Source organism: Zootoca vivipara, chromosome 8, assembly GCF_963506605.1.
Source record: "Zootoca vivipara chromosome 8, rZooViv1.1, whole genome shotgun sequence".
Taxonomy (NCBI): Eukaryota; Metazoa; Chordata; class Lepidosauria; order Squamata; family Lacertidae; genus Zootoca; species Zootoca vivipara.
The window spans coordinates 19,156,156-19,444,513 of NC_083283.1; the positions used below are offsets into that span (position 1 = coordinate 19,156,156).

General features: G+C 44.1%; 3 protein-coding genes across 3 annotated transcripts in view; 2 read left to right on the top strand and 1 right to left on the bottom strand.

Moving 5' to 3' along the window:
* Positions 1-5,655, bottom strand: part of EMC2 (ER membrane protein complex subunit 2) — a 41,330-nt gene extending 35,675 nt beyond the window's left edge. The window contains exon 1 of the mRNA XM_035125121.2: positions 5,571-5,655. Coding sequence (XP_034981012.1) covers positions 5,571-5,610 — 40 coding nt within the window. The 5' untranslated portion in view covers positions 5,611-5,655. The remainder of the gene's footprint in view (positions 1-5,570) is intronic.
* A 59,898-nt stretch (positions 5,656-65,553) lies between these two features.
* Positions 65,554-97,470, top strand: EIF3E (eukaryotic translation initiation factor 3 subunit E). Its single transcript, XM_035125417.2, has 13 exons — positions 65,554-65,694; positions 71,103-71,217; positions 72,539-72,656; positions 76,798-76,840; positions 77,819-77,923; positions 81,501-81,626; positions 83,075-83,199; positions 85,197-85,323; positions 85,847-85,948; positions 86,479-86,588; positions 94,613-94,715; positions 96,153-96,287; positions 97,310-97,470. Exons 1-13 carry the CDS (start codon positions 65,605-65,607, stop codon positions 97,346-97,348), a joined length of 1,338 nt encoding a protein of 445 aa, XP_034981308.1. The 5' UTR covers positions 65,554-65,604; the 3' UTR covers positions 97,349-97,470.
* A 25,347-nt stretch (positions 97,471-122,817) lies between these two features.
* Positions 122,818-228,448, top strand: RSPO2 (R-spondin 2). The gene is made up of 5 exons (XM_035125310.2): positions 122,818-123,040; positions 180,851-181,039; positions 193,133-193,276; positions 196,052-196,240; positions 227,463-228,448. The coding sequence occupies exons 1-5, from the start codon at positions 122,947-122,949 to the stop codon at positions 227,570-227,572; spliced, it is 726 nt and encodes a 241-aa protein (XP_034981201.2). The 5' UTR covers positions 122,818-122,946; the 3' UTR covers positions 227,573-228,448.
* Positions 228,449-288,358: the final 59,910 nt, after the last annotated feature.

The following is a 288,358-nucleotide window of genomic DNA, read 5'->3' on the forward strand; positions in this document are numbered from 1 at the left end:
GTCCAAACATACACAAAATAATGGAAGTTTCCTCCATGAATTTACTCAGCCACTATTAAAGCCTCCATGCCATTATATCTCTCAAATGTAATAATGACTGAATATTAAAGTATAGGGTATCTAGTGATGGAAAAATTTGAGACAGGCCATGTTTTGTCATTTGATCACTTAATATAAGAAACAAACACATTAAATGTCTGACAGTGTTAGCCTTGTACATGTTTATTTAGAAGGAAGGGTCCCTCCCAAGTGATCATGCAGAAATTGCAGCCTAGTACAGCCTGGTGATTTCTGTAAGGAAACAATATCAACTTTCAGCTTGTCACAATGGTGGTACTGGCCCAGATCTGATGATGTCAGCCAAATTTAATCATGAAAACAAGTTGTGGAATTAAGTTTCAAAGCTACTGCCCTGGTTTGCAAGTAATGGCTTGCTAGTGCTCTACGGTAGTTTATTTCCTCACAGTGTGGCAAACGGAGGAGGGGACGGGTGCAATGTTAGCAGTGTGCACCAGGATGCTTCCTGACTTCTGGTAAATTCTTGGCAGTAACTCCTGGAAGGGCCTGGGAGGACGGGACCCTGACTGACTCCAGCTATAAAAGTTGTGGATGCTGAAGAGACGAGGGAACATCTTGGCTGTCTCTTAGGGCAGACCCAGGTCACTCAGCCTGTGCTTCCACAGCCAAGGCCCGCTATGAACTACCATTGGCAGGACTGGTAGCAACAGCAGCAGTTCTATGCTTATGATAATACTTTATTCTTAGTTATGATATTTAACATTTGCATTTTACATCTGACTTCCTTTGTTCCTTAGTTTCCAGCTCATTATGTTGCTTTGAAGGTACTATACTTTATATTTGACTTTCTTCGGTAATGTTTTATTCTGGACTGTTTTATTTGATGTTCTAATATGTTGTAAACAACTTTTTTCTCTTAAAAATATAAAGCAGGAGAGAAATGAAATGAATACTAATAATTCTGGCTTGTTATTACATGCCTATCAGGCCACTGAATGACTCAAGAAATCCTCACAAATAATTTTTGTACACTGTGTTAAATTCTGTACTTCTTTTCCTATACTGTACTTTCATAGGCTACAATCTGAATATTGTTTCCAACTCTCTAGGCAACCTTGGCTCGCCAGATGTTTTGGAACTACAACTCCCATGATTCCTAGCTAACAGGGCCAGTGGTCAGGGATCATGGGAGTTGTAGTTCCAAAACATCTGGAGAACCAAGGTTGCCTATGCCTGCTCTAAAAGAAAGAAAAAACATTACACATATTTCATCCAGGTTGCTCTATCTGGTCCTCCTCAGGACTTGGCACATGCCACATCCTTCTCCCTTTTAATTAAGATGAAGAATAAAAGTAGAGACATGCAGAGGAGGAAGCACTGTACTAATGACTTCGATTAGACTTGCATAGACTGCGCCCTAAAAAAGTTGATCATGGAATCAACTGGAGAGGCAAGAAAGCTTCCTTCAGAAAGTGGAAGACTTGCTCAAATAAGGAGAACAAAAAGGAACACAAACTTAGGCAAAATAAATACAAGCAGACAATAAGGGATGAAAAACAAATGAGTGCACTGCTAAAAACCATCAAAATAAAATCTTTAAGTATAGTACATTAGAAGCAGGAAGCCGGATAAGGAAATGGTTGAACCTCTAGACAACAAGGGAGTCAAAGGTGTGCTAGAAGAAAGGGATACTGCAGAGAAATTGAATGAATTATTTGCATCCATCTTCACAGTGAAAGATGTAAAGTAGATCTCTGTGCCTAAACAAACCTTTTCAGGAAGGGAGTCTGAGGAACGAAGGCAAATAGTGGTGAGAGAGTTTTAGGCCTTAATGACATGTTAAAAATGGACAATTCACTGGGTCCAGACAGCAACCACTCAAGAGTTCTTAAAGAACTCACATGTGAAATATTTAATGACTGGAAAGCAATGAACAGAGGCTTTGATTAACAATGACTATATAAGCAGGCCTGGTATTATCTCGAGCATGCCCAGATGGCAATTCTGGATAACTGACAGAGCATCAACTGCATGCATTTCTGAGTGTCAACATTGTATTTGAAACTATTACAAAATCTCCATTCACAGTTTATTTTAAGAACAATACAAACTAGTTTTATGAAAGTGATTGTTCCCTGAACTACAGAAAACCTGCAACTTACGTGGGGGTTACTTTCCAGGGATCACACCTTAAACCCAGAATCACGTACAATCAAAACCCAACGGGTTCAATGGCAGGTGAGATTGCCAAAACCATTTCCCCCAGAACCCCGCCCACTTTCTGCCCCTTTTTATTAATGTTGTTTTTTGCCATGTGTGTAAAGCTGAATGTGCACAAGTTAAATGTGTATAAATTGTGGGACAACTATACACTGGTTAATTAAACTATTGATGGCATTTTAAACTGGGGGGGGGTATTGTTTTTGTTTGTTATTGTTATTGTTATGCATTTTTGTGTTTTTAGATTGTAAATTGCCCTGTGATCATCAAATGAATGGTGGTTTAGAAATTTAATAAATAATTACAACATCAATATTGCCACATTTTAGGGACCTGGAAAAACCAATGCAGCAGGAATTACCTCTGCCCAACACACACAACTGCTTCCTACAGAGGTTACCAACATGGGACACAAGCATATGGAAATATTACCCCCATTGCTCAAGTATCTTCTTAACAATACTGTAGATGCTGTTTGCATATAGGGAGCTGGCAGTTGGGTGATCTGCCTCTAGGGATTAACCTGTTTAGTCTTTTGATCCTCCATGGAATTACAATAACAAGTAATGCTAGTAATACATGACAGTACAGTGGTACCTCGGAAGTTGAACAGATTCCGTTCCGTAAGTCCGTTTCACTTCTAAAACGTTCGGAAACCAAGGTGCGGCTTCCGAGTGGCTGTGGGAAGCTCTTGCAGGCAATTGGAAGCCATTGTTGGACATTCGGGTTCCAAAAAACGTTTGCAAACCAAAAAATGTTTGCAAACATGGCGTTCGGGATCCAAGGTACGACTGTACTGTGATACTGGACAGGTTATAAAATATGTTTTAAAAATTAAATCCCATTTAAATACTGCCACTCTGAGGGAAATGGATGGCAATAATCTTCTGCATTTTATTTCTACTGCTTTGAAAGCAGATACAATTAGGTTTCCATTATGAAGTAGATAAGTATGCATATTAATAAAGAAATCTAGTTAAATCTTGTTGAACTACTTAATGATTTTTCTGCCTGTAGTAGCAACTGTAAAGCATTCTATTAGATCAGGCATCCCCAAACTTTGGCCCTCCAGATGTTTTGGACTACAATTCCCATCTTCCCCGACCACTGGTCCTGTTAGCTAGGGATCATGGGAGTTGTAGGCCAAAACATCTGGAGGGCCGCAGTTTGGGGATGCCTGTATTAGATGCTGTATAGTTTTTAATTGCATTTTTATCTAAGGAATTTAAATTGTAATACAATAAAACACAATACAAGAAATAAAAGGCAATAAAAACACAATTAAAATCATTATAAATATTTGATGCGGACATGCCACTGACAATCTGAATGAAGCTTGTGGACTACTACTGGTGGTCCACAGGCCACACTTTGGAAAACCCTGCTCTAGTTTGAATTCTTATTTAACACTCAAGTAAGAACTATATACAAGCATAAGAAATAATTCAGAAACAACAAAGAAAGCAACAGATTAGGACTGCAATCCCGCATGCCCTTAATTGGAACTCAGTGGATCTTTCTTCCAAGTAAATATGCACAAAATGAATCTGCAAGAATCTTAAGACTGACCACAGCCTCGTTGCTCTACCATAGATGTATATGCTTACAATGTAGCAGCTAAAAGTACAAGCTGAAAAACAGGAAAACCCAGGTTTTGGTTGGCCTTGGCAATCTACTTTTGTCCAAGCCTCAAGCCCTCAACTGCAATATGGAAGCAAATATATTGGACATGAAGCATTGTAAAGCTCTTCAAACATGCAGTACTGTAATGAACTCCTCTATTGCATTATTTTACTATGATTATTTGATTTGGTTTTGATTTTATTTCCTGCATTTCTATGCCACTTTCCATCCAAATGAATCCCAAAGTGGCTTACAAGAAACGAATAACAATAACAGAACAGAGTATCACAAGTCCTGTGTTAAGTCATATTATACGATTATCAAATCAAAAAGGCATTTATAATCTATAAAACAATATTAACAAAATAGCAACAAAAAGTAAGCTAAACACTATTAAGTTTATAAGCCCTACCCCCGTGACTCATAATCTTTCACTCTATTCAGTTCATTAAATTACATATACACATCCATCATAGGCAGGACCTTGATCTAAAAGAAATACTGTACCTACAACAGAGCTATACTTTAACTTATTAGTTATTAAGTTAAACCTGCGACCCATCAAGTGATGTTCAAGGCAGTCGCCAACAACTGCATGATTATAACAAAATACAACCATGTCCTTGGGTTTATTCAGCTGCTGCTCACAGGGCCTTGCTCATACATTACGTACTTATAAAGCCCCATCACTGCACCTGACATTTTACAAAGTTTCATTATCTTCTCTCTGACCCCCACTGCCAAAGTTCCCTGCCCCAAAGGGCATACAATCCCAAATTTTAACAGTAGGGGGGAGGCCGACAGCCAATGAAGTAGTGACAGTAAATGTGTAGATTTATCAATTTTTAGTTAGGAAGAAGGATGAAAGGAAATGAAGGCAGATGGGGCAAGAGTCTTCACCTTCACCTCCAAGCTCTGCATCCTCAATCTCCAATGTGGGTTTAAAGAAAAAGAAAAACCTCAATTCACTGAAAACAGGACTAGGGGTATAGCCAGGGGGGCAGCTGCCTCCCGAATCAAGTAAATAATAAAAACAAACTTAACTAAAAGTATAAATTGTGGAAAGATTTTGACAGATATTTTTGAGCACTTGGGGTCAAAAGAATGTTAATTTAAAACAACTTTTGTCCAGACATTTCATTCCGAATCTGCTAGGCAGAGCCAGGCAAAGGATGGTGACAGGGGAGTATCCTGTCCGCCTAACATACCGGTAAATCCTGGCTACGTACGCTCATGCTAGGGGGAAAGGTTAAGTTGGTCCTTGTCTCGTTGCGTTTTTGTACCTCCCTAACTGTGACTACGACAGGACAGGAGAAAAAGGAAGGCTGTAAACTCCTTGAGATCGCCATTCCGTACGTTCCTACTCGGACGTAAATCCCACCAGGTAAGCAGCCCTGCAAGGCCCACGGGGTCGAGGCCATTATGGGGTTAATTCTGTGCGTAGATCAGCTTCGAGAATGCCACCTAAAGGACTCCCAGCCCAACTACGCGGGGCGGGGAGGGGGGAGAGAGAGAGACGGTGAAGTTGCTGGGGCTTTTTCGCCTGGCGAGGGGAGGCGCTAGCAAGGCCTCGGCTATCCATCTGAAGCGGCGGCCGACTCCCCCCCCCCAAGCTGCTGTCGCTGCGCCCACACCTCACCCCGGTCCTCCCCTTCTCGCTCCCGCTAAACCAACACACACACACCACGACCAGGCGGCCGGCAAGTTACCTTCCCAAGTGACATCGTACATGTCCGAGACCTTCGCCATCTTGCCGGGTTCCCCTCCCGCCTCGCCTGCGCCACGTGACCACCCGGAGCTCCGCCCACAGAGTTTCTTGGCCTCCGCCCCGTGCTCAACCGCTAACAGATCCGAGTCTGATTGGTTGGGGGAGCTGGGGGCGGGGCTCGCGCGCGGAGGGCGGGGAAAGCGAGCGACCCTCTTCGCCTCAGGTTGGCCTTAAAAGCGCCTTTCGCTCTCGGTCACCAGTTCGCTGAGGCGGACGACCTGGGTGAAGGGTGTCGTTCATACGCGGCTTTCAATCCCAGGATTTAGAAATCGTTTTATTTAGCTGCTTGCTTCCTTAGAGGATATGTTTATTAGAAAGGGGGCGGGGGAATTCCCACAGCCACTTACGTACAGATAGTTTAAAAGGTGGGAAATATATATTCTCTGCCCTCAGGTGTAAAAGGTGGGAAATATATATTCTCTGCCCTCAGGTGTAAAAGGCAAGACACGCCACATTACCTCATAAAGGAAAAGCACATTCACAAGAGACCGCCCAGTGAATTAGATGTTACAACATGAAGTAATGGCTGTTCCCCCTTTTATTTCATATTTCATATTATTTTATTCCATAAGTTCTGAGGTGGGAAAAAGAAAAGACATGCAAGGGAAAGGGAGAGAATAGGGAGAGGGGATTCTTAATTTAATTTGCTTTGTGAAGTTATTAATTTAATTTACTATGTGAAAAATATTTTTCCCCTTCCCCCCCCCCCGAAAAAAAGCAGCACAGGCCTTTTTTCTTTTAACCTTTGGGGCTTTTTGCCTCTTTGGTGCTCACTCTTAACTGTGTTTTCTTTTGTACACCTGTGTGTATTATTTAACTCCCATCTTTCTTCACCCAAAGATGGACACTGAAGGGCTCACAAGAATCATGGAAACAGCAAACTGCAGTAGTAAGCCCATTAATGAAATACAAGCCGCACCCAGAGTCATGTAATATAGAAGTGGTGGGAAATGGCATGCAGGAGAGGAACATCAAGGTTGTTCGGAAGACACGTGACTACTGTATCCTCAAAAGTGCTGTGCAAACATGTTGCAGTGGACCCTCAAGGCTTTCCTGGTGTGCACAGAAAACTATCACCAGATCTCCCTGGAGAGCAGTGGTCCCCCTGCACAGGGCACCAAGCCAAGGGGGTGCAAAGCTATGACTTGAGAGCATGCGTAGAACAGAAGGAGAGAGGGAAGAAGACGACAAATTTTGTCCTTGCCCAGGGCAATATTATCAAAGTTTGCCTCTGCTGGAGAGTTCCTCTGGATGGCTACTCAAGGATGCAACAGAGGCACCAAAGTATGCCTATTTTGCTGCCCTCATTGCCACATGGTAGTCCTGATGATGGACTGGTGGTAAAGGACCTACATAACTAATTATGGCAGAGCACAGTTGTCTTATCATGCTGCTCGGACATCAAAACCTACTGTATAGATGTTCATACTGGTACTTTTTGACACATACATATGTACCCCTGCTGTGATTCTTATCCTTCCGCATTCTTTGATCCTGGTTGGCAAGTAAAACCTGTGCCACAAAAGTACAGGATTTCCAGCATTTTAACTGATTCCATAGGAAGTTGTGTGAAAAAGCAGTGATTTCATACTTGGAACAAACTCGCACATGTGTCTCGCATAGGCATTAAGTCCCATTGTAAAATCTCAGGCTCAACCTAACTTTTTGCTGTCTTTCACACATGCAATGTGCACATGATTCCTCCCAAACTTTTTTTAATGGTGCAGTAATTCCCACTGCATAATCTCATGCACATATATTTCAGTCTTCCTCACATAATACATAAAAAAATAGGACACATGATTGGGAACATTTTTATTAAAACTTCCACACCCCATTCCAAAACTCACCAAACCTCCATAGTCATCCACATATACTGGCTAGTAACTGCTGTGGTAAATTGTTCAAAATTAGAAGTGTCTTTCATTGTCCTTATACTTTCTGGAATCCTTCGCAGTGTTTCACACACATACTCGTATAGAAATCCATGGTAACTGCAAGAAGCAAGAAGGCTGATTCACACAAGCATGTTTCAAGCTTTTCCTATTTATTTTTCACTCCAGTGTAATAATGAGGTGGTGAAGCCTTCACCTGGGCACCCACTTTTGCAGTGCCCAACTAAATAGGGAATGGAGCCTGTGGTTACGGCAACATGCACCTCACCTGGAGGAACACACCAAGCCATTATCACAGTTTAAGAAAGGATTCCCACCACCACCATAGAATCACGCCTCAGGTAAGATGTGAACTGTCAATCAGGTAACCAGATTCAGTGGATCACATTGCTATTAGGTTTTAGGGCTGTTCCACACTTTAGGCATAATTGCTGCAGATGCATCAGTGGTGTTTTCTGTAGTATTCATGCAGGAGGTTTGACGTTTCCATCACACAATTTCATCTTCTAGGTTTTAAATGTGAGGTGGGGAACCTGTGCTTAGGAGTAAGTAGCTATGGGGTTTTAAAAAACAAAACTTTGGCATGGTATGTGAGCTTAAACGTGCAGGGCAGTCTCGAGCAGGTCGGGCGCCCTGGCGCTGAGGGGCAGAGATCGCTCCGGCGCCCCCGCCCTCGCAGGGCGCAGCATGGCTTCCGCGCGACTTCACCGCGCAGCATCCCGCCTACCAGCCCAGCGCCCTGGCGCCCCGCACCACCAGGACTCTACCTAGAGCCGGCCCTGTAAACGTGTCAACTCAGAACTAAGCCCAATGAGTTCAGTTAAACTTACTCTCAAATAGGTATGCATAGGATTGCATCCTTAATGATTTATCCACAGATCTTACACCATTTGTCTATGATCGGTAGGGTTTACGACACCGCCACAAAATGTCACAATATGGACTTTGTTTTATTGAGCCTTGGTTGTACACACCAGTTTGAAAGTTTGAGAGAGACTGTATTTGGCATGGACAATATAGCACTGGCACAGGTTTCTTCCTCAATGGAAAAAGGAACCAGATTGTGACTTCATTAATTAACCACTTCCATATGAAGGCTCTTTTCCCAGAGAACCAGATGGAGTCCATGCAATTCACGGCTCTCAAAAGTTGTAGTCATCTTGCAGTTGATGCTGCCAAGACTGAGTAGAGAAAATGGGGGTGGGAGAGTACTGGTATTATTTCTGAACTTTCCATCTTTCCCAGTGAACCTTATTTAAAATATAAGGAGGGAAGAAAGGGAAAGGTGTGTGAGCAACCTGTGAGTTTATTCACACAATGCTGTATTTTTATTTTAAAAATGTGATTTACACAGTGGCTAATGAAATCAGTACAGTGATCTTTTCAGGAGATTTAAGAGCAGTTAACTGTTCTGGAGAGCGCCTGAATACATGCTGAGATCACAAATGACCACATCCTGGCACCACAGCGACTTTTCAGAGACATTCTAATTTGTGCTGTTCATGCGTTTAAAGTTATTGGGAGCTTCTGCACTCTACATTAGACCTGAAATTTGCACACATTTGCTCAACAGAGAAACACAACTACTGCAAACTCCACTGTGATTAAGGGTCATCCTAGTTACACACGGGTTTTGAGAGACAGAGTCTTATTTTTAGCAGGGTCAAAAAGAGGGAGTGAACTCATAGTCCCATCACACTCAATGGACCTTGTGAGTAAGACAGCACTGTAAATCACACACCAGGCAGTTATAATGGTCAGGGATAACCACAAAAGACAAGGAGGCATTTTATCTTCAAACCATTTGAACTGGCTTTTTGATTGGAAGTTGCTTTTCTAGGGTTCCAGAAAATTCCTTCCAAATGGGGCATTGCTAGGGACATGAGACACAAAAGATCTAGAGCAGGCATCCCCAAACTGCGGCCCTCCAGATGTTTTGGCCTACAACTCCCAGGATCCCTAGCTAACAGGACCAGTGGTTGGGGAAGATGGTAATTGAAGTCTAAAACATCTGGAGGGGCGAAGTTTGGGGATGCCTGATCTAGAGCTCAGTCCCTCCCTCCCTCCCCCCCTCTCTCTCTCTCACACACACGCACGCACGTAACCTACTTCCCATCCTTTGTACTGGAAATCCTTTAACTAGAGAGGCCAGAGGTTGAGTCTGAGACATCATGAATACAACCCATGCATTCTACGGTACCACTGAATTCTGGCCATATGGTTAAGGACCAGCTTCACTGGAAAGATTAAAAAGAAAAAACACAGCTCTATTCAAGATCAAATTGGATTCTAGGCCCTGGCCAGTGACCACTTAACCTAGGCAGCTTTGCAAGAGAAAATGAATTCCATCTTCAGAGGGGGGGGGGCAACAATTTTCAGCCAGGAGATGATTTTGTTAGAGCACATACCTGAAACAGACTTGCAAGCAAGCTTGATTCTATTTAAAAAGTTGGCAACAAACCCTTGTAAAATTCAAGGCCATGCATTCCAAACATATACTAAGGAACACCTGTGAGCTCTGCTTTGGGACAAGGAGGTTAATGTGTTAGTGTAAGTCGATTTGTGGCCAAAAACTTAAAATCCGTTACTTGTGCAAAACATTCTGTCAAACTGAAGGACATGAGCAAGGAAGGCAGCAATGTTTTAGGGAATGTTGTCACAGACTGGAAAGTCATTTAACCAAAATTCAGTTAGCTTTCCTTTTATTTCATCCACCATTCCCACAGGCCTGAAGAGTCCTGCAGAAGATGGCTTGGAGCATAAATGACGTCGTGTGACTCCCTGCCCACATTCTCTACCCCAGCACAAGGAGAACTATGACGTATGAGATTTCAAAACAGACTGACACGAGAGGCCAAAGAACAGATGGAAGCCTTAGGTTTTCAGGGTTGGCCCAAGAAATTTTGTTGCCTGAGGCAAAGGACAAGATGACTGCCACCCCTTCAAAGCACAGAAACTGCCTGGGTGGGCAGCTGAATATTAGAAGACTTAGGGCAGGCAGTGTGACACACATAACTCTGAACTTCAGTACCTTGCCACCACTCCCTGCCTGCTCCACAGTGCCTATGGGCAGGGCTGGCCCTGTAAGTTCTGCACCAGTAGCACTCTAGTTCTCCAGCAGCACCAGAACAGACTCAGCTCCATAGGCCCAGCCTGACTAGTGTCAAGTGACTCCGCAGGGCAATCCAGACCCTAGAAAGTCCCAACAAATGGAAAGGAAAAAACAGCAGAGTCTTGCGGCAGACTAGATTTATTGTGGCATAATGTTTCATGGATTAAGTCAGCTGCAGCACATGAAGGGGTGATATGATAGCCATGTTCAAATATATGAAAGGATGTCATATGGAGGAGGGAGAAAGATTGTTTTCTGCTGCTCCAGAGAAGCGGACACGGAGCAATGGATTCAAACTTCAAGAAAGAAGATTCCACCTAAACGTTAGGAAGAACTTCCTGACAGTAAGAGCTGTTCGGCAGTGGAATTTGCTACCAAGGAGTGTGGTGGAGTCTCCTTCTTTGGAGGTCTTTAAGCAGAGGCTTGACAGGCATATGTCAAGAATGCTTTGATGGTGTTTCCTGCTTGGCAGGGGGTTGGACTGGATGGCCCGTGTGGTCTCTTCCAACTCTATGATTCTATGATTCTAAGGGGTGGCAGAACTGTAGCTACAGGTAAGCTAGCCCCTGGTGAAGCCTCCACAGGGGCACCATTGAGGCTGTATGCAAATGTGTGAGGGTGTGTGGCAATGTGAGTCTTTGACCCGGGTGAAATAAAGCCTCATACGGTGTATTATGTGATGTGTTGTTGTACATCAGGTGTTGTATTTACCTAATTTTAAAACCTGCTGAGGAACAGTTGCTGGAGGAGACTCTTGAGAGTTCCATGGACTGCAAGAAGATCAAACCTATCCATTCTGAAGGCTATCAGCCCGGAGTGCTCACTGGAAGGACAGATCCTGAAGCTGTGGCTCGAATACTTTGGCCACCTCATGAGAAGAGAAGACTCCCTGGAAAAGACCCTGATGTTGGGAAAGATTGAAGGCACTAGGAGAAGAGGGCGACAGAGGACAAGATGGTTGGACAGTGTTCTCGAACCTACCAACATGAATCTGACCGAATTGCAGGAGGCAGTGGAAGACAGGAGTGCCTGGCATGCTCTGGTCAATGGGGTCACGAAGAGTTGGACACGACTAAATGACTAATCAACAACAAGGAACAGATGATTGTTATATGTATGTAAAACAACACAACTCAAAAGAGGGTGTTTTCTTTTCCCCATGACTGTGTGTGTTTTGAGGTGGAATTCCAAGGTAACTCTAGACAGGGAAGAGGATGGGGACAAAACTAGAATAAGTTGGCTTTGCCTGTCACTGGCTGTCAGGGACCGTGCTGAGGAGGGCTGCACTGAGGAGGAATGGTGGGAGCCTCCCACTGCCCCTGAGTCTTCCCAGGAGCAGGAGGACAAGTATAGATTTGGTTTGCAGAAGGGCATAGTTCAGAAGGCAGAAGCTGGGAAATACTGGATGGGGAACAGCTAGGAGAAGAAGCACTGGGGGAGAGAGAGTTAACAGATTCACTGTCTCTGGAAAGCATTCCTCCGCCCAGCCCAAGGACAAGAAGAGCTGATAAGAAGGCAAAACAGAAAGCACAGAGATTACGAGCTCAGGTTATAAGATGCAGTAGTGACCTGGGTGAATAGGGAGGAAGTGGGCGGAACTCTTAATTTGGAGCACTGCCATTCCTAGGAAATAGATTCTCTCTCTGTGATCATTAAAGTTTTTAACTGGTAAGAAGACTCCTTTTCCTTTGTTCTGCTTATCTACTGCCCCCCCCGGGGGGGGGAGCCGATTCCCTGAAGCCTGACACTGGTTATACCTTCTATTGGTCTCCCTGCCTCCCTACCAGTCCCAATGGCCGTCAGTCACCATTGGAAGCAGACTCCAACTGCTGTGCTTGTTTTCAAGCTTGGCCGAGGCCTAACATCAACACATGGCCAGTTTTCTATTTCTACTCTGCCGAATCTCTGAAATCTGTAGCTGCTTGTTGATGATGGATTGACTACATAAACCCAAACTCTTCTCAAACTCCATAAAATAACCAAACTTGAAGGTGTTTTAGCTAAAACTTCTCCACAGTCTGGGAGGACTGTTTGCCAGTCTTGGCTCAAGCAAGCTCTTTAACTCAGAAGCCTTCGCTTTGCAGTTTGACTGTTCATCTCCTGGCTTCTAAAACCGAAGCCACAGATGGAAATTTTAACTAGGGAGAAGCAAGGTTTTTGTGCAAAAAAAGAAAACACAGAAAACCCTTAAGAAAAACAGGATTTGGCTGGTGAATATCATGCAGTATTAGTTTTACAGCTAAAAGGACAATACAATAGACAGATCTAGCATATATATATGTATATGTATATATGTATATATTCCAATATATATATATTGGATTTGACATAGAGTCTTAATTAAATATTAAATATATTTAATTAAACACTATCTTATTATTATTATTTAATTAAACACCATATTGATATATGGGCGGAGTAGGGAAGAGAATCTCTATTGTGGTAACATATGGGATAGACCCAAGAGAGACCTATGGAGTCATACAACCATATAGCTTTAAGAGAGTTCTGCAGTCATAGAGGTCAAGCTGCCTTTTGCCATATATTCCTGAAGGTTTCTATTAATGAATTAGCTCTTTGGATTGAAGCATGGGGCCTGCCCATAAACACGGCACATTTCCAAGAGTAAATGCACTTTTGTGCAGAACCTCTGTGCTGTATGATATAACTTCCACTCCTTGGTAGTGTGATTTTCCAAATGTGTCTTGCATTTGATAACCTGATATCACTGGTGCAAGAAGAATAGTTGACCTAGAGCAGATGTCCATAAATGTTAAGCACACTTGAAGCAAATCAAATGGACCACACCACACCTTTTGCTCATGATCAAATAACGCCATTAACCTGTGGTTTTGAGGGATGTTGTTTAACAACAGTGTCGTTGCTTGGCAAACTTGAATGTTTTGTGACTTTTCATTTGTAGCATATTACTTTTGTGTCCCGCCTCCAGTAAGCTCAGTGCAGCTTACATGGAAATTTTGTACTTAAAACAACCCTGCGAGGGGATCAGGCTGAGTCAAAGTGTCTGACCCCAAGTTCCATTCAAGTGTCCCTTTAGAAACCTGGCCATCTGCCAATCATGAGCCTCTTCCTATTGAGTGCTATGACTTGTTATGATCTGGCAAACAATCACTTGGAGAAGGTCCAGGACTGTATTCTCACTTAGTTCGCCTTAGGAAGAAATGTGTTCGATGTGCTGTTTGGACCTGAAATGATTCAGAAGTGAAAGCATCTCTGGATGAAGAAGACATACTCCCTCATTATGACTCTTTTCAGATGGTTCAACTCATGAAGCTCTGTCTCACCCCTTATATAGCCAGCCAATTGCTGCGCTCTGGAAGAGAAGACCACCTGCAGATCCCATCCCATCAGGATGTCAGTTCCATACAATGTAGGAAATGAGCCCTTAGGCAAAAGACAAGATGGTGTCCTCACCCAAGGCACCTACGGAAGACAGTTGGACTAGAAGTTGCATCTTACTCCAATGGTGGTGGAAGGCCATACCTGCCAAGTTGCTGTCCGAGAAATAAGGGACCGGGCCGGAAGTAGCAGACTGGAAGTAGCGTTGCCGCCATTTTGGAACTGGGTGGAGCATGCTCAGAAGTGACTTTTGATGCTGCTTTGCCCAGTTCCAAAATGGCTGCCGCGCCAGAAGTCACACTGCAGCCATTTTGGAACTGGGCAGAGCAGCATCAAAAGTCGCTTCTGAGCATGCTCCGCCCAGTTCCAAAATGGCCGCCGCGCCAGAATAAACCGGGGGGAAACAAAAAAATCCATTTTTCAGCTAAGAACAGCTGGAAAAACGGGGATTTCCCGGAGAATACGGGAGACTTGGCAGCTATGGTGGAAGGCTAGTATCTTCCACCGCACTGGAGGGCAGCAGGCTAGTGTAGGGGGTACCAAGTGGGCCTCTATCCCTTCCCTGCCCCTCAACCTCATACTGCCTCGTTCATCTTCTGCTTTGTAGAACAATGGTTCATCTTCTGCTGTGCAGAACAATAAAAAAGACATGCCACACAATTGGTTGTGTCTTGTGTGACTCAGTTCTCAGTTACAGGGCATCTTCCTAGTGATTATCTGGCAATTCCCACAACCCAAATTGCATGGATTTCTACTGTTTAGTAGTGTTAACGGAAAATCTGAGGGCTCCCTTGGACAAAACAAGACTCCAGCCAAGAATATTAGAGCAAAACAGCAGCCAGTAGGCTTGGTCTTTATTAAAGAGAAATACTGTTGCGACAGGGCCCCACCTGCAACAAGGTGAAGCAATATGGAGACCCCGAACAAAGGGGGTCTTCTCTTTTTATTAGCATCCCACCACCAAGGTACACCCCTAAAGATACATCACTAATATGTCACTAATATGTCATTGATACATCAAAAAAGGAGGGGTCCAGAGGTAGAAATTTGAGTACCTGGCCAGCTGCTCCTGGCCTCTTCTCACCCCCTCCCTGTTACATTCCACAGGACAAAGAGAAGTTTCACAGTCATTATTAAGGAGATAGCTGTTCTTTGATCAGGGGTCAACAAACTTTTTCAGCAGGGGGCCAGTCCACTGTCCCTCAGACCTTGTGAGGGGCCAGACTATATTTTGAAAAAATATATAAACGAATTCCTATGCCCCACAAATAACCCAGAGATGCATTTTAAATAAAAGGACACATTCTACTCAGGTAAAAACATGCTGATTCCCGGACCGTCCGCGGGCCAGATTGAGAAGGCAAATGGGCCGCATCTGGGCCCCGGGCCTTAGTTTGGGGACCCCTGGATTAGATCCTGAGTCAATCCAGTTTGGGAGGAAAATCCATTGTGTAGAAGATAGTCGGCTGTCTGCCACAGTTGGAGGTGTAAATTCCCTTGCCAGAGGAGGCTGTATACCTGTTGTCTTGCTTGCCGGATTATGGCCATTGGGTGAATCCTCCAAGATCCCCCCTTTGATAGTGAACCTATGTATTATAAGAAGAATGAAAGGGGGGGGGGGTATTTTCCTGCAACGGTAGTCAAACAATACATGCATACACTAGACTTACATGGAAACTATTTTTTTGTTTCTGTATATGCTGGAAGCCGCTCAGAGTAGCTGTGGCAACCGAGTCAGATGGGTGGGGTACAAATAATAAAATTATTATTATTATTATTATTATTATTATTATTATTATTATTATTTCTAGCATAATTTTTGAGAGAGGGGGTCAGGGAATGCTCAAAAAGTGACCATTCTCAGAATTTTTGGGGGGGAGAAAACCAATGAGAGTTAAAAGTGGTATAGAACTGATGGAAGATAGGCAGCTAACTCAAAAAAGACCCGTATATTTGTAATATAAATTCATGGGGGGCCCATAGCTCAGTGGTAGAACACATGGTTTGTATACAAGTTCACACCCTCCAGTTTAAACGATCAGATCACACCTGATAGAGAAGACCCTTGTTTTTAAGGTCAAATCCACAACATACATTTAAAGCACCTGGCTTTCCTGAAAGAATCCTGAGAATTGTATTTTTTAAGGGTGTTGGGGATGTAAATTACAGTTTTGAGGATTCCATGGGGGAAACAATGTGCTTTAAATATATGGTGTGAATGTGATAATAGATTTTGGAAAGCAGCTCCCTATGGCCCAAATATACCCAAAGAGGAGAAAAGCAGGAATGTATTGAGATTGCAAATTTTATTCAACCCTAAAGCATAGCTGTAATGTATTGTGAAAAACTACAAAATAAAGGCCTTTTTTCCATTTATATGCCACAAAACCATATATACCACAAAATAATACAAAAGACACACAAACACACAGTTTTTAGATTCAAAATCTTCCAAGTTGTCAAAAACTGAGCTACCCCATGCAGCAAGAATCTCTCCTCTCCCCTTGTCTTCAGTATTTACCATTTCAAACTTCTGTGTGCAAAGTAATGGAGTGATCTCTGGAAATGTAAGTGGAGGAATTATTTTGAAACCAGTCAAAGGAACTTCTTAACTGGAATGTGATCTCTTACTCCCTTTCTTTGAAGAGTCATGGACAGCTGGAGTTAAGTTAGCAGTCTTCTGACAAACTGTATGAGAACAAGTTCATGGTATAGCTCACATTCACTGGGGTATTGAAGAGCTCAACAGATAAAGACTTGTGTGGTTTGGTTCAAGCTGTGGTTACTGGACTGGATCCCGGTGTGAATAAAGATCAGGTTCGGATTTATGTTGGCATGCTGAATTGCAAGCAGAATACAATTTTATTTTGGCTTCAAACGAGAATCTTATTCAGGCGTAGTTGTGCAGCATTTTCATTCCATCTCATGGAATATCTCTCTTATGTGGGAGGGGTGACTAATACCCCAGAGGACAGGATCACACTTCAAAATGACCTTAACAGATTAGACAACTGGGCCAAAGCAAACAAGATGGATTTTTACAGGGAGAAATGTAAAGTACTACACTTGGGCAAAAAAATGAAAGGCACAAATATAGGATGGGTGACACCTGGCTTGAGAGCAGTACATGTGAAAAGGATCTAGGAGTCTTGGTAGACCACAAACTTGACATGAGTCAACAGTGTGATGCAGCAGCTAAAAAAGCCAATGCAATTCTGGGCTGCATCAATAGGAGTATAGCATCTAGATCAAGGGAAGTAATAGTACCACTGTATTCTGCTCTGGTCAGACCTCACCTGGAGTACTGTGTCCAGTTCTGGGCACCACAGTTCAAGAAGGATACTGACAAGCTGGAACGTGTCCAGAAGAGGGCAAGTAGCCTTTTTAATAACTGGGATTTGCAGGGATGTTCCCCCAGTTCTACGAAAACTGGAAAACTTCTTAGTAGTTTGTTTTCTGTTATACTACTAGCTCCTGTGTTTTCAAGTGTTGGTGACAATCTACCGTAATCAATTTGTCCAAATGGAGGAAAGAGCTGGGAGGGCCTGCTTGCAACACATTAACACACCACGCACATCAATGCACCTGAGAAACTTCTTTGTAACATTTCAAGTTCCTTTATACTTAGCAGCTCCTGATTATACCTATACAATGTAACATAGTATTAAGTTAAATAAACAAGAGGCATTGGTCATTAAAATGAGGGGGTACTTTTAAAAATGTCAGCACAAGTTCAATTTCCTTTACCCTCCCCATAGCCTGACTAAACTACTGCCAGAATCTTCTGTTGTGGCTTACCTCCCACTGAAGAGCCCTCCCAGGTAGATCTGAAAGAAAGAAAGAAAGAAAGAAAGAAAGAAAGAAAGAAAGAAAGAAAGAAAGAAAGAAAGAAAGAAAGAAAGACTTGCTGGTCTCCTAACAAGATTTGGTTACTCACTCTAAGAAAGTGCCATCCACCTTCTGTCTTCTTAAGTGTTCCAGTGTTGAGAGATCCACTGCTCGGGGTTCACTGGCAGTTTCTCGATCTAATGCTCCCAAGTGGATTTCATCAAGATCAAGTAAGGTGTTGCATGGCACTATCAACATGTGGGCATCCCTTCACATACTTTTGCTCTGCTCCAAGAAGAGCACAAGCCAATGGAACATGATTCATCCTGCATTGGGCTTGTGGTGATGCAGAGGCAAGCTTTTTCACAAATGGCAGTGCCATTATGAGATGCATTCCTTACTGAAATAAAAAAGGGGGGGCACATCTGTATTGGCATCCCACCGGCTTTTGAAGATGTATCCGTCCACACAGGCATTCCCTTGATTTCTGAGCCCGAGTCCTCTGTTTTAATTTGCTGCATTGTTTTAATGGGAATGCTTATGGCATGTGAGTGTTTTAACGTTCTAATGGGATTGTTTTGTGTTGCATTTAAATTGTAGATGTTTTTATTTCATAGAATCATAGAATCATAGAGTTGGAAGAGACCACAAGGGCCATTAGCATGTCCCTTGAGAGGTCATTCAGACATCCTTTGCCCAGCTAGTGCCTTGATTGCTAGGGAAATGTATTTCCCCAGCACCAGTCAGAGCCGTGCAAGGGATGAATGGTTTTGCTTCATTAAGGAAGGACAGGTGAATCTGCTGCAAGGAGCCATTATCAGCAAGTGACAGAAGAAGAAGAATTTCAAAAATGAACTGGCTTAGGAGCAACTGGGGAGAACTATAGTGAAGCCTACCAAAAGTTCTCCTTTCCCATTCATATAGTGAATGAAGTGTTAGGTCATGAGGTGTACATGTAAGGAACAATCCCATGCTTCCTTGAGATCACTTGCAGCAAAAATTCGTTCTGAATACTGGATAGATGCTATAGGACTTGAACCCTGATAGATCCTTCCTTCATGCAACACTGAATTCCCAGAGAACAGATAAAGTTGCTGCCTCTCCCTGATCCCTGTGCTGGCTATACTTTTAAGGGTGACTCTAGTCTACGCAGTATCTCAGCAAAGGCATGGTCCCAAACCCATGTCCGACAGATCTTAAGCTGATGTCAGCGCTGAAAAGCGGGCAGAATAGAGCCGGGACCAGAGATGGAGTTTGGGGGGGGGATCGGCTGGATCCTAAGCCCATTTAGATCCATCACATGGCCTGGCAACCCCAGCGTGAGTTAAGCTGACAAAAAGAGTGGTATAACTCAAACACCATTTTAATAGCTTGTTTAGGCCAGGCTTAGGCCAGCTCAACCAGAAGTAACCCAACTAGGGTGATGACTTTTTTACAACCTCATTTCCCTGTATCATAATTTGATAAGCTTTCATTAAAGATTAGATAAAATCTTACTTTCAAAGAGATTTGATTTTTAAAAAAAACCTCACGCACAAAATGATTTTAAAAAATTTATTTATCAGTTTTTTGACCATTTTTGAAGTCACTGTAAGCAGATATAAAATTGAACCCAAGCTTTAGAGTCACATATATACCCTGTTTCTCATATTTTAAGACACACCCATAAAATAAGCCATAGCAGGATTTTAAGCATTCAATGAATATAAGCCATACCCCGAAAATAAGACATAGTGATAGGCGCAGCAGCCATGCCGGCCGCAGCAGGAGGAGGAGGAGGAAAAAAATAAGGCACCCCCTGAAAATAAGCCATAGTGTGTTTTTTTGAGGAAAAATAAATATAAGACGGTGTCTTATTTTTGGAGAAACACGGCACAACATTATATAGGGTCATCAAACACACAAGGAAGCTTTTTTTAGCTACAGTAACAGTATATACGCCACTAGAGGACGATGTTTTGCTACCTCTCCTGTAGGTTCTTTTCCCAGCATGCCCAGCAGGGTCTGCTGGCTGAGTTTTGAGGTCCCAAAAAGGGGCTTTTACCTTGCGCAGGTGTGACATTTGTATACCCTATGTTGCTAAGAACACTCCCCATTGTGGAATGTGGTGTTGTGTCCAAATTTGATACGAAATATGTATAGAATTGTTAATACAATATTATGAAATGGTAAAACGGCATACAAAAAAAAATTAAAACCGGTTTGAGGTATATTTCAATGGAATATACCTCATTTTAGTCATTAATAGGCAAAAGTTCATCCATTTGTGCTACAGGAAATAATTTTAGAGGGGGGGGGGAATGAAAAAGTCATCACCCTAATCCCCACTCCTGAATGCAGTTTGAATCTGATGTACTTTATGGCAACTTAACTTCTACTGGGTTTGCTTTATGCCAGCTTCTTGCATAGAGAACTGCAGCCTTACCTGGGAGCAAGCCCCATGGTGCTCAGTGGGGTTTATTTCTCAATAAACAAGGTTAACATTGCATTGAAAAAATGTGTGAGGCAGAATGACTGACAACATGGACTCCTTGCTAACCTCCGATAGGTGTGCATGTACGACAATACCATCTCCTTGTTAATCTCAATTAAGGGTGGGTGGTTGATGTATAATTCATAGAGGTGCAAAGTATACATAGCTGCAGATGTGTGCAGGATAATTGCAAATGCCAGAATCTTTTAATTATATCATGTCGAGGCCAGTGGAGTTGCAATTACCTCTCCCGTAAAATATGTATGTATAATAATGGTTCAGTGTTCGGAATCAAAATGAAATGGCCACAATTAAACCACAGTCTTTCTGGAAACCATATAATATCTGGGTGTCCAATAAGCTCCAGACCACCCAACCTTCCATTGACTGTGGCTTCTCCAAGTTAAACCCCACCAGTTTCCAATAGTATTGAGCACTGGTTATTTTAAGGCTCTTGTGAACAGGGCATAGCATAATATATTTTACATTAAAAGTAAAATATTACTTTAAGCTTGAAAATAAAATAAAAAAATTAAATCCTGATTTTGCCCATGTGTGCAGCAGATGAATTAAGAGTTTTGTAATAACAATTATTTGGTTAAAAAGTAGTCATTTATCTTCTATTTCACTTCTAACTTACAAGACCCAGTATGTAAACAAAAGGGAGCTGGCTAAGCAAATCCAAATTTTCTTAGATTACTTTTTTCCCCTAAGACACAGCTTTTCCTCAGCTCAAAATAATCTCACACAAGGTATCCAGCTTGGTTGAAATATATAAATATCCTTTCATTTCTTGCTTCTGTAGAGTAACTATTGCAAGCCTATTAGATAACAAGAGATACCCAACCAAAGTGAGTATGCTAGCAGCAATGCAACTCTCTCACATTGGAAAAATCTGATTACTGTAGCGTGCTTTGTGTGGGGCTGTCCTCATATCTGGTCCAGAAGATGCAGCTAGTTCAGAATGCAGCTGAGAAAGCTGAAATTGTTTTCTACCAGACCAGGTTCAAGGTTCTTGCATTAATTCACAAAGCCCTAAATGGCTTAGGCCCAGTGTACATAAAGGACCATTTGATGCCTTATGCCAGGGGTCAGCAAACTTTTTCAGCAGGGGGCCAGTCTACTGTCCCTCAGACCTTGTGTGGGGCCGGGCTGTATTTTGGAGGGGGGGAAATGAACAAATTCCTATGCCCCACAAATAACCCAGAGATGCATTTTAAATAAAAGCACACATTCTACATATGTAAAAACACCAGGCAGGCCCCACAAATAACGCAGAGATGCATTTTAAAGAAAAGGACACATTCTACTCATGTAAAAACATGCTGATTCCTGGACCGTTCGTGGGCCAGTTTGAGAAGGTGACTGGGCCGCATCCGGCCCCCAGGCCTTAGTTTGGGGACCCCTGCCTTACGCTCTGTCTCAATCACTGAGCACTGTGTTTGTGGTTCCCAATGTCCCTGAGCTTCTGTTGGACTGATGGTTTAGTGTGCCAGGCCCTCCCTTGTGGAACTCCATGCTGGTAGAGGTTCAGCAGGGATCACATCCCTGCCTTCTTTTAGACATCTCCTAAAAACTGTGCTATTGAGACAGGCCTTTCTGAAAACACATAGAGTAGTATTCAACTAACCTGTCCCGTCGGCTCAAAAGTTTCCACTTGCACAATGGGACCTCTTCCACCATCCTCCCAACATCTGCTTTGGAGGTTTTGGGGCACATTTAGGAGGGGCAGGTGGAAACATTCTGTAGCGCAAGCAGAAATGCTTGCGCCGATGGAATGCTCACTGAGCGCTAGGCTGGATTCCACACATAAAAAGCACTCAAGCGAGCAAATTCCCCTCAAATAGCCCTGAAATTTGGGAAATCTCCCCGGTGACCTTGTTTGCCAGTCCTGCTCGTGGATCTCTGCAAGATGTCTGCAAATGTTCTGCATTCCCCCCATGTACAGTATTCCTCCGTGGGACTCCTTCCAGAATACACGCACAGAGGGAAACCATTATTCTGGAACCAGCCCTGAATACGTTTCTGTTGCTTTCCAGCTGCCATTAATGGAGGAGAAAGAACAGGACAATCTGTACAAAAATATTAAGGTTGGTTATATAGATATATTTTCCCCCAGCCTTAGAAATATTTCAAATATTGAATTGGCAGGCGTTATGTGTGAATAGAAGACTAATGGGATTGTAATGTTATAGATACCAAGTAAGTGAAATCTGATCAGCTGTGATATGTATCACCATATATATCTCTCAAGACCTACTTTGGTCCTCATCATTGAAAAGCTGGAGTTGTGACCTTTTCCTGTTGCTTTCCATTGTTTTCTCCTTCGGCAGGTCAGCTCTGAGCAACCGAGCTATCCCCATAAAGCAGCCTTCATCAAAGTGGTGCCCTATGTATGTTTTGGACTGCCATGCTGGCTGGGGCTGGTGGGAGTTATCATCCAACAAACAAAGGAGGGGCACCAGGTTGCTGAAGGCGGCCTTATCTTCAGCTATGCCTCCCTAATGCACACTGCCATTGGCAACACATGCCTGTGACCTTGATAAAAGAGCTGTCGAGGCAGACCCTTAGGCCCTGGTGAACTCCTCTTGCAGGATCAGGCCTTAATTACTGCAAATCCCTTCCAGCAGTCCCCAAAGATAAACTGGATTTTCCCACTGCCAATGTCAGCCGTGCCAGATGTCGCCTATACTGTGCCTTCCTAGCTCTAAAACAGCTGTCAGATGTGTGTGCCAAGCTCCTAGCCACTATAGGATTTAGAAAGTAACACTCAAGATACCTATCTATTCTTACTTTGTCAACAGGTCTGCCAGCATTGGCCCAATCAATTTTGCTGCCTGGGCTAAAAGTCAAGAGATCACGCCCTTGTTTCATGTACTGGACCGGGAATAGATCATTATTTTAACATTGGTGGCAGGGCAGTGCCCTCTGCTGCAGTGCTCATCAACCTTGGGTCCCCAGACATTGTTGGACTACAATGCCCGTCATCACGTGCCAGTTTAGCCAGCAGTCAGGGATGATAGGCGTTGCAGTCCAACAACGCCTGGGGAGCCAAGATTGAAGAACATTGCTCTACTGCACCTGAGAGTAGGAGACTATCTTAGGGGGCACAGCCCAGGCTCCGGCAGCAACCACTTTGTTGCATTCCCTAACATCTCCCACCTGATGCACCTGCCTCACTCGGTTATATAACAGTGGCAGGGTCTAAGAAGAGGCAAACATTGTTTCATTATCTTTTCACTGTAAAAGGTAAAAGTAAAGGACCCCTGGACGGTTAGGTCCAGACTATGGGGTTGCAGCGCTCATCTCGCTTTCAGGCCGAGGTAGTCAGCGTTTGTCCACAGACAGCTTTCTGGGTCATGTGGCCAGCATGACTAAACTGCTTCTAGTGCAACGGAACACCATGACGTAAGCCAGGGTGCATGGAAATGCCATTTACCTTCCCACCACAGCAGTACCTATTTATCTACTTGCACTGGCTTCTTTTCGAACTGCTAGGTTGGCAGGAGCTGGGACAGAGCAATGGGAGCTCACCTCGTTGTGGGGATTCAAACCGCCGACCTTCCGATCGGCAAGCCCAAGAGGCTCAGTGGTTTAGACTGCAGAGACACCTGCATCCCCGCCTTTCACTTTACCTTGACATTTTCACTGTAACCGTTGCTTCTGTATGATTTTGGACAGTCGTAGCCATTGATAAAGGGGGTGGAGATGGGAATAAAACCAACTGCCAGTGGCTCCAGGGTAGCCACATCACAAAAAAGAGGGCAAAATGAATCGTAGATTTGCATGTGCTAATTTATATGAATAGGTGCAATTTTGAAATGATTATTATAATTTAAACAGCATGGAATTTCTCTGTAGCATGTGTCAAGCATGACTGTGGCTTCACTCATTGGCTAAATGCACAGAAAATTGTAGGAGGCTATGTGGAGGCGAGGGCTATCAATGGCTACTTGCCATAAGGGCTATTCTCTGCTTCCACTGTCAGAGGCAGTAATGCTTCTGAATACCATTTGCTGGAGGCCCAGGGCAGTCTCGAGCAGGTCGCGCGCCCTGGCGCTGAGGGGCGGAGATCGCTCCGGCGCCCCCGCCCTCGCAGGGCGCAGCATGGCTTCCGCGTGGCTTTGCCGCCCAGCGTCCTGCCTACCGGCCCAGCGCCCTGGCGCCCCGCACCACCGGGACTCTACCTAGAGCCGGCCCTGTGGAGTGTCGTTGTGTTTGGGTCCTGCTTGTGGGTTTCCTATAGGCATCTGGTTGGCCACAGTGAGAACAGGATGCTGGACTAGGTGGAGTCACTCCATCTCCTGGGTCCAGCTCCGAGGGCCTTCTGGCGGTTCCCTCACTGCGAGAAGTGAGGTTACAGGGAAACAGGCAGAGGGCCTTCTCAGCAGTGCCACCCACCCTGTAGAATGCCCTCCCATCAGATGTCAAGGAAATAAACAACTATCTGACTTTTAGAAGACATCTGAAGGCAGCCCTGTTTAGGGAAGTTTTAAATGTTTGATGTTTTATCATGTTATAAATTCTGGGAGCCAACCAGAGTGGCTAGGGAAACCCAGCCAGATGGGCAGAGTAATAACTATTGTTGTTGTTGTTGTTGCCTCTGCTTTTTATACATTTATATAAAATACGAAAATTTAAACAAAACAAAGAAATAACCTAAAATTTGTTTTAGGTTTTGCCTGAAGCCCCCATTTTTGCAAAGCAATTTCCTCTGCAAAGAATCCATCTTTGCATGTTATTTTCACTACGTATTCATACAGAAGCGTTAGTTACCCTGTTAGGTGCCTTTTTGTAAACACCACTTGGCCGGAGAGCTGCACTGCAAAATTCGGATAAATGCAAATTTCGAGGGGTGTTGTTGTTGTTTTGCTTCTCATAAAGTGTGGAATAGGTAGCTTTGCCTTTAAATGTGAACTGAATAAAAAATTCCACCTCCATCAGTGGTTATAATAGCTCTTCCCTTTTTGTCATCAGTTCAACTCTGGTACCAGGAATGAGCCAAAATGGTCACCAACAATAGATCGCCAGGGGAAAGGGAGGAAGAGTTCAGCCCAGATCACCCTCATTTCCTGCCCCTTTATAAATCTGAGAGGTCTTTGCTACACAGATCCAATCACACACAGATGGCCAATGTAAAACTTTCCAGCCTAAAAATGTCTCTTCTTAAGGAACAAGGCCACGATACCCATCTTGGCACACTCAAAGCTGCTTTTGAGCTTTGCACAAGAGCACATCTATGCCACTGCAAATGACTCACATAGAAACATATTGTACTATGTCCTCCTAATGCTGGCAAGGACCCACCAAGGAGCGGTGGGGTGGGGGTGGGGGGGCAACCCAGGCCTGACTGTTCCAAGCAAGTGGTTTTCTTGCAAATATTTGTCTGTCTACCAGCTGCCATGATAGCATGGGCAAACGGTTTGAAATAAAAGCTCTGGTAAATGGTGGGATTTAAGGTCTTCGTCACCCTGAAAACTGCTAGCTCAGTAAACACAAGCCAGCGAGTTTGTGCAGAGATTGTCAGGTGTGACGCTGCAGAAATTCCGGTTTGCTAACACAACATTTTTATTTCTAAAAGATACAACTTATAAATCATCCTGCCCATGTGATTTTGTAAGAATGACATTGATCAAAATATTTCGTGATTACAACAAGTGACTAGTAAGAGAACCCGTACAAGTAACACTGACACAAAACCCCACACATACACTAAGTAGAAGAATAGAAGCATAACCACCCCCACCCCACCCCCGCTCCCTCTCTTCTCCCCTTCCGAATTGTTTGAACCAATTCATGAACCAAGAACTTGTACATTGACCACTAATAATGAAACATATGTTGTAGATATTTTCCACATTTATTATGCTACTACAGTATTGTACTACAGATGAGATGGGGGGGGGAATGTGATTAGGGACGGAATTTTATGAAAATCCTGATGTTGAGCTTGTCCACATAGGTCTCTCCCCCCATTTCCTTCTTGCTCCTTAATCTCAATGGGAAGAGCATTCCTCCTCAGTCCCACTAAAAATGTACATAATTCCGAACTATTATATCCATTTCTCTCGGTATATACCAGATGCTAGGTAAAGGTAAAGGGACCCCTGACCATTAGGCCCAGTTGTGACCGACTCTGGGGTTGCGCGCTCATCTCGCATTATTGGCCGAGGGAGCCGGCGTATAGCTTCCAGGTCATGTGGCCAGCATGACAAAGCCACTTCTAGTGTTATTCAGTGCAGCTGGATGTTGGCAGATTCAGGGCAGGCAATTTATTATTATTATTATTATTATTATTATTATTATTATTATTATTATTATTACCCCGGCCAGATGGGTTTCCCCCACCACTCTGGGTGGCTTCCAACAAAGATTAAAATACATTAAAATATCACAGATTAAGAACTTCCCTAAACAGGGCTGCCTTTAGGTGTTTTCTAAATGTCTGGTAGTTGTTTATCTCCTTAACCTCCGATGGGAGGGCGTTCCACAGGGCAGGCGCCACTACCGAAAAGGCCCTCTGCCTGGTTCCCTGTAGCTTTGCTTCTCGCAGTGAGGGAACCGCCAGAAGGCCCTCGGTGCTGGATCTCAGTGTCCGGGCTAAACGATGGGGGTGGAGACGCTCCTTCAGGTATACAGGATTGAGGCCATTCAGGGCTTTAAAGGTCAGCACCAACACTTTGAATTGTGCTCGGAAATGTACTGGGAGCTAATGTAGATCTCTTAGGACCGGTGTTATGTGGTCTCGGCGGCCACTCCCAGTCACCAGTCTAGCTGCCGCATTCTGGATTAATTGCAGTTTCCGGGTCACCTTCAAAGGTAGCCCCACGTAGAGCACATTGCAGTAGTCCAAGCGGGAAATAACTAGAGCATGCACCACTCTGGTGAGACAGTCTGCAGGCAGGTAGGGTCTCAGCCTGCGTACCAGATGGAGCTGATAGACAGCCGCCCTGGACACAGAATTAACCTGTGCCTCCATGGACAGCTGTGAGTCCAAAATGACTCCCAGGCTGAGCACCTGGTCCTTCAGGGGCACAGTGACCCCATTCAGGACCAGGGAGTCCCCCACACCGGCCCGCCCCCTGTCCCACAAAAACAGTACTTCTGTCTTGTCAGGATTCACCCTCAATCTGTTAGCCGCCATCCATCCTCCAACCGCCTCCAGGCACTCACACAGGACCTTCACTGGTTCTGATTTAAAAGAGAGATAGAGTTGGGTGTCACCCCTATACTTGTTCACATGGCATGTAAGGAACATGCGCCTACAAGATGCTCACCTGCATTTTTTGCCTGACCCATATTTTGATCCTGTTGTGTACTGATTAACTCCTCCAAGTCTGCAAGCCTTTCTCCTTGTTCTGTGGCTATGCCTTGGGAAAATCCAATCTAACCCATTGAATTGGATCATAATCAGATATGTGGAACATCCAAAGAGAGATTTTGCTTAACAAAGTTTTAATTTGTCAGGTAAGAAAAGATACCCAGCCAGATGGGCGGGGTAATAATAATAATAATAATAATATTGTAAGGCAAAGCCGCAGAACAATGAAGAAAAACTCTTGGACCCAGTGAAATTAACTGGTACTCAAAATAATAAATATGTGGGTCAAGCAAAAGTGACCATCATCATCATCATCATTATTATCCTAATATTTTTAAAGCCGTCTTCAGCCCCACCCATAATAATAATAATAATAATAATAATAACCCCCACCCAATAAGCCCCCCTCCCCAACACATTTTTAAAGAGCATTGGATGTCAATCAGCCAAAGGCCTGGTCAAAGAGGAACGCTTTTGCCTGACACCTAAAGGTGTATAATGAAGGCACCAGGTGAACCTCCCTGGGAAGAGCATTCCAAAAATGGAAAGCCATTGCAGAACAGGCCTGTTCTCACATTACCACCCTCTGGACCTCTCATGGAAGAAGCACACGGAGAAGGGCCTCAAAATATGATCTCAGGGTCCCGATAGGTCCATATGCAAAGAGGCGGTCCTTGAAAATCCGTGGAAGGTCTCGCTATCAGCAACTACTAGCCACAATAGCCGTTTTCTTCCTCTACTCTCAGAGGCCTTTGGCCTGATCCAGCAGAGCTCTTTATGTTCTTATTGTGCTCTGGATCTGATTTAGAGGTAAAGGAAGTCGAGATTGTTAAAGATGCCCCCTTGCCATATGATGTGGTAGCTTGCGGTGTGCTGTTATATAAGCATGATTTGAGACAGATGGGTGTTTTCTTTTATTATTATTATTATCATTTAAAGAAGACATACTGAATTTTCCATTTCGCCACAGCCTCCTTCCCTGCTAGAAATCAACTGCTGAATCTTGTCAAACGTTGCCATTTAGTACATGAGTCACTTTGAGAGCTCTATTTGTTGCTGTGGAATGCCTCTCAACTTCTAAAGAAGCAGATGTTTCAAGTTAGCGGCAAGAGAGCTAAACAAGTGCATGCAAAGGCACAGCACAAATAACGTGTTTCATTACAGTTATTTATAGCTGTCCGCAACTATCATGGTTTTTTCGCCGAAAATTATTAAAAGCAATTACAATTACTTGAGTATACAGCTAAGGATGATTCATGCGGCGTAGCGTAAGCCATGTAACAAGTAGCAGCTTCCACATCCTCCTTTTTCAGAGGCTTTTTGGATTAATCTGGTGTTCTTTTCTCAATGGCTGTGGAAGTGATTTGACAAGACATGCTGCTTTGCAAGGCTCTGACCATTTTGAACAGGACTTTGGTATCCCGTTTGGCAACTGCCAGCCATCTTCAGTGGGACTTTGGCAGGCAACAGGCCACCTCGGTGTCAGGGCCGGATTTAGGTTTGATGAGGCCCTCGGCTACTGAAGGTAATGAGGCCCTTTATATGTCCAGCTGTCCTTTGTCAACAACAAATTGTCACTGTTTTTTTTGTGTGTGTTGAATATATGCTCTATGGTCATTTATGGACCTAATGGTATCTAAAGCCATTTGCATATGTTGCCATGCAACCAGTCCATGCAGAATGTAGGCACCCTATATACAGAAATGAGCAAACCAGTGAAATTTTAGGGAGCAGGCTAGCAGGCGGGGCCCATGACTTACATCATATGTTGGAGCCTACACAACACAAAACACTATTGCTCTTTGTAGGTTTTATTTTATTTGTTTTTTATCTTATATTTTGGAAATGTACATCCAGGGTTTTTTTCCTTTAAATTATTTTGGGGCCCCCAAGAGAGTGGGGCCCTAAGCTATAGCTTGTTTAGCTTATACGTAAATCTGGCACTGCTCGGTGTAGATGTTGTAAATGAAGTCTCCCGACAGCAAATCTATTAAAATAAAAATAACAACAATAATAATTTATTTATATTCTTCTTTGGCAATCACTCATAGCCGAGTAAGATTGACTTTCATGAACACAGTTTTAACAGTGAGACCATAAGTGACTGTGAAGGCCAATTCTGGATCCACACGTCCTTCCACAGTGGGGACATAGGTTTTCTGGCAGGAGTTGATCACGGTGAGGGTTTGTCAAACGTGCCTTCCTCTTAGCACATTTCTCCCTTTCATCCTGAGTTCAAGTGTCTTCACAGCCCATGACACCTTTGGTAAAGGCTGTTCTCCAACTGGAGCACTCGCAGGCCAGAGTTTCCCAGTTGTTGGTGTTTATACTACATTTTTTTAGATTTGCCTTGAGAGAGCCTTTAAACCTTTTTTGTTGACCACCAGCGTTACGCTTTTCATTTTTAAGTTTGGAATAGAGCAGTTGCTTTGGAAGACGATCATCAGGCATCCACACAACATGACCAGCCCAATGAAGTTGATGTTGTAGGATCATTGCTTCAACACTGGTGATCTTTGCTTCTTCCAGTACACTGGAATTAGTTCACCTGTCTTCCCAGTGATGTGTAAAATTTTTCGGAGAAAACATTTATATGCTGCCCATCTGACCGGGTTATCCCAGCCACTCTGGGCAGCTTCCAACAATTTATAACACAGTAAAACATCAAACATGGAAAGCTTCCCTATACAGGGATGTCTTCTAAAACATAGTTGTTTATCTCCTTGACATCTGATGGGAGGGTGTTCCGCAAGATGGGCACAACTACCAAGAAGGTAGTTGCCTGGTTGTGGGAAGTGCCAGAAGGCCCTCAGAGCTGGACTTCAGTGTCTGAGCTGAACGATGGGGTTGGAGACGCTACTTCAGTTATACATGGCCGGAGCCATTTAGGGATTCAAAGGTTAGCATCAACACTTTGAATTGTTGAATTCCCACTTTGAATTCCTAGTAGTGATGTGTGGAAGTGAGAGCTGGACCATGAATAAGGCTGATCGCCAAAGAATTGATGCTTTTGAATTATGGTGCTGGAGGAGACTCTTGAGAGTCCCTTGGACTGCAAGAAAATCAAACCTATCCATTCTGAAGGAAATCAGCCCTGAGTGCTCACTGGAAGGACAGATCGTGAAGCTGAGGCTCCAATACTTTGGCCACCTCATGAGAAGAGAAGACTCCCTGGAAAAGACCCTGATGTTGGGAAAGATGGAGGGCACTAGGAGAAGGGGACGACAGAGGATGAGATGGTTGGACAGTGTTCTCGAAGCTACGAACATGAGTTTGACCAAACTGCGGAAGGCAGTGGAAGACAGGAGTGCCTGGCGTGCTATGGTCCTTGGGGTCACGAAGAGTCGGACATGACAAAACGACTAAACAACAAACAACAACAACAACAACAACAACAACAACAACAACAACAACAACAACAACAGGTAGCTGTGTTGGTCTGACATAGTCGAAACAAAATAAAAAAATTCCTTCCAGCAGCACCTTAGAGACCAACTAAGTTTGTCATTGGTATGAGCTTTCGTGTGCATGCACACTTTATTTTGTTTCGACTTTAAATTGTGTTCATAAATGTGCTGATGCTAGTTATCCAAGTTCCAATGGGAGCCACTGCGGGTGATGGAAACTCTGGATTGAACGCCAAAGAATCAGAAATATCATCTGAAATACCATCTGAATCTGGATGTCATTTCTCTGGGTATTGGATCTCTAGCAGAAATCTTCAGAGGGTGGGAAATATTTGCTTATTTCCCTACCATATAGAAGACTCATCTTGAGAAAGTGGGCTCATTCCAGGGTCTTTTATATCTCTCCAGATATTTTCCCTGCACTAGAAAGGGTGGATAGACCTGGAATATTATAGCTAAAAATTTATGACCTGTTCCAAAACTTAATACTGCTTGGGTTCACGTTTATAACTGAAATAAGTCTTCCACTTACATTGTGGCCCTTTCTTTCTTTCTTTCTTTCTTTCTTTCTTTCTTTCTTTCTTTCTTTCTTTCTTTCTTTCTTTCTTTTAAAAAAAGAACTAATAAATGCGTAAGTGTTCTGATTTAATAATAAAAAAAAATCCCTGGGGTTGCACTTCTAGGTTCTTAAGTGTTTTATAATTAGGAATCTTTACTAATTTTTCCAATGCTGGAGATATGATCTGGAAGAAATATCTATTTTGACATTTCAGTGTTATATGGGAAACACCCATTCACTTCTATGGGCTTTGGCTCAAATTCTAGTTATTTCCTGAGGTCGTGCTACTCTTTCCAGTTACTCTGGTTATGCGGCTAATTCTCACTTCTATTTATTCTGGGAGATTCCTTTTTTCCGGTTTGGACTAGAGCGAATAACCCTAAATTCCACTGTGGGTGCCAAACACTGTTTTCCATTACTGGAAAAATAAAGGTCTGGCTTTTATTTGGGACTTGATAGGTCTCTCAGTTTCCACTCCTCCTTGAAGGACTGAGCACAGCCTTAGCTGCATAACTTGCTTCTTCTTCTTCTTCTTCTTCTTCTTCTTCTTCTTCTTCTTCTTCTTCTTCTTCTTCTTCTTCTTCTTCATGAATGAAGGGGCTGGTGGAAGCTTTCTGCTCTCACAGGTGGGATCTCGGACTGATTCCTACTTTATGTAACAAACATGTTTGCCTTGTATCCATTTGTCATTTGTCTCATGACCTAAAGTTGCTCTTGAACAGCCCCAGGACTGGCACCACCATCCTGCTCTGTTCAGTGAAGTGACCTGCAGCAGCCCCTCCAAGCATCCCTATTTTCCAGGAACAGCTCCGGATTTACAGCAGCCATCCTGGTTTCTGATTTGATCCTGGAATGTCCCACTTTTTCTTAGGCCATCCCTATTTCCATCAGAGAAATGTTGGAGGGTACAGAGTTATGTGACTCTCGAGCCAAGGAGATAAGTAACTAGACAATTTTTAGAAGACATCTGCAGGCAGCCATGAATAGGGAAGTTTTAAAATGTTTTATGTTTTATTATATTTTTATATATTTTGGAAGCCACCCAGAGTGGTTGGGGCAACCCAGTCAGATGGGTGGGGTATAAATAATAACCTTTGTATTATTATGGAATAGGATGTCCCTATTTTCATCAAAGAAATGTTGGAGGGTATGCTGTAGGCCAAGGAAGCTTCATATACAGTGGAACCTCGGTTTATGAACACCTCGGTTTATGAATTTTCGGTTTATGAACGCCGCGGACCCATCTGGAACGGATTAATTCACTTTCCATTACTTTTAATGGGAAAGTTCGCTTCAGTTTATGAACGCTTCAGTTTATGAACAGACTTCCGGAACCAATTACACCCATGTTTCAGTTTATGAACGCTTCAGTTTAAGTACTCCGCGGACCCGTCTGGAACGGATTAATCCACTTTCCATTACTTTCAATGGGAAAGTTCGCTTCAGTTTATGAACGGTTACTCCGCGGACCGTCTGGAACGGATTAATCCACTTTTCATTACTTTCAATGGGAAAGTTCGCTTCAGTTTATGAACGCTTCAGTTTATGAACGCTTCAGTTTATGAACAGACGTCCGGAACCAATTGTGTTCATAAACCGAGGTACCACTGTATATATATATAGTTTTGACCAAATCAATGTCAATTAATATAACCAGTTTACATGTTGGGAAAGATTGAGGGCACTAGGAGAAGGGGGCGACAGCGGACGAGATGGTTGGACAGTGTTCTCTCTCTCTCTCTTTTAAAAGAAGCTTTATTTATTTTTTCTTTCAAAATACATAAAAACAAAATCATAACCTACAACATTCAAAATCATTATACACCAATAGCATAAACCCAAACAATGACAAACACAAAATTCCACCATAATTTAAACATAAATATAATACTAACGCTTTCTCCTCCCCCCTCCACCACTTGTGACTTCCAGCCTTTCCTATAAACTGATTTTACTTCCTTTATTTTTGTGCACACTTTATTCTATCTTTTTCTTTTCTTTATTTTTACACCCTTCATGATTTTGCTACAAGATTCGCTTTTTCAACCTGCTTCCTTAAATATTGGTTAAATGGTTCCAACTCTTTTTCTATCCTTTCTTTATCTAGACTTTTTGAAACCCCTTCTTTTGTTGCCAAATTTTTATATATAATTAATTTTGATAGCCAATCTTCTTTACTTGGAATTTTATTACTTTTCCAATTTTTAGCAATTAAAATTCTGGCAGCTGTAGCTGCATAAATTACCACGCATCTATCTTTTATTTTGATTTCTTCACCTACCATTCCCAAAAGAAATATTTCTGGTTCCTGGTTGGACAGTGTTCTCGAAGCTACCGTGTTTCTCATATTATAAGTCATGTCTTATATTCATTTTTACTCAAGAAAATAAGCCTGTGGTTATTTTCGGGGGTGTCTTATTTTTTTAAAAAAATTACGGTACCTCCTCTTCCTGCTGTGGCTCGGCGCCCGGAACTGGCTGCTGTGCACTTTGTTGGCGCTTCAGCAGGGCACGCTGCTGGGTCCTGCCGGGTTGGGGCTCCAAGCTGTGCCCGCTGCAGCTCTTGCTGCACTTTGCGGGAACCAGCAAAGGCAGCAGCCCGCCGCCGGCTTGGACCTCAAGCCGGCAAAGGGTGGGCTCCCCGCCGTGTAGTGCTGCTCCCATCCGGAGGAGGCTGCCATGGGTGCCGAGGCCCCGCCTTCTCTTCCTCCTCCTTCCCCGTGTCCTTGTCTCGGCTCTGGCTGAGCCGGAAGAGACGGCGGGAGAGCAGCACAGCGCGAGCACAGCGCACGCCAGGGAAGGAGGAGCCAGGCCGGGCGGAGCTGCCGCGCTGCAGTACACGAGGAGCCGGAACACGCATCACTTCCTCCTCCTTCCCAGCTCCCACCGGCGGATCCTCTGCCCCGCCACAGCCGCCCGGCCTGCCTGCCTGCCCGCCCTCCGGCTTCCCCACGCCAGAGGCTCCTCCTCGCCCTCCAGCTGCGCTCCCTCTCGCGCTCCCGGCTGCCTCCTTGTCTGGGTCCCTGCTTGCAGCTGCTGCCGCCGCTGCCCTCTTCCTCCTCCTGTCTCTCGCCTGGGCATGTCGTCCCGTTTTCCCTCGCGGAAGGTTCTTGCTGTCGGCCGCTGCCTGCTCCTTCCTCGCTTCCCGGAGCCGCCCTCTCAGACCTTTGCTGGGTCCCGCTGGGTTGGGACTTGGCATGGCATGCCCTGCCATACCAGCATGTCTTATTTTCGGGGTACGCCTTATATTTCGTTAGGTCTTGAAAATCCTGCCATGCCTTATTTTGTAGGGATGCCTTAAAATATGAGAAACACGGTACGAACATGAGTTTGACCAAACTGCGGGAGGCAGTGGAAGACAGGAGTGCCTGGCGTGCTTTGGTCCATGGGGTCATGAAGAGTCGGACATGACTAAATTACTAAACAACAACAACAAAAATCATTATTAGAATGGGAAAGCTTCCTTTTTGCTATGAAGATCTCAAGGTGCAATAAATCAATATGGAGAATCGGCTTTCTGCATTTCTCTAGCCATTACATTCTGTACCTATTTGGAATTTATCTTATGGGTCAAGCTTTGCTTTTTGCATACCTGCTGATGAATCTTCAGGTGTTCAGTTTCCATTTGTTAGCAAAAGGAAATTCTGAGCTGTTATGAATCCAGAGATCCATTTCAAAGCATGTGGATACTAGGACCTGCAAGTGGATCTGAGTTCCAATGCTCATAGAGTAGTGCTCGTGTGATCTAACCATAGACATAATTCTCTCAAGTATGACTGTTTTCAAAGGACTAAAGATGCTTGCAACTGGGGGGAAACCCTGCATCTGCATCATTTAGCCTTAAAGAGCACTCATAAAGGTAAAGGTAAAGGGACCCCTGACCATTAGGTCCAGTTGTGACCGACTCTGGGGTTGCGGCGCTCATCACGCGTTATTGGCCGAGGGAGCCGGCATACAGCTTCCAGGTCATGTGGCCAGCATGACAAAGCCGCTTCTGGCAAACCAGAGCAGCACACGGAAACGCCATTTACCTTCCCACTGTAGCGGTACCTATTTATCTACTTGCACTTTGACGTGCTTTCGAACTGCTACGGTAGGTTGGCAGGAGCTGGGACTGAGCAATGGGAGCTCACCCTGTCGCGGGGATTCGAACCGCCAACCTTCTGATCGGCAAGCCCTAGGCTCAGTGGTTTAACACACAGTGCCACCCGCGTCCTTAAAGAGCACTCATACAATTGCTAAATTGCTAAATCATTACATCTTGCTTCTTTTGTACATTTGAATGTGTTTCAGCTTTCTTTTTATAACAGAAAGCTAAGTTGGTACTTATCTCTTCCTCTGGAGTCCTTCTTTTAAAAAGTCTAGACATTTGTCAGTATTTCCATGAAGGAAAGACACTATCATCCCTTTTACCCCAATGAATTCTGGGCAGGGCCCTTGCTGTGAAATACTCATTTTATTAGTTGGCTTTCATTATTTAAAAAACAACTTTTTTTCATGGGGATTGTACAGAATGCCATGGAGATTTTTCTCCTACAGTACTTGGAAATTGGATCATTTGGTTATGTAGAGCTCAGCTGTGAGTCTAGTTTTGAGGGAAAAAACCACCACCCTTATTTTTGTCAAGTTTGTAAGCATTTAACCAGCACTTCCACCTCCTCTTGTGCTGCATATTATGGAGCAGGAGTCACCAACATGGTGCCCATGGGTCTATGCCCATGCACCTGCAGAAGCCTTCCCTGGTGCCCACAGGGTCCTCTCTCCTCCCTCTGCAAGTTAGACTCAAAAGAAGCATTCTATGGTAGCTAATAGAATTGGTTGCAGGGTCTCTGTGTGTGGTGTGCAATTCAGTCCTGGTGTTGCATATGTGCATATGGGTTCCCAGATGTTGGCAATTCCTGTTATGAAGGCAGGCTGGCATATGGCAGTGACTCAGTGGGGACTGCTTTAGGAGAGTATGAGGCTCTTCCTGACAACCGCAAGCTGACCAAATTGCCTCTGCATTGCAGTTCGTAGAATCATAGAACTGTAGACTTATGAGAGACCCCCAAGGATCATCTAGTCCAAACCTCTCCAATGCAGGAATCTCAGCTAGGTCATACATGGCAGGTTGCCATCCAACTTCTGCTTAAAAACCTCCAAGCAAGGAGAGTCTGCCACTATCCAAGGGAGTCCATTCCATTGTCAGACAGCTCTTAGTGTCAGAAAATTCTTTGTAATGCTTTGTCGGAATCTCCTTTCTTATAACTCAAATCCATTGGTTCAAGTCCTATCCTCTGTAGATGCAGAAAACAAGCTCACACCATCTTCCATGTGACAGTCCTTCAGATATTTAAAAATGATTATCATAAGACCTCTTTGTCTTGTCTTCTCCAAGACCCATACCCAAGACATACCCAACACCCATCAACCATTATTGTTATATAGTTATTTGTATTCATTTACGGCATTTCTGCTGCTTATTCATTAGCATCTTTTCTGTGTCATGTACTTAGCACCCAAAGGTTCATTTACACAAGATTTATCCGAAGGCTGAAATCAACTTGTGAAAACAGGGGATTTCAACATGTTTCATCCAAAGCTCCTTGCTGTGTGATTCTCATGTCACTGTGTTCCTTAATAAGACCACATGGTATAACCACCAGAGATTATGCAAAACCACTACTGGAGCCTTACTCATTCTGAATGTTTGGAAACACACAGCGCCCATCAACCCTAGCCAGATTGACTCTTGACAAGGGATCATGAGTCCCCAAAACTCAGAGGGCACAAGGTTGGTGAAGGGTGTTATTGTCCCTACATTCAACTATCGCAGTTAGAAAGAGATTTGGACCAACAACAACTGACCCTCAAAGGAGCTAGTGTCTCTCTGTGTCCTCTGATCCACCCCTTCATTGTTCAAATAAGTGAGGTGTTATAAGAAGTTCACAGGTTATTATCCCCGGTTCTGTAAATGGAGTAGACAAGCCATAATCTGTAGCATCTGCTGGAAGAAAGAAACCAACATTCCACAGCACACTAAATAAGTCTGCTTTTGAAGGATGGGTGTCTGAGCCAATTCTATTCGCTTCAAAACTATTTCAAAAATGAAGCATAAGCTCACATTAAAGTATTTGCATTATAAGTTGCTGTCTACAGGTAAGATTCAATCTCCACCGTCCTGGTCAGAGCTGAAGGCAGCCAGTTCCTGGGAATCAGAAGGAGGAAGAGCGTTCTTGCACTCAAGTTCTGCTGGCCACTGTGAGAACAGGAGGCGGGTCTAGCTGAGCCTTTGGCCTGATCCAACAGAGCTCTGCTTAAGTTCATATAGCTGTGGGCAAAGGGCAAATATTGACTAAGCAGGTTCAAATGATGTAAAGGACTGGACTTTAAAATTTTATTTTAAACTTAACAACTGTGTTTCCAACTGTTAGGGATTCATCCCATTTGTTGGTGGGATCCATGCCTTTGTTATTATTGCTTGTTTTGACATATTAATTGTACACAGAACTTCACAAAGTTCCTTGGCAAGTTGTTGAGCCTCTTCCATTAGCTCAGCCCTGAAAGCATTATTTGCCCGTTACTGTCTCTAACACATTGTACTTTGAATGATTGGGGAAACAGGAACACAAATATTCTGCACATTACCTGCATTCACAACATATAAATAAGGTGAGGCGCATTTCTGACCTAAAAGAAACCTGCAGGAAATCTAGGCTCTGCAGTGGACTTTTTGCAAGTGGTAGTTATGCGTGAAATCTACACATCTGCTGACAAATCCTGAGAAAGTTAACCTTTGCAAATAGAGTGGATTGGTTTTCCCATCTCACTGTGTGCCATTTTGAATCCAGATTTTCTTCCAGGTCAACTGAACCTGGGGCCACACTGGGCTATTTTTTTTTTTTTAATAGGCAGGTTATCAAATCCGTGGCAATAACATGTTCATTGGGGCCCAGCTCTGTAGAGTCAAATGGAGGGTTGTGTTGGCCCAAGACATTTTGGTGCCTCTCATTCCACATACCGAAGCCAGCTGGATGGACAGGTGAATCTTACTTCAACACTGGCAATGGGGCAGCATCTTCCACTATACCTGAGGACAGCGGGTTAGTTTAAGGGGCACAAACAACATTGTCTGCTCTCCACCCTGCAGAATCTGTTGTCTCAGGTGGCTGCTTCAGTATGCCAGATGGCGGGGTTGGACCTGTACACTCCAGAAATTGGCTTCTTGTGTATCTAAGGGCTTAGCCAGCTCATGCTATTTTTCTGCCCTAATTTTGTTTTCCCATCCCAACATTGAAGCGCACACATCCGATGACCCATCTTGTCAATTATCTACAGCTGAAGGGAGAAGGACTTGTGTTTTCTCCTTGAAAGCCAGAACCAATGGCAGGCAGAACCAGCTAATGCTGGTTTTGTCCCATCCTCCTGCTGAATTCTACAAGGGCAAAACTGAGGGGATTCAGCCTAGGGGACTAGCCTCCACTCATGTACAGAAGGGTCTCTCGGATTATTATTCCGGTGAATAGGTGAGCTCATGTGGAGACTGGCAAGCTTTTAGCCATGTGAGACAACAGGACCCAGAGTAAAGGAAGATGCTTTCCCCCAGTGCAACTCTATACCCTTGCTCCATACAAGTGAATGGACACTCTTTGCTCTATTCTCTAGAGTGAAATAAAAGATTGAGCAGGGCTTGGCCAGGGCTAGCTGACTCCCAGGGGCTTGGATTTGAAAAGAAGGGAACTGTGTTCTCCTACAGGTAGCGCTGTGGGTTAAACCACAGAACCTAGGGCTTGCCGATCAGAAGGTCGGTGGTTCGAATCCCTGCGACGGGGTGAGCTCCCACTGCTCAGTCCCAGCTCCTACCAACCTAGCAGTTCGAAAGCACATCAAAGTGCAAGTAGATAAATAGGTGTCGCTATAGCGGGAAGGTAAATGGCGTTTCCGTGCGCTGCTCTGGTTTGCCAGAAGCAGCTTTGTCATGCTGGCCACATGACCTGGAAGCTGTACGCAGGGCCGTCTCAAGCCGGTCAGGCACCCTGGCGCCCTGGCACAGAGATCGCTCCAGCGCCCCCACCCTGGTGGGCAGGCGCAGCACGAAGCACGGCTTCCATGCGGCTTTGCCTCACAGCGCCCTCCTGCCGGCCTGGCGCCCTGGTGCCCCGCGGCACCGAGACTACCCCTAGAGCCGGGCCTGGCTGTACGCTGGCTCCCTTGGCCAATAATGTGAGATGAGCGCCGCAACCCCAGAGTCGGTCACGACTGGACCTAATGGTCAGGGGTTCCTTTACCTTTACCTTTACAGGATTTCCCCTGTTATCCTAGATCTAAGGCAAGCTACCTTTACTACCTATTTGACTGGGTTGTCCAATCAACTGAGCATGAGAACTTGCTCCAAAGGCTGATCCCTCCTTAAATGTAAAGTACTCTGGATGTGATTATTGGTAACTGCTAACAGCAGAGAACTATTTGATTTGGCCTCCTTGTTTATTCATTTGACCATGTTTCTTGACCAGGAGCTGTATTACCTTGTTTATTTTGCGTCCTCTTAAGATTCAGAGTTTTTCATCTGCTTCACTCCCAGACTTTATGTGATGAAATAAGAGTGATGCTTCGTGAGGGCCTCACAAGTCCCAAGTTCACAGTCGGCTTGCAATGGTTCTCCTCTAGACTTGATCAAATGTCACTTTAAAGTTAGAAAAATAATAATGTTTTTAGTACAACTATTAACTATAAAAGCTGAGTTACATGTAGGTGAAGGAAGAATTGTTTAGAATCCCACTGTGATTTATGTACATGTGGCACACAGATGTTACATAACACACTCTCTCTTTTTCTCTCTCCATCACTTTTATATATTCAGATTTTATATCTCTCTCCTTCACTTTTATATATTTGGACCACATCTTCTCTCCCTTTAGCCCCTTCCTGTCCAAAATGCTGTGCTTAATGCTTTATTAAAAGTCTCTGCAGGGTAAAATGGAACATTAATAATTGTTGATGACAGAAATTTGGTTTCTGTAACCCTCAGAGTGAAAGGTAAATATGATGGGAATATTTTAACCTATGTATATTCTACATCAGACAGGAAAGCTCCTATAAGACAGTCTGTGTTAAGGTTACAAGTGATTTATGGAGATGTCATACCTGACCCCAGTTCTGGAAAGCCTCTTACAATTCCTCTTATTGTAATCATCACTTCAGCTTCATATATGCCTGGAGGAACTTTGCTACCAAAAGTATCGAAGAGACAGTGAAAAATATTTCAAGGGTGGCTAGTGGCTGGGATGCACATATAAGGCTAAGGCTGGTTTGCCAGCCACAGATTCTCCAGGATAGAGGCTGGACAACAGCCATGCTGACTGGGACTGATGGGAGCTGTGGTTCAAAACATCTCGAGGGCACCAGCTTGGAGAATGGCTTGAGACCTGGTTACCTTAAGGGTGAAACAACCATGTGCTAATTGTAGCAAGAACATCCATGATACAACAACTGATCAACAAGAAAGGAAGGAAGAAATTTGATATAATTTATTGGAATCAAAACACACCAGCTGAATTGGTGATTTTGGATTTTGGTTCAGATGCAAATATCCACCTTAAACGATCCAGCATTAAGTCATGCTCAAAGTGGATGCAATGAATCAATAGACACAAATAAAGTCCATTTATTTCAACAGATCTACTCTGAATATGACTCCCACTGGTTATCACGGAATAGTAATAGTTATAATAGTATTTTTTAATTCAATATAAGTCAACTTTCCATGGGTCAAACTTTGGTACCAACGTCCAGATTTGATGAGATTCTGGACTATTTGCCTAGACACTATTGTGACAATTTGGAACGGGAGAAAATGATCAGATAAAAATAATCAATTAATTCATGCCTGTTCATTGTATAACTAGAGCACTGCAGCCTTGTGGAGTTGACATGTGGACCATTAACATAAGAAAAATGGAGGGTAAAGTAATTACTCATGAAACTGTTGTAGTTCTATTTAGTAAACCCTACTGAGCTATCGTGGAGGATCATTAAAAAAAGGCCTAAAGCCTCCAAACAGTTAAGAAATGGTTTATGGTTTTCTTAATAATAAATCTTATCAATTTAACAGATAGAAATTATCTAAACACTGGAAAGAACTCTTTTGCAAGGTCTCTCCTCCTCTCTCTTTAAACGATGGCAACGGCCCCCAAATATCTTATGTTCGCATATAAACAATGTCTGAGCTATAGGCTCGTTTTACAATCTTTCGCGTATTTCTGGTACAGTATTTCATTACAAAAATAAACAAATGAGCCCGCGCTCCTTGGAAGATGTCCAATGATCTAAGTCTTGGCGCTGGCAGCTTATATGGTGTTTACTAGTGTCACTTTGTGCTTTTTCTTTACGATTGACTGACTCAGCTTTTCACAGTCATTTTCATTTTCCATACAGTGTTCCCTCAATGAGTTCCATGATTGCATGTAGAGCAGTCCATCACGGGGGTTTCTTGCACTCGTCCAAAAATATGAGTGGAGGCGTCAGGAACTGCTGGCCACTGCCCCTTGTGGTGAACTGAAGTCTTGCAGGGAAGCAGCTTTCAGATCTGACCTGGCTCTACCCACTAAGGCTAGCCAATGGCTCCTCCTGTGCAGTGAGGAATATATAAAAATTGCTTTTGAAGTCAAGCTTGGCATGAACGTCAAGGAATTCCTGAGCTTTAGTATGTCTTGGGCTTCTGGTCTTGCTCTTCAGTGCTATCTGTGCTGCTCTCTGAACCCCATTGCTCTTTGATCCTGATTCCTGTCCGCTCTGCTGGATCAAGCCAAAAGCCCATCAAGTACAGAATCCTGCTCTCACAGTGGCTGGCCAGATCCCATAAGCAGGACCTGACTGCAACAGCCCTCTCCCTACAGCGGCTGCCGAGACCACATAACACAGGTCCTGAAAGACCTACATTGGCTCCCAGTACGTTTCCGAACACAATTCAAAGTGTTAGTGCTGACCTTTAAAGCCCTAAACAGCCTCGGTCCAGTATACCTGAAGGAGCGTCTCCTCCCCCATTGTTCTGCCCGGACACTGAGGTCCTGCGCCGAGGGCCTTCTGGCGGTTCCCTCGCTACGAGAAGCCAAGTTACAGGGAACCAGGCAGAGGGCCTTCTCGGTAGTGGCACCCACCCTGTGGAATGCCCTCCCACCAGAGGTCAAAGACCTTTAGAAGGCATCTCAAGGCAGCCCTGTTTAGGGAAGTTTTTAATGTTTGATGGACTTTTGTATTTTAATATTTTGTTGGAAGCCGCCCAGAGTGGCTGGGGGAACCGGGCCAGATGGGCGGGGTATAAATAATAAATTATTATTATTATTATTATATTATTATTATACCTGCGATTCTTAGCAACTAGTATTCAGAGTCATAAGGACTTGGACAGTGGAGGTAGAACATCCCCACCAAAAGAACCAGCCTCGTTCACACTGGGGTACTCACACAGACAATGCCCCTGGCTTTGTAGACAATGCCCCTGGAGGGTTGCTCCTTTAAGTTCCAGAGTCCAGGAGAGGTGGGGTCCTAGTCCTGGGAGCATCTAAGCCTTCTGCTCACTCTGCTGCTGTATCCAATGCTGCAGTTCTGCTAGTACGGAAGACTTCAATGCACCCAAGAAAACATTCTCTTCTTCTCCTGTTCCCTTCAGCCTCCCATGCACCCTCAAAAGGGTTAGAGGACCCTCATGAGCAGGCTCTGGGGTGAGAACAGGAAACAGAAGTCCAGTTGGGTGGGTGGCATTATGCTCATGCAGCACTGGAGACATCTCAAAGGCTTTGTTGGAGCAAGGTACACACTTGGAACTCCTGTTGTGGAGCCCAGAAGGACAACGCACAGCTTTCCTTCCTCACATGATCTTTCTTGAGCACCGGGAGGAGCCGCCATCACACACACCTCCTGGTTTCTATTCTGTGCTACCAGAGCATTCAGGTCTGCTTTTGCCCCCCCCCCCCCCCGTAGAAGATAGAGGAAAGTGGGAGGCCTCACCTGCTACTCCATCCCAAAGGACTGTCCAACAAAAACAAACTGTGAACCACCACCTTAATATACAACACATGTGCTATATGGTTGAGCTACAGGCCCTGTGGGAGTCATAATTTTTAAATATTCTGGCTTTTTGTGTATTTTAAAATCTCTCCTACAGCATTACAATAACATTAGGCAGTGGAGAAGGGGGGGCATTTTAATTTCTCTCTCTCTCCCTCTCTCTCGTCTCTTGCAGAGAAAAAGCAAGTGTGTTGGAGCAACATGTTCAAAGCGGGACACAGGAGGGGCGGTCAAATAAACACAGGCGCCTAATTTGTTTAAATGATTGCACCATCACACACTCAAATAAATGAGGTGAGTGTATTTATTTGAATGTTCTCACAGGTATTTGGGATCACAAACCATGAGGGCCCCAGCCTCCCTCCTCACTTACAGCATCCCACATCAGCTCTGAATCCATCAGTGAAGGGGAAGGTGCAGCCACACAAGAAAATCTCCAGCCCATTCCATACCCTCCAAGTGTCCCCATTTTCCAGAGACAGTCCCAGAATTACAAAAGGTTCCTTTTATCACATGTGGTGGACGTGCCCACTAGTAAGTGACTTCTGGGAAAAGATTTATAATGAAATGAAGAAGGTGTTGAAAAACACATTTGTTAAAAAACCAGAAGCATTTCTAGTGGGCATAGCAGGCAAAGAGATTGCAAAGAGAAATGTTAATTTTTTCATGTATGCCACAGCAGCGGCAAGAATTTTACTAGCAAAGAACTGGAAATCACATGCAATACCAACAATTGATGACTGGCAGATGAAGATGATGGAGTTTATGGAACTGGCTAAGATGACCGGAAGAGTCCGCAACCGGGGGGAAGAAGCGACAGAAGAAGAATGGAAAGATTTTAAGTTGTATTTTAAAAAATATGCAAAGGTTATATATTAAGATTAGAAGTAGGTTGAAATTAAACTGTGGAGATGATGAGCATGTTATGGGTAAGATGTAAAATAAGATTAAATGAGGAGATTAAACTGATATAGAAATTGCTAATATGATAACTAATGAACCACAGTGGATGGGAGCCCGAGGGGGTCCTTTTGTAAAATGTGAGAGGAATTTAGAAATAAGCAATTTTTGTTAAGTTTTTATTTTTTATTAGTGTCTTTATTGTAATGTTTTTCTTTATTGTTTTGTCTTTCTTTGTAAAATATAATAAAATATATTATAAAAAAAAGGAATTACAAAAGCCATCCTGGTTTCTGATTTGATCCCGGAATGTCCCTATTTTCCCCTCCCAGTGCCACTGCCACCGAGCTCAGGAGGAGGATGAGTAGGCACCATAGCTGCCAAGTATTCCCTTTTCTCGTGAGGAAGCCTATTCAGCATAAGGGAAAATCCCTTTAAAAAAGGGATAACTTGGCAGCTATGGTAGGCACTTGTCCTGAGTGGCAGTGGAAGCTGTGAGGTAGCACCCTGCTGGCCTCCTCCCTTGGGCAGCTTGTAGCAGTTGCTAGAGAGCTACAGCTCTTAACCAATCAGCAAGCAAGCAGTCATTCTTCTCTCTGCTCACCACCAGTGTTGCCTGTGTTGTGTTCCTGGAGTCCATCAGTGGCTAGGGCACTGCCTGAGGGTATAGAACTACCAGTGAAGGACCAGATTCTTGGCTGTGATCTTGATGCCACAGATCAAGGGATTACTGAATCTGAAATGGCAGGCAGTAGCCCACTGAACCAGATGTGCATAGGACCCTCGTGTTTGCCTGTCAGGAACTGGCAGTCTGACTCAGGAAGGGCGCTGGAGTCTAACCCAGGAGAGGGGACCTGTGATTTGTGGAGACCTGTACCAGCCAGGAGGCAAGAGCCAGAGGCAGAGGAAACTTCAAAACTGGAGGGTGGAGCACAAGAGGAAGAGAAGGAAGAGGCAGGTAAGACAAGTGAAGGGCCGGGTGCTTTCCCATCCTCTCTGCATCACTGTCTTCTAGAACCAGAAGAGAATTGAAGTGGGAAGAGCAGAGGCAGCAGTTAACTATCTGCTGTGTGCATTCCTTCACAGTGGGTCTGAGGACCGAATGTCTCCCACACCACAACTTTGATCCACTGTTGCATGGAGCACACCCCAGGTGCATGCTGTGGACCCCAGGAGAAGTGCTCCTCCTCAAGCCAGAAGGTCGGTCCTTTGTGAGAATCTAATTCTTAACAAAGGGGGCAGAGTGTCGGAATCGGGGGACGAAAAGCCAGCTGGCTCATTCCCAGCTGGAGCGTCTCCCTCTCAGCCTTGCCGCTGCAGAGATCCATTGACCTCTGCTCCTCCTGACGTGCCTCTGTGACTCAAGCTGAGCAGGCTTGAGCACACATTACTCAGCAGTGTAAACTGCACAACAGATGAGGCTCGAGGTGTGGACACAATACTAAACTATGCATTTATTATAGACAAATCAGGACAAAGAAAAACATGGCTTCTCTCCTTGTCGTCTTCTTGGAGACTAAAAACAAAAGCAATACAGAGCGGAAGTTCCGCTCACCGACTCCAGCAATATGTGCTGGAATGTAAACAGACATGTGACATGCAACAATCCACATATCTGCAACTCGGGAGGAGTGTAATCCCAACACAGAGGGCACCCAGGAGATGTGTATTAGAGAAAGAAGCTCAATTGGGCTCTGTTTGCTTCCAATGCTTATTGGATCAAGTGGCTCACTAGGAGCTCTCCATGGTGCTAGGATGCCAACAGACAGTCTGGGCCAGGGTGAGAGGTGGGAGAGTGAGCAGGTTGCAATGGGGAAGAGGAGGAGAGCCAGGGAGCTCTTGCCAGTGGATCCCCTGCTGGGGTGTGGGCTCTTGAGAGATGTCCAACCATGCTGACCCTTGACACCAGCCCAGAGCCCAGCATTGTGTTTCTAACAGAGGCCAACCATGATCACCTCTGGAAGCTGAAAAGAAATCCATGAATGTGTTTGTGTTTCCCACTTATTTGACCCAATTATTTGTCATCAGCATCAGGTATTCAGAAGCGTTCTGCCTCTGTATTTTGGATGCTGGTGGTTCATAGCTACCATAATATGCAGCCATTTGTAGACCTGACATCCACGGATTACTGGTTTCATTATTATTTTTAGATTTGCTTGTTAGCATGATAAACGGGGACTCTACCATGGTTTTGGTAAGAAAGCACAGGAACTGAAACAAAGCTGGTGAGTAGATACTTTGGCACTGTGGGCAAAAGGTTTGTTCGTTTGCTTGTTTCTATAACATATCATGAAATATCAAACTGGTTTACAAAGTGAAAACATGAAACCACGTTTGAAATAACTATAAAAATATGGATGCCGAGGGCACTTCCCAGCCAAACGAATGCACAAGGCAGAGGGTTGACTCTTTATTGTCAAAGATACACAGTCACTTCTACAGCTCTGGATACCTGTGCCTGCCAATCTGGTGTCTAGGCAGCCATTCCCAGGTCCGCACTCTATGGAGAAGTTGCAGCAACTATAAACCACACCCCCTCCACCAGTTTATGTGCTGCATGCACGTAGCCAGAGACTACACCCATGTAGAAGCTGCATCTGCTCTTCGCACTTCAATTCTCTCCTGATTCTGGGAGATAGTGGTGCAGGAGAGGGTGGGGAAGCATCCAGCCCTTCACTTGCCTGGCCTGCCTCTTCGTCCTCCTCTTCTTCCAGCTCTGAAGCTTTCCCTGCCTCTGATTCTCCCCTCCTGGTTGGTACAGGTCCCCACAGACCACTGCCACTCTCTTTCCCCATTCCTGCTCCCCCCCCCCCCCCCGGTTTACACTCATCAAAGTCCTGTCAGTCCCTAACAATGGATCACCGCAGCACCTCCAGATCTGGATGAAATTTTACAGGATTAGGCAAATGTGCAGCATAGGAGCCTACTGGTGGGCATTAGCCATAGTGACCAAATGGCGTTGTGATATATTTCTCTCCAAAAGCACCTGGCTTGCTACTGTTGGCAGAAGAATGCTGGACTGAATAGGTCCTTGATCTGATAACTGCTAGGTGGCTTGTTTGTTTTTTTCTTGTAAACTCAAATCCTGGTGTACTTTCCTTGTCCGTTTCTTGAACCACAATGGGCTTGCTGGACCACTATGGTCCTGCCAGCTCTTACATCTGCTTCTCTCTCCTCTCCAACTTTCACTGAGCCCCAGTTTCCAGCACCTTAATGGCTGTTCCCGTTCACAAACAGCTCAACTGGATTGCTTGCCTGCCCCATCCTACTATCGCCAGGATCTTTCAAGGCTGCTCCTTGAACAGCTCACTTATTTGCCAACAGCACTGTTTAGGAAATCTCAGCGAGAGTGAAAGTAACCAGAATGAAGTCTGGAGACCAGATTTCAAAGTGGGTGGCAGGCAGATCAGTCGGACACTTGGCAGGTCTGACCTGCTTACACTTGATCATGCCGGACTGGCCAAGGATAAACGAACCCTTAATTAGACACCATATTTATTTAAATGTTGGGCCCTCAGCTGCTTTATGCACAACGGGACATATTTCTAACATTGAAACAAAGGTTGCGTCTCTGCACCTCCTACTGCTACCTGTTGGGCACAGCAGGCCGTGGAAGAAATGGGCTGCAAAGCTGAAGAAGCTGGAATAGCCGAGGAAGAGCCTGGAATCAAACCTAGTGAGTAAGTCAAAGCTATATATGCTCAGAAAGTGTAGCAAGGGACAGGGATTCCCAATATCAGTACCCACAACAGGTTAGCATTTAGAGCAGGCATAGAGAGCATGTCCCTCTCGATATGTTGTTGACCTCCAATTTCCATCAACCTTGATCATTGGCCACGCTGGCTGGGTCTGGTGCAGAGTTGCTCAATGGCATCCAGGGGCCCATCCCTGAATTAGACCCTCCTGACTAAGACTGGGAAGTATATCGATATATCATCCAAAACTGGTTTGAAGTCCATATTGTGATATTGGTTTCATAGTTTTTGATCTGGCAACATATCACGAATCTAGATGTGTGTTAGGGCTGGGTGATATATCGTCCCAAACCGGTTTCAAGTACATATCATGATACTGGTTTCATAATTTTTGACCTGGCAATGTCAGAAATTGAGTGCTCGGGTGCTATGCTAAAATCACAATGTGGGAAAAACCGTGAAGCCTTATTTTAGACATCGTCATATGTTGAGATGTTTAGATAGTGGCATATTACAATGTTGAAAACCAGATACCGCCCAGCCCTACTTCTGATTGGCCGGCCATCCCAGGAGCTTGGCCTCTTGTCCTTGCCATATCAGCATAGCAGGAACTCCCATCTGGTATCCTCTAGGCACCTAGCTTAGAGTCTCCCTGCACAGATGTCCAAGCAAGCATTCTTTAAGTTGCCTTCCTTCAATATCCCTGCTGCTTCCTGCATTCTTCCCAGATCCTGGATTGTCCTCTTAGCTGCAACCTGCATCTTGGTCTCTGCCTGCTTGCACTTTTCACCTAGTCAGCACTGCGTTCTTGGACTACTTTCCTCCACTCAGCATTTCCCCTCAGGTTATCTGCAGTGGCCCTGAACTGATCCCCAGATTTGGCCGCAGGTACAAGATCTGGCTGCAGCAAAAACCTGGCCTCAAGACAAAGCACACCGTATCTCCAAAGACAGATACAATGGGGGTGTGTAGGAGGACCACACACTAACATTTCTGGGCTTCATGCAGATACCGATGCGTCTGCGCTGATCTGTGATCTGGATCCCACAGCTCAGTTGCACATTGGCTGCCCTTGTGAAAAAGAAATATAGTCTTTGGCAAGGAATAAAATCAAACTGTGCTGAAAACATTTCAGGCAAGAGAAATAACCATACTGAATGTCTAGAAATAATTGTTGCTTCACTCTACTGAGAGGACATTGGTTTGCTTTGTCAAGAGCAAAACATTACACACACCTCATTAAAGCTCGCATGCGTGTGCGCACTCGCGCACACACACATTTAGAATGTAAATGGCCTGAAGCATACGATTCTCAGAAATGCTGACCGTCTTGTACCCAGTATGTTTCTGAGCACAATTCAAAGTGTTGGTGCTGACCTTTAAAGCCCTAAACGGCCTCGATCCAGTATACCTGAAGGAGCGTCTCAACCTCCATCGCTCTGCCCGGACACTGAGGTCCAGTGCCGAGGGCCTTCTGGCGGTTCCCTCGTTGCGAGGAGCCAAGTTACAGGGAACCAGGCAGAGGGCCTTCTCAGTAGTGGCACCTGCCCTGTAGAACGCCCTCCCACCAGATGTCAAAGAGAAAAACAACTACCAGACTTTTAGAGGACATCTGAAGGCAGCCCTGTTTAGGGAAGCTTTTAATGTTTAATAACTTATTGTATTTTAATACTTCTGTTGGAAGCCACCCAGAGTGGCTGGGGAAACCCAGCCAGACGAGCGGGGTATAAATAAAAAAATATTATTATTATTATTATTATTATTATTATTATTATTATTATTATTATTATACCTAATTAAGTGTGATATAGGTGTGATGGTTCTCAAACAACTCAGAACTAGTTGGCGGGTCAGTTATATTTGTCTAAAGCAGGGGTGCGGAATTGGTGGCCTTCCAGATGTGCTTGGACTCCAGCTCCCATCATCCCTGACAGTTGGCCATATTGCCTGAGGCTGATGGGAGTTGGAGTCCACAGGTTCCCCGCCCCTGCTTTAAAGGGAGAGGCAGTATCTCAGCCATTGAGAGCAGCATGCAGAAGACCCCGGGTTCAATCCCCAGCATCTCCAGATAACTAGGATCAAGGCAGGGAATGAGGAAAGATGTCCCATTGCTTAAGCCCCTGCCAGTCATGACAGCTAATGCAGGGTTCGATCAATGCCCTGACTCAGGATGTTAACTGCAGAATAGCCACTATCATTGTCAGCTTATGAAGAAAGACCCCCTTCTGGGATTGTTTGTCCATCTTTGGTCCCCACCCTGCCCTGTGGCTCTTAAAAGCTGTCAGCATGCGACAGCGGCCACACCCCAGGAAACGGTTTTGATGGGCTGGCTAAACCAGGTGAGGTGTAGCTGATGGGTCTCAAACCCTCAAAGAGTTAGGGACTTCCAGTGGCATAGGAAGGGGGTGCGGGGGTGCGGGCCGCCTCGTGTGACATCAATGAGGGGGGTGACAAAATGGCCCAACAGCTGGGAGGCAGGCACGCCGCTTCCCCGGTGCCGCCGCTCGGCTCCGAGCACGCTGGGCGCCCACCTCCCGGCACTACCACCCTGAACTGGTGGTGGCTGGCACCGGCTTGGGGAGCCGTGGGGAGGGGGGAGGCAAAGCCTGACTCCATCCCACTGGAGATGTGGGGCGGGGGCAAACTTGGAAGCAGAACCTTCTGCAGGAAAACACAACATGCAGAAACAGGCGCCCTGCAGCAGCGAGTGTCTTTCAAAACACAAGCAAAGCAACCGAGCAAGGTGACTTTCGTTGATGCTGCTTCCCCACACTGAGCAGCCTTGCAAGGCTCGGATCTAGGGAGGGGGCGCCAGAAGAGCACAACACCCTCCGCTCAGGGCTGGGGTCGCTCTAGCGGTGGTGGGGGTTGGCTGCGCGATGCCTTTGTTCTCTGCTGCTTGCCACGCCCCCTTGCATGGGCAGGTGCCCACCCCCGCCCGCCCCGGGCGTGTTGGAGTCACGCTCCGCCATTAGGGACTTCCCCTGCATACCAAGAGAGGCTCCAACAGATTGAGGAGATGAGGCTAATAATGGATCTAACAGTCAAGGCGGCGGTTTCTGCACATGCTGCAGGCAGAAGTGAGAGGTATATGGGGCCTGTTAATCTGGGAAGGTAGCTCTGATCCTGAACTCCTGCATGAGAAAGACTTCAGGAGTAAACCCCCAGGAAGAAAAGCTGTACACGCTAACTTGAGGGACAGCTTCAGGAGAAGAAAAGGCTAAGGAGTGTTGTTGTTGTTGTTGTTTAGTCGTTTAGTCGTGTCCGACTCTTCGTGACCCCATGGACCAGAGCACGCCAGGCACTCCTGTCTTGCACTGCCTCCTGCAGTTTGGTCAAACTCATGTTGGTAGCTTCGAGAACACTGTGCAACCATCTCGCCCTCTGTCGTCCCCTTCTCCTAGTGCCCTCCATCTTTCCCAACATCAGGGTCTTTTCCAAGGATTCTTCTCTTCTCATGAGGTGGCCAAAGTATTGGAGCCTCAGCTTCAGGATCTGTCCTTCCAGTGAGCACTCAGGGCTGATGTCTCTGCTTTTTAAGATGCTGTCTGGCTAAGGAGTAAACCCTACACAACTTGGAAGTGGAGTCCCTAAGATAGTTGGGTTTCATCTTGTACTCCTTCTTCTGGAAACTCCTGCAGCCAAGGTGGTGCCAGATGCATTGCTCTGCTTTCCTTTAGACCACATCAGTGAGGCTGAGAGGGGGGCATTGTCATCTGGGCAGCCCACAACCTCCATACACACTGCTTAGGCTTGAGCTCTGGAGAGGTCACTTGGGTGCCACTAATGCAGCAAAAAAAAAAAAAAAACAATGCAGGAGGAAGCAGTTATGAGTTACTGGTCTCTGCAGCCACAGCAGGCGCTGTGATTCTCCAGCTGTTTGATTGCACCCCAGGAGGGGCGCCCCATCGTCTCTTGAGACAGACAGATGCCAACAACAAAAAAACTCCCAGGTAAGTGGATAAATTGTTGGATTAAACAAGCATGTATCTTCTGACTCTGTCTTTAAAGCATCTGCCTTCCATAATCTTCCATAACATCTTCCTCCTAGGAGATGTCATAAGTCATATAGAAGGGGGGGGCAATGGAAAAAGTTGCAATACTTTTTCGTGCACAGAATGGCATCCCATCCCCTGAAAGAGCTCAAACTTAAAAACATTCATTTGAAAGCAATTCCCACAGGTTTGAATGGAAGAGCTGTCTGGCGCTCAAGCCCACAGTTCACGGGACATAAACTGGAAACACAAAAATAAAATAACAGCGGCTGGGATGTTTAAGGCTTTCCAATGTCTACCACGCTGGGAACACAAATGAAACTAAGATACAAAATTAAAACAGCTGCTGTTGATTAACACTTCCATTGATGTTTAAAAATGAGGCTTCCTAAAATGCATTCAATTTGATTTTTATATGGCTTTTGTTATTAATAATTCTGTAGAAAAACAATCTATGCTTCCTATGTTTGCTGAGCCCATTCAATAGTCTGACCCAACAGGATGTGCCAGTTTGCTATTCCATTAGCAAAAATATTATTACTGGGAGAACTCCTACTCATCGCCAGAAGAACACCTACAGTGAAGGCTTGAAAAAAGATTCCCTTCTTTGTTCCCATTCCCTTTCTGCCATTTCTTCTGTACAAATTAAGGAAATGTGTATTGTTCACTGAGCAATAGACACAGGTTATTGGGCCTCTTATGAGTTTGTGAGGGCCAGACATCCCTAAAGTCTTAGTTTTAGTAAATGTTAGAAATAAGGCAATGAGGCGAGCTGCCAGTGTCAAAAAGATAAGCCAAACCAGTTTTCCATGCTCAGGAACTAGCCTGGGAGAAAATGAACCATTAGCAAGAAACAAAGAGAGCAAAGTACTGGTCTCTTAAGAATGATTGGCAACGCAAATACTGCTGGCCAGAAGAGGGCTGGAGCCCCGCTGCCCTGCCCCGCTCTGAGTGAGAAGCAGAGGCAATGGCCAATGGTAGCAGACAAAGGACAGGTTAAGGGGTTCAACGACTCTGAGACAGAAGAAGGACAAAGCTGATAATGGAAGAAGACGAGGGGGAGTAGCAGAGCCAGAACAGCTGGCTGACACATTATCATTAGAAAGCATTCTAGACCCCTCTTCTCCTAGGACCAGAAGGGTAGTGAAAGTGGGAGAGCAGAAAGTGAATAGACAAAGGGCCTTATGCAGCCACCGTATAAGGGGTGGAGCTGCTGACCACTGAGAGTAGAAGGGAGGAGGAGATTACTCAGAGCAACGCCATTATCCTAGAAACATTTCTCTCTGTGAATATGGAATAAAATACCTTGGTAAGAGCTTCTTGTATTTCCATTACTGGACGCCTGCTATGAGGGAGGGGGATCGGATCCTCTGAAGCCTGACACATGGTCAATTTGGAGCATCTCTAGGTAACCAAATGATCCAGTAGCACAGGCATGTCAAACATGCGACCCTCCAGATGTTTTGGACTACAATTCCCATCTTCCCCAACCACTGGTCCTGCTAGCTAGGGATCATGGGAGTTGTAGGCCAAAACATCTGGAGGGCCGCATGTTTGACATGCCTGCAGTAGCATATGATGGGAAAGAGCCACCATCCGTCAGAGTTGACTGGGAGCAGCCAAACTGGTGCCCTCCAGGCATCGTTGGATTCTCATCATCTTTGACTCTTGGCCATTGGACACCACATAGGCTGCCCTAGTAGATTACATCTTTCTTTCAAGCTCATTTGATTAGGCCCAGGACGCCCATCATTCCTAGTCAGCATAACCAATGGACAGGAATGGTGGGAGTTGGAATCCAACAACATCTGAAAGGCCACAGATTCTCCGTCCCTGGATTCAGCCTCAAGTTTCAGTCCCAAAGACCAATGTAAACATGCATAGAGGAGAGATGAAACTTTTCTTGTCTCTGGAACATGTGACAAGAACTAACAGCCAATCTTTAGTGGACAGACAGCATAGTAAGGGCTACTTAGACCTCTAAACCCAATGCAAAGAAGAAAAATGGATAGTCAAATACACACACACACACACACACACACACACACACACACACACACACACACAATGTATCTGCACAATACTACTATAATTTCCATTGTACCAGTAGCCCTATTAAATTCAGCCTTAGGACCTCTCAGAGCAGCTTGTGAAATTTTGCTTCGATTTTCAGGATTACTACATAGAGGCACATTTATTTGGCAAAGCTTTCGCCGCTTTTGGCCCCAGATTCCAGGAAATTGCTTGGTGATGCCAAACCTTTCGCCTAATAATACTATTATATGGTCCCACCTAGATTACAATTATACATGACAGTTAATGGAAAAAACTTTGAAACTATATGAATTAGCAGCCAAAAGCATCAATGCGGATAGCGATAAAACTGGCAAAAGCATTAATAGCACGGCCCGAGAAGCGGGACAGAGCATGCAGCTGACAGAATAGATTCTGTCCATTTCAAATTCCTATACAGTGTTCAACTTAAGGTCCTAAATCATTGCTTATTGCCATTGTGCCTTGTTAAAAAAAGTTGTTGTATGTTTCACACGAGCTGTAAACTGCATAGCAATCAGAATGAAATGTCCATCCACAAACCTCTGATACCTGGGGCATTTTTTCCTCTGGATTTTGATTATTGGAGCATTTATTACCCCCTGGCTTTAATATCTGGGGGGAGGGTTTTTGTTTTGTTTTTTTGTTTTAAAAACTGGTATCTTGAAAATACCAATGAACCACCATTTGCCGAAGGAGTCAGGGCTGTGAAAAGTGTGAATAAAGAATAAAACATAAGGAAATGCGAAGTAAAACAACCAAACCGAAACTAGAGCAGACAAATAATCCAAATTGCTAAAGTGCCTGAGGGCAAGGAGATAATTAAAATTTCTGGGCTGTGGCACTAAAAGGCTTGTAGTGTAAGTGCCAGGTTTACTTCTTTGAAGAAAGAATTGTAACACGGAGGCACCGCAATAGAAAAGGCCCTGTCCCTTGTAGAAACATCACGAACCTCCTCACATGCAGATCAAATGAGTCATGCAGCAACACTGGATCTGGGATCCTGAATGATGGGACATTCTTGCATAATGTAGACAACATAGTTGTGGGACTACAGTTCTCATCAGCCTCAGCCAGCATGGCCAATGGTCTGGGATTATGGGAATTGTAGTTCAGCACCGTGTTGGCCACCCATGGCCTAACAGGGTGATTGCATCATCTGGGACAGCCCCTGAACTCCTTGGGGAAAGGGTGGGGTACAACTGTGGTAAAGAATAATGTCAATATACTTGAATATGGCAGCAACTTAAGGTGTGCCCTTTGTTGTATGTATTATTGCTATTCATTCCAAGTGCTTTACAAGCACAAAACCCATACATAATGAGAACGCACTAGACAATTCCATCAAAACATTAAAAAAACCCAGCCATATTTAAAAAATGCACTAAATAAAACAAGCCCAATTTAAAAAGCATAACAAAATGGAGCAATTGAAACAGTGCATCAAGCGCTTCAAATTCAGGGGGACACTAGTTTTAAAGAGCCGGCGGGATGCCAATACAGATAAGGTCTCTTGTATTTCAGTAGGGAGGGTATTTCACAATGCTGTTTCCACCACTGAAAAAGCCTGCTTATGCGTTGACCAATAACCAGAAGTAAAACCAGCCCGATTCCGTCTGCTGATCTTAATGCACTTACAGGTCAGTGAGTAGTGGTTGTGGGGACACCTTGCTAAGTAATGTGGTCCAGCCATGTTCAGGGCTATAAAACTGGCTCAGTGACTAACAGGCAGCCTCTGTACCTTGGAAGTCAAACAGAATCCATTTCAAAAGTCTGTTCGACTTCCAAAACGTTCGGAAACCAAAGCGCAGCTTCCGATTGGCTGCAGGAAGCTCCGGCAGCCAATCGGAAGCTGTGGAAGCCCCGTCGGATGTTCAGGTTCCAAAGAACGTTCACAAACCGGAACACTCACTTCCGGGTTTGCAGCCAAAACGTCTGAGAACCAAGGCGTTCGGGATCCAAGGTATGACTGTATATATCAAAAAGAGCAGGCAACCCATTCTGGACTGAAGTTTTCCAAAGGTCTCTCAATCTGAAAGTAAAATTTGTTTTCCAAAACTCAGTCCAGCAGAATTAGAACAAATAGTGAAACAATTTCAGGCAGATTAGGGCCTTTCCTTCCATCTGTTCCATGAAAAAAGCCAGTTTTCCTGAAAGAAAGAAAGAAAGAAAGAAAGAAAGAAAGAAAGAAAGAAAGAAAGAAAGAAAGAAAGAAAGAAAGAAAGAAAATTCCTAATATGGTATGATGACTCGCATCTTGGAAGCAGAACATGAAACAGCTGATGTATTTCACTTTGACAAATAGTCTGTGCTGACCTTTTACAAATTTGCCAGTAGGGTTAGACTGACAAATTACTTTCACAATGGGACTTATTAGACTCCCAGAATAATATTATAGCATCACTTTCAGGAAACTGGAGTTCAGACCGTGTCAGCGCTTCCATTTTTCAGAGAGGTTTATAACTCAGATGCATAAAAGAAAGAAAGAAAAGAAAATCACTGTGGGCAGCAACTCGACACGCGACATCTCGGAGTGAAAGTTGCCTTAATGGCTTTTGCAAAATAGAACCATGCTAGCTTGTGACAGTTCTGTGCCTGTTTGCAATCTCAAAACCAAGCTTTTATTTCATAGAGTGACTGGCTTTAGGCAGCAGGTCTTCCATGGGAAAACCCTTAATCAAGACTTCACCTCTATGTACACTTACATCGCAACACATCCCATTAATTTCAGGGGACCTTACTTACGGATTAACATGCAAAGTGTCCGGCTGAGCGTTTAACTTTTAAAAGATTTGCAATTTATCATTCTCAGACAGCATTGCTTTCTGTTGGGGAGCTATTTAGCCCTCAGGTTCCCAGTCTGGCTCTGGTCCAAGGTAATAGGAGTATTTTAAACTGACTTCCAACTGGCTTTACAAGATGTAGACTTTTAGTGCTATCAACATATTCCTGGCGCTGCAGCCTTTGGGGGGCTTGATAATATTGAATTCTTGCCTAAGGGATGAATGCAAAAATATATTCTTCCTGTTTGCTGGGGTCCATCTAGCTTTGCCTATTATTTATGGGGATGTAAATGAAAAATGGAGTTTTATTTTAGTTTTATGATGAGCTATTGCATGGTTGTGACAGCACACACACAGGAACATGCACCAGCGCTGCTACGGGGCCATTTTTCCGAGAGGAAAAGACAGCAGAACTGTTAAGAACAAAAGAAGAACCTACTGGATCAGGCCAATGGCTCATCGGACTTCTGGAATGGATTAAGTTCGAGAACTAAGATACCACTGTACTGTCTCCAGTGGTGGAGGCAGAGTATAGCCATCATGGATAGCACCCATCAATAGCCCTCTCCTCCATGAATTTGTGTAATCCCCTTTTAAAATAATCCAGGTTGCTGACCACCACTGCCTCCTGTGGGAGTGAGTTCCATAGTTTAACTAAGTGCTGTGCGAAGTACGGTACTCCAGCCACTTTTGATTGATGGAATCTGTGTGGAGAGGGTAGCAACGTTCAGATTCCTGGGCACTGAGTTACAGGAGGATCTGTCCTGGTGTGTTACTACAAGGGGGCTTGTGAAGGAGGCACAGCAGAGACTGTACTTCTTGAGAATTCTAAGGAAAAACCATCTTCCGCAAAAGCTGCTGCTTGCCTTCTATCACTGCAATGCAATTCTGGGCTGCATCAATAGGAGTATAGCATCTAGATCAAGGGAAGTAATAGTACCACTGTATTCTGCTCTGGTCAGACCTCACCTAGAGTACTGGGCACCGCAGTTCAAGAAGGATACTGACAAGCTGGAACGTGTCCAGAAGAGGGAAACCAAAATTGTCAAAGGCCTGGAAACGATGCCTTATGAGGAATAATAATAATAATAATAATAATAATAATAATAATAATAATAATATATTATTATTCATACCCCGCCCATCTGGCCGGGTTCCCCCAGCCACTCTGGGCGGCTTCCAACAAAACATTAAAATACAGAAATCCATCAAACATTAAAAGCTTCCCTAAACAGGGCTGCCTTAAGATGCCTTCTAAAGGTCTGGTAATTGTTGTTCTCTTTGACCTCTGGTGGGAGGGCATTCCACAGGGTGGGTGCCACTACCGAGAAGGCCCCCTGCCTGGTTCCCTGTAACTTAGCTTAGGAATGGCTTAGGGAGCTGGGTATGTTTAGCCTGGAGAAGAGAAGGTTAAGGGGTGATATGATAGCCATGTTCAAATATATAAAAGGATGTCATATAGAGGAGGGAGGGAGGTTGTTTTCTGCTGCTCCAGAGAAGCAGACACAGAGCAATGGATTCAAACTACAAGAAAGAAGATTCCACCTAAACATTAGGAAGAACTTCCTGACAGTAAGAGCTGTTCGACGGTGGAATTTGCTACCAAGGAGTGTGGTGGAGTCTCCTTCTTTAGAGGTCTTTAAGCAGAGGCTTGACAGCCATGTGTTAAGAATGCTTTCATGGTGTTTCCTGCTTGGCAGGGGGTTGGACTGGATGGCCCTTGTGGTCTCTTCCAACTCTATGATTCTATGACTGTGCCATTGAGAGCGTGCTCACTTATGGGTTATGTGTGTGGTACGGAAGCTGTACTTCCCAGAATAGGATAGGGTTGTGCAAAATTATTAAAACAACGGAGAGCATTATTGGCTGCTCACTCTCCACCTTAGAACAAATCAATATCACCAGGTGTCACAGGAAAGCACTGGACATATCAAGAGATCCATTGCATCCTGGTCACTGTTTCTTCGAGCTCCTGCCATCGGGACGGAGATACAGAACAATGAAGGCAAGAACGAGCCGTCTCAAGAACAGTTTCTTCTCTAGAGAAATTTCGGCCTTAAATGGAAAGTCTGGACTTTGAAGTCATCTTATTTTTACTTGCCATTTCGTATTGTATTGTTTAATTAATGTTTTTGTAGTTATTTTAAATTTATGTGGAGCGCCTTATCTGGGTGGATGGAGCAACCGAGTAATTTCGTTGTTCCTGTAGGGGGGCAACGACAATAAAGATTATCTTATCTTATCTATCTTACTTTCCTTTATCTCATAAAACAGAAACATAGAATTGGAAGGTATCCTCAAGGGTCACCCAGTCCAATCCCCTGCAATGCAGGAATCTTTTGCCCAAGGTAGGGCTTGAACTCGTGACCCTCAGATTAAAAGCCTCGTGCTCTACCAACTGAGGCATCCCTTTGGTTTTCTCTGTCCACTTTCTCCATGCCACGTATAATTTTATAAATTTCAGTGAAGGGGGAGGCAAAACAAGGCTTATAGGGCGTGTGGCTGGGGAGTAGATGTGACCTTAGGAGATTCCCAAGAGCCGGATACAGAGACCTGGAGAGCCTGAGCTTTCCCCTACCACAGTAATTAAAGTACTAGATCCCGAGATCTCTCTCCTGATCAGTTACCAGACCCCAAACGAATAGAAGTTAGGGTTTTGTTTGCGTTTCTGTGGTTCCGGTGGATGTACACGCATTAAAGAATGCTTTCTTTGGTCTCAGTGCGGCCTTTTCTGGAACAATCCTGTCAATGGCGATGCAGTAGGAGTCAAGTATTCATCAATTCTCCACGGAAAATGAACAGAGATGGCAGGTTTCCAATGCAATATTTCTTGAACACCATGGGAATCTTCAGGGCCGACCCTACGGCAAGGCTGGGTGGCGCAGGGCACCAGGGCGCCGGGGGGGGCGCTGTGCTGCTGAGCCTGTGGCAGCTGTGATGCACCCACCAGGCAGCCGTGCTGGGAAACGGGGCAGAGGGAGCGCCGGAGGGATCTTCACACCATGGCGCCAGGGCGCCAGATATGCTTAAGACGACCCTGGGAATCTTTGCAAATGCCCTCCTGTTGAGGTGAACACTATGTGGGGACTGTCCCCCAAGTATACTGACTTCTCTTTTATCTGGTGAAAAGCTGCACGCCTCCCACAGCTTTTGCACTAAAGCTATTTCAGGTTCGCTCACCTTTTTTGAATCACTCAGCAGCTATTCTCCAAGGGTACTGTACCATTTTCGGGTAGAGAGGCTCTCAGAAATAAAAGTTCGTCTTCACCCCTGACATAAAATACAAATGTTCGGCAAGGTACAAAATCCGATTACCCACCCGTATCCTTTCCCTTTCGTGAAGTGCACGTAAAACTAAAAAGCCGCACATTTAATGGCTTAGTTAATTGCCTTCCTTTCAAACCATTTTATATATTCCCCAAAGAGAGACCCAGGGATCTTTGTCTTGTGGAAATTAAAGTCTACTTTAGTGGCAGTCGATGTAATGAAAACATTCTGTAATAATAAACACCTAGGGTCCTTTTCAGACGTCTATGGCATAGAAGCCAACAGAGGTCACTCACAGGTTTAAGCTTTTCTATACCTCCAGTCCCATTCAGAAAGGAAACTTGCTGAGTCCAAGAAAAGTTTTAAGGAGATCCATCTCCCAGGGAGAGCTCCTCCAACCCACAGAGACTTTAATTATTCCCTCTCTCATTGGGAATGCTAATCCTGAGATGCCAAAGGCTAATGTTATGGTGAAGCTTGGCTGAATAAAGGTGTATGGCTCTTCCCACACAAAGGAAAGATTAGTGGCTGCCTGACACTGCGAACTGATACACTTACCTGGGTGTAAGCCCCAATGAACTCAGTAGAGCTTATTTCTGAGTAGACCTGGCTAGAACTGCACATGGCTAGAATGGCAAAAATCAGCCATCAGTTGCAATTGGCTTGGTAGAGAGTTTAGCAGACGACAAAAGCTCTGAGCATAAGAGGGTGGTTCAAGACTAAGAAATGATAGTCAGAGGGGTAGCTGCAATCCTAACCCCAATCACCTGAGAGAAAGTCCCATTGGAGTTAATAGGACTTCCGAATAGACATAAGATAGGAATGCAATGTTCATCAGCTGTAGCAAACAAAGCAGAATCCAGTAATATGTTAAAAGGATTAGCATCTGATACACCCTGGTCTATAAACTTGCTAGCCTTGAAGGTGCTACCCGAAAGCCCACTTTTCTCGTTGTGTCGCTCCCTTTACGCTAGGGCTGGGTAACTTGTGAGCTCTGACTTGTTGGGCTGCAGCCAAGAAGACAGAAGTATACTGCCACAGTTTGCCAAGCTCTATATCAGGAGTTGGAAACCTGTGATCAGTACAGTCTGTCCCCACTGGGACAGGAGACAAAGGGGGAAAGAGGGAGGGAGGAAAGCCAAGACCACACCCACACTAGACATTTAAAGCACTGTGATACAACTTAAACAGTCCAGACTTCTCCAAAGGAATACTGGGAACTGTAGTTTGTTTACGGGTGCTGAGAGTTGCTAGGAGGCCTTGATTCCCCCCACAGAGCTACAATTCTCAGAGTTTCATAGGAAAAGAGTGATTGTTAAACCATAAATGGGCCAGATCCATCACTGACCCAGAGCATAAGAAAGTCACTCTGGCCCTTGGGACTCTCCCCAGGTTGGACCCCTTGCTAGCCCTGCTTCACAACCTCCTTGGTTTTGCCTGGATGTGTCCTTGAACCCTGAATGAAGAACAGAGGTGTATGCATAGAACCTAGCCTGGTGTAGAATCGCAAAATTTGCATTCATTGCTCCACCCACTTTTGCCCTCTGGCTGAGCCCAACACTGGCCTGTGGCCCCCAGAAGCAGTGACGTCTTTACCTGGGGGGGGGAAGGGTTGCGGGGCACCCAGACACTGAATTGGGGGGGGGCGCCCGGTGCCCGCAGCTGAAGACGCCCAAGCTCTACCTGTTATGAAATAATAAATAATTTTGATCAAGCTAGAAAAACAAAATACATATATACCTAGGTATTACCAAAATGTATACCTACTGTTTTACTAAAGGACTTTCGACTTTGTGCACTCATTTACCAAAGAGCACCAGTGGCATTGCTCTGTGCTTTTCCACTCAGGTTCATGGGATCGAAAGAAAAATAATCCGGCTAACTATTTCCAACTCGCTAAGAAAAGAAATCTGGGACCAAGGGAGGGCCAACCTGCACCTGTTTTGTTTGGAGTTTTTTTTGGGGGGGGAGCCTCGCCACTGTTCCACACCTCCTCTCTTAAGTGCGCTTTAATTGCTGCAAATTAATTATAACCTTGGAAGCTTCCCACAGCAAGTGGCTCTGGAGGTGGGTCGGCTCAGCGAAGGAGCCTCCAGCCAGAGGCTGTAACTGTAGAAGGAGCATGAGAGAGAAATAACTGGTGGTCATAGTCACTGGCAGAGCGTGGGCTTGTTCCGTCTCTGGATGGGGGGGGGGGGAGAGCTGGGCGGATCCTTGCACGCCGGCAGTGCATATGCTAAAGACCGCTCTGCCCAGAAGGGAGTGCAGACCTTGGGTGAAAAAGTCTTGCTACTTCTGCTCTGCAGCTCTTAGCATCCCATCATAAATCTTTCCAGAAGTCAAGAGTTTCTGTTGCACACACTGAATTTCACCTTCAGAGGTCCTGTGGCCCACATGAGCACCACAAGAGTTGATCAGTGTCACATACTTTAAAGAACCCTTCTGCCACTTCCTCTCTGTCAGCCTACCTACACCAATCCCACAAGTAAAACACTCTCTGCCACAGCCTTATTCCCTTCCCTACATCTGAATCTCTTCTGATGACACAGACGTTAGTGAGGTGAATTTTCTGAATCATGATACTGTACTCTGTTTTTTAAAATTGGTGTGAAGTGGCAGCAGGGGAGGAGATCTCATCCTTCTTACTTCAGTGTAGGGGGGGGGGAGCGCATGCAACCGTTTATCCTGTCTATCTTTTGCACTGACTCACGACAGCTGCAGAATTTAACCAAAGGTGACGTAGATATTTTACATGGCACTCATCTCATTCCTGAACTCCCGCCCATAAAGTTGATGTTGAAGTAATTTATCATGGGTGAGGGAACTGAGGTAAACAGCTACTCCTCCAAGACATCATAACAGTAATTGAATTTCCTGTCATTGTTACAACTCTGTTGGGCTAATCACACATAAATTATTTTTATTAGCATTCATGTCAGTTTCTAACAAATTATGGCTACCGGGAAGAATAGACAAATGCAAGGAGGACAGGTCTATTAGCCATAATAGCTTTGTGGAACCTGCAAGTACGGAAGACACAAGGGGAAGGTACCAGATACTAGGGGAAGGTTGCAACCTTCATGTGAGAGTGCCTAGAGCAGTAGGGGGGAGCCTCTGACCTGCACGCCTAATAATTCCCCCAGCTGCACCTACCTGCCCAGCACCTGATGCCATATGTGACATCAGGTGTGGAGCAGGTAAATTTCTGACTGGACTGGTTGCATTGCAAAATTTGTCATGGGGAACTCCCTAGGGTAGTCAGTGGGGTTGCTCTCAGTGCTGGTTAGCTGACTGGTGCTGAGAACACACCTTCAAAGGAACTCCTCTCGGCACTGATCAGCTGACAGGTATGGAGAAGGATCCCCTTAGATGTCCCTTTGCACCTGCAACTGGTGCTGAGAGCACAGAGCATCTATCAGCACTAATCAACTGATGACACCAGGCCTTAAAGGGAGTTCTCTCCCAGCCGATGGGCACTGGCAGAAGCTCTTGCGAAGTCATCATCTAATGTAATAATGACCTCAGGTTGGGCCACTTGGCATGGTTTGTTTGGGTTTGCTGGGGGACATAAAGATCCAGGCCTCCAGACAGATCCAGTTCTTTTACTCCTGACCTAGAGGCAGGAAACGTGGGATGAGGTAGACCAGGGGTAGGCTGTTAGAATATTGGGGTGTAAATCACCAATATTCTTACTATTGCCACTGGCTTCGGTAAAGAAGACAGCAAACAATCGTAGGTGCTAATCTACGTTTATTCAGAGAGTGTGGTTTAAGTGTGTTCGCCATCACTCTCCGTTCAGAAGAAAGTGAAAGTAGAAACAGAACAAAGAACATCACATGACAGGAGATCAGGTTACAGCTTGAGCTCCTGTGTGGGAAAGTTACAGCAATCATATAAAGTAAACATTCAGCCACATGCAGCATCTGTGCCATGCAGAGGATTTATGCTAACATAGGCAACCTTGTTTTTAAGGTTTTCTTGGTGTTTTATATCATTTTTGTAAACCACTTAGAGCAGGGGTAGGCAACCTAAGGCCTGTGGGCCTTCTCAATCCGGCCCGCGGACAGTCCAGGAATCAGCGTGTTTTTACATGAGTAGAATGTGTCCTTTTATTTAAAATGCATCTCTGGGTTATTTGTGGGGCCTGCCTGGAGTTTTTACATGAGTAGAACATGTGTTTTTATTTAAAAATGCATCTCTGGGTCATTTGTGGGGCATAGGAATTTGTTCATTCCCCCCCCCCTCTTCAAAATGTAGTGTTCTTCTTCTTCTTCGGCGATCACTTGTAACCGAGGAAGATTGCCTTCCATAAACACGGTTTTAACAATGAGTCCGTAAGTGACTGTGGAGGACAAGTGACTGTGGAGGACGTCCTTCCCACATGGTCTGAGGGATGGTGGACCAGCTCACGGCTGAAAAAGGTTGCTGACCCCTGAGGTAGACCTTGGGTATGAAAAAACTAACCTAGAAAATAAGTTTCCTATCAAGTCAGTAGACACAAAAGAATAAAGTCAAGGTACTAAATAAACGAGCACCGTGTGCTGCTGTAAAGTGGAATTGAGATACAAAGACAACCACCTCTTTGCATTTCATTGCTTGTGGTGCAGTTAGCAACCAGTAAGCACAGCTGGATATATCACAACACATGCATGCATATTTTTTCGACTCGCTGTTCATGGATCAACAAAAGAGGTTCTGTAGCACCCTAAGAGGCAGGGACATATATTATGGCCTAAGACTGAAAGCTTCTCCTGCCATTATAAAGTTATGGGTTTAAGATGCCTGCTGCTTCTGCTGCAACAGACTTTGAGGATTCTCTTTCCCTCTGGAAATTGTCAGTGGGTGAGATGGGACTGGTCACTCGGACAACTCAGAAGCTTGAGCATCAACAGTCCCCGGCTCCCAACAGAACTCATTTGCGCATGCGCATAAATGAGGCGACCGTCTGGGTCCATGTGTTCGGCGGCGCGCATGCGCAGGCTCCGCTCATCGCCGATGCCCTTCTTAGAGGCAGCCGAGGGAGGAGGCGGAGCCAGGTCTGGAAGGGGAGGAGGAAAAATATGACGTACGTTGGAAAACGGGGGTGGGGGGAACAGGAATTCATCTTGCGCGTGCGCAAAAGGAGTTGCCCTGCGGCACGATGCTCATATACCCCTGACTCAGCCAGGGAGCGGCCGGTACGGAAGGGCGGGCTCGAGTTGGGCCGCGCGTGCGCACTTAATTCGCGGCGTGCCTGACGCCGCGCGCCTAAGCCCCGCCTTTCCCTCGCGGCCTGGCTCCCAAGATGGCGGAGTACGACTTGACGACGCGCATCGCGCACTTCTTGGACCGGCACTTGGTGTTCCCGCTTCTCGAGTTCCTCTCCGTCAAAGAGGTGAGCTTCCCTCGAGTCGCGGGGATACTGGGGCCCGTGGCGGGGTAAGGGGGTGAGCCGGGCAGCGTCTCCGGGAGCCTCCTTCGGTTCCCTTTCCCCGCCTCAGGCCAGGCCGAGGCCCAGGAGGCCTCTTCGTGCTGGTCGGTTTTCCGCGCCTCGCCCGGTCAGAACAGCTTCTTCGGTGGAAGGGCGCAGAGCAAGGGAGGGCAGGGTTAAAACAAAACAAAATAAAAGCCATTTGGCTGAGGGAAGGGAAGGACTCGCAGGCTTGGCTATAGAACAAGAAGGGTTCTCTGTACATGTGCTGAGTACACGGCCCTTCTCTATCATTCTAACCCAAACCCAACCGCGCTTCCGTTTTGGCATCGAAGCCTTTTTTGCTTCACGTGCCCCTTGAATACATGCGACTTCTGTGGAAGCGCGCCTATGAAGGCCAAGCCAAATGTGCTTGAAAATTTGGGAGCATCCATCGTGCGTACTTTCGAAGAGAGATTGAATGCTGGGGTGAAGCTCCTAAGCAAGGGCATGCGCACCCCATAGATGCCCCCCCGTGTACGACAAGACAGACAGACAGGCAGGTGCGTGCGCACAGACATATATATGTCTTTTAAGTAGATTCCCATTTTACTTAAATTAAGCACCTGATTAAGCATAAGTACCTGATGCCTTAAAGATGAACGCATTTATTAATGTGGATGAGAGTCCAGTCACAATTATCCCCTTTCTGGGGGCAGTGAGTTGAGAAGGTCATGGCATTTTTGGATGACGGATCATCTAGCCACATTGCAGTCTTGGTTCAGATCAGAGTGTGGGACCATGTTTGCCTTGGTTGTCCTTAATGGATTAATTTTAACTAAATTGGGCAAGGGAAGTGCTTCTGCCTTTTTGATTTCCCTGTAGTTTTTGGTACCATCAATCCTCTTGGACTGTGGTATTGGGAACAAGGGGTTCTGCTTTGCAGTGGTTCTGCCCCCAAAGTATTGTTGGGAGTGTGATTTTTGGTTCCCTGGTAGCTATACACTGTATTCTCAGTAATACCAATCAAGATGCCATCAATATGCTGATAGTACACAACTCTGTTTCTTCATAACATCTGCATCAGGAAAGGGTGTGCGGGCCCTGGAAAGGTGATGGGAAGAGAGAAAAATATATGGAGCTTGAATCGCTGTGAGTGAGCGGTTCCTGTGTCAAGAGGAATTGGTCAATTGCATGCCCTGTTGCTTTCCCCCTGAAAGGAGCAGGTGTACAGTGTGGGGGTGCTTCTACCGGTAGTTCCAGTCAGTGGAAGCCCAGATAGCTTGGGTAGCTAGGAGTGCCTTTTATCAGCTTTGTCTAGCACAACAGATGTAGTGATTTGGACTGGGATAGTCCTGAGTACAGTAGGCCAGGCATTGGGTCAAGATGACTGCAAAACATTTACATGGGGCTTCCCTTGTGCTTGATCTAAAAACTGCAGTTAGTACTGAAGGCTGGCGCTGCATGATTGTTGACAGGAGTGATTGTCTTTCAGCATATTACGCTCCTTTCTGAGTTATCAGAGAAAATTCAAAGTGTTCATACATAAAGTCCTTCACAGCTTGGAGTCAATTGGCTTGAAAGATCACATTATCCAACTGCTTTGATCTGACACTTTTATAAGTGCCCCATAACATTCATTCTATCTTTGCATGGAATCAATCCTGTAATGTGGCGCCATCTTCTTTCTGGTTCTTCTTTTCTGTTAATATTAGGCAGATGGCTTTGTGGTATTGTTTTCAAAAACTTGGCTAAAGACTTATTTGTTTAGTTGAGGCTAATTATATTTTTATAAAAAGTCTGTGTTTACTTGTTTTTAAGGTTTTATTGGTGTTTTATATCATTTTTGTAAACCACTTAGAGCAGGGGTAGGCAATCTAAGGCCTGTGGGCCGGATGCGGCCCAATCGCCTTCTCAATCTGGCCTGCAGACGGACCGGGAATCAGCGTGTTTTTACATGAGTAAAATGTGTCCTTTTATTTAAAATGCATCTCTGGGTTATTTATGGGGCCTGCCTGGTGTTTTTACATGAGTAGAATGTGTGCTTTTATTTAAAATGCATCTCTGGGTCATTTGTGGGGCATCCCCCCCAAAAAAATATATAGTCCGGCCCACCACATGGTCTGAGGGATGGTGGACCAGCCCACGGCTGAAAAAGCTTGCTGACCCCTGACTTAGAGGTTTGTTGATGAGGTAGTATATACATTTTGTTAAATAAAATAAATAAGAGGCTGGGGCTACAAATCAAACTCATTGGTGCAAATCTCCTCTGTCATGAACTCATCTTAGGGATGTCACATTAAACCATAGTTAAAAATAAACTATGGTTTAACCTGAGAACAACATGCTTGGAAGTCCCAAATCCTGACGTTGCTATGCCAGGAAGAAGACAAACCAAAGTCTGACTTCCTGTTGCATGTGAACCAGTATTCATAGTTTTTTCCTCTCAGGAAACTAGTCTCAGGTTTGTTTTGTCCCTGGCTCAGCAGTAGCAGAAGGGTGGGAGGAGTGTGGTGTGCACTTTCTAGCAGGGTGCAGCAGCATGCCACTCCTTGCTAAACCATAGTTTATTTTTAACTGTCCGAACCATGCCACTCTCTCTCAAACCCCCATCTGGAATATGGGGGAATAATAAAATGAGGACCTGGACCCTGATGGTTTAGATCAGTGTTTCCCAACCTTGTGCCTCCAGATGTTTTGGGACTACAACTCCCATCATCCCTAGCTAGCAAAGACCAGTGGTCAGGAATGATGGGAATTGTAGTCCGAAAACAGCTGGAGGCACAAGGTTGGGAAACACTGGTTTAGATAACTGCTGTCTAGTTGCAGATGTTTTTTGGGCAGGGTGATTGAGAAGTGTGATTACTGTGGTGGCTAGTAGATGTGTCTGGAGGAAGCAGGTTATCTAGACTCACTTCATTTGGGCTTCAAGCCTGGTAGAACATTGAAAAAGCCTGGTTCATTTCCCTTCTTGGGAGAGAGACGGGAGTGTTTTCCTGTTGATTCTGCCCAACCTCTCAGCAGTGTTTGATACCATTGACCATAGTATTTTCTTGGAGAGACACTGTGTTGCAGTGGTTCCATTTATCCCTTAGGACTGCTTCTTGACCCCATGGCATTTATATGGGTTCCTGTAGGGATTCATCTTGTCTCACATGTTGTTTAAACAGCTGGGAGGAGTCATCCAGAGATTTGGAGTGCAGTACCCTCAATATGCAGATGGCACCAGAAACTTCTCTTCATTTTATCTGAATGAGAAGAGATTGCACATGTGCTGGACCAATATCTGGAGGCAGTGATGGGCTGGATGAAAGCCAGTAAACAAACAATCCTAATAGGATCGGGGTACTGCAGTTCAGTGATTCCCTGGTCCAGAAATTAGGGAGATGATCTGTTCTGGATGGAGTAGCACTCATTGTGAAAGGAGTAAGTGTATAACTTGAGAGTACCCCTTGATTTGAAGGTATTTTTTGGAGGCCAAGGTGGCCTCAGTGTCAAGGAATGTTTAAGCCCATATTTGGTTGGTTTGTCAGCTATGACCATTCCTGAACTAAAATAGCCTGGATTTTTGCAGCACCCTCCACAGGAGGCTGCCCTTGAAGAAAGTGTGGATTCTGCATGCAAGTGCAGAATGCTGTCACTAGTTTGCTGTCTTGGACAGTGGGGGGGAAACATATCACTCCTATTCTGAGAACTTTGTACAGGCTATATGTTAGGCACCAAGCCCAATTCAAAGTATTTGTACTGATGTGTAAAACCAAATATAACCTAGAATCCAAATAGTTGAAGAGGTGCCTCCCCGAATATGGCCGCCCGACCTGTTTGTTAAGTTCTGCAGAGTTGATGTTGCTGCTGATGAGTGAGAATTCTGTGGTGGTGGCACAAGCCAGGGCCTTCTCTGTGACAGCTCCTTGTTTATGGAACTTTCTTCTGATGGATATAATATTGTCCCTTGAATAAATGGCATTTAGGTGCCACCTTAAAACCTTATTTTGCCTGGCATTTGTTAGTTAATTGCACACTGTTGCTGAGAGAGTACATTGTTTGCTGCTGCTGTTTTTTTTAAAAAAATTGTATGTATTAGTTGTAATTTCATTTTAGGCTTCTGTATATACATATATTCTGTATATGTATCTTTTTATGAACTGTTAGCCACCTGTGAGTAGGAGGAATGGTGGTGTGTACGAAGTATAAATAATTTGTCGTACTTGGTTATTGCAAGGATTACAGCCAGTTAGTATACATGAAGTGCTTTTGAATGCTTGAAAGTGCTATATATATGTAAAGTGCTAGCCTTTGCTCTAAACTCATTTGGAGACCTTCCAGGGTGGACTTGATTTAAATCACTAGATTTAAATCATTTTTTTACAGAAAGACTCATTCTTGCTGGTATAATCTTAGTATTTACAACCAGATGAAGTTTCATTTTTGGAATAATAAATTTTCAGAGTAGTTTTTACAGTTATATCAAAAATTACTGATTTGGTTATACTATTAGAAATACAATAGTACTTATATTTAGTTTAGCTTGAATACCTGCAAGTTATTTGTCGAATACAAGTTGTTCCAGTAAAATATAACTCTGTTGATGTATTTTGTGCCTGCCTTGTATTGAATAAACTGACTCCTGTTATTATTAGAATCAATACATTCTAAAAGTATTTAGTTGGCATTTCAAGAATGTCTGTTGAGTGGAAAAATAGTAGAAATCATTCTTGAAAAACTATTGAGTTTTTGATAAAACCTTTCTTGGGGTACTTGAAGCAAATCATTTATTCATTATATTAATATATCTTCTTTCTGCCAAGGCACCCAAGGCAGTTTAGAATTTTAAATGATACAAATGATTAACATGTAAAATTGGCCAGGTGAGGAGGGCACATTCTGGCTGGATAAAGGTCTAATGTTGTCTTCACCTCCCTCCTTCAGTCTCTGCTTCCTCCCCACAGGGCAGATGGTGTCTGCTGGACCTCAAATACCCTTGTTCAGTCACAGTTTTATTGTTCTGTGTAGGATTGGAAATATATACCATATAATCTATAAGCCAATAACATTGACACATGATCTCATTTCTCTTAAATTCCCCTTGTGCCATCAATAATATACTTCTAAAAGTCTGTATGAATTCATTCACCTTGTTATCTTGAACGGTTATAAGTAAGTTTCAAGTAACAGCAGGGTAAGGTCTGAACTAAATATTTTTACTATTGGCAGGATCTAATTATAGAGCTCTGTTTGTTCTTCTGACTTCATTGTACTCAGTACTTTGATTGTGAGCTACCTTGGTAATTGTGCAAACCAAAGGGTGACATCTAAATGTTTAAACACAAACTTTAAATTAAATAGAAAGTAATAGGTAATATTTAAAACCATTACTATTTTATTTCTTTCAGATATACAATGAAAAGGAACTACTTCAAGGAAAACTGGATCTCCTTAGTGACACCAATATGGTGGACTTCGCTATGGATGTCTACAAAAACCTTTATTCTGATGATATTCCTCATGGTAAGCTGTCTACTTATAAATAAAACTGTGACAGGATCTACAGTCAGCCCTTGTGCCTTAATAATAAAGCCCACGACTTGAAGTTACTATCGTATACTGATCTTTAATGTTGACTAAATCCCAATTGTTTGTTTAAAAAATAATGTCATTTTGTTCTGCCAAAATTCTTTTTCAGTTCTATTCATATATTTTAATGTTTTGGCTTCTGAGTCCCACTGCATGCCTCCTCCCACCCAAACACAGATTCTAAGACAAAAGATGAAGGGAGATGCATTTGTCTATCCTCAAGGCCTAGAGTCTCTGTCTGCATTGGGGGCGTGGGGAAGGGCCACATTGAAAAAACAGTTCTGGCCTATCTCTTGCTGTGGTAGAGGCCGTGACCTCAGTGATGATGGAAGGGTAGAGAGAATAAGAAGAGTAGAGCATGAGAAAGGACTAGAACATTGTCCCACTCCTTTCCCCACTTGTCAAAGTTGACATGCCTTAGAATTATGTAAATTAGAATTATGTAAATATTACAAAGAATCGGTGTTAACCAGATGGCTGTCTCTACTTCCATATTTCTTTGAATGACAAGATTTCCCTAAAACAGGGCATAGCTCATCTATATTGGAGCCCTCTTTATCAGGCAAGTCATGCTTCTTTATGCATTGGGATAGGAGGTGAGACTTTATGCACATTGGTGGAATATTGGGGCTCCCTGGAAAATGTCTCTTTTGTTTGCCTGGATCTATCTGTCACTGAGGAATTTTATCACACTTTCTGGTCTAAAATGTTCCCACTTAAATCTGTTCACATTCATTTTCTCAATGCACAGATTGAGTTTATATCCACACTATTCAATGAAATGTTTATGGCCTAAAATATGTAGTAGTATTGTGGAGCTTGAGTCAAGTGTTCAAACATCTAAACTGCTATATTCAAGATTTTTTTTTCCTTCAAAAAAACGGACACCATAAATATTCTAAAAGTTTGGTAAGCAAGTAGTACTTCTGATTTATTCAGGTTCTTGCTTGTTTTGTCTGAGCCCATTTGAAAACTTCACTTGTCAAATACTCTTTTCCCCATTGCATTCAGAATAGGTGTTTAGATCTCTTTCTTGAAGCTTGTGGATTACTCTGCTGAGATACAATCAGTAGTAGCAAGACATATTTAAACAAGTTATTTTATTGAGCTAATAATCAATTCTGTATAACTGATTAGGACCTAGGTGAATAAAATTTGAGAATTCTTGGGTACACAGTATTATCTTGCTTGGTTGACTATTGCTGATAGAACTTTTTGTATAGATGACTTCTATCCCCCCCCTTTTTCTCACCAGCTTTGCGTGAAAAGAGAACTACAGTTGTTGCACAGCTAAAACAGCTTCAGGCAGAAACTGAACCTATTGTCAAAATGTTTGAAGACCCAGAAACTACCCGGCAAATGCAGTCCACTAGGTAATGCTTTTGGATGTTGCCTTCCTGCAAAGGTTTGCAGAATTTGCTACTTGAGTGTAATTGGATAATTTTTCAAGTTTTATCTTCTAATTGCATGAGCCTCAGTGCAATCCTGTGCATGCCTACTCAGAAGTAAGTCTCCCAGTTGTAAATCCCATGTAAGTGTACGTAGGTTTGTAGCCTATGTAGTCACTAGGATGGTTTATCATCTAAATTAGAAATGGAAATAGTTCTGCCTATGTGCAGCTGATGTTCTGTGGATTTTAATTTGTGAAACCTACCGTAATTCAAACATGCTTGAAATTATTAACTTGGAAGTTCTTTCAGATGAGAGAGATTGACATGTATCCCACATGGGAAATTGAGTCTTTAAACTTCCATTTAGCTAATCGTGTCTCATCCTCTAGACTAGAGCAATCTGGTGCTCTCCACATTTTGGACTCTAGTTCTCATCAGGCCCACCACAGCTATGTTAGCTGGGGCTCTTCAGAGTTGCAGCCTGAAACATTTGGGAAAGGTTGCACAGGGTAACTCAGATATTTCGACAATCATACCCCATTGCCTTAGGATCCAAGATGTACCTTTACTTACTTTTTAAAAAAATATTACTTTATTAATTTTCCAAAAACAACAAAAAATGAAAGCAACAATACATATTCAAACATAAAAAAAGTAGTTGACTTCCCCCATTTCCTTCCCTGGTTCCATTGTTTATCATCATACCGCATGTCCATTTTAAATGATAAAATCATTACTTATTGTCCAGTCATAAAGTCTTTACAAGTCTTTTTAAAATCCTGCTAACGTATTAACCTGTGTACATTGCTTCTGTATATATGCAATAAAGTCCTTCCAATCTTCTTTAAATTCATTGTCATCTCTTCCTCTTAATTTCAAAGTCAATTTTGCCATTTCAGCATATTCCATTAACTTCACTTGCCAATCTTCTTTAGCTGGGACACCTAATTCTTACCAATTTTGTGCTAATAATATTCATGCAGCAGTCGTCGCATACTTAAACTTTTTGCAGTCTTGGCATATCCACTCCTGTAATACCTAGTAGGAAAGCTTCTGGTTTTTCAACAAACGTTATTTTAAACATCATCATTAATTCATTATAAATCATTTCCCAGTACTTCTTAACAATTTTGCAATCCCACTGCATATGAAAAAAAGTCCCTTCTGTTGATTTACATTTCCAACACTTACTTTCTTTATTTTTATACAATTTTGCTAATTTTACTGGAGTTAGCTACCATCTGTACATCATTTTCATATAATTTTCTTGAATTGCCATACATGCAGTAAATTATATATTTCAGTCTTCCATAATTTTTCCCAATCTTCCATTGATGTACCGTATAAGATGACTTTCTAACCCATGAAAATCGTCTCAAAAGTTGGGGGGCCATCTTATACACCGGGTACTAGAATCTGGGAGTCCCTGAAGAAGTGCACGCTCGGGAGAGGGCTTCGCGACCTGGATTAGCCCGACAAACAAAAGGGAAGGCTTTCTTGCACTGTCGGCTCCTGTTTTAGAGAGGGAGAGGGGGCTGAGCTGTGTGTGCTCAGCTTGCTAGGGGTTAAAAGGAACTGAGCAGGAGTCCTAGAGAGGATAGCCCGCTCAGCCCAGCTGCCCGAAGCTGCACAAAAGGGAAGGCATTCCTGCAAGGAGAAGGCTGTTGTCTCTCTCCTCTGCAAGTGCTGCCTTCTGGGTGGGCGGACGGTGCTCTTGCTTTAAAGAGGGAGAGGGGCTGAGCTGGGTGCGCTCGGCTTGCCCAGCCACCCGGGAAGGCTTTCCTGCAAGGAGAAGGCTGTTGTCTCTCTGCTCTGCAAGTGCTGCCTTCTGGGTGGGTGGAAGGAGCCCCAAAACAAGAAAATGCCATCGAGTTTCAATGAAACCCAGGAGCATAGGAAGTTGCCTTATAGACCACTATAAATCATTGATATACTTATGACATCAGATGATGAACAGGAGAATTTTGAAGGCTTTTATCTTGAAATTTTGTTAAATACCATAAGGAAGGAGGACAAAGTGAAAGGAATTGTGATTGGTAACAAAAGGTTCAAAGTAAAGGCCTTTGCTGACGATATCATCATTACAACAGAAGACCCAAAATCAAGTATACCTAGCGCTATAAACAAAATAGAAGAGTATGGAGAGCTGGCAGGCTTAAAAATAAATTATAATAAAACAAACATTTTAGTAAAGAATTTGGAAGATAATGAAGAAAAACAATTACAGGATATCACAAAGTTGAAAATTAGCAAAAATATTTAGGAGTACAGATGTCAATCAAAGGAATAGATTTGATTCAAGATAATTATATTGAAACTTGGAAGCAAATAAGGAAAAAATTTGAAGTATGGAAGAAATTAAAACTATCGTTCCTGGGCAAGATATCAGCGATTAAAATGTGTGTTGTCCCAAAGATGAATTATCTCTTTCAAAATTTACCATTGTTGGGGAAAGGAGAAGCATTTTAAAGACTGGAAGAAAGATATTGCCAACTTTATATGGAATCTCAAACTTATACCAGACGTTAGAATGGGAAACTGAAGAGGAGCTAACGAAAAATTCTATGATTAAATGGAGCCAGGATTTAGGGAAAACAATCAATCTACAAAAATGGGAACAATTATGGAAAAGAGATTCGAAATTCACTCCAAATTATGATTTGATAGAAAATTTATTAAAAATGCAAAACCAATGGCATCTGACGCCGGCCAAACTCGCTAAAATGTATCCGGGGGCTAGTAACAAATGTTGGAATTTTTAAATAAAGAATTTTTAAAAATCCTGAAGTACTCTTTAAAAAAGCAACCAGAAATTTTCTTACTAGGAATGCTAGAGGATGATATAAAACCCAAGGACAGATGCATAGTAAGTTATGCGACAGCTTCAGCAAGGCTTTCAATAGCAAAAGCATGGAAATCGCAAGAGGTCCCAAGTAAGGAATATTGGCTACAAAAATTAATATTATAATTTGGAAAAAAACATGAGATAATAGAAGAAACGAGACCGGAAGAAATTGAAAATAAATGGAAATTGCTTATGGACTATATAAATACATTTGTGGAAAGGCCGACTCTTCTCTTAGATGTATAAGGGTTCTAGAATTTAGTTAAATTAGTTCATTGAAATAATTACCTAAAGTATCTTGTTGTAAGTTATATGTATTTATTAGATCAAATCATATAAAAATTAAATAATTATCGAAGAAGTATAGTGTGTGATTTACAATAGGCTCGGTGTGGATAAGTCCAACCCAGGCTGAGAAGTAACAAGGGTAGGGGCAGGGGTGGGAAAAAGGGAGGAGGGGGCGGGGAATATGTATATTACAATATGTTAAATTGCATTGGAGATGTAATCTTTTTGTATATGTTTCTTTTTTGTATGATTGAAATATTTAATAATTTTTTTAAAAAAAATTAAAAGAGAAACTGTCAAGTGCCACTGCTGCATCTGCCACTGTTTCCATACCCTTTTTTTAACCATCTGGTTTGGGGATTGCAGAGCTAGGTACTATCCCCTAAAGGGCTGTATTTGGTTAAGAGGTGACAGGTGCTGATTTCTACCGCAGAGGAAAAAGGATTACAGGTGACGGGACATAATAGGATGCTGTCTAAGGCAGAGAGATACTGCTCTTACACTCTCCAGAAAACAAGAGGAGGGCTATTGCACCCTGTGCCCATATTACAGTGGTACCTCTACTTACGAATATAATGCGTTCCGAACGCACATTCGTAAGTTGAAAAAGTTTGTAACTCCAATCCCATAGGAATGCATTGGGAGAAAAAAAATGCAAGTCGAAGCAACCCTATCTAAAAATCCGTAAGTAGAAAAAATCCTATCTAAACCGCATCCAAGATGGCGGACGGAGCTCCGTTCGTAAGTAGAAACATTCATAAGTAGAGTTAATCGTAAGTAGAGGTACCACTGTATTGAAAGTTAAATAATACCCAGCCGGCGGCATGCAAAAATGCATGCTGCAGCAGTGTGAGAGTTGGCCTTGAGTGAAAATGAATTTACTTGTTCATATATGAAATGTAGAAAAATGAATTTGCTTTCGGTGAACAGAAATGTTTCTCTAATGTTTCTGTGTGATTTATAACTACAATGAATTCTTCTTTATTACAGGGATGGTCGGATGCTATTTGACTACTTAGCTGACAAACATGGTGTAGGTATCAATTATTAAATCTGTAAAATTATGTATGCATGATGCAAAATAAATGGGCTTCAGATTTGAGAACTGGTCATGTGATTGATTGTGTCCTTCTGTTATGTATGTATTTGTAGCCTGCCTTGTATACTGAGTGGTCCCAGGGCAGGTTATAAAAGCACAGTTAAATATTAAAATCACATACCTCTTTTATGCAATGATTCTAAACTTATGGTGAGCAGCTATTTTAATGTTTAGTCTCACAATGTGAGCTGTGAGGTGGAGAGAGATGTCTGTTAGTGGGAGCAGAGTCATTCCATTGGCCATAAGTTAACCATTCTATTTGGGTATTGAAATCAAAGTTCCTCTGAGTATGACTTAGTTAGATACAACCCTGTGTATTGATTGGTTCAAAAGGGATGCAAGCTGGAAGGCCCTCTGGCAAAAGGCTTTGACATCTACTGGCTAGATAAGTGATGAGAATTCAGTCAGTACTGAACTGGGCATGTCACGTGAATTTTTAAAAGGGGAAATTCAGGCCTCTGAGTCACAATCTAGTCACTTGGAAACAGTTTCTGGTTGTCAGTGCTGGTTGACATTACTAATGACAAGTCTGATTAAATCTCATTCTACCTTTTCACAAAGACAAGTTTTAGTTAGATTATGTCCATTTCAGCATTGTCTAAGCATGCACAGAATGAGGACTTCATTGTTGTGGGTGAAGTATAACTTTTTTGAATATTTTTGCAATGTAACAGACTTCTGCAAGTTAAACAAAAACAAACCTAGTATATTTGAGAAATAGGTTCTATTGCACCATGCTCCCTGCTATGGTAGCTTTGCACTTGGGAAGAATTCATGAGCCCCCACCATCAATAATTTTGTGCCCTCAGGACTTTGCCTCTACATTATTCTGCTGAATATTTAGACAAGACTGAACTACCTCCAAAGCAATTTCTTGAAACATTTTTGATATTTGTTCTGTTTGTCTTGCAGTTTAGGCAAGAGTATCTAGATACACTCTACAGGTATGCAAAATTCCAGTATGAATGTGGCAACTATTCAGGAGCAGCAGAATACCTGTACTTCTTTAGAGTATTGGTAAGTTTTTTGTATATATAAATAATTTAAGATTATACTTTTAAAAAGTTTGTGGGCCCTAAATTGGACATCCATATGAGTTTGCTTTTAATTTTGAGTGCTAATATGAATATAAATTCCTCCTTTCAGGGTAGACACTTTCTAGTAAAACCTCTAAATTATTGGCAAAATCAATGTGTTCCGCGTGTGTGTGTGTGATTTTTGAGAGCAAGCTGGAAATCTTATTCTTTCACCTCAGCTGTAGTCAAACAGTGTACCTGCCTAAAGAGAAACAAAACTGTTTCTTAGAATGGCACTGCTGCAATTAACTTAGTCTTTACCTCACTTGTTGTTTAGTTGTGTCCTTCATGACCCCATGGACCATAGCACGCCAGGCACTCACTTGAGTCCTGTCTTTGTAACTGCAACATGAAAAGTTAGATGCGGACTTGGCTTTCAAGTACCACACCAGTCCAGCCAGTGAGATCTAGCCACAAAGCTGTTGCAGATTCTCATTTTACCTATTGTACTTAATGAAATATATGCAGATGGGGATGATTTATTTTTTAAGACTGTAGCTTACTGCTTCACTGTTTTAATACTTTTTTATTTCATTGTAATTTTATTGCTGTATGTATTGTATAAGCTGCTTTGAGATGCCATTTGGGCTGGCAACAGGGTTTAAATGTAGGAAAATAAATAAAAACATAAAATACATAGCAGAACATTTAATTTCTAAATTAATTACAGAAACAGAAAAGTGCTGAGGCACAACTAAAGTGAAGGAATTAGATGGTAATGCTGAATTTAGTGGTTCCTTTTGAGAATTTTGTCAGTGTTTGTCAGTCTTTCCTTTTAATATCATGAAAGACTTTGAGTAGTACAGTGGTGCCTCACTAGACGAATTTAATTCATTCCACAGGTCTTTTCTTATAACAAAAAATTCGTCTAGCGAATCCCATAGGAATGCATTGAATTTTTTTTTGAATTTTTTTTTGTCCATAGGAACGCATTAATTGAATTTCAATGCATTCCTATGGGAAACCGCGATTCGCTAGACGAATTTTTCGTAAAACGAATTTGTCTAGCGAGGCAACCTCCGCTAGAAAAAACCTTTCGTTAAGCGGAAATTTCGTTAAGCAGGGCATTCGTTAAGCGAGGCATCACTGTAGTCTTGTACTTTGGAAATGGCTTATACCAATAGTTCAGAAATGTGGCAACTTAGAACAACATGAAGAGTTGATTATTCATGTCACTTTGTGTGGTGATAAGAGCAGATCTAGGGCAGTGAACTTTTTGTGGCTGGTTGAATGAACGTTTTATTCTGTTTAGAAATGGAAATTAATGGTTGGATAAACTGACATTTTGAAGCTAGTCTACTCTAATATAGCCTTACCTGAAGTTGTGGAGAGCTGAGTAAAAAATGGCATGTATGACGTTGTGCCCTGAACTTGAGCAAAGTAATGTCATAGTCTTTTCCCCACCCTCAGCTAGGGGGGGTGGGGGGGATGAAAATATGTATGGTTCTAATATCATTTGAGGGTTCTGGAGTGTGTATGTATGACATTATTTGATATCCTCAACAAATTTAGTCTCTCTGATCTTTCTGAGCACAACTTTCAGTTAAATGACAAAGCTTGTTACTGGGATGGAAGTATAATGATAATGAGGTAGCATTCAAGGCACAGCGACAACTAGCTGATGAGGCAGTAGTTGATGCTCAAATTTCAGAAACTTCAAGGGCAGAGGAAATCCAGTTTAGGTGGATAGATCTTTCTGGAGACATGGCAATGTACAGTGCTTGATCCAACTTTTCTTTCTTTTTTAAAAAATTATTTATTAGGCATTTTCTCTTCAGTCTTTCAGAATTTCAGTTATATTCTGTAGATTTTAAAATAATGGTTAAATACGGTATGCAACTGTTAATGTTTTGAGAGAAGCTAGTTTACTTGTCTCTGAGAAGAAATTTTTGTTTAAGTGAGATTTTTGAGAAACGCAGGCTATGAAAGTACCGTATTTTTCGCTCCATAAGACACACCCAACCAAAAGACGCACCTAATTTTTAGAGGAGGAAAGGGGAAAACCCTTTTTTTGGGGGGGGGGATCAGCTCAAAGTTGTGCAGTTTCTTGCAGCTTTTTTTGCAAATGGAAAAAGGCCCGTTTGGGGGGATCAGCACACAGTTGTGCAGCTTTTTTGCAAAGGGGAAAAGCTCCATTTTTTTGAGCATCAGCTCAAAGTTGTTCAGCTTCTTTTGCAAATGGGGAAAGCCCCGTTTTGTGGGGGATTAGCTCACAGTTCTGCAGCTTTTTTGCAAAGGGAGAAAGCTCCATTTTTGAGGACCATCTTAGTTGCTGGGCTTACCTTGGAAAGGGAAAATAATCCTGTTTTTATGGGGTTCAACTCACAGTTCTGCATTTTCTTTAGGAAAGGAAAGGGAGCCATTTCTACAGTTTCCAGACAGATAATCTAATCAGCCAGTCACATGTCGCTGGGGAAACATACAGCCTCCCTCTGCAGAACATTGCAACAATGGAGGCTTGGGCAAGGGGGCGGGGCCTGGAAGGGAGCTAGCTTCCCTTATCTCCCTTCCAGATCTCTTGCAATCAGCTGCTGAGCAGGTTCCTTTCAACTCCCTCTTTCCGTCTTGTTAGCCTTTAGCTCTTCCTAAAAATAAAAAAAACCACAAACAAACCACGATCTGCTTTTTGCCCTTGGGCAATCCGGCTCCCGGGACCATGCATTTGCTTCATAAGATGCACAGACATTTCCTCTTACTTTTTAGGAGGAAAAAAGTGTGTCTTATGGAGCGAAAAATATGGTACCATTGTAATGGATTTGAGGCTATAGTGTTGTTCTCTGAATGACTTGCAGTTTGGTCTTGTGTCAGCTAAAGCTGATTGACCCTAACTTGAAATTCAGTACAGTAATTTTTTCTTTTGGCACATATGTGGATTTGTGTTACAAGGTGCCTTATAAATAGTAAGAAAGAATAAATGTGTTGAAACAACCCATGCTGAGCTGTAAGGGTGCATATTGTAATTCTACAAGTTCTCTATTATATAATGATATCTTAAGCTGAAATTACAGAAAGGGTCATGCCATCCCCATAGCCATCCCTGTTAAGCAGTCCGTACAAGCCATTACTCTAGACTATAGTAGTCTGCTATAGATTTTCCTCATTCTGATTAGCAGAGGTTTTCTGTAGAGCTGGTGGTTTTATTAGTTAAGCTTTAAACCCTTTTAAATTAGTGCGTGAAACCCCAAACTACACTGAAGTATTGTTGACAAAGGAATTCTTATTGCTTGCATTGAAAGTTCTGTGCAGAAGCTGTGGCTGCCAATTCTCCAGGCTTTCCTGGTTTTTAAAATCTCCAGCTGAATCTCCTTGGAAATGCCTAGTGCCGCTGATTGTTTCCTAGAAAATCAAAACTGATTTACTAAATGAAACACAGCTCATTCTCCCAAAATTGTGGAACAAGCATGTCAGTGGCATATTCTCTCTCTACTGGTGCCAGCAAGTCTCTAATCAAAATGTTTGACCTAGAGAAGTATTAAATTATTGTGGTTATTGTAATTGGATTCACTTATTTAAAACAGGTTCCATCAACAGATAGAAATGCTTTGAGTTCACTCTGGGGAAAGCTGGCATCTGAAATTCTGATGCAGAACTGGGATGCTGCCATGGAGGACCTTACAAGATTGAAAGAGACAATTGACAATAATGTGAGTTTATTTTTATTTACATATTGACAGATAGCTGGTGTGGGAAGAGGAATTGCAGCTGGTGGATGTTGGCAAATATTTAATATCACTTCACATTTTGCTCAAAATAGTTATGGTTAGCAGTGCTCTTGGAGTCTTTCTTTTTAGGCAACTTTTGCCTGAGAAGTCAACTAAATCAACTGATTTGTTGATGATTCCCCATTGCTTAAAAGAAATGGGAATGTGGCTTTCAGAAGGGGAGTAGCAAGTGGCTAGATACAATAAAAGTTTAAAATCTGTGTAGAAAGAGTGTTTTTAAGGACATATTTCTGTTCTCATATTACCATATGATAGTAGAACTAAGGCAGGGGTCCCCAAACCACGGCCCCCGGGCCGGATGCGGCCCAATTGGCCTCCCAATCCGGCCCGCGACGACCCCCGCCGCCTGCTGCCGCCGCCCGCTCTTACGGCACGCGGCGCGGCGGCGATCTTCAAAATCGGCAAAAAATCGCCGAAAATCCTTTGTGTGCATGCGTATGGGCCTCTCCCGACCCAGAAGAGGTCATTTCCGATGCACTTCCGGGTCGGGGGAGGCCCATACGCATGCGCACAAGCGATTTCCGGCGATTTTTTTCCGACTGTGTGCGCACGGGCGCGCACTCCCCCGCCCTCCGGCCTGCTGCGCGCGCACTCCCCTGCCCTCCGGCCCGGTAAGTCTGGGGACCCCTGAACTAAGTGTTGCCTACTTGTGAGTGATTGAGACTCTGAAGGGTTTCAGACAGGCGCCTTTACCAGCCTGACCTGAAGACGTTAAGGATTGAATCTGGGATCTTTTGTATGCAAAACATGTTGCTCAACTATACCATACCACTATAGCATTTCAGAACTCATGCTGCCTCTGACGTCAGGAAGCTGTTGATGGTAGAGACAGTGGGTCCCACCTCTCCTGGGTGGCATCATGAGCTGTGCCTCTGCAGTTTTGCAGCAGCTCCTTGCTATTACTTGCAGGCAGAGGAGGCAGTAGTATGCAGAGGTATGGTATTGGCTGGGCACTATGTTGAATGATTTTTCCTAGTTGGTATGGTGGCTCAAGGATAGTCATGCAGGACCTGTACAAGTTGAAACTCTGTTGTAGCCTACTAACAATTGGAGTCCAGAATACATAGAATTGGCTTTCTGCGTTTCCAAAGCCAGGAAATTGTGCTCAGTGCTGTGGCAGTGGGGAAATCCAGCCAGATGCACGGCGTATAAATAAATAAGTTACACGAGAGTTTTCTGTCCCTTCCACCCCCTGTAGCCACTGCTACCTCTGAATTCGCAGGGGTGGAGACTATCCTGGGAAATGTGGGCATTTTGCTTGGGGGGGGGGGGAGGAATGTCCCTCCTGTAAACTTAACTTTACTTAGGATCCAAGAACTAAAGTACTGTAAATGTAAACTGTTCAGTAAAATACCTTTCTATTTTTTCAGTCCGTCAGCTCTCCTCTCCAGTCTCTTCAGCAGAGAACATGGCTCATTCACTGGTCTCTCTTCGTTTTCTTCAACCATCCTAAAGGCAGAGATAACATAATTGATCTTTTTCTCTATCAGCCCCAGTGAGTTGATATATACCTACAAAAAAGGGGGGATGTGTAAGAATGTAGTAATCCAGTTTTCTGCCCTGATGATGTTAAACATTTCTACATTCTTTAGAAGGTTGTTCTATGCCTTTGAAGTAAATGTACTGTTGTATCCTTTCCACGGTTTTGAGGGTACAATATAGCTCCATATTCTCTTACACTTTTTAAAACTGGTATGTCTGCATAAACATGCATAGAATCCGGCTAGATGCATGTGAAGCCCAGACATTTAGGAAACAGAAGTAAACTCTTAATCTAAGGAGTTGAATAGAAATTTGATTACATTTATAATCAAACTCTTATAACTCTTGGCAAAAATGAAAGGTACTAAGTGCTTCATGTTACATTACCGTAGAAACTTAGCTATGTGATTAGCAATTTGATACTTGATGTGCCAAGTTTAAAGGTTTCTGCAGTACTATGATGCATCAAATACTGAAGGGCTGAATATTAAAGGTACAATCCTTTTAGTGGCAACTACCATAAACTTGGAAGAGGCATTATTTCATAGGTAACTTCATCTTGGCATGCTGTCTCTGATATTATATTACGGTACATTTAAAGTTGCCACAAAGAATTTTAAGAGTACAGTCTATTTTAGGGTAGGTGGGTGGTGATGTCAGTGTTGCATGAGGTAATGCACTGATTCATTGCCATCTTCTAGTGTTTTTCAAGGACGTATGATTCATCTGTTGTAGCCCTTATATGCATTATAGACAAACAGTATGTGTGAATTAATCTCAAGACTGATCTGTCTCGGACAACCTCTACTCCAAATAATTTTATTGCACTCTTATTATGATGGCAACTGTTTCCACTTAAGTTTGCACCCATTTTCCATCTGCAGTCAATCCTGATTTGTTTCGGAATACTGTTTTTGCCTAGTGCCTTTCAATTCTTATTTCATGCAACGCCATATTACAATTTAGGAGGTTAAATTTGTGTGGAATTTAGTGTATATTTTGTCTATCATTTACCATCTCACAATTTGGTTTTAGATGATGATTTTGATTTGCATTCTGCCCTTTCTTACAGTGCAGCCTAGGGTGTAGGAATGGCAACAGAAACAAAACATGAAAAAACAACAAGTAAAAGTAGCTAAAAACATTCCTAAAGCATTTAGCATACAGTACAATCTCTTTGAAATTGATAACATTTTGTGAGAGTAACCAATTTTAAGTAACATAATAACATAATATTCCCGTTAAGGAAATGTCCTGAATGCAACAAACTGAAAAGCAGCCAAATATTACCACCAACTCTGCTGTCTAGCTTAAACTTAAAATATTTATGATATGTGCTTGAAATTGTATATTCCTGCTCAATAGTCTTATTTGTTGGTAGAGAGTTCAAAGACATTATTTTCTGATGGTTAGATTGGTAAACTTGCCTCAGGGTTCAAATGTTACAATGATTTGGTCTGTGATCAGTTGATTCCAACTGATGGGAGACAATATTGAACTTAGTTTTACTCAGGGCAGGACATTGAAATTAATGAACATTACTAAGTTGGTCCATTAATTTGGCTGGGTCTACTGGGAGTAATTGAATGCCACCCCTTAATGTAAAAATGGGCCTTTCTCGGTGAGGATAAAAATATAAACAAAAGGATCACATTTATGGGCAAATGCCAGAGCACAGGAGCTTGTAAGAGACACTGGCAACTTCCTACTTATTTTTCCTCTTTTTTTTGTGGGATGAAGAAAACAAAAGCTGTTTGGGGAAGTTTTAATGTTTGATGTTTTATTGTGTTTTTAATATTCTGTTGGCTCAGAGTTGACCCATAAGCTGCCCAGGGTGGCTGGGGAGACCCGGTCAGGTGGGCGGGGTATAAGTAGTAAATTACTACTACTACAAAAGTTGCTGGAGCTCCAGTAGGCAAGGCTTTTTCCTCTTCTGACTTGAGTTTTCTTATATTCTCGTTTCCTTCAAAAAAATTCCTTCTCACTCTACAAAACATTCTGCTTGTGCAGGTATCTTAATGCAATTCAGACGATGTGCCCACATATTCTTCGATATCTGACTACAGCAGTAATAACAAACAAAGATGTTCGGAAACGTAGGCAAGTGTTGAAAGACTTAGTCAAGGTTATTCAGCAGGTAAGGCATACTTTGTTCATACTGCTAATTATAAAAAGCCTACTTTCTAAGTATGACTGTATTTGAACAGAGGCTGTGGGCCCTACCCGACTGTTGCTATTATGGGATGGGATCAGTCACATGCCAACAAATTCATGTTGTGCAATTATCACTGATTAGGAGGTCTGGCACAACAAAACTGCTTCCTTAAAAGATCTGACTTTTTATGATACAAGAAGTAATGGGAAAATCCACTGGAAAGTATGGGATAGCACTTGATTTGACGCAATAGGATCTAATCTCTGCAAACAAATCAGGATGAATGCTCAATAAACAAGCCACCTGGAAGTATCTGATACCAAGTTGAAACTTTGTTTTTAGTAGCAACATCAAAAGCTTGTAAAGAGCTTATTATTATAATTTGGGATGTGTTCTGTGGTGCCCATTGGTGCCAAGTTGGGGACTCCAGCAATGAGGGATTTTTGATACAAATGTTTGGGAGTAGAATTTGGAGTTAATCACACAACTATTCTTCACTATGCAGGAATCCTATACCTATAAGGACCCAATAACAGAGTTTGTAGAGTGCTTGTATGTGAACTTCGACTTTGATGGAGCTCAGAAAAAGCTGAGAGAATGTGAATCGGTAAGGGTTTTGTTAAAGATTACTCTTGTTAACAACAAAGAGCCTGTATGTTGGCCACAGATTCATTATATTGCCCCAAAACAAAAACCTCCATGTATTCACAATCTCTTGTTTAAAGTATCAATTAATGTTTGAGAGATCTGGGAATATTGGGGAAATGTGCCCCTACCAGTAACACAGTAGTTTAAGATTGCTCAGATCTGGGGCTACATGATTAGCATCCTGCTCATCTAATCTTCAACCACAGCATCCCAACACTAGATTGTCTGGGGCTAGGTGAGCTGAAAACTTCCTCAGTCTCATCAGTACAATGTTTTGAAGGGTATTTTTACTTCTTTCTCCCAGTGGTCTGTGCAAGAATTCAAGGGGTTAATTGAGGTAAGGGTATGTATGTTTCATACTGTGAATCCCCAGTCCTAATTTTACCTTTCCTTTCAGGATATTTTTAAGGGCTTGGTGTTTGTAACTGAGGGATTGTCAGAGCTTTGCGATTTTTCTCACCCTTGTAATTCCTGTATGGCTTCTTGCAGGTTCTTGTGAATGATTTCTTCTTGGTGGCATGTCTGGAAGACTTCATTGAGAATGCTCGTCTCTTTATATTTGAGACTTTCTGCCGCATCCACCAGTGCATCAGCATAAAGTAAGAAAACTAGAAGCTCAGTAGGAAAACTCTTAGTTTGGTAACAAGTTGTACTTAAAGGATAATGTTGTGGAGTTGCTTCAATAGTGGTTGAATTATAAGCTAAAAAGAACTAACATTATGGCGACATTCGGCCATCGTACTAAACCAGGGGTGATGGTACCCTGCAACTAGCTTTCATCCAGGGGTCTGGGTTCTTCCCTCTAGCCCATAGGGAGCAGCTGAAGGGGTAAAGGGCCTTGAAGTTGTGCAGTTGCAGGTCCTTGATTTATTTGAATAATTTGTATACTAATTCATATTTCAAAGAAATCTCAGCGGTTTGTATCCTAGAAATGCCACTAAGATACAACAATAACATTTTAGATAAGAAGAGTTACATAACACCTTAAACATTGATGTAATCTAAAGCAACATATGGGGACCATAAGAACTACTGTCAGGTCCAAAATTCAGCAAAGAAACCATCAAATCTACAAGCATGCATTTATAGGTAGCAACAGGAGTAGTACTCTCACTTCTGCTGCTGTTCTCCGCTCAAGGTGAGCAAAATTACACACTCACCACTGCAAAAGATTATTGCTTTCACCAGGGAGCACCTGCAATCATTCTTCCTTATCAACAAAGGGAGAAGCTGGTGTCCTCTTTCTCTGTGTACCCCAAAAGAGTGATCTGCAGCAGCACAGGTTGTTGTTGTTAATACCCTGCCCATCTGGCTGGGTTTCCTCAGCCACTCTGGGCGGTTTCCAACAAAGATTAAAAATACATTAAAACACCAGTCATTAAAAACTTCCCTAAACAGGGCTGCCTTCAGATGTCTTCTATTTATTTGAGAATCTACATATATATCCCAAGGCAATCTGGAGACAAGATCTACAGACTGCTAAAATAATTGTAAAAATAGTTCAGAAACAACTGATTATACCTTTAAAAATAACACAGAAAGTTTGACATCACCATGGGCTACCTACAGGAGCAGTGAGCTAAAATTATTTTAGATGTTTTGAGTCTGAAAAATTAATGGAAAGAAAATCTTGTTCCGTGCCGTTATGATCCCAAAGGGGGTATCATTCTGACAAAACTTTTGAAAGTACTATCTGCTCATCTTAACTTGCTTGTGTGTGCTTGTTTATGTCAATAGGCACATATAAGTGATCCTGACCAGGAAGGGAAAGGAAAGATTCCCATGTCTCGTTAAGTGTGGTGCCTTCTAAATATTTCAGACCTTTATTGCAGATGTCATAAACCACACATCCTGAAAGTTTTCTCTTTCATCTTCACCCTTATAGTCAGCCAGTGTGTGAGAGGCTGAGCATGTGAATTTCAGATCTTCTCTCAAGATTGCCACATCATGCTGACCTGTTAGGATCAAACTTAAAAGTGCAGTTCCTCTGCACTAAGTCCCTGGCTTCAGACAAGAGCAGTGATTGAAGCTATTAAGTGTATATAGTCATGACTGTTAGGGGAAGAAATATGAATGAATCAATGCAGTTCAGGGAGGAAGTGCCTTTGACTGAGTCTTCTTGCTTGATTAGTCATTGTAACCCAGGGGTCCCCAAACTTTTTCAGCCGGGGGCCGGTCCACCGCCCTCAGACCCTTCGCTGGGCCGGACTATATTTTTTGGGGGTGGGGGGGAGCCGAAATCCTATGCACATTGAACATATTGCATTTGGTGCACAAAAAACAGGAAAACAATACAATATTTAAATTTAAAATAATGATTTTAATCAACACAAAATAATATTTTAAATAAAACAACACCATACAATATTTAAATTAAAGAATGATTGTAATCAACAAAAACTTCAATGGGAAGAATGGGAAGAATGGGCCTGCTTTTGGCTGATGAGATGGTCTATATCTGGTTCCATATTGGTCACTGCTAGTCTTAGCAAGTGATGTAAGTGTTCATCTGTCAGTCTTGATCTCGTGGGAGATTTCAGATGTTTCATCCTAGAGAAAGTTTGCTCGCAGACATATGTGCTGCCAAAGACCGTTGCAAATCTGAGTGCATGGTTTCTGATGTTTGGATATGTCTCTGAGGGGAGAGATGCGTAGAAATCTGCAAGGCTGCTTGTCTTGAATGCGTCTTTCAAAGCATCACAAGTTTGCAGTTCAATCAATTCCATTTGGTGAATGGGATCTGCAGTGTCAATGTCCACACAAAAAGGGTTTCGGAAAAGATGTATGTCCTTTTCATGGATGTGAAGCTCCTTAAATCTTGTTTGGAACTCCTTTTGCAGACTCTCCACTAAATCCACACATGCTTCTTTTGGGAATGGAACTGTTGGATTTCCCAATGACCGGTTTTGAGTTGTGGGGAGATGAAAAAAGTTTTTCTCCTTCACATGTCTAACAATTAAGTCTAATTTCCCTTGGAACGCTTTCACATGTGCAAACATTTCACCAATGAGCTTCCCCTTTCCTTGCAATTGAATATTGAAACTGTTCAGTAGCTCGGTTATGTCAGTCAGAAAGGCAAGCAGCCATTTCCATTCGTCATCTTGGAGCTCTGGCACTTCTCTGTCTTTCATCAGCATAAAATCATAAACTTGAGGAAGTAATTCGTAGAAACGTTTTAAAACTCTTCCTCGACTCAGCCAACGGACCTCTGTGTGGTATGGTAGATCTTCATGCTCAACATTTAACTCTGACAGAAATTCTTGAAACTGCCTGTGGTTAAGTGCATGAGCTCTAATGAAGTTCACACAGGACACCACAGTTTTCATGACTGCGTCCAACTTCAGCGATCTTTTGCAACACAGCACTTGTTGGTGGATAAGGCAGTGTATTGCTATTGGATGTGGCTGATTGTGTCTGTCCATCTCTTGGTTGATGTGTGCAACCACTCCTCTTGTACGCCCCACCATGCTAGGAGCACCATCTGTTGTGATACTGGCAAGTTTAGCCCAGTCCAACTTCAAATCATGGATAGTTTGCTGAACTTTTGCAAAGATATCCTCTCCAGTCGTTGTTCCCTTGATGCTTTGCAGTGCAGCAAGCTCTTCTGTGAATTCAAACTTTTCATTTGTTCCACGGATGAAAATTAGGAGTTGCGCAGAATCACGGATATCTGTGCTTTCGTCCAGTGCCAGCGAGAAGTAACGAAGCTTTTCTGAGGAATTTTGCAAAAGTTCATGCAAATTTCCCCCCATTTCTTCAATCCTACGAGTCACTGTGCTTCCAGAAAGACTCAATGTGGAAAACAATTCAGTCTTCTCCGGACACATCTCTTTGGAGGCTGTAAGAATACATTCTTTAACAAATTCTCCCTCTACAAAGGGTTTTCCATTGCGGGCTATAAGCCTGGAAATCTGAAAACTTGCTCGCAAAGACGAAATGTTCTCCTGCTTCCGCTTCACAAACACATTTTGTTGAGCTGTCAAGGCAGTTTTCAGTCTCGCTATTTCATCTTTTCTTAATTGTCCTGTCAAAGAAGAATATCTATCCTTGTGGTGAGTATTGTAGTGTCGTTGGATATTGAATTGCTTGAAGACAGACACTGTGTCGTGGCAAATAAGACAAACGCCTCTTTCTTTGTATTGGGTGAAAAAGTAGTCGTATGTCCACTGTTCGTTGAAAACTCTGCACTCGGAGTCCACTTTTCTTTTACGTGACATGATTTCCTATGGATGGAAAATTGGTGTCAGTAAAATACCAATAAACTTAGAAGAGCAAGAAAAATGATAATGGCAACAACTGATTATTTGCCATCGCCCTAACTATTTTATAACCATTCAGGGCTGTCTTAAGAGAAAGCAAAGCAGCGAATAAAATAAAATATATGTGTATTCTAGGCCCGTCTCTGAAAACTAACTATGCATTGCTAAACTAACACATTATTTCCACTCTGTACTGAGTTAATCCCTGTGCATGAAAATGTGCATAAAAATGTGCACTGGATATGGCCAAGGGCCATTCCACTGTGCTTGCTTACCTGGTGCCTTGGCGTTTCTCTCTGGGTGGGCAGCAGAGAGAGAGAGAGTCTCCTCTTTTTAAAAGGTGGAAGGACTGATGGGACGAAGAAGCTGGGGGTGAGGCCTGTGGGAAAGAGAGAAAACAGCTAAGCAGGAAAGAAAGGGGAACATTAGTCAATTCTGAAGATCTCAGATTTCAAGGCTGCAACTTTAAGTTCATTTCTCAATAAGAAATTTCTTCTCAATTCAGGGGGACATACTTATGAAAAAATATACATTTGGCAAAGCAGAAAGTGGTTTGTACAAGAGAGAACAGCTCTACAGGGCTTGGCCCTTCTAGAACCAAACAAGTGACTTTTAACATGAAGAAAGCGAGAAAATACACAAAGCATCTTTTGGCAGATGCGCCTACCCGTACCCAAAAGCTTCGCACTGCCGGAATCTCAGAAGAAGGAACTCCTGTTCCAAACCTGGGCTGGAACTCCCAAAGGAAGCCTGGAAACAAGCAATGGGAGAAAACTGGTTAGAGATGAGGTGGCATGGGGTAATTAATAACAGTTGTCTGCTGTGTCTGTGCTTGATGGGTGTTAACAATGCTAAGGCTTGCTTCATGCATGTATCCATTCATGTTGGTGCTGGCCACAACTCAGGCATGTGGAGGAGCTCCCCACGGAAAAACCACAGATGTGGCTTGAGTATATGTAAGCCAAGTCTAATGCAACACCCTCCCCCTGCCACACTTGAAAGGAAAGGGAAATGGTGTGCTCAAAGAGGGCTGGTGAGGAGGACATCAGGGGAAGGGTCGTGGGTCGGTGGTGGTTAGAGAACATACATTGCATTTCCATGCAGAACTGGGAGAGGCCTCCCCCTGAAACCCTGAAGAGCTGGGCTGACAAAACTGGGCTAGATAAATAGTCTGATTCAGCATAAAGAAGCTTCTGTGCAACTTGCAGGAAATTGAGAACCTTGTTCATAAAGTGGCAAGTCAAGAGTTGCAAAGAAGCATCTTTTCACTAACTCCCTTTGAGGGTATATATGTGGCAAAGCAACAAAGCTCTAACAAACTTAAGTAACGTGGTACCGGCTCTGAGCGAGGCATGTGCAAAGTGCCTTTTCCTCGCCAATGAGATGAACCCTCGAAAAGATCACTCGCCCCTCTGGTTCGGTTTGGCTCTGGAGAGCTTGCGCTCAGTTTGGGACAGCCAGGTGGGCAAGCCAGCGAGGCTTTGCTTGCCGGCGAGCTTGAGACTCACCCAGCGCCTTTAATTGTAGAATTTGGCCAGGTGGCGACGGAGGGGGCCATTAAGGGGACCGCGGCAATGGCGGCGGAGGAGGGAGCCACCAGGGCGGCTGCGGAGGGGGCCATTAAGGTGGCCGCGGCAATGGCGGCGGCGGAGGGGGCCACCAGGGCGGCGGCGGCAATGGCGACGGCGGCCAGGCGGCGGAGGGGGCCATTAAGGGAGCCGCGGCAATGGCGGCGGAGGAGGGAGCCACCAGGGCGGCTGCGGAGGGGGCCATTAAGGTGGCCGCGGCAATGGCGGCGGCGGAGGGGGCCACCAGGGCGGCGGCGGCAATGGCGACGGCGGCCAGGCGGCGGAGGGGGCCATTAAGGGAGCCACGGCAATGGCGGCGGAGGAGGGAGCCACCAGGGCGGCTGCGGAGGGGGCCATTAAGGTGGCCGCGGCAATGGCGGCGGCGGAGGGGGCCACCAGGGCGGCGGCGGCAATGGCGACGGCGGCCAGGCGGCGGAGGGGGCCATTAAGGGAGCCGCGGCAATGGCGGCGGAGGAGGGAGCCACCAGGGCGGCTGCGGAGGGGGCCATTAAGGTGGCCGCGGCAATGGCGGCGGAGGAGGGAGCCACCAGGGCGGCTGCGGAGGGGGCCATTAGGGCGGTGGCCAGGCGGCCCAGGCCAACTCCTCTTCAAGCGGCAGGTCGGGCCAGCCCAGCTCCGGCGGCGGGAGCGGCAGCGCGGCTAAGCAGAAACACAGAAACATACACACACACACACACACACACACACAAACCACGTACCTTTCAGCAGGGGCTGCTTGCGGCGGAGGGTGGAACGGCAGCAAAGAAAGGGGTTTCTCCGGCTGGCTCTGCTCTGGCAAGAAGCGGCTGCTGAAAATGGCGATCGGCCAGCTTTGCACAGCCCCTTTCCTCCTGTGCACGTGCAGCTGCTGCCCACCCATTGGCTGAAGCACTCCGACTTTTTGATTGGCTGCTGCTGGCCAACCACGATGAAGGAGAGGGGGGAAATGGCGACGAAGGAGGAAAATTGCTCTCGGCTTGGCTCTCGGCTTGAAAAAAAATTTTTTAAGTGCGGGATGGCCATGCTGATCCCCAGACCTTTCGCGGGCCGGATTGGAAGGCCAATTGGGCCGCATCCGGCCCGCGGGCCGTAGTCTGGGGACCCCTGTTGTAACCCAATGGATGGCACAATTTGTTTTCAACAACAGCACAGCACCTCAAACCAAAGGGACACAGATCAAACCCTTTCATGCAACCCCACACCTAAAAATAGTTTATTCAATATTTTAAAACTTTTCTGAATAACTATTGAGGGAGTGTGAGATACTTTTCTAAAATGAGATAAAATAATTAGACCTGATTAGCAGCTCAGTTTGGAACCTCAATATTAGAGACCAGGATAAAATTTCGCAAATAAATATGCCTAATCTGGTTTCAGAGTTACTGTTTCCATATGGTCTTTCATATTATTCTTCAGACAACAAATTTGAACACCTGAAGGGTCAAGTAGAAAGATGTGAGGGCAGCCCTGCCCTTTGAGGGATGCTGTGTGAGCTCACTGGCCAATACACAACCACCATTAGTTTGAAGCAAGATGTCTCGTGTCGGATTTTAACACTTTAAACAAATTACTGGGTAGTTGAAGCTCCACAGCTGAGAGAATAATCCTGCAAATTTAATAACTTAAAAGTATGTTGTCTTAACACAGGCAGCCAGAAGGCAAAGTAACTAAACTTCAGTAGAATGTAGACAGAGATTGCATTAGGGAATGATTAAAACAGAGGTTCCAGTGTAGCATGTTGGCCAGGTTTCAGGTTAAAAACAGTGAGCATTTCTGAAGTCCAGCAGCTGGGGGAATTTTCAAGTTTATAATTCTCAAGGAAATGAAGCACCAAAAAGGAGAGAGCCCAAAACTTACTAGAAAGCCACAGGAAATGCCATCTGCAGAGTGTCTGTTGACAAAGCGGCAGATCTGGGCTGGCTCTTGTAAAGAATAAGAAACTGAGAAAACATTGGACATAAAGTGACCTCCTTGATAGAGCGTTCATATTGTTACAAACCTATGTCTGATTCTCAGATATTGGGAACAAGTGTTCTCATGCGGCACATAGAAATGCCATCTGCCCAGTGCTTTATTACTAATTGAATAAAAATAAAACCCATCCCTGCAACGGTTTATTTTGTCAAAAAGCAGGCAGACATTTAGCAAATGAAAAGTAGTGTAGAGTCCTTTTATAGTGTGTGTTGCTGTCCTAATGATTAGCTACTTACCTAACCAAATCTAATTCATTCTAATTTCTGGCCCATTATAATTGGCCTTCTCCTTCATAAATTTAAACTATTGTGACTAGTGTAACGTTGGTTTTTAAATAGTATACATGAAATGATCTATGAATCTCACTCATTTCTAAAGGGTTGTGTTATTAGCTGCTCTCAACATGAATCAGATGGACAGTGAAGTGTTTCACACAATAACATCAGCTTATTTCTATGAATACCTCTCTGTTGTTTTGTTTTTCTTTTGTAGTGTAAATGGGCAGATGAGTCCACAGTGGATCAAACTTTATGAATTGTAAACAGTCGGCCAGTTCTCTCCCTGATGCTAAATTTAAAGGGTCTTTATATGTGTTAAAATGAATTATAACCAAGAATATTCTGTCGTGCAAAAAGGTGTTTTTGCTCTTCTATTTATCCCTCTCTTGTTGCTGTTAGCTGTTAGAATACCAGTGTTTAAAACAGTCTAAAAACACTGCAAAATTTCAAAGATGCTGGAATCATCAGGCATATTGTTTACAGTTATTTAACATGTTCTCTAATATTTCAAACTTTATTAAGTGTGTTTTTTCTTCTTCTTCAGTATGTTGGCAGATAAGTTAAATATGACCCCTGAAGAAGCTGAGCGATGGATTGTGAATTTAATTCGGAATGCAAGGCTTGATGCCAAGATAGATTCAAAATTGGTAGGTTTCCCATTGCATTGCACGGCATAATCTGATTTATTAAGGGGAACTCTTAAAACTCATTACTAGCTGCAAGATCTCATGGCTTCAATATCCTGCCTAATTCTGTATTTTTGTTGGCTTTCCCCTCCTCTGCTGCTGCTGCTGCATTGAGTAACATTTAGCCCAGGGATGGGGAACCTGTTGCAACTCCCTTCAGTACTTGCCAGCATGGCAAATGGTCAAGGTTGATGACAGTGGTAGTCCCATTATTTGGAAAGCCATGGGTTTCATATTTTTGAAAATTTGGTCACTAATTTGTGACATTTTGGTTGGTCCTAATGCAGTTGTTGCCCAACTGGATTTTACTGAAGGGCTTCTTGCCGACTCCTGCTTTCTTCTCCCCTCCCCCATGGCCCTGCGGCCCATACAAAAATGGCCTTTAGCACTTTTTAAATGAGGAACAAGAGTACACCACTCCAAGATGCATTGAGTGGATGGCTTTAGATGAATATTTTAGATGTATACCTGGGGCATGCAACAAAATGCTGCTCAGGGTGCCAGACTCTGCATTTCATGAACTCTGACCATGCTCAGTTCTTAATGGGCTGCTTTGTGTTCTCTCCCGCCCTGCCCCACCACCTTTGCAGGGCTTTTCCTGAGTTTTTTGGACTTCTGCCAAACTATAAGTTCACCCAAGCCTGCTGCTACTTCTGCCTTATGCATGGATGTTGCCATTTTAGATACAATCTCAGATTGATGGATTTGATTATTTTGGCCATATTTGATTTGCCTCTATTATTATTTTGTTTTGTGTAGATGCATTATGTTCCAGCTTATTAACCTGCTCTGAATTTGCTTATAATGTAGTGGGGCAAGGTTTTGAAGCTGGGGGAGGGCATAGAAGATCAAGGATATGATAAGTACTTTATAATGACTTTCAGCATGTTCCTAGTCTGTCTCCTCCCCCCCCCAACCCCCCCCCCAAACTCTCATATATTAGTACTCCCTGCATGTAAGCAGAGATTTGGTGCTAGACCTCTCTCCAGGAGAAAGTTCTGGTATTAGTGTGTCCCCCCCCCCCCCCCGTGTTCACCAGTTTTCAGCTCTTGTCCCAAATTAATTGGTACGTTTAGGGATGGGTTGAGATGCAGATCAGAAATTTGTTGAAGGATAAATACAGTACTAGAAAACTTACATATGCCCTGCGCACACTTACCAAGTATAGAATGGGGTCAGATGGATTTTGTAACATTCGTTAAATATCAGAGTATTAGAAAGTTAACGGCAACCCTGTTCATCAATGACGTAAATATGAAGGGAATAAAATCTCCATCAATGTGTATGCCCATAAGTTTCCTTCCATAAGGAAGACAAATAATATCCTGTAAATTTTGTATCCCGTACAAAACCTGTTTTCAGTATTTGAGGCAATATTTGTATATATATTTTTTGTAGGGTCATGTTGTTATGGGGAACAATGCAGTATCACCCTATCAGCAAGTGATTGAAAAGACCAAAAGCTTGTCTTTCCGGAGTCAGATGTTAGCTATGAACATTGAGAAAAAGCTGAACATAGGCGGTAGGGCTGAGGTAAGTCCATGTTGTCCTGCCAGTATATTATTAATTTAAGTAGAAATCTACAAAATGGAAATTCATAAAGGATTACAGTGAGATTGTCAGGGGGACTCTCTACAGGGAGCCTCCCTCCATCATCCTGACCAGCACTTCCCCTAGCGACAGCGATAGCAGTGGGTCAAGGGGGAGTGGAATGGAGGAGAGAAGGCTCAGCGAGGCTTCAGAGCCCTGGCAACGCTCTGGGGAAACAGACGGTGGAGGAAGGGCTCAGCGAGGCATCGGAGCCCAGGCACTGCCCCAGCCAGCAAGGGGAAGAAGGGGCACCATTCCTTCTGGCGCCTGAATTGAGGCGCGCGCCCAAACGCAGGGCTAGGGGGCGGCGTTTCGGGGTGCCCAGGTTATTATGCTGGCCCCAAAGCAGACGGGCGCCATTGCCGGGTTCTGAGAGTGACTAGGAGGTCATGTTTTCTGCTATCTGCACTGTAAATAGTATGCACAATAAAACCTTTAAAGACACAACGGACTGTAGCGTCTTTACTTGGGAGTAGCTGCAACAACTCCCTGACAGAGATGGTTAAGTATAACTTTACAGCCTTGCTTGTCTCTAGGGTTGGAATATGAAATAGGTTTATTTTATTTATTTATTAAAAGATTACCACTTTTCATTTATGGAAAGAAATACCCAAAATGATTCAGAGTAAAAAAAATAAAAATGTAACAAATATAGTAGAAGCAATAATCAGTACAAATCACAGAAAGCAGCATTAATAATATTAAGGGTCATGGAAAGCCTGCATGAAGAGGGGTGTCTTCAATTGGCAACAATGCAGCCGTTGCTCCCTTGGTCTCTGGGAGAGCATTCCACATGGTGGACACCACAACAAAGGAGAATATACACTGCCAAAGTTATCCACAGCAACGTGTGTTACTCTGACTAAAGCAGATTTAGAAATATTTTCCAAATAATTAGTTTTTATTGGTTTTGAATGCCAAATACTTTGTGTCCTGACTTTCAAATTTGCTTCTTCTTTTTAAAGGCACCTAATTGGGCTACTCAAGAAACTGGCTTCTACTGAAACACTTCTCGGGAAGAAAGACAACTTGATAAGAACTTTAATTATGTACTGTTTTGAAGAGGTGGTAATTATGTGGACTTTGCAGCACACATGTTGATTTGAATAAAATTGGCTAATTTTAATTGACTGGTCGTCTATCTTTATAATTGGATTTGTAAAAGGTTTTTGTTCAAGGCAGCAAAGCTAGCCATTCATGAGAAGCTGTAGAAATCTAATTTAAAGTTTAAAGGAATCGCTTAAACTTCCAAGTACAATTGCTAAAAAAAACACCTACGATCTAAGCTCCCATTCGATATTATTTTAACAATGAATCAAATTTGCTGTGTACAAGCACTAGATTTATATATACTTGATAGTGGGTCTGGGTCTTATTCTTTCCAAGAATAAATAGAAATGGTACCCTTGATTTAAGACATCCCTTCAACAGAGATGTCTGCTGTTCCCTTGTAGCCTGTCTTATAGAAACCAGTGGCCAACATCTAATGTGTTGCAGTTGTCACAAGAGTTTCACAGCAACAAGTAGAAAATGTATTATCATGAAACATTTGTTGCCATTAGAGGTGAATCTACATGTAGATTACTGTGTGGTAAAACATCAAACCTGTGGTTACGTAAAATACACTCAACAAACACACAAGACGTAACCGGCTGTGCTCTTACAGAAATAAAATATATTATTCACTAAAGGTAAAGGTAAAGGGGCCCCTGACCATTAGGTCCAGTCGTGAGCGACTCTGGGGTTGCGCGCTCATCTCGCATTATTGGCCGAGGGAGCCGGCGTATAGCTTCCAGGTCATGTGGCCAGCATGACAAAGCCGCTTCTGGTGAACCAGAGCAGCACATGGAAACGCTGTTTACCTTCCCGCTGTAGCGGTTCCTATTTATCTACTTGCATTTTGAGGTGCTTTCGAACTGCTAGGTTGGCAGGAGCTGGGACCAAGCAACGGGAGTTCACCCCGTCACAGGGATTCGAACCGCCTACCTTCTGATCAGCAAGCCCTAGGCTCAGTGGTTTAACCACAGCGCCACCTGGGTCAATGATATTATTCACTATATCATATCAAATAACTTATAAAGTTAATCTTGCCCTTCAAATTCAGATAGGTAACAGTGTTGGTCTGATGCAGTCGAAATAAAAATAAACAATAAACCGTCTAGTGGCACCTTAGAGACCAACTAAGTTTGTTCTGGGTATAAGCTTTCGTGTGCATGCACACTTCTTCAGATGCACACTTCCTCTTGCCCTTCAAATGAAACTCAACATGCACTGAAAGCACACTGTAGGAACAACGTAGCTGATTTTTAATAATAATAATAATAATAATAATAATAATAATAATAATAATAATAATATCCACTTGGAGTTGAAAGTTCTTTAAAAGGTCAGAGAAAATAAAAGGTGACACACTTATTCATGGTAAGATGGAAGGGTGAGCCATGTTCCAGGTTATACCTTCTAGAGAAGGAAGGTATGCATACCTGAGTGAGAATTCCTTTGTGGATCAGTTACTCTCACTTCTTAAAAAGCAGCTTGTTTCTTTGGGGCTGTGATCTGCTGCCGCTAAACAAGCGCTAGCCATGTCTGTGGCTTCTCTCCGTCCACACAGATGTCCATTCTTTGGATCCAGGCCTATTATATAACTGCCAAATAAGCATTAAAGCAACTTGGATTGCGTAATTTTCACATCACTGCTTGATTGTAGTCAACAAAAGCGCTCTTGTGTAATAATTTAAAGGTTCTTCCCCCCCCCTTTAAAAATGAGATTAAAGTGGAATGCTGTTGTAAACACTGCGAGAAGCTGCCAACATACTTTCCCTATCAAAAAGCGGCTCATTTCTAAAAAATACCACTCTGTAATAATGCTGACCTTTTTTTTATTTAAGGAAACAGGTTTGAGTTATTCCATTTTAATAAAGGATGTAGAACATTTCTAGAAAGACTCCCGTTTGTTTTGATCTTCTATCAGGTGTAAATCAACACTTAACGAGACTCTGAAGCCTGCACCACTTCCTCTAATTTTTAATTGACTCATCTTCATTGGCGAGTGGAGTGCTAGGCTCTGAATGGCTCAGGGCCCTCAGAGGCTTTATTTTGTATGCTGCCTAAGAGAAACTGTCTATGCAAAACCCACCTGTTCATGGGTTATTTACATGAGACGAAATGAATACAACGTATAATGATGAATTTGAATGAGTCTTTAGGTGTTACCCTTGCCTTTATTAAAAGGTGGAATTTATTACTATGCTAACAGCAGAAGAGAGCCACTACCAAAAGCACAAGACAGAAAACCAAAATTGTTAATGTAGAAGTACAGCGTTCTAAACTGAAATGGAATCAAAACATGAATTTTACTATCTAACAAGACCATTGATCCATAAAATAAAAGCAATAAACAATGTACTGCAGCCACACAATCAGTAGCTGAACTGGGTTTCACACAGTCACAAAAAAGCCGCAAAACAAAAACAAAACAAAAAATAGCCAAAACAGACAGACCTTAGCCTAACACTCAAACTGGAAGTGTAGCACTCAAAATTGGAAGCGTAACACTCAAAATGGAGCGTGTTCGGCTGCCAAAAAAAGTTCGCAAACCGGAACACTTCCGGGTTTGCAGTGTTTAGGTTCCAAGGTGTTTGAGTACCAAGGTGTTTGAGAACCAAGTACCGCTGTACTTCGCTATAGAGACTGATATGAGAGAGACGTGTTTTGTTGCAGCTGGGGCAGATGAAGGTGTCTGGTTGTGCTGCTGCAGATGCACCGTGGCCTCTCTGCGCTCCTCCCGGCAGTCAATTCTCTGGTCGCTGCTGTGGATACACGGTCTGTCTGTCTCCAGGCACTGCGGTCGTCTGCAAGGGATTCCCACATGGCAGGGTTGATGTTCCCAACCTCCATGTCACGTTTGCAGACATCTTAGTAACACAGAGTTGGTCTGCCAGTGGAGTAGACCAGTATTCAAATTCTCATTCAGCCATAAAGCTCACTGGGTGACCTTGAGACAGCCACTGACTCTTAGCCTACTTTACAGGGCTGTGTTGAGAGTAGAAATGTGGAATATAAATGCAATAGTGTGGTAATGTGATTGTCTACAAAACTAAGGGTATGGAAGAACTTGCAGGCCCTGATATATTTCTTTTATGTCTAGACTAATAGCCAATCTTTAAAAAATGAGATGGAAGTTTGTGTTTTAGTTAACAGGTGCTTCCAACTCCTTTTGTCTATTTAAGGAAGAAAAGGATACTAATGTCTAAGAAGTGTGCCATTTTCCATGGGGGAGGGAAGTCAAAACAGCTGATGAGGATATCCACAACAATGTCAAAAAAAAGGTCTTCAGAGCAGTGATTAACATCTTAGTCAGTGTTCAGCACAGTAAAATGTCTGGTGCAGAAAAAAGCCTGCTTGTAATCTTTTGTTAGAAATGCATGATCTCACTACGAATAGATTCATGAGTGTGTTGAGAGATGGGTTTTATTACGAGAAAAGATAAGCAAGGAAAACAGATTGTAAAAGTCAGAACTCAAACAAGGGTATGGAATCAGCTTTAAACTTCTGGAGTTTGTCATGCTTTTCAAGAGAGATGCTTGACTGGAGAGGTTTATTAGCTTAGCCTGATGCAGTCTTGTGTGAGATCTACTATCCTACATCACCCCAATAGTTTGCCCCTTTCCCAAGAGGCCAGAAACGGATCTCTTCAGTGGGATAAAAACCAATTGTAATTAATTATACAGAGCTGAACTCAGAACATGTTCTTGAATTCAGAACATGAAGGTCTAGATAGCATTGACGGAATATTCTGACTGATGGCTATTTGGGCCATCCTGCTCTTTCTAGAATCCCATTGAGGGAAGGGTGTTAGGGGTTTGAATAAGTAGTTGGTAGGGAAAGATTATGCTTCCTCTTTGTTCCAACTTGTACTCTGCAGATAGCATCTTTTCAGGAGGTCCTGAAATGCCAGAATCAGGCCTTTAGTGTGGCAGCACTGACCCACTGGAACTCCCTCCTGTTACATACCAGACAGTTGCCTTCTCTCTGGTCATTTGGACGTCTGTTGAAGACAATCCTTTTTCAACAAGCTAAGTGGATGTTTTTATCCCGCTCAGCATCTGTATTGGATTTGAAATTGTTTTTATATCTGCAATTGTGATATAGTGTATTGTGAAATCACTTTGAGATGTTTCATAGGAAGTGATTCGTAAATGAAATCAACAATAGCAACAGCAACATAACCCTTTACTAAGTGTGCATGGGATTGTAGTATTTATGGTTCGACTTCCTACATGCAAGTTCTGCATATAGTAGTGGTCGAGAAATTTTTTGGGCCCAGTTGCTTTCAACAGATATAATCTTGGATGCACTGCTGTCTTGGTTTTTTTAAAATCTAATACACACATTCTTCTACATGTGTCGATTCTGTATAGACAGACGTCTTCCTAATTTCATTAGCAAAGGCTATCTCTTATGCTCCTTGACCCCCACTATTTAACACACCCACACCTTTCAGTACAAACATCAGGTTGTGAATCAATTTGTTGTTGTTGTTTAGTCGTGTCCGACTCTTCGTGACCCCATGGACCAGAGCACGCCAGGCACTCCTGTCTTCCACTGCCTCCCGCAGTTTGGTCAGACTCATGTTGGTAGCTTCGAGAACACTGTCCAACCATCTCATCCTCTGCCGTCCCCTTCTCCTAGTGCCCTCCATCTTTCCCAACATCAGGGTCTTTTCCAAGGATTCTTCTCTTCTCATGAGGTGGCCAAAGTATTGGAGCCTCTGCTTCAGGATCTGTCCTTCCAGTGAGCACTCAGAGCTAATTTGAATCAATACATGAATTCAACTGTGATCATGTTTAATGCATCGAAGTATCAAAAGGTTCTTCTACAGTCCTCCATTCTGCAACAAAAATACATGGAGCTACCCTTAGGTACCAGTTTTACAAATGAAATTAAGGGTATAGTGTCTCAGGACTCATCACAATGTGTTGTTTTCCTTTGATTGAAATGGCTTCAGGTGCTCAAGTCTCATCCAAGAGTGGTTGGAGTTGCACAGCAACCAACTACTAAGTGCCTTAACTAAGAAGGGGATATGTGTGGCCTATTGATTATCGCGATTTGAACTCCAAAACAGCTTCTTCAGCAGCTGTCTCACTATTGCCTATTTTTAGAGGGTTGGGGCTATCCCATCTCACTAGGGTTGCCAGACTCAATAGAGGACAGGACTTCTGTGCCTTTAATTAGCCCTGCTCTCTTTTGAGTCTGGAAACCTTAAAGAGAAACCAGCTGGTTTCTCTTTAAGGTTTCCAGACTCAAAAGAGAGCAGGGCAATTAAAGGCACAGAAGTCCTGTCCTCTATTGAGTCTGGCAACCCTACATCTCACAAAGAGGCATTTATAGCATCCTGAACCCACTTGATCACCTCCCTTCCACTGCAGGTTATAGAAGTCAGGGAAATCAAGTTAGCAGTTGGTGGAGATAGACCATACTCCTCCAAGTGCCTTGTCCATGCCTTCAGATCTCAAGAACAGAAATTCGTTCTACAAAACCAGATATAGCCATTAGAATCACGGAATTGTAGAGTTGGAAAAGGCCCCAGGGGTCATCTAGTCCAAACCCCTGTAATGCAGGAATCTCCATGACAGATGGCCATCCAACCTCTGCTTAAAGGCCTCCAAAGGAAGGAGAGTCCATAACCTCCCAAGGGAGAGAGACTGTCCCACTGTTGAACAGCTCTTACTGTCATAAAGTTTTTCCTGATGTTTAGTTGGAATCTCTGACTAACTAATCTGGAAGCATAATGTCATGTGACCAGGCCCCGAGTGGGGTCCATTTGGGACTCTGGACGAGCACCCTGGCAGCAGCTCTTGGCTCAGTGTTTCACCCTTCGCAAACTGCGAGAGAAAGCTCAATCAAAACAATATCTTGTTATATAGCTTATCTTTCAATTCTATTACCGAAAGAGAGACTTGGACTACTTGGAGCCTGTGTGTGCCAGTTCAGAGCTGAAAAGCAACACCCACTGCCAACAAAATTGTTGCCTTCGGGCTTTATTTATTTATTCATTTATTTAGGCAACTCCTGTGCTCCCCCGGAAAGGTATCTGCAGTGGGTGCGGGAGTATTAAACAAATTGTGAAGTCGGGGAAAAGTCTTGCTGATGTGCTGTTTGAAGCAAAAGCGAAATAGAGAAATAAATACAAGCTTTTAAACAAAGTACTCAATGTAAAACGAGCAGCAGGAAAGCTGTCACCAACACACACTCAACAAGGCATGCGCAATACACAAATGCTGCAAAGGCAGCTGCCCATGCTAAGTGCCATTTCCAACCAAAAGAATATAGGGAGCTGGCCTGTATTGAGCAAAATGTTAGGCCATCTTGCCCAATATCTATACTGACTGGCTAGCAGCTTTCTGGCCAGAAGCACAGGTGGGCAGCCACTCACCTGTCATTCCCTCTTATGGGTGATCTGTTGGGGGCTGCATGCTAATGGCAGTCTGTTGGGCAGAGCCTGAGAAAGGCGTGGTCTGGAATAACTAATCTGAAGAAAAGTTCATCCCACTAGTGATGCAAAAAGGAATCGTTTTTCATTTCACGCTGCGTTTCTTGCCCGCAGCGCTGTTTCTGTTCTGCTGCATTTCTTTTGCCAAAAACAATGCTACTGGTATCTGTCTCACTGTCTGATGAGGCAAAACGATGCAACTCACATAATTTTGTAAGTTACATTGCCATTGTGGCAATCCCATTCCATTCATTTCAGTGCAGAGGAAAAAGCAATACAAACAGGGGAGGGTTATAATCAACTGTGTATCAATGGTGGACTGAAAGCAACAGCTGTGAATACCAATTGTATTAGCAGGATTGATTTGCATTCCATAGATGGGACAAATAAACAAACACCAGCAATTTCCACTCTTGTCTCTGCCTCCAAAAGCCCGACACCTGGCAGGGCCCTACAGAGTGTGTGGCAGAGGCAGGGGACCAGGGGAGTGACCCAAAAGAGGGGACCAGTGATATATGGAGGCTGGCATCGCCTGCAAAGCTGGAGCCAGGAGAGGAGGGAGAGTTAAGGCATAACAGGACGTAAGAAGGTGCACCAGATGCGGTGGAAAGAAGAAGAGGCTGTTGAGCCGACAGATGAGTAGATAAACTCCCTCCCTTCCCCATACCTGCTGTCTCCTAGAACCAGAAGGGGCATGAAAAGAGTAGAGCAGTGATAACTTCGATGCAGGGGAAGTCTCAGGATGCATCCTGTCAGAGCAGGGTACATAAACAGGAAGAGGGGAGGTGCCTCACTGTTGATGCAACTGCTTCATAGGGCCCAGACCTATAGACTACTGCATAGAGGCTAGAAGCGTGTGTATCTGCAACACTGTGGAAGCTGCTGTTAAGTGTTTTTCTTGTCAGTAAAGAGTAAACTATCAGACACATGCCTTCCTGATCTGGGACAGCTATGACAGCACCCTGCTTCAGTTCTCAAGCCTATGCAGGTCTATTCTGAACTAAGTTTATTTCTTTTGTGTTTTTATTACAAGAGACCAATACGGCAACTGCTCTCCGGAAAGCAAGTGAAAGTAATTTGTTTCCTACCTAATTTGTTCTTACGACTGCTGGGAGGAAACATTTGTTTTTCCCAAGCCATACCAATCAGGATTAAGAGAAAAAGGAAAACTTTCCATTTTATATTATCAAATAAAACACCACCCCTTCCGATTGTTCTGAAAGTGGATAGGAAGAAGGGAAAGCAGACTTTTAAAACAAGAAAAATAAAAAAGGAACTGTTCAAGAGGAAGGAACTCTGATGAGATTAAATAACGGGCTATTTCCAAGGGCTTCTGGGTGCTACAGTTTGCCCATCTGTGATTTTAAATATTTTAATGCCAATGGATGGTACTCTCTCCCTACGAAATTTTCCTGCTCATTCAGTGCACCTGGTCATGGAGAAGCCAAGCCAATCCTCTTAAATGTCCACGTGGCAGCCTAGCAAAATTCATTTGGGAAAGCAGATCCTCCAAGACAACAAAAGACCACCTCTCTCTGGCTAGCGGTTCCAAAAAGAGCAAACCAAGAAAGATGCTACAGAACTGAGCAGTGAGGGATGAATTGGAACCAGCCTCGGACTGGGGGAGATGGGTTTGGACCAGCTAGGAATGCAAACAGCCAAGTCACATAGTTAATGAAAGAAAGGGGTACAAAATATCTCATTTAATACTGTAAAAGCCTTGGTAATGGTGTGGTGGGGGGGATGCATGGTCCACTACAGCCAAGACCATATCTATGCTTGAAAATCATGAGTTGCATTTATTATTGTTATCATATCAACCACTGTTTTATCACTCTTGTTGAAGCAATGCTCCCTCTAGATGTCAAAAGAATAGCAGTTATGACTTCAGCATATATTGGTTATTCCCCACTTAGGAATCTGCATGGTAGGCAGAACTTAGATGTGAAATTGCTGATCATCTAATAAAAAAACATGTAACTTGAACCAGGTGGCGCTGTAGGTTAAACCACAGAGCCTAGGGCTTGCTGATCAGAAGGTTGGCGGTTCGAATCCCTGCAACGGGGTGAGCTCCCGTTGCTCGGTCCCAGCTCCTGACCACCTAGCAGTTCAAAAGCACATCAAAGTGCAAGTAGATTGTGTAAAAGTGTCATTATTGTTTCACTGTACCTTTAAGAGTCAGGAAAGATTTAATGACTGGGGCTCTGCAGCTGTGGAGCAGCTCTACAGGTGTTGCTGTGAAGCTGATGATGCAGGGTATATCAGGGGTGTTGTGTGTTGCCTCTGTGCTGGGCGTTTTCCCAGTGTGCTCTTGGTGGGTGGTTTGGTTGTGTGGGTATTTTGTATAAGCCTAATTTAATTTTTTGTAATTTTTCTTTTCTCCATTAAACCAAGCATTTGTTTAAGCCTTGGTCTCTATGTGCAAGTTCCTCAACCAGTTTCTGCTGATTTTGCTTTTAACCCCAACATCTTGGTTATGGGCCCAGTGGTTGAGCGTGGAACTGCACATGTTAGTTTTTGGAGAAAGGTTTAGAAAGGTGTTTTCCTTCTTTTTGCTGCAACGGTTTTGTGGGCTGGTGGTTGAAAAGTTCCAGCATGGCAGACCGTGTTGCTGAGGTTGAGAAGGCTTTGACATTCCCGCAACTAACGGCCGAGAACTATAGCTTATGGTCCTTTCGCATGGAAGCACTTCTGACTTCCCGTGATGTGTGGAAGTACATGACCGAGGACCCTCCTCCTGCTCCTGTGACCGATGCCTGGTCGAAAGGTGATGCTAAAGCAAGGGCATTAATTAACTTGTCTGTTAGTGATCAGCAAGTTGTGTATATAAGAAATAAGAAAACTGCCAAAGAAATGTGGGACAGTCTAGCGGCAGTGCACCTTAGAAAGGAGTCAGCGTCTGCCGTAGCTAGCCAGATATCTGCTGTACCTCCAGCAAAATTAACTGTGGAAGGGGTAACAGCAAGATTGATGGGCGAGCTGGACAGAAGGGAGGCTTGTGGGATGAGCACTCCTATTTCTAAAAATAATGAGGAACGCCGTATGCAAGTCTGTGGTGATTCATCTGCTTTCAAAACTTCCAAGCATTGCTGGTTTTGTAAAAAGCAGGGGCACCTTGCGAGGGACTGCAAATTTAAAAAGCAAAATGCTTCAGAGTCCGTTCCAGTTCGTAAATCACAGACAGCAACCCAGCAGTCGGCAGCACATCGTAAAGATGGACGTGAGCCGCGAGCGTTCCATGCTCGTGAATTAGGTCGTAAAGTAATTAAAGATGACACGTGGAAATCGTTTGTAGTAGATTCCGGGGCGTCGATTCATCTTTGTAACGACCGAAGTCTGTTTATTTCTTTCGAAGAGGAAATTGGCACCATTCATCTGGCCAACTCCGACGTTCTACAGTCGCTTGGCAGAGGTACTGTGAAACTTGACTCCTTAAACATCACAATAGCAAATTGCACTTACTGCCCATCAGTGGACAATTTATTATCAGTAAGTTGCTTTGCACGCCAAGGAGTAACTGTGTGCTTCACAAAATCACTATGTGAGTTCTACAAAGGGGGAAAGCGTGTATTGTATGCCAGAGAGTCTGAAGGTTTATATAGACTATATTTTAAAAAGCATTCACAGCCACCTGTGAACTGTAGAGTAACCCAGCCAAGTCAGGGGCTGAGAAATGTAAAGCCTCACTCCGGATGTATTCATGAGGCGCATAGACTTTTGGGACATTTAAATTTCACAGATGTGATAATGACAGAGAAGATTGTTGATGGACTAAACTTGAAGCCATGTAAATACTATATGCAATGTGTATCTTGTTGTAAGAATAAGATAAAAGTTGCAAGAAAGGGTAAATGCTCAGGCAGGAAAGTAACAGAGCCATTTGAACGTGTGCATTGTGATTTAGTAGGGCCACTCCCTCCTTCTTTAGGAAATTCAAAATATTGGCTTACTCTTATTGATCAGTACAGCAGATATTGTTTTGTTTACACCATTGCTGAAAAGTCACAAGCACTTGAGAAGTACAAGATTTTTTGCAACTGGGTAAAAACCCACTTTAACAAACCTATAAAGCATTTGTTTTTTGACAGGGGGGGAGAGTTTGTTTCTGAGGATTTTTCACATTTCCTGGAAGCGCAGGGGACTGTTCACGAGTTGTCCTGCCCTAGAAGTCCTTGGCAGAATGGGATTGTAGAAGTAGTGCAACGTGATTTGCAGGCAGGTGTTAAAACTTACTTGCATGATGCTAATTTGGGGAAAGAATATTGGGCGGAATCTCTTCATGCCTATCTTTTTGTTAAAAACAGATCCTATCATTCTAGTTTAAATGTTACACCCTATGAAATGTTGTTTAAAAAACGCCCTAATTTAAAATACCTGCGAATTTGGGGTTCAGACGTTATTATTCACTACCCTGCTAGACACAAGTTGGATGAGCGTAGTGTTCAAGGAAAGTTTATGGGCTACCAGCAGGGGGCGTACAGAGTTTATGTACCAGCAACTGGCAAATTTCATATTACCAGAAGCATGATTGAAACTGTAAATTGGAATAGAGTTGCTATTTTTCAAGATAGTGATGGTTTAGATAATGCTGATGAGGAGGAAGTAGAAGTAGAAGAGGGAGAAGCTGGAGCAGTGGATACTAGTGGATCTGAAGATGAAAAGCCTGTTGTGTCTGGTGATTTGTTTGAAAATTTAAAGACACAGACACCTAAAGAAAGGTTAAGTTCTTCTGAGTTTTCTGAAAGTAAGAAAAGCCCACAAGAGTCTCATCAGTCTGATGATAGCAATTTACAGTCTGAAGCTAGAAGTCCAAATAGTTCTACTGATTCTGAAGGGCCTAGCTCTTCTTCAGGACTAAGACGTTCAGACAGAAAGAGACAGGAACCAAGACGGTTTTCAAAAGAGCAGTTATATACTGTGTATGCCAATAAAGCAGTTTTTGAGCCAAAATGCTACAACGATGTTCAAAAATTACCTTTGCATGAAGCTGTAAATTGGTACAAAGCTATGGATGCTGAAATAGCTTCTTTAAAAGAGCATAACACTTGGTCTCTTGTACCACAAACCCCAGACATGAGAGTTATTGATTCAAAATGGGTTTATAAAGTGAAAATGAATGATAAAAACGAAGTTGTAAGGTACAAGGCTAGGTTAGTAGCCAGAGGTTTCCAGCAAATCCCAGGTGAAGACTATGATTTGTGTTATTCACCGAGCGTAAAATATGAATCTGTTAAGCTTTTGTTAAAAGATGCATCCCAGCGTGGACATTCTGTCTATCATGTAGATATAAAAACTGCCTATTTGTTTGCAGATTTAGAAGAACAAATTTTTATGCGTGTTCCTGATGGCGTAATCTCCACAAAAGGAGTAGTGTGCAAACTAAATAAATCTCTTTATGGTTTGCATCAGAGTGGTAAAAACTGGCATCAGACTTTAGTGAAGGAATTGCTTAATTTTGGCTTTACACAAGGCAAGGCAGATAACTGTGTATTTACAAAAGAAAATGGAAATTCTGTGACCAAATTATGTGTGTTTGTAGATGATATATTAATTTCTACAAAAACTAAACATGAATATACACAGATAGTGTCACTGTTACAAGAAAAATTTGATGTGGTAGAATTAGGCAAAGCTAAAAACTATATATCCATGCAAATTGAAGAAGGCAAAAATGGTTCTTATCTGATTCATCAAAATGCAAAAATAGATGATCTTGTTGAAATGTTATGTTTAAAGAATGCAAATGGGAAAGAAACGCCTATGGTATGTGGTTTCACTTTTACAGATGGCAATAACACGTTCTCTGACAAAACTTTGTATCGCTCTGCCATAGGCAAGCTCAATTTTATTCAAAGAGTTTCAAGGCCAGATGTAACTTATGCTTTTCATTTTCTGGCAAAATTTGTAGAAAACCCCACTACCCAATGCTTCAAAGCTCTTAAGAGAGTGGTGATGTACCTCAAACACACAAAACATTATAGGTTGGAATTTACACCATCTATTGACAAAGGTTTTGAAATATATTGTGATGCATCTCATGCTGTAGAGCAAAATAATTACAAAGGTACATCTGGTATGGTTTATTTTTATAATGGGTGTCCTTTTGAATGGAAAGCACAGAATCAAAGGATTAATTGTCTTTCTTCAACTGAAAGTGAGTTATATGCCTGTACTCAGGCCATTCGTGATATAGAGTGGTATTTACAAATATTTGAAGACTTAAAGATGCCAGTATCACTCCCAGTAAAAGTTTATCTCGATTCCCAGAGTGGACTTGCTATCCTGTGCTCAGAAACAAACACACAGCGCACTAGAGTGTTGAGATTACGTTTACAATTTGTAAAGAATTTGATTGCTGACAAAACAATTGTTTTTGAATATGTCCCCGGTGACAGACAAGTTGCAGACATCTTTACTAAAGCACTTCCAAAAGTTGCGCATGAAAGACATGTACAAAGTTTGTCTCTGTTTCACAATAATGAACTGCAGGGGATATGTTGAAAGATTGTGTAAAAGTGTCATTATTGTTTCACTGTACCTTTAAGAGTCAGGAAAGATTTAATGACTGGGGCTCTGCAGCTGTGGAGCAGCTCTACAGGTGTTGCTGTGAAGCTGATGATGCAGGGTATATCAGGGGTGTTGTGTGTTGCCTCTGTGCTGGGCGTTTTCCCAGTGTGCTCTTGGTGGGTGGTTTGGTTGTGCGGGTATTCTGTGTAAGCCTAATTTAATTTTTTGTAATTTTTCTTTTCTCCATTAAACCAAGCATTTGTTTAAGCCTTGGTCTCTATGTGCAAGTTCCTCAACCAGTTTCTGCTGATTTTGCTTTTAACCCCAACAAAATAGGGACCACTCCGGCGGGAAGGTAAACGCCGTTTCCGTGTGCTGCTCTGTCTGCGGACAAACGCCGGCTCCCTCGGCCTATAGAACGAGATGAGCACCGCAACCCCAGAGTCGGACACAACTGAACCTGATGGTCAGGGGCCCCTTTACCTTTAACTTGTTCCTTAGTCCAGTCTCCGCACCAGAAGACTAGGAAGTGGACAAACACCATTTTTAAAAAAGAGAGATGAGGGTTATTAATGTTATTATTAAAATAAAGATGAGTTGGCATAATGTCTGCTCTGGGTAAATTAATGGAAAACATCATAATATATATACAGGATATATATTTAATGCATGTAGAAGAACTAATCTTCTTAAAGAAGAAGAGGTGTGGATTCTGTAAATGAGTCAGCTCTCTAACCTTTTAGATTTGAGAATTATCATGTTAATACAGGTGATCTCCTAGACATTGTATACTTGGACTTTCAAATTACTTTTAATTAAGTTCCTCACCAAATGCTCATGAGCAAACTAGTAGTCTTGGGACAACAGGACGGGACCTCTTATGAACTGTTAACTGGTTAAAGTACAGGAAGCAGAGACAGGTCATTGGTTGCATATAAGAAATGGAGCCCCCAAAGTGCAAGTAGATAAATAGGTACCACTCCGGCAGGAAGGTAAACAGTGTTTCCGTGCGCTGCAGAAGCAGCTTAGTCATGCTGGCCACATGACCCAGAAAAACTAACTGTGGACAAACACCAGCTCCCTCGGCCACTAAAGCGAGATGAGAGCCGCAACCCCAGAGACGTTTGCGACTGAGCTTAACAGTCAGGGGTCCTTTACCTTTAAGTATTAATATTAGAACCAGTATGTTGCTTGTTTTTCTGACCCCCCCCCCCCGCTCACTAGTCCATATTTTTTTGTTGCCATTCTAGTCTTGTTTGACCGCAACTACTGCTTTAAGGCAGAAGAAAAACAACTCTTCCTACTCTACAATTCTGTGTCTGGATCATGCTGAACGTGCGGTGATCGGTCAATTTCTACCTGCTGTAACCTTCACAGATATCCCTTAACTGGCCTTAGAGTTTCAGAACTGTGAGACTTCACTTTGTGCCGCTTGCTTAACTGCTGAATCTGTATAGTTCTGCGGTTTCCAAAAAAATCCATTGGCAAGCCCCACAGGGCCTGTAGCCTCTTTGTCAAAACACTTTGTCAGGAGCTTATCAAACATTGTTAATTGTCCAAGATTCTTTTCAAACTCCCTTTGCTATTATCAGTTGGCAAAAATCTGCATTTCGCTGTCCAGTGAAGCATTACAAGTTCTTTTTTTTTGCAAAACAGGGATGTTGTGGTATAGGCATGTTCAGCATACCACATTGTTGGCCCTTCCTGACCCATAGGCAAATTTGTAATTTTGAGAGAGTGTTGTGGCCATTGTCCCTTCTGGTTGCTTCTCCCCTCCCCACACCGGGCAGAGAAAACACACACACACACACACAGAGAACAAGCGCTTTTCCTGACGAAAAATTCAGATTCAGTAGAACTCTGCCAGTTGCTGTTGTTTTGCTTATAGAGGTAGGTTCTGTAGCTTGTCCAGTTTGTTGTGGTTTTGTTTTTATACATTTAAAATTGGTGCTGACAATATTGGACGTTTTTAACCAGTCTTGTTCTTTAACCAGTCTTGTTCCAAGTCGCCTATGGCAACTAATAAATGGAACTAATAACATACAGGGTTCTTCCATGCATGGAACATATGGATGGCACTGCAAGTTGTGTCACTTTAGGAGGTGAAACTAAATTTTTGCACATTTCTCTAGTGAGGGGGTCTTAAAAATATTATCTTTTGATGTGAGGAATTCAAATCTGCTATTATTTTTGTGACTGGACAGCGTTTAGCTTGTTAAGTCTACATTTGATGAAGAAGCACATAAGCTGCTTTCCAAAAACCAAAGAATTTTAATTTAGGTAATGCTAAATAGTAGCATAGTAGTATAATAGTAGAATTTTAATTTAGGTAATGCTAAATAGTAGCATAGTAGTATAATAGTAGAATTTTAAAATAGTAGAATTTTAATTTAGGTAATGCTAAATAGTAATAATATATAACTGCAAGAACTTGGCAATCACTTTCAATGATTTTTATGCACTTTTAAACACATTTGTAACGAGGCCTTACAAATAGCGGAGGAGAGGAGAGGAGGCAAGCAAAATGCAAGGGAGATAGGGAAAGATACAGGAAACTGAATGCAGATTTCCGAAAAACAGCAAGGAGAGATAAGAGGGTCTTCTTAAATGAGCAATGCAAAGAAATAGAGGAAAACAATAGAATGGGGAAAACCAGAGATCTGTTCAAGAAAATTGGAGATATGAAAGGAACATTTCGTACAAAGATTACCATAATCAAGGACAAAAGTGGTAAGGACCTAACAGAAGCAGAAGACATCAAGAAGAGGTGGCAAGAATACACAGAGGAATTATACCAGAAAGATATGGAGGTCTCGTACACCCCAGGTAGTGTGGTTGCTGACCTTGAGCCAGACATCTTGGAGAGTGAAGTCAAATGGGCCTTAGAAAGCACTGCTAATAACAAGGCCAGTGGAAGTGATGATATTCCAGCTGAACTATTTAAAATTTTAAAAGATGATGCTGTTAAGGTGCTACACCCAATATGCCAGCAAGTTTGGAAAACTCAGCAATGGCCAGAGGATTGGAGAAGATCAGTCTACATCCCAATTCCAAAGAAGGGCAGTGCCAAAGAATGCTCCAACTACCGCACAATTGCGCTCATTTCACACGCTAGCAAGGTTATGCTTAAAATTCTACAAGGCAGGCTTAGGCAGTATGTGGACCGAGAACTCCCAGAAGTGCAAGCTGGATTTCGAAAGGGCAGAGGAACCAGAGACCAAATAGCAAACATGCGCTGGATTATGGAGAAAGCTAGAGAGTTCCAGAAAAACGTCTACTTCTGCTTCATTGACTATGCAAAAGCCTTTGACTGTGTCGACCACAGCAAACTATGGCAAGTTCTTAAAGAAATGGGAGTGCCTGATCACCTCATCTGTCTCCTGAGAAATCTCTATGTGGGACAAGAAGCTACAGTTAGAACTGGATATGGAACAACTAATTGGTTCAAAATTGGGAAAGGAGTACGACAAGGTTGTATATTGTCTCCCTGCTTATTTAACTTATATGCAGAATTCATCATGCGAAAGGCTGGACTAGATGAATCCCAAGCAGGAATTAAGATTGCCGGAAGAAATATCAACAACCTCAGATATGCAGATGACACAACCTTGATGGCAGAAAGTGAGGAGGAATTAAAGAACCTTTTAATGAGGGTGAAAGAGGAGAGCGCAAAATATGGTCTGAAGCTCAACATCAAAAAAACCAAGATCATGGCCACTGGTCCCATCACCTCCTGGCAAATAGAAGGGGAAGAAATGGAGGCAGTGAGAGATTTTACTTTCTTGGGCTCCTTGATCACTGCAGATGGTGACAGCAGTCACGAAATTAAAAGACGCCTGCTTCTTGGGAGAAAAGCAATGACAAACCTAGACAGCATCTTAAAAAGCAGAGACATCACCTTGCCGACAAAGGTCCGTATAGTTAAAGCTATGGTTTTCCCAGTAGTGATGTATGGAAGTGAGAGCTGGACCATAAAGAAGGCTGATCACCGAAGAATTGATGCTTTTGAATTATGGTGCTGGAGGAGACTCTTGAGAGTCCCATGGACTGCTAGAAGATCAAACCTATCAATTCTTAAGGAAATCAGCCCTGAGTGCTCCCTGGAAGGACAGATCGTGAAGCTGAGGCTCCAATACTTTGGCCACCTCATGAGAAGAGAAGAATCCTTGGAAAAGACCCTGATGTTGGGAAAGATTGAGGGCACTAGGAGAAGGGGACGACAGAGGACAAGATGGTTGGACAGTGTTCTCGAAGCTACGAACATGAGTTTGACCAAACTACGGGAGGCAGTGCAAGACAGGAGTGCCTGGCGTGCTATGGTCCATGGGGTCACGAAGAGTCGGACACGACTAAACGACTAAACAACAACAACAACAAACACATTCTACTAACCAAGCAAAACTAAATTATATTAATTTAACCCAAATACCTTTTGAATTCCCAAATCATGTTAAAACTCGGAGACACTCTCACTCACCCAAGTCTACAAGTCAAATGTTTGAGTGAGCGCAGTTTGAATCATGAAATGTTGATGAGGCAGCTGAAAACAAAAAGAAAAAGGTAGAAGAAAAGGGGAAACTGAACTGGCATAGGCCCCTCAGCCTCTCTCAGGCATGGGGAGCCTGTGCCCCCCCCCCAACATTGGCCTCCCAAGTCTTAGCACCCCTAGCCAGCAGAGCCAATGGTCAAGGATGCTGGAAGTTGGAGTCAACAACATCTGAAGGGCCAAAGTCTCTCCATCCTTGGTTTATAGCAAGTCATCTGGAATGGGATGGAGGATTGGGGAATACATTTCTGATCTCCAGAGCTGCCAGTCCGCTTCCATATTGCTTCCATATTGCTATAAAATATCCAGGTTTGGGGCTGCTCTAGCCGAGTGCTCCCATTTTGTTCCACTTTGGAACAAAATGTTGCAATGCACAAAAACCTGAGGGCGTATGCCCCTGGGACGTATTTCTATAAACACTCCCCAATGAAAGCTTTTTTTTTTGGTGGGAACGTGCTCTGAAACCTTGATAATAATATAATATAATAATATAATAATAATAATTTATTATTTATACCCCGCCCATCTGGCCGGGTTCCCCCAGCCACTCTGGGCGGCTTCCAACAAAACAGAAATTCTAAAATACAGAAATCCATCAAACATTAAAAGCTTCCCTAAACTTTGAACATTTGGAACTGTAGGCTCATGATTAACCTAGCCAAACAGACAACACAGATTGATGGAGGGTTTCCGAGTATACTTTCAAATGTTGAAGCTGACCTTTACTTGGCTGTGTTGGCCATTTTCTACGATGACTCCTGCTATTTGGCATTTATTCCATGCCAACAGATTGGCACGACACACAGAACAAAGAAGGGCCACAACCCTTGCTAGATGGAGACGGGGAGGTCACTAATTGACAAGTCAGCAGGGAACGTTTATGAATGGGCATGATCCAGACACAATTCAATGCTTCCGGTGCGGTCGACTTCAAGAGCAACAGCGACAACATCTAAGGAGCAGGGAGAAGACATTTCCTTCAATGGCCCCTTTCAGCTGCTGAATAAGAACAGACAAAGTCGCAGGAGCCCCCTAAACTATGAAAAGAAAATGGAAAACAATTTATAAGTAGCTAAAAGACTGTTTTAGGCGGCAATGCTTCTGAATACTGGCTGCTGGAAACCACAGGAGAAGAGAGGGATCTTGCTGTTGGGTCCTGCTCTGATTTCCCAAAGGCAACTGCTTGGGACATTGTGAGATCAGAATGCTGAATGAGATGGGATATTGGCCTGATCCAACCGGCTCTTCATATGTACAGTCGTAACTTGGTTCTCGAACACCTTGGTACTCCCAAATGCTGAAAACCCAGAAGTAAGTGTTCCGGTTTGCGAATGTTCTTTGTAACCTGAGCATCTGACGCGGCTTCAGATTCAGTGCAGGAAGCTCCTGCAGCCAATCGGAAGCCGCGCCTTGGTTTTCGAAAGTTTTGGGAAATCGAATGGACTTCTGGAATGGATTACGTTCGAGAACCAAGGTACGATTGTACTTATGATTGTGTGTATGAGTGAAAGGCACAGTTGTGTAACAATTATAACAATTTATCTAAACAAATTATTACATTATTATGACAACAATAGCTGCTGGATTCCTGTTTCATTTATCATCGGAACAAAACGGAGAATTTCCCCCAGATGGCAGCTGTAGATCCTACGATACCCTCATTTGACTTTTCAATCCATTGTTAATCTTTTTCTGTTGCATAGTTCTTCCACAAGAGCATAATCGGTGGAGCTATGCTACAAGGGGTTTGTTGCTCCCAAAGACTTCCTAAAGGGAAGGTTTCAAAAAAAAATTAAAAGGGTGACTATGTCACTGCTCAAAAAAATGCAGCTCATTGCCAAGACCAACAACAATGTATTGCATTTTAATTTTCTTGGTATCAGTTGCTTCTGAGGCCAAAAAGAAGCAAATTGTTTTTTTTAAAAAAATGTGCTTATCCCATTCAGTCTGACATGCAGTGCCATTCTAAGCACATATAATTGCTTGGCTGAACTCCATATGATTTACTGCCTAAGTGTGTGTAGGACGGCAGTCTTAAAATATCCAGAGATTGTAGCGGGACTTTAATTTGCTTATTTATTCAAAATCTTTTTACCCATCTCTTCAGCCAAAGAAAGGCTCCCAGCTTCAAGATTCAGTATGACTTTTTAAAAAAAGATATGAAAAATTGTCAACTTGTTGCACAAGAGATATATAAAACTCAAACTTATTCATCGGCATTTTATTAAATAATTCACATATATTGTTATGGACATTAAAATAGTGTAATTATATAACATAAATGCATAATAGGATAAACACCTTAAAACATTATGAAGTCACCCTGGGAATGGGGAAGCAAAGTATTTCTTCTGGAATAATGAATAAATTGGCTTCCATTTCAACATAACCTCATCTTGGTCCCCCAATTTTACAGTCATACCTCAGTTTGAGTATTTTCCGTTTAAGAAGAAGAAGAAGAAGAGTTTGGATTTGATATCCTGCTTTATCACTACCCGAAGGAGTCTCAAAGCGGCTAACAATCTCCTTTCCCCTCCTTCCCCACAACAGACACTCTGTGAGGTAAGTGGGGCTGAGAGATTTCAAAGAAGTGTGACTAGCCCAAGGTCACCCAGCAGCTGCATGTGGAGGAGCGGAGACACGAACCCGGTTCCCCAGATTACGAGTCTACCGCTCTTAACCACTACACCACACTTAAGTACTCTGCAGACCTGTCTGGAACGGATTAATCCACTTTCCATTACTTTCAATGGGAAAGTTCGCTTCAGGTTAAGTACGCTTCAGGTTAAGTACAGACTTCCGGAACCAATTGTGTCTGTAACTTGAGGTACCACTGCAATTGCTATCCCTTTGTGTGACACTGAGGTCCAGCTCCGAGGGCCTTCTGGTGGTTCTCTCACTGTGAGATGTGAGGTGACAGGGAACCAGGCAGAAGGCCTTCTCGGTAGTGGTGCCCACCCTGTGGAACGCCCTCCCACCAGATGTCAAGAAAATAAACAACTATCTGACTTTTAGAAGACATCAAAAGGGAATGCTTTAATGTTTGATGTTTTATTCTGTTTTTAATCTGTTGGGAGCGCCTAGAGTGGCTGGGGAAACCCAGCCAGATGGGCGGGGTATAAATAATAAAACTATTATTATTATTATTATTATTATTATTATTATTATTATTATTATTATTATTATTCACATAATTTATTGGGGGGGGTGGCCCAGTAATTTTTGCCACCTTACACTCTTCATAGAAGTTAATCATTTCCCCCCATCTCCCTCATTCTTTTTGACACTTCCAGCATGTGTTTGGGTAGTTTCCTTCTGAGTTGCATTCACTGCTATTCTTTTTACTGGTATATATATAGAAACAAATGAGATACCAGTACTCACATCTTGAAAAAAGTGTTGTGGGTGCCACCACAAAATAGCTGCCACGGGCAGTAAAGGTGATGATACCCATACCAGTGGTTACCATCATCACTGTAAGTGCCCAGTCAAAATGGACTTCTGCTTCATGCCAAAATGCTTTCAGCCGGCCCTGTCAGGAGGTAGGAATCTACCGCTTGATACCACCAACTTAAGACATTAATCCATCGGCAAGGCTTAAGTAGATGTCTTGACTTGCTGGTTACCAACTGCTATGTGCTATCAGATGTTCAACACTGCAATGTATCACCAGCTAAACATCACACTACAGTGGTACCTTGGTTCTCGAACAGCTTAGTTGTCGAACAAATTGGCTCCCGAATGCTGCAAACCTGGAACTATGTGTTCCAGTTTGTGAAAGTATTTTGGAAGCTGAACGTCTGATGCGACTTCGCTTGAGTGCAGGAAGCTCCCGGGACGGGATGAATGTTTGAGAACCAAGGTACCACTGTATAAAGATACATCACGATGTTGTAACGTGGAGGAAGGAACGAGCTGCATTGGCCCTGCCCCACAAGTAGCCAGGGTGAAACTACCTCAGCGCCCTCGGCGGGAGCAGAGTTACGTCTTTCACCCCAGCGCTTCATGGGTCAGGGCCAATGCAGCGCGTTCCTCCGTGTGTCGACTGTACAGGGGCAGACCCTGGTCTTTCAAATTTCAGCAGCACGCTGTGCAAGGCCGATATTTGTTACCCTGTGTGCCTCTTGCCTTCTGTTCTGCTCATTTCCCTTTGTCATAGTTGTGATGCCTCTGGTGCCTGCCCCCTAGGCCAGTGATGGCGAACCTATGACACGCGTGTCAGACGTGACACACAGAGCCCTCACTGCTGGCACGCGCCCCATCGGCCCATTTGCACTGTTGTTGTTGGCCCCCCCCCCCCATTTGTTCTCCCGCTCCTCCTCACGCTACAGCTTGTCTCCGCTGTTAAAACCCGGGTTCTTTTTTGTTGTTGTTGTTGCTGGTAGCCAGAGATTGGTTTTTAAACCTTTTCTGTGCTGTTTTTCCTGGCGCTTTGGCAGACGATGATTGGGTATAACAGCGTTCGTTTTTTAACCCGTTCTGTGCTAGGTTTTTTTTTTGGTGCTTTGGCAGGCTATGTCGGTGCTGCGTGTTAGTTCCAGCGAAGGTATTATTCGTCATTTATTTCTGTTCTCTTTCCCCCCAAAAAAGCACAGCAGTTTTGGGGCACCCCCCCAAAAAAAACCTCCAAAGGTTAGCAGCTCTCCCCAGAAAGCTCAACAACTCTGAGCACTTTGTGATAAATAAGGGTTTTTTGGTTTTGGTTTGGTTAAATACTTAGTTTTTGGTTTATTAAATACAGTTATATATTACAATTATAAATTTTTGTTATTTAAACTATAAATATCGTTAAATTATGGATTTTTTTCTCGAAGTGACACACCACCCGAGTTATGCTCAGTTTTTTGGCGAATTTTGCCACACCAGGCTCAAAAGGTTGCCCATCACTGCCCTAGGCTAAGGTTACAAAAAAAAAAAATCAATAAAGCCGGGGACACTCCAGAGAAGCGGACACAGAGCAATGGATTCAAACTACAAGAAAGAAGATTCCACCGAAACATTAGGAAGAACTTCCTGACAGTAAGAGCTGGTCGACAGTGGAATTTGCTACCAAGGAGTGTGGTGGAGTCTCCTTCTTTGGAGGTCCTTAAGCAAAGGCTTGACAGCCATCTGTCATGAATGCTTTGATGGTGTTTCCTGCTTGGCAGAGGGTTGGACTGGATGGCCCTTGTGGTCTCTTCCAACTCTATGATTCTAGAATGCACATACACCAATAAATAAATAATAATAATAATAATATTTATACCCCACCCATCTGGTTGGGTTTCCCCAGCCACTCTGGGCGGCTCCCAACAGAATATTAAAAACACAATAAAACATCAAACACTTCCCTAAACAGGGCTGCCTTCAGATGTCTTCTAGAAGTCAGGTAGTTGTTTATTTCCTTGATATCTGATGGGAGTGCGTTCCACAGGGTGGGCACCATAGCTGCCAAGTTCTCCCTTTTTTAAGGGAAATTCCCTTATGCTGAATAGGCTTCCTCGTGAGAAAAGGGAAAATTTGGCAGCTATGGTGGGCACTACCACCTCGGCGCTGGACCTCAGTGTTTGGGCAGAATGATGGGGGTGGAGACGCTCCTTCAGGTATACAATCATACCTCGGTTTAAGTTTGCTTCGGTTTGAGTACTTTCAGTTTAAGTACTCCGCAGACCCGTCTGGAACGGATTAATCCACTTTCCATTACTTTCAATGGGAAAGTTCGCTTCAGGTTAAGTACAGACTTCCGGAACCAATTGTGTCTGTAACTCGAGGAACCAATTGTGTACTTAAACCGAGGTACCACTGTACTGGGCTGAGGCCGTTTAGGGCTTTAAAGGTCAGCACCAACACTTTGAATTGTGCTTGGAAACGTACTGGGAGCCAATGTAGGTCTTTATATGTGTCATTTGGTCTCTACTTCCCTCATGGTTTGGAAAGTAGTGTTCGCAGTAAAGGAGCTACAATCCATAGCTATCGAAATGCTGTGTTTTCATGCCTTTATCCCCAAACCAGCTTCCATTAGAATTGAGAAAAAAGAATGGCCTAGCTGTGTTTTAAGTGGGCAATGTTGAAACCTAGTTCATAATGAATCAGATCACTTAATCCACCAAGCTCATGGGACAATGATATGACCGAGGCATCTTTTTTTCTGATGGGCAGCATTTTCCCCTGGTCTCAGACAGCTCTTCTCGACTGTGGGATTGAAACGGGGATATGCAAAAACACGTGTTTTACCAGTGACCTGCGAGTCACCGGCTCCCACCCTCCTTAACTGGTACGCACACGACAGGCAGCAATGCCACCGGTGAAGCCTGGCCCACCACACTGCCTCTTCCAGCTGCTGCTGGTGGGAAAGAAGTTTCTAAGATGCCTGACCTGGGGCATTGGGAGAAAGGCAGCAGCTCGACCGCAGCAGGAGCAGCAAGGCCTCAGAAGGCGGCGGCCAAGGGAAAATGCTGTGGCGCACAGCGCCATCTGCTTACCGCTGCCTCCGGGCGAGCGCCGGAGGAATCACCCTCAGCAACCGCGGGGCTGGCTTTGCGCACATGATCGCGACGCTCGTATAAGAGAAGTAGCGGGAAAGCAGCTCGCTGAGCCCAGAGGACGGGAACTTCGCTCACCTCTGTGCCGCAGCGGAGCTGGGTAGGACTGGCGCCGGGATCCCTCCGTGGAGAAGGAAGCAGCAGCAGCAGCGCACGAGGGCGAACGCGGCTCTCCAAACGCGCGCCGGGCAGCAGCAACTGCCGAGCGGCTGCAATCCCCAAACTTCGCCAGGCTGCCCACGTGTTTCCAGGTTGTTTAGTGGGCAGCAGAGGCGAGGCGCTCGGCTGACCTATCGCCGGGGGAACGAAGGAGCTGGCCGGCGGCGTGCACAGGGTGGCGCCCGCCGTCGGGGGAGGTAAACTCCGCTTTTGCGCGCGCAACGACGAGGGGTTGCGCCCCGCCAGCCCCTGATTCAAAGCGAGGTTTCTCTTTCGGTCTTCTTCTTTCCCCCCTCCCCTCCTTCTTCCCCCACCCCCTGCGATATTTAAAGCACCTCTGAGCGTCTCCGTCGTTAAGGGGGCGAGCCCGGCTGCCCGGCCGAGTGGAATCAGCGCGTCTCGTGAATTAGGGACAGGGTGTGGCTACGTTTGGGGTTAGCGCGGTTTCGTTCCTGCCGGGGCGCGCTTCCTGCGCACGAAGTTTAAAAGGCCCTAGTTGCGAGCGGCGGGGCTTCTTTCCCAAGCCACGTGCGCGGGATCGGCTGCATCGCGCTCACCTGGAAGGCTAGGGAAACGCCGCGCGAGGTTTGCGCCCGAGAGAACGCGCGTAGAGGATCGGGCTGCGAGGCTCGTCGGAAACTAACAGACCCAACCTGGAGATAACCAGGATCGGACGGCGTCGATCCCACCCTGCTTCCAGGGAACCTTAAAGGTTGATCTACTGGGGGGGGGGAGCCGGAGCAAAGGAAAATCATTCCTTTAAAATATATATATTTATAATATAATATAATATATATATATTTAAAGCCGCTCATGCGGCTCCAGCCCTCGAAATAGGTATGGTTACTAGTGAAGCAGCCCAATGTCTGGTTGGTTACTCTAGAGTAAACCCCGTCGGAGTCAAGGTCGCTTACTCCCAAGAGTGTGCAAAACCCAACGGGCGGTTCTGCACGCGTCTACTCGGAAGTAAGCCCCGTAGAGTTCCGCGGGGCTTACTCCCGGGTAATTGAGTATACAGTACAGGGTTGCTGGCAGCCTTAAAACTATTGATCGCTCCGTATTATGTCTGTGTGTGTATGCGCGCGCGCGTGTTTAACGTTTATTTCCTTCCTCCGTCTTTCAGGTCCGAGGAGATGCTGGAAGTTGCCGGGACTTGGCTGGATGTACTAAGGGGCTCCGGAGGCGTGTGAGCGACTCGGCTGCTGCTGTTGCTGCTGCCGCCGCCGCCGCGGTCCTGCCTTGCGCGCCTCGCTCTGCCTTGTCCCCTCGCCGCTTCCAAGGAGGGCGGTTTCTGGTGACTCCCCGACGCCGCTGCTGGCGACCTGCAGCCCCCGTCCTTTTGCTGCTGCTGCTGCCGCGAGTCCCCGGAGCCGAAGGATGCAGTTCCGTGTCTTCTCTTTTGCCTTGATCATCCTGAACTGTATGGATTACAGTCACTGCCAAGGCGGCCGCTGGAGACGCAGCAGGAGAGGTGAGTAGAGTCTTAGCCAGGCTACTCCGGACCTTCACCTCTCGGCTCTCCATCTTTCCTCAAGCTGGCTGGCTTCCCTTTTCCCCCACTTGGGTTTGCCCGTTTGTGGCCTCCAGTAGCTGACATGGCATCTGAGTCTCTCTCAGCTTTAAAAGGCTGCATAGGGTTACTTCGGTTCATTTGGCCTTCCCTTTCCATGGAGGAAAAAAGTTCCCTTTCTCACAAGCTTCCCCCCTCCCAATAGAGGGATACCCCGTTAAAAGCCCTTGAGCCCTTCCTGTCTGATTCAGACATCCTAATCCTAATTAGGGTCATTCATAAATCGGTCCCAGGCATGTGGGTAACAGGCTGATCCTATATATATATATGCACCTTCACACAGAAGGAAATTGTGCTGCACTCAGTGGATTTTGCAGCCTTGCTGCAGAGCCATAGGTGGGGGTGGGGAGGCTGGCCAGGTCTTTTTTGCCCAGACGAAGCCCCCAGAGGGGTGCCATTGAGACTACCATCCTGTGTGTGTGCATGCAAATGCACAGGGGTTGTGTGTGTGCCAAACTGGGTCTTTGACCCAGGTGAAATAAAGCCTAGTTTTGCCCCTGGCTTGCTGGTGTAGGATTGGGGTGGGAGAAGTGCATTTTTAGCCACTTGAAATTGAGCGGCTTGTTATGCTTTAATGCTTTGTAGTTGCTCTGTTGGAACGGCAGTCAAGGTGGGCTAAAAAGTTGTTCAACAATTCCCTCCCCCCACTCCCATGTACTGGCGATTGTGAATCAGAGCTGGAGGGTGATAATGATTGCAAGTAAGTTTACATGGAGTACCTTTCTATGTAGAGAGCTCATGGGCCAAGCGAAGGAAACTCGAGCTAATTACAGACAATAATTTTGCTCTAGGTGTTCTGAGCTGAACATGCCCACCCTCCCTCTAGGCTGGTCCCTCTGGGAGATTGACAGAGGTTAACTTTTTTTCAATTAGAGTCATTGAATAAGGTCTTTAAAAATAAATAAATGTGCGTGCGCACGTAAGGGATGATGTGTGGCAGTCTAAGTTTACAGCATAAATCCATTCATTGGCAATGGATCTCCTAGACGTAGAGTATGTTGGGCAGTAGGTTGTCTTATAGGAAATAAGAGTCTGATCCTGTACATGCTTAGTCACACAGATTTCAGTGGGACTTTGTTCTCGCTAAGTGTGCAGTGGATTGCAGCATTAGCATCTGATTTCTAGATAGTGATCAAAGAGTGACAGTAAATCCTTTAATGCGGGCAGTACCCTAATAGTGGTTGTCTCCCATACGTGCTCACAACTGAATGCTGCTCACTTTCACGGCTGATCTGTGCTAACTTGTGAGTCCCATGCATTTTTATAAGTGCACCTTGTAACTTTCCTGCTTTAAGGGTTGCGAGGAATTCTCACTCCAACTGAACAGGGGAGAATTCTGCAGCTAGCCAGGCATGGTGGCCCCCGTAAGTCCCTCCATCAGCTGGCATTCATTTCACCTCTTTTTTTAGTTTCTTCCAGTGTGTTGCTCCCCAGTTAGCAGCATAGAATGACACGGCTGTTTTCATGCTGCTGTTTTGAGCTGCTGCTTATAGAGCAACCTCATTTGCTGTGCCTCTCCTGTTTGGGAAATCAATAGAATGTGGGAAATCTATTCTCTCTCGATACTCTTTGCTGCTCCAAGAAGACAGTTGCAGCTCTGTAGTGATTCATCGAGATATACCTAATAACTTGAGGAACTGATTCTCACTTTCTTCAGTGACTGGCAGCCCTATCATTTCCAGAAGACTTATGCCAGCAGATTTAGAAAGTTGCTTTTGGGGGAAATTTGATAGTTTGAGTACAGCAAGTTGCTTTCTTCCAGGTCCGATTACGTAGTTAACCCATTTCCACTGGTTTCCCCCCCTGTCCCCATACCCAGTGTTCTGTGGCTTGACTCACTCGCTTGAGTTTGCTTTATTAAAGCAGCCTTGAAAAGGAGTCTGTAAAAAGGGGGGGGGGAAAGGTACACATGGGCTTAAAACTTTGGCATTTATTATTAATGGCCAAATTAATAAAGTTAATGGCCAAAAAAAGGAGGGAGGGGGATGACAAGAGGCGATTCTCATTCCTGATTTCCTAGAGCTATATCTGAATTTGCTGCGGGCAACTAGACAGGTGACTACTTACTAGATGACTAGTAAGCTGTTCCATGAATATACGTCCGACTTTAAGGGTCTTTTGTGTTCCTTGCTGTTGAGACTTTAAGCTGGAGAGCGGGGCAAGGGAGGGAAGGAAGTCTGAAGTTACTTTTGCTTTCTGTTTTGTGTTTTTTTCCTACCTTTTCACATCATCTTCACAGGGGGGTGCATTAGCTATCCTTGCACAGAGAACATACACATCTCCTCGCAGGATAGATGCACCAGCCCACATGTGGCATGCTGCAAAGAAGTGTGAAACAGGAAATAGAAGTTGGTGGCATTTCCTGTTAACCACACTGCTTGGAATGGGGTGTGTTACTTTGTGGTGTGGCTGATGTGGTATCCTGCTTTGTGGGCCAGGGTATTTGTTTGGATCATCTTGTCTTCAGTCCCTTTCCAGCACTAATGTGATTCCTTCATACACTTTTATCTTGATTGCAGTCCTGTAACATTCGTCGGGGAGAAAATCCTAATGGTGAATTCAGCAAGTTTTGCTTCTGGGTCAATAATCACAGGCTTGCGCCCTTAGTTCTTGCAGTGATTATATTTCTAGGAACAAACACCCGTGTGTTGGGCTGTGTTCACACATCATGGTCAACGGGTGTACAACCTGTGTACAGATTGAGCTGCACATTTATTTGTACGGTTATCCACAGGTTCCACAGGCTGGCTGTCCATGTACACAACAATTGAGCTGTACAAATCAACGAATCTGTTATTTCCCACAAATGCTTGGGTGTTTATAGAGACCTCTTGCATCAGTGTCAAGCCTAAGATGTGAATGAACCAAGCATCTCCTCCAGTTGGTGAGATGGCTTGTTTCTGTCCCAAACAGACCAGTCTTTGCATCTTCAGTCTATCCTTTTTGAGCTCCTGTTTGGTGACAGAGCACTAAGATTCTTTTCTTTCCCTTGGGTGCTTGCTCTCCACCACCCCGATCCTTGGCTTCAGTTGCCACTGCAGTTCGAATTTTGTGGGTATCGCAGTTTGTGTCCCAAGTGAAGTTCTGAAGCACTCAAACCCATTGTCTTGCCTCAAGAAAAGAAAAGAAAAGAAAGACTCCACTTAATTTCTTTCCTGCTGGTTGCCTTGAAGCTGACCAAGCGACTTTAATATCAAACCGTTTTCTTTTAGGCTTTGCCTGAAGGGAAGTGGCAATAGATTTGGATTATATAGATTAAATTGTATCATGGTAACGACTTGAAAGTTGTTCCTTGGAGTGTGGAGCTTGCCTTGATTGCTTTCTAGCCTTATAATGTTTGGGTTTGGTTAGGCCTTTGATTTAATGACAGCTTCTTTGTGTATATAAGTATTTATTGGGTGTCTTTGAGGGATTTTAAAATTGTGCTATTTCTAGATTTATTTATTTTTGTTCACCAAAGTTTACAGAAATCAGCAAAATATACAAAGACAACTCAATCCCTAAAACAAATTCATTATTTTAAATAATAAATAACAAACAGCTTAATATTACCAAAACAGCCTAAAAATGGACCAACATGAAATTAATATAAAAATCATGATAAAACAGCAAAGGGAAGGTAATTTGTGCACTAAAACATATCATTGGAACCGAAAGGAATAATCGTTCCATAGTGGGTCACGGCAGAATTTTTAAAAATGAAATTAATTAGACATATTGAGTTACATCTGTGCTCTGCTAATTGCAGGTGGCTCCTATTGAAATCAAGGGGAGAAGGTTGCAACGATGTGTGTTACGTTGATGTGCTTTAAATGTATATTGTGGGTGTGACCTTTGTTAGATTTGAAGAGGAAGCTATGTAACCCAGTGTCAAGTCTTGGTTGGCATGTTGTTAATCTGACGGCTTTGTCTCAAAATGTATGCATGGGGTACTTTTGCTTTTCTATAAAAGGAAAGGAGAATGGACCAAGGTGCAAGTTTTGCCTGTGGCAAAATAATAATTACAATACACACCCACACCCACACACCCCAATCCTCAATTGTACATTGTTTGTTGAAGTCCGCCATGTAGCGGAAAGAACCTTTTACTGTTAGTGCTCTGTGCATGAGCATAGTGGGTGAAAACAAGCCAGAGTAACTATTTTGACATTATCCCTTCTCGCTGCTTCCTCTGTGTGGATGGTTTTAGAGTATCTGAACAATGCATGCAAATCTTGCCCGGTGAGATGATTGTAGTGTTGTGAATGGGGACGTCCTTTCAGCAAATGGTGTATATTATTGAACCCCCGGATGAGCAGGTATGTGGGCTTAACAAGGATACACAGGGAGGTAACCGAATCTTTAGGCGCAATAAATGTTTTGCTTCATCGTCTCTTTCCATCAGCAAGAAGCCGTAGCTGACAGAACAAGCAAAATGTTGCTATAACAGTACCCATGTGGACAGAAACACACACTGCACCTTTTCACCTGCGTCACTTTGAAAAGGTCTGTAGGGAATGCATAAACTTTCCCCGTTTTTATCTCCGAAAATCCACCTACCATTTAAAAATCAATTTTGTATGTAGTCCTCTCTTCCTCCTCCTATACCAGGTTTTGTCAGGTAACATTAAAACCCGGTTGCTTTTTTTTTTTTTTTTGCTAAAGCTTCGTGAAATACAACTGCAGGTTTTCAGGAGTGCATGAAAACTGCACTGAGGATCGAGTAGTCCTAAGAAATTTGGGATGGCAAAATTGTGCTAAGTAGTCTTTGTAGAAGTGTAGCGTGTAGATTTTTTTCCCCTTGAAGTTCCCCCTCCACTTTCTACCAGGTAGCTTAAACGTTTCTCCCTTTTTTTGGTAGTGAGTGGTTAAAATATCATACTCTTCTTTTGATTAGTGACCAGTTGAATTTCCTTTGTCAACATAAAAGCTGTAGTGTGTGCCTTTAATTAAATGTGGAACTACCTCAGACCCCGGGCTAGACGGTCTTTTGCAAGACGGCTTAAGAACTGCGTAGCAGGAGACCCTAAATCTAACCCGCGTTGTGCGAATTATCCCTCTCTTCTACTCCCCCTCCTGCTAAAAAGAAAAAAGAAAGCCCTATAAGCTGGTTTTAATTGATCCCATGTTCCCGAGTTGATCTTAGACCAGTGGTTGTGTTTATGGGATGACTGGCTTGCCCCAAAGAGATTTGAGTCTAGCTTAGCTTCTTGTTGGATGTTCAGATATTGGCTGCATAAGAATTGGTGTTGACAGCTGACTTATTGAAGTTAGTCTGTGCTGTCCCTCCTGGGCTTTTTATTGTGGTCTATGGAAATGCAAAGTGTTCGGCTCATTTAAAGGAATGTGCACTGGGATGTTAATGGCTAATCTTTGCATATAGCGGAAGGTAAAAAGCGATGCTTGCTGCAGAATGCCGAAACATGGAATTAAGATTCCTGTAACAATTTTCCCCGCACACTCGCCCCCATCTGCAAATAATCAGGCACACGCTGTGGGGTACTGGCATTTAGAACCTTCCTGGCTCTCTCCTGTGTCTCTTATGTGATCTCAGATGCTCCATAATATCCCTTAATGAAATAAAATTCCTGGCGTGGATCAGATCCTCTGTGGAGTCGCATCCAGTCGAGAATGGCAAGCAAATCTATCATTTCTTTTGACTAATGGTATTTAAAATACAGCTTTAAAAAAAAACACACACACACAGGCAGAAAGAAATATATATTCATATGTCTGTATGTACAAGGCAGGATTTTAGCAAATATTCATCTGGGAGGTTATGGTGGCTGTGCTATATAGTGTTTCACAAACCATCCAATTTGTTTGTTTTCCTAGCCATGTACACTAGGGGCTTTCTGGAATTCATAAAATATGCTGGGTCTCTTGAGTTATTTGGGGAGGAAAGAAACACAAGCTTTATTAAGGGGCAAGGTACATGTTACGCATTTATGTATGCAACAGTGTATCGGTGTATTTAAAAAAATAAACCCCAAAGAAAATCAGGTTGGGGATGATGGAATTTGCAACAGAGAAGAATGAAGAGGTGCTTAATTTTCATCCCATCCACGGATTTCTCGCTCTTTGGCCTGTCCCAGTTCCCCCACCAAATGTGTCGGGTTTCAAATGTGTGGAAACATGCATTTAGAATTGTGTGGGGAAGATTGGCTTTGCGTGAAAGGGTTAAACCCCTCTCTGCTCCCAATGGTCTCCTCCCAAAGTAGCTTTGCACTGACAGCAACAGCAACAGCAAAGTGTTGCGACACACTTCCACATGTCGGTTTAAAACATACAGGGGCAGCCCCACGAATGCAATCCAGTGCCCAGTTAAATAAAGTTCATTTATAAACCACTTAAGGATTTTATCTCTGTAATCTGCACAACTCCGTGTGTGTGTGTGATACAGTTCCATGTTTTCTGCCCTTTCAAAATTAGATTTGGACAGGAGAGTGATAGATACCTATTCCTATCAGGAAAAAATGTGTGCAGAGGATTAAGCAGAACAGACACAATTGCATTGTCAGGCAAGTCCAGAGCAAATAATTTCCAGCGTTTTGCTCTATCCTTCCAAACTTGAGAAATAAGCTCGGCTTCCCTGCTCTGTCAAAATTAGTTTTTCTATTAAACAAACACTGCCTGGCAATTAGGCTCTAGGTTGCCCATCCAAATCTTTTCGTGCTGTTTTAATGCATCGGCGCTGGAGCTCTGTGGTGTCAGTGGTTTGGCTTTAAGTGGAAGACCTCCTCAAAGAAAGCCTTTCTAATATTGGATGTGCCCTTTTTTGTGTTGGGGTAGATTTTTTTCACAGATCTGCAGAGATGGGGAAAAAAGGGGGGAGGGGAAACGGATGTGATCCTGTGCACACTCAGCTGTGAGTCAGCCCTGCTGAACGCAGTGGAACTTTATTCCGAAGGAACATTGATACTGCTCTGCTGTAATCCAGAATTTTCACGTTATGGGGCAGTCATGTTATGAATTATTTTGGAGTATTTTGAATTCTGTGAGGCAGGCAGCAATCCCATAACCAATTGCCTGGGAGTAAGCCCCATAGAACTCAAGGAGATTTGCTTCCAAATAGACACAAGTATAGGATTGCAGACTTAAAGTGCTAGCCTTTCTCTGTGGATTTGCTATGATTTCTTCCCTTACAGTGCAAAAGCCCACTAATGCTGTACAACAGTGACCTACCCATTTTTTTGGGGGGGGTGTGTGTGAACCAAAGTTGTTGAGCTTTTTTAGGGGGGGCACAGCAATAACTCCCTCTTCCATCTTTGCATTCGTGCGCAATTGAAGGGGCAGGGCTAGATACTCTTCTTCCACCGTGGAGGAAAATGAGCCTGCAATCGACCACTAGCACAAGGGGATTGACCTGTCAATTGCGGTTGACCCGGTTGGACATCCCTGCTGTACATAGCTGCCAAGTTTTCCCTTTTCTCGCGAGGAAGCCTATTCAGCATAATGGAAAATCCCTTAAAAAAGGAATAACTTGGCAGCTATGCTGCCCAGTTTGCCGTGCCTTAAGTGCATCCTATGTGTGCATGTTTTCTGCCCTGCCCACATGACACCATCCTTATTCAAAGGGCACCCCAGATTTAATGTTGTGATAATTTAACGCATTTAAACAGAGCAATATGAATCCACACTTTTCAGTCTTTTATGGATCCTGTGCCTTTTATTCTAAATTGGCGGGTTTAGCCCAATTGATTGCTTCTTGATGAGCATGGGGATGAGTGATGAGTGAGTATTTTACCCATGGAACGCCCTCTCTTAACTCACTTTCATATCAACTTCTGTTCCTGCAATGAGGATGAATGCATGCCTTTATTCTTAAAAAGAGAGAGGATGGTATAATATTATATTTTGTTATAAAAACGGGAGGATATTGGAGGAATCGGTAATTACCCCCTTCCCTGCCACAGAACATAAACTGACATTGGGGCAATTAAGAGAGGCTGTTCAAGCATTAATTACTCATTCTTTTCCTGCACTCAATAGGAAATGGACTGCACCTATGCAGAAGAATCAGTGGCTTGGTTTGTACACAATGGTAAAATAAACTATGGCTTAGCATGGATGCAAGCCAGAAAATCATGGTTGCTTCATTTTTCCTCCTCCTGTACTGCCAGGAACTAAGCCACGGTTTGGGTTAGCCTTACATCTGAATCCTGGGCTTATAGTTTGTCCTACTCCAGACAAGCCACATTCTGTTACCAAGGGCTATTCTTGTTTTGTTTGGGGGCAGACAAATGAAGAGACTGGGTTTTGGATACACAGTAATGCTAAGCCAAACCATGGCTTAACTTCCAGAAGAGTAGCAGGAGTGGGGGATAACCAAAGTGGCTGTGACTTTCTCACTATGCACCAGCATGCTAAACCATAGTTCAACTTAGCATTGCTTGCAAACAAGGCAGAGCATTGCTGGGAACCTTTGCTGAATGGGGCTTGGACGCCTGAGGCCGCATACACTTTGCATTTCCAGAACACCACTCCAGAAGAATCACGGGAACCTTTGTTTGCTCCTTACAAACCTATGCTTCGCAGCACCCATAAACTACAGTTCTCAGGGTTTTTGGAGGGGCGCTTTTAACGTATGGTATGCATGCGTTCATATGTGTGGCTTTAGGCAACAAGGTAGGAAGATCTTGGCCACAGGGAAAAGCACTGCCAGATCAAATTGTGCTTCTGTGGGAAGCTTTTTCAAAAATTTAGCTTCTGACTAATTCTGGAAGAGCCGTGCTTCAGCTGTGCTTAACAGGCCCTGAGCGCGGCCCCCGCTCTGATGACCTCCATTCGTAGGATAACCAGCCCAACATCTCAAATCATTTTGCTGGCATTGCAGGTAGGTGTCATCGCAGATCTTAGAGAGCCGGGAAAGGAGAGTGCTCCCCTCACAAACCTCTTGCAAATATTTCAAAACGTATGCGGGTTGCAAGCCAGCAGACCAATTATGAGGAGAAGCCCGTCCTGATTTTTCAACTCGTGTTTTGATAGCACTTTCAGGAGCTGGCTTTCCAAGATTGCTAATGCACTGGTGTTGTTTTGATCTCTTAATGCATTCTTGGATGGGGATCACCTGGCTCGTTCTGCAAACCGTGGCAATGCAGTGCACTGCTTGGGGAACTTGTAATGCCCAATCAATGCATTTGACGCCTTCTTCAGCTGCGCACACACCACATTTTATTGTGGGATCAGTGGAGACTTAGTACTTGTTTTTTTCTATGCAGTCCATACTCAATCTAGATCCATTGCATAATTTTTTTTGTTCCTGGAAAGCACGATTTGAGAAACTGGTTTCATCCTGAAAATAAAAGCTTGTTGCAGTTTACCCCACAGTGTACAGATTTGGAAACAGATGTAGGTGGTTCTGGCACTCTGGATGTTTGTGTATCCACATTGCAGGTGGGCATATACCAAGATCACAACTGCCCCTTCCATCTGGCGTGTGTTCAGGGAGGAAAAAGCTATGGATAACCTAATCAAGGTGAGGGTTTTCAAACACGTGTCATGTAAATATACCCCCCCCCAATGTGAATGGCAGGATCTACGATCAGTGCAGATTGAAAGCAGCATTTTGAGGATGAGGGTGAATGATTCTGTATTGAGAAAAGCTACATTTTTTGTGCTAAAGAAGGGTTATGATACACACAGCCCGAGACAGGCGCTTTTGAGAGATTGGACCTCGAGTGAGGATTGCTGTAACTTTTCCAATCAATATTTAAAATAAAATACAATATTTGAAATAAAATTAAAAGAACAGCCAAGAATAAGCGAATCAATAAGATGTGTCGTGTATCAAGGCGGAAAGTAGTGCTTTTAAGTTATGTTAGCTCACTGAACATGAGCAGTTGGCTAGTGATCTCAGATGTTAGGAGCCGAACTTGAGGCTGCAGTAGAGGGCATTGATATCGCATCTTGTTCACATGTAAAGGGTGTCACAATGCAATCCTGTGTGTGCACATTCTCAGAAAAAAAATCCCACTGTTGTCATGGTCTTGTTCCCTGGTAAATCTTTACAGGATTGTGCACTCGCTCTCTCTCTCTCTCTCTCTCTCTCTCTCTCTCTCTCTCTGTATGGCAAAGAAGCAAGGGGGAGGTTTGAATGCAAAGGCATTCCTGCCTGTGGTGTGACTCCATTCATATGTTTTGTAGGTTTCTATGGTCCTTAATACACTTACAAAAACATACTCTCTGCAGCTGCTATTTGCATTTCAAGGGAAGCCTCCACTGGAACCAATGGGAGCTTTCCTTGCAATGCCAACCACACAGGCAATTTTTGTCTGGAGGGCGGAGGATAGAGTGATACTCTACTGCCACATCCCAATCCCTACTGCCTGCAACTGCTCAGATTGCCCCATGGCTGCTATTTGCACAGGATAACAAAAGATGTGCATGTTAATTGAATTCATGCCGTTAATATCACATAGCGTGCAAGTGTACAAGTCAGGATTTTTCTACAGTACAACAAGATGTAGACAGATGTGGTCCTTGGCTTTAATGAACCAACAAAACAAAGGAATGCCTATAAAAAGTGAGATGATTCAGATCCTTTTATGGATGAATGGATACCCATTCATCTGGTTAGCATAGTGGCTAAGAAGCTGAGCTGTGAGTCAAAACTTGCCTCAGCAAGGAGCTCATACGCTGGCTTTCGGAAGGCAACTTTCTGTCTCGGTGCTCCCATCTACAGTATGGGGAGCCATCATATTGACTTAACTCACAGGTTTGTTGGAATGATTACAACTAGATAATGTAGATGGCGTGCTTGCAGGCCCTGTACAAGTGTCAAGTACATAGCTGCCAAGTCTCCCGTTTTCCCCAGGAAACCCCCGTTTTTCCAGCTGTCCCCAGCCGAAAAAACAGATTTTTTTTGTTTCCCCCCGGTTTATTCTGGCGCGGCGGCCATTTTGGAACTGGGTGGAGCATGCTCAGAAGTGACTTTTGATGCTGCTCTGCCCAGTTCCAAAATGTCTGCAGCGCGACTTCTGGTGCGGCAGCCATTTTGGAACTGGGCACAGCAGCATCAAAAGTCACTTCTGAGCATGCTCCGCCCAGTTCCAAAATAGCCGCCACGCTACTTCCAGTATGCTACTTTCAGTCCGGTCCCTTATTTTTCAGAGAGGAACTTGGCAGGTATGGTTAAGTATGTATATTTATTCATTTTATTTGTAAATAATGATCTATTGGTTACATGTTTCCCTGTGAGAGCTATATCATTGTCCAGCCCAGACACTGAGGTCTCGCTATAGGGAAACAGGCAGAGGGCCTTCTCAGTAGTGGCACATGCCCCATGGAATGCCCTCCCATCAGATGTCAAAAAGATAAACAACTATTTGACTTTTAGAAGATATCTGAAGGCAGCCCTGTTCAGGGAAGTTGTTAATGGATGGTGTTTTATTTTTAAAAAATATTTTGTTGGGAGCCAGCCAGTGTGGCTGGGGCAACCTAGTCAGATGGGTGGCATATACATAATAAAATTATTACAGTCGTACCTTGGAAGTCGAACAGAATCTGTTCCGGAAGCCTGTTTGACTTCCAAAGCATGACTTCTGAGCTTCCTGCAGCCAATTGAAAGCCACGGAAGCCCCATCAGACGTTTAGCTTTGAAAAGAATGTTCGAAAACCGGAACAGTCACTTCCGGGTTTTGATCGTTTGGCAGCCAAAACATTCAAGAACGAGGCTGTTTGAAAACCAAGGTACAACTGTATTATTTCATTCTGATCAGATGTAAATATGGTAAAGCGACCCCTGACTGTTAGGTGCTGTCGTGACCGACTCTGGGTTTGCGGCGCTCATCTCGCTTTACTGGCTGAGGGAGCCGGTGTACAGCTTCCAGGTCATGTGGCCAGCATGACTAAGCCGCCTCTGGCGAACCAGAGCAGCACACGGAAACCCCGTTTACCTTCCCACTGGAGCGGTACCTATTTATCGACTTTCACTTTGACATGCTTTCAAACTGCTAGCTTGGCAAGAAGGCTTTTAAGTAACTTAAATCCCATTGTTGTGATATACTGACTGTATATTTCCTACCATGTTCCCATTGTTAGATTTTTTTTGCACATTCTTCCTTCCCTATAAAATGAGTTTATTGATTTTTAATGAAATCGAAACTTAAGAAAACCCTATTTGACAGTGAGACAAAATGAACGAATGTTCACACTATAGGCAGGGATGGCTCAGTTCTGCCCCCTAACAGATTGCTTTAAAACCATGGTCTCTCTCCAGCCAGGGATCTGCTTCCTGGCAATCTGGCATGGATATTTCATTGGCAAATAAAGTGTCTGAAAGTAGTTAAGGGTTTTTCCCCCCCTCTCCCTTTTCTTAATTTAAATCAATGCAATGTTGAGTTCAGCTGGGCACAGAGAACTCGAGGATCCTGAGATGACGGAGGGTTGTGGTTTCTTTGTTGTGGGACTGGAATCCTGCTGAATTAGATGGGGTTGCCGCAACTCCCTCCTACTGTTAGATATAATTGTTGATTTGAGGTTGGTCTCACTTGGGGGCTTAATTTCAGGGGGCGGCTTGTCAACTGTTGAAGGGGAGGGGAAATCGCGGCAGAGGGGTACCTAAAAATGGGGCTGCTGGCTTGGTGGTTCTCTCCATATTCGAAAGGACTCTCCACATCCCAAAGTAACCTGAACACATTCCTTTTTAGTGGAGTTCAGTGCTTAGACATCTGGGCAAGAATTAGAACCATGACTTTCAAGCAGAAGCTGTAGTCCAAGGGTGGTATTCTGCTAACACAAGGGCTTCTGCTTGTTCAGCAGGACTTCCCCTCTCTGCCTGTGTTTAGTTTTCTGGAAGCGGCTTTTACATTGTGTGCAATCTCAAATATAGTGCGATGCAGAAATTAGCAATTGGGGAGACATCGGGGAGATGAAATAAGCTGCCTTGTGAAGGCAGCCCTGCTTTGCATGCAGAGGGCTGCATATCTGGCGCCTATCATCGCCAGGTAAATAGATCAGGTAGGTGATGAGAAAGACCTCTGCCCACCCAACACAGCACTAGGTTAGGTGGATAAATAGCCTCACCTGCTATAAGGCCACTTTCCATAGATGGAGTACTCTCTGTAGAGTTGGGAGGTAAAATGGTAGTTATGGTGCTAAAGGGTTCGGAAGCAGAGAATCTTTGGGATCTGCTTTGCTTGCTTGTTGCATTATAGGCACGATAGCTAGGGATGAGTGAACTTGTCAATTACTATTTCTCTTGCTTTCTGTCTTTTTTGAGCCTTCAGTTCTCCACACTTTCACTTTGTATATATTTTTTAACTCCTCATAAAAATTCATCCATGAATTTCTACTAATATACAGTCGTACCTTGGAAGTCGAACGGAATCCGTTCCGGAAGTCCATTCGATTTCCAAAACCAAACCGCGGCTTCTAATTGGCTGCAGGGAACTCCTGTAGCCAACCAGAAGCCGCGGAAGCCCCGTCGGACATTCGGGTTTCAAAAGAACAATAACCTCCGGGTTTGCGGTGTTTGGGAGCCAAAACGTCCGAGTTCCAGGGTGTTTGGGATCCAAAGTACAACTGTATACAGTGGTGCCTCGCTAGATGAATTTAATTCGTTCCACGGGTCTTTTCTTATAACGAAAAATTTGTCTAGCGAATCCCATAGGAATGCATTCAAATTCAATTAATGTGTTCCTATGGGCAAAAAAAAAAATCAAAAAAAATTCAATGCATTCCTATGGGAATCCGCGATTCGCTAGACAATTTTTTCATAAAACGAATTCGTCTAGCGAGGCAACCTCCGCTCGAAAAATCCTTTCGTTAAGTGGAAATTTCGTTAAGCAGGGCATTCGTTAAGCGAGGCACCACTGTACATGTTTGTATGCAATCTTGCATAATATACACATTTCTTGCAAAGTAGTGATCCCTTATACAATGCATTTCTGTATGTTAGTTTCACTAATATATGCGCTTATATGCACACTCCAGTATATGCAGTATGTTTGTTCACATTACTTGGCTGGAGGACTGCACAGCAAAATTGGGAGGAAACGTGAATTTCTGATGTTAGCTGTTTTTCAGTGCAGATACTGTTTCAGAAAAGAGCAAATGATGTAGGTTTGCATTTAGTCGTGAAATGAATAAAATTTATTCCCCATCCCTTCTACTAGCTGACTTTCCTTGATATATAGCTGTGTTCTCTACATGTAAGTGAGTTGCAGCAAATGGACCAAATTCAGTTATGGCAGGAGCATATTTGATGTCAGAAATGCATCAACCGGAAGAAAATACTCCAGGTCAGCTGCAGACAGTGTTGAAACATACAGCATCATTTACATTTGTTGGGTGTCTGTGTGTTTGAATGCAAAGTGTATTCTGGTTTGCTCATAATTTTCAAAATTGGGCCAGTTTCTCTCTTGGCCATGAGTCTTCTGAAACTGAAGAAATTTCCTTGCTAAGGGCGTTCTGCACCTCTTGCGATGATCATTCTTCAACAGATGCTAGGTTTTGCTTTTCAGTGACCCGAAGGCAGCTCCCGTTGAGCGCACACACTCCACGACACCTAAACAGGTTTTGCAGGCTTTCCTGTCATTTCAAAAACCTGCATTCCCTCTTTTGCCCAGGGACAGTGGTAGCTGTGGGACAAAATACATGTTTCTGTGCACCTAAAGAAGCAATTCCTTTCTTAAGTCACTTTTAGCATTCTTTTTCTTTTCTTTTTTTAAAAAGTCTCCGCTCTCCAGCGGGTTGGAGTTGGAATTCAAGATCTCATTTTCATTCCCTTCCAAATTTCTTTCCATCAAATGTCTTGGAGCGGGTGGGAGGCGGGGGGGGCGGTGAGGTAGCAGCTCTCAACCTTCATTTGACTTACTGAAACATTAGCAGAGGAACGAACACGCAGTTCTCCACTTTGGGGGAAAAGCACCGAAACGCAACCTTTCCCAACCTGAATCTGAGGACGGGCCTGATCTCGTGATGTTTTCTCCTAATAGCTTTTACAAGCAGCCAGTAAGTGAAACTTACGGCATGTACAGCCGGCTGTAATCTGAGGCTCTTTGGGTAAAATAACATTAGTCTGTGCTACTTAAACACACTCTGGAAAGATTAAGGAGGAGAGGAAGGAAAATATTTGAGGAGATCAACTGGATGTGGTCGAATACAAGAAATGTCACCTGACACGGATTAGCGGGTTTTTTTTGCCAAAGATTTACCTGACTGGGAGACCTCCATTTAGAAGTTGTGTTCTTACCAGATCAGCTCCTGGTACTTTTCTCTCTCCCCCACTCCCAAATTTGTAGCTTTTCTAACCAGAATTTGTACAATGAAAGATTTAATTTGCTAGGGTTCAGTGTCTCAGCAGCTGTAAAGTTAAACAACCCTCCTCGCCAGTTTGACATTCCTTTCCCTTATTAGCTGCAGCTGGCTCTTTCTAATTACAAAAGTCTTAACTTCTTTTTCATTTATATTCTGTGGCTTTTATTCCACTTTAGAGCTAAAATATGTGTGCCCTCCCCCGCTGCTCTCTCACTATTGCATGTGTAGCTCAGATGTTTCGCTTCGAGTCGTCTAGGAAATCCTTAGATTGTTGGCACTTCAGTAGCTAACCAAAAACTTACTGTGTATCTTTGCTACAAATGTATATTTGTTTTATGCCAGTTTGAGTTTCATCTCAGTTCCACACCCCACACCCTGCATCCCTGCCAGTCTCCCAGTCCTGGGAATTTTTCATTAAATAAGGATTCTGTGAATTTTCCGTTGCAAGGTATACTTTGTAATGCTTTATTGTAGTTCTAATATTTTGTTGGGAGCCGCCCAGAGTGGCTGGGGAAACCCAGCCAGATGGGCTGGGTAAAAATAAATTATTATTATTATACATAAGTTGCCAGGTATCCCCACCAAACTAAGAGGCTAATGTGGATGTGAAGGCCATTGTGCAAAGGGAATTGGTGAGTCGCAGCCCTGGAACCAGTGTTCAAAATTAGCCAGGCTACTTTCGTCCACTTTCAGGCCCAGGCTCTGCACTTCCTCCACCTCACTGACAGAGGGTAAAATAACAGCCAGGACACAATTGAAATGGGATCGAATCATGCCACAACTTTATTGACTACAGTGCCTGGGCATAGCTATGACTGGATCAGTGCTAGAAACTGAGATATAAAAGCTAGGAGCTAGTTGGCACCTTAAGTCTAGGTTATGGGCGCAACAATGGAAAGTCTGGGCACACTTTTTTAGTAACAAGAATACAAAGCTGAAAATGACAGAACTGCAGCTAAAATATTATGCTCATTTTTCACATGGTCTAGTCTTTCCCCTGCCTACCCCCCTAATATTCTTAAGAGAGTAGCTGGAACAGGGAGGCAGAAAAAGGTCCCCCTTTCCTTCCATTCTGTAGTTTTAATCTGAAATCTTAGGCGCAGTACTACTCCCAGAGCTTGGAAACTGCTTGCGCTAATTAAATTCCCTGTCACAAAATGCGCCTAGAACAATGGGAGTTTCGAACACTGGACTGAACACCTTTGGAAATAAGAACCTCCAGGCAACCGGTTGTTCTGTCATTTGGGTGGATGTCCAAACTATTTTGGAAGAACAGAATTAATCCTCAGCTAGTCTCTGGTGCACACTGCCTGTACTGGACTTAACATCCACTACTGTGAAATGTTACTTTGCATGTTAATACATCCCCCCTTCTTAATCGCTATGTCTGCAATTACATCTGGGACAAATTCCTGGATTGGTTGTATGCTGGTGTTGCCCATGTTATGTTGAGCCGACCACATCAACTGGTCCTTAGAAGTGGGTTGGTTACATATTTTGCCCAACGTACCAGTGTGGGAATGACTCATGGGATTGTAGGAGAGACAAGAAGTGCCACCAGTCCTTTTAGGTCCACATTATATATTAACTAGTTTAGCTTTTAATAATTCTGACCACATTTTCTGTACATGGAGGGGGAAAAAACTCACCGAATTGATCATAGATCTTTGTCAATTTGGTAATGCCTGGGACTTTGACGCAACCTGTCCTCAGCAGCTTTCAGAGGCAAATGGCAGTCAAACACAGTCTTGTTTGAATTTTCCTCTGAGTTGGAAATATACCGTAGAGGGCGATGACCATCTGAACTGTGCCCCTTCCAGCCTCTTGAGCCGATAAGCACTGCTTCGTATTTTATTAGAACAATTTGGCTCCTGATGTGAACTCAAGACTCATTAATCCTATAACGTGGTGGATGGAGTTGGAAAAATACAGGATGCAAATATGTTCTTCATTAGGCACTCTTAATACCAACCAGATATGAAGTGTGCATTCTGTAATATGGTAGTCAGAATGCAGTAGGCAACTAGCAAATTGTTGATAAGGATCATCTGTTGCTCATTTCACTCTGGAGTCTTGAGCAAGAAGTTCTTGAAGTTTGGAGTGCTCGGTGTTGCTTACTGATGCCTATCACAACTTGATGAACAGATATTAAAATGGGTGAAGAGCTTGCTGTCAGCACCAACAAAACTTATTGAAACTTATTTTTGCATGAAGTACATTTTGCATGAAGTAGATCCATTCAGGGCTTGCCGAAATGCCCAAGCGGTTTAAGCAGTCGCTTGGCAGGGGGGTGGGTTTGCTTTACCTTTGAATTTCAAATAAAATAGGAGCAACTAGAGATTCACCCCTTTTTACTGCAGTATTCTGGGGGGGGCATTCCTCACAAAGCAATGACTGGTGGTTTTGTGAAGCAACGTGCTTTGGGGTGTTGGTTGGCTACTGTAAGAACGGGATGTTGGATGAAATGGGTTTTTTGCTTGATCCAGCAGGGAGCTTTATATGTTCTTATGCTTGCAGTATGGAAGGACTCCCTGTGTCACTCATCTCTGTGGGCTGAATGAAATTAGGGCCAGCCCTAATGGACAATGGACAACGTTGGCTTTCATAGCACCAATAATTCTGCTTCCTCTGCACCTACTTTCTGGGTGGCAAGTAGTTGGACTGTGGCTTTGCTTGGCTGCTAGATGTGTCTCCATAAGACCTGCACCAGCAGTTGGTACTTGCAGGAGGCTGGGGAAGAGACTGGCCATCATTGCCTTCCCCAACATTTTCTTTTGCTGCTGCCAACCTCCTCTGGAGTAAGGATATGGGAGCCAGCTGCATGTCATCTAGCCTGGGAAGAGAACACCTCTCAACTCAACTGTACTTGAACCAGGCTCCTTGAAGTGCTGGAAGACCAGTACCAGAACTGTTTTTTGGTATTTGCAATTCTTTTTCATTGATTTTCCAAATTTAAACCCAGTTATACAAATTACACAGAAACTTTATTGTCAGTTAATTCTTGTTTTCTTTTTAGTTACGTACCGTACTTAAACCTAGATTGGGTTGTTTTTCTTTGTGCAATATTGAACTTATTCTGTGTTTGTTTAATAGTTGTTTTTCGTCACTAACAGGCTCTGTGTTTTGTAAATTTGTATTCTGATGTTTTGAATGTTTGTTGTATGGTGCTTTGGGTGCTTTTCATTATGGAAAAATGGCAAATAAGTTGGCAATCACTTGACCAAAGTGTAACTTTGAAGGAGGAGGATGAAGCAAGTGCATGGGTCCTTGGTTGTTCAGTAGAACCTAGGAGCAAAAGTTTTTGTGACATTATAGGAGCGAGTGTAGTTGTCTTGTTTCCAGCGTTATCATATTGTCACATGCCACCCCAATCATCTCTGCCAAACAGTGTCTAAGATTTCAGGGTTTGCTTTTCCTTTTGGAATGAGGCACAGTGGAGACGATGGTGTCTTTATGATATATGGTTTATTTACACATAAATACAACTTGAGTCTACAATGGAGGGGCTTCCAGTGTTCACATCTCAAAGAGGGCCTCGTCTTCCCCATAAGGGCAGCATGGATTCAAGGACAGCCCCAAAGCCATCTCTGTGTCTCCTTGTTACAGCTTGTCCCATGGAACTCACACAGTGATCTGCCCTTCCTTCCTTCCTTCCTTCCTTCCTTCCTTCCTTCCTTCCTTCCTTCCTTCCTTCCTTCCGACTGCTAAACCAGTGAAACGACCCCCCCCCCAGCCTACCTCATCCAGAGTGAAATCCCTAACCCCTTTCTGTCTCTGTCTCTGACACACAGCTGGAGGGCACTGAATTTCCCGATGGCCTCTTTGGTGGCTTTCCTGATGCGTTTGCAACTTCTTCTTCCTTTGTCTTCCTCGTGACCCATCTCGGCTAGCTCTGCCAAGCTGGCCTGGCTCATTGGCATAAGCGACATCCAGGGATTTCCATGCTTGGCACAGTTTAACCAAAGCTTGATTAACCAAAGCTTGTTACTAAATTCAAGAATTATGGGTGCCCTTGCACCCGCAGACTCTGGCATCCAAACACGTAACAATATTTTCTGGTTATATGGAAGCCTCCATCTTCTAGGCTGCAAGCAAGCCAGCAAGCTGACGAGGAGCTCTGGAGGTTATAAGGATAATGTAACCGGTTCAGGCTGTTTTGCACTGAGCCTGAATTCTGAAACAAAGGAAGTTGCCTTATACAGAGTCATACCATTGGTCCGTTTGGTATAGCGCTGCTTTGCCTCTTTTCCCCACCCACATTTCCTTCTGGGCAACCTTCCATGTGCTGCATGCCAGTTGTAGGTCCAGAGGTGAAAGTGGGCAGGGTGATGAATGCAGATCTTAACTTGGTACAGCAGCTACTTTCTCTTGCACTCCCACCCACCCCTCTCTCCTCCATTCAGGCAAACAGGAGGCATTATTCAAGGGAGTGGTGTGGCCTGGGGAGAACTACAAGGAAGGCTGAGGTTTTCCATCCCTGGTCTACAGTGATTGGCTACTCCCCAAGGTTTCAACCTGGGGTCTCTTCCAGCCCTGCCAGGAGATGTTGGGGATTGCATCTGAAATCTCCAGGTAGCTCCATTGGTAGAGCAGGAGACTCTTAATCTCAGGGTCATAGGTTTGAGCCCTGGATTGGGCAAAATGATTCCCATATTACAGAGGTCCCTTGGGGTCCCTTCCAACTCCACAATTCTATGATTCCATACTGAATGCAGAGCAAACGCCCCACCGTTCAGTTATGGTCCTTCCCCACTGTTTCTGTGATGCTCATAACATAGCATGCATTATGGCAGTAGCTAGGGTTGCCAGACTCAATAGAGGACAGGACTTCTGTGCCTTTAATTGGCCTGCTCTCTTTTGAGTCTGGAAACCTTGAAGAGAAACCAGCAGACCCTTTGCTTGGAAATTAAACAAAGGGTCTGCTGGTTTCTCTTTAAGGTTTCCAGACTCAAAAGAGAGCAGGCCAATTAAAGGCACAGAAGTCCTGTCCTCTATGGAGTCTGGCAACCCTAGCAGTAGCTTCCCCCCATTGCTTTCCTCCCAACATCTACTTCAGAAATGCTTTGCCTTTGTACACAGAGGCTGCTTTTCTCTGTTGTGGCTAATAGCTGGTAACAGCCCTATCCTCTTTTAAAGCCACCATCCAAGCTACTAGCCATTACCACATCTTGAGGCAATGCCAAAAAAGTGGTTAGGAAGCTGTCCTATGCCAAACCGGACCTGTGAGTGTCGAGTAGCCTTTTAAAACAATAAATCTCACTGAGCTTCCTATAAACTCAGAAGCAGTCTCTGCAGAGATTCAATAGGACATTCTTGCATTTGAAGTGGTTTAGGGAAATTCATTTGTCCATTATGTTAAGAATGGTTGTTTAGGCTGTGGGACCCATTGGTCCACCCACCCTGCTTGAAACTCCCATGTAAAGTCTCGTAATAGCTTTCAGCTGTGTCTTGTAAAAACAACAACAAAAAAACAACTCCTAAAAATTAGACACTGAACTTCTAATATCAACCAGGACTAAATAATTCCTCAGCGTGTGCTAATGGCGGTGTCTGTTGTGAGTCATGTGATGCCTCTTAAAAATGAAATTATCAGCTTAAAAGGGCTCCTTGCTACTGTTCTGAATCCCTCTTAACGTTTTGGTGGTCTTGGTCTCTCATATTTTATATATACAGTCATACCTAGGTTTAAGTACACTTCGGTCTGAGTACTTTCAGTTTAAGTACTCCGCAGACCCGTCTGGAACGGAGTAATCCACTTTCCATTACTTTCAATGGGAAAGTTCGCTTCAGGTTAAGTACGCTTCAGTATAAGTACTCCGCAGACTGTCTGGAACGGATTAATCCACTTTCCATTACTTTCAGTGGGAAAGTTTGCTTCAGGTTAAGTACGCTTCAGGTTAAGTACAGACTTCCGGAACCAATTGTGTACTTAAACCGAGGTACCACTGTAGTGTGTGTGTGTGTGTGTGTGTGTGTGTGTGTATGTGTGTATCTCTATTGTCCTTGAACAAAAGCCTGTCCTCGGCTGGTTACCTTTGCAGAATGTTGTTTTTGTAGCAACGTGGCTTACTATTGCATACTGGGGCCGTGATGAGTTTAGCAGATAGCTTGCAATTGATTGCAGAAGTTGTGATAAGCTCCGGCAGAAGTTGCTACGCCTTGCGCTCTTGAGTAGAGCCATTTAAAATAAGTGAAGCTGCGCAGCTCTGCTCAGACAATGAAAAAGACCCGGCTCTTGCTATGTCATGTGCTCTGATGTGTCCGTCGGCATGGGCAAAAGCAGTTTCTACATTACCACCCAAAGCCCAGTGGAGTGATGATGTTTAACTGCAATCAATGATCACAGTAAATTTTCTACCTGCCTTGCTAGTTTCTGTAGGATTAAACCTTGATAACGTTGCTGGATTAGTGTTATACTTTAGGAGAACATCTTGTACCACATTTTTCTACCCATCATTTGCTAGCACTGGATGCATCTAAGCTCCACATTTCTTTGTTTTACCAGAGAGAGGACAGGTGTGGGGAAGCTTTGGCCATCAAGGTGTTTGCTGAACTACAGCTCCCTGCAGTCCCTGAAAGCATGGCCACTGGCCAGGGATGATGGGAGTTGTAGTTCAGCAACATCTGGAGGGCCAAAGGTTCTCAGCAGCTGAAGCAGGATATTGGACATGGATATCTGGGTGGTGCTGCCTACGTTTCAGAGCTTCCTGTTTAAGGTGATCTACCTGGAGTAGATGGGACTTTGGTCTGATCCAGCAACACTTCTTTTGGTAATATTATCAGTTCAGAAGCGCACAAAATACAGGATGCAGAAAGCTTTTCTGGAGTAGAACTGAACAACTCTCCCTTTCTCCAATTTCTAAGAGTTTTAGGCTGCAACTCTGAATATACGGTAATTACCTGGGAGTAAGTCAGTGCAGCTTAATTCTGATTAGGCTTTTATAGGGTTGCACTGTTTATTCCTATAGAAGATTGTAACCTATCCAAAACCATGCTAGAACAACAGAAACTCAAAATGTTGCACGTGGAAATTTGAAACTCTTTCCTCCTGTTCTGACGGATGGAATATAGGAAAGATGCAAAACCTTAATTAGCCGGTGTCTTTAAAGTCTGCAGAGTACCAAAAGGCCTCTCAGATTGCTGTGTATCTGGCAATTGTGAAATGGGATAGGCTTTCTTAATAAGCAAGGCTGGAATTTGGGCGATAGTTATTGGATTATATTTTATTTTTTGAAATTTGCCCCCGTTACAATTTGAATCTGAGGGTTGCAACACTAATGAAAAGTTCTCCACGCCCCCCCTCAAATGTTCTTGCAGATGTAACAATTCCAGTGTTCTATACTTAGTCTTGTAATTAGAACGATGATTATGTTCTCGAAGAATCCCACAAATTAAGAACAACAACAGAAAAAGATAGTGACTCATGAGAACATTTGCAGCATGTTAAACGTGTGGTTGTCACTTACGAATTATGTGATTACTGTGTGAAGCATTTATGGATTTATGGTTGCAGAACTGATGTTAAATACCATGTATTGGTACTCAAGAAAAATGCCCTGTTTTGTTCCAAGTGTGCGTTTGGGTCCATTGTTGTCACAGTGATCTTCACGTAATGACGATTGGTCTGGCAGCAGTGCTGGTCTTCAACCAAGCTGCGGGCATCTTTGTTGTGAAATGTAGGAAGTCCTGAGCCAATTGGGGGCAGGAGTTTCCAGACTTGCCCGAGACGCCATCTGAAACAAAGGGTTGTGTTGTTAGGGCAATCCTTGCCCAAGATCCAGCAAGCTGTTCTGTCAATGCTGCGGAATTTGTCCATGGAACAGGAAGGGTGAAATAATACCTTATGGATAAAGGAGAAGAGCCCAATAGAAGCGAGAACTCAGTAAGGCTTCAAAGCTAGAGCATATGCTATATGCACAAAAACCCCGTAAAAAGATTGCAAGGTAGCAAGACTTGGAAAGATCCCCAGTTGAGACCATGGGAGATTGCTGCCAGACAGCAGATAATACTAGACTAGATGGGTCCGTGCTTGATTCAGTCTAAGGCAGCATCATTTGACCTCATAATACAATTTTTTGCTGCTCATAATACTTGGCTTTATTAGCCAGGTGTCCTTACCCTACTTAATCCTGCTGTCAGGGGTTCTCGCGACTACTCTAGAGTAACGACGCTCCTCATGCTTGTCTTTAAACAGTTTTTATTAGTGCAGTCTATTTACAGTGAGACAGGTGTGTAAAAACATGTCTGCTCATTCAGATGCAGAATCCGGCACTGCCCCCCCCCCCACGTGATCTTCTCCAACATAGGAGTCTCGGGACAGTGAATCTCCTCCCTTTCTTTCTCCTGCGTAATTCTGGAACCGGAGGAAAGGGTCTACGCTCCATGCTTTCCTTTTCCCCCTTCTCCCCCTCTCTTGCCTCCCTCCTGTGTAGCCGGGGCTCTCTCATGCTGCTGGAGCCCTGGCCCTCTCTCTCCACTTCCTCACTGGCCTCCTCAGAGCCCTCGCTTCCATCACTGCTTGGGGAGGAGCTACTTCTGATGCAACGGGGAGGTTCTCTGTACTTTCTTCCCCTTACACCTGCATTGTTGTTGTTGTTGTTGTTGTTGTTGTTGTTGTTGTTGTTGTTGTTGTTGTTATTATTGGTCCAGTCCTTAGCATCCTAATTGATGGGAAGGGCTGGTATCTTCCATTCCTGATCTAAGTCCTGCCATGATTCCTGCTTCTACTGGGTACCCACACTGTCACCTACTGCCATCGGGTGCCATTTGGATATGGGAAGGAAAACTGATGGGGAGTGTATGTCAAGCTTGAAAATGATAAGGAGGTTGAAGCAACTTCCTCCTGCAAGGAAAGGTTATGCATTTTGCATTTTTTAGTTCAGAGAAAAAGGCAAGGAAGCTGGGAATGGAGCTTGTTACAAGTTGATAGCGTTTTTCTCCCTCTCATAATATTCCGAATGTTGAACATCCGATGAAGCTGAATTTTGTAGGACTCCAGACAGGCCAAAGTGCATTCCTCAACTATGAGATTCTCTCTTATAAGATGCAATGATGGATACCAACCTGGATGTCTTTAGAAGGTTAGACAAATTCTTGGAAGGAAAGCCAAGAATGGCTTTCTGTCAATAGCCAAGATGGTTGTGTAGTGTCTTTCAATACTGGGGATGGTATCTTTCTGAGCATCAGTTGCTAGGAGGACATCAGTGGGGAGAGTACTGTTGCACTCATATCCTGCTTGTGGGCACAGTGGAATCTGATGAATGACACCACTTACCCCAGAGCTGAATAACCTTTTTTTCAGTCTGAGGGTCACATTTTTTAGATGGGAAAACTACTGAGAGCTGTGTGCCAGAAGTAGGCAGTGGGTGGAACTTTGTACAGTTACTACACTCTAGCCACACAAACACAGGTTTCTAGGCATCTATACCTACACACCTCTCCTTTCATGCAAGCAAGGGGTGTGGTGTCAGGTCAAGAACACATTCTACTGAGGCAAAGATGTCCCAGGATGGCATGGAGCCCTCATGGGAGGCATATGAATAGGGGAGCATCCAGAGGTTCAGAAAGAGAGGCCTGGCTTGCATTTGGGGCCTGAGGCTCCCCACCCCTGACCTATACCTTCCAACACCAAATTGCGCTCTCTCTCTCTCTCTCTCTCTGTGTGTGTGTGTGTGTGTGTAAGTAATGCCAAGACTTGAGCAATGGCTTAGGTCAGGCATGGCCAAACTTGGTCCTCCAGATGTTTTGGGACTACAACTCCCATCATCCCTAGCTAGCAGGACCAGTGGTCAGGATGATGGGAATTGTAGTCCCAAAACATCTGGAGGGCCAAGTTTGGCCATGCCTAGCTTAGGTAGTGCACTGTTGCCTGTTGGCTCTTCTGCTACAGTTGCAGTTGTGAGAACAGGCATGTGTCGAAAATGTTTCATTGTTGTTGTTTAGTTGTTCAGTCATGTCCGACTCTTTGTGACCCCATGGACCTCCATCTTTCCCAACATCAGGGTCTTTTCCAGGGAGTCTTCTCTTCTCATGAGGTGGCCAAAGTATTGGAGCCTCAGCTTCAGGATCTGTCCTTCCAGTGAGCACTCAGGGCTGATTTCCTTAAGAATGGATAGGTTTGATCTTCTTGCAGTCCATGGGACTCTCAAGAGTCTCCTCCAGCACCATAATTCAAAAGCATCAATTCCCAAAGGTGTGGGTTACAATAATTTAAAGTGAAACATTAAAAAAACCAGCTTGATCACTCGCCTTTAGGGAATTCCACAAACTAGCCTCTATGGAATTCCAGATTGTCTATATGGTGATCAAGTGAGTGGTTAAATAGAAGACTTGGCCAAAGGCACACATACACCCCTCGGTCACAATCCAGATCATCCTCCCTGATCCGTTGCTGAGATTTAATAAGCCATGCACAAGTGGCGTGATGAGCATCCAATATGGTTTGCCTCTCAGTGAGAAAGAGGTTGCTCAAAAACTATCACCTCTTTTCACTAACTAACTTTGGGAGGGAAGCTGGATAAATATTTTGAAGTTTGTAGTTCACAGGGGGTTTAAAGGGTTTTTGGTTTTTTATTTAATGAGGTATTGTTAATTACGCCCAGCAGTAGTTTGTGCTGATGATGCAGTGGATGTGGATATCACAGAATATGCATTTTTTATAAAATAAAATAAAATACCTAAGCTAGAAATGGCATCTGACTAATAATGGGCTGTGTGTGTGTGTGTGTGTGTGTGTGTGTGTGTGTGTGTATTTGCCCTGTGAATGCATCTCTTGCTAGGTTTGTGGCAGTAGTCAACTTCCACATTGTGGTGAGAGAGAGAGAGAGAGATTTATCACGATAATATTTGAATGTTCTTGGCAGGATGCCCGGGTAGCGATGTCCAAGAACAAATTCAGCGATTGTGACTTAAAGTATGCCTGTATCGCATGCCAATTTCAGAGTGCTTTCTCCTTGCTGAGTTGAGTAGCTAACCCAGAAAACTGATTATCTGCCCATCGGAGGTGAGCATCCCCTTGGGAATAAGAAAACGGCAGCAGCACTACCGCAAGGGCTTGTGCATTGCCAAGCATATGCAGCCCCACTTTCTAGCTGAAAGTGCAACCTCTATTACCCTTTGGTGGGGCTCATTTGTGTCCTTAACAGCTGCACTTAGAAGTTGTTGGTTTTTTTGTCGATAAAGCTTTATATAAAGGTAAAGGGGCCCCTGACCATCAGGTCCAGTCGTGTCCGACTCTGGGGTTGCAGTGCTCATCTCGCTCTATAGGCCGAGGGAGCCAGCGTTTGTCCACAGACAGCTTCCGGGTCATGTGGCCAGCATGACAAAGCTGCTTCTGGTGAACCAGAGCAGCACACGGAAACGCTGTTTACCTTCCCGCCGGAGCGATCCCTATTTATCTACTTGCACTTTGATGTGCTTTCGAACTGCTAGGTGGGCAGGAGCTGGGACCGAGCAACGGGAGCTCACCCCGTTGCAGGGATTCGAACCACCGACCTTCTGATCAGCAAGCCCTAGACTCTGTGGTTCAACCCACAGCGCCACCCGGGTCCTAAAGCTTTATATAAATATTGTCAAATGGAAAAATGCAACAAATGTCATCCATAGTCAGCAAGCCACGCCTTTCCCCACCAATGTGTCTCCATGCTGGGGAAAACCTCTCCTTCTGAATTCCCCCTTCTGGATAGCTCAGTTGGTTAGCTGATAACGCCAAGGTTGCAGGTTCAATCCCTGTATGGGACAGCTGCATATTCCTGCATTGCAGTAGGTTGGACTAGATCAGGCATGTCCAACAGGTAGATCATGATCTACCGGTAGATCACTAGACGTCTGTGGTAGATCACTGGCTTGCCCCCCCTAAGCTCAACAATTTTGGCTCCCCTAATTTTGCCTCAACAACTTTGACCTGAACCCCCAAATATGGGCCTTCTTCCTTCCTGGAAAAAGCTTAACAACCTTACCCCCTGTCAGTTTTAGATCGCAGTCTCCTGGACTAGATGATTCTAAGGTTCCTTTCTAATTCTTCAGTTCTATGATTCTGTGCTTCTTTTCATGCAGGGAGCTGTCAGGAAAATGTTGGCAACAGCATCTAAGAAGCAATTGCCATTTTACTACCAAAGCGACTTATTTGAGATTTTTGATGATGCCACTGTGCTCTTTATGGCTTGAAAAAGCACATTGGAACACAGTCACCTTTAGAAATGGTGGCATGTAGGTGTGTCGGTAGTTCAAAATCAGTCTGGAACTGTGGATTTTGGGCTATTGGTAATGGTTTAGGTGCATGTGCCAGCAGAAGAATGATTTTTTTAAAGTGTTGCAGAAGCTGTCCTGTTCAAGCCTCAGGTGCCAACTTTCTCCTCCTTCACTCTCTTCTTCTTCTTGCATGGCTGTGAGTACAGTATGAGGAGGAAATCATCTACTTCCAAGTTTAAACTGAGCATAGTTTGTCGTTATGTCTAAACCTGGCCAAACTGTCCTTAGGTTAAACTAAAGCATGTTAAAGTATGTTTTGTTATTCAGTGTCTTGAGTTCACCCATTGTGTGTGTAGCATCACTATAATAATATAATTAATAATATATCATAATAATCTTATTATGGAAAATCCACACCCTTAAGCAACTTCTGTTAAAGGAATTCCAGGCAAGATTGTATGGCTTTTTTCTTTTCTTTTCTGAATGCTGATGATATTTCTTGTGCTTTTCTCTGACATGCCAAATGAGGTCTCTCGCTTCTCTTTTTTTGAACTGCTGGTGAAGGTTAAAATCTCTTTTTTAAAAAAGAAAAAGAAAAAAAATAGTGGCATAATGCAGCCATTCAGGGTTACACCACAAGAAAGGAAGGGGTTTAATGGTCTCCATATGTATGCTCTTAGTAATGGCAGGATAAAATTTTGCTATACCACATAATGGTAAACCATCAGCGCTATAACATCCACGGGGGCTTTTAAGTGCCTTCTTTTATAGACACCCTTCTATCCAAGATTAATTCACTCAAGATTTAAGCCAGCAGCAAGTAAGGCAGAGATCGGTTGAGTTGTGCAGCTGAAACAAACAGCTCGTAATTCCTAAAGGAATTAGCACTCTTTTTTAAAGAAAGAAAAAGAAAAGGCAAACAAGCAGTTTGCAATCAAGTGCCGTATTAACTACACTTGGAAATGGCTGTTTCCAACGCTTCTGGATGGAGAGCCACTTCAAAGCGAAGTTTTCTGCATGTACATAGCATGTAACAATAGTTCGGCGTGGAATGCAAGAACATTTTGAAGCTCCTGTTGTAAAGCCAGGGATTGCATTTCACTGCTTCATCAAGGCTGATCGGACACTCTTGCACTCATTTCTTGAGTATGTTGCTGATAAATTCTTTGCACCCTTTTACCCGAACATGATAAAACATACGCCTGACAGCTAAATGCGGAGCGGTAAGGGGAACTCCTTTTGGCCACATGAAATAAATGCTACACTTCATCAACGTCTTGATTTTTATTTTTATTTTGGAAATGGTTTCCACTTTTTTCTGGCAAGAAAGTATCTGGGCCATCTAATAGCTTGCCTGAGAGGGAGCCACTTTTCCCCCTCCCCATCTGTATGCTTGGGGAAACTGTACATTTTGAATTCTTGCCTGTCATGTAGCCTCTTGGGGTGGTGGTGGTGGTGAGGGTTGGAGAGGAAGAATATATTTAAGTACAGTATGGATACATCCTCCTGAGAAGGGTGTTTAAATACCATTCTTTGTCCTGCTCAGATTAGATCCATTGAAATTAATAGACATGACTAACATAGGTTCATTAATTTCAGTGCGTCAAGTCATAGTAAAATTTAGCTGCATACAATCCATGGCGAACCCCAGAGGTATTTTGACACTTGCAGCTTTTCTTCTGTTAATATACCTATATACAGTTGTATCTTGGAAGTCGAACGGAATCCGTTCAACTTCCAAAATATTCAGAAACCAAACCAAAGCTGCGGAAGCCCCGTCGGACGTTTGGGTTCCAAAGAACATTCGTAAACCGGAACACTCACTTCTGGGTTTGCGGCATTCGGGAGCCAAAACAAACATTTGACTTGCAAGGCATTCAGGATCCAAGGTACGACTGTATTGCCATTTTCATACAGTGCCCCCAATTTCCCATAGAACTAGGTTCACCATCCTCATTGCCCTCCTCTGGACATGCTTCAGTTTACTAGTGACCTTAAAATGTGATATCTACAGGTGGATACACAGCACTCCAGGTATGTCCTGACCAGTGCATAATCGTGTAGAATTATTACCACTCATTGGCTGCATTCAGAAAGCACATTGTTGTATTTCCTCGATGTTTCCTTACCCGATAATTTGCATGTGTCATGCGATCTTTCACACGATTTGAAAACCACTTCTGGAAATCTAGCTTAATCTAGAGGAAGTTTAGCTCTCCTTTCCATGTTAATCGCTTACAGGAAAAATCAGTTTGCAACCCCATTAACCCAGAATATTGTGGAATTTGGGGGAATATTCTAGTATGTGGTTCTTTCCTGCTGCTTTCATGGCTGAATCATAGGGGAACAGAAGCGCACATGTGCATAAAGTTGATTTGTGACATGTCGGATGATGTCTGCTGTTGTATCGCACCATGTCCTCTGGTGTGGATGACATTTAGTACATGGTTTATTGATCAAAAAGCCACAGCTCCAGGATACGGCAGGCAAATACGGTGTAAAAAGGAATGTAAGGAACTATGACAGAAGGATCCACATTATAACCAGGAAAACAAATGCAATTATCCCCCGAGTCTGAATGGACACACGGTCCGAACAATCTCCTTCCATCAATGAAGCCTAAGATTGCATTATCTTTCTTAGCAATCAAAGTGTTGACTTAAATTCAGCTTTAAGGGTGCAGTCTTCAAACGTTTTGTGACCCAGATGCACCTTAAAACCAAGCATGCATGTGGGGATCAATTCTTAATGCTTACAACCAGTCGTATTTGTTGTAGCACTAAGCAGATTATTCTGTCCTATGCAAGGATTTCTCCATGGACATTGCAAAGTTCTCCGCCTCTCCTCTGCCTGCCCTCTGGAGCAGAATCAAGGCTGGCATGGGATGCACTAGCACTAATCCTTGAGCTAGCACAAGTTTCTAGCTCAGTGTTTCCCAAACTTGGGTTTCCAGCTGTTTTTGGACTACAATTCCCATCATCCCTGACCACTGGTCCTAGCTAGGGATGATGGGAGTCATAGTCCCCAAAGACCCAAGTTTGGGAAACATTGAAGTTGAATTACCACCCAAGTGTTTGCAGTGGTGGAAAGTGTGGCTGCTACCAAACCCACCAGATGGAGACTGATGAACTTAAGATACTGAGGTCCCGCCGCCCTCACATGTACTACTGCCAAATTAGGACCTCTGCTTGTGCCTTTGGATAATTTTGTACCAATGTAGGATATTTTACGCGGATAACTGTTGAATTTCATCTTGTTGGTTTCGGCCTGGTGCTCTCAGTCTCTCGATATTATTGTGAATCTCGATTCTGTTCTTTGGGAGTTGCTTTCCCTCCCAGGTTTTGTGCCATCTGCAGATGTGATCCGCATCCCTTTGAAATGGTTCTCGGGGGAACCCAGATCTTGGAGGCAAGTGGCAAGCAGGTCCGACTGGTGAAGCTAAGTAGGTCTGGTCCTGTACGCTGCCTTGGATGAGGGAACAGCTGCGGCCCACATGTGATGCTGCTCTGAGGGCTTTTGAAGGAAAGCAGGGTATAATTTTAACACAAACATGGTGTAATCCCCAAGTATTACAACGGCTTAAAAGCCAAAACTGCATCAGTGATGGAAAAAGAAAAAGAGCTACTAATGAAAACAGAACTACTTTGGGAACAAACCCAAAGCCCTTTGAAAGGAACGGCCTTCATGTAATGTAGTTTAGAAATATTTATTAATTTAGATATTTTAGCCTCTGGCAGTGGAAGTAGCTTTTATATTTATCATTTGGGACATACTATCATTGACACCCTGCTGTCGGATAGTGCCTTTGGGGATTCCTAGCATGTACAATGAACACTTTTTGTGTGTGCGTGTGGCATCACACTGGCATGCTCTGCTGCTGAATTCCAGCACTTTTTTTTTGCACATGCAACTCTTGGAGACCTTTGGCAGTTTTTTTTTTTGGAACAGCCCTTTCCACCTGCATGGAGGGGAGAAACTGTTCCTAAACAGATGATCTGAAATCATCATTATATTTGACTTTCTTCTCATTCTGGATTGTTTCATTTGATGTTTTAATGTTGGTTTGAGATTTTTCTCTCTCTTAAAAATATAAAGCAGTATAGAAATGAAAATGATGATGATGATGATGATTATTATTAAGTGACAATCAGTTTTGTGACATCACCAACACTTCCAGCTTCTATAGATGCACTTCTGTAGAAGCAGGAATCATGGCAGGACTTAGATCAGGAATGGAAGATACCAGCCCTTCCCAGCTGGCAGAGAACTGGGGCAGAAACCTTAGCTATTGAATGGCTCATACTGCACTTATGCATCTTGCATCCAACAAACAAGCACTCTCTCCACTCAGCAGAACAATGCAACTCCACCAAGCAAACTTCATGGCTTAGAGAGTTTACATTGGGATCTTCCTTATATACATTGGGATCCTCCTCCATTTCTTCGATCCCACGCTTTGGAAAGCTGCAATGCTTTGCCGTTTACCTCCTTGTTGTCAAGCAAAAGTATTTATGGACCTTTTTAGCCGCACGCCATTAAAAAGCAGCTATTTCCAACAAAGCGTGCATAATGGGTTTTCTGGGTAATGTCGAGGACTCGTTTTCTTTCCCCAGCAAGCTTGAACGTTTTGATAACCTGGGACAAATTCATTTCGTACATCTAAAGCCCTATAGTGGAACTGCAGCCATGGCTGCTTCTCCCATGGAATTTCGAGAGCTGTTTTAGGGCAGACCAAAAAATAAATAACTAAAATGGCTTCTTTATGTAGTGCATGGTTAAACCATGGAATTCTTTCCAACAAGATGTATTAATGGCCACTGACTTGGATGGCTTTACAAGAAGATTAGACAAGTTCCTCGGGGATAATGGCTATCACTGACTAGTACCCACAATGACTTTCTTCTCCATCCACTGTTGGGAGGCAGTCTTCCTCTGAATACAAGTAGCTGTTGTATCACAAAGGACGCTGTTGCACTCGGATCCTGTTTCTGGGCTTCTGGCTGGCTGCTGTGAGAACAGGATGCTGCATTAGACCGGCCTTTGGCCTGATCCAGCAGGGATGCTTTTATGTTATTGTGGATGTCTTCTACCACTAAAGTGCTCAGAATAATTACCCTCCCTGTTGCTGCCGTTTTTATGGCATTGAAAACACGCTGCTAACCGTAGCAATAGCCGTTTCAGCCCTGTGGAATCCTGCAACGAGGCTGAATAAATCTTCTTTGTTTCATAAGAGCGCTGTGCCCGACAGACAGCTATTCCAGGGAACACTGGTAATTAGGTTCATGTTTAATGTGTGGGCAAAGGAACCCTTTGGCTTCTGAGCTTAATTCCCTTTTATTATCTTTGTGTAATCTGAGTAGGTTCTAACTAGGAGTTCTCTAAGAATGGGTACAGCTATAATTTAGGCATAGTTACACATACCTCTGACAGTTCACCACTTCCTGTTAACATATTCAGCCCATAAAATGCAGGGATGTTGGGATGATAAATTGTTCCTCAAAATGATTTTGGTTCTCTCCTTTTTGAGGTCTTAGTTTTGTAACCCTCTTTTCATTCATTCATTCATTCATTGACCAAGCATGGAACATTGGAACAGCCCTTTATTATTGGAAGAATTATTATTATTTAACCACAATGATGTTAAATAGATCATAATTCATTATCCTCTTTTTTGCTGAATCAGCTGAGTATCACGTACTTTATCACCGATATTCCTTGACCAGCTAACTTTATACCAGTTGCTAGAAAACACAGGAGGGGAGAAGGAAGGCTCTTGTGCTCAGGTCCTGCTTGCAGGTTTCCCACAGTCAACTGGTTGGCCACTGTGAGAACAGGATACTGGACTAGGTGGGCCATTGGCCTGATCCTGCAGGCTCTTCTTATGCTCTCATAACGAGGGGGAAGAGAAGGGGCATACAGGTAAGAAAAGCACTAATGTTCAATGAAGTGCTCCTTGGGTGAATTTAATTTTCTCGCAGCCAGAATAGAGAGATCACTTTTTTTGCCTGCTGTCTGCCTTGAAAGCAATGCTAACCCCTAGATCTGCTGGGTGCAGGAGATCAGGATGGGGGCAGAGGTAGGACCAGCACAGATGCCACAGCTAACACCTGCAGAAAACTCTATGGCCATAGACCTGCTGCTGTTGCAATTAGTCAGTCGCAATACAGTGGGACCCAGGTGGCGTTGTGGTTAAACCACTGAGCCTAGGGCTTGCTGATCAGAAGGTCGGCGGTTCGAATCCCTGTGACGGGGTGAGCTCCTGTTGCTTGGTCCCAGCTCCTGCCAACCTAGCAGTTCGAAAGCACGTCAAAATGCAAGTAGATAAATAGGAACCGCTACAGCGGGAAGGTAAACGGTGTTTCCATGTGCTGCTCTGGTTTGCCAGAAGCGGCTTTGTCACGCTGGCCACATGACCTGGAAGCTATACGCCGGCTCCCTCGGCCAATAATGCGAGATGAGCGCGCAACCCCAGAGTCGGTCACGACTGGACCTAATGTTCAGGGGTCCCTTTACCTTTACATTATACAGTGGTACCTTGGTTTACAACCATAATCCGTTCCGGAGGTCCACTTGTAAACCAAAAGAGGCTGTAACCCAAGGCATGCTTTTGCCAATGGGGCCTCCCAATTTTTTTTTGTAATCCCCCCCAAAATGGGGGGGGGTTTGTAATCCCAAAACAAGTTTGCAATCCGGGACACACACTTCCGGGTTTGACGTGTTTGTAATCCAAAACGTATGCAAACCAGACTGTTGGTAAACAAAGGTACCACTGTGCACTGAGTTGCTATGTTGTGTATTTTTAGAAGTGTGCTGTTTTATGGATTTTATGTGTGACGTTACTTACGATAACAGTTAGGATCAGAGAAGGGATCTTTATTTATCGGGGTATGAAGCGTCATTATTATTGATTTATTGAGAAAGGCAAGGTGTTGTTTAATGATATAATGTCACCGCAATATTACTGTGGATATCTAAAACCCTTAGTTTTTTGTATGTTTGGATGCTCCAGTTATCTGGCTGAATGGGCGCATGATAAATAAATGGGGGAGAAAAAGCCTTAACATATCCCTTAGGACCTATTTTAGTCCCAGAACATCTGATTTAGATACTTCTTGAGATTGTTTCTTATCTAAGTGGAACCATGCTGTTATGTACTCTCCTTTTTTAAAAACAACCCCATTATCTGATCCTTGTGCATTTGAACTTGAGCTCCTGTGACAAAGGCACACTTGTTTGTGCATTCAGGGAGTTTTAACGAGAAGCTGGTGTTTCGTAAGTGAGAGCACCTCATTTCCTATAATAAGGCACAGTAAAGTCACTTGTAATGCATATGTGATTGCACAGAGAAACTGAACACAGAGGGACCCACTTATGTCATCAGAAGCCAGGAAATTCAATTTAAAAAGGAAAACTGCTTAAACCTACAACAGCCTGAGCCAGATAACTAGAATGTGTGTGTGTTCAGCAGGGATGTAAAAAGGCACCTTTTCCTGTTCCGCCCCGTGTTTGTGACACACAGCAGCATTTCCATTCCACTGCAGTTCATCTTCCACCAAAAACTACGTACATTATTCGTCTCATTGTCTGCTGTGGTGAAATCTCATAACTTGTGCAATCTACACAATTAGTTATGAAAGTTACGTCACACCACCCCATTTATTTCAAAGCAAAGGAAACAATGCAAAAGAGGAAAAGTGTAATTGCACATCATTTGCAGAGGGAAAACAACAGCAATAGTGAATATTGATTGTATTCACAAGCTTGATTTCCATTCCTCATATGGGACAAATAAGCAGAAGATGCAGTGCAGCAGAATGGAAATGGGAGCTGCATGGCATTCTGTACAGGGCAGATAGAAAATGATGCTTTCATAAAAGCCTAATTGGAGGCATCTGAAGTCACAGCAAAGTTTGTCTTCTCAGATATGAGGCAGTGAAGATCTGAAAACAACTAACATTTTGAGGGGCCAGCTCTAGCAACCCTGTCACCCATAAATTGAGTAGAATAATGCTTTAAATAAAATGGGAGTTTCCTGTTCATAGAGTATATAAGGAAGAATCGTTGAGATCCTGACTAGATGTTTGTGGCTAGAAATCTCTGTGGAAAAATGAGTAAGTGAAGTTGCTCAAACAGTACAATCTTATTCATGGTTAAAGGTAAAGGGACCCCTGACCGTTAGGTCCAGTCGTGAATGACTCTGGGATTGTGGCGCTCATCTCGCTTTACTGGCCAAGGGAGCCGGCGTACAGCTTCCGGGTCATGTGGCTAGCATGACTAAGCTGCTTCTGGCGAAACCAGAGCACATGGAAATGCCATTTACGTTCCCGCCGTAGCGGTACCTATTTATCTACTTGCACTTTCACATGCTTTCGAACTGCTAGGTTGGCAGAAGCTGGGACCGAACAATGGGAGCTTACCCTGTCGCGCGGATTCGAAACACCGACCTTCCAATCGGCAAGCCCTAAGCTCGGTGGTTTAGACCACAGCGCCACCCGCATAATGGTTACCCTGCTGTAAATCTGGTTGTTATGGCAACAAACTGTATTGGGGGTCTCCATAAGTAGTTAAGACTTAGTGTGGAATGTATTTCTGCCTGTCTGGAACCCAGAAGGAGAGGTGTGCATTCACCTTCGCAATTAATGAAAAACATAGCAGATGCCTAACTCATTTGTTTGTCAAAAATTAATGATGATATATCAAGATGAATGGGAGAAACAAATGGAAATCTTTTATTTTTGTTTCTGCCGTTCATTTCTCATAGGAGGAGTTCCTGAAACAGACAAGAGGCATTGCATTGCTTAACAAATTGATGTGTACAGGGAATCTTCTGTAGGTAGGAGAGATCTGAATGCTCAAAAGACACGAAAACTGTCAAGTTGGGAAGCTTAGAAGATGTCACTCCTTTTTGATTGCTTATAAAATGGGATCCTTGTCTCTAACCTGCCTGAAGCTTGGCACATCTTGTAATGCAATGCCTAAAAAAGTGTCCCATTACCTGGAAAAGACCAGAGTTATAGACATTGAATGACAGCCTTGGTATCCGTAGTAATAAAAGTAGGGCCCTTCCAGGCTGGTGTTTTATTGCAGGAATATTCTGCAACATGTTCCTAACACAAAAATAGTGCATTAGTAAGTGGTTACCAGTATATCCTGCCCTAGTTTGTTCTGTGATGCTATAGCTCAGTCGGTAGAGCATGAGACTCTTAATTTCAGGGCTGTGGGTTCAAGCCCCAAGTTGAGTAAAAGATTCCTGCATTGCAGGGGTTTGGACTAGAGGACCGTCATGGTTCCTTCCAACTGCCCAATTCTATGATTCTGTAATCTAACCACATTATTGCTAATTGGAGGACTGCATAGCACAACAAACACGGGACAAAAATAAGCCAGCACATTTGTGATGGAAAAAGCTGCAGAATTTCACCAGGAAGTTATGGTATATGCACCGACCAGAAACAAGCAGCGTGACCATCCTGATTTATTTATTTTTGCAGGTGCAAATATTATTGAAAACTGTTTGCACTTGCAAACATATTCGCCAGTAGCATCATAAACACAAAGGATGTCTGGAAGGGTCCACAGAAACGGAAAAGTAACAGAAAATAAATAAATGAAAGGTATAGTGGGAAAAGAGAAATGAAAGTAATGACACTGTAGACAATTGAAAATGAAATGAACGGGGCATTCAGGAATAAAATGAAAAACAGAACTCTCCCCTCGCAGTCCCTGTCTTGGAAAGCTGCTGCCAGTTTAAGTGAATAATATTGAGTTTGGTGGGCCAATGGCCTGTCTGACTTGGTCAGCTCCCTATATTCCAGCAGTAAATGAAATTTTATACACACAGTCTGTGACTGCAAAGAGATGTCTGAATGTATCAACGGATGAGATTACGGGTGCCCAGTAAGTACTGGCAAGCTAAACGTCACGAACTGTTGTTCAAAGTAATATAGCATGATTAATAGAATAAATCAACCAGTTCAGCGGTGATCTAGAAATTATCTCTCTATGATGTGTGATATGTATCATTAGATTTTAATGGAATACAATGGATGCATTTTGCATTTGCTTCTGAACAGCTGCAGTCAAGATGCTCAATGCAGCTTTTCAGTGTGTGTTGATACGTCAGTATTAGCAAAGCTTGTTTCAGAGTTGAATCATGTGGACTCCTCCCCCTGCAAGCTTGTTTATGAAGGCTCTTCTCCCACACATCCCCATAGTCAAGAAGCCTTTATATGTTTTTTTTGGGGGGGGGAGGTTTGAGGAAGTGGTTTAACTTAAAGTCAAAACTTGACACACTTGTTTGTCATAGTAGTGATGAACTCTTGCACACAATGGCTATTGTTCTGTGAACATGGACACTTGCTGATGGCCGGTTTCAAGTCCGCAGAGCTCGTGAGTTAAATGCAAAACTGTCACAGAAGTTGTGGGAAAATGCATGGAAGTTCCATATGTTAAGATACTGGCAAAATTCAGTCTGGGGGCCGTCCTGTAATGACAAAATGTATTTTATTAACTCATTCATTATCGTCGTTTTATTTGTATGTTGCCTTTCCACAAAAAGCACCAGCTCAAATCAGCTTAAAACAAAGGAAATGGGGAAACAGCTAAAATTAGACCATTGCAAGCACAGTTACATAATAATGTAATAAAGGTAAAGGTACCCCTGAACATTAGGTCCAGTCGCGAATGACTCTGGGATTGTGGCGCCCATCTCGCTTTACTGGCCAAGGGAGCCGGCGTACAGCTTCCGGGTCATGTGGCCAGCATACTAAGCTGCTTCTTGCAAAACCAGAGCACATGGAAACACCATTTACGTTCCCACCATAGTGGTACCAATTTATATACTTGCACTTTGGCATGTTTTCGGACTGTTAGGTGGGCAGAAGCTGGGACCGAACAATGGGAGCTCACTCCATCACAGGGATTCAAACCGCCAACCTTCTGATCGGCAAGCCCTAGGCTCAGTGGTTTAGACCACAGCGGCGTCCCTAATAATGTAATAGAACCATAGAATTTTAAGGTTGGAAGGGATCCCAAGGATTATTTAGGCCAACCACCTGGCATGCAGGAACCACAGCTAAAGAATCACTGACAGATTACCATCCAACCTCTGCTTAAAAATCTCAGATGAAGATTCCTAGGCAGGCTTTCTCATTTGGCTCATGGGGCCATTTTGTTGACGCCACACTCACCTGTCCTATGCCTGATGTCCTATATACAGTGTCAAGTACCAGGCAGGTAAAATCTTGGCTCAGTCAAAAGAAGTTTGTAGACACAGCCCACCAGCTGATCAGCATCACTGGCGAAGCCCTGTGCGTTAGGCTTTACAAGGCCCTGACAACCAGCTGATTGTCAGGTCTTCCACAACACATTGCAGAGCACTCTGTAGCAATGGTTTGTGGCATGATGTGCAAAGGGGTTTCCCACCCACCTGATCACCTGGTCTTGCGGAGGTCACTGCAAAGGGCTTTGCGGCTGTGCATTCACCTTTTTTTAAGGGGGGGGCACCACAGTTCTTCTGCTTTGTGGGGGCATGCCATATATCGCTTACAAAAGAAAAAAACACTCTGCCGCTCTCGCCCCGCCTCCGATACGCTGCTTAGGGATGCTCCCGCTCCATGCTCACCTTCGGTAGGGCCGTCACAGGGAAGCAGAGGATAAGTGCCAGGAACTGTCTACCAATGCCCGCTCACATGGGGATCCGTGAAGTCTCCTGGCGGCAGGGGCTTCTGACACTCCCGTGTAGCGGGGTGCCAGCGCCAGCGGCAGAGCGATGACAGACTCTCACCAGGTCAGGACAGCACGCGAGAGGATGCTCTTTCCCCCCCACAGAGGAAAATGAGCCTGTGATCTACCGCTATCACCCGGGGATCAACCTGCTGATCACGGTCGACTGGTTGGACATTCCTGATCTAAGACTTTAGAGCCATCTTGCCCCAGAATGGCAACTAAGCATTCCATTTTGGCGACTGTATCCTTGGTTTAAGGAGTCATTTGGCACCTAGCTTATATATTTGAGTTTCTGACACTGCTTTCAGCACTTCTGCCTTCCTGTATTCTTCTTTGACTTCCAAAGTATGTGTGTGTTTTTCCCTTCCTCCTTTGTTTTCACGTGAGTGCCACTTCCTTCCTGCCATCCTCCCCATATTTCTCACTCCGGCCTGGCTTCCTGTCAATATCCTTCATCTCCTCCGATGCATCTGTTGTACATGCCTGGCGCTCTTCCAAATTTGCCTGACATTTTGGCATTTGCCAGCTCTATCCCGTCACAAGCTGCTGTTCAGCTGGACATCTGACGACGGGAATATTGTTTACTGAATTTGGCTGGATATTCTTTGGCTGGGAAGGCAAAAAGCCATCTTTAGCATGGCTTCCAAAACCTGGTGCTTGAGAGCTTTGTGCGCTGCAACTGAGCTTTTTGCAAGGCCTTGCCCTAAAGGGCTGGAGGAATCTACCTTTCTTAGTTGGATCGAAGATTAGCTTTGAGCCTTGGGTATAAAGGGATTGAAAGAGCCAGTACCGGTAAATAGGAAATGTCTTAATCACCATGCCAGATTTTCCCACTTAACGTATAGAAGTGTTGGCAGGCGGGTCAGATTTTTACAATGCCATGTCTAAGAATGTGTCGGCTTTTCCTGTTCTTTTTTTTCTTAAATAGGCCCTGAATATGTCTCAAATGACGGCAATACTTAAAATTTTTTCTCAAAATTGGATTTGGAGTGCCAACTTAAAATGTGCCCTTGGGCACCTAGGTTCAGACATCATGTCACTGTGACCTGTGCCCATTTGCATGTCTAGACTATAATTGAATTTATGTGGCCAACAGCTTTGGCCGCATCTACCCTGAGATTTGTAGATAACTTGGGCATCATAAAGTATATTAAGTTGAAAGTTTGTACCTTCTGGCGAACTGCAGAAGTTTCCTTTTCAGCCTTGCTTTATGTTTCAGGTGGCCTGTAGTCAGTGATTGACTTCTTTATGCATGCAGAAAAAGGATGGGCCATTAACCCAGGGATAGCCAATATGGTGCCCTCCTGATTTGTTCAAACTATAACTCACATCAATCCTGATCATTGGCCATATTGGCTAAAGTTGATGGAGTTGGAGCCCAACAACCTCTATAGGGCTCCATTTTGGCTACCCCTGAACTAGATGAGCCTGTTTAGCAGGCAATGTTATTGCCACTCCCTTATGAATGACCTTTCTTGGATCCTGCCAAGAAAGATACCTATGAACTGGCTTCTGTGGTAGAGGTTTCAAGTAAAAGAGGCAATTGCTTTTGCTTGAAATCCTCATGAACTCTGTTTCCCGGCAGACGCTACCCAGAACTTCTTGGGAGAGCAAAAAATAAAATATTCATCTAGGTGCAGGAACGGTATGACAGAGGGGAAACTATGATGCTATTGCATCTGCAGTTATTCAAATATCTCAAATATCTCCTATAGGACCTATTGCATTGGTGCAGTGTTTGACCATGTCAGAGCAAAACAGACTTAAGTCTAGCGCAGAGTATGAAAAATGTAACATAGTGTCACAGTGGCCGGAGTGGACTACTTCAGAGTAACGACGCTACGCAGCTCTGCATTTTATTCTTTTATTGGTGCTGCGTATTTACAGTGCTCAAGTCATTGCTATTTACACGGAGCGATGTTGTCAGTCGGTTTCAGAACCTCCTAATGGCTTTTGGCGCGTCTTTCTCCAACACAAAAGCTTTGGCAGACCCATCCTCTTGCCCCTCCTCTTCCTGCGTAATTCTGGAGTTGGGGGGATGGGTCTTCCCCCCTTACTTGCCCCTTCCTGTCCCACCTGGGACCCTGGCTCCTCTACCTTGCCTGAGCCTCGGACACGACTTCCTGCTTCCCCACTGGAATCGGAACTCTCCCTGCTTTCCCCTTTGCTCGGGGACGGGCTTGAACTCAGGAGGGGAGGGACTTCGCGATATCCCCTGTCCCTCACATCCACCCCCCTCCCAAGCTCTCCTTCACCCCTCCCCAGGCCCCCCCCATGTGTCGGTGACGACTGGAAGCCTAAAAACTCGGTGCTCTCCGAGCCCGTTGGTGTGAACACCTCCCCCCAGTCCTGCGAGCCCCCCCCTTCCGCCTGGGAGGACGGGAATCCCAAAAAGTCCGTGGCGTCAGAGCTGGTGGGGGTAAAAATGTTTTGCCAATCTGCTCCTTCCTCTGACTGGGTGGATCTTGGCGACACCCATACCTCATCCTCTGGTTCCTCAAACTCCGCTTCCCAGCGCCATGGTGAGCTGTTCTCCCGTGCCTCCTCCTCCTCCCCCTCCCTTTCCATGTGCCAGGGCTTGGGTCTGTGGGGAAAGAGGGCGTGAAATTCTTCCACCAAGAATTCCTCCTGTATCTGAGTGGCGGGAACCCATTCATTCTGGGACGGTGGAGCATCCTCCCATGCCATGAGGTACTCCAGGCCCCCCACCCCCCACCTTGAATCCAGGATGGCCGTGGCCTCATTGAGTTGCTCCCTGCTTTCCCTCTCCCCCCCTCCCTCGGGGGTTTGTTCGCTGTCTCGGAGCCTGCTGCTTTCCCTGTACGGCGACAGCAGCGATCTATGAAACACTGGATGCACCCTCATGTCCTCTGGCAGTGCCAGCCTGTATGCCACCGGGTTGACCTGTTGCGTGACCGTGAAGGGGCCCAGCCATTTGGGTGCCAGCTTTTTGCACCTCCCTCTGGTGGGAAGGCCCTCCGAGGACAACCACACCTTGTCCCCCACCCTGATGACCTCCCCTTGTCGCCTGTGGCGATCTGCCCCCTTTTTGTACGCTTCCTTGGCCCTCTCCAAGTGTTCTCTGAGCTGCTGGTGCACCGTCTCCAGTTCCTCTGCCCAATCCTCAGCCTGTGGGCCCTCCTCCTCCTCCTCCCTCTCCCTCTCTGGGAAAGATCTGAGGTCGCGCCCGTAATTGGCCTTAAAGGGCGACACCCCTGTGGAGACGTGCACTGCATTGTTGTAGGCAAATTCTGCTAGTGGCAAGCGATCCACCCAGTCCGTTTGCCGCTGGCTGACGTAGCATCTCAGGTACTGCTGCAGAATGGCGTTGACCCTCTCCGCTTGTCCGTTGGTCTGCGGGTGTCTAGCCGTCGACAAGCTGACCTCCACCTGCAGGAGGTTCATGAGCCGCCGCCAGAACCTGGAAACAAATTGGCGGCCACGATCCGAAATAACCCTTAAAGGTAATCCATGCAGTCTGAAAACGTGATCAACAAACAGTTTGGCTGTCTCTTCTGCCGAGACTGCCCTGGCACACGGTATAAAGTGACACATTTTGGACATGAGGTCCACCACCACCAACACTGCAGTCTTACCCCTGGACGAAGGCAGATCTGTGATGAAGTCCAGGGACACCACTTCCCACGGCCTGTGTGGTGTGGCTAAGGGCTCCAGCAACCCTGGTGGCGCTGCTCTGACCACCTTCGCCCGCTGGCAGGTGGTACAGCCCCTTACATAGTCTCGAACATCTTCCCTCACCCCTGGCCACCAGAAGTGTCTCATGACTAGGTGAGTGGTCTTGTCCCTTCCAAAATGCCCCGCTGTAGGGTTGTCGTGCATCTGCTTGAGGACCGTACGTCGAAGCTGGGTGGTGGGTAGGTACAGCGCACCCTTGTAGAAAAGCAGCCCTCTGCGTTCTGCAAAGTCTTTTGCCTGCTCCCTCCCCCCTCTCAGTTCTCTGAAGATGCGGTTGGCAAATTCATCCGCTGCCGTCAGTGCTGTGAGTTCTGCCTCGCTCACCACTGCTGCTCCGCAGGACCATGCCGACGGGGGGAAAATGTGCCTTGGGGCTGGTGGCGCCTCCTCCTCCATGTACTCTGGCTTGCGGGAGAGGGCATCCGCCCTGACATTCTGCTCTCCTGGGATGTAGTGTATGGAGAAGTTGAAGTTCGAGAAGAACTCCGCCCACCGTATCTGCCGCTGGTTGAGCACCCTGGCAGTTCTCCAGAACTCCAGGTTCTTGTGGTCTGTGCACACCTGGATGGGGTGCTTGGCGCCCACCAGGAAGTGTCTCCAGTGCTGGAACGCCGCGTGGATCGCAAGAAGTTCCCGATCAAAAACTGTGTAGTTTCGCTCGGGCTGGGTCAACTTCCTGGAGAAGAAGGCACAGGGTCTCCACTCTCTGTTGGCGTCCAGTTGCAACAAAATGGCGCCCACAGCCTTATCAGAAGCATCTGTTTCAATGCGTAGGGGCGCGTCCTGAACCACGTGGAACAGGTTCTGGTCTGAAGCGAACACCCTCTTGAGGCTTTCGAACGCTGCTTGCGCCTCTGGTGTCCACCTGAACTTCTGCTTGCCTCTCAGGCAGTCAGTGATGGGAGCCGTAACTCGAGAGAAGTTCTTGATGAACTTCCTGTAGAAGTTGGCAAAGCCTAGTAGGCGTTGGGCATCTTTGCGCGTCCTGGGGCTGTGCCAGTCCAGGATGGTCTGCACCTTGTCCTTGTCCATTGCCAGCCCCTTGTCTGACAGCTTGTAGCCCAGGAAGTCCACCTCCTTGGTGTGAAACTTGCACTTCTCCAGCTTCACATACAGGTGGTTCTCCTTCAGGCGCTGTAACACCTCCCTGACGTCCTTCACGTGCTGCACTGGGTCGTTGGAGTAAATAAGGATGTCATCCAGAAAGACCAAGCATTTCCTGAAGAGTAGGGACCCCAGGACGTGGTGCATGAAGGCCTGGAAGCATGCTGAGCCCCCTTGCAACCCGAAGGGCATCACCAGATATTCAAAAGAGCCCAGAGGCGTGAACATCGTGGTTTTCCACTCATCGCCTTCCCGGATCCTGATCAAGTTGTACGCCCCCCTCAGGTCTAGCTTGGTGAAAATCTTGCCCCTGCGTGCCGCTGTCAGGAGATCATCCACTCTGGGCATGGGGAAAGCCACTGGCTCTGTCACCGAATTCAGCCGTCTAAAATCCACCACAAGACGGCGCTGTTGCGTGTCTTTCTTGTCCACCCAGAAGACCGGGCTGCCCCCTGCTGCCTTGCTTTCTCTGATGAACCCCCGCTTGAGGTTCTTGTCGATAAAAGCGCGCAGATCCTCCAGTTCCTGGTCTGACATGGCGTACAGCTTGGCTGGGGGTATAGTTGCCCCAGGCACCAGGTTGATCTGGCAGTCAAAAGGCCTGTGTGGGGGCAGGTGGTCGGACTCCGCTTCACTGAAGACCTCCTGCAGGTCCCAGTATGGTTTGGGTATCGCCTCACCCCCTTTGACGTGCATGGTGGCCACCGTGGCTATCGGAGGCCCCTCCCCTGGTTGGTGCTGCATGCAATGTTCCAGGCAAAAGTCCGATCCAAAAGTGATGCATCTCTGATGCCAACTTATGGAGGGGTCGTGGCGCGCCAGCCAGCTCATGCCCAAAACGATTGGGGGGTCTGAGATGGTGGTGACGTTGAATGCCAGTGTCTCTGAGTGCCTTCCAACCGTCATTCTCATGGGGGGGGTTTGATGAGTGATGGCCCCTCCCAGCAGCTCTCTGCCGTCAATGGTTGCCACGTGCAGAGGAAAATCCAGCTGCAGAAGCTGGATCTGGTGCTCTTCTGCAAAGTTCCTCGAGAAGAAGTTCGCTGACGCCCCACTGTCAATTAAGGCGAGGACTGTCAGGGGATAGCCATTAGGGAGCGTGAGCGTCACTTCTAGAACCACTCCTGCTCTGGGAGGGGTGGGCTGGCTCTGCTCCTCTCTGTGCGGGTGGGTGGGCTGGGGCTGTTGTCTGCTGACTGTGCCTGGCTGCCGCCCCTTGTCTCCTGCAGCCAGGCTTTCCCGTTTCCCTGCTGTTGTGCTGCGTCAGTGGGGGAGGGCACAACCGTTCCCGCCTTTCCTTGCCACTCCCTGCGATGTGGGCAGTCTCTGACGAGATGCTGGGGGGAGTTGCAGAGAAAGCAATTCCCACCCCTTCCCTCCTTGCGTCTTGGCGCCGCTGGGGTTTGAAAAGCCCGCGCGCGCGCGCTATCAATCTGCATGGGTTCCTGGTCCTGACTGGCCCCAGGCGTGGCTTGAAAGGGTTGTTGAGGGAGTGGCTTCTCCTGCGACCGTGGGAACCAAGCCCGCTTTGCGCGCGTTGCTTGCTTGTCGCTCCATCTGGATTCCTGCCTCACCCCCACCGCCAGAGCCGCTTTGCTCAGTTGATCCATATTACTGGGCTTTGGACCTCTCGAGAGCTCATCCTTCACCTCCTCATGCAACCCCAAGTAAAACGCCGCTTGCATTGGGGCAGACTCCAGATCCCACCCCAATCTGTGCACCAGCATGGTGAAGTTCGCCCAATACGCGCGAACTGTCATATTTCCTTGGCGTAAATTATGAAGTTCCTCCTTAGTCTGGTCCATATGACTATCGGACGAATACATCGTTTTCAAACCTTCTAGAAATAGTTTGACATTCTTCATGCAAGGATTCCTTGTTGCAATTAACGGTCTTAGCCACTCCCTGGCCGCCCCTGTAAGGTGCTCCACAATAAACGCTACTCTGTGCTCATCATCAGGGAACTCATCGTGGTGCAGCTCAAGAGCATACACAATCTCAGTCTCAAAGCCCTGAAACTCCTTCGGGTCTCCATTGAACTTGCTTACTAGGGTCCCGGCTCTCCTTCCTGGCAGCACTTGGACTTGGGGTGCCCCTCCCGCCTTGTTTTTCTCTGCATCCAGCTTGTTTTGGAGGTCTACCGCCACCGCCCTTAAATGCTGCTCTTTTTCCTGGAGCTCTCTCACCTGTTCCGCAAGTTGTAGCCGGTCGTGCTGGACCTTCTTAGTCTCCTCTTTAGCTGCCTTCAATTCTCCCTGCGCCTGCAGCGACAGCTGTTGCAGTTCTAGCTGGGCTTGCTCAGCGATCTGCCGCCACTTCTCCGCCTCTGACACGCTCATCCCGGCAACTCCAAAGTAGCCCAAAAATGATTAGGAGGTTGCTGTCACAGTGGCCGGAGTGGACTACTTCAGAGTAACGACGCTACGCAGCTCTGCATTTTATTCTTTTATTGGTGCTGCGTATTTACAGTGCTCAAGTCATTGCTATTTACACGGAGCGATGTTGTCAGTCGGTTTCAGAACCTCCTAATGGCTTTTGGCGCGTCTTTCTCCAACACAAAAGCTTTGGCAGACCCATCCTCTTGCCCCTCCTCTTCCTGCGTAATTCTGGAGTTGGGGGGATGGGTCTTCCCCCCTTACTTGCCCCTTCCTGTCCCACCTGGGACCCTGGCTCCTCTACCTTGCCTGAGCCTCGGACACGACTTCCTGCTTCCCCACTGGAATCGGAACTCTCCCTGCTTTCCCCTTTGCTCGGGGACGGGCTTGAACTCAGGAGGGGAGGGACTTCGCGATATCCCCTGTCCCTCACACATAGGTTATTGGGGTTCCCATTGAATACAGTCTCCTCATCCCCTTGGTGTCCTGCGCAGATCCATTTCTCTTAAAACAGGACCAAAATTATTTCACTCTTGTTTCCCTGTATGTTCCTCAGGATTGTAAACATGTTACTGGGCAAAGAGCTATTTGAAATCTGAGGAATCATTCCCAGGGCGGGGGACCTCTGGGCCTCGAGATGCTGCTGAACTACAGCTCCCATGATCCCTGGCCATTGGTCATTCTGGCTGTGGATGCTGGGAGTTGATGTTCCTCAAGATTTGGAGGGGCCTAGGCTGCCCACACCTGTTCTGAGCAGTGTTTCCAATGCAGAACAGTGCTTTCTGCGGGTTCAGATACATGTGGATAGACTGAGGATCTCCCCTGTATGGAAGTAAATCTTTAAAATCTTGTACAAATAAGGCAGTCAGTTGTGATCAGACATTGCACATGCACAGGGGAGCTAAATTATTCTAAGGTCAGGTGCCAGTAAAGTCATTCTGTAGGTTTAATTATTCCGGCGGGGTCTTGTTTTTAATTTGTAATGCACCTAGCACAATATTAGGCTTTTAAAAACACAAAGCTTTTATTAGTACATTTTAGCCCTCATCTCGTCAGATTAACTCCTTGCAAATAGGCAGCCTGGATTTAAGTTTTGTTTAAATATCTCTCGGGAATAAGACTTTATAAACGATACACAAATATTTAAAACTTTGTTTATCCGGGACAAGTTTGTGGCCTAAAATATCATTCGAGGAAAACCATGTTGTTGCTTTTAATGTCTAAAAGAGCTTAGAAAAAGATGCATTAGTTGAAGTAGGTTATCTGATTCCTCCTAATTCCTAATGTTTAAACAGCTTTTGTCTTTTGGAAAGGCAACTTCTGCTCTGCCTAATTACTGGCAATAAAAAGTAAGTAAGGGATTTAAGACTTACGGAGTGTTCCAGTTGGAGGAAAGTATAATTAAAGTTGGCGAGGTCCTTGTTTCCTTTAGGAAATAGAGACTTTAGAAAGGTTTTAAGAGACACTATTTATTATTTATTTATTTATTTAAAAAATGTAGCTTGTCTGTGTTAAGCTCATGTTCTGAGTGTTTCAACTAAATAGTAAGCTGTAAAGGGCGCATGTTCTCAAGGACACTTTTTAAAAACAGCATCTCGAGGGATTTCCCTTCCCTTTTGCTAATTATAGACCCCTTCCATTTTGCACTCACACTTTAACTGCTGGTGCACAAGAGGTAAGGAGGAGTTCAAAAGGAAGATGGATCCAAAGGGAAGGGGGGGGGAAAGGCCCATGCATTATATATCCATGGCATTTAGCTTCAAAGCAGTCATAATTAGACTCTTAGTGAAAAGGGTGGGAGTTTCAAAGTGATCTACACCAGCCTGACTTTGATACAAATGAAGTACTTTGAACTGAAAGTCAAAACTTTTTTTGGTGGTGGAGTGAGGGTGGGGGGGAAAGGAATCGGGCAATTTGGATTTCCTGTTAGGTCTAAGGCTATCCTAAGAATGAAGCAATTACTTTATTTTATTTTATTTTGCTAGAGTCCTAGTGGGATAGCGTTTTTACTTGCTACCCACTTTTAACTCTATGCTGTTTTGTAATCAAGCTTAACTGCTGTTTCAGTGTTTTCCTTGGCCTGCAAGGATGATTTGTGTTGGTTTTTCTGGCCCGCCTGTAGCCCCAGCGCAACGGACTATCAGCTATATAGCCTTACAAAACACATACATCGCCTCTCACTCACACTTGCACATGCCTTGTCTGAACCTAGCAGCACTTTTTAAGAATAAAAGCTTTAAAATGACAAGGTCATAGCTAGCACTTGCACAGTGGAACTTCCCCTTCCTCTCCTCGCCCCGTGTTAAATCCTTCTGGCAGATATGCTCCAACAGGGCCTCCTAACCTTCTGGAGAACATTTTGAGGGCACACAGGGCACTGCTTAGGAATTTGCACGGCGGAAGTCGGTTGCAGGAGTGGAGCAGCAGTGCTGGTTGCAACTCGCTGCTTCCAAAAGATGCATAATTTTTAATTTCCCCTTTATTTGTAGATGTTTTCTAACTGGCTGCAAGGGGTGGTGCAGTGGGGCTGCAGAGGAAGGGTTCAGCTTTGGCGAGGTTGGCACAGTGCAGATGCACTGGGACAGCCAATTCTGCTGGCAAATTTGTACCGTGCCAGCCTCAACAGCACCGTACCCCTCTCCATCTCAGTATACTCCATGGTGGTAGGCATCATGTGCAGCCCATTACACCATCCACTGGTAATGTCTGGATTTTTTTTTTGCTAATAAAGCCATAGCAGAACTAGTAAAAAAAAAAAAAACCCCAACAACACTCTGACAAGGAATAACTGCCCCCCTCCCGGGCATAGCTGCCAAGTCTCCCGTTTTTTGCGGGAAACCCCCGGATTTTAATCCGTTCCCCGCTATTATCCTGAATCGAAAAAAAATCCCAGAAATCCCCCGGATTTCCTACCTGCTAGGATTTCAGGTGCCGCTCTGCCCATGCCTGGACACCGGAAATCGGGCAGAGCAGCACCAGAAGTTGCTTCTACGCATGTCCAGACATGCGTAGAAGCAACTTCCGGTCTGCTGCTCTGCCCATGTCTGGGCACCGGAAATCGGGTGGCGCTGGCACCAGAAGTTGCTTCTACGCATGTCCAGACATGCATAGAAGCGACTTCCAGTGCCGCGCTGCTGCTGATCCCGCATTTTTCAGTGGGAGACTTTGCAGCTATGCTCCCGGGGTTGGAAGTCAGCTGAGCTATTTCCCCACAAACATCTAGAAGTTGATCAGCTTATTTCTAAAGCACAATGGATGCTCAGAAATAATCCCCTGTCAGTGATAAATTACTCCAGGGACACCCTACTCTTCCAGCTATTTGGCGTATTATTTATTGTTTTCAGGCCATGCATATCTGTTTTCCTCTCATTCTGTAGCTGATTTGTTATGACCTAATGCAATGACAATAAAACTGTTATTTACATACACTTGAATAGGGTAGTTTTATCTGTGTAGATGCAGGACACATCACCCGGTGAGCTTCCTACCACCCCGTTTGGCATTATCATTTGTAACGGAAATGCAGGAAGTTGTCCCTCCTAAGAATAGAATAGATATCGTTTGGGAGAATCATCTGCCAACATAGCTCAGCCCCAGTGTGAACTGCACCTGTCATAAGAGCAGAAGAAGAGGTTTGCTGGATCGGGCTAGGGGCCCATCTAGTCCAGCAGGCTGTTCCCACAGTAGCCAGACAGTTGCCTATGGAAGCAACAGCACTCTTGCCACTCATGAATCCCAGCAGCTGGCAATCTGCCTCTGGCAGTAGATTTTGAACATAGCCACCATGACTAGTAAACATTTTATGGCTTTCATCCAATGGGTCTCAAACCCCAAAGACAGGCTCGGGCGGATTGAGCAGACGAAACCAATAGTAGGTCCATTGGTCAAGAAGGTGGTTACTACACATGCTGTAGAGCAGGCATCCGCAAACTGCGGCCCTCCAGATGTTTTGGCCTACAACTCCCATGATCCCTAGCTAACAGGACCAGTGGTTGGGGAAGATAGGAATTGTAGTCCAAAACATCTGGAGGGCCGAAGTCTGGGGGTGCCTGCTGTAGAGGGAAGGTTGGGGCAGATGGGGCTTGTCAATGTGGGAAGGCATCCCATCTAGGAGAAAGAAACTCAGATCCTAAACCTCTGCTGCCTTGCAGGATATCTTCAGGAGCAAAAAGGCTAAGGAGTAAGCCCTGCACAAATCTGGAGTGGAGTCCCTAAGGTGGTTGGATGGCACCTTGTACGCTTCTTTCTGGCAACTCCTGCAGCCAAGCTGGTGTCATATGTATTGCTTATGTTCCTTTGGACCACATCAGCAAGGCCAAGAAGGGGGTCTTGTTGTCTGGGCAGCCAGGACCTCCATACACACTGCCCAGGCTTGAGCCCCGGGGAGGTCACTTTATTGCTATTAATGCAGTGGTTTGACTTCACCCCTAAAGGTGCACTCTATTGTCTCTCGAGACAGATGGATGCCAACAACCCTCCAGGAATTTGTCTCTTCTTCTTTTAAGGGCATCCAAGTTGGTGTCCATAATTGCTTGGGGAGCAGCTTTCAGGGTGTGAAGGTTTGAGTGGCATATCTGCTCTCCCTTAGGGAAGACTAGGTATGCGGGGGTTTGGCAAGAGCAGTGTGGTATGAAAACAGAATGGGCAAATAGGTTAGATATACACCCATCACCCACCCGCACAGTTGGCTTATTCTGTCCCAAAGGAAAAGGTCCATAACTTTCGGCTTTGCATGAAGAATGCCACATGTTCAGTTCCTGTCATCTGCCACTAAAAGGATCAAGGTACGGTAACAGTTGATGTAGAAGACTCACCTGCTTCTATGCAGTGCAGCAAATACTGGACTAGGTGCACCCATCTTTGTGTGCCTCATCTACAACGTGAGAGCGGTGGCTTTTCTGTGGTGGCTCCCCACTTGTGGAACGCTCTCCCCAGGAAGGGTTGCCCGGTGCCTTCATTTCATATCTTTAGGCACCACGCAAGCACATTCCTCTTCTCCCAGCCTTTTGGCTAATTAAACAATCTATGGCCTTTAAAAGTGTGTTGTTTTTGTTTGTTATGACCTTCTGTATTGTTTGTATTTTTGTGTTGTAAACCGCCCTGTGAACCTCAGATGAAGGGTGGTATAGAAATAATAATAATAATAATAATAATAGTAATAATAATAATAATAATAAATAAATCTTATGGAATGTGGAGAGGGATACATGAAGTCTCTCAAGCAGCGATTTCCCCAAATTTCTCCTTTCCTCTGTGTTTTCAGTTACTCAAACCTAGATTCAGAGGGCAGCTATGAAATCATGTTGAACAGTGTCCACCAGCCCTCCCTAAATGTACAACCCCTGCCTGCTTTCTGTTCAGTTTCTCATTTAGCTTTATGACTAATGAGTCCCAAGTGTAAAGTAGCCAACACCAGTTCATATTATTGGGTTTCCTTCTTATGCCACTGCACGTCTTGACTTTAAGTGTTGCTCTCTTTCACTTTGTTTCAGTTTTTTAAATGCTTCAAACAGTTGTGTGCGTGTGCGTGTGTGTTTGTTTCGCCTTTCGCTGTTTGGGTAGATCTGGTGTTGGGCTTGTGTTTTTGTTGGACGGCCACATCTTTGGATCCCTGCAGATTTTGGGGCTTGGAATAAGTTGAAACTTACAGTAAAAGGCAAAATAAACAAGCCATCAAAGGGGAAAAAAAATTAAATCTCTGTTTATTCACCTGCATGTGAGACTAACGCTGGTCCAGAGCAGCAAGCTGAAATATTTCAGATATTAAAAGACTTGACAAAAACAAATTTAGTTTTCAATATTTGAGACGTAAGTACATGGCAACGATGTGCAGGTTGGAGTGTTATGTAGTTAGCAGGATACATGGAAGGGTGTGGGGAGTGGTGATGGAAGAAGTGGAAATAGGCAAAGGCTGATAGTTACTGGTAATGCCAACCAAGATATAGTTCCATGTATATAGAATTATAAGGGATGTGAGTGGTGCTGGGGGTTAAACCACTGAGCCTAGGGCTTGCTGATCAGAAGGTCGGCGGTTCGAATCCCTGCGATGGAGTGAGCTCCCGTTGCTCGGTCCCAGCTCCTGCCAACTTAGCAGTTCGAAAGCACATCAAAGTGCAAGTAGATAAATAGGGACCGCTACAGCGGGAAGGTAAACGGCGTTTCCGTGTGCTGCTCTGGTTTGCCAGAAGCGGCTTTGTCATGCTGGCCACATGACATGGAAGTTGTATGCTGGCTCCCTTGGCCAATAATGAGCGCGCAACCACAGAGTCTGTCACGGCTGGACCTAATGGTCAGGGGTCCCTTTACCTTTATATAGAATTATACAATCATAGAATCTTAGAGTTGGAAGGGACCCAAGGGTTATCTACTCCAACCCCCTGCAATATAGGAATCCCAGCTAACGTATCCATGACAGATGGCCATCTAACCTCTGCTTAAAAACCTTCAAAGAAGGAGAGTCCATCACCTCTTGTGGGAGTCTGTTCCACTGCCGAACAGCTCTTACTGTCAGAAAGGTTTTCTGAATGTTTTGTTGGAATCTCCCTTCTTGTCATAGCTGCCAAGTTTTCCCTTTTCTCGCGAGGAAGCCTATTCAGCATAAGGGAAAATCCCTTAAAAAAAGGGATAACTTGGCAGCTATGCTTCTTGTGACTTGAAGCCATTGATTCAAGTCTTACCCTCCAGAGCAGGAGAAAACAAGCATGCTTCCTCTTCCATGCTACAGCCCTTGATGTCTTTGAAGATGGCTATCCTATCTCCTCTCAGTCTCCTCTTTTCCAGGCTAAACATACCCAGCTCCTTCAGTTCCTCATAATGGTTGGTTTCTAGACCCTTTATCGTCTTGGTTGCCCTCCTCTGCACATGTTCCAGCTCTGCATACATTTCTGCACATGTTCCAACATCCTTCTTAAATGGCGGTGCCCAGAATTTGACACTATTCCAGGTTTGGCCTGACCAAGGCAGAATAGAGTGATACTATTACTTCTCTTGATCTGGAACAGTATACAGTACTTTGGAGACATATCTTTGTGTGTCTCCCCTAGGCACTCGTGTAAACTTAGTTGTAGCGACAGCCAGTGCATTTCTGAGAGAGCCAGTGTGGTGTAGTGGTTAAGTGCGGTAGACGCGTAGTCTGGGGAACCGGGTTCGCGTCTCCGCTCCTCCACATGCAGCTGCTGGGTGACCTTGGGCTAGTCACACTTCTTTGAAGTCTCTCAGCCCCACCCACCCCACAGAGTGTTTGTTGTGGGGGAGGAAGGGAAAGGAGATTGTTAGTCGCTTTGAGACTCCTTCGGCTAGTGATAAAGCGGGATATCAAATCCAAACTCCTCCTCCTCCTCCTCCTCCTCCTGCTGAATACTTACATGTCTCTGACATTGACAAGCACAAGCCTTATACCCAAGTGTTTCCAACCATCCAAGAAGTGCAAGGATTCCCTCAGGAAACACACATGCTGTCTGCAACAAATGGCCCAGTGTGATCTTCACCTCCCTGCAGGAGTGCTCCTGTATATCCATGCCTTCCTGTAGGATACTATAAGAACATAAGAACCCTGCTGGATCAGGCCAAAAGTCTATCTAGTTCAGCATCCTGTTCTTTCTTGACTCTCTTACTTCTGCTGGAAGACTGATAGTGATTCATTGGAAAGATAATAATGGTTTCACAATCATATAATAAGGAGATCACTCTTCAGAGTGTGGGGAAAGTATAAAGATTTATTAGCACCCAAGACACCTTGGTGGTTATCACCTATTGAGGCATTCATTTAAATCATTGGGAAAAAAAGAGAGAATGCCCAACATATAGAGACTTATTGGTAGAACAAGAAGGAGAATTAAAACTGAAAGAATATGAAGAAATAAAGGAACATCTTCAAAGTTGGTTGCACCATAGACGGCTAAAGGATATCTTCAAAGAGGACAATAAGAAAGGTTTTTGATATTTGGTTTCCAAATTCCAAAAGGAAGTGATAGAAGAAAATTTGATTTTTTTTTAAAAAAAAATTGGAGTGGGAAACTAAAGAGGAAGAAGTAATGATTAAATGGGCACAAGATTTAGGCCACAGTATATAATTTGAAGATTGGATAAAATTGGGGAAAGTAAATTTGAAATTTACGGATTGTATATTGTTGAGAGAGAATTACATGAAGATGATGTATAGATGGTACATATCACCGTTTGAATTGGCAAAAATGTATAAAAATGAAAATAAAGAGGGTTGGAGGTGTGAGGCTGAAAGTACCTTTTACCATATGTGGTGGAATTACAAAATTGTAAAACTGTATTGGGAAATGATATATAATGAATTGAAGAAAATGTTGAAAATAACATTTGTTAAACAACCAGAAGCCTTCCTGTTAGGTCAAGATCTGCCAAAAGAGAAGAGGACACTATTTATGTATGCTACTACGGTGGGGAGAATTCTGATAGCACAAAAGTGGAAGACTGGAGAAATACCAACTAAAGATCAATGGCAAGAGAAATTGATGAACTATGCAGAAATGCCGGACAGACTTTGAGAAAAAGACAAAAGTGACTTTGAAAAAGAGTGGGAACCATTTATAATATACTTGCAGAAACAAAGGAAGAATATTGACTTGATGGCAGGATTTAAATAAACATTCACATCTTTACTAAAAAAGAAGATTTAAAATGATAAATAATATAGTGGATTTTTAGGAAACAGCAATATGTAATAAGGGGGAAACAAACCAGAAATGGAAGTTGGGGGAAGCCCAGGAGGGGAGGGAAGAGGTGCTGTAATATAAATGTTATTGATATGAGATGTATGTAATGATAGAAAAAGAAAAGTGAATAAAAAGGAGGGGGGGAGATAATACCATGCCTCCCTTTGAACAATGGATAGAAGGCTTGACTACTCCTGCAACCTACAAAGAGATTGCTTTAGACATAGATTGTGTATGGACAAATATAGTGATTATTTTGAATGCATTTATATGAAGCACAATGACTTGTTACACATTTTATACTTGTAAGAACAATCATACTACAGTCATACCTCAGGTTGCATCCGCTGCGGGTTGCGTTTTTCCGGGTTGAGAATGCGGCGAACCCAGAAGTGTTTACGGTACTTTTGGGTTCTTGCGCATGCGCAGAAGCGTTCTGTGTGCTGTGTGCAGAAGCGTTCTACTCGCTTTGCACATGTGCAAAAACGCTCTTACGCGCATGCGCTCTATCGCCACTCGGGTTGCAGACTTTTTGGGGTGCGAACGGCACCCCGGAACGGATTGGGTCTGCAACCTGGGGTACCACTGTACTTATTTACCCATGTTCTACCAACTGAGCTATTCATAGCCATGAATAATGGGGTGAATACAGTATTGTTTTAAAAATGTGGACAGAGGAAAGGTTTTTTAAGAATGGGTTTGTTGTCAGGAAACTGATTTGGCCTGTCTTTCTTTTGCAATGGGTTGTCCTTCAAGTTCCCAGTTGAAAGTGTTAAGTGAAGATAGGTACAAGGTGGGACGTGGAGGAAAGGTTTTAAAACCCATCAGCCCCTGGGAATCAAAACAGTCTCCATTTCCCCCCTTCCTTCTTTATAAAGTGACACTTCCTTAGAGGTATTCACACGTTATGTTCCACAGGAGTGCCGTCTCTGTGTACACAAATAGTTAAGCTGTGCACTCATAAGAATATTCACATGCAACATTCAACAAGTGTACAGTGTGTGTACCTGTGTGGAACAGTTCAGAGATGTAAAAAAAAAGTAGTGTACACTCTGTTAGAGAGACGTGTACATTTGTTTATTTCATTTCATAGAATTTATATACTGCTTGATTGGGGGGGGGGCCCTCAAAGAGAAGATAGGGCAAGAGAAAGACAGGCCAAATGTTCAAGGAGAGTACAGAGGTCTGCAGAGAGTCTTTATGGTTGGCTACAGAGAACTGCAATTTCAGCTCCAGGCCTTGGGTTCCCTCATCCTGCCACAGCACATTCCCATTAAGCAAGCGGTTGTCTCGTCTTCAGGCCCTTAACAGGCAATTCTTTCCAAGCTGCATTAAGTAATGTTCAAAATGCGCGAGAGCCACAGAAGAGCTACATGTGGTCTGCTGTTAAATAAGCATTAGAAAACCAGTAATCCATAAGCCTTTATTTTTGCAGCTTCTGTCTTTGCTCATTAGTCTTATCTAATTCCGGCTTTAATTTCCACTGATCTATTTATGCTAGAATTTCACTTAATAAACCTTGTGTGGATTAATCTGGTTGTCTTCTTGGCGCACATCTCAAACTTTTAAGACTTAAAGGATTCTCCTTTCAAGACCCTGGCTGATCCAAAGTCCCATCATAAGATAAAGATTTCTTGGAAGGCTACCAAGAAGTTGGGATATAGAAGTGAAATTGGTGGTAGGAGACTCTCAAAAACAAGATCTAAACTGGCATGTTTATGGCCCAGAAACATACCGTAGTTGGAAAGTCATAGTCCTCTTCTGCTCTTAGCTCCCCGGCAACTGGTATTTAGTGGCAATCCGCCTTTGGTTATGGAAGTTCCATATTGCCATCATGACTAATAGCCATTGATAGACCTGGCCTACAGGAATTCATCTGCTTCCATGTGGAGCCACTTTCAGCCCTCCATTTTTTGCTTGTTTCTCTCCTGAATACGCAATAGTGGGTTGGATCCAGACTTAAGTTACGCCCCATTGAAATCAACGGGGAATGCTAGTTTCACAGGTGTAGATTTTTATTTTTGGCCATCTTCTAACTAAAAAAGAACAGTTAAATTCTTTTTTTAATTACACATTCTTTTAAAAATATCACAAATGGAAAGAATGTTCTCTTAGTTTCAATTTTCAGATTAAATCCACTGTTCTCTGTCCACTAGCACAAGAGCGCATGGTAGAGTTTAAAACTTGTGCTTTCCTGTGCTCAGCAGCATTCTGCATGTGCAACAAGAGATTAATTTAGTGCTACACCATATTATAACAGATTAAATGACCTCAAATTTAGATGCAGATGCAGCAGTGGGGGAAGAGTTGGGCTTATGCTGAAGTAAAAACCACTTTCCTCCTTTGAACCCAATCCTTATTGTTGCTGCTCCCATTTGTACACAGGAAGCCCACCACTGTCCACTGACTTCCCTTAAGTTGCTCTCCAACTGTATTATGCATGTAGAGTAATAATTTTTGGCTTGTTAAACTATACCACATGGCATTGGGGGGCGGGAAGTGAATGGAGCTTTCACTTCCAAAGCAAATTGGAAGTGCCCACTTCGCTATCATGTCTGCTGAAGTTCCCTGCCCTCTCCTTCAGTTGTTGTTTTTCCTCTAGGTAGGCTTTTAAAGGGAAGATAAATATCGCCACATGCTTATTTTTGGGTTCTAATACTGTTGTCGTCTTCTCTTTTTCTTTAATTCCACAGCCAACTATGGACCAAATCCAATTTGCAAAGGCTGTTTGTCTTGCTCAAAGGACAATGGATGCATCAGATGTCAGCATAAGTTGTTCTTCTTTCTCCGAAGGGAAGGAATGAGGCAATATGGGGAATGCTTGAATTCCTGCCCGCCAGGGTACTACGGTCTGCGAGCCCCAGACATGAACAGATGTTCAAGTGAGTTTTCTTTCATGTTTCTTTTTTTAAAATCTGTAATTTCAAAACTAAGTTATTGGTGAGGGTGGAGAACATAAGACGATACTTTTGTAGACAACCCCAATACATTGTAGGCATTCCTTCCTAAAAGAATCTCCAGTTGTCTAGTCGTTGTGCTTTGGACACCTCCTAAGATTTGTTGTTGTTTAGTCGTGTCTGACTCTTCGTGACCCCATGGACCAGAGCACGCCAGGCACTCATTTTACATGATGGTTCCTGAGATCAAGGAGCAGTTTTTAATCTGGTGTTTGGATACTGTCAGATGCCATTTCGAATCAAGTTGGTACATTGAACCTTTCAAAACTGTCCCGTCTTGAACCATTGATATCAAAAGTGCATTGGTTCCCCTCCCATTTCTTAGAGTTCCCATGCAATTGCAAGTGCAAGCCTCAATTGTCTGTAAATTTATTATCCATTGGAACTTCTTCTTTCTTCCCTTAGGTCACAAACCTGTGTCCGTCCCAATGTTGTTGGACTACAACTCCCATCATCCCTGACCACGGCCATGCTGTCTGAGGCTGATGGGAACTGGAGTCCAGCAACACTAAGAGCCACAGGTTCCCCAGCCCTGCCGATGGGGGGGGGGTTAATTATCTGAAACAAACTTCTTGCTTGGTACACTTACAAATGTTTGTAAGCGTTCATATATTTTTGGGGTCAGAATCTGTTCTTCCCAGTGCTTTTGTTCTAAAAAAATGTTTAGGGGTACTCTCATTTTGACTCAAGAAAATCACCATTTTATCGTTCAAATTGGGAAAAATAAATACAGTAAATGGACAGATTCACAAAATGTTTAGGGGTGTGTGTTCCCCCAGGAAAAAAACACCACATTGGTTCTTCCCATCTCTCTGAGCAGAAGAGATACACCTGCTATCTTTTCTGTGCCTTGAGCTCTGCTGTTGGGCAACTCCTGTTTAATTTCAATGGGAGCTTGCACCATTTTGTGTTCTGAACTCATGATTTATGTTACCGTTTTATTTATCTTGGTTCTGGTGCTGAATATGCACTCATTTTTTGAAATGTCACTTTGACATGATGAATTAAATTCTCTTTTTGGAACTTCTTGCTTAACTTGAAATAACCTTTTGTCGCTTCCAAGATAGTCCTGCAGTTCTCCACAATTCCCCATGCGGGTCATTGTGACTTGAACTCGGATAACTTTGTTCATGACTCCGAAGTAAATCCAATTGTCTCCAGCGGGCCTTAAGTGTACTTATAAGTGTATTTATTATTGCAACCCAGCTCCAGTCCTTTTTCTTTGATGCAAAAGTCTCCAGGTAAAGCTCTGCCTAGTTTGCGTGATAACTTCTTACAAAACTATTGAAATTCTTGGAAGTTTTCATGCTTTGGTTTCAGAGCACAAAATAGCAGCAGAATAAGTTTGGATACAAATTCTCTAAGTTGTGTGCACAGAACAATGCTGGCTATGCCACAGTTTAGCATTATATGCAAACAAACTCTTTTATGTCTATGAAACTGCCTTTGGATAAATGTTCTGGAGAAGAACTTCTCTTGAAATCTTAGGGTACGAGACTGCATAGAATCATAGAGTTGGAAGAGACCACAAGGGCCATCCAGTCCAACCCCCTGCCAAGCAGGAGACACCATCAAAGCATTCTTGACATATGCCTGTCAAGCCTCTGCTTAAAAACCTCCAAAAAAGGAGACTCCACCACACTCCTTGGTAGCAAATTCCACTGCCGAACAGCTCTTACTGTCAGGAAGTTCTTCCTAATGTTTAGGTGGAATCTTCTTTCTTGTAGTTTGAATCCATTGCTCCGTGTCCGCTTCTCTGGAGCAGCAGAAAACAACCTTTCTCCCTCCGCCATATGACATCCTTTAATATATTTGAACATGGCTATCATATCACCCCTTAACCTTCTCTTCTCCAGGCTAAACATACCCAGCTCCCTAAACCGTTCCTCATAAGGCATTGTTTCCAGGCCTTTGACCATTTTGGTTGCCCTCCTCTGGACACGTTCCAGCTTGTCAGTATCCTTCTTAAACTGTGGTGCCCAGAACTGGACACAGTATTCCAGGTGAGGTCTGACCAGAGCAGAATACAGTGGTACTATTACTTCCCTAGATCTAGATGCTATACTCCTATTGATGCAGCCCAGAATTGCATTGGCTTTTTTAGCTGCTGCATCACACTGTTGACTCATGTCAAGTTTGTGGTCTACCAGGACTCCTAGATCCTTTTCACATGTACTGCTCTCAAGCCAGGTGTCTCCCATCCTGTATTTGTGCCTTTCATTTTTTTTTGCTTGGATTTTTATACTCACAAATCCGGCCATCATGTTTGAGACATGGGAGTGAATTGCATGACTCCATTCAGGTATGTCTTACTCAGAGTATACTCAGTGAAACTAATAAGCATGATCAAGGTAGGCCCATTAATTTCAATGTGTCTACTCTGAGTAAAACATAGTTAAGTACCACCCTTTATTTATTTTTAGGAATTGTACTGATTGTTTTGTCTTTTAAATGCAAATAATGTGACCTAATAGAATAACAGCAACATTATGCTCTGTAAATGAAGCAATATAATACACCTCAATATTTCTCTGTGTGTTTTCCTGTTTCGTCCCTAAATCTAATATAATCAGTAGTATAGTGGGATCAAACCATGTATCCTAAGATAAAATGAATGAACTTTAATTTAAATAAGATTTTGTCTTATTTACCCCTTTTGTTTCCTCCTGAATATTCCATATTTTGGAATATTCAGCCAGATGGCCAGGGTGTAAATGAAATCATCATCATCATCATCATCACCATCATTTGATTTGTTATACTCATTTTTTCCTTCATTCCAGCTGTCTCAGCCCTCAAGTTCCTTTCCGTCTTTAAGCCAGGGGTGGCCAAACTTGGCCCTCCAACTGTTTTTGGACTACAACTTCCATCATCCCTAGCTAACAGGACCAGCGGCCAGGGATGATGGGAATTGTAGTCCCAAAACAGCTGGAGGGCCAAGTTTGGCCACCACTGCTTTAAGCAGTAATGAAAGATCTGACAGTAGTTGAGTCAGGCTATACTGAAGCATAGTAATGCACTGTGTTGAACCCTTTACCTGTAATCCTATTTGCTGTTTGTGTCACCTGACTCCTGTTGAGCAGCAGCTGCAATATTGGTGCCCTGGCTATCTAATATGAGCTTCTGGTGTGAGCGGCCACACACACACCCCAGCCAATGAAGGTTGGGTGGACCTTTGAAGATGGCAAGGAGTTAACCATGCTTTCCTGATTTAGCTAGTTCAGTGGTGGACCTCCAGATGTTGTTGGACTTCAGTTTGCATCATCCACGACCATTGGATGAGGCTGATGTGAGCTGGAGTCTTGAGGGCCACAGATTCTCTCAGGTGATGTGATTCTCTTCACTTTCACTGCGCTGCGTGTTGGACCACAGTGCTGGATGAGAGATCACAGTTACTGTCTCTTCCTTGCAAAGTACTTCTGGCTAATGCCTCTCTAGCTTCTTCTTAACGGTTGTGTTGGTGAGGAGGAATCAAAGCTCAGTGGTAGGACATGCAAGTGGGATTTATCCCTCAATGTTGCATTGTATTCTCACTTCCAAACAGGAATGATCCTGTTCAGGGTTCCAGCCACTGGGACACTCTATTTTTTTAAAATATTTTTTATTGATTTTATATATAAAACGAATATTAAGAAAAAATATACATAAAGAAGGAAAAAAAGAAAACAAACACATATTTAACAAATACAAAATATAAAATAGACATTAAAAAACAATCAAACAGATATCAACTTATTTCAGTCTTTTAAATCATTGTCACTTGTACTTCCCCAAATCTCCTCTAACTGATTTTCTTTTTTAGAACCATCTTTAACAGTTTCTTATTCATTACTTCTAATGTTTATCATCATATTTTTTGCTTCATCCATCCTTACCTCAATCTTTTAATTTTAATTCATTTTGCAATCATTTCTTTCTTCCCTAATGCCTTAACAACAATATTCCCCTAGACGTTCAGTTCTTTTATATTCAAAAATAATTCCCTAAATAAACTCTAATTTTTTTCCACTCTTCCTCCATTCTCTCATCTGCTTGGTCTCGGAGTCTTCCACTGGGACACTCTAGCTTGACTGGACACTCTAGCTTGTAAGAGGGTCATGCAAGGCTCAATATTCTGGTTTTCTTTCCCACTTGTCAATTGCCACTTTGCATTTCATTGCTACTTAGCATGAACATGAGCTTTAGCAAGCTCTGGCACAGCTGCGAAGGGGAGATTGAAGGTTCTGCTTTCGTTTTAGATTAACTGCCATTTAGAAAGTCAGCTGAACCGTAAACAGTGATTGACCTTAACTATGATTAATGGGTGGCTTCATAAACCATGGCTTGAAGTTGGTTTGTTTCTACTAACCACAGTTAAGATCAACCACAGTTTGTATGGATTCAGATGGTATGGCAAGCAGTCGAAAACTGTGGAAGCCTCCAAAAGCGTCCTTATGGTCACCCTGAAGGGGGAATTCACCAGCATATGGGCCACTGCAGCTCATTCACAAACACTTAACTATGGTTTAATATTATGTGTCCAAACCAGCTCACCATCTTGTCCTTTTAGCTCTGATATCTGTGGTCCTGTTTTTCCTGTGTTTTTCTGTGTTATCCAATATGATACTGCAAGTTATTAAGACCCTGCGCTACTATCTTTCATACATTTTCAAAATACACAAATAAATATGAAATTCTTCTTCCCTGATGTTGGATGCCCTTTCTGACTCTGAACATTTTTTGTCTGTTGCTCTGACATTGTTTTTGCAGTTTAAAAATAGCTTTGGCTGCATTCAAAACCCCTACTGGTTTTTTACAGAGGGGGGTCTTGGGCGAGTTTGGTGTAAAACGCTTGCACTCTTAATATCTTTGAGCAGAAGAAATCTTCAACCTTTTCTTATTTCTGGAACATTTTCGCATTTGCAATAGAAAAGTGCTTGAACCTGTGTATCTTAGGGAAAATGTTAACATGGATCGAAAAGTGCCACTCTTGCCAAACACAACACTGCAAATGCCACGCAGCTCAACGCAGCAGCTCTAGAATTATGAAAAAAAAGTGCATTTTCAAATCTAATTTTCTTCACTAACTCTGAGCTAGGCATCTCAAATTTGCGAGACTGTTTAAAAAGTTGTTTTTTCCCTGGTTACAGTGTGCCATGTAATTTCATCTCTAAAGTTGCATACATGGATTTATTTATTTATTTTTGCCAGATGGAAGAAAACTAATCACCCTCTAAAGTGGGGGTAGCCAGCGTGGTACCCAGGAGATACTGTTTCAGCTCCTCCTCATCCCTGATTGTTACCCATGCTGGCTAGGCCTGAAAGGAGTTGGAGTCCAGTAATATATATGAGGGACCCAGGTGGCGTTGTGGGCTAAACCACTGAGCCTAGGGCTTGCTGATCAGAAGGTCGGCGGTTTGAATCCCTGTGATGGGGTGAGCTCCCGTTGCTCGGTCCCAGCTCCTGCCAACCTAGCAGTTTGAAAGCACATCAAAATGCAAGTAGATAAATAGGAACTGCTATAGCGGGAAGGTAAACGGCGTTTCCGTGTGCTGCTCTGGTTTGCCAGAAGCGGCTTTGTCATGCTGGCCACATGACCTGGAAGCTATACGCCGGCTCCCTCGGCCAATAATGCGAGATGAGCGCACAACCCCAGAGTCGGTCACGACTGGACCTAATGGTCAGGGGTCCCTTTACCTTTACCCTTTACCTAATATATATGAAGGGCACCACATGGTCTCCGAGGCAACAGGGATTCTTCGGGTTTTGGTCCATGTGTCACAGGAGGTTTGAACCAACACTATGGCAGGTCTGAAAGAGATGGGCTCTTTCTTGGACATAGTAAAATGCAGGGCCGGCTCAAGACGTTTCGCTGCCTGAGGCAAAGGAAAAGATGGCGCCCTCTCCCAAGGCGCAAACAAAAGCCAATTTGACTGGTAGTTGACTCTTACCACAATAGTGGTGAAATGACAGTATTGTCCACTGTACTTGAGGCCAGAAGGCTAGTGTAAGGGCTGCAGGGTGGACCCCATGGTGCTCACAGCTCTGTCCACTCCCCACACCTCAGCATTCACCACCTGAGGCCGCTGCCTCATTGTAGGGCTGCCCCCCGGTCAAAAATTATTTCAGTCCAAGCCTCAGACCTGTCATGGGGATACATAAGATACTTAAGGAGTGGCTGTGGTCAACCGGACAACTTCTATCAACCTGACAACTTGCATGCCTGTGTGTGTGTGTTTGTGTTTAACACAAACTGATTGCTCTAGCGAGTATGGTTGTTGTAGGTGACCTGGAACAACTCCAGGCATGCCTGGAGGATGTGAACCATTTGGATCGTCTCCAGTTGAGATTCAGGCCTCATTGTTGGACTGAAAACTGTCTTGGTTGTGCTGGTCGATGAAGTCCAGTGGGACAAGGGTAAAAGTTGCTTCCTAGTTTTGCTGGGTCTCTCAGCTGCCTTTGATACCATTGACCATGACATCCTTCTGGACTGTCTAGAGGGGGAACTGTTATGCAGTGGTTCTGCTCCTTCCTCCTGGGCCATGTCCAGAAAATGGTGTTGGGGGGGGGTGAGTGTTCGGCCCTCTGGGCTCTCACTTAAGGGGTGCCTCAGGGCTCTGTCCTCTCCACCATGCTTTTTAACATCTGCATGAAGTCGCTGGGAGATCATCAGGGGGGGTTAGGCTGGAAAATACCCAATTTTACCTGACCAGTGAGGGGGGTCAAGATCCTGTGGAGTGGAGGCGGGTGGTAGATGGATGGCGGGTAACTGATTGAGGTTGAGTCCTGAATGAGGTAACCTTGCCCCTGAAAGACCGGGTGCACAGCCTGGGAGTCAATTTGGACTCACAGCTGCCCATGGAGGTGCAGGTCAATTCTGTGTCCAGGGCGGCTCTCTACCAGCTCCATCTGGTACGCAGGCTGAGACCCTACCTGCCCGCAGACTGTCTCGCCAGAGTGGTGCATGCTCTGGTTATCTCCCGCTTGGACTACTGCAATGCTCTATGTGGGGCTACCTTTGAAGGTGACCCAAAAACTACAACTAATCCTGAATGCGACAGCTAGACTGGCGACTGGAAGTGGCCGCCGTATAACACCGGCCCTTAAGGATCTTTACTGGCTCCCAGTAAGTTGCTGAGCACAATTCAAAGTGTTGGTGCTGACCTTTAAAGCCCAAAATGGCCTCAGCCCAGTATACCTGAAGGAGCGCCTCCACCCCCATTGCTCAGCCCAGACACTGAGGTTGTCTTCTGAGGGTCTTCTGCTGGTTCCCTCACTGCGGGAAGTGAAGTTACAGGAACCAGGCAGAGGGCCTTCTCAGTAGTGGCGCCCTCCCTAAGGAATGCCCTCCCTTCAAATGTCAAGGAGATAAAGAATTACAGTACACAACTTTTAGAAGACATCTGAAGGCAGCCCTGTTTTGGGAGTTTTTTAACACTTGATATTTTATGTTTTTAGATATGCTATAAGCTGCCTAGAGTGGGTGGGCAAACCCAGCCAGATGCGCGGGATCTAAATAATAAAATTATTATGATTATGATTCAGGCTGTGGTCTCCTTTGCAGTGGTTCCATTTCCTCTTTATCTCTTCTTCACCTGTGGTGAAGTAGCATGCATGGAGCCAAACCTTCTGTGGGTTGTGAGCAAATCTTTTTACCAGGCCTAGATGTATGTGGTTTTAGTGGTCCTGCCAAACCTGGTTGTTCCATGGAGAACGGTGGAGAATAGCAGTGGGGGCTTCTTCATTTGGGTAAATGTAGCATTGCACCATTAACGTCCATCTGTCCTCAGTTAACCCTTACCTGCCTGCCTTCTGGCTTGCAACCGATCCACTGCCTGCACAGTTTCCTCCTCTTGAAGTGTTTTGCCACTTACAGAACTCAGCAGGGAGAGAATAAGGACAAAACTAGAATTAGTTGACTCTGCTAATCTGGCTCCAGTTATTGTTGGTTTCCCTATTTTTGGCCCCACCAGTCCCAAGGGGTACCAGCCACTACTGGACAATAGGCTTGTTTGCAGGTTACACTGAACACAAGCTGTCTTGTACGCACGTGCAAGCATTTGTGTGAACTTGTTGTGTACACTTGTTGACTTGGAACAATTCAGGTACACAGATTGTGCCAGCACTGAACATTTCACTGAACATCCCAACGCCTTGTGTGCACAGATTGGACTGCTGTTGACTATAACTTGAGCGCACCCCTTTCTGGGTCTGTTAAATGCACAACGCTAACGTTCGGCACGACTCACAGGAGTCAGGAGATGGCCTAAGGCTAAAGTTTTGAGCCTCTTAGAAAAACAATGACGCAGCAAAGGAAATAACTGCAGATTATGGCTCTGTACCTTGGTGGAGTGTCCCGATCCAGGAATAACAACAAAATTAATCGTTATTGCTCCCCTGGCAGCAAAGAGTCAGAAGAAGAAAACCGACACTCTCGGCAGCACCCGTTACATATCTGTAGAATGGCAATTTATTATGCATTAATAAATGTACGTATGTAAGCAGAACAAGAGCTGCATGAACAGAGTGTTGAAAACCCTCTTTTTGGCATGGGGTGGTTCCAGTTGTATCCTTTTGGGTCACTAACAGAAGAGGAGAGGCAATTTTTGCCAACTTTATTTGCCTTGCATTCCTCCAAATTTGTTCCAGAGAGCTGGAGGACCCTCTAGAACAGTGTTTCTCAACCAGTGTGCCTCCAGATGTTTTGGGACTACAACTCCCATCATTCCTGACCACTGGTCTTGCTAGCTAGGGATGATGGGAGTTGTAGTCCCAAAACATCTGGAGGCACACTGGTTGGGAAACACTGCTCTAGAACATCAGGTGAAGGTCTTCATGGGAACTGCCATGCCATGTTTGCTCTGCACTTGCAAGGAATAGCTCCTTCAGTGTGGCAACACCTGCTACACTTTGGAACTCCTTGCTCCTTGACCGTAGACAGGTGCCTTCACTGCACCATTTTCAGCGCCTACAGTACTACAAATATATTTGGCTTAAGCAAGGCAACCCAGACATGGTAAATCTGACATGAACTTCAATGCATAATTTTATTTTATAACATATATTTTTTAGAACTGCTGGTTTCATTTTGGAATTTGTAAAGGGAAGCTTGTTTTTTAACGTCTGATTTTAATCAGTAATTTTGATGTATGCAAACTGCTTAAAGGTTTTGCCTGATTAAGAGGCATATAAATTCTCTTTAATAGAATAAATAAAGGCAGAGGAAAAGGGGGAAAGTTGCCTCCCCTCACATGTTTCACTAACAAACCGATATGCTGGCTCAGAAACCACTCTGGGTAGAAACAAAAAGCATTATAAACCAACTTTCATAAGAAATATTTGGCGGCGGTGAGCGAGTGACCGAAGAAGAGATATTGAGCTCAATGAAAATGTCGACACAGTGTGTGGTGGCTGTGAAAAAGGCATCGTTGGGAAATAAACCTGCCAACATAGCAATGCTTCGATACAAATCTATGGTGCGACCACACTTGGAATGCAGTGTCCAATTCTGATGGCCACACCTCAAAAAGGATACTGCAGAGCTGGGGAAAGTGCACTAAAATGTAACCAAAATAACCAGGAGGGTGGGACAAATCCCCTGTGAGGAAAAGCTACACTCTTTGAGGCTTTTTAGGTTGGGGAAAAAAGCAACTAAGGGTGGACATAGTAGGAGTGTATAATATTATGCATGGCATTGGAAAAATGGATGAAAAGAAGGTCCCCCCCCCCTCATATTAACAGAATCCATAGCCGTCCAATACAGCTGAATAGGTGGGAGTGTCATTCGGGGCAGATAATGAGCCTATTTCTTCACACAGCCCATAGATGAACTATGAGTGCATTTAGACGTGAGAATTACTGCATTAGTCTTCCCGGTTATAATTCTAATGCTTCTATCTGGGCTTGTTGCATTATGGAATGGTGGCTTTTGGATTGATATACCACTACCCCATGCCACATTTTTAATGGTGGGGAAGAACCGAGCACTAGCGTACTGCCCCAAATTTCATCAGTGCAAACCTTCCACAGTTTTCTGAGTTGACAGGATTGCAAGTGTCGATGTTGGCCTAGCAAGCAGATGCCATTTGGGGTTGGAAATTACCGTAATTGCTAAGAAACTGTCATGAGGTTTAGATCGCGTCTGTTTGTCTGTCTGTCAGGTTATACCATTTCCCCAACAAGATACATTTTTTAAAGCATGGTTCTGACTATTCTAGATTTGTACACTGTATCATGTCCATAAAACTCATGGGGCCTTAACAGCTTTTTGAAAACTGGAATTCATTGCAAACTGAAATAGGTTGTGCAGACGTATTCTCATGTTAGTTAACTTGAGTGTGTATGTGCACGCCTTTTTAGGCCTAAATCCAATACCTACATAAAAAGGATAAAGTCTCATTGAACTTGGTGGGACCTAAATTTCAGCTGGCATGCCTAGGATTTCAGTAATAATCTGTGGCTCATTTTTGATGTAAGAGTGACAGGCCAATAAGCCATGAGTTGTTGGCCAAAGAACAAACTGCCTGTCTGTCTTGCCTTGCCTGTCTGGTTTTGTCACTGAGATCATAATAATTTTTATAAACCTCTTAGAGACTACCTTGGTATTAAGATGTGTATAAATATATGACATACATTGTTATGTTTAAACCATAGTTTCCTGTTGCATCATAACAGGGCAACTATGGTTTAATCCCTGCATTCTAACGAGGATATGACACTAATATTCATAAGTGTGATGTTGCCTGTAGTGTTTTCTTTCCCCTTTATTTACACCCCCAGTCCTAAGGCTAAATATATGCATTCAATGCACATTAATGGAACTGAAATATAAGTAATCAAAGTCTAGCATTCAGATTCACTTGTCTGCAGAACTTTGCTGGCCATAGAAAACTTGGTTTGGGTGCTTGCTATATGAAGAATAGTCGGCCTTTCTCAAAATGTGATGATAAACATTCCAGTGGCGTGGAATCTACCAAACATAAGAGAGTGGCTGCCAGAAAAGGCAGACACAAGAAATGTATCGCAGACTATCTAGCTATGATCTGTGGCCAAGAAACTGAAAGTTGAGGTTTCACATAAGGAAACACCATGTGTATTCTCCATTCAATTTAAAACAGGAAGGTGTTAGGGACAAAACTCCCCAAGACTGAGACAAAGATACAGGTAACAACATGCAGCCTCTTCGTATAGCAGAGGAACTAGTATTTTAAATGGAAGATTTCCATCTATAAAGAGAGGGATTCACTTGAATTCCCCCCCCCTCCAATATTTGGATCAGCAACTGATACTTGACCCTGTAGATGGTTGCATCTCTTGGATGCGAGGGCAACAATTATATAGCGATAGCTTTCCTTCCGGCGTTTCTGATGTGCGTTACAGGACGACCCATTCACATCTCATCAGTATGCCAAGACCCATTTAATGTGCATATTTGAAAGCAAATTACTTATAGGGAGCAGAATTCAACAGGCTCTCTCATGCTGCTGATTTCCACGAGCTGAAATCTTCTGCAAATCAATGATTGACTAAGTTAATAATGTAATTAATTAATTAAATTTGTTTGCCACCTTTCACCAGTAGATCTCAGGGCAGTTCACTTGAACACAATGGATGAGATAATGCTCCCTTTTCAGATTTGTTTTTTGTGGGTTTGATGTGATGGGTCAAGAAGCAGGAGCTCATTGACATCTAATGTGCTGGTTACTTCGCAGTTTCACAGCTTCCCACAAAACTGTGCTCAAGGTACATATATATATATTAAAAGCCTAGATGAAAACAACTACGCTGTTGCACTCAGGACCTGTTTGTGGGCTTCCCAAGCACATCTGGTGGAGCTCTGTGAATACAGGGTGCTGAACTAGATGGGCCACTGGCCTGATCCAACAGGGCATTTCTTAGGTTCTTAAGAGTAAGCTCTGAACCCATTATTCTTAAATGGTTGAGTCCTGCTATGTTTTTTTTTTTGCTTTGATGCGTTCATCACTCAATGAATTTGCAAACCTGAAAAAAATAAATAAATTTGTTATTCCAACCTCTTAGGATGCAGAATAGAGAACTGTGATTCTTGCTTCAGTCGAGATTTTTGCACAAAGTGCAAGCCTGGGTTTTATCTCTACCGGGGTCGTTGCTTTGGAGAATGTCCTGATGGCTTTGCACCTTTGGAGGAGACCATGGAATGTGTGGGTGAGTGCTTTTTGAACATCTCTTCTATATTACCTCTTTCTGATCCTCTCCTCTGCTTCAGACTGGTTTCTGAAATTATTTTCCACTTTGCCTGATTAGGTTGTGCCACCCACTTGCATACAATCCAACTTTCTCTATTTACTAGTAACAGTCCCGATGTTCCAGTGTTTCTGTTTCTTGGGATGACCTTTTAAAACTGAGAGGGCTCTTGTGCTCAGATCCTGTTTGCGGGTTTCCTACAGGCTGGCCACTCTAAGAACAGGAAGCTGAACTAGATGGGCCATTGGCCTCATCCAGCCAACTCTTCTTATATGCTACCCAGTGAGCCATTTCTGGTTAACAGTACATAAAATTGTCATGAAATTCTACTCAATATTGATCCAGATTGTAGGGACCCAGGTGGCGCTGTGGTTAAACCACTGAGCCTAGGGCTTGCTGATCAGAAGGTCGGCGGTTCGAATCCCTGTGACGGGGTGAGCTCCCGTTGCTTGGTCCCAGCTCCTGCCAACCTAGCAGTTCGAAAGCACATAAAAATGCAAGTAGATTAATAGGAACCGCTACAGCGGGAAGGTAAACGGCGTTTCCATGTGCTGCTCTGGTTTGCCAGAAGCGGCTTTGTCATGCTGGCCACATGACCTGGAAGCTATACGCCGGCTCCCTCGGCCAATAATGCGAGATGAGCGCGCAACCCCAGAGTCGGTCACGACTGGACCTAATGGTCAGGGGTCCCTTTACCTTTACCTTTATTGATCCAGATTAGATTCCAATGTATAGTTAGCAGAGTAAAAACTTAAGCACGTTGCAGGATTCCCAAAAAATAGACCAGGGGCAATTGTATTTCATCCAGCAGAACTTTACTGCTACTGAAGGCAAATGAGCATAAGTGGTCACAAATCCAATACATTCAGGATTGGCAGTGTCCATAAGAAATCCAGTTGCAGCAGACTTAACGTAAACTTAGAATAACTTATAATAAGTCTAAACCAGGCATCCCCAAACTGCGGCCATCCAGATGTTTTGGCCTACAACTCCCATGATCCCTAGCTAACAGGACCCGTGGTCGGGGAAGATGGGAATTGTAGTCCAAAACATCTGGAGGGCCAAAGTTTTGGGATGCCTGGTCTAAACCTTAACACTATAGACACAACACCACACCAGAAGGAAGAGAGAGAGAAGAGAAAGTGAACCAAGGCTCCTTCTAGCCTTACTTTTATAGTCTGCATGACCTTGACAGAAAGAGATCAGAGAACCAGTTTAAACCAACTGTACTCAGCTTCTCTGAAGGAATAACCCAAACATCACGAACCTTCTACTTGTTTCCCTCACACAGGGAAGCTTCCAGAACCCTCTTGAATTAATTAGAATAGGAAAGATCTCTACACATCACATCAATACTTTCTGCAAACTGACAAAAACAAGCAGAGAAAAATACTGTCTGCTCTCAAAAATTGTATCCTTTTCCTCTTTCCCCTCTACAGCATGTAGTTCCACTTCTTTCTCTTGCACATTATCCCTCCCAACCACTACCAGCAGCAAATGATGGGAATTCTAAGGCAGTGAGAATCTGAGTGTTAGAACAATAAAATTAATGTCCACATTTTCAGCCATGAAACATTAGTGATTATGGGCTTGTCTCGTACTTGCCTTTTTGTTTCTGCTTTAACGCTTAAAATAATTATCATGCTTATGGTCTAAACCTTTCTGGACATCAAGATAGGTTTACAAGTTCACACATTACCTCACTGCATAAAAACCTTGGCGAGTGTTTGGTACATAAGTGAGATGGAAACAGCTAATGTGCTATAATAATGTTAGAGCAATGCAATTCATCTTCTTACCGTTAATAAATCTAGAAATAATGGGTCCTAGGGAAATCTCTGTTTCTGAAACCTGATGGCTTTTCTCCAAGTAAGGATACTCTGAAGCACTCCTGTGTTGAGTCCCTTTGATTTTTCTTTGCATCTTAATAAAAGGGAGAGCATAGGTTGCTGTGAAATGGTCTTTATCATTTTTCTTTTTTTAAAACAACGCCTAATGTGGCTTGGTGACTCGTGTCTGCAAACCAGACTGAAACCTAATGCCAAAAAAGAACAAGTGAAAGACTTCTGTGCCCAGCCTAGTTTGTTAAGGCTGCTTAAACAGAGAAGAGACCTGAGATTTCCACTATTTAAATTGGGGCAGTGAGCCTGTGGCCCTCCAGGCGATGTTTGAATCCAACTGCCATCAGTCAGTCCCAACTAGCAATGCCAGTGATCAGGAACGATGGGAGTTTTAACCAGGGCTTTTTTAAAGCCAAAATTCTCCAGAACTCAGTTCCGGCACCTCTCAGGTGGGCACCTTTGCCATTCTAAGAGAATGAGGGAAGTGTTCATGGTGAGTTCTAGCAGTTCCCCAGATCTGATTAAAAATTATTGGAACACCTCTCAAAAGCAACTGGAAGGAAAATGAAGATAACTGTAAGATGGGAAGAGAAGGAGGTGTGGAGAATTCATGGTAGACTAGAAATTGCATTGCCTCCCCACAACACATTTCAGGGATTGGTTTTAAACCAGTTCTTCAAGTAAGTGGTCAGCCTGTGGAAATTTCCTATAATAAAGCCACCAGTGACCGAATAGTAAAATCTGCCACTTATGAAGTTTTGAATTTCTTCATCCTCTCTGCCACCCCCACCCTCTGACCCCCATTGACATGTATTTTGGAGCAGCCATGTTATGTGCATCAGATGGCAAGAAGATGTTAACTAGCGCTGTGTGTTGTGTATCTTGGTTTCCTCAGAAGGCTGTGAAGTGGGCCCTTGGAGTGAATGGGGGACGTGCAGCAGAAATAACAAGACCTGCGGATTTAAGTGGGGCTTGGAAACACGGACGAGGCAAATTGTGAAAAAGCCAGCAAAAGACACAATACCCTGCCCAACCATTGCAGAGTCCAGAAGATGCAAAATGGCCCTGAGGCACTGTCCAGGAGGTAAGCGTGCCAGATGCCAAAAAAGTTTTTATGAGCTTTTCCTGACTCAAGCAGTGCTTGTTTAACTAAGATAGATAGAACACTGTCTGTTGTTTTTCAAAAACCTGGAGGAACCGTCCAACTTACACACCACCTCGTTCTGTTAGTACCCAAGGGCTGAAGCACAGCCTGTGACTGTGTGTGTGTGTGTGTGTGTGTGGAGAGAGAGGGGGGGGGAGAGAGAACATGTTTATGAGATTCTGGGGCATGCTGTATAGAATGTTGTTTTCCAGCAACATCAGGTAAGAGTCGGTGTTTAAACCATGAGCAGTTCAAGACAGCTGACCTCTACAACTCTTCTCCTAAAGAAGCTCCATTTTGTTCAATACCAGGTAAGTGTGTGAATAAGCAACCTCCTCCAGCCCTGGTGGCCTTCAAATGTTTGGGGTTACAACATGGCCATGCTGGCTGGGACTGATGGGAGTTGGAGTCCAAAAAACCTGAAGAGCAGTGGGGTGCAGTCATCATGAGCCCCATGATGATGTTGGGATTGGTAGACTGTGACAGAGGAGGAGCAAGAAACCCAAGGAGGCCTGAATGGTGGGAAATCTGGGTTGGAGGAGGGAGGAATCTCCACCACAACTTCAGCCACTTCAGGAGGGGGACCAGGGATGCCAGCTCTCTGCACACCCCTACTCTTCCTGCAAAGGGGAGGACCTCAGTGAAGGCTCAGGAGGCCTTTGAGCAGTCAAGGAGGCAGAAGGCAGTGACTGGACAGGAGTCCGAAAAGTAGGGTGCAAGCTTGTTGCTGAGAACCAGGCACTGCCTTCACAGATGGGAGCAGCCCACCCCATCCCTGTGGAACATGCTTTTTCAATCCCAACATTCCCACAAGGTGAACAAGGCGAGTGAGTGCGCCACAGCTGGACTTTGAAAGCTTGGCAGACAGGGTGGGGAAATTTGTTGAGACATCTTCATTGCTTCCACTAGTTCTGAACTTCCAACTTGAACTGAGATGTGGCTCCTGGGCCCTGGGCCTGTTGCTGAGCCTATACCACTCGTTGCCTGAATGGAGATCTTTTTTATTTCTTACAAGTGAGAGTCTTTGCTTGTGTGTTTTGGGGTGGGAGCCAGGCCAGGGCACTGGATTGCGCCCTAAGAAGTTAGATCAAGCTTATTAACGTACAGGTGCAGCAGGGACAATGTGTTTCTACTGTCATAATACTCCCTGGTTCAAATGTGATTAGAGATAGATTGTGCCTTTTTTATGTGGGAAAAATGAAATTAATTACAGTTTGTCTGTTGGCGTGTTCACTTTAGCCTCCTGATATGGGACAGTGTCTGGTCAGTCTTGTTAAGTAGGGAGGAAATGCAGGAAGTAGTAAGGGGAGTCATATTCTGTGACTGATAGCTCTATTCTGCATAAAAATATATTAAAAATGACCCCTTCCTAATGTTCTTATTCTATATACTCTCATCAACACGTGGGATAAATCTTACATTATGTAACCAAAGACAGTAGTAGATTGTGATGGATTAAACTGAGATCAGGAAGCGAGGACATTCTTGGTGGGGCAGGGTCAAGTGTGTGTGCTTTTGCCATATGCTTTCTATTTCTGTTTGCTTTGTTGACATTTCATTTTACTATTTTTGTTAATGTGTAACGATGGCCATAGAAGAATTTCAGTGACAGTTTTTTCCAGGATTTCCAGTGACAGTTTTATGCTTTTGCATCCACGCTTACTGTGTATCCATATACCCGTGTGGCTTTATAAGAACGGCCCCTTGCAGTACCTCTTTCTCTTTTATGAAGGAGAAAGACAGCTGCAAGGGCAAAAGAACTTTGTGTTATCTTTGTATTTTTTCCTGTAGTCATGTTAAGTGCAACATCTTAAAAGATCGCACTAGAATGCAGTTGTCGATTATTAGATTTCCTGATGGGTCATTTTGAAGAGTCTACAGTAAAGATTACAATATAAACCTTCTGCCTCTTCTCTTGGCATTGAATTAGCTGTTTGGCCTTGCGAGAATTAATTTTGTTCGGTAAGCGAATAATAATAATATTTTTAAAACTTGGGAGCCACTTTTCTATTCTTTACCGAAGGTAACTCAAAGCAACTTTCAACAACAAATAGTTTGCACCTCCTGGACTAGTTCAGGAATCCTTTGGATTTCACACTTTCTGAATGTTGCGCTTCAATTTTCAGCTCAGAAAGAGTACAAAAGCCCGATCAGCTTCAAAGCTTTGTTAAAGGTCTTTTTACCACCATATAAAACCCCTGAACAACTGAAGACCAGGTTAATTGTATAGACATGGAAGATCAATGAGATCATCTGGGGAAATTTGACTCATGGCACTGCACACTGCAGGGCAGTGACTCCTCAAATGGGCATTTTCCGCCATGGCTCCTGCACTGTAAAATACCCTTCCCTGTGCCATGTAAAGCTAAAGCATCGTGCATGAATTGCATTGAACATCTTGTAGAGACATATTTTTTTTTTGCCCAGACTTTCTCTGAGCCTCCAAGATTGGAGTCTGTCATCCTTGAAGACTTTATGCGCTCTTTTACTGTACTTTTATGTTGAATCTCTCTCTTTATTATAGTATGTTGTTGTTGTTGTTGTTTGTTGTTGTATTATTTGTGTATTGCTTAAAGATTTGTCAAATATTAAGTGGTTTAGCAATGCTTCCAATTAAATAAAATCCACAAGAAAACATGTATCTTAGGATATAATAAATAAAGAAGTGGATGCAGTGAGATAAAATACGTATTTAAATAAGAAACAGAATGAGTGTCCATCCCTGTGTTAGAAGACCATATTATTCTAATGGCAATTATGCCAAATATATTCATGACTCCCAAAGGATGGAAACAGAAGACAGATGGGATAAATATTCACAGCAAGTTTTGCTGAGCCTGAAGGCAGGGGAGGCCAGTAATGAGTTTACAAGGAGAAATGAATGCTGTTTGTGACAGTGACTTGGAGCTCTCTGGAAGGTGGGGAGGACACCACGATTTGCCCCCAAATATTGGAGCGCTCATCCACCACAGTTGCAGTATGACAGTCATAGCAGCAGTAAAACCAAAGTTAATGCCGTGGAACGAAAGAAAAACTTCCACTAATTTCATAAACAGAAGACACAGCAGAACTGCCAACTAAGAAACAAAACCCATCAGATTAATTTGTTTTAACTGCAACTTCAGAATGAGAACCAAAGTTTTGGGGGACCTTGGAGGCAGACAAGTGGTAGGACAGGCATCCCCAAACTGCAGCCCTCCAGATGTTTTGGCCTACAACTCCCATGATCCCCAGCTAACAGGACCAGTGGTCAGGGATGATGGGGATTGTAGTCCAAAACATCTGGAGGGCCGAAGTTTGGGGATGCCTATGGTAGGATGTCCTGTTCTTTTTCTTCTCGATCTTAGTTTTTACGAACTGAGGCAAACGGTTCTCCTGATCTTGCACTGCTACTGTTTAATGCTAGCATCAGTAACAAATGAAACACTTGGTATTCATTATCCACTTGGGATGAGGGCATCCAGCCTCATTTGTATATCACACTAGGGGAGATTAATGGTCTGGGCCAGAAAACAGCATGTGACAGTCCTTGAGTATAGTAGCCACTCAAGCTAAAGAGATAAGGATGATACATGGCAGTCAGTTGGAAGGATATCTTGCTTACGAAACTTTTCGAGTATCTAACATATCTAGCATAGCATTTGACCTCCTGGTTCCGACAGCATGCGGCACTCCAGCTTCATGTTCCTCTTTACAGTGGCTTCATTTTGTATGAATGTTGGCATTTTATATTGTTTTACTTTTATAGCATATGGCTGACCTTTACCTCTCAGTAGTTGGAATGTTCATAGATGTTCTGTGACATCACTGCAGCTCAGCTTGAAGGAAATGTGCAGCCAGCTTTTAGCCTGGAGCTATTCCTCACAATTGTTATAATGGGGCTGCAGTTGAAACAGATGAGATTGCGTAAATATAGAGAAATGAGGAAGGTTCTAGTCCTCTGAGCAGGTCTTTGGATACGGTGGATCATTAATGTGTCTTTTCCTTTCCATCTATGGTGTCTTATGCAAAAAAATAAAATAGCAGAGTAAAGCAAATATGAACCTAATCCATAAAATTAAAATACTACTGCAGGAAGAACAGGTAACATTTTGAAATGTTATCACTTTCTCAGTCATCAAATAGCTTAGGGGAACTATTAAATGTTGTTGATTAAAAAAAGAAAAGAAAAGTGGGTATTACCTAAATGCTTTTTCAACTACTCCAAGTCGTTCCAAACTGATGGGTTTTGGATATCATCCAGAATCGGATTTTCCTTGGGAAGAAAACACTTTAACAGGATTAATAGCCTAGGCTTGTTAATATCTTTGCTCTTGCTGTTATGAGAAATCTCAGCTTTTTTAGGTTTAAGGCTAGCTCAAAACTCTGGTTGCTTTGCCAACAGATGGTTCTGTGTGACCTGGAGTGGAGCCTTCCATTTTTCAGGTGAAAGAATCAACTTGAACATGCTGGTGAGATATCTTAAGAACAGCCATCTGTTTTGGGGTAACTCCATTTCTCGCAGTGCCCAGTTTATGTAATTCTTCTGTCTTCAAATCTTTTTGTGCTCTAAGAATTGGGAAGGTCCCAAGTATTGGGGTGTGTGCACAGGGTGGACTGGGCCTCTCACCTTCATAGATTTATTACTGAAGTCGGTTTGTTTTATCTGTCTTGGTGCACAGCCTTGAGAGTTACAAAGATAGGTCAACAAAGCAAAACAAACTCAACAACCGAAAGAACTAGTTAAGAACAAATACAATTGACCAGCTGAAGAAAAGACCAATCAGAAAAGATGTGTCTTGAATCACCTGCAGAGGACTAATAAAAGGGATGATTTCGAGGATTTCTTCAGCCTCGGGACAATTGATGTGAAAGTCCTTCTCTTTGTCACGTCATTCCTCTTGCATGGAAGTTAGGGTTGCCATTTTTCAAAAAGTGAAAATCCGGACGCAAAAGTTTTTGATCTATTTCTAAGGGAAATCGCCAAAAACTGCACTGCCAACATGGGTTGCCATATATCCAGAGTTTCCCAGACGTTTAGCCAATTTCCGCCTGGATACTGCAGTATTCCAGGTATGACCGGGAAATTCCGGACATGCGGCAACTCTAATGGAAGTGGAGCTTGGAGCAGGTTCTGAGAGGAAAAGTTGATGCTGACATCCAGGAATTGTAAAAAGATGCAGGCCCTGTTCGGGCATCTAGGAAAACAGACCACACAGTGCTCCTCATAGTGTGGCATATTCTGAACATGTTCAGCTGAACATGCAATGATTTTCCCTCCAAACCTTTTGCTCAGAGCCAATAAGTCTGAGGCACAGGCAGCAGGGACAGAGATGTTGTGAGGTGCTCTTCCCTCTATATGTCTAAGAACACACTGGAGACAAATGGATGAAGAGACCTGATATATGGGAGCCAGGGACTGAAGGGAATCATTCTTAAACACCAGAAACTTGACATGAACCTTGAAACTTACTGGTTGCCATTGCAGCCGAAACAAGATGGCTGGGCAGGATCAGGCCAGATGTTACACACTGGTCAGTAGCGGCTGTGTAACAACAAAGCAATGGCTGTTGTTCTGCTCCCTTCCTCAAAGCCGGATTCCTTTTGACGTGAAGTGCTGCATGTGTGAATTGGTTTAAGTATGTTAGTTCTGTGACCACATTAAGCAAAATACACAGAGGTCATCAGTAAGGATTAGGGTTGCCAGACTCCATAGAGGACAGGACTTCTGTGCCTTTAATTGCCCTGCTCTCTTTTGAGTCTGGAAACCTTAAAGAGAAACCAGCAGACCCTTTGTTTAATTTCCAAGCAAAGGGCCTGCTGGTTTCTCTCTAAGGTTTCCAGGCTCAAAAGAGAGCAGGGCAATTAAAGGCACAAAAGTCCTGTCCTCTATGGAGTCTGGCAACCCTAGTAAGGATGTAATTCACCCTTCTCCACCCTCTCAGGTGAAAAGCACATTAGTTTGTGGCTGAAGCAGCGCAGGTGCAATAATGAAGGGGAAAGCACTGGAAAGTTTTAGAATCCTGAATTTTTTTTCAGGGTTGTAAACTCTGCAGGGAACCTCTGTGAGGACACCCGCCTCTTTGCGATAGCAATGGGGCCGAGCTGACTCGCTCCTCTCTTGTGTGTTTACTTTACGTTGTATTACAAATGCCTGGGGAGAGCTAATGTTGCAATCTCTCACACGTTTTCTTTCTTATTCCCACAATTAGTTCAGCAATTCAGTTTTCTCAATCTTGGTTTGAGCAGCATTTGCTGCTTTCTAATCTCCCATTGTTGTAAAGACAATACGGCCACCTCTCATTTTGCTTTATAATCAGCAAACCTCAAGGCTGGACAAGTTTGAGTATCATAGAAAGGGACAAGAGACAATAGACTGCGTGTGTGCTAATTTCACAGCTATTTTGATCTTATCTAGTTGGGTTGTCCTCTAATCCAATCAAAACTTATTTATGACAGTCACATTTGGGATCCTGTTTCGTTTTAGCTGGCAACAGCTGATGAGTACGTTCAGAGAGCTGAAGGTATGATAAACCTCCATTGTTGGTTGTGGTATCATAAGTTTTGAAACACCCTCCCTTGGGCCCCTCAAAAATGGGCAGGGAATTTCAGCCCTCACCCCAATTAATACAAATATTCCTTTACCCATCCTAATCCCCACCTAAAGTCTCATCAACATTGAATGAGGTTAGCTACTGAGTTCACGGCAGTCTGACAATCGGAGTACAGAATTGGTTGTCCTTGCATGACCGCAGAATCCCACTAATTCCATGAGCACATTAAACTCCTATGGCCCGAGTAAATGTGTGCCCAGTTTCAGAAATGAAGACATGCACACCCTTCTTAAAAATCTGTATTTTGACCTGCCCTCAGACTCTGTAAATAGTCCCTGCCAGGCTTAAGGTAAGACTTTTTGAGAAGGGCTCGAAGAGAGTGTGTTTGTGCCAAAAAAAGGACTAGCCAGTTCCATAATTATATGGGCATAATCACAGGACAAATACAGAGCTGGTCTCAGGTGACTGGTGGAGGGAATTGCCCACCTTAATCAGTCCATATGCTAACAAGAGCTGGTTCTGTCCCACCTAACTGAAGAGTCACACATCATGTTTAACCACTTGAACAAGGAGAGGTTTTGTTACTAATAGATGCTCACCTCTTTCCCCATATAGCAGCTTTCCCCAACCTAGTTATTCTCCAGATGTTGTTTGTTGGGCTGCAACTGCACAATCATCGCTGGCCATTGGCTGTGCTGCCTGGTGCTGATGGGATTTGTAGTCCAGCAACATTTGCAAGGCCACAGGTCCCCCATCCTTGCTCTACTGAATGCAAAGGATGCTGTCTACCTAATTTGGAAAATCTAAAGGAAATTATCAAATTAGTCAGTGGAAAGCTAGCACATGTTATGTGCAATGGCATTATAAAGTAAATTTAAAGCATGGTATATAGAGTTTTCCTATAGGGCTTCTCTCAGGCCTTTTTTTTTGCTTGACAACTATGTGAAAGTAAATATGTTCTCATAAGGAAAAACCAAGCATAGCTAATAGTTAGATCGTATCTTCTTTATGAGGATGGGCGGGACTAAGAATTCACGGCAAAACAATCCCTGCCCCATCTCTCCTCGCTTGCAACCCCCCATTAATTGGATAATCTATCCTAAGTCTATGTAAGCAGAGATCAGGTAATGACTGCTGCATGAATGAATTCTCAATAATGTATCCACGTTAATTAATCAATTTCATGGCACATCATGCAGAAGAAGAAAAGCTCTTTAGCATCCTAATAAGATACACAACCTCTTCAAGCAAACACTTGTAGCCTTTCACCACCCCCTGGTTGGTTGGCTGAAGGAACTGTTGACTGGGACTGTTGACTTAAAAAAGGTCACACTTATTCAGAAGACACAGTCTTTCTTTGAATGGCTAGTATTCCTAACCCACTTGCTTCTGAAAAGTCCTGCTTGAAGATGCAGGGCAATGTAGAGGTCCCCAGATAAAATGAAGTCAAACCCTCAAAAAGCACAGGGTTTTATTGAGAAGATGTGATATATACGAAGCAAGCATCTGCTAACATATAACTTGCTTAAGCCTAACTTTGGGGATTGGAGAACTGGGGCACAATCTGCCCCCGTTCTGCTTGATTCTCACATGGTTCATATCCCACCCCCACCCCCCAGCTTTCCCACAATATACACAAGAAATTGGACAAGTAAGAGGTTTCTTTAGGTTGGACTGCACAGATTCCCTTGACTAGACAGATTCCCTTGTGTGTTGTCTCTTAGAAGCCCCTCAAAGTATCGTGTGATCTGTGGGTTGCTTCTGGAATTACCTGTTTTTAATGATTTTTAAAGAAAAATCCTTGGAAATGACCAGAGCACGAGTTAGAGCTGTCTCCGGGCAATTATGCAGTTGACGATCATTTAAAAATTCTGAATGGCAGCCAGATACTAATCCATATTGAAGTATTTATTCTTAACACGGTTGTACTTGATCCGGTGTGTGCGTGCGCGCAAAGAAACGAGCCCATCAATAGATACTTTTTTTTATTGAATGTGACATTGCTTGAGATTTCAAATTAGCTACATCTTTTCACCTCACACTATTGGTAAGCTCTTCAAAAGGAGCACAGTGTGTGCTGCTGTTCTTTGCTTGGAGCAAGAATGCCAACTGTTCACGTCTCCATCTGTAACATGCACTTAGGAATTACATCCGTTCTGGAGAAGTTAATTTCTTCAAGCAAAAGCTGCCAAGAGTCGTGTTCACCTTTAAACACTATTTCACTAGTTTATCAGATGGCGGCCCCTGCCATCTAAGAGACCTAAGAGGTGCAGTCATACTGGTTAGGCCAGGCACCCCCAAACTGCGGCCCTCCAGATGTTTTGGCTTACAACTCCCATGATCCCTAGCTAACAGGACCAGTGGTCAGGGATGATGGGAATTGTAGTCCAAAACATCTGGAGGGCCAAAGTTTGGGGATGCCTGGGTTAGGCTGTCTAGAACTCTTGACTTGGAGGCCTCGCCCTGATGTGGAAATAACAGGGCGGAATTGTCCAGGTGAAATACACAACCACACAAGCATCCCACAACTGCCAGGGTAGGCATATTTTATGCTAGCGAGGGAAATAAATAATCTTCAGAGAATAATAAAGTGGGTCCTTATAACAGCTTTAGTTTAATAGCAGTCTGTGTCCAAAAACCACTGAATTCGATGTCCTGCAAATACTTTCTCTTTTTTTAGTTTTAATCATATGAGATTCTAGTCCTCATGAATGCAGCCTATAGGCTTTAAAGGGGTTGGGTGTTGCCTGATGAAACCTTATTTTCAGGAGTTAGGAAATGTGGCATCTTTCTAACGTGTGGCTTATTGTCCTTCTTCATCACTGGCAGAAGCCGAATAATGCACTGTATTATTGTTGTTATCATTACCCATCCTTCACCCTAAGGTCTCAGGGCAGGTTACAACATTAAAGCACAATATTAAAAATGTTTTAAAACAACTGAAAATAGTGAGTATATGCAAATGAGCAAAATGTGCATATTTTAAATTAGGCTATTTAACTCTTTTGGGTTCTGGATTTGTGCAAATTTCTGATGTGTGTCTTTTTTTTGAGTAAAGTATATTATTATTTTACACTGGCTAGATGTCGTTTGAAATGACAGTGACATGTATCTCCCATGTTTCACTGATTTACTGGAATTTCAGAAAGTTCTTCCCATTTGCAAACTTTTTTTTTTTTAAAGTGCCTGAATTTTGTTGTTTCTGATAATTCAAGCCTCAACCGTATTCCAAGCAAAATAACTTGGGGGAAGAAGCAATATGCTGTTTTCTTGATAACTTAGTGTGACTTATTGAACGATGTGTGCATAAGATGGAATTTCTGAGCACCTCATATGGAGTCAGTCTCGGCTGGGCAGCAGACAAGTGTGGAGGTATCCAGTTGCAGGGTATTGGCCAGAGCAACCATAGGGTGCTAATGGAAGCAGTTGCTTTATGGGGTGTCAGATTTATTGTGAACTTTGTTTGAAGAAGTTCAAGCAAGGGCCATGGGCTTCCAGACACCCATGTTGGAGGAATTTTGGCAAAATAGATTTGCGGCAGTTAATATTTCCATGCAGATGGATTGCTGTCTGACCACATTTGTGATTGACATCATCCCTGAAAAAAACCCCAAAAAACAACAACCACAGTTCATCCAAATGGTGGGCAACTTTTAAAAGAAAAGGGGGTAAAATATAGCAAAAAGACTTGGAAAGTATTTGCTCTTTACAGCTTTTGTAACGTTCAGTACAGGATATTGGGGGAGGGGGAGAAGTGTTGATTGACACTTTTCTCTTGAACGCTTGCCCATTGTGATGCTTTTGTTTTTCAAAAGAAAGGAAAGAATATAAATTTAATTAATTAATAATGCCTGCCAATAACCCAAACTCTGACGAGTGTAACTTGGATTGTAGAGGGTTGGGCTAGATCACTGTTTGGGTGCCTTACAGTTCAATGGTTCTACAATCAAGGCAATAATAATAATAATAATAATAATAATAATAATAATAATAATAATATTTTATTTATACCCCGCCCTCCCCAGTCAAAACCGGGCTCAGGGCGGCTAACACCAGTAAAATTACAATAAAAAGTAAAAGAAAGAAAAACAATCAATTAAAATACGGGTTAAAATACAATTTTAATTTAATTTTTAAAAAAAGATGCGGCCTCATTTTAAGGTAGCCCAAATCAAAACCATAAGGAAGGAAAACATAGGGGTCAGACTGAGTCCAGCCCAAAGGCCAGGCGGAACAGCTCTGTCTTGAAGGCCCTGTGGAGAGATTTCAAATCCTGCAGGGCCCTGGTCTCCTGTGAGAGAGCATTCCACCAAGTCGGGGCCAGTACTGAAAAGGCCCTGGCCCTACTTGAGACCAATCTGACCACCTTATGGCTCGAAATCTCCAAAATGTTGTTATTTGTGGGTCTTAAAGTCCTCCGCGGGGCATTCCAGGAGAGGCGGCCGTGTAGGTACGAGGGTCCTAGTTTGTTCAGCACTAAGACTTTGCTTAAATCTCACCTGGAGCAGAAATATGTCTTTTTGAACTCTTTCTCTGAATCTATTTAAAAAGCAACAGCTGGAGACCCAAGTCTGGGAAACCTTGAGATAAATGTCAATATTGTCAAAACACAATGGCTCCGGTCTAGCTCTGGGCGCATGGAACGAAGCTGTAACATGAACAGTGACACCAGCAGAGGGTATCGGCCTCCAATTGTGCCGACAGTGTCTTAAGGTGCAAGGAGCATCAACCTTGCGGAAACTTAAGTGGATCTGGATCTTGCACCAGAAAACCCAGTGTTGAGTCCCATCATGGAAAGGGAAGTCATGAGACATGCAGGTATAGGGCGGTATACAAATTTAATAAGTAATAATAATGTGACTGTCATTAATGAGGCAGCCTGAGCAATGCAATGTCGGTGAGCACCGCCTCTCATACATGCCTCTTCTTTTCTTAGTTGGGACGAACGTAACACAATTACGGGGGAAAGCACACAGCTTGCTGCCCGTACTTGGCACATATACAGTTTTGCCATCTGCTGCTGATAAATGCCGTCCTTTTCCTCCTCCTTTTGGTCAAGCTGAACACATTTCAAAACCGTAGGAAGAAGGGAGCGAATTTAATAAGTTGGATTGGGTATGGAAGAGGCAAGCCCTTAGGCTAACATTAGACAGAGGCCTGTCATGTTGATAGGGCTGTTAGATGGATCAAACTCGGAGGGTTTGGTTACAGCAGAAGAAGGAGCGATGGTGTCTTTGATCAGCACTGCCTGCGGAGAGGCTTTCGGGCCAAATGGTATGAGCTTCCTAGGAAAGATATACAAGGCAGCGCTGCACATCAGGTATCAAAGCGTTTTTACTGGCCTAAACAGCTAAAAATGATGATTGAAGCAGGGTTTGAGGCCCAGAGAAAGTCTAGCGGTGGGAAGGACTAATAGGAAAAACATTGCCGAGAACTCACGGAAGGGAAGCCTTGGGGCTTTAACCGGAAGCCCACTGGAATAAGGTATCGACAATCTGATATCATGTGGCTGAGCAATCACGTCCATAGGAAGCCGAACAAATTCCATTCCCTTTCAACTGTTTCCCTTCAAGCTCTAGCATCCAAGTAATGACTTTCTCTACTTTTTGGCTGAGTGGTAAGTTGGGTCACTTTGGAGATCAACAGTACACATACAGTGGTGCCTCGACTTCCAAAGGCAATCCGTTCCGTAGCACTCTTCGGAAGTCGAAACCTCCATTTTGCGCATGCGCAAAGTGTGATTTTGCGCTTTGTGTATGCGCAGAACGCGCGTGCGGCGAAAGTACTTCCGGGTTAGTGGACTTCGGAAGTCTAAACCTTCGGAAGTCGAGGCATTCGGAAGTCGAGGTACCACTGTACATAGATATTTCATGATGGCTTCTGACTGAATATTCCTTTCTTAGGTTATAGGTTAGATGTCCCAAATGACTGATTGATACTTCCTCAGTGGGAACTAACGGCCAGGCGTTCAACAGTGGTAACTTCTCTGAGCTCTGATGGCTGGACAGCCCCCTTCACCAGCTACGGGGAAAGGGCAAGTGTGTGGGCAAAAGAAGTGGCACCTGTAAGTTTGGCAGGGACCGTGATACCTCAAGGACTCCCGCTCTCCATATGAACGTACCTGGACCCTGTGATCACCACCTGAGACCCTTCTTTGTGTGCCTCCTCCATGAGAGATCCACAGGGTGGCAACACGAGAATGGGCCTTTTCTGCAGCAGCTCCCTGTTTGTGGAATGCTCTCCCCAGGGAGATTAGGCTGGCACCTTCATTATATGCCTTTAGGCGCCATTCAAAAAAGGTTACTCTTCAACCAGGCTACTGGCTGATCAACATCCTATAGGCTTTTACATGTTTTGGAGGGTTCTTGGTTTGCTTTGTTCCTATTCTTGTTTTTAGTATGTATCTTGTGTTTTTGCCTTGTGTCTTTATGTTGTGATCCGCCCTGAGTTCTACAAATGAAGAGCAGCAGGTGACCCCCCCCTTTTTTTTGCCAACCCAGAAGCCTCTGAGCCAAGATAGGGGAGGTGTGCTTGGTTGTAAGCAGAAAGAGTAAATATGGGGAGAGGGGGAAAAGTGGAAACCTGATGGAATGGAGATGTTATCCAAGGATGCAGACCCTGCAGAATAGAAGGCAGAGGAGTTGTAGCTGTGTATGTGAGAGGGCAGAGAAGGAAGGAAGGAAGGAAGGAAGGAAGGAAGGAAGGAAGGAAGGAAGGAAGGAAGGAAGGAAGGAAGGAAGGAAGGAAGGAAGGATCTGGCCGGGTCCCCCCTGCCACTCTGGGCAGCTTCCAACACACATTAAAATACATTAAAATATCACAGATTAAAAACTTCCCTAAACAGGGCTGCCTTTATGTATTTTCTAAATGTCAGGTAGTTGTTTATCTCCACAGGGCGGGTGCCACTACCGAGAAGGCCCTCTGCCTGGTTCTCACAGTGAGGGAACCGCCAGAAGGCCCTCGGCGCTGGATCTCAGTGTCTGGGCTGAACGATGGGGGTGGAGACGCTCCTTCAGTTATACATAACCGAGGCCATTTTGGGCTTTAAAGGCGTTTAGGGCACCAACACTTTGAATTGTGCTCGGAAACGTACTGGGAGCCAATGTAGATCTCTTGGGATGGGTGTTATGTGGTCCCGGCGGCCGCTCCCAGTCACCAGTCTGGCTGCCGAAGTGAGCTTACACCATGGGGTGAGTAGTAATTCTGCACCTAAATAATCATTTAGTACTGCAAAAATTGCACCAATGCCTGTGCATGCCCACACTTTAGTCCTCACCTTGACACCATTCAGTAGGGACTGCCAGCTGTCCCAAACATATCTAGGGTGTGTGTTTTTGAGCATTTCCAGAGGCTATAACTTAAGCCACTGTGAGAGGGGAAAGAAGCCACCCCGTTTGGCTGGCAGGGCCCCCAGAGTAAATGTGATTACCAGGTACAACGACAATTCTGCAATATCGCCTGCCGCTTGGCATTGCTGTGAACTCAATGGCAGTTTGTGTCATGTGTTGTGCGCGTGCCCTAAGGCTGTGCAGCTTTGACAGGATGCGGCAACTGAAACTAATCTCACTTTATAATCTTCGCTGAATCTTAGTTTTAATACTTTAATCCCGGGGAATATATCCCATGTGTTGGATCCGAACTAACCCGTCACACTTCTGAGCCCCGTTGAAAGTAGCGGGAATAATTAGTTGTGCCTCATGTGTTCCGTCCTGTCAATTTCCATGGGTTTAAAATATGACTTGCATTGGCTGCACATACACACCATGCATTTAAAGTGCACCCCCGCCAAGAATCCCAGGAACTGTAGTTTACCCCTCGCATAGCTGCAATTCCCAACACATAGTTAATAAACTATGGTCCCCCAGATTCTTAGGGGGACAACATGTGCTTTAAATGTATGGTGTGTTAGGTAAAGCTAAAGGATCCTGGACGGTTAAGTCCAGTCAAACTTGACTATGGGGTGCAGCGCTCATCTTGATTCAGGCCGAGGGAGCCGGCGTTTGTCTGCAGACAGCTTTCTAGGTTAAATGGTGTGTACGTGGCATTTGTGTGGATCTTTCCCATTTTTCTTCTTCATATTTTGTTCTCATTCTCTTGCTTCTCTTACTCCGGCTTACTTCCCCCCCTTTTTTCGTGAGTGTGAAAGGGAGGGTGTCTTATCAAATGACTTGTACTGCTGCTAATTTATTGGCTCAACGTATTATTAAAACAAATGTCATAGATGTGATTTATTATTAAAACCAACTGAAATATCAGTGGGGAGGAAGCAACCGAAAGCTATTGTCTATACACACCAAATCTATGTACAGTGGGACCTTGACTTACGAAGTACTCGACATCCGATGTTTTCGACTTACGAGCGGAAAAAGTGGCTGTGCGCTTACAGTTTTTTTGACACCCGAACGGAAAACCCGTTCGTGGCTAGATGTGGTTTCCTCGACTTACGGGTTTTTAGATGCGGTTTCCTCGACTTACGAATTTTTCCGTTTCCAATGCATTCCTATGGGAAACCGTTTTTCCTATGGGAAACTCGACTTACGAAGTTTTCGACTTACGAGTGTGCATTCGGAACGGATTAAATTCATAAGTCGAGGTCCCACTGTATGGTGATTCTGGTTTTCATTTTTCCTTCCAAATGCTAATATTTTTGCAGCATGTTCCATGTATGCAACCAACCCAGACGAGATCCACAGAGGAAAAACAAATCTGAAGGAAATTCTGGAGAAGAAAACCCTGAATGAAGGCTAAGTGACAAGTGATCAGGAGGCTGTTGTTAGTAATGTTTTCCCATGGCCTATTTTATGTAACCAACACAACACCATCCACACACAAGGCATTGGGAGTTCCAAGGTTTGCAGCAGTACAAAAACAAATGTACCCCCTAAAGGAGGCCTCAGGCACACCCTAGTGAGGACTAAGCATGACTAGTAATAATTGAGTAACTTCTCATCCAGTTTACATGCCATGCCAATTCATAGCATCCTCCCTGCTATCCTCAGAAACAGTTCTGAGGGTTCCAGGAGGAAAGGAGAAAGGTGCCTTTACACCAAATCAGACAATTTTTTGACAAAGTGCCCCATGATATTCTTGTTGAGAAGCTGGTAAAATGTGGGTTGGGTGAGGTAACTGTTAGGGACAGTTGAGACAGCTGGGTATGTTTAGTCTGGAAAAGGAGCGCCAAAGAGGAGATATGATAGCCATCTTCAAATATCTAAAGGGCTTTCACGAGGAAGATAGAGCAAATTTGTTTTCTCCTGCTCCGGAGGGTAGGAACCAAACCAACAGCTTCAAGTTACACAAAAAAAGGAGATTCCAACTAAATACCAGGAAGAACTTTCTGGTGGAAAGAGTTGTTTGACAGTTGAACAGACTCCCTCAGAAGGTGGTCGACTCTCCTACATGGGAGGTTTTTAAGCAGAGGTTGGATGGATGGCTGCCATGGATGCTTCAGTTGAGATTCCTGCATTGCAGGGCGTTGGACGAGATTGCCCTCAGGGTCCCTTCCAACTCTACAATCCTTTGAGTCCACTGTGGTCCACTTAGCTCCATATTGTCCGCTCTACACAGACTGGGAGCCGCCTTCTGGGGCTCCTCAGAGGGGTCTTTCCCAGTCATTTCTGCAGATGCCTGACGTTGAACCTGGGCCTTTTTGCACACACACACACACAAATGCCCATACACTGTGCCATTCAGCTTTGGCTCAGTTGTGGAATCACTTTCTTGGTCCATCAGCTGAGCAGGCCTATTACAAAACTCACTAGACATGGGGGGTAAACTCTGTGCATGTTTACTCAGAAGTAAGTCCCACTGGGCTCAAGGGGACACCATCCATTGTGTGTTTAAGATGGCAGCTCTGAAAGCAAAAGAGGTGAATTCCATGCAAGCCCAGCATTGCAATTTAATAAGTTGTTGCCGCAAGCGTCACCTTCCAGCATTTTTTGCTCAACAGGGCTTTTGACAGGTCACATGGGCCATCCAGCCACCAAATTCTCCCTTTTGGGAATGAAAACAGCTCACATAATTGTTTGAGAGAATAGCTGGATGGGTTAAGCAAGGGGAGGTTTAAGGTTTCTGAGCTATTTTGCAGAAAATGAAGTGATAACATTTACTGCTGGTGGTTGCATGGTTCAGTAACTAATTTATTTTTCTTTAAAAAAAGTTTGTTTATGCTTAGTTTGGATGAAGCTAATACCAGGCGAGTTTTATAATCAAATTTTCCCCTAACAATCATACTTCCCTTTTAAAAATAGGAGCTCTCAATGACCTTACTGAGGTCTCTCTCTCCCCCCCCCTTTCTTCTATTTTAAAATGTAAGCTATAACTCCAAGCAGTATCCTGCCTCGCTTGGACTTTTTGCTGTGCTTTCATGCCAGGACTTTCACTGGAAAATAAAAGCAGGGAGTAATAATTAGATCTGGTTTGCTCCTCCTTGAAGCCTTGCTCTGTGATTATAACCACCTAGATTTGTTTTTTAAAGGGGAGGAAAACAGCAGGAAATTGGGTATTTAATTATGGACGTAATTCTGAAATTTGGAGATGTTTCTTGGTTTCGCGAGCCAAGGTTCGTATCGGCTTTTGATTTTTATAGTCCCCAACACATTTGGCTCATGCATCTCTGCTGCAGACATTTTTTTAAGTGAAAATGACTTCGAAAGGTATTTGCTGACTTGCATGGTTTCTTGAACTGCTGAGGGTTTTCAACCTAATTTCTAAGCTCCTGCCTGAACCTGGCATGGTCTGTTTCAGAAATGAGAGTGATCTGAGAAAGAGCTACTCTTGTATGGCATGTTTGAATTGTTGCAGCTGCTCAGGACCATTCATGACCTTCCTAGTTTCATTAAAGTGGACCTTTACTTTTCTGGGTGAGGTTCAAGCCAGGTTTCCAGAGATAATTGCTAGTGCTTTGTCCTTTGGGAACTTTCCTCGCGGAAATATTTGCTTCCGATGATGTTTGCAGGACCATAAGTGTAAGGGGAGGGAGGTACTGTGGAATCCTGGCCTCTTCAAACATACTGGGCTTTCATTAAAAACAACATCCAAAAACTGAATTTTGTAAAATAGTTCTCTTCTCAAAAAATCCATTAAAACGAATATTTTAAGATAAAATAATTTAGAAATGCACACGTTGAGATACAAATAGTTATTACATTTATGTCTGTCGTGGTGAAATATATATTCAAAATCAAAATGTTCTAAAAAACAACAACACAAATGACTTAAAATAAATGGACATGGACCACAAATACATAGATTCAACCAACCCTAATGTACACTTCCCTGACATTTTAAAAATTAAATTAAATTTCATCTTACATTTAATACAGTGGGTGGTATTTAACTTCCTCAAGAGCAGATGCATTGAAACGAACGCACATGACTAAGGCCCATTCATTTCCAGGTGTCTTTTCCTGAAGAAAACGTAGTTGAATACCACACAGTTAAATTACTTTAAATGGTATTGGGTTGCATGCAATGCTAGCCCTACGCAGAGTAGACCCATTGCAATCTAGGTCAGTTGTGGATCTACTCTGGCTAGAGCTATCGCCATTAGGGCCAAGCTACATGTTACATTAAAGGTGTAATCACTTTTGACATATTTTTTTCTTCTACGCGGTCAGGGTTAGGGTGGGGCTGTTGCATGTGGGAAGACTCCAGCCAGTTGTGAGGCTAGCAGCTTCGTTCTCTTGCCAAAGAGAGAGGGACCGCCAAAGTACAAGATGGCCCCTTTATTCCACATAACTACCGTACATAAGCCAGCTGGACTGGCAGATGACTCTTATTTAAACCCTGGCAACGGGAAGGCCTCTTTCTCCTCAGGGCAACAGCTTGCTTAGGTAGTGCATTGCAAGTTGTGTCACACACAGAGAATGCGCTGTGCTCAAACACCTCACCGCTGCTCTCTGTCCCCCAGTACAGTGGTACCTCGGTTTATGAACACAATTGGTTCCGGAAGTCTGTTCATAAACTGAAGCGTTCATAAACTGAAGCAAACTTTCCCATTGAAAGTAATGGAAAGTGAATTAATCCGTTCCAGATGGGTCTGCGGCGTTCATAAACCGAAAATTCGTAAACCGAGGTGTTCATAAATCGAGATTCCATTGTATTTGCCGCCTGAGGCAGCTGCCTCATTTTATCCAATGGTAGGACCACACCATCCATACCTTCCACATATACATTCCACAATTGATGCTATAACCAGAGATCATTTTAGTGATCTTCTTCCAAGACGAAGCGGCTATATATAGTTATGCGACCTTCTTTTATACCAGTCTTTCATATTTCTATTTCCCTTGGTATGTCACCGTAATTCTTGATTGCTGTGCTGGCAGCAGTGGGTCAGAGTGTCTGGCTGTCAACCAGAAGATTGGTGGTTCGAGCCCACCCAGGGACAGCTGTGGTCAGGATTCTTGCATTGCAGGGTTTTGGAATAGATGACCCTTTCAACTCTTCTTCTTTTTAAAACAATCTTTTTTTTATTTGATTTTTCAATTATCAATTTATAACAAAACCAAATACATTTCCATATACAGATATTTCTCTGTATCTCGTGAATTCCCCCCCCCATCCCCTCCGTGGGTCCTAATGTCAACATTTTCAACTACATATTATATAATAATCTATATTTTATATCTATCCATATTATCCACCATATTTCTTACAAGTATGATTAAAATCCTGCTAATGTTTTCATCACCTAAATAAATTATGAATTTTCCCCATTTTTTCTTAACATTTTTCTCCTCTTGGTTCCTGAGCTTTCCAGTCAGCTTTGCCATTTTGCCATAGTCCATCAGCTCAGTTTACCATTCCTGTCTGGTAAGGACTTTTTCTTCTTTCCATCTTTGGGCTAGTAGCATCCGTGTGGCTGTTGTCACATACATAAAAAGTATTTTCTGCTCCTTTGGAATGTTGGTTGTTGTTTAGTCGTTTAGTCATGTCTGACTCTTTGTGACCCCATGGACCAGTGCAAGCCAGGCACTCCTGTCTTCCACTGCCTCCCGTAGTTTGGTCAAACTTATGTTCGTAGCTTCGAGAACACTGTCCAACCATCTCGTCCTCTGTCATCCCCTTCTCCTTGTGCCCTCCATCTTTCCCAACATCAGGGTCTTTTCCAGGGAGTCTTCTCTTCTCATGAAGTGGCCAAAGTACTGGAGCCTCAGCTTCACGATCTGTCCTTCCAGTGAGCACTCAGGGCTGATTTCCTGAAGAATGGATAGGTTTGATTTTGCAGTCCATGGGACTCTCAAGAGTCTCCTCCAGCACCATAATTCAAAAGCATCAATTCTTCGGCGATCAGCCTTCTTTATGGTCCAGCTCTCACTCCATACATCACTAGTGGGAAAACCATAGCTTTAACTATACGGACCTTTGTAGGCAAGGTGATGTCTCTGCTTTTTAAGATGCTGTCTAGGTTTATCATTGCTTTTCTCCCAAGAAGCAGGTGTCTTTTAATTTCATGACTGCTGTCACCATCTGCAGTGATCATGGAACCCAAGAAAGTAAAATCTCTCACTTTTCTGCTCCTTTGGAATGTTGTTACCTTATGCAATAAAAAAAAGCTTCTGGTTTTTTGACAAAAGTTATTTAAAACATTTTCCCTCGTTTCATTATATATCATCTCCCAGAAAGCTTTTATTACCTTACACGACCACCACATATGATATCAATAGCAAGACCCTTCCAATTCTATTCTTCTCCTCCCTAATCTACAGCATTCCCAATCAATTGTACAGTTGAATCTTCGCCTGCATCGTATTGAACATTTTCAATAAAGCTTTGATTTTCCTGTCTACCAAATGTATAATCATAGAATTGTAGACTTGGAAGATAACAATTGTAGGTATAATATAGCCCAACAACTTAAAGCCAGGATGCAGAACATGTTCTTGGACTAGGACTCTCAACACCCCTGACAATTGACCTTGCTGGCTGGGGGCTGATGGGAGTTGGAGTCCAACAGCACCGGGGAACCACAAGTTCCCCACCCATTATCTATGATAGTTCCTCTCCATAAGGGACCCCTGAAGCGTTTCCATTGGCCAAACCTGTCAGATCATGCTCCTGCCTTTGTAGCACTCTGTACAATCTGCTGTGGGTGTCAGGAGTCGTTACATTTCCACATTACATCCCGAAAACTGTCACTCTTGATTTCTCTGCATAAAATCAAGTGATTATTTTTTTAAAATAAAAATAAAAATCCTGTGATTGTTGTAGATCGTCCTGCGTCAGTGGCTGTTTCTGGACAATTTTTCTTCTAGCCAACAGTTCCCAGGGCATCTTTCTTGTTTTAAGAAGGAAAGAAAAAGAAAGATGTTTGCTTAATTTGTACCAGTTCAACAAATTGAGCGTTTTAGAAAGAAAAGAGGTCTGCTTAATTTGTACCAGTTCAGCAAACTGAGTATTTTTAAAAAGGAAGTTAAGAAAAACCTGCAGATGCGATTTTGAGAGGGAGGGTGTGCACAGATTATACTGAGACAAAGTGGAAAAGGAAACATGCAAAAAATTAGAAGTGTGCCGTCTGCCCCCCCCCCCCCCCCAGGTAATCAAAGCTATGTTTCTCTAGCCTTGTTCCATGTTTTGGGTTAAGCTACGATGTAGGTTAAAAACTAATTCATTATTGACCTGAAATTCCAAATCCCACCCAACCAGAATCATTATAACAATAAACTTTAAAAAGAAGTGTTATGGTTGCTGGTGGTCTTTTTTCCTTATGAGGTTCACCCGCGGTGATTGAAGAGGCACATACCTGGGTTCAGCTGTAGGAACTGAGTCGTGGAACTGAAATTGTACATGCTGGCAGGGAAATGTTTCTTGAAGTGATGCTTAAGATTCCTGCTGGGTCCTGTGCCGGAATTGCTGGTGTGGTGGGCTGTTATGCTAACCTTATGTTTCCCAAGAGCCAAGTTCAAATCTTCATTTCATATTTCATAAGTAAAGTGATTTTTGTTGGCTGTGAGATGTGGCTTGCGAGATGATTAATTTACTTTGCTTCAGCCGGAGCCATCCTTGCAGGCTGTGGCTCCTCTGATTGGATCAGCTAGATGGGTTTTGGCTCAAGTTTAGAAGCAGCTGCCGGCTGACCCCCCTCCCCACCTTTATTTATTAATTATTTTATCTAATTTTATTTTATTTTATTTTAGCTTTAAGCAATGTTCAGGGATCATGCATAGTGTGTGTATCAGTGAAGAATTTGAGAGTGATCCACTGTCTAGCCTATGAGATGTTAAGTTTCCTAGCAAGTAAACATTGCATTTATGAGAAAACAGATCTGCTTTCAGAAGCTGGCAACAAATGGCAACTGCCACATGGAATTTTAGAGCCAAGGGGGATGAAATACAAGTAGTTGAGGGCCAGGTTTTTATTTTCATTGGGAAAAAACCCACAACTTTACAGACGAGCTTGTGGGTTACAGATATATTGTCAGCAGTAAACCCTTTAATGGCGTTATTCAGGAAGGTATCTTACATCACCCCTCTCCATTGTCCTGTAAATTAAGGCGATCCATTCTTGTGTAAATACAGTTTAAGTTTGCCCAGATATCTCCACAGGGCATTTGCCTGCTAGTTCTTCTCTGTAAAGAAAGACACGAGTCACGACTCCGAATGATAGCTGCTGTTTCCTGCGTCATCCTTCCATGATTGAAGGGCACTTACTTAGTTCAGATCTCCGTCAAGCCCCCCCCAAAAGGAACAGAAATGCTGCTGCGCTCGTAAGCTTCCCACAGGCCTCTGGTTGGCCACTGTGACAACGGGATGCTGGACTAGATAGGCCACTGGCCTAATCCAGTGGATCTCTTCTTACGGTTACTTTACCTTGAGGCCTGGCACTAAGAGCACAGGGTTAGAGTTCAGTCACCTCAACAATTCAAGTTGCAAGATTGTTTTAGGGCCGGGGGGGAAGAACCTCAGGGGACAAATGTTCTCCACCCCAAGCCTCTCTATCTAGCCCTTCTTTGCACAACTTTGAGCTGATGTTAAAAATAATAATATAGCTTTCCCCCTTTACAAAAAAACTGCACAACTGTGAGCTGACCCCCCCCCCCCAAATGGGGCTTTTCCCATTTGCAAAAGAAGCTGCACTACTGTGAGCTGATGCTAAAAAAAAATGGAGCTTTCCCCCTTTGCAAAAAAGCTGCACAACTGTGAGCTGATCCCAAAAAACAGGGCTTTCCCCCTTTGCAGAAAAGCTGCACAACTGTGAGCTGATCCCAAAAAACAGGGCTTTCCCCCTTTGCAGAAAAGCTGCACAACTGTGAGCTGATCCCAAAAAACAGGGCTTTCCCCCTTTGCAGAAAAGCTGCACAACTGTGAGCTGATCCCAAAAAACAGGGCTTTCCCCCTTTCCTCCTCTAAAAATTAGGTGTTTCTTTTGGTCAGGTGCGTCTTTTGGAGCGAAAAATATGGTGCACATTTTTGCAAGTAGTGCATTTTGTACATTAATTTCAGCAGTGAGTGTGGTTTTCGTGTGAACCTTCCCCCCAAATAAGTTTTTTTTGCATGCATTTTTCGGTTTCAGGACTGCATCCCAACATCTGGAGAGGGGCGAGTTTTGAAGGAAGTTGAGTCTCTGTTCGTGTATGGGTTCAGGAGGTACCAGTCATATTGATTTGCAAAAAAATACTGACTGATGAATCATCCCCTGCAATCCCTAGTCTCAGTGGGTGATGCACTGTTCAGAATAAAATCTGGGAATCGACTAAGCATCCAAAAGAGTGAAGAAATACAGTAACCTAGCAAAGTTCGTTTTCAAGGTCCCCTGAAGTCCACAGATGATGAGGAAACAGGCTGCTTCTTGGAGACTAAAGCAGAGACATTAATACGTGGGCTAAATCTTTCGCCAGAAGACAGAAATATCTGAGTATACATTACAATTTGAATAAATCAAACCTGTCTTTATCTGTATGAATAAAAATAGCTATGCCAACTATAACATTACCTGGGTAATCTTTCTCTTCTTTCTTTCTGTCTTTAAAGCACAGATTGGAGGAGACATTGATTCCAGTCTACATTAGATGCACTTAGGCTTAACTGAAACAAAAAATATGTATTTCGCTTCAGATTTTACAATATATAAGAGGCAGGTTTTTTAAACAAAACAAAACAATTTTAATGATGGGCTTTGGGGCTGACAAGAGTAGCAGCTTCATTTTTCGTAAACTGTTAAACTTCCTTGCACTTCCTTCAGTATTTTTTTTAAGACACGCTCAGTTCAGATGTCTCAGTTCAGCAATGATTTGATGGAACAGGTACTTGTGACCAAGTGGCAGAGAAGACTTTCTGGTTTGTTAAACCACAGTTTCTCAATGATGTCCAGACCAGGAAACTCTGGTTTAAGCCCAGCCTTCCCCAGTGTGGTACTCTCCAGATGTTCTGAACCATCAACCCCAAGCATCATGGCAAATGGTCAGGGATGATGGGAGTTGCAGCCCAAAACACCTTGAGGACACTTGTTTAGGGAAGGCTGGTTTAAGCACTCCCTACAAACCAAGATTGCATATTGCAAAGTCCCAGTGACCTGGTTCAGACTTAACTATTGTTGCTAGATGAACTATGGTGGTGGTGGTTGTTTTGAAAACAAGCAAGTGATGAGCTTGGTAGCTACTCTTCTCCCATTATCTAGTGCAAACCATAGTTTGCTGGGCATTAAAGTCTGGACATGAGGTTCTTTCCTATGAGAAACTGATAGTAAATGATTTGCTTTCCTGAATTGTCCCAACCTGGGCTTTTGTGAGAGTATTTCAGCTCCACAGAAATTGGAAGGTATTTAAAATGGCACAGCAGCAAAGCTTAGTGAGTGTCACCCGTGACTGTGGACATCCATGTCTGCACAATTATTACCATCAAGTTGGAGGTTCATATTTTATGGAAAAATCTGTGAGCATGACTGTTTTAGTAGCTCTGAAGCAATGATGAATATCTTCATGTTGACCCATCCAAACATGACGTGAACCTCCCCAGGCGGTGTCTCTGCGCCAGACATAGCTACAGACTCTGGGCCAGAAGTACAGCAAAGCTCTAGGCTCAGGGCATATGGAATAAAGATAGACTTCTAAGTTAAACAAATACTAATACAAATAGCTGCTGGCAGTACAAATGATCTTCTTTTTCCTGTTTGCATTGCAAGTTGCATGAGAGCTTCTAGCTAGCGATTGTTGAGCGTGCAAGACTCGAAATGGGTCTCTTTTGGGATAAGTGTACATTTGGAGAGGAACTCTAGCTTAGTGGTTTGTGTGTGGCAGGTACCTGTATTTATATGACAGGTGGTCTGCATCCCTCTGAAGGTAGTTGGACTCTGGTTCTCATCAGCCCCAGTCAGCATGAACAGTGGCCAAGGGCGATGGGGAACGGGTGAGTTCCAACAACATGTGGATGTCCAATAGACTGTCCAGGCCTCCTTTACGGGATCATTGGACTCATTGAATGGGAGTTGTAGTCCAATGACATTAGGAGTAACATGGGGTTCCCCATCTTAGGGCTGGGAAAGTCCTTTGCCTGAGACCTTGAAGAGTTGTCTGCTTGCAGAGTGGACAGCACTGAGCTAATGTGTTCTGAAGGGTGCAGAACACAGGACTAGACTTCCTATGTGCCAGTTGCTCTATATATACCTGATAAATACTACAAGCAGTGCTATTTTTCTAGAACTCACCATGAAGGCCTCCCTTGTTCTCTTATAATGGCAATGGTGCCCACCTGAGCTCAGTGGTGCCCACCTGAACTCAGTTCTGGCGAGTTCCGGCTGGAAAAAAGTCCCTGACTACAAGTATAGTATTGTTGTTCTGCCCTTTTGCAAGAGGAAGGGGTTTTTGTGTGTGTCCTTCATCTTATTTATTTATTGCACACCTCTCTAACGAGTAGCACTCTGCAAATGAAAAACTGGCTATGAGCAAATACATTCCCAACATTTTGACGTTTCGTAGAAAAGGTCCTTAATGGAGCATAATCTGATTTGCATTGTGGAAATTAAATTTTACCGGCGCCACAATCACGGGATTCCCCTCCCCTTCTTTGCGGCATTGGGGGAGAGAGAGAGAGAGAGAGAGAGAGAGAGAGAGAGAGAGAGAGAGAGAGAGAGAGAGAGAGAGAGAGAGAGAAGGTATGCCAAGCACAGCCTGGTGAGAACACAGGGAGGCAAAGTATCTGCTTTTGAAACTTTAAGCAGGGCGAAATCTAAGCCAGAATGCGGGACGTGGTGCATTTTTCCGTGCTCTCCTGATGTTTTGTCTAAAGACCTGTTTAACTGATCCCTAACCATCAGCTGCAAGTTGCTTTTAATTTAGTGGTCCGCTGCGAGCACCGAACATTTTCACAGCTGTTAAGTAGTAGTTACTTTGCTTTCAAAGAAGCACCCCGAAGCTCTGCTTGTTAATCACAAAGCACCCTGGTGGTCATTGTTTTGTGTTTGAACAGCCCACTTATCCACCTTGGTAGTTTCCTAGAGGTAATGACCCAAAGTAGGCTAATAAACCCTTTCATGGTGTGGCAGCTCTTTCATCTCCATCCTTTACTTTATTGATCTCCATTGAAGCACCGAATGGCTTTGTAGTATAATTGCACTTAAGGAGTTGTGTGTGGATGCTCTTGTGATCACCGGTTTGGTGGGAATAACAGGAATTGGGTGGCAATGATTTTGAAGTTCAGTAACTGAATAAATGTGGGAATGTCGAGTGTGAAGAGCAGGTTTTGCCCCCTTGGAAATATCAAGGACCTAGATGAACCTGTTCTCAAGCAGCATAGCCCACTGCATTGGCTTCCCCATAGCCTAAGATCAGGAGAGGCCCTGTTCTGATGCAACTCCCTTCATATATTACATTGGCTTCTTCTAGGAAACAGGGCTTTCTTTCTGGGACTCCTGTCTTATGGAAACTCATCTTCAAGGAGCAAAATCAAGTTCCAGGACTCCATATATTTTGAACATGGATGAAGATAGGGATGAGCAAGTCAAACAGTTTCAGTTTCTCATTTTTCCAATATTAACTTCAGTTCTCCACATCAGTTTCCCCCACAAAAAAGAAACCCTCTCAAAAGTTCACCAGCATTTTAGTGTCCCTTTGTCCTAATATGCACACCTTTCTGAGCAATCCTGACTCATCGGAGAAATGCATTGCAAAATTTGGAGAACTGCCAATTTCACTTTGCATATTCTGAATGGGAACAAACCAAACCGAAATTCTCCCCCGTCCCCTAGGCGCGAGGCTTGCTAATTTGGTTTCCATCCGTTGTCTGTTTTTAATTTGTAATTCTGAAGTCCATTCTGATGGTTTCTTCTTCACTGTGGTTTTGGTATTGCAATTCTCTGCATTTTATTGTGTGCCACTCTATGTGTGCTCTAGGGACCAACCAGCAGGGTAAATATGTAATTAACAATGACAGAGATGCCATTAGCTAAGCACCATGGATTTTTCAATCATTCAGTTTCTAACCAGTCTTTAACTAAAGGTCAATGCGTACAAGATGCTCACCATGAGGGAGCTGCAGAACCAACCCTCTCTACAATGAGTGGTTCCCAGCTGAAGGATTTGCCATGTAGATCACCACCATTCTGTTAAGAGTCTTCCCAGCAATGGCAGGCAATGTCTTGCAGGGACATGGGGATTCTTGACAAGATGACAGACATCCTATGTTTACAGCTGGGGTAGGGATCACTCACCACAGGGAGACTATTTCAACTTTTGCAGCACAGTTTTGCAAAGCAGGCTTTCCAGTTGGGGCACATTCACATGGCAGTCGCTTGTGCTCCCGGTTGTGCAAGACTAGAGGGGCAAGATGCATTGCTTAGAGCCAGACATCAGAGGCACTTTGTGGGTAGAGATGGATGAGCACCCTTGACCTTTCTTAGGTTGGGCTGACTGAGAAATGATCCGAGTTGCTCACAAAATAAATTTGAATAGCTCCGTATATTTTATAAGCCAATCTGACCTTTGAAAAATAAGCCCACTTCCCAGTTTTCTGCTCAATGTCCAAATAAAATTGGTGGAAATATTGACTCTCTGGATGTTGCTGAAGTACAACTCCCATCAGCCCCAGGAAGCCTGGCCCGAAATATTGGGACGTCATTCAGAAACATACAGAGGACTGCATACCTGCTTTAGAGGCATGGAATGTCCCAATATTGATGGGATTCTATCCTGTTGGAAATACAGTGGTACCTCTACTTACAAATAACTCTACTTACGAATAACTCTACTTACGAATGGAGCTCCGTCCGCCATCTTGGATGCGGTTTAGATAGGATTTTTTCTACTTATGAATTTTTAGATAGGGTTGCTTCGACTTACGAATTTTTTCTCCCAATGCATTCCTATGGGATTCAACTTACAATTTTTTTTTTACTTACGAATGTGCGTTCGGAACGCATTAAATTTGTAAGTAGAGGTACCACTGTACCATTCTGATCCCTTAAGGTTTTGGAGGCCACGTCTAGATTATCGTCAGCCTCAGCCCCAGCTTCCACTGTTTTATTATTTTGCTTGCTCTTTTACTGCTGATGTTTCACATTATACCCTATGTTTCATAGATATTGTTGGGACTGCTATATGGAAGCCTGTTTGGGAGCCCGAGAATGTCAAACAAGCAAATCAATAAACAACTTGAGATCTCTCTGCATCTGTAACTGAGATGGAAGTTTAGTTACCTTTTGTAGAAAAGAGAAGTAGAAATGGGGAGGATGAAAAGGGATCAAAGGTGAATAAGTTTTCCACAAGGAAACTTGGAATTGTAGCCCTAGCATGAAGGATGGGAGTGTTTAGGAAGGATTTTTAGGAAGGGAAATGGGGTACGACAGAGCCTTAATGAGGTGTAGCCACATTTCTTAATTTTCTGCGGGAGAGCTAAGGATACACTTCAGTTCCTCCCATTCCTGCCAACAGAATAGGCTTGGCTGGATCATGCCCTTGACATGTTTTTCTTTTTAATTCTAGTAGGAAAAATAGCTTGTGTGGCACTTTCCAAAATTGTGGCTATTACCCAATGTTAGCGCTGCTGCGGAGCCACTGAAATTAATGGGCACTATTTTCACTGGGCCATCTCTGAGTAAAACTTAGTTGGGTACAGCACTTTACATGGGATCCAAATCATTTCAATTAGCACAATAACAACAAAATAGAAGGAGAGCAATAAATTAATTCTACCACTCCAGATTTTAAATGTGAATATCTAGTGCCCCCCTGTGGCTGAAGAGTGTGTATTCTAGCCCAAAGAAACTACAGGTGACTCCTCTTGCCAAGCAGATGAATGCCTTGCCCATGCATGATATTGAATTATACTATAATAAAGAAATGTTATGTAAGTATGAGATACATATATTTTATAATGTTGGACAAAGCACCAGGCTTTCTTTTTGGTGCATCCATCCACCCCCTGAATTGCTGCTATCTATAGTTTTTCCAGCTTCCTTGCACCCTTAACAAACCACAGCCTCCAAAATTATTTGGTAGAGGCCATGACTGTTCAAAGTGGTATAATACCACTTTTATGTGTGAATGTGGCCTTTGAAGGGCTTTGGCGACATGGTCCAACAGCATCTACAACTTCTTTCAATGTGTAAAGGAGTTTGTGTGACTCTGCCCCCAATTGTGTGACTATTATGGAGCAGCATGAAGCCTGAATTTGCTTATTTCTCCTCCTCTCTCCCCTTTCTTTGTCTTTTTATGCCGTTCTGCTTAAACTGAGTTCTAACCCCATCCCTGTGCCAAACTGCAAAAAGGATGTCCCTTTCATCCCAGCCCCTCAAAGCTTTGACAGTCTTAGCACCTGCAAATATGCCATTGCTGAGGGTGCATTTAGAATAGGGAAACACCACCGAAAGAGTGTTTGCTGTGGGTTGCTGGGATAGCCTGTGATCTAGAATCTCTTAAGTCTACTGCATTTCATTGCCCTTTCACGGGGGACATGACGTATTTTCAAAAGCATGCTGGCAATTTGATCCAATTCTCAGAGGAGGAACAAATGACATTAGACTGCTTCCCGTTGGAAAAAAATGGAGGGCCGTGCTCTGAACTGCTGGCTTAATTAGTTCAAGGGACTGCCTTGGAAAAAGTGGAGTTTGTTCTCTACTCCAGAACATTCTGCTTGATGCGTTTTTTTTAAACAGAAGAAGCTATTTTATATTGGGTCAGCCTGTTGGTCCATCTGAGCTCAGCTTTGGAATGACAGCAGGTCTTCAGATGGGAGGCTATCTCAGCCTTACCTAGAGATGCTGGAGGTTGAACCTGGGGTGTGGAAAGGTGATGCTGTTCCACCGAACTATGGCCCTTCCCATAAAAGGAAGATGCCAAGTCAGACAATTGGTCCCATCTAGTACTGTCTACACCAAATTACAGAAGCACTGCAGGGTTTTGAGACAGGAGGCTCTCCCAGCCCTATCTGAAGATCCCAGGCGGGGTGCCAACTTTAAAAAAAATATTGGGGGGGCAGGTAAGCCCTACCTGGCACAATCAATGTGGGGTGAGGCTTACCTGCCCCCCATATTTTATTCAAGTTGGCACTCCTGGGAAGAGGAGTCATTGTTGTGCCGCATTATCTGGCCCTGTTCCCACCCAAACCAGTAATACCACTCAGGGCTAGAGCTAGGAATGGTGGAGCATTCAGCCTTGTTTGCATTTTATTGAGATGCCAACAAATTCACACTTCTCGAAGCAACACATGACCCAAAGCACAGCCATGCTTTGGAAATTGCACTTTGCTGAATGTTGCAGTGCAGTTGTCCAACCAAACAGTGGGTTGTATTTAGTCAGTGCAAGGATTGCTACTAGTACACTGGGGTTTTCCTCTGTCTCCTGTTCCTCCTCCTATGCACCCCCCAAATATATATATGTATATTCTAGGGGTTCCCCCAACCCTCTAGAGCAGATTTGGGGAGGGGCAGTGGATGTGCGAGAGCAGGAGAGGGGGGAAGTCCCATCATGCACATGGAAATCCTCGTGTTGATGGGACAAGTCCATGGAAGTCCACTGCCCAGTGCATACCATATATTGTGGGGGAAAGTATATTGCAAAATGCATAGATTACATACAAAAAAAAGCATTATATTAAGGGAAATTGCTTGCACAAATGTATACATCAATCAATACAACGGTGTATTTTAAGCAGAAATGGGTACTAAAATGCTGGTGTTTTTTTTTGAGCCCCCCCCCCGCTTTTTAATGCAAATGGCTGCAGAAATGCGGCAAACTTAATTTAAGATCGGAAGAATGATAAACTGGTGGAACCGAAACAGGCAGATGTGCCCATTCCTTGTTGGAGCACACTTGAAAGCTGCTAAGGATGACCTCCCTGCGGTGACTGGGGCTCACATGGCCTCCAACATTTTAAAAGCACTGCATGGAACTTGACCATGACCTTGTTCATCCTCCTCCCCCCCTCCACATTCCTGGTGCCCATCAGAGGAGCGTAGAGGGTTGCAACGTGATGCCCCAACTCCATTCATTATAGCAGCTATGGATGGGGATCAGTTGCCGCGAGGAGTCCATTGTTTGTGGCATTGTCTCTTTTCTATTGGGCATGGGCTCCAGCTGTCCGATACAAACTTTATTGTAGTCATTCTCTCTCTCTTCTCCCCGCCTCTCAAAAATGTATGTCTTTTTCTAATTGCTCACTGTTGGCTTATGATGTGTGTTGCGCTCTTTCTTATAGGAAAGAGGACTCCGAAGATAAAAGACAAGAAGAAGAAGAAAAAGAATTTAATGGAGCGAGCACAGAAGCAGCACAGCCTCCTCTTAGCTACAGACCGAGCTGGCCAGTAAAGACTTGGGTCATGTGTTTTCCGTTGTTCTTTTTTTCTTTTTTCTTTTTTTGTTTTTGCAAAATGCACAGAAGCTGCTAAATGCTCCTGCACACTGATGCACTGCAATTCAGCTGCCTGCTTTGACAGTATTGGTTGCAAATAACATGTGGAGGAAAAGAGGAGAGAGAGAGAATATGTCCACAAGCTTGTTTGTATGTGTGTTATTTATACTTTTGTTGTCGTCGTTATTGCCGTCGTCGTTGGTTCTCCCCCCCCCCCCAAAAAAAAACCCTGGAGACTCCAGGGACAGAACAAGCGCACTGAGTTGAATCAGTGGATGTGTGTGTGTCCAAAAAGCTCTTCTTTTTGTTTCGTTTTCTGTTTTGACTTCAGTCGGTGCCTGCAAGATGGAGGCAGCCAGCGTCTTGGCATGGAATGTTGCAGCAGGAGCTTCGGGCTGCAAATCATCGCTGGGTGATGACGGACTTGTGCATATTTATATAAGGAAAGGAACTCGGGGGAGTTTAGCATTGCATATATATGTCCTCTCGTTTCTCATCTTGTACATTTTTCAAGAGTAAATAACACTAAGCAGATATTCGTAGATAATGTACTTTTTGTCCTCAGCACCTGTTATATTGGAACGGTTGTATAGTCAAACTGCTCTCGACTGATATATCACAGGAGTTGCTGCTTAGTATTTCTGGAGCATAGCAGTTCCCATGTGTACATATTATGCTGTCTACGTATAAATAAACCTATTTACAATACGCCTGTGTCTGTTTTTCTGTATATGCAAGTCATTACTCATCTTCAGGGTTCGGTCACTTTGGTTCCAGTTAGGGATTGGGTGGGGTGGTGGAATGTGAACCTAACCAAATTTGCAGTTCCTGAACCAGCAGGGCAGCCGAAACACTTTGGAATTTCCAGCGCTCCGAATTTTGCGATGCACATCTCTGACCAAAATGTGCATTACAATGTGTACATTGGTGAAAAGTATGTGCAGCAACGCAAATAGTGGACAAATGTGTAGAATTATGAGAAATGATTTGTTTACAATGTCTGCAAATGTGTAAAGAAATGGGATGAAAAGAGCAAAGCGAAACAAGGCACTCGTTGGAAGTAACTACCATTGACTGCAGCATGCAGCTTAAAATCTGCATAGCATATACATCCCCTCCATTAGCTACAGACATATCTGTACCATTTTCAAAATGCAACATAGAGACTAACAATGTGTACCTCAACTTATTTTTTAAATGCTGTTGCTGCTCATTTGGAAGAATCACAGAAGAGAAAATGGATGGCAAGGAAGCATGCCTTCTAGTTAATCCATCAATATCAAGGACCCATTCTATTTAGCCCAGCCAGCTTTTGGGTTGTGCCTTGTCATTAACCTTTCAGAGCCTTGATTCAAAGTTCTCCCATTTGGAAGTGTTAAACCACCACTGGCTACATTCTTCCACCCACTAAACACTCAGATGTAGTACTAAAATACGTTGGCCTTCAAAATGGCTCTTCTTGCAACCCACACAGTTAGATAGCCATGTTACTAAGGTTAGGGGATGGCATCCTCTCTACCATGAGAGAGGCTAAAGCAGTCTTTTCCATTTCTCATCCCAGTGATTTCAAAAGCCTCAATTTGTTAGGAAGTCCATTTGACTTTTAACGATATTGTTGCAGAAATGTGGAGGACTGAATTTAAGGCTGGGAAAATGAGAAACGGAGAGACCCAAAATTGACAGATCCTTCCATCCCTAATTTTAAGCAACTCTTTAGATCACCGTGACCTCGATAATTGTTGCTTGGCTCTCAGGAACTCAACAAGCCTTTAATTTCTACATTTCTTTCCCCCCTGCACTGAAATAAATAGTTGTGTGCTCGGGCAAACAAATCAAAACCAAGACGTTCAAGAGCAGCAAGCACGTATGATTGCTACTCGCTAACCAGAGCGAAGTCAAGATTGAGACCTGTCAGTCAACAAATCCCTTTTGAAATTGCAGAGACCTAAAGACCCACTTCAGAGCAAATCAGAAAAATGTTTTGGAATCGAAATGCTTTTGGAGTGTGAAGCATATGGAAGTGGAGTAAATATTTAAGCTTTACAAAAATGCCATGTTGGCTTTGTAGAAAGCTGCCTTATGTAATTGCCACCTATCCCTTATATAGGGCCAGGATCCAGCCCCCTTCAATACACACTCAGAGTGCAGGGAGTGTTTTTATGGGCTGTGTTGCAAGTAACACCAATTGACTTTGTAGGAAAGAGTAAGGGCTCAATTCTGGACATGTTTACTTAGAAATGAATACTGCAGAGTTTAACCAGGTTTACTCCCAAGTAGCATAAAAAGCAAAGGTAGCCGTGCCAATCCATAAACTGGTTGAAATCCACAGTTGGGTAATACATTTGTGTAGAACAAATTAAAATGTCACGGACTCCTGTCAAGCTTTCAAATTCCACAGAACTCTTCATAGCCATAAGGGTCAGCTTGGAGACACAGTCCTGAGATAGAGTCTGTAGTCTCTCTCAGGTGCTAGAGTTAACAAGTTAACTTGGAACTGGCATCTAATTTCTGGGAATACAAAGCCTGGCTTGGAACTAGAGATGTTGGAGAACTCCATCAGAAATGGAAATGGGAGTGGAAATGGCCACAGTTCCCAAGTTTGCCCGAGGTCAGAAGTGGAAATCACACAAGCAAAAAGTGAGCAGTATTTGTTTTACAGAGTGTGTGTTACTCTGTAAATGTTTAACATTCATGACACTTTCTGCATTGTTTTTGATATTTCACTTCCATTGAAATGCACTGAATGGAAAGCAAGACAATGTCGGTTTTAGCAGAAGGTGAATTGCAATGGAATGGAAACAGTGCTGAATGCAACAAACACATGACAGGATGGAGATTACTGACTCCTTACACCCCTGCTTGTAACCCAGAGCTGTCCCATGCCTTAAGCCAGGAGTGGGGAGCCTTTTTTTGCAGATCAAGGGCCTCATTTGCTTCTGGACAATCTTCTGATGGTCACATCTGGTGGTGGGCGAAACAACAAATATGAATGTCCCTTTCATAAACATTGTACACACACACACACACACACACACACACACACACACACACACACACACACAGAGCCTTCCCCATCCCATTCTCCAGCCAGACAAGCCGGAGTCATTTTCACAGTTCAAGGCCATATTCCACTCAAGCAGCTTACTCAAGAAGGGTGAAAGGAGGGTATGTGGTTGAGGAAGAGGTGTAAGCTAGGGAGGTCTGCAAGGGTCAGATAAATAAGCCTAGAGAGCCATATTTGGAACAGAGGTTTGAGATTCCCCACCTCTGCCTTAAACAAAACACAGAGGTTTGTGGATAGGTGGAGGCCAGCAGTAGAGTGAAAGTCAGATATTAATTTTAGATGATATAATGTGTAAAAGAGTCAAGCTAAGGATGGGATGTAACCCTCAAAATCTAAAAAGTCTATCTCCAGGTTGTAGAAAAGTATCTTCCTCTGGTTGCAGAATCTTCCCCAAATTGCTAGATTCAATATTATTTAAGGCACATAAAAAGGAAGCTGTGCTGGTCCATAAGAAAAACTCCAAAATTCTTCCTTCTTCCTTAAATCGCTGGGATTGCAAAGAGTTTAATTTGGCCTGGGTTGTGTCAATTGTTCTTGAGTGTTCCAGAAATGCAACTGCAAAGGTACCGAGCAAAGTTTAGAATAACATTACTGATGGGATACTGACATTTCAGACATACATACTCAGCACCAAAAAAGTTGGAGCTAAAATGGATTAAACCTGAACATATATTTCCTGGATATCTCTCTTGGTTCTGCCATGAAGCCACTACAGGGACTAGTACTGGAATCAATTCTCCCTTACGTTCACTCAAGATCTGGTAGAAATATTAACCAGTAAATTAAATTTGCAGATGATGTTAAACTGGAACAAATTGTCAACCTCAATCAGGGATGAAAAAGTGAAACAGGCTGCAGTGCACAGTCCAGGGATTCATATGCTCAATTAAGGCTGTGGTCCTCTGTACATTTACCTGGGAGTAAGCCACATCAAACACTGCCAGAATTGCTTCTGAATAAAACATGCACAGAGTGGTTTAATAGTAAATCCCTCTTCCTATGGAACTCTGGGAACTGTTCCTTGGCAACAAAAAATGGAATTCCTAATAACTCAGCACCCTTGACAAACCACACTTCCAAGGATTCTTTGGGGAAAACCATGACTGTTTAAAGTGGCACAGTACTGATTTAAATGTACAGTGCAGATGAGGCTTAATTGTACTCAGTTCCATCTCCTGCAAAGCACAGAGGAGAATTATCTGCCCAGCTTCTAATAGAATCAGAACTTGGAGCTCATAAAGCATTTTATTATTAAAAGAGCTGCACCAGTTGGAGAAGCTGGCTTTGAGTTTCGAGGTTGTCTTTTTATTTTTTAGAAATATTATTACAATACCCTGTCTTCACCTTCTGACATTTCCCTCTCAGTTGGCCTTGTGTGTTTTCGTACCAGGAGAACATTAGGTGCCATTTCCTGTTCAAATATGTTCCCAAGAGAAAGTGAAAAGGCATTTGATGGTTCTGCTTGTAGAGGGGATGCAAGCAAGGGGGGGGGGACCCCTTATAATGCAGCGGTGAGCATTCTGTTCCCAATTACAAAATATAAGTGGATCTCATATTTCTAAAGCATGGATTTAGGTTAGATTGGGAATGGGGAACCTGCTGGACTCCAAACTACCACCAGCCCCCACCAGCATGGATGATGGTCCAGGGCAATGGAAGTTGGAGCCCAACTTCTGTAGGGTCAAGTGTTCCCCATACCTGGTTTAGATTGTCTGAACATTCATAACTCTAAGGGATGATTTTGAGGTGGTAAAATCTACATGCAGGAACTTTACCAACTGATGGCCAGTTCAAATGTGGTGTTTGTAACATTCTTATGCTCTTTACAAACAAACTGAATGAATATGGAGCTGGGCTTTCTTCTTTTGCAGGAGCGATGGAACTCAACTTTTGGCCAACAATTTCAGACCAGTTCCCAAACTCTCGGCAGTACCAGACTGCATCTCTTCTAGCTGTTTTCCCAACTTCACTAGAAATGCTTGCGCACATGCTACACGATGTGGAAAGTTACTGTCTATCATAGTTATACAATTTTGTTTTCAGTGGATAAAATCCATGGCACTGTTCACAAATGTTGGCTTTTTTTTAAAGACAAAAAAGGCCCTTCTTATTGGCAAGGTAAAAGATTTGACCCTGAATTCTGGCTTTCTAAATTCCAAAGCCTCAACAAGTAGGTTTGGAGGGGGAAATGAATTTGAATCCTTTAACAGGCCAGGTTATAGCTGTAATCCAAACTGAATTGAAAATCTGTCTAATTGGATTTGGGTTTCTGTTCTAAATTGGAGTTAGTTTTGGCACTATCAAGCACATAATTTTTATTTAAAAAAACAAAACTGGGAGAGGTTTATTCTCCTTTGTTTTTGGCCTTTTCCTGCTTCTGGACAAGGCTTACAACTCAGTGCTATAAGAAATGTAAGCAGGGTCAAGTGGACACATATCAAGCCAACCCGGTCATTTTTTACATTGGTAAGTCAGTGTACGGAACATGGGTGGCGCTGTGGGTTAAACCACAGAGCCTAGGGCTTGCAGATCAGAAGGTCAGCGGTTCGAATCTTGGCGACGGGGTGAGCTCCCGTTGCTCGGTCCCAGCTCCTGCCAATCTAGCAGTTCGAAAGCACGTCAAAGTGCAAGTAGATAAATAGGGACTGCTCCAGTGGGAAGGTAAATGACATTTCGTATCTGAAGAAGTGTGCATGCACACAAAAGCTCATACCAAAATAAAAAACTTAGTTGGTCTTTAAGGTGCTGCTGGAAGGAATTTTGTTATTTTGTTTCGACGTTTCCATGAGCTGCTCTGGTTCGCCAGAAGCGGCTTTGTCATACTGGCCACATGACCTGGAAGCTGTACGCCGTCTCCCTCAGCCAATAGAGCGAGATGAGCGCCGCAACCCCAGAGTTGGTCACGACTGGACCTAATGCTCAGGGGTCCCTTTACCTTTAAGTCAGTGTACAGGAAGCCAAGAGATGCTGCCAAGGGACCTTCTGCCAAGGGACCCAGTCTATGCAAATTCCTAGATGGAATACGCAACACTCAAATTAATGTATGGATCAAAACTGCCTAGCTACAGTTTTGCCCTCCTCCAAATGTCACAATACAGTTTGTGATACCAAGAACCTGGCTGAACCTGACCATTACCAAAGGTACCGTAGCTTAGGTGAAAAATGGTTGGATTTCATCAGCTGCTGTCTTTAACTCACGATAGTTTGTTATTTTCATTTTAACATGTTATTTTTAAAAACCTCCTTCTCATCTCTACCCAGGACAGGACCCTACACACCACACAACTTGTCACTTTTTCCCAGGATGACGGGTAACCATTAGTAAGCACTCTTTGGCTTTGGTCAGTCAAATCCACCTAATAGCTTCCTCGTCATTCATATATGAATTCACTAGCAGGAAAAGGTGACAAGAATGTATACCCTCAAATCTAGTGTTTCAAAATTCTACCGTGAGTTGTTAGGTTGCTGACATTTTATGCAATTTCATTTTCCAGTCCTGAGACAAGGAAAGGCTTATGCCACATTGAAAGGCTGGGAGATTAATATCCATCAGAATTAACTGTATCCTAACTGAAAAACCAACATTCTCCATTGCATCCGGAGTCCAGACTTAGGGTTTCCATAGTATTTGTACTTTGTAATGCATTTCCTGCAACCTTTTAAAGGCGTAACTTGTTCCTTTACATTCGTTAGCTTTTTTTTTTTAAGGATCTGGATTCAATTTTGACATTAAAGCAACATGTGGCCTTTAATTTGGGCTACTCTGACAGCTGACTCTAATTTTTATCTGTTTACACAGAAGCAAATGAAAAATGCACACATTCACTTTGGCTCTCGTGCCAGCGGAGATGATTGGGTTGCTTTATGTGATGACTAGGGTTGGGCGAATCTGTCAATTTCTGTTTCTTTGTGTTTTTCATTTTTCTTCATTTTTTCCACCTTTCTACCTTAGTTTGTGATTTTTTAAAAAAGAAAACGCAGTCATGAAAATTCATCATTATTTTAGTGTGAATTTTCCATATTATACACCTTTGGGGGGCAAAGCATTTCTTCCCGTTTCAATGCATTTTTGTATGCTATTTTCACAAATACATGTATTTTCATGCACATTTTAATGGGGCATATGCAGTCTTGCACACATGACTTGACTGGAGAACTGTACTGCAAAATTCAGAGGAGTGTGAATTTTGAACGCTGTCTGTCTTTTGGTTTACGTATTGTTTCAGAAAGTGTGAATTGGGTAGATTCACTTTTAAATGTGGACTGAATTCATTTTCCTTCCCATCTGTAGCACTGACCATTCTAATGAGGACATAAAGTGTGAATCCTAGGACTTAAAAAAATTACTTTCTGTATGCTGATAACTCCTGAATCCGTTTCTCCTTTATTTCAAATGCAGGTGAAGCTGTGAAGATTCTAACAATTGTCTCTGGTTAGAGACAGACTGAATAAGGACCAACAAACTGAGACTCAATCCTGATAAGATGGAGATGCTGTCAGTGTTCACATTTCCTGGTTTGACAGAAGGAGGTGGGTGGCACTGTGCTCTAAACCACAGAGCCTAGGGCTTGCCAATCAGAAGGTCGGCGGTTTGAATCCCCACCATGGGGTGAGCTCCTGTTGCTTGGTTCCAGCTCCTGACCACCTAGCAGTTCGAAAGCACGTCAAAGTGCAAGTAGATAAATAGGTACTGCTCTGGTGGGAAGGTAAACGCCGTTTCCGTGCGCTGCTCTGGGTCACCAGAAGCAGCTTAGTCATGCTGGCCACATGACCCAGAAGCTGTATGCGGACAAACGCCAGCTCCCTTGGCCAGTAAAACGAGATGAGCACCACAACCCCAGAGTCGTCTGCGACTGGACCTAACGGTCAAGGGTACCTTTACCTTTATCTTTAAGCAACCCAGAAAGGCACAAGTGACCCTAACAGGAGGACATGCAAACCATGAAACTGCCCAAGCAGTTGAACTGCATCCTGATTTGCGTGTTTCCTATCATGCTGGCCCCTCCTCTTTAAGTATTTAAAATCCTCTCACATTATGCACTGGAGTGTGATATTTATTTAATAAAGAAATAATTTAATTAAGAAACAATAGATTCAAGAAATAAGTGAAATTCTTCAACTTGAGCCTTATTGTCCTTTTTTAAAATAAAAAACCATTCTCTTTGGCACTACACCATGAATCAAATCAATTTATTAGGTGTGTGTGTGTGTGAGAGAGAGAGAGAGAGAGAGAGAGAGAGAGAGAGAGTGATTTGCACACACAGGTGTGCAAATTTAACCAGGGAAAGGGAAAAGTGAGGGAAGAGAAAGAGAAAAAACATGAATCATAGATTCAAAGAATTGTAAGAGTTGGAAAGGGCCCATAGGGTCATCTTGTCCAGCCCCCTGCAATGCAGGAATCTCAGCTAGAGCATGACAGATGGCCATCAACTTCTGCTTAAAAACCTCCAAGGAAGGAGAGTCTACAACACTCCGAGGGAGACCATTCCACTATCAAACAGCTCTTACCATCAGAACGTTCTTCCTGGTGTTTAGTTGGAATCTCCAGAATTGTAACTTGAAGGCATTGGTTCGAGTTCTACCCTCCAGAGCAGGAGAAAACAAGCCTGCTCATCTCCCACGTGACAGCTCTTGAGATATTTCATGATGGCTATCATATCTCCTCTCAGTCTCCTCTCTTCCTGGCTGAACACACCCAGCACATGCCATTACTCAAAAGGCTTAGTTTCCAGACCCTTGATCATCTTGGTCACCCTCCTCTGCACACGCTCCAGCTTGACCCTGAGTCAAGAGAACCTGCCTGAAAAAGCATTTTATTTATGTAATCAGTTGATACAGTTTTAATCTGCTATGCTATGCTGTTTTGCTTCCTCTCGTTGCTTATTACAGGGTTGTGAAGAAATCAACTTGGTTATTCAGTCTAATAAATTTTTGAATACCATAAGCCGCTACCGACCTCCATCTAGTGGCTGACTCTGCAAATAGCATGCAATGCTGCAGACACAGGGAATTTTTTATCAATATGTGGCTGGCGGCTGTGTTTTGAACCAGCAGCAGTTTCTGAATAGACATCAACAGCAGTCCTGTGTACAATGCATGACGGTATTCAATCCTAGAGGTTACTAGAACATGAATATCTGTAGTCAGGCTATCTCTATCTAGGATAGGGACGAGCTGGTGCACCAGCCTAAATAAATGAAAGCACCTGTCATGGACTGGCTGGATGCAGAGGAAGAGTGGGACGAACCAATTGGAGAACCCCCAAGGGAAGGAAGTTCAGACCACAGGGAGTGGTGGTGGGATGAACCCATGAGTGGTCAGAGGGAGAAGAATGAGAGGAGAAGGTGTTGGAACAGGACTCAGTGAGCTGGGAGAGTCTGTGGCAGAGAGAAGTCCAGAATTAGAGGCAGAAGCTGAAACAAGAGAGGAGGGAGACCAAGAGGTAGCAATGAGTCCAGCTGTTGAAAAGCCATGGGTGTCTCCCCTTTCTGCTGTGGCAAGCTCCCCTCCCCTGCCCCGGTGTCATGGACATGACTTCCCACAGCCATGATGAGGATTCTGAGTGATGGGGCAGTCAGTCAGATGAGGGAGAAACAGACTGGTCTCTTTCCTGGCCAGCTGAAGGCAGTAGGTCACAACCCCACTTCTCTAGAGGAGAAGAGACTGTAAATGATCAGGACAGTGAAAGTGGGCTGGACAGTGGCAAGTTCTCTGAGGAGCAGCCTCTAGTCACAACACAGGGGAGGGGGGACTTTTCCAGAGAAAGGCATCAATCGAAGAAATGAGGGGGGCACTGTCATGTTTCCTGTTGGAGACACACACTTTGAATTCAGATGCCTCAACATCATCTTGATGGACAGTCACTAGTGTGAGCGGCTCTGAGGTTAATTACTGTGAACAATAAATCTACTTGTAACTAACAACGACTGCATGCTGATTATCTAAGCTGGCAGCCTGCCTGATCCTGACACCTGGTTTCCCAAACCAGGAGAGGCATGAAAAGGGTGGAGAAACAGGGCCGTCTTAAGCATATCTGGCGCCCTGGTGCAAATATCCCTCTGGCACCCCACCCCCCGTTTCCCAGAGTTGTCGACCTTTTCCCAAGCCTCTGCAGGGATCGCTCTCCTCCTGTGGAGGCTTGGGAGGCAAGCTGCATGCCCGCCAGCCATATGGTTGACAGGGCGTAGCTGGCGGGTGTGCAGGAGGGAAAGGGGAGGCCGCTGGCAAACCCGTGCAGCTCCCCCACTCGCTGGGGCGTCCCTGAGAGGCCGGCACCCTGGCGCAACACTCCAGTAAGCCCAATGTGAAAGACGGCTCTGTGGAGAAGTTCACTTTACACAGGAACACTCTCAGATTGCTTGGGAAAAGCCCTGAAGAGGAGGGGACCTAAATGGCTGTGGGGAGACCTTCAGTCTCAGCAACTGGGACCTACCAGATGAAAGCTGCTATGTTCCTGCTGTGCAGATCCTGTTTTTGCTAATAAAGAGTTAACTTCACTTGCTTGGTGTGATTTACTGCTGGCTCGCTCCTATCAGTACCCCATGAGACACAGAAGTTATCTTCTGTGCCTCAAGTGGCAAGGATGGATTTAGGAGTGCCCTCAGACTGCGAACTTGAGCCTCCATGGGGAGTGCAACCCCATCCACAGTATGGGACTTTGGAGCATCCCTGCATGGTAGATAATGTGAAAAATTTCACTGATTCCATCAAGGGTGGGATAACCTATGGCCCTCCAGATGTTCTTGGACCCCATCAGACCTGATCATTGACCACTGTGGCTGATGGAAGAATCCAACGAGATCTGAAGGGTCACATGTTCCCCATCAAAGGATTAGGGGGGAAGCCTTTTTCTTGACACATAGAAGAAGTACCTAGAAGAACAATGTTTGGATACCCCAGACCACCACTAGAGTTAAAAAGTAGCCATTATTTGATGTAAAAACACTGTGTTCTCTATACTCGACATTTTTCCCAGAGGTCCCATTTATCTAATTTCTCCATGAGGTTGGAAGGCCTCCACTGGCTTAACTTTAATCACTTGCCGAACTTTGACAAAGGTTCCTTGAACTTTTCATCATTACTGAAACAAATTCGCATTCTTTGGCTCGAGATGAAAGATCCACCAGGGAATTTCCACTCCTGCGGCTTCCTAGGTACTCTTCTTGTCAACTTGCCTGTTTCTAAACTTTTTGTACTATCATTTTTACAAAACTGATTTATCTCTGCGAAGGGACATGGTGTTATTAAACACTAGAATCATTTATTGGTTTTGTTCCACTCCTCCTCGTGCTATGGCCAGGGCTCATGGTGGTCTAAGGAGCTGAATGCACACTACATTTTTGAGTATTTGCCAGTGGAGTAAATTAGGTTCACCTAGGGAAGATCTTGGGGTAAAATCAATTTGTGACTGTTCAGGTTATATTCACATATGTGTACAAACTCCAATCACCCGCTTTAGCCAACTGCTTCCTCCCAAGGTCTCCAACTCCTTCATTTGACTCCTCTTCATCTCGGTGACCTCCTGGCCTTTGAGTCCCTCTTACCGTTAAGTAACTTGAGGCAGTCTGTTTCACAGATAGAACCATTGTCTGTCTGGAGCGCTTTTGACCAGCTCTGGCTATGTTGGGCAGCATGGGGGGGGAAGGCTGCCATGGGAGGGGTGAAAAGGTCAGATGCAAGCACCTTGTGCAACTGTAGGTCTTTCGCAAATATCAGAATCTCTGCGAATGATCAGGTGGCTCAGTGTTCTGGAATAACATTGGAATGATCATGGCATCATATGGAAACATGGAGAAAAACCTGGAGAAAATAGCAACTGGAACAATCCATCTGGATGTGCACTACAGACAACATGCAACCATCTCCCATTCCAAAATGGGAGATCTAGAGACTCTGACGAAGGAGATGAACCCTGAAGAATAATTGTGTTAATGTGTCACATTTTAAACAGGACATCCCCGCCAAGGCAAGCACAGGGACAAGTGTTAGGACCCCAAGGTGGGAATGGTTGGATCATATGAAATTGGTATTAGCTGCAGAAAGCAGCACCCAGAGAACGTTCCAGTTTTTTAAAAATGTCAAAGCAAGTTTTTAGCCCTTGATGCTGCAGATAGGTTTGCATTAACAGCAACAACACTTGCTAATGAAAAAAAATTCTCTATTTTCTGTTCCCCCCACCCCCGTGTGTTCTGTTGAAGGGGATGGAGCACAGCCTGTTTCAAGTGTGTCTTGGACCAAAGTCTGGTTATTTTCCTCATTTTTTTTTCTGGCAATTGTCCATGATCTTGGTCTAAGCTGCTTCCCGAAAAACAACAAGTTCTTGTTGAGATCACCTTGTTACCAACTTAGCCATGTGGATCTTACACATGAAATGTGATATTTTGACCTTTAAGTCCTTGTTGCTGTGATACACTCTCAAATACAGAAACAAATTTCTGAAAATCCAATCGGAGTTCTCAGAGATAAATTTTACTGAGAGGCAAGAGTGGATTTGCGTTGACAACCAAAAGCAGTAAGGGGGGGTGGGGAAACCTCTTGGATTTCCCCCATCAGATCTATGGGTTAGAGCCAGACTGAATTACTTACACTTAGTTCCCATTGCAATCAATGGGACTACAGCTATGGGGAGTTTCGATGGAGCCCAAGTCTAGCTGTCTCATACAAATCAAACTACATTAGGGAGAGAGAAGGGCTGTACTCGCTTGACCTGTCCTTCTTTATGACGTCTCTGCTATACTGAAAGAGAAGGTCTGGAGATGAGAGGGTTTTTTAAATATATATATGTAAAAAGACCAAGGGCCACATACTCTCATAGACAATCTTCCAAGGGCAACATGCTGACAGTGAGCAGGGCCTGAGGCAAAAACGGGAGGCAAAAATGGCTTGAGGCAAAAACGGGAGAAGCAACAAATGAGACTCTTTCCTTTTTACAGTGGGCTGCCTTGCAACCATGCCAAATCAGAGGCTTCTCCACAGACACAGACACACAAACAAACAAACAAACAAACACACCCTCTCCACCAGGGGTCGGCAGTCTAAGACCCATGGGGGTCGTTTAACCGGCCCAGGGACCCCCGCCACCCGCTCGGGAACCCCCGCTGCCCGCTTGGTCGGCTCCCGTGCGCTGGGCTAAAGGGTAGAGCAGTGGCAGATTTGGGGCTCTCAAAAATCAGCAGCACCCTGAGTGACACTAAAATTCAGCACCCCCTCCCTGTTGCACTCCGTCCTACAGCATTTTGGTGGTGCTCCCTGAAAACAGCCTCTGGGAAGAGCATTCGCGAGCTTCTAATCTGAGTACACAAATAAACAAAATTTGGGCCTTTGGAAAGCAGCTGGTTCAAACTCTCTCAAAAGACTCGAAGTCAACCATGGAGCCCCAGTCTCTGCATGTGTGTGTTTGTGTGCACGCACAAGCATAGATGACTTCCTAAATTGCCACTAAGGATTTGCGACATTACTTACGGAGAGCTTCCTTTTTAGCGATGTGGGATCAGAGTTTTGTGTTTTGTGAACTGGCCAGAAGAGGGCAGCCTTAGCATGATTAATGTCAAACAACATCCTTTGGAAGCCTTTCTTTAAAAGTTGCATTTAACAATTAGGATGGGACTGATGCAGATAGCAAGCAAGACAGAAAGCACTGCTAGCGCCGCATGAATGCTAGAAAGCGGCTTGATTAACTTTTAATTCATTTCTCTGGCTATTCCCCAGAATTTGTTTTGCAATTACCAAGTCTGTCCATTCATCCATCTCGGGCCTCATTTAAATGCCCTTCGTGCTTATTCGTATGCAAAAATTTGAGAAATCAGTATCTCCGCATCTCATCGCTAGAAGGCTTATCACAATTCTTCATGATTTTTGTCTTTGGGATGTAAAACAGACTGCAGCTCCGAAAAACAAGAACAACAACCCTAGGGTTTTGAGGCTGGCATTTTGAGATATGTACATAGTTAATCATCATTACGATTTGGCAAATTTGGAATCCCAAGCAAGTAAACGGGAGATACGCCTCATTGCAGGAGTGCCAGTTGGGCTATAACATCCTATTAATACTGTACAAACAGCCTGGAGATCACCCCACCCTATCCTGATGGCCAAAGATGGAGACGATTTATTTGATCTCACTTTAATTGAGCTTTCAAAATTGGAGTGCTTTTCATCATTTTATAAACAAAAAGTGTGGGGCGCTGAGGCATGAAGCTTCTCTTGGCTGACTCATTGAATAAACAAGTAAAATCTGAAATGGCACCTTTCACAAGCAAAGATCTTTTCACTATTCACTGATTGGGTGGAAGGGGAAGAATCACACTTGTTGTCATCACTCCAGGTGTTCATATGAAGGTATGAAGAGGGCTCCTGTCTATGTAAGTTGCATGTGCATCGTGCTGCTAGGGACCCCCCCAAAAGGCAGGGTTCTTGATCACAATTAACAGCACTGAAGTGACTTCTCTGGGGCGCAAGCCTGGACAGTGTGTATGGAGGTCCTGGGCTTCCCGGATGACAAGACCCCCCTTTTGGCCTTGCTAATGTGGCCCAGAGGAATACACCAGCTTGACTGCAGGAGTTCCCAAAGGGAAACGTACAAGGTGTCATCCAACTGTCCTATGGACTCCACTCCGGATTTGTCTAGGGTTTGTTCCTTAGCCTTATCTTCTCCTGAAGGCACAAGGCAGCAGAGGTTTAGGACCAGAGCTTTCCTAGATGGGCTACCTTCCCAGGTTGGCAAGCACTCAAAGGTGTAAAGAGGAGCGCAGGCACCCGGGGAGCTTGAATGCGAACCTCTGCTCTGGCCCACAGATAAAGCTTTCTCAGAGCACAGCTACAGCAGAAATGGAGAGGAGAAGAAGAAAAATGGCACGTGGATGAGGAAAGGGGCAACATAGCAAAAAAAAAACCATAACAAAACCCCTCTGTCGTATGGTGAATAGATTGAAAGCATGGTCATTTGCATGGTCATTCCAAAAATGTAAAGATCAAAGCCCGCCTCTCAATAAGTTTGTATCCTTGTATTGCATTTCTCTCATATGCAGATTTTATCATTTGGATAGTACCAGTTATGGTGCGGGTGTGTGTGTGTGTGTCTTTGGTTAAATTTTTTTTTGTGTGTGTGTGCAATGCACTGTTTTGGTGTTGTTCACAGGGTAGCAATCAGTGGCTGTTTTACAAACACATCAAATGCATGTATTTGCAGTAGGGAGTATAAGCCGTTCTTGAAGTTCATCTGTGAATTTGTTTTATTTGGTGTGTGTGGTTTTTTAAAATTATGAGATACTGAGCAGATATCACTTTTAATAAAAGTCTACGATGTGTTTGCATTTCTTAGATGTTCCTTCTTCATATCATTTTGGCAAAGCTTTATCAACATTCTGAGAATACATTGGCAACGCATCTGTTGGCAAGAGTGTTATAGCAATATTGCTTAGACAAAGAGCTGTGCTGAGCAGGGGATTAACATGAGCGATTAAAATAGCTTTCTGCTTTAATTTCTTGAGAGGGCCTTCTCTTTTTAGTCTTTTGCTTTTCTTTTCTTTTTACACAGTTTCACTGAGCAAATGCACATATGCACAGGATTGCAGGGCTAAATCATTTGCTAATATCCCACATTGGCTGTGCTGCAAAACTGCTCCATGGTAGCTGGTATCCATTGGGCTTTGTATGGTGGAAAAGCAGGGAACCCAACAGTAGGTGGCGCCATAGGCAATGGTAGACACAACCATGACCACTAGCAGGCAGGGTCAACAAGGGTAGTTTTGTCCCCATCTTCCTCCCTGCTCAATTCTACAAGGACAACATTGAGATTAAGAAAAAGCAAGCTGGCAGACAGTGCCAGCCCCTGGCTTGGTGTCAGGGACTGGGCAGAGGAGGGGAAAAAATGGTGGATACTGCCTCTTCAGCCTGAACCTGCCAGAGAAGAGGGAGACAGTATAGATTTACAACAGTGGTTTGTGGGAGGTCATAGCTCAGAAACTGCAGAGGAGAGAAGCTGGGAAATATCGGGAGAGGAGCAGCAAGAAGAAGAAGCACCAGGGGAGAGACAGCTGACAGACTCAGTGTCTTTGGAAAGCATGCCAGACACCCCCTCCCAGAACCCGGCGGGCATTGAGAGTAGGAGAACAGAAAGCTCAGAGGCAGAAAGTTCACATTAGCCAACATAGGGATGACGTATAATAGGAGAGACGGAGGGGTTGGGGCTTCACTCAGAGCAATGCCGTTACTGCAAAAGAGGCTCTTTTCAAAGCCTGTCTCTGTGAATCTTGAATAAAAGACTTGTAAGAACTCTTCTTGTTTATCTAATTCTTGGCTGCCCACCGTGGGAGGGATCAGATTCCCTGAAGCCTGACACTAGGATGTAAAAAATATAAAAGAAAAAAATCAGGCTTCTAAGCAGTTTATTAAAGTCTAAAAACCAGTTACACAAACATTAAAATATAAACGCCCCTAATCAAAATGCACAAAGAAGTCCCATTAACACATCCAAGTGTAAACATCCATAATGAAAATGTGCAACAAAACAATCCCATGGAAACAACACAGCAGTTAAGACAGGAGACTCAGTTAGACAGACCTCCCCTACTGCAGCAGGGGGAGCATCCCATAAAACCAGTTTCACCAGTGAAAAAGGCTGATATTTATCAGGCCGTGACAAGATTAATCGGGTTCCAGCTTACGGTAGGTCATTAAAAGATAGTTATGGAGCAATCAATAAATAACAGTTTCTCAAGGGGGGTAGCGCAGAGAACACAATCTACTGAAACATTATCCCAGCTGTCATACATTTCAGTGAGACTGCTGGGAGACTCAGTTATTCCTTGGTATATCTACGATACCATCCATGCTTCCACAAGATTTCAGTGAGAGTATTGCAACTGCTGTGCCCAACAGCAGGGTTTTAAGAGGATAGCAGTTAGTTAAAGAAATCTGACTATCGTCTAAAAGGAAGAGAACAATGAAACTCTCTTTGCTTAGTTGCCCATCAGTAACAGCAGATTTAGTGATCAAGGTGATTTAGACTGGTGGAAGTCCCTGGAATCTGATCTCCAGCCTGGAAGCTCTTGACGTGAGCTTCCCATCTAATTTTATTCTCAGCAGAGTCCATTAACTTCTTAGACCCATATCATTTGAGGTTTTGCAGCTTTAGAATAAAGATTTGAAGAACCATTTCAAAACCCGTCATCTTTCCATTCTATGCTGAAGCTGAGGATTACGTTTCAAGCAATTTAGAAATTTTCATGAGGCACTGCCGATATGGGCACCTAGGCATATAGCAGTGGAATTTATTAATGGATCCAAGAAATGTTAGAAGCCTGTGAGAATCCCTAGGGTTTTATCTCAATGCACTTCATGTTACACTTATTCAAAGAGTCTTGTGTCTTGGCAAGTAAAAAGGAGAAAAAGCGAGCTTCCATGATTTGAGTAGATAAATGGGATGTGTTTACTATTTGTAGTATAAACTCAGTATTCTGGTTTTTTTAAATAAAAAAATAAAGATAAAAATGGAAGAATATGTCTCCCTCCTCAAAAAATGCAGCTGCAAGATGAGACCAGTATTGTACATTTGTAAGGCATGTTTGCATGGAGTCCTTGTTGCTGGTACTCAAATGCACTGATGAAATCCAGATATTCAAATGATGTTTCCTTCAAAACTTGCAAAGGCAAAGATTTCATCATCTGTGCAGAATGTCTTCAAAACTCTGTGATCCTTACCCATCTCTCATCTTAAAATGTCCTCAACTGCACTTTGCTTTGGCTCAATCTAGTTCAGCATGAGTCCGCAAGTGCAACAGGAGTGGGTTCCTCATTGCAGAGTAAACGTTCTTTCCCCCCCGCAACTTGGGAGGCCTTAGAGGGATCAAAGGCAATTCGTTTTTTAAACACTTATTTAGCCCTGTGGCTTTTATTAGCTGCAACTGGTTTATCAGGGTATCCTGTTTACTTGCTGGGGCAGTGGCAAGAGAAGTTGATTTATTATGGCCCAGTGCTCACATCTGCAGGATGAAATGTTGGGAAGGATGAAATGTTACTTTGCGGCACAACGTAATATCCAGTTGATTGGTGCTTGTTCTCTTTTTTTTTAAGGGTGGAAATGACCACATCTAAAAGCAGTCTGTGTTGTCAAGAGATAGACTGGTGGCATGGATCTGCTCTTAAAAGCAAGTGTGCACAAGGCTTTCTTTGGCGATGGAATTCACTCACTTGCCGCTAGGTGATGATGAGCTCTTCATTCTGCAGTCATTTTAAAATGGACTTAAAATCAGTTTCCGGATATTATACACTTTTCCTCTGGGCTTTTTTATAGTGGCAAAGTTGCCTTTAAAAATAGATGAAATAAATTCCCTTGGTTTGGTGCGTTTTACATAAGGTATATCATCATGAAAAGTGGGACTCAGTCATCAGGTAATGAGCTACATCCAGACTGTGTAGGCAGTGATTCCATATGGGCATGTCAATTGCATCTATTATATTGCATAAATCCCATATGAAAAAAGACAACATGCTTTGAGCTGTCTCCACAGTTTTCTTTACTAAACTTCTACCTCCCTCTGCTAATATGCTTTAATACTTCCAGAAATAAAGATTAATGACACACAGTCAAAGTCGGTGCCAGCAAGCAAAATAACAGGAAACAAAGGAGTTGTCTGGAGGAGAGTGAAATGTATTTCTCTAATGCAAAGTTATTTTTTGCAGTGCACTTTGAACAGCTGCCAGGCGGGTGGTAAGAGAAATACCAAATCATGGCTCATTTGTGGCTAGTGGGAATCATTTTCAGGCTAACTTCTAATAATGACTGGGTGGGATGGTGCTTTTCGACTCTATACAGCACCAGACAGAAGACATCGACAACCATATTTTTCATGTAATTGCACAAGCCATAGGATGATATCCAATTAAATTGTAATCAGAATTGTTGTTGCTGCTGGAATCCGTCTGTCTCACAAGGCAATGGAGTGAGCCTCCTGGATGCAGTCAACCTGCTTGAGACTTCCCTAGGGTATGGAGGTGTCCAGATGACAAGACACCCCCCCCAAAAAAACCTCGCTTATGTGGTCCAAAGGAAAGTGGAGCAATACATTTGTCACCAGCTTGGCTGCAGAAGTTGCCAGAAGGAGGCATATAAGGCTCCATCCAACCATCCAACTGCATTTGTGTATGGTCTATTCAGTGCTTTTTTTTCTTTAAAATGTTTAGGGTAAGGTTACCAGACGTCCCCTTTTTTCCGGGGACAACCCCCAGATTTACAAATCCGCCCCCCTGACAAAATCCATCTATTTAGTAAGAAGTTGAAAAGTGTCCCTGGATTCATTGAAAAAAAAATCTGGTAACCTTAGTTTAGGGGTACTCTCATTTTCCTACTCTTATTGAAATACTGTCCCTCAATGAGGCCAAACTTTGTACCCCCAGAAAAAAGCACTGGGTCTATTTCTGAGTCTATTTCTTAGCCTTTTCTTCTACCGAATATATCCTGCAAGTCAGAGTTGGCCCATTGAAGTCAATAGGCTTGAGTTCCTTAAGTTCCATTAATTTCAATGAGTCAGCTCTGCGTATGGCTAACATTGGATATCATGAAATAGATAGAAATCATCAACAGATGGAGTTTCTATTTATTCTTTTACTTGCTTTCTTACTTCAACTTATAGCCTGCCCCACTTCAATAGTTTATCCTGGCCACCACAAACCAGTTTGAATGAAAACATCTTACACTGTTTTCCAAAGAGCCCAACTACAAAGCTTTGGTGAGTCCCCAAAAGTAATTTCAAAAGTCACCAAGAACCAATTATTCTGGTCATGCAACTGTGGAAGAAAGTTTCTCCCTCTGAATTTTTGACATTTTATGTAGCTGTTTCTGACCATAAAAAATAACAACCCTACCTGAGTTATACATGGATGTCTAGAGCAGGGGTACCAAATGTGGTGGCCTCCAGTTTTTGCTGAACTACTGCTCCCAACAACATCTGAGGGAGCCAGGCTGGAGAAGACTGGTTGGTTTTACACTGTTCTTTCTTGATAAGCTTCAGCTTGGACTGGGCTACGCACACTTTTGGTTTGACTCAGGACTCTGGCTAAAGGAAGCTACTTAATCTGCTAATGATTATAATATGGGCCTCCATGTTGAACTGTAGAAAACAGAAGGCAGTTGAATTTCACATGGCTCAGATGCTGGCATATTTCTTAAGCATGAGTCACCTGGCTAGCTGGCTATGTTAAGGCCTCGGGGTCTTCTTACTACAGCATAGTAGGGGTTTCCCTCCCCACATTGATCCGGATTCTGTGTTCTATGTGATATAAACCAATTTAAAATAAAGTACACAAAATTCACTGCAGGATGGGCCTGACAAGTTGAATTACGATAGAAGTTTGCATTGGTGCCAAACTCAATTTTCAGCGTTTGCCAAAATGCCTTGCCAATACTTGGGCTTGTTAGAACGTAAGTGAATGCCCAATGGGCCTACCTCTGACAGATTCAATTTTATTAATACTTCAGGTTGGGTTTGTTTAGCTGTCCTCATCTGCCAGGGGAAGTCATGGTTCACAGAGCAGAATGAACATGGCGTTGCAAGAAAACATCTTCCAATATCTGTCATGATGTAACAGGATGAAAGAGCAGAAACAAAGCGCCTGCATTCTTTATTGCTTTGATTATAAAGCATGGCAAGACTGGGCGGTGGGGGCGAACGGGACACCCGCATTTTGTTGTTACTCCTTCTATATACATTCGTATTAAGTAACACCAGCCGCCTTCCTAAGAGGCTGGTTCTTGCGAATTGACAAAAAGGGAACCTTTCTGGTTCTTTGGTTACCTGTTCCATTTAAAGCTCCATTCCATTAGCTAAATTGCTGCTACTGGTTCTGCAAACCCATGCTCGGTTCTTCTAGATAAAGGGATGGGGAGCCTGTAGATTATTGGACTCCAAGTCCCATTATCCCTGGGCAGCATGGCCAATGGTCAGCGATGGATTGGAGTAGCAATCCAACAACATCTGAAGCACCCCCGTCACTATTCTAGAACATGCCAGAATGGATGTTCCAGTGTCTCAAGCATGGATCATTTCCCAAACACTTAGAAAATGGGCTGCTTCTTAAAGTTTTTGGACTTCTAAGGTTGAGTGTGAATGTGTGGAGAAGACCCGATTAAGCAGGAGATGATATGCAATTGATTAAAGGTCTTCTCACACAGAAGGGCAAGGACTAGGGAGTGCACATTCTGAAGAACGGCTGAGTTTTGGTTTGTGTATTGTTATGGAAAATGCAAACTAAGTCAGTTCACTTAGGAAGTTAGGAGCAAGGAAAGGCATCCAGCATCTCTATGGACATTGTCTATAGTAAAAAAAAAATGCAGTGCCCTCCAGGTGTTGTGGACCACAATTCCCACCATCCCTGGTAACTGGCCATCCTGGCTGGAGCTGATAGGAGTTGGAATCCTTCACAACATCGACTATTCCAGTTCTAGAACCCGAAGCCCTGAGTCCTTCTGCCAACAACTTCTACAGCTAACAGCAAACCTGCTAGGAGCCTCACAATAGAGACAAAGCTGAGAATGAGCCAGTAAGGATCCCAGCAATTTGCACATTAAATCAGTGGATTCTTGGAACAAATAGGAATGCAGCAGAAGCAGTGATGGCACCTGAAGGTGTCTCTTTGCGAGTTATTTCTTTGAGACCTAAAACAGAGGGCCAGATCTTTCCTGCAATGCCCCCCATGTGACCTCAGGGCTATAGCTCTACATTTATTGTAAAGGAATGCTGACCCTGTTCTTGATGGGTGCCCTCTTCCTTCTCTCTTTTTAGTAGAAATGTCTCAAAACTTGAGCATCTTTTTTGAAGCATGAAAGTCATTTATTTCCCTTTGTGCAACTCCATTTTGGGAGCCAGGATTATGCTTGCTACATTGGTATGTGTGTGTGAATGGAGGGAGACGTTAATACTCTCTCTCTCTCTTTCTGAACCTCTGGGATTGGAGGGTTTTTTGTATTTTGTATTTTTTTTAAAAAAAATTCCAAATGAATAAATACTGTATATTGTGGGAGGTAGGGAGATGACTGTTAAGTATGGCTGTTCTGCTCTCTTGCACCTGGCTTTCAGATGTTTTGGCTAAGACAGTTCTCTTCTGGAGAGCCATTGGGATTTTCTGGTTGAATGTTTGGAGAAATCTCTTGTTCTGATTAGGGTTGATTTGAATGCTTGCTTGCTTTTTATTGTATTGTGTTTTGGTGATTTACTTTGTACTTTGTAAAAAAAGGGGGGGGAATCCTTACATTGATTTGTGGACCTGAGGTAGAAATATTTTAGCGGAAAGTAAAATAAAAGGGTTTTATCAATTATTAGAATGCTGTCCATAAAACTGCAGCCAGGCTTGTACTGTGCGGCTGGCCGTGCTTCCTTCCATTCTGAAAATGTGACCAAAGCATAAGAATGCAAGAAATGCACTGGTGGATCAGACCAAAGGCCCATCCAGCTCAGAGTTCTGTTTTCTTTCCTCATCTTTGTTGGACATCACTAAGTTTCAGTATTACGAAGTATTATCCACTTCCTCTACACCAAGCATAATCGTATACACCTCTAACACGTCCCCTTTTACTATCCCTTTCTCTAAACTAAAAAGCCGCAGATACTGTAACTCTTCCTTACAGATTGTTCCATCTCCCAGATCATTTTGTGTCACAGGCGATGCGTTGTGACTACTCTAGAGTAACGACTCTCCACGCTGTTGCCTTTTCATGTTTTTATTATGTGCAGTCTGTTTACAGTGATTACATCCGTCTGGTCCGAACCAGAACCCTGGAATGGCGCGCTCCACGTCTTCTTCCAACATAAGAGTCTGGGCATGCCAAATCTCCTTCCGCGTTTCCTCCTGCGTAATTCCGGAACCGGAGGGGGAAAGGGCCTCCTTTCCCTGTTTTCCTTCTCCCCCTTTCCCCCCTCTCTCTTCCTCTCCCACGTGTAGCAGGGGCTCTCCTATGCTACCAGAGCCCCATCTCCTCCTTCCTCCTTCCTCACTTGACTCTTCCCCCTCCCCGCTGGCGCTACTGCTGGTGGAGGAGCTGCTCCTCAGGATGGGAGGGGGCTCTCTGTACTCTTTGCCCCTCACATCCTGGTTGCCCTTTTCTGAACCTTTTGCAACTCTTGAGGTGAGGCAATCAGAACGGTACACAGTATTCCAAGCATAGCTGCCAAGTTTTCCCTTTTCTCGCGAGGAAGCCTATTCAGCATAAGGGAAAATCCCTTTAAAAAGGGATAACTTGGCAGCTATGATTCCAAGTCCTGTTGACAAGATTTAATAGGTACCTTCCCCTTGTGCTCATCTGTAAGCTCTGTGATGTGCTAAAAGGCTTTTAAAAATATTTATTGCTTAACGTGTTCCTCATTTTCCTATTTGTAACTGCAATGAACTCCACACACACCAACACCCATGAATGCAGAATTGCAACATGGAAGTAAAATTCGGAAAGCATAACCTTTTCGTTTCGAATCTGGAAAATCCATCACCCTACTAAGAAAAGGAATAATCATACCTAAGTGTCTTTGATGTACATCTGTTATCGTTCTAAGGTTACAAGTTGACATAGGAGGTTTGTATTGGCTACCCTTAAATTAATCAACCTGTTCCATATGCAAAGGTTGAGGAGGGGGCTAGTGGTAATATAAATGTTGGGTCTGGGGCTGGCACACATGATCCCACTTCCCCTCTAAATGTTGAATTTCATAATGCTGGAATAGGCTATTATATTTTATACAACCCTGTCTAGGACTAGTACCGGTATGTTTCAAGCTTTGGGCTCCCATACACTTTGCAACAGAGTTGGGGGACATGTGGCCCTCCAGATGTTGCTGGGCCACAACTCCCATCAGCCCTGAGCATGAGCCATGCTGGGTGAGACTCATGGGAGCTGAAGTCCAACACTATTTGGAGGGTCACTGGCTTCCCATCGGTGCTTTACAAGATCATCTTACCCGATAGCAAATCAATGCATTGTGAGGTTTCCAGTGTTGATGTTATGAAATGTAGCCAAAACACTTCTCAGTGTAATACAATGCGACTCTTAGCCAAACACAGAATTGAAAAGACAAGATGTACAACTCGAGAACAGCACAGGGGGACTAAATTTAAACCATTTCTGCTAATCTCTTTGCATGCATTAAGACGAAGGCAACCAATAAAAAGCCATCCATGTGGAACGGCAAACATGCTCAACTCGTGTAAATATATTATTGGCCTGGCTTCATTTTAAGTAATATTGTTAAGGGAAAAAAATAAACAGTGTTGTACCAAAAAGAAAGAAAGAAAGAAAAGCAAACATGCCGTATAAGAGATGAACAGAGCCACATAAACCAGAAACAAATAATGGGTAATCCGCTTCCTGCTGTGTTCTGGGGTTGGGCTGGTTTTGGGATGTGTGCTTTGCTTCTTTCAGCATGAAATTCTATATCAAGGTATTCCAGGGAGTTGCAGGAATAAAAAAAACCTGTTTCGGTTTGTGGGCAAAATAAGCAACATTTCTCACTAAAATTTCCTATAGTTTCTCTGATGTACAGTGGTACCTCACTTTATGAACACAATTGGTTCCGGAAGTCTGTTCATAAACTGAAGCGTTCATAAACTGAAGCGAACTTTCCCATTGAAAGTAATGGAAAGTGGATTAATAATAATAATAATAATAATAATAATAATAATAATAATAATATATTATTTATACCCCGCCCATCTGGCTGGGTTTCCCTGCCACTCTGGGCAGTTTCCAACAAACATAAAAATACATCAAATATCACAGATTAAAAACTTCCCTAAACAAGGCTGCCTTTAGCTATTTTCTAAATGTCAGGTAGTTGTTTATCTCTCTGACCTCTGATGCTTTGCTTCTCGCAGTGAGGGAACCGCCAGAAGGCCCTCGGCGCTGGACCTCAGTGTCCAGGCAGAACGATGGGGGGGGGGAGATTAATCTGTTCCAGATGGTCCGCGGAGTACTTAAACTGAAGCGTTCATAAACTGAAGCAAACTTTCCCATTGAAAGCAATGGAAAGTGGATTAATCCGTTCCAGATGGGTCTGCAGCGTTCGTAAACTGAAAATTCGTAAACCGAGGTATTCATAAACCGAGGTTCCACTGTACTGTATAGATAGAGTTAGAGTTAGATTGGAGTTGAATGATTGATGATATATATATATATATATATATATATATATATATATATATACATAGATATGACTAAGTGTTGTTTGCCTTCCAAACTTATCTATAAACTATACAGGGGGAGCAATCTAAAGAAGATGGGGACCTTTTTCAGTTTGGGGGGGGCACATTGCCTTTTGAGGGCCACATGCCAGAAATGGGTGGAGTCAGAGGCAAAAAGAAGCAAAACAATGAATTTTGCCTTTGTAAAACATGGTTGCTTCCACCCCCACTGACCCCCACACCTCTTATCCTCCATCGAGACAAGCAGAATGCATTATCAGAGACCAAAGACTTGTTCTAGCCAGGTTGAATACTCAAGGAGGGTGCAAACACGGCTGGGGACTCCACAAAGTTTGGGGAGTGAAGTCTAAGAACCTGTCAGAGGGCTCTGTAGGGCACATTAAATAAGGCAAATGTTTTACCATTTTATAAAACCAGTTTGAGAAATGGATACTTTCACTCATCAGAGGAAGTTTCTCAATAGCATACCAAGCCTACCTATATGCACGATTGCTTCTGCCTCTGGTAGGAATGCTGTGGCAAAAGGGGAAAGCCTGATTTAAATGCCTCACAGCAGAAGGCAGGCATTGGCACACCATGGCTTCTGGAAGGTTGCCCAGGAAGGGAATGCAGTCCTCATGCTGAGAAAGGTTCCTCACCCCTGTTTTAATCAAACAACCCACCCACCCACCCCTTCAGGGCTGGAAGAGAAGAGAGGTTGGCTGGAGCCCTATCCAGGTGTTAAGAGGAATTAGGGAATATAACAGGGCATGCACAGAGGTGAACGTGTTCCGTCTTCTCTTCACCCCCATTCCTTTCCGTCCCTGTGAGGTGAAGAACAACTGTCTGAAGTGGGACAGCCTCTTGGCTGGGTTAGGACTCTTAGAGACAGTTGCCCTCGCACCCATGGAGACAGATGGGGATGGGACACTCGTCCCCACAACCCCCCCCTCACATATCTCTCTTCTGCCAATCTCTTTAATAAGACTTGGTACTTGCTATAGTTAAAGCTATAGTTTTTCCAGTAGTGATGTATGGAAGTGAGAGCTGGACCATAAAGAAGGCTGATCGCCGAAGAATTGATGCTTTTGAATTATGGTGCTGGAGGAGACTCTTGAGAGTCCCATGGACTGCAAGAAGATCAAACCTATCCATCCTGAAGGAAATCAGCCCTGAGTGCTCCCTGGAAGGACAGATCGTGAAGCTGAGGCTCCAATACTTTGGCCACCTCATGAGAAGAGAAGAATCCTTGGGAAAGACCCTGATGTTGGGAAAGATTGAGGGCACTAGGAGAAGGGGACGACAGAGGACGAGATGGTTGGACAGTGTTCTCGAAGCTACGAACATGAGTTTGACCAAACTGCGGGAGGCAGTGGAAGACAGGAGTGCCTGGCGTGCTCTGGTCCATGGGGTCATGAAGAGTCGGACATGACTAAACGACTAAACAACAACAACTTGCTAGGAGAGAACATCTACCGTGGCTTCAAATGTATCAATTCAAACCTAATCTCTGCCCACCAACCTCAGCCTGTCCTCAGCTACTTAAAGTGAGCCCAGGGGGTTCTCCTCTTCAGCCTCAGTTTTGTCCTTATAGAACTCAGCAGGAAGATGGGAACAAAACTCCAATGAGTTGGCTCTGCCTGTCTCTGATTCCACCTACTTGACAGCAGCCACCACTGCCAGAAGTTCTCAGGCCATAGGAACTAACTCCTAGGGGCTGTGGGGGCTTACCCCCCCACAATAGAATATTTGTGGGGGCCAAGCCCCTACAAATTTGATGGATGTTCCCATTCAGATGATGTGTGTGCACTGCATCATGTGATCGGTTATCCAGGGTGGGGCTTACCTGGGCCCCCACAATATTTTATTCAAGTTGGCACCCCTGTCTCAGGCCAACTTTCTCAGCTCAGAGGGGATGGGAAGGTTAGATGAAAATCTTTTCCTTGCTCACTTTCCTGCCCCGTTTTCAATAGCTGTGTCTGGTTGTGGTGGCTGCGGCTACGGGGTCTCACTGCAGTTGGGTGTCAACACCCCTTTTTACCCACAAAGGTATCAGAGTAAAATCAGGAAGCATTTGCCCTCCTTCTGATCTGGCTTCAGACCGGAAGCACATTACCAGTTCTAAATGGCTATGTGTCATCACCAAAAAGCCAAATCAGAGCAATGGCAAATGCTGCCTGCCCTCACTCATGAAAGAGTTAGATAGTTTTAAAAAATGATCAAAATAGTGGCCACCACTACCAGCAGCAGCAAGGGCCCAAACCTCTGCCACCAATAAGTGGGCTTTCACCCCACTGAAAAATGACCAGAATGGTAAACTTTGAAGACAGTAGCAAAGTGCAGGGGCCATTTTGGCTGAGCTCTCATTCAACCCATATTAGATTTTGTGGTTTTTAAAAGTTCTACATAATACCAGTCACAATTTATTGATCACTGAGGTTTTGTTCTGTGTTTTATTGTAAGCAGTCTGGATATTTTCAAACTCAGCAGGGCTGGCATTTTTTAAAACAAAACGAAACGAAATTGTCACAGTGGCCGGAGTGGACTACTTCAGAGTAACGACGCTACGCAGCTCTGCATTTTATTCTTTTATTGGTGCTGCGTATTTACAGTGCTCAAGTCATTGCTATTTACACGGAGTGATGTTGTCAGTCGGTTTCAGAACCTCCTAATGGCTTTTGGCGCGTCTTTCTCCAACACAAAAGCTTTGGCAGACCCATCCTCTTTCCCCTCCTCTTTCTGCGTAATTCCGGAGTTGGGGGGATGGGTCTCCCGCCCTTATTCGCCCCTTCCTGTCCCACCTGGGACCCTGGCTCCTCTACCTTGCCTGAGCCTCGGACACGACTTCCTGCTTCCCCACTGGAATCGGAACTCTCTCTGCTTCCCCCTGTGCTCGGGGATTGGCTTGAACTTAGGAGGGGAGGGACTTCGCGATATCCCCTGTCCCTCACATCCACCCCCCTCCCAAGCTCTCCTTCACCCCTCCCCAGGTCCCCCCCAGGTGTCGGTGACGACTGGAAGCCTAAGAACTCAGTGCTTTCCGAGCCCGTTGGCGTGAACACCTCCCCCCAGTCCTGCAAGCCCCCCCCTTCCGCCTGGGAGGACGGGAATCCCAAAAAGTCTGTGGCGTCAGAGCTGGTGGGGGTAAAAATGTTCTGCCAATCTGCTCCTTCCTCTGACTGGGTGGATCTCGGTGACACCCATACCTCATCCTCTGGTTCCTCAAACTCCGCTTCCCAGCGCCATGGTGAACTGCTCTCCCGTGCTTCCTCCCCCTCCCCCTCCCTTTCCATGTGCCAGGGCTTGGGTCTATGGGGGAAAAGGGCGTGAAATTCTTCTACCAGGAATTCCTCCTGTATCTGAGTGGCTGGGACCCATTCATTCTGGGACGGTGGAGCATCCTCCCATGCCATGAGGTACTCCAGGCCCCCCACCCCCCACCTTGAATCCAGGATGGCTGTGGCCTCATTGAGTTGCTCCCTGCCTTCCCTCTCCCCCCCTCCCTCAGGGGTTTGTTCGCTGTCTCGGAGCCTGCTGCTTTCCCTGTACGGTGACAGCAGCGATCTATGAAACACTGGGTGCACCCTCATGTCCTCTGGCAGTGCCAGCCTGTATGCCACCGGGTTGACCTGTTGCGTGACCGTGAAGGGGCCCAACCTTCTGGGCGCCAGCTTTTTGCATCGCCCTCTGATGGGAAGGCCCTCCGAGGACAACCAAACTTTGTCCCCCACCCTAATGACCTCCCCCGGTCGCCTGTGGCGATCTGCCCCCCTCTTGTACGCTTCCTTGGCTCTCTCCAAGTGTTCTCTGAGCTGCTGGTGCACCGTCTCCAGTTCCTCTGCCCAATCCTCAGCCTGTGGGCCCTCCTCCTCCTCCTCCCCCTCCCTCTCAGGGAAAGATCTGAGGTCACGCCCGTAATTGGCCTTAAAGGGCGACACCCCTGTGGAGACGTGCACCGCATTGTTGTAGGCAAATTCTGCCAGTGGCAGGCGATCCACCCAGTCCGTTTGCCTCTGGCTGACGTAGCATCTCAGGTACTGCTGCAGAATGGCGTTGACCCTCTCCGCCTGTCCATTGGTCTGCGGGTGTCTAGCCGTCGACAAGCTGACCTCCACCTGCAGGAGGTTCATGAGCCGCCGCCAGAACCTGGAAACAAATTGGCGGCCACGATCCGAAATAACCCTTAAGGGTAATCCATGCAGTCTGAATACGTGATCCACAAACAGTTTGGCTGTCTCTTCTGCCGAGACCGCCCTGGCACACGGTATAAAGTGGCACATTTTGGACATGAGGTCCACCACCACCAACACTGCGGTCTTGCCCCTGGAAGAAGGCAGATCTGTGATGAAGTCCATGGACACCACTTCCCACGGCCTGTGTGGCGTGGCTAAGGGCTCCAGCAATCCCGGTGGCGCTGCTCTGACCACCTTTGCCCGCTGGCAGGTGTCACAGCCCCGTACATAGTCTCGAACATCTTCCCGCACCCCTGGCCACCAGAAGTGTCTCATGACTAGGTGAGTGGTTTTGTCCCTCCCAAAATGACCCGCCGTTGGGTTGTCGTGCATCTGCTTGAGGACCGTACGTCTAAGCTGGGTGGTGGGCAGGTACAGTGCACCCTTGTAGAAAAGCAGCCCCCTGCGTTCTGCAAAGTCTTTTGCCTGCTCCCCCCCCTTCTCAGTTCTCTGCAGATGCGGTTGGCAAATTCATCCGCTGCCGTCAGTGCTGTGAGTTCTGCCTCGCTCACCACTGCTGCTCCGCAGGACCATGCTGACGGGGGGAAAATGTGCCTGGGTGCCGGTGGCGCCTCCTCCTCCATGTACTCTGGCTTGCGGGAGAGGGCATCCGCCCTGACATTCTGCTCTCCCGGGATGTAGTGTATGGAGAAGTTGAAGTTCGAGAAGAACTCTGCCCACCGTATCTGCCGCTGGTTGAGCACCCTGGCAGTTCTCCAGAACTCCAGGTTCTTGTGGTCTGTGCACACCTGGATGGGGTGCTTGGCGCCCACCAGGAAGTGTCTCCAGTGCTGGAACGCAGCGTGGATCGCCAGAAGTTCCCGATCAAACACTGTGTAGTTTCGCTCTGGCTGAGTCAATTTCCTGGAGAAGAAGGCACAGGGTCTCCACTCTCGGTTGGCGTCCAGTTGCAACAAAATGGCGCCCACAGCTTTATCAGAAGCATCTGTCTCCACGCGTAGGGGCGCGTCCTGAACCACGTGGAACAGGTTCTGGTCTGAGGCGAACACCCTCTTGAGGCTTTCGAACGCTGCTTGCGCCTCTGGTGTCCACCTGAACTTCTGCTTGCCTCTCAGGCAGTCAGTGATGGGAGCCGTAACGCGAGAGAAGTTCTTGATGAACTTCCTGTAGAAGTTGGCGAAGCCTAGTAGGCGTTGGGCATCTTTGCGAGTCCTGGGGCTGTGCCAGTCCAGGATGGCCTGCACCTTGTCCTTGTCCATCGCCAGCCCCTTGTCTGACAGCTTGTAGCCCAGGAAGTCCACCTCCTTGGTGTGAAACTTGCACTTCTCCAGCTTCACATACAGGTGGTTCTCCTTCAGGCGCTGCAACACCTCCCTGACATCTTTCACGTGCTGCACTGGGTCGTTGGAGTAAATAAGGATGTCATCCAGGAAGACCAAGCATTTCCTGAAGAGGAGGGACCCCAGGACGTGGTGCATGAAGGCCTGGAAGCATGCTGAGCCCCCTTGCAACCCGAAGGGCATCACCAGATATTCAAAAGAGCCCAGAGGCGTGAACATCGTGGTTTTCCATTCATCGCCTTCCCGGATCCTGATCAAGTTGTACGCCCCCCTCAGGTCTAGCTTGGTGAAAATCTTGCCCCTGCGTGCCGCTGTCAGGAGATCATCCACTCTGGGCATGGGGAAAGCCACTGGCTCTGTCACTGAATTCAGCCGTCTAAAATCCACCACCAGACGGCGCTGTTGCGTGTCTTTCTTGTCCACCCAGAAGACTGGGCTGCCCCCTGCTGCCTTGCTTTCTCTGATGAACCCCCGCTTGAGGTTCTTGTCGATGAAAGCGCGCAGATCCTCCAGTTCCTGGTCTGACATGGCGTACAGCTTGGCTGGGGGTATAGTTGCCCCTGGCACCAGGTTGATCTGGCAGTCAAAAGGCCTGTGTGGGGGTAGGTGGTCGGACTCCGCTTCGCTGAAGACCTCCTGCAGGTCCCAGTACGGCTTGGGTATCGCTTCACCCCCTTTGACGTGCATGGTGGCCACCGTGGCTATCGGAGGCCCCTCCCCTGGTTGGTGCTGCATGCAATGTTCCAGGCAAAAGTCCGATCCAAAAGTGATGCATCTCTGGTGCCAACTTATGGAGGGGTCATGGCGCGCCAGCCAGCTCATGCCCAAAACGATGGGGGGGTCTGAGATGGTGGTGACGTTGAATGCCAGTGTCTCTGAGTGCCTTCCAACCGTCATTCTCATGGGGGGGGTTTGATGCGTGATGGCCCCTCCCAGCAGCTCTCTGCCGTCAATGGTTGCCACGTGCAGAGGAAAATCCAGCTGCAGAAGCTGGATCTGGTGCTCTTCTGCAAAGTTTCTCGAGAAGAAGTTCGCTGACGCCCCACTGTCAATTAGGGCGAGGACTGTCAGGGGATAGCCATTTGGAAGCGTGAGCGTCACTTCTAGAACCACTCCTGCTCTGGGAGGGGTGGGCTGGCTCTGCTCCTCTCTGTGCGGGTGGGTGGGCTGGGGCTGTTGTCTGCTGACTGTGCCTGGCTGCCGCCCCTTGTCTCCTGCAGCCAGGCTTTCCCGTTTCCCTGCTGTGGTGCTGCGTCAGTGGGGGAGGGCACAACCGTTCCCGCCTTTCCTTGCCACTCCCTGCGATGTGGGCAGTCTCTGACGAGATGCTGGGGGGAGTTGCAGAGAAAGCAATTCCCACCCCTTCCCTCCTTGCGTCTTGGCGCCGCTGGGGTTTGAAAAGCCCGCGCGCGCGCGCTATCAATCTGCATGGGTTCCTGGTCCTGACTGGCCCCAGGCGTGGCTTGAAAGGGTTGTTGGGGGGGTGGCTTCTCCTGCGACCGTGGGAACCAAGCCCGCTTTGCGCGCGTTGCTTGCTTGTCGCTCCACCGGGATTCCTGTCTCACCCCCACCGCCAGAGCCGCTTTGCTCAGCTGATCCATATTACTGGGCTTTGGACCTCTCGAGAGCTCATCCTTCACCTCCTCATGCAACCCCAAGTAGAACGCCGCTTGCATTGGGGGGGACTCAAGTTCCCACCCCAATCTGTGCACCAGCATGGTGAATTTCGCCCAATACGCGCGAACTGTCATATTTCCTTGGCGTAAATTATGAAGTTCCTCCTTAGTCTGATCCATATGACTATCGGACGAATACATCGTTTTCAAACCTTCTAGAAATAGTTTGACATTCTTCATGCAAGGATTCGTTGTTGCAATTAACGGTCTTAGCCACTCCCTGGCTGCCCCGGTAAGGTGCTCCACAATAAACGCTACCCTGTGCTCATCATCAGGGAACTCATCGTGGTGCAGCTCAAGAGCATACACAATCTCAGTCTCAAAGCCCTGAAATTCCCTCGGGTCTCCATTGAACTTGCTTACTAGGGTCCCGGCTCTCCTTCCTGGCAGCACTTGGACTTGGGGTGCCCCTCCCGCCTTGTTTTTCTCTGCATCCAGCTTGTTTTGGAGGTCTACCGCCACCGCCCTTAATTGCTGCTCTTTTTCCTGAAGCGCTCTCACCTGTTCCGCAAGTTGTAGCCGGTCGTCCTGGACCTTCTTAGTCTCCTCTTTAGCTGCCTTCAATTCCCCCTGCGCCTGCAGCGACAGCTGCTGCAGTTCTTGCTGGGCTTGCTCCGCGATCTGCCGCCATTTCTCCGCCTCTGACACGCTCATCCCGGCAACTCCAAAGTAGCCCAAAAAGGATTAGGAGGTTGCTGTCACAGTGGCCGGAGTGGACTACTTCAGAGTAACGACGCTACGCAGCTCTGCATTTTATTCTTTTATTGGTGCTGCGTATTTACAGTGCTCAAGTCATTGCTATTTACACGGAGTGATGTTGTCAGTCGGTTTCAGAACCTCCTAATGGCTTTTGGCGCGTCTTTCTCCAACACAAAAGCTTTGGCAGACCCATCCTCTTTCCCCTCCTCTTTCTGCGTAATTCCGGAGTTGGGGGGATGGGTCTCCCGCCCTTATTCGCCCCTTCCTGTCCCACCTGGGACCCTGGCTCCTCTACCTTGCCTGAGCCTCGGACACGACTTCCTGCTTCCCCACTGGAATCGGAACTCTCTCTGCTTCCCCCTGTGCTCGGGGATTGGCTTGAACTTAGGAGGGGAGGGACTTCGCGATATCCCCTGTCCCTCACAGAAATGAACTCTATCAAAAATGCAAACAGTTAGGAGATGAAATGCAGCTTGCAAAATGAATCACACTGGGACAAAATGAGATTCGTTTTGCTTATGAGCTCTCCTGAGCTTACCTGGGTTCTGAATGAGATGGTGCCAGTCAAGTAACCCTGTAAACTTCAACACAATTGTAAACTGCCATTTTAAAGCGCAACAGTTATTGGGAAGGATTATTAGGAAAGGGGTGGGAGTATAAAAGCAGCAGGAGGAATGGAATCGTTGCAGTGAGTGTTGCTTGAGATAACACAGGTCTCATGACCTAAGCCAAATCGCTTTCAGGCAGCCGAATTCACCCCAGATATGAACCTTGTGAAATTTCATATCAACCCTAAATTAGTAAGTTTGTGTGATAAGCTACTCCTTGAATAAGTTGTCAGAATGCAGGGTTCATAAATTCTGAATCTACAAATATAAACAAAAGAGTCAAACGTGTAGTCAATCCAGTGGTATTTATATGGGAAATTTTTCAGGCAACTCTTACTTTTGCAGCTCTGACTCTCCTATGTATCATATCCTTGCTGCATTGGAAAGAGGAGACAATAGCTCAGTGGCAGAGCACATCATTTGTGTGTAGAACGTCCCAGCTGCAATTCGGTCATCTTCTGCTGGGGAAGAACCATGCTTCAGTGATAGATCATGTGCTTTGTGTGTAGAAGGATCAATTATGGCTTCTCCAGTTAAAAGGAGAAGGGAACGGGTAATGTGAAAGATTCTGCTTGGGAGTCTGAGACCACTTTGAGGTTTTAATACAATCAAAGCAGTATAAAAAGATTGTGAAATGTATTCTTAAAACAGTCATGGAAAGCTGCTTCCATACAGAGTAAACAAATAGCTAGGTAGACAAATAGCAAGATAAGGCAGTTTCTTATGAATCATGACCATTCACCAGTGACTCTGCCCATGGTGAAATTTATGAATGTGTAGTAGGGATGATGAAGAAGAAGAAGAGTTTGGATTTGATATCCCGCTTTATCACTACCCGAAGGAGTCTCAAAGCGGCTAACAATCTCCTTTCCCCTCCTCCCCCACAACAGACACCCTGTGAGGTGGGTGGGGCTGAGAGACTTCAAAGAAGTGTGACTAGCCCAAGGTCACCCAGCAGCTGCATGTGGAGGAGCGGAGACGCGAATCCGGCTTCCCAGATTACGAGTCTACCGCTCTTAACCACTACACCACACTGGCACTGAAGAAATTGTATTCAGCTTGCATTTAAAGGCGAACTTTCCAAATTCGTTTTTTATGAAACAGTACACGAACCAAAACACAGCCATTCTTTGAAATTCATGTTTCTTCGATTCTTGCAGTACAGGTCTCCAAAATTGTATAAAATTGCATATATTAGGATGAAGTTTATATATAAATGTGTACATTCATGACAAAAACATGCAAAACTGCATTCTATTAAGGGAAATCACTTGCAAAGTCCCTTACCTCTCCCGCCCCAATCTGACTACAGTGATCCATGCGACGATCACCTCCAGGCTTGACTACTGTAATTCGCTCTACGCGGGACTTCCCTTGAAACTGTCCTAGAAACTCCAGCGGGTGCAGAATGCTGCAGCGAGGTTCCTCACGGGGTCCCTGCCATGGGAGAATATTCACCCAGTGCGTTACCAGTTTCACTGGCTCCCGGTGGAGTATAGGGTCAGGATCAGGGGAAGGTTTTGACCTTTAAAGCCCTTTGTGGCTTAGGGCCCTCATATTTATGGGACCGCCTCTCCTGGTATGCCCCACAGAGGACCTTAAGATCCATGAATAACTATAGTTTAGAGGTCCTGGGCCCTAAGGAAGTCAGACTATCCTCCACCAGGGCCAGGGCCTTTTCAGTGATGGCTCCGACCTGGTGGAATGCTCTGTCCCATGAGACTAGGGCCCTACAGGACTTTACCTCCTTCCGCCGGGCCTGTAAGATAGAGCTATTTTGCCTGTCCTTTCATTTGAACTCAGCCTGATCTTTTATTTTCCCTTCTCTTCCCCCCTCCCCTTTTTATGAAGATTACCCGTTCTGGGACCCCACAGCTAATTCTCCCCTATCCTCCTCACTGGCCCAAGTAGGACTAATTTAGCCAGCTAGCCCTGGTGACTAGCTAATGTTTATTGGATGGATTTCCCCCAAATGGATTTTTGAACTTTGAGTTTTATTGTTATTCATGCTTTTATACTGTATTTTATGCTGCTTTTATGTTGTATTACAATTAAGCTTTTTACATTTGTTGTTAGCTACCCTGAGCTCTGATTTCTGAACTGGGAAGGGCGGGGTATAAATAAAATTTATTATTTATTATTATAAAACTGCATACAAAAGACGTGTTTATTAGGAGAGATTCGCACAAAAACACTGGTGATTAAAAAATTGCTGCAGAAATGTGGATAATTGAATTTAAGGTTGGAAAAATGGCAAACTGATAGATTTGTGTGTCCCTGATGTGTAGTTATGCAAATTGGATTCTATGCAGTGCTTCCCTCACACGTGAAAGAGAATGTGTAAACTATGCTAAGTGGCAAGATACCAGTGCTTTTATCAGGGGGAAATAATCCATGTAATATGAAGAGGAAACATATTTTAGGTATCTTTATCTATGAGTCAGTTCAAGTGATTTGGCCTGAAGAAGGTACTTTTCTTAGAAGCTCACATTGGAGAAATTATGAGATAAGCCAAAAAGAAAATAATTAACCATCTGCTGAAAGGCTTGGTCCAAAAGCGCCATTGCTAAACTAAAACTAAAAAAGAGAGAAAAGAATAGAAGGCATAATAGCTACAGTATATATTACTCACACATAATTAACCCCGCCAATTGTGTTTGGGTTCTTACAACCAAATGATTCATTTTATACCACTGACGTGCATCTTCAAAAGTTGTTGCTAAAGGTAAAGGTAAAGGGACCCCTGACCATTAGGTCCAGTCGTGACCGACTCTGGGGTTGCGCGCTCATCTCGCATTATTGGCCGAGGGAGCCAGCGTACAGCTTCCAGGTCATGTGGCCAGCATGACAAAGCCACTTCTGGCGAACCAGAGCAGCACATGGAAACGCCGTTTACCTTCCCGCTGTAGCGGTTCCTATTTATCTACTTGCATTTTGACATGCTTTCGAACTGCTAGGTTGGCAGGAGCTGGGACCAAGCAACGGGAGCTCACCCCGTCACTGACAAACCTAGGCTGCCATCCTTCCTACCTGGGAGTAAGTCCCATTGAATTAATCGGGGCTTACTTCTGAGTAGGCATGGCTAGGCTCACAGCCTCAATCACTAAAACTTTACCAGCCATTACAAAGCTGCAAACTACACATACTTTTACCCAGTGCTTTTTTTTCTTTAAAAATGTTTAGGGGTACTCTCATTTTGACTCAAGAAAATCACCATTTTATAGTTCAAATCGGGGAAAATAAATACCGCAAATGGACAAAAGTACAGCCGTACCTCGGCTCCCAAACGCCTTGGGAGTCAAACATTCTGGCTCCTGAACGATTGAAAACCGGAAGTGAGTGTTCCAGTTTTCGAACTTTTTTGGGAAGCTGAATGTCTGGTGTGGCTTCTGCTATTGTTTCTGGTGTGCCTGCCTCATATTACAGTGGTACCTCGGGTTACGAACGCGATCCATTCCGGGTCGCAGTTCGTAACCTGAAGAGTTCATAACCTGAAAAGGGCCCGAACCGCCGTTTTGCGCATGCGCAAAGGCGCACGGCGCTTCTGCGCACGCGTGCGCGGGGAAAATACTTCCGGGTTTGCGAAGTTCGTAACCCGGGTTGTTCGTAACCCGAGGTGTTCGCAACCCGAGGTACGACTGTACCTCATATTATCACACATCCACATTCCACACTGCTTCACACATTAAACGCTCGCTTCCATCTGAGACTCAGGAAACCCTGTGACAGGAAATGAGGCCGCCATCGGGGGTAGTAACGGAACTGACAATTCACCGTGCTACAGAAGAAACTACCATTTTTATTTTAGTTTCTTCTCCCATTGGATTCACAAAATGTTTAGGGGTATGCGTACCCCTGCCCCCCCCGAAAAAGCACTGCTTTTATCGGAAGTGTAGGAATGACATACATCTCAGTCCTATACACACTTTCCCAAGAGTAAGTTCCCATTTAATTAATGCTGATTTGTGGAGGCAGCTGTTTCTCCACATACAACATTGCATACCCTCCAACATTCCCCAGAATTCCCCTGGTGGAAATCAGGACCCGAGACTGCCTTTGTTGGTGCTACATGAGTCAGCTGGCTTGCTGTGGCCTGGGGACAGTGAGTGTAGAGGAGCTACTGAGGAGGCTCCGGATAGAAATGTGCAACTAATATAGTAGGGCCCAACCCTTTGTCTTGGGCTTGTTTATATTTCCTCGTCTTCCTGAATCTATTCTCTTAATGGGCTCAAAATGTCAAGCTGTTCCGTACTGGCGTTTTATCATCTCTCTTCAATAACTGATGACATAACACAGCCGGCATTGCAGTGGGATAACGTTCTGTAATGTTTGGTACTCAAAAGAGCTGTTACTTAAGCCACTGGAAGCTTTCGTTACATTGGAGCCAATCTTGAAAGAGGGAAATGTATTGCCTCGCAACTACTACTGAAAGCGGTGCTCCTAATAGACCTATAATAGGGTAGGATTACATTGTCAAACCTGGATTATTATTTTCGCCCAGGGTGAATTAGATTGAGTTCTGGTTCAAAGACAAAGAAAAAGTGGATTCCTGGGGTAAACAGGCCCAGTGCATCTTACTCAGACTTGCAGAAACAGCTGTGTGTGCTGTATCTGAAGTGAGTGTTCATTTCCGAGAGGGACTGTATGATATTTTAATGCATGCTTCCTTCCAGCCTGAACACTAAGACGTTCCAGGAGCATAGCTACTGAATTTAGCTTCTGTTGGATGAGAAAGAACTGGAGAGAGATGGTGTTTTCATAATATTTGCTTTATTTTCAAATATTTAATTAGAGCACAAGCAGTGGCACATAGGCAGAAGACCACCTCCCCGCAAGCCATAGAGCACCATAGTTCCAGCTCCAGCCAAATCCAGCTACAAAATCCCACCTCTGCACCCATTTTCCTTCTGTGTCCCCCTGGCAAATCATGAGACCACTGGCTGAAAGACTGGTACCCATGCGAGTTATCTGGCTGCTGTGTTATGGGATAGAGCGCGTTCTCCAATCAGGGAGAGCGCGGGTTGCGGAAGGGTTAAAAGACATCTCCTGGGTTGGGGGTGGTGTCGGATCAGAGGGAGTGTGTGTGATAGGATCCCTTTGGGGTTGCTAGGGTAAAAAGCATGTAGCCAATTTTGATTGACAGAAAGTGACCCTTAAAACCTCAGTGTCCAACAGTTAATTTCACTTTTGCAAAGTGCTTCGGATCTCCCTCCTGCCCACCGCCTTTTTCTAATGGTTTTAGCCTGACATTGCTTTGCCTTTCATGGGGTCGCTTGCTTTGCAAGGGCCCAGTAGAAATTTTGCCATTTGGCTGATTGGCTGTTGCCATTGGTTTTTGCCTACTGCTTAGCAAATCGTCACAACTTGTTAGGTTGGCGGTTAGGCATTGGTTAATAATTCTGGTTGGTGGAGGGGTTTGGCATGGAGGTGCCTACCCCTCAGTAAAATGCTGCTCCACATAGAAGTATTCCGTTAAAGGAATCCTGGGGCTCCGGGGCTCTAGTCCATACACCCCCACAATGGGGAGGGCTGGGGCCATTACAGAGCATGAGCCTTGGGGAGCATTTCTGGTCGAGGGGAGAGTGCCTGGACACAGCTACCTCCTCTCCCATGGGGTGTTTACTTGACTTCCCTATACGGCTAGGGAAGTCGGAGCTGATCTGTCCCAGGCGGGGGACAGATGGATTAACCAATGCCTAAGCCAACACTCACATTTAATTGTATTTAAATAAAGTTGTGGCCAAATTAATGCCAAAACCCAAACCAAAATTCTATGTGTGGTGTGAGTTATTCAGGGGGGGGGGGGGATGTCTGGCAACCTCGATACGCAATTGAAGTGGCTGGCTTCATCTCTGCCCTACCATTTTGTGACTGGTGCTTCCCTGAGCTGCATAACAACAAACAACAACAACAACAACAACAACAACAACAACAACATTTGTACCCCACCCCTCTGTTTGGGTTGCCCATGCCCTAGCAATGCCCCTGTCTCCCAGCATCTGCCCAAGGCAGTTGCGAACTCTGCCTATTGAGCAGGCCAACAAGGTTTCCTCTTTCTGATGCCATGTAAACATCAATTTGTGCAACGGTGTAAAACCAGAAGCACAGAATCTGGACAAAGGTGGCATTCGGAGATGGGAGGAATCTTTGAACCTACCCAAATGTTTCAAGGAGCACATGCTGCAATGCTCCTGAGATACTACCACATAGAAAGCCAGGTAGGGAAGAACATTCATAGAATCATAGAATCATAGAGTTGGAAGAGACCACAAGGGCCATCCAGTCCAACCCCCTGCCAAGCAGGAAACACCATCAAAGCATTCCTGACATATGGCTGTCAAGCCTCCGCTTAAGGAACTCCAAAGAAGGAGACTCCACCACACTCCTTGGCAGCAAGTTGCATTGTCGAACAGCTCTAATGTTTAGGTGGGATCTTCTTTCTTGTAGCTTGAATCCATGGCTCCGTGTCCGCTTCTCTGGAGCAGCAGAAAACAACCTTACACCCTCTTCTATATGACATCCTTTTATACATTTGAACATGGCTATCATATCACCACTTAACCTTCTCTTCTCCAGGCTAAACATACCCAGCTCCCTAAGCTGTTCCTCATAAGGCATCGTTTCCAGGCCTTTGACCATTTTGGTTGCCCTCCTCTGGACATGTTCCAGCTTAGAAGGCATCTGTTTTCACACACAATTATGCACAGGGTCCCCTCTTTTTGTGGGGTCCCCTTGGGCAGCCCTGGGCATGCCACCCAAATCTCTCCTACCTGGAGATACCTACAGTTGAACCTGGTGCTTCTTTTTTCCATGGAGATTTTATTCTCCGTGAAATCAACAGGCTGAACTGTCCCCATTGGCTTGCTTGCCACCTCCTCATCACCAAGAGCTTTTCACTCTCCTCCCCCACGCCCCCTCATCACAAAAATCCTGCTCTGACTTTGGAGCTGAGGCTTGAACTCATGGCAACCAAAAATAGAAGCGCCACATTACTGTTATCTCCCTCTTCCTTCATAATGTATAGAGATGTAAAATGTGTGATGTGACACCTTCACACCAAGCATTTCTCACTCTTGCAGCCAGTGAAGTGGCTTGGGGACAGAAAAACTCACAGTTAAGGTTCTTGACTTGAGAGTGGGAATAAATGCCATTCAGTTCATATCGGAAGGGAAACTTACCTCATTTGCACTTCACAAAACAATACACAAATCCAGCCTTCGAAATGAGCTTTTCTTTGAATCTTGCAGTGCAGTTCTCTAGCCAATTATTGTGTAAAAAAAAAGCATAAGTGACAGAATGTGTGCATCTAAATGCATATAACAGCAAAAATAACATACAAAAATGTGTTGTATCTGGGGAATTCGCTTGCAAAAATATGTATCTCATTGGGAGAAATTTGCACTACAATGCTCATGAATTTTCATGAGGTGTTTTTGTTTCTTTAAAAAGCAATTGCTGCAGAAATTAGGATAACTGATTTTAAGATGGGAAGAACAAGAATCTGAAAGAAGCAAGATTCTATCAGGGATGTGAAGATGAAACAAGAAAGAAGAAACTTCAAGAAAGAAGATTCCACCTAAACATTAGGAAGAACCTCCTGACAGTAAGAGCTGTTTGGCAGTGGAACTTGCTGCCAAGGAGTGTGGTGGAGTCTCCTTATTTGGAGGTTTTTTAAGCAGAGGACATAAAGACATTCATGGAAGAAAGGAGCTATCCCTTCCCTGCTTCCACTACCAGGCCCCTGAAAACCCACCCAACATTGTACAGGAGAGCCTTGCCCTGGCCCACCCTGAAAGGCTTTTGGGGGGCTATAGGTGGCTGTAGGGTGGGGAGAAGGGTTGGTAAGCTTTCCATTTGTTAATTCGTTCAGGTAGTAGTAGTAGTAGTAGTAGTAGTAATACCATATTGGCCTGAATATAAGCCTCACTTTCCCCCCAAATTCCGATCATGAAAAGTTAAAGTGTGACCTATATTCGCGACCTTACGGTATGCAGCCAGGAGCACGGGGCAAACAGCGCCAGGAGGGTGGCAAAGCGGCCCCTCCCTCAAGGCCGGGAAGGGAGAGAGCGAGGAAGGGAAAAGGCCGCCGGCAATGCGGCTCCCCCCCCCCGCTATTATGCAGCCAGGAGCAGCGAGGAAGGGAGCGGTTTATATTCGGGTATTTCCCCCCTCCCCCCATCAATTTTAACGGTGAGGGTTATATTCAGGTGCGGCTTATATTAGGGCCAATACGGTAATAAAAAAAACTTCCCCTATCGTAGGACTCGAGCCAAAGTCTTTCTCTTTCCGATTGCTCCCCTTGTTCTATACAAGTTTAACTAATTCCTCTAAACAATTTGCATCTAAAAAGAAGGCGGGGGTGGCGGCGGGGGCGGGGGATAGGGTCTGATTTGTCCAGACACATCCTCTGTGTTTGTTTGTGGGTTTAATTGTGTTTGCATGTATGTAAAGGCACTCAAACTGGTCTTCTTCTATTCAAGAAAGGAGAGGAGCTGCTGCAAAATATACTGTATTTCCTGTCTCCCATGCTTCCTTGCTCAGAGCTCTCTATCTGGGTTCTCACACATGCTATCAATCACTCCATTTCCAGCCTAATAGAATCAAACGTCACTCTCCTGCCTTTCAACACCACAAATACCCATCATATTCTTCGAGGTTAACAGCTGCACTGACAAGATGCAAGCTACCAAACATGGAACTTGGACACTCTTAATTTGTGTTCTGAGGCTAAAAACTCAAACAGTTATTGGTTCTAACTTTATTTATTTATTTGGAACTAAGGACAGTGGCCAGCTGCTAGAAGAGCCAAGTTTAATTTTATTTATTTTCCCCATATAAAACAGGTATTTATATTTGGACTCTTTTAAAGCGCAACACAAGGACTTAGTAGGATGCTGTATCTGCTCTGTGTAATTGCCACATTTGTTTAAAATTGCAGGGTCTGTCATAGAAAAGTTTCCACTGAGTGGATTAAATCTGAGACCTTTTGCATGCAAGGCAGAGATGCTCTTTCACTGAGCCAGGGTCGTCTTACTAAAAACCACAAAAAGACATGCAGATTAAGTGTGTCTTCACTGCCCACCTAAATGCCACAGGCGGTGGGGCTAGTCTCACCTCCTTTGGGAGGGAATGCTGCACCAGTGGTGCTGGCCCAAGAAGCCCAGTCTCCCACCCAACCTCTTAAGGTGGTGGGACTTATTACAGGGCCTAGGTGCAGGACTGAGAGGGGTGAGGGAGAGCAAGGAGGTTGGAGAGGAGGCGGAATAAGTCATAACTTATTCGATCAGAAGGTCGGTGGTTCGAATCCCTGTGACGGGGTGAGCTCCTATTGCTCGGTCCCAGCTCCTGACAACCTAGCAGTTCGAAAGCACGTCAAAGTGCAAGTAGATAAATAGGTACCACTACAAACGGGAAGCTAAACGGCTTTGTCATGCTGGCCACATGACCTGGAAGCTGTACACCGGCTCCCTCGGCCAATAACGCAAGATGAGCGCCGCAACCCCAGAGTCGGTCATGACTGGACCTAACGGTTAGGGGTCCCTTTATTGCCCCTTACTCTGCCCTGAGCAAATGGAGGGGGTAGATCCAGTGCTCCTTGAGTTATAGCAATGGATAACTTCGTTTTTAAGCAACACCAATCCTTTCTGATAGTCTAGTGCATTCCTCCTTGAGTTGAAAATTTAAAAAAGCATTGAAATTATGGAAAACAAAAATGAAACTATTAAAATTGAGGTTAATGGGGACAAGGCATAGCTGGGTGGAAAAGCATCTGTTTTGCATGCAAGAAGGTTCTGGGTTGAATCCCTGGCATCTCAAGGTAGGACTGGGAGAGTGACTTGTTTTAAAATCGTGAAGAACTCGGTGACCCAATGATCTGATCCAGGCAACTTTGTATGCTCCTAAATGTTGATACTCTTCCAAATAATATTCTTTGTCTCTTTCCCTGTCATCAGCCAGGGCCATCCAACAAAGATTTGCGGGAGAGGACGTACAAAAAGAAGGACTTTGTCACACAGCACAAAGTCAACATGGAATTCAAGGCCACAGGGCATGGTGAGGGCCAGACTCAGGGCCTGATAGCCCATGAGGTGGGCTGAAGCAGCTGCCTTGGGTGGCAGAATCCCTCTGGGTGGTGCCCCAGGGCAGGGTACCTGCCCCTCTCACCCCTGACTGTGTAACCTCTTCCAGCGAGATCTCACAGAACTCATGTGGGATCTCACCAGAGTGCCGCGAGATTTTGCTGGAAGAATCCACCACTATGTGACGCTGGTAAACAAGGCTTTGGCAGTGCGGGTGTGGGTGTGGGGGTCCTTACCGTTTTGCCTCAGGCAATGGAAGGGACTGGGCTTCCCCTGGCCAGAATAGTTTAGACAAATTCATGAATGGCTATGAATAGTTTAGTTTAGAGAAATTCATGAATGGCTATGAATGGCTATTAGTCAGGTGGCTATAAATTCTACCTCTAAGTTTGGAAACTGTATGCCTTTGAAGACCACTTGCTTAGGAACAGCAGAAGAAGACAGCTAATGCCCCATGTCTCCTTTTTGGGCTTCCCAGAGACATCAGGTTGGTCACTGTGGAAAACAAGATGCTGTACTAATAGGCCTCTTGGTCTGATCTACTAAGACTCTTCTGATGTTCCTAAGTAAGCCCAGGATCACAATCCCTTGCAAAATCACCTGGCAGCAACCTGTGTTTAACGAAGCTTACTTTTGCATTTAAAAGAGCACATGATTGAACAGCAATTCACATTTTATCACTCGTTTCTGATCATATCTTAGAATTTTGCTTATCAGAGTTCTTTTGTCGTGAGTGGTGGATGCCCTTATCTCAGTCAGCCCTGTTTTTCACCTGGGAGAGCAAATTCTGTTTAAAACAAACGCTGTCAGGTGCATAGCCTCCCAGTCTAATCCCAAGATAGCTCTGTCACTTTGCTGTAATAATAAAGTCGTGGATGCGCAACCATTTTTGTCTCTGCGCTTTATAAAAGAGGCTGCTATCTGGTTGTTAACACCTTCCGCAAGCTGTTTGGGCCACCCAGACGGAGCTCCCACAAATCAAAACGTAGCTTGCATTTTGCAGTTAAATGCTCCCCGGAGATAAGAGCGAGAGGGCTGCTACATCAATTATCTCTTTGGTAAGAGACAGCAGGGGGAATATTCACGCTATCGCGTTCCCTTCTGCCAGCAGTTAGTTATCTGCCGTGGTAAAAATAGAACTGTAATGGAATGAGCATTTCCATTTGAAAACAGATTCACCCAGGAGCATGAAGCCATTGGGCAGGTACAAAGAGCAAAGCAAATGGAATTAGTAGATTGTTGTACACCCATGACAAGCCTCCATATTTCGCCCCAAAGACAGTGGGGATCGTTGGTACTAACATTGCAAACTCTGCACACATTTGTGGCGGGAATCAGGGCCGGCTCACCCGTTGGGTCTAGTGGCGCGGGGTGCCAGGGCGCCTGGGTGCTGAGGGCGCCCCAGCAAGTGGGGGAGCTGTGCGGCGGCCTCCCTTTTCCCTCCTCCTGCACACCCGCCACCCGCGCCGCTCGGGAGAGCAGGGAGGTAAGCGAGCGGAGCAGGGGCACTAGGACCCTGTTCCGCTCTGCAGCGCCGGGGTCATCCCTGACCCCGGCGCTGCGTTTCACTGGTAGAGGCGATGCCACATGGCAGCAGCCAGGGTCATCCCTGTTGGCGGGGAGGCTCGGATGCCTTCCTGCAGTCTGGGGCTCTCCCCGCTGGCTCCGTGGCGCCCATCTGGCCTCCTTCCCTCCGTCCTTCCCTCCATGCTGAGGCGGCTGGGGGATAGCGAGCGGCGTCGGCTGTGCCCAAGCAACTGGGAGGGGGGTTGCTGCCAGGCTTGTTTCCCTGCCTCCGTCCTTCCACCTGGTTCGGGGCGGCGACTGACTGACTGAGGCTGCTGTGCTCCGCTAACCCAGCAGCCAGTGCAGCGCCGAAACCTGGTTGGGTGGCGGCTCACCTGAGGTGCACGGACTCGGTGTCCAGGTGCGGCGACGGAGGTGGCAGCAGTGGTGCTCGACCCACGTGCTCAGTGCAAGGCTGGGACTGGAGAGGTAAGAGCGCAGCACATGTGGAAAGTACAAGTGCCCTGGGGAGCAGGGCCAGGCAGCATTCTCGTATGCGGCCGCAGGAGCTGAGGGGACAGGAGCTGCTGGAATCCCGCCTCTTCCAGCCTGCCTGGTAGCGTGTGGACTGTCCTCCTGGGCTGGGGGTATTTTTATGACTTGCTGCAAGTGAGGAGAGGGGCTTGTTTGCAGCCTGCCTTTCTTGGCCTCACCCAAAGGAAGCTGGAAGGACTGGGGAGGGCCAACTGTGGGAAATGGGGGGGGGCGCCGGAGGGATCTTCGCACCAGGGTGCCGGGTATGCTTAAGACGGCCCTGGCGGGAATGGGAAATCTCAGTCCCTGGGGTCATATGCAGCCCTCCAAGCCTCTCTATCTGCCCCCAGGACCCTCCCCAATGCCACACCCTTTCCCCCAGGCCACACCCACCCACAGGGCTCTCTCTTCACACTCTCCTTTTGTGTCTTGCCTAGCTGAAATGTGGTCCTTGAGCTTTGATGATGCACCTTACTTCCCTGAATGGAGGATAGAGCTGTGAGTGAGAGTGTTGGAGTGTGGGAAGAAACTAGCCTAGTGGGCTGCACTCTAGTCAGTGAACGAAATAAATCAATCCTTTAATAATAATAATAATAATAATAATTTATTATTTATACCCCGCCCATCTGGCCGGGTTCCCCCAGCCACTCTGGGCGGCTTCCAAAAAAAAACAGAAATTCTAAAATACAGAAATCCATCAAACATTAAAAGCTTCCCTAAACAGGGCTGCCTTGAGATGCCTTCTAAAGGTCTGGTAATTGTTCTCTTTGACCTCTAGTGGGAGGGCATTCCACAGGGTGGGTGCCACTACCGAGAAGGCCCTTTCATTCATTCATTCAGCTCAGGGGGCTAAAGTAAAACATTCATTTATTCATTTTAAACCTCACCTTCCCACTTACCAGCATAGTGCTCCAAGTTGGCTAACAGCATTCAAAATACAAGAAAACCTTGTTGGAATGGCATACAAAAGATGAGCAAACAAAATGTGTGATGATAAAATGGGCAAATGATGTAGGGCACAACATCATGGTGGAGGAGTGGGAAAGGTTATAGAAGCAAAATATGAAATTTACCGTGTGTACAGTTTTAAAAGAAAATTTAATGAAAATGATGTATAGATGGTATCTGACTCCGGTAAAGTTAGCTAAGATTTATCATAAACAATAAAATAAATGCTGGAAATGTAAAGAACAAGAAGGTACCTTCTTCCACATGTGGTGGACGTGCCCCCAAGTGAGAGACTTCTGGGAAAAGATTTATAATGAATTGAAAAAAGTGTTGAAAAACACTTTCGTTAAGAAACCAGAGGCCTTCTTACTTGGGATAACGGGGGATGACATCCCTAAAAAAGATGCTGGTTTTTTTCTGTATGCCACAACAGCAGCAAGAATATTATTGGCAAAGAATTGGAAGAATGAAGAATTACCAGCTGTGGATGAATGGCAGAAGAAGTTGATAGAATATATGGAACTGTCTGAGTTGACGGGGAGACTCCGGGACCGGAGTGAAGAAGCAGCGGAAGAAGATTGGAAGAAATTTAAAGTTTATTTGAAAAATAAGTATGTAATAGACTGATTTAATGGAAGTGAGGGAGATATAAGGAGGTTGTAGATAATATAAGGGATTGAAAATAAGTATTGTTAGAAGATAAGGATATATTAATTAAGAGGCAAGATACAGATTGAGTGTTTAAAGGATAAGATACAATAGATATAGTAATATGGTAATAGTGAAGTAAATTTAGAGTTTATATAAGATTCAGAACTTACTAAATATGAAATGTAAAGAAGGGCAGCAGGAGGTGGAAGAGGAAGTCAATAGATTAGAATAAGGGTTATAAGAAAGAATTTTTGCTTTTGTATTTTTGTGTTTTTTTGTATTTTGTATTTTTTGTATTTTATGTGTTTTGTGTGTTTTGTATTTTTGCATGTTTGAAAATCCTTAATAAATATATTTAAAAAAACAAAAACAAAATACAATAAAACCATCACACTTAAATGTTACGGTCACAGCAGAATGGACAATCGATCAGATTAGAATGCCCAATTAGAATTAATCAGATTAGAATCAATCAGATTAGAATGCCCAAATTAACAGAAAACCCACGTGAACACAATTGTCTTATTTTAATAAAACACAGAAAGGATTTTAAAATGAACATGGTGAATACAACCCTGGAACTAAAAGTTTCAGGCGTTAAACACACACCAGCATGAGCTCGTTTCCAAACCCCCAAACATTGCTGCTGGCTAGAAGCTAACGTGGTCCTTCCCTCTACATATCTGCTAAGAAGTACATCCCATTGAGTTAAGTGGGACTTGCTTTCAGGTAAGTGTGAAATGCAGCCTTATGTACACTTTCCTGAGAGTAAACTCCATTGAACTCCAAGGACTGCCTCTTCCCAGACTAGGCAATCACCACCTGAGGCCCTTCTTTGTGTGCCTCCTCCACGAGAGGTCCAGAGGGTGGCAACATGAGAACGGGCGTTTTCTGCAGAGGCTTCCCATTTGTGGAGTGATTGCCTGATGCACCAGGCAAAAACGTTCCTCTTCAACCAGGCCTTGGGCTGATTAATATTCTACAGTCTTTTTGTTTCTTTGTGGGAGGGAGGTTATTGTTTTGTTTCTTCACTTTTATTTTGTGCTTTTACCCTGTATTATTATTTTGTGCACCATTACCCTGTATGCTGCTGGAGGAGACTCTTGAAAGTCCCATGGACTGCAAGAAGATCAAACCTACCCATTCTGAAGGAAATCAGCCCTGAGTGCTCACTGGAAGGTCCGATCGTGAAGCTGAGGCTCCAATACTTTGGCCACCTCATGAGAAGACTCCCTGGAAAAGACCCTGATGTTGGGAAAGATGGAGGGCACTAGGAGAAGGGGACGACAGAGGACGAGATGGTTGGACAGTCTTCTCGAAGCTACGAACATGAGTTTGACCAAACTGCGGGAGGCAGTGCAAGACAGGAGTGCCCGCCGTGCTGTGGTCCATGGGGTCACAAAGAGTCGGACATGAGGAAACGACTAAACAACAACAACCCTGTATTTTAATCTTGTGAACCGCCCCGAGAACTTTGGATGAAGGGTGGTATACAAATTTAATAAAGAAATAAAACTCAGTGGGACTTACTTCTGAGTAGACATAACTACCGGTAGGATCAGGCTGCATGATTTTAGGCATGTTTACTCCGAAGAAAGTGCCACTAGGTTCAGTTACGTTCACCATCCAGTTAGTTTCCATTAGCATCACGACAAAGATATAAAGGTTTAATATTCTGTTTGAGCTGAAAATTCATTGTCACGGAAATAAGCTGCTGTGTTCTGAATTAAACTCTCAGAGAATAGAGCTCCTCCCCCCTTTTTCATAGAAAGAGTAGCTCATAGAGACATTATCAGAAGGCCTGTGTTCTGTGTAGCGCAAACCAGACATGTGTCTCTTCACCTTCTATGTGATTCTGAAGGCTGGTCCTGCACGTTGATAACACATTTCATGACCTTCATGCCTGGAAAGAGTTTTCCTGAGTGAAGTCAAACACATTCAGCAGACTCTTGAGTGTGCTGTAAATATTTATCTGGCAGCTTGACATATAAGTTGCCGAGGAATTCCTTCCCATTCATATATTATGACAGCATTTCTTTCTTTCTTTTTTAAAGAGAAGTGTGTGGGGCAATATTATAATGTACTAGAATAACTCCTTCAGTAGCTGAAATCAGATTTGTCCAAGTCGGGTGCTCTGAGGACATTGGGCCAGAGAACTGGTACCTTCAACCTACTTTTAAACCAAACAAGCATTTAGGGAGCCATTTTTTAATTTTTCATTTGCATGGTGGTAGCGCTCCTGCTGCAACCGCCACCTTGGATTAAGCCCTGACCTGCTAATGGGTCCCAATCAATCAACTAAAGGCCAGTGCCTCCAACTGGTTTGCTTCCAAGCTGCAAAAAGTTGACTCCCCCCCCCCCTAAAGAGAATTTGTAGTACTAGGGCAACAAAGCTCTTTAATCCGCTTTAGATGTCGAAGTGTTAAAAAATTCCAGTATGCACTTAAATCCCTCCTGTGAAATACTGACAGACTGGAGGCACCCTCTGAGTTTTGTTCTCCTTTAAATGTCTTTTCTGGGCATGCAATTTTTGTTATGAAACATTTGATGGTTTGACCAGATGTCCATTATGATCTTCACAAACTAATACATGTCAACCCTAAACAAAAATCCCATTGAGTCCTGTGAGGCTTAGTCCTAGCTGCAGGATTGCAGGCAGACTTAGGGCTCAGCTACGTTGGCAAAGAAAAAGCGCTTCATATGCGTTGTCTATGCAGTCTAACACTGTGATACTAAATGCCGCTGTGGAGTTCCATTTTTGCCAACTTGATTTCTCAGACAAAGTTTGCAACGCGTTTAACTGAAACGCTTCAGTTAAATCAGCAATTACTATGCAAGGGCCATCTTGGGAGAAAAAATCCTTGTCAGTAGTTTCTCTCCCCCTCTCGTTTTAAGGAGAGAAAAGTAACATTCTTAGTGTTGTGTCAATTTATCCTTGGGGATTTCATTTATCTTTCAAAGTGTATTTATTGCTCCCTAAAGATGGGGGGCTTTGACAGCCATGAAGTCTAGATTTCCCAGTTTGTTGACAGAAAGCTCCTGATAGACAGCAATATTGTAAGCTTATATGCACAGGCTTGGTAATTCCTTAACTTTAATTTGAAAAAGCTGCTTCCTAAGAAAGAAGAAAAATGCAGCTTCTGAAGGGCCCCTAGAATATGTGACACCACTGGTTATATATTTCCCATGTGGGTGAGTGGACATTTCTATCAGAGCAAATGTCAAAACAGGAATTTGCAGCGGCTCTCGTGACGTCTGCCTTCGGTGTTCGGAGTGATATGTTGTTACTTGTGTAGCCAAAATGGCACCATCCATGAGAGAGAGAGAGAGAAAGATGGAGATGTATTGGCAGGCTTGAGGAAATGCCAAGCTTTGCAGAAGGACAAAACTTTAGGCAGGGGTCCCAAACAGCCAAATGAATGCTATAACATAAGAAGAGTCCTTCTGCATCATGCCATTGGCCCATCTTTTCCAGTATCCTGTTCTCACAGTGGCCAACCGGATGCCTATGGGAAGCTTACCTTCCAAGTCCCGGACTGCAGAATCCGGGACCGGCAGCCGTGTGACACCGGAAGTTGCGTCGACGTAACTTCCGGTGTCGCTTTGCCCTTCTATGGGCACAAAAATGGCCGCCGCCGGCTTCGAAAGTCGCTTGTACGCATGTCAGGAAGTGCGCCGATGCAACTTCCGGTGTCGCTCCGCCCATCTATGGGCACCAAAAATGGTCGCCGCCAACACCGGAAGTCGCGTCTATGCACTTCTGGACATGCGTAGATGCGACTTTCGAAGCCGGCGGCGGCCATTTTTGGTGCCCATAGAAGGGCAAATCAGAAAGAAAAAATGGCCACCGGCAGGAGAAAATAACGAAGAAAAACGGGAGACGAAGTGATACGGGGGACCACCGGGAAAAGATGTAAAAACGGGGGGTTTCCCCCGGGGAAAACGGGGTACTTGGCAGCTATGAGAAGCCCACAAGCAGACAGGCTTCCCATAAGCATGAGTGCAACAGCATTTTTCTTCCTGCAGTTTCCAGGAAGTGGTATTCAGAAGCATACAGTCGCTGCCACTGGAGGCAGGGCATAGCCATCATGGTTAGTAGCACAGATAGCGTTAATCTCTGTGAATTTGTCTAACCCTAAAGCCACTCAAGTGCCCATAACTGCCTCTTTTGTGTGTGTGTGTAGAAAACTGGGGCGGGGGGCAGAATGGAATGGAGTGTCCTGGAAAACATCATAGAATAGAATGGAGTATCCTGGGAAAGAGTCTAGAGCAGTCAGCACTGTAACACTGGCTGTGTTGCAGATCCCATTTGCTATCAGTAATCAATGGGAGGAGCTTTTGATTATTCATAGGTCCAGGTCCAGTCCAGTCGTACCTTGGAAGTCGAACAGAATCCATTCCGGATGTCCGTTCGACTTCCAAAACGTTTGGAAACCAAAGTGCGGCTTCTGATTGGCTGCAGGAAGCTCCTGCAGCCAATCGGAAGCTGTGGAAGCCCTTTCGGATATTCGGCTTCCAAAAGAACGTTTGAAAACTGGAACACTCACCTCCGGGTTTCTAACGTTCAGGAGCTAATTTGTTTGGGAGCCAAGGCGTTTGAGATCCAAGGTACAACTGTACTTACCCAGTATTTTGCAATATGTTGGTCAGAAACAGAAATCAGCGTCTCAAATGGCCCATTGTTATTTTGGTGTTGTTTTTAGCTTTACATTAGAAAGGAATCCCCATATTATCTTCCCCATCAAAGATTGCACGTAAAAATAAAAATACAACAAACAGTCGACTCCAAAACAAGATGATGCTCTTTCTCACAGTATCAAGTTAGAGAAAGAAAGGGAAACCTGTCGTCTTGGTTTTCGCGTGTTTGGGAAGCACTTTGGTTCTTGAACTGTAGCAATTTTCCATTGTAATCTGAGAGCACACACTACAGTTAAACATACACGCACCACTGGGGAATTCTAAGTGGCTGTAGAGGGCGATAATTTCTGTAAGTAGTTAAATGAGCACCACATCCTTTTCCAACATAGTCCAATAAAAACACTGTCCAGCAGCACCTAATAACAAAAGAAGGCGGCTTTGTGCCCAAAAAACAGCCTATATTCTAAAAAGCTTAACTGTAAACAAGGAATAATTAATTATACACAAGCCAGATCATTGCGATCATCTGGAGAAGGTCTACTGGATGTCCCACAGCTGTCATATATTCATAAATAAAGGCTTTTAGTGTCATGGCACCAGTGATTTGGAACACGGTTCCTACTAAAATCAGATAGGCACCTCTAATCCTGATATTCCTTTGCCTGCTGAAAATGTTCTTCCATATGTTTTCAGAGAACAAATTTGATCCAGAGTTTGTCATTTGTTCTGGTTTTTTTAAAAAATGACCTTATAACTTTATGATGTTTTCATAATTTCCACACTGCCAGGATATATATTTTTTCAATGAGTTGGCGGTTTATAAATATGCTTGTAAATAAATAAGACTTAGGGCTTGATACAGTCCCGTGAGCTCATCTCTGTGCTTTTGATCTCTGGCTTGAGAGCAGTACATGTGAAAAGGATCTAGGAGTCTTGGTAGACCACAAACTTGACATGAGTCAACAGTGTGATGCAGCAGCTAAAAAAGCCAATGCAATTCTGGGCTGCATCAATAGGAGTATAGCATCTAGATCAAGAGAAGTAATAGTACCACTGTATTCTGCTCTAGTCAGACCTCACCTGGAGTACTGTGTCCAGTTCTGGGCACCATAGTTCAAGAAGGATACTGACAAGTTGGAATGTGTCCAGAGGAGGGCAACCAAAATGGTCAAAGGCCTAGAAACAATGCCTTATGAGGAATGGCTTAGGGGTCTGGGTATGTTTAGCCTGGAGAAGAGAAGGTTAAGGGGTGATATGATAGCCATGTTCGAATATATAAAAGGATGTCATATAGAGGAGGGAGAAAGGTTGTTTTCTGCTGCTCCAGAGAAGCGGACACGGAGCAATAGATTCAAGCTACAAGAAAGAAGATTCCACCTAAACATTAGGAAGAACTTCCTGACAGTAAGAGCTGTTCGACAGTGGAATTTGCTGCCAAGGAGTGTGGTGGAGTCTCCTTCTTTGGAGGTCTTTAAGCAGAGGCTTGACAGCCATCTGTCAGGAATGCTTTGATGGTGTTTCCTGCTTGGCAGGGGGTTGGACTGGATGGCCTTGTGGTCTCTTCCAACTCTATGATTCTATGATGGGCGATACGTGTTGAGCAGAAAACTGCTGCACATAGATAGCATGTGTAGGAAGGTGTGAGGAAGATGTACACTATGGGTGAGGGGCAGCAACTCTCTCTCTCTTCCCCCTCTCTCGGACTGCATTTCCTCAGGGGTAATCATGAGTTTGACCAAACTGCGGGAGGCAGTGGAAGACAGGAGTGACTGGCGTGCTCTGGTCCATGGGGTCACGAAGAGTCGGACACGACTAAACGACTAAACAACAACAAATCTGTCAGAGGCTCCATTCCAGTTGTGGACAAAGGCAATGAAGTTGGGGGCGGCTCAAGACATTTCGCTGCCAGAGACAAAGGACTAAATGGTGTCGCCACCATTTCCATATTCAAAAGCTGATCTGAAAAGCAGGGAATCCATCAAATCTTACCTGTTTAGGGAAGTTTTTAATTTTTGATGTTTTATTTTGTTTTTAATCTATTGGGAGCTGCCCAGAGTGGATGGGGAAACCCAGCTGGATGGGTGGGGTATAAATAATAAATTGTTAAATTATTATTATTATTACTGTGCCTAAGGAATGCTGGGAGATGGTTGCTGTTAAGCAGAACCAGTTTCAAACCTGAGACTTGTATCTAATAAAGATTTAGGAGCTAGTCTACCCAGGGAAATGTGCAGCTGAGGGCAGTGATCCTGCAGTGGCGTGCATAGCTGCCAAGTTTTTCCTTTTCTCGCGAGGAAGCCTATTCAGCATAAGGGAAAATCCCTGTAAAAAAGGGATAACTTGGCAGCTATGGTGGCATGTGTGTATTTACTGACTCTTCTTGATGCCCTTGGAAAATGGTGGGGAACTTTTTTCATTCTGAGGGCCATCATTCCTCCCCCCCTTTCAAATCAATGTTTTTTTAAAATTTTCACTTACAACCAATCATATCATACCAATTATTCCAAATTATACAAATGCATATCCATTAATCCCAACATTATGCCAAATTATAAAATTTCTTGACTTCCCATGCTTCAAATTCTGAGGAATTTTGAGGGTTCTGATCATCGATAATTACTGCCTTTCTAGTCAATGAAATCCAAATCCTTTCCAATCGTTATAGTCCAAAAATAATCCAGATCTTTCCCAACAGTTCTATTACAACCCTTCGATCTTCTCACAGCCTCTGAGGTGTTCTCAAGCGAGGTTAAACAAAAAGTATCTGTTTCTGTGTGGAATTTATGTCCAGCTTCCCCATAAATTCCCTTGCATTCTTTCCTTCCACTCTGGAATTTTTACCAAGTCCAACCAACAGTCTGAGGGCCATCATTCCTTGTGGGGGCAACGTTCTGGTGGCGGCATGTCGATGGTGGGCATGGAAAGAGTCAAAAATGGGCGCTGTGGTTGATATGACTCTTAGGATTGTATAGTCATGTACAAATGTCCCAGCCATTCAAAACTCAAGGGTTTCTACACACTCTCACACTAATATGGTCCTGACATGGGGATGGTGTAGCAAAGGACCACTGTAGGTTATGGGATGCTACTCTAGATGACCTGTTCTGATCCAGCAGAGCTCTTAGGATTTAAACTTTTAAAATTTTTGGCTGCCTTTATTGGTGGCCAGACATACATTTTAATGTTTTCTATATATTTTGTACTGACAGTAGCTATAGTTAGCTACACCAAACCTTGAGGCGGAATGTGGAAATGTAAGTAAATAAATAAAAGTACCACATAAACTGGTTTTTCTAGGTGGGGGTGGTTTAGTCTCCTTTTGTTTGTGGGTTTCTATCCTGCTCCCTAAGCCCATTTCATTAACTGTGCAACCTTGATTTATCAACCTTCTGAACAAACAGAACTCTGGATGACCTCCTTCCATAGTGGGATGCTGGGAAAAGCCTCGGAGTGCTTTCAAGGGCTATGAAGAATGCACATCCCCATCGTACACGGAGTAATCCCAGTGGAAACAACTTCATTGCTCTGCATCCATTTGTGACATATAGAAAGAGAACCTTAAATCAGCACATACATGCAGAAACATATATTAGTTCTTGACAATTTAATAGAGGTAGCCATTTGGAGAAGAACAGGAGGTAAATAATGGCTCCATTAGAGAGCACAGCTATCTTTAGCATTACTCCTATTATTTCAGCTCTTCTTTTATAAAAGAAAATATATGCCATGGTTATTTTCAAGCTTGCCTGACATTCATATTAAATGCACATCTTGTAATGATCATTTCTGAGACTGAACCTGCAAGATTGCATTTTTATATATATATAAAAAAATGACACGATGTGAATTTGTACCAGTTATTTTTTTTTCCAGGTGCCAAAATGTAACTACAGAGAAAGACGAATGTGAGATGTTACTTTCCTTCAGTTTCCCTGAACCAATTTCAAACACTGTTAGTATGACAACTACATCTTTACCTTGATTGGTTCAGGAGGTTGAGAAACAGAAACACCTTCTCTTCCTGTGCCATGTGTGCAAAAGCTAAGAGACAACACCTAGGAAGTCTTTACTGAATGCTCCTTAAGTTGTTTTATACTGCTACTGCATTTTAGTACTTTTTAAGATACGTAACCAAGAGCAGCCTTGGTGCTCTCCAGATGTGTCTGGACTATAGAGCCCATCACCTGTGACCATTAGCCAAACCGTCTGGGGCTGATGGGAATTGTAGTCCAAAGTATTGGGATGGCAACAGGCCAGTAAAGACTGTTGAATATGTAGATTACGGATACTTATTACAATATATTGTTGTAAGCCAGCTAGGTTGGATATCCATCTGTCATGAATGCTTTAGTTGAGATTCCTGCATTGCAGGGGATTGGACTAGATGACCCTTGGGGTCCCTTTCAACTCTACGATTCTACTATTCTATGGTTTGTAGATGAGAAAGTATCAAATGCTGACTAGTAAATGAATAATATCCCCCTTATTCTGATTTTCAGTACTTAATATCAGTGCAGCAGCTGCTCAGATTTTTGGGGAGTAAAGCAGGAATAAATATTTCTAGGTGAACCATTTTTATCATGTCAAAAGTTGTGCTTAGAACACAGGAAGAAGCCTTATATTTTCTAATCACAAATTACAGCAGCTCTTTGCCCAGGATGACTCTCATATGATTACTGATTTTGTCTCTTCCTTCCTTCTTGTTGGTCTCTTTCCACAGAATTGGAATAGTTTGTTCCAGACTCAGAACAGCAATGGCTGTCTGAACGGCTAAGTGGATCTGTTTATGTTTGATACTGAATCTTGGCATTTCCATGCTGAAAAGCACTTGCAAGCCACATAGACTCAACACCATGCACCGTGGGTATTTCCTACCCAGATATTTCGACGTGACAGAAGATCGTAAAGCAATCCATATCGGGAAGATCTACATACAAATAAAAAGAATCGAGCAGAAAGCACCGTTTTTAAAGGGGTGGCTCATACATTAGCTTCTCTGAATCCAACACTTGTAGTTAAAGGTGGGGCATTGAACCTCTTTCATGAAGAACACTCTGTGTGCCAAAAGCAACAAAAGCCCTCTGCCTCAGATCACTGTTGGTGTATTTAAACAGAGTAACTATTGCGCAACAAAAAGCGTTATGAGGAGACTGCAAAGTATAATCAGGAGTGGATTTAATTAAAGAAAAATAACAGAAGTTACACTAATCATAAGAACATTACAGAAACATGATCCATCCAGTGACCCACCACCCAAGGTACTGAGCAAGGTACGCAGACCTCCTCATATACGGTATGCGATTGCTGACACGCCTTAAATCAATACAAACTTAACATCAGCTGCTGTACTGCCCCACAGCTGCAAAACTAGGTCAGTACATTTCCTTCTTTCTTTTAAAGAGATACACATTTCTGTGGAACAGTAATGAACCTCAGACTGTAAATCACTCAACAATCGCATGGTTGTGGCAGTGGCTAGTGCTTGTATTTTGTCAGTGGAAGATATAGCGGCACCTAGTGACACAATATAAAAACTACAAACATTAGAACAGGGGTCAGCAAACTTTTTCAGCAGGGGGCCGGTCCACTGTCCCTCAGACCTTGTGGGGGGCCGGACTATATTTTGGAGAAAAATATGAATGAATTCCTATGCCCCACAAATAACCCAGAGATGCACTTTAAATAAAAGGACACATTCTACTCATGTAGTAACACCAGGCAGGCCCCACAAATAACCCAGAGATACATTTTAAATAAAAGGACACATTCTACTCATGTAAAAACATGCTGATTCCTGGACCATCCAAGGGCCGGATTGAGAAGGCGATTGGGCCGCATCCGGCCCCCGGGCCTTAGTTTGGGGGACCCCTGCATTAGAACAACAACCGAAAGCACATAAGAGCAATTAAAATCCATTCTTAAGACTGATAACAAAATGGCACTGGCTACGGCAGTTTTGCAGCACTTTGATGCAATAACAAAGCCGTCATTTTGGAGGCAGTAGCCACTGCAACAACTCAGAAATGGCAAGTGACCTGATCTGAAAAACAAGAAGACTGTATGGTTATTCTGATTGCACCAATACACATTATTTTTTGCCCTAAATTTTGACAGATAGTTGTGCAACTTTGAAGTGCTCCAAGTTAATCACTGGAGGGTCTCAGAGTTTCCACTCTTCCTACAACACAGGATAATGAATTTTGCAAAAATTGCACATTTAGAGACAATAGATGGCAGACTTATCTCTTGATAATAGCTCCTGTCCTTAAACATGAACTAATGGCTCATAACAGCAGCGTACCGTGTAAATTATAGACTTCTATTTGCTCAGGGGTCTTTTATCGTTGTCTGTATCAAATACAGACATAGCCAAATGGAATGATATATTCTCACTCCTCCATTTCAAAGATTTTATATTGAAGCTGTAGGTATCAATTTACAGTACTTACTTTTGGCTGGGTCCTGAGGTCCTTATTTTTATTTTTCTGTTCCAGTTTTCGCTCACTGTAATGGGACTCTACCTAAGTGAAAAGTGAAGCATGACCTCAGGATTTGGCCACATAGAAAATGATTCTTTCACAGATGTCCATGCCCGAAAATTGAATGGCCTTAGGATGGGAGCATTCTGCACAAACATATTGTGGATCCTCCATGTCTTCCCCCTTTTTTGAGCCTTCAATGTTCTGCTCCTGATTAAAGGCTTTCTGATGACGTTTCCAAAACACCGTGGAATTGTGGACCTGCTTCTAGTTCCACTCAGAATAAGAAGATCTGGCTTCAAAGTTCTGTGAGAACAGATCAATCCCTAAACATGCCACATCTAGATGTTCTGACACAGGCTGCTCTGACCACAATTTGCCATCTGCCTTATTGCAGGGAAGATTCGCAGGTAAACCATATGCGGAACGAGTCTGCCCCTGCGGCCTGCCGGAGGTAGAATCTGCCTCTCACGTTTTACTATGCTGCCGTTTTTATAACGACATACGCCGGGCTTTCATTTCCCTGGTCATACAAAATTCTTTAAATGAATTCCAATGTCTTAAACTCCTTGCAGAAGATACGGACCCTGAGATTACGCTAAAAGTGGCCAAATTCTGTGCAGCAGCCATAAAGCTCAGAGAACAAGCGGTGCTACCGCAATGAATAAGACCCCAAATGGCTATATTTTAGTGTTCCAGTTCCAATTTATACATTTTAAATGCTGCTGTGCTATATACATATATATGTGCGTATTGTTCCTGCTGTGTAAATTTTAGTGTATTATCTTTGTGTTTTATGATTTTTATGATTCCTCTGATTTTGTAAGATGGTCTGTGACCATAAGAATAAATTCAATTCAATTCAACATCACTCCAGGAAGGTTGCTTCAGAAATAGTAGACTTAGGCTATATCTTAAGCCTGTTCAGCTCAGTTTGTGACCCAGTAACGTGGCATAGAACATTGTTTTAAAGGCTAACACAGAGAAGAGTGGGAGCAGGGTTTAGATCTGCTGTGACTTTAAGCCCACTTAATTTACAGTGGCTTGGTTTGTATCAGCTTCTTGTACATAAAATTGCTTCAACAGTCATTCTATTTTTTTTTAAAAAAATCCAATCTGGGCTATCAGCCCTTAGATTTTAATTATGATTATGATTGTGCAATATAAATATAATGTAAATATGGGTGCAATTAAAAGCATTACTTCTCATAATTAAGGATGAAGAAATGCAATCAGACAAAGCATTATTATTTCCAATGTTTCTGGGAAAAGGCAATGCAGCCTTCATTTTTGTGTCTGCTTAAATTCTGCCCTTGTTACTCTAAAATGTTAAAGATACACATCTTTTTTTTTTAGAAAAGAGAGAAAGGGAGGTTTGTTTTTCTTACGTGTTCTATATTTTGTTCCCCCGAGGAGACTGCTGCAAAAATATTGCATACATTAAAAAGCAAATAAGGTGAACAAATGCCTACTTTAAAATGCCTATATCTGGAGTGGCCATAGTTGACGTTTTAAGTGTTAAATGTTGCAGGTGTCTTAGCTACTGGAATAGCATACCTAGGGGACAAGCCATCATTGTTGTTTCTATGCAACTCCCATTACTTATAATGGAATTTGTGCTCCCATTAAGTTTCCTTTGGGGAAGGGCTGGAGCTCAGTGGTAGAGCATCTGCTTTGCATGCTGAAGATCCAAGGTTATATTTCTGGCATCTCCAGGTAAGGCTGCAGGAGCCCCTGGAAAGTTAATGGCAGCCAGTATAGACCAGAAGTAGTCAAAGGGGTGCCCTCCAGATAGTGTGGGACCACAGTTCCCAGTATCCTCAGCTCTTGGCCACACCGACTAGGGTTTATGAGAGTTGTAGTCCAACATCATCTGGAAGGCACCACATTGGTTACCACTCATGTAGACAATACTGAACTACATAATCCAATGGGCTAATTTAGAATAAAATCGTTTCCTGTGCCCCTCTTAGAAAGCCATTTTGCCAAGTAAAAAACGGCATCATAGATTCCCCAAAGCAAATGCTTATACTAGGGGAAATAATTGCATTCGTGACCTGGCAGCAGCCATCACAACAGGCTGTAGCAAAAGGGGTAAGAGAAGGGATGCATTAATACCATGACCTCTGCTGAGAAGTCAGGCTCCTCTCCAGCTTCCTAGCATTGT

Bases quoted from the DNA above. Each gene is read 5' to 3' on its own strand.
- EIF3E (XM_035125417.2), top strand. From the start codon at position 65,605: ATGGCGGAGTACGACTTGACGACGCGCATCGCGCACTTCTTGGACCGG. The intron at 76,841-77,818 runs GTAGGTATCAAT...TTTGTCTTGCAG, and splicing joins ACTTAGCTGACAAACATGGT to TTTAGGCAAGAGTATCTAGA. The intron at 81,627-83,074 runs GTGAGTTTATTT...CTATTTTTTCAG, and splicing joins AAGAGACAATTGACAATAAT to TCCGTCAGCTCTCCTCTCCA.
- RSPO2 (XM_035125310.2), top strand. From the start codon at position 122,947: ATGCAGTTCCGTGTCTTCTCTTTTGCCTTGATCATCCTGAACTGTATG. The intron at 123,041-180,850 runs GTGAGTAGAGTC...TTAATTCCACAG, and splicing joins CTGGAGACGCAGCAGGAGAG to CCAACTATGGACCAAATCCA. The intron at 193,277-196,051 runs GTGAGTGCTTTT...TGGTTTCCTCAG, and splicing joins GGAGACCATGGAATGTGTGG to AAGGCTGTGAAGTGGGCCCT.